Below are 241,951 nucleotides of genomic sequence, written 5' to 3' on the forward strand. Positions count from 1 at the left end.
TACATATTTTCACAGTGGCAGAGAAAAGCCTGATGCTACTGTGGTGATGTCAGATCATGTTCTCTCAATAGAGCCTGGGGAAGGAGGGACTGGGGGGGAATGGGGAGGTGGGAGTGACTTGTGGATCATCAAAATTTCAGTAGATATTGATTTGATCTTTTCATATTGTCAAGGAGAAATCTAATCATAATAGAGCAACATATGATATCTCCCTCAAACACCTTTTAACAAGCTATTGCAGCTTATTATCCAGTTTGCCTGCACCAAACCCTCATATCATATTACGAGCACTGCAGGACCTGCGAGGATGTCCTTTTCATCCGCATGTCCTGAAATTCAAGCGCTGCAAAACTTTCATCCTGTACTTACATTTCAAAACAAGACTAATGGCTTTGCAAAATAACTAAGACCGGGCAGGTGTGCCAAAAAAAAAAGGATGAAAAGCAGCCTTGTATTTGTCCAGGAGGTCAAAGCAGAAATTATGCTAAATATATTCACAGGTAGTTATAAAGATAGTTAAAGTGCCTACATTCTGACATTTTTCTAAAACAGAGGTAAGGGCTGCACCTTAAGTTAAACAGAGCCTGGTTGCAATGAAATGAAAAGTTGTAATAAAAAGGATGACTATGACGAGCAATTTTATATAGATACACCGTACAGTGATTTTATATAGAACTTAATGATCCTATATCCTGTAGAGTGTCATTGGCATTGCAGAAACTTTCTGTCCTAATTATCCATTTCAGCCTGCCTGTTTCACATCTCCGCAGTCCCTCATTATCCCCACATCCACCTCACAATCTGCTCAGTGTTACATTAGTAAAATAGAGCCTTTGATTTGTCCTCAACAGCGCAGACGTTTGAAAAACAGAAGAGCGAATGAGAGCGAGAAAGTAAAACAAAGAAGGAGAAGAGTAAAGTCCTCTATATTAGCCTGGAAGTGGCCTTGAGTGTTGAATATATTGACCGTGTCACCCTCCAGTTTTGGGGGGAGAAACTAAATTCAAGGCCACACCAGGGATTTGATGCATCACAGACATAATAGAGGATATTTTGGTTTGCTCTCTGAAGTATGAGAAACATTTTTTTCCCTCCCACCCGATGTAGGGAGTGTGAATTGCTGGAAGGCATTTGTAAAACAAAATACTTTACTTGACTGTGGAAACAATGAGTGCCCACACCCCCTGCGGTTGTAATGATGCAGTGAAAACCAATTCAACGGTTCTTAAAACAAAACCGCCCTTATTCAGAGAGCCTGGCGCTCGCCTTATTCAGATGTTATGTTGAACACATTAACCTGTGTTTCTGAAACCAAGTTGTGCTGCACTGAAATATCCCTGGGCTTCATTTGCACTACATTAATAGTATTGGACTGACTTGCTATGACATTACGTTGGAGTTTTTAAAGCGCTGCCTGTACCTTCCTGGCCATATTTCAGCACAAAATGACAGCAATAAGAATCTGATCATGTTGGGTCACTCTGTTTGAAAGCAGACCCTGCCTCTGTTTCCCTTAATTAAACCCACACAGCGCTCTTTCATCTTTGCATATTCCGCGGCTGGGACATTGATACTCATTATTTCTTAAGTCTAAACACCAAGACTCTGTCAAGAATGCATCCATCACCGGCAGGCTGCTCGGCATCAGCAGAAATTTTTCGCACTCTGTCAGCAAATTTAGCAATTTGCAATTTTCTTACTAGAGGGTTGTGACGTATTTTTATCTCCGAAGATGACTTTCAAATGCACAGATCATGAGGAAGTTGGCTTGTTAGTCCTTTCTTCTAACCTCGGCTCTAATGACAGTAATTAACAGGGCCACATTAGAGAGCCTCCTCAGGAAGCATCTGACTGTTCATTTGCATGGCGTTAATACAGGAGGATGCCGTGCTGTGAAAGGCTTGCCACGAGTGCAGCAGTGCAGCTCTGCCTGTTTGGCAAGCCCTCCTGTTCTTAACAGCGCCAGGGCCCATTCTCCCATTCATTATGTGCCTAAAGCTTGAGTTATCCTCTCCTTGGTACGGGGATGAATGTTATTAAAGGCATAGCTGTCTGACACAACTCTAATGAAAAATAGGATGTTTCTGAAGGTTATGTTGCCAGCGAGCTCAGAAATGCCTGCTTCATTTTCCCACCCCAGCACAGGGCAAAGTAATTCCCACCTCTTGATAGATATTTTTTCTTAAGTTTTTTTTTGTGGCTCTGCACGCAGGAGCCTCATCATAAAGAGACCTTTATTATCCGTGTTTCTTCCTCTGGTGATGCTCAACAAAGGGCGAGGCTGGACTTTTTGGCAGATCATACAATTGTGAAAAACTACATCTGTGTTTTCTGAAGCGACGGCTGCTACTGTGTGGATTTAATTAAAAGGCATTGCTTGTATATGGTTTTTGCACAGATATTTGTTTTCATTTGCTGTAGCTTAGAGATATCATCGCGATCTCATGTTTTACTTCTTGCACAACATTGTACAAAAGCTCATGATTTACAAGTTACACAATCACACACCAAAAAATAAAGGATCATTACCAAATTAAAGTAAAAGCTCTCTCTTCAGATGACGCAGGCTTGTGACAGTGAGAGATGGCTGCTCAGCAGCAGGGTCACATTGCACTTTTCAGAGCTCCATCAGAGGTGGCAGGTCATGCTGAAGATGACCCGATCCGCCCACACTGACGGATCCCAGCTCTGGCCTTAAGTGTAAATCCTGCTCTCCCCCTCACTCTCTGCCCTGTTTTGGCCTTGCCAGTCCCTAACAGCCCCATCAGAGCCACATGGGAGGCCGCTGACAGACACGCAAGATACCAGGCTACTCCAATTTGCCCCAATATTCAAATAAAAGACTGCAAAGTCGCCATGTCGACATCTTCGTAAGCTCACGATGCTTGGTCCATTTCCATGAGCAACTGAGGATGTTGCAGAATTATAAACTGCACCTAGCTGCATGGTGTGCTGTTCACTATTGATTTTTTTTTAAAAAAAAACAAACATTTTGAGGGCATTTTAGTGCTACATACGTGCTTGAATTTTAATTTACGCCTTCCCTATAAGTGGATATAGCGACTGTCTTTTCTTAAAGTGGAAATTTACCTCAAGGTAAAAATTGTGTGTAAATATCAAAATTCAAAAGAAAAGAAAAGAAAAGCTGCCATCAAATTAAAACATAAACTATGTTTTTTAAGATCCACATTTGCAAGCTGAATTAAACACATTGTCACAGTAAACCACTATATTGAAATAATTTCACAAATATTGGAAATCTTTAATTTAATCTTGGTTGAAATGGTAAACTCTTATGGAAAAATAAGCTGTTTGAAAAAAGCGAATTAATGGGGAGAAAGCGGGGAAAGCACAACCACAGATATAAGAAATAAACAAAAATATTATTAATAACAATTTCCTATAAAGAGTGCTAATTAAAAAACTCTGAACCCTTTTTAAAATAAATTACAGATTTATATTTAGTTGTTTTTTTTTTATCCTTAAACTGAGTTTGAGGATAGTGGCTAAAAATAGTCCAATCACATCAGTCCATCATTTTAAACTGGAAAATAAGTGTACACTATTCCCTATACAAAACAACAAAAATCATTTGTTACACACAGCTGTGCTTTAAGCCTGGAAACTCACTGTGGCAGTCCTGGCTGAGAGATTTATATCATTAGCATCAGAAAAAGTGTTAGCGTCAAAGAACGGGGAAATTCACCTTCAGGCATAAAGATTTACCAGCAATTATTAATCTTTGAAAAATTATTTTTGACAAGACAGCAGACAGCATGATGTAGTCGCTTCAGTATATGTGTGTATGTAGATCTTTTCATAAAGACTTTTTCTCTATTTTTTAAAATAATGTTAACATGTGTCAGCTTCACTGAAAATGACATTAAAAATCATATTATTTCTTGCTGCCATTTAAGGAAAATACTTTTAACTGCTGTCTTATCTGTTGTGTAACAAGCAACAGACCCTGAACACAGATGTTTCAGGGTCAGCCAGAAAGCCCTCTAACAATTGGTTACCACCTCTTACTGTGTGTAAATCACAGCCAAATTCAGTGTTCCTAAAAAACCACAGGCATGCTGGTGTTCCCCTTGCCAAAAGTTAAAAAAACAAAAAAAAACAAAACCCCAAAACACGAGTCATGAGCTGATATTGGTGTCAGGTCACTTTTCTTTCTGACTTGAGATTTTCGTACGGTGACCCTTGTTAGCCTTTAAATACGATATCCACTGGAGAATGAAGAGAAAGTTCAGTCGTGAAAAATATATTTAGTTTTTTTGTTTTTTGGGGTTTCTAATCCTCTTTCATTAGTTACATACCTGGCTAATTTTGTTGACTTTCAGGTGGCTGATATTATAACTCGATCACCTGTGGAGCATTTAAAAACATGCAACCATGGTCGCTGTTGTCTGGATTCGTGGTTTGTTAGGGATGTTTTTGAAGCGGCGACTCACCGTGTCAGATTATGCCACATATCCATTTGACTTTCATAAGCTGTTTACGCTTCAGAAATTGTGGCAATGGCTTCTCTCTTGTGCAAAGGTTTTTACATATGTTGTGTGTCTCAGAAATGCCGCCCCAGTTATAGCTATCATTCTGAAAAAAAAGAAAAACAACCCCTGAAGGCTACATGAGGCTTGTCATTTTGTGATTTCTCCACTTATTTGCATTTTGTTTGGCTTTTGGATGAAACATGTGACAATAATTTCAGTGCAAGGCAAAAATAAAAGTAGCAATGAATTCCTAAGTTGTTCCATAAAACATTTATTTTAACTTTATTATTGTTAACCTAATGACAGCCCCATTAGTCCTCCTTTCCCATAAAGAACTATGGTCTTGGGTTTATTTCAGTGAATGTATTTATGGCTTATGTCTTACACAAAGCTCACTAATAATGTGTTTAATGTGGACAATATTGCTTACACATGGGCTCTTATTAGTGAGTGGTAGTCTGGTCTCAGGATCAGTGGCAGTATCCTTAAGGGATGGCCTCTCTTAGGAAAGGATGAAACAAGTGCATGTGAAAAAAACCCAGCGTGAGTCCTGTTCAAAGGCACAGACGAGTTCTGACTGGATTAACATTTATTGACCGCTCAAGCTTTCCTTTTTTTTCCACCCACTTTTTTATTTTCCTTTTTTTCTTTTCTTTTCTTTTTTTTTTTTTTGCTCCAGGACAAAGATTCAAACTTAATTGCAGTGGCTGTTCCACCAACTGATCACCAATGTGCCAACAAAAGCCTCCCTAATAGGCGCTTCATTAAGGATTAGAAAGTCTCTATTACAAAACAAATTAAGCATGCTCTGATCTTAACCTATAGGTCGAACGGCATTACAGCAAAGTTTAAGCTGTTAGATGGCTGAAAAACTTATTACGGGTTAGCGCTGAGGTAGCAGTTTGGTATTGATTTTACGATAGCTAGGTATGATGATTTATGGAGTGCTTGTGTCAGTATAACAAGCTGAAGGACACACAATATCATCTCCAACATCATTAAAATTCAGAGGTCTCCAGAGCTAGCTCATCAAGTACTGTTCACCTCCTTGGAATTTCATACGCACACACATGCACGCACACATGCACACACACAGCTATATATATATTTATATATAAAAGATCGGGGGAAAGGTATGTATCTACTCAGAAATTTAAGTTTTTTGCACCTCTTTGACATTGCATGATATTACATTATGATTTTTTTTTTCTGTTTTAACTATTGTTTACCCCATTTTGGATTTAATTTGCACTGGTTAATGCTTGTATCGATTGTATAGCGTAGCAGTTCAAAAGGTCTACCCTTAACACAATCACTGCCTTGGTCTCTGAGCTGCACTTAACAGATTCTGAGCAGTAAAATCTGTGGTACACTAGAGCCCCCTGTGGGCACATGAAAGTAATACCAGCTGGTTATAATGAGTTCTACTTATTTATATTTGGATGAGGATTTATTGTTGAAAATTTTGCCCAGGGCTAATGATTAATATAATGCGAAACACTTTTTTAAAATTGTTTCCAGCCAGTTGTTACAAATATTCTGCTACAGTTTAACATCAGTCAGGTTTCTTAACACGCGACTTGCTGTCTAACTGAAAACGTGGATGTAAAATGTGGTCCTCTTTGCTTTGTAAGTTAGGGCTCGCTCAGACAAGACATGTAGCAGAACGTGGTGCTTCTCAAACTTTGCTCGTTTGGTAAATCTTCTCCATAAATAACTATGAAAAGATTACACTGTGTTAATGGTATTCCTAATAATAATTCATTAGAAATGCATTCTCAGCATGAATACCATCTTACAGTTTTTGTGCTAAGAAAGATGCCTGTAGACTCAGTAGCACAGAAATACGTGAAAGTGATCATACAGAACCAAGTAAGTCAGCTGTCATTTCACACCCCTTTTGCTCCCTCGCAAAGAAACCCAACAAGGAGAGATTCAGACTACCATTTAAGGTCGGGCTGTCCGAGGATCGGCCTGTGGGATGAAGGTAAGCTTCTGGGCTTCTGTCTGTCTTTCTCTGTCTCTCAGATTCCTTTGGATCCACCACCCCCCTCCAGGATCCCAGATTCTCTCCATCATCTCCTCCAACCGTGAGGTCTAACCGGCAGGGCAGGGGCGTGTGGGCGGACATGCTGGGTGCTGGCAGCATGCTCCGTCTGCTAGTGAGTAATGCGAGTACAGCAAGGACCCCCTCCACCCCCCCTAAAAAACACACACACACACACATACACACACCTCACACTTCTAGAAAGAGATGGGCCATAGATGGAGAGGCAGGCACTCCTGCTGTGACTTGGCGCACCCCACTGGACAGCTGGAGACTTAGGGAAAGAAGACGCTGCCAAACATGCCCGACAGAACAGGGGAGTGGTGGAGGTGCAAGGCTGGGCAAGGCCTGAGGTGGCTCCCATACCTGCAGCTGATCACCAGCCCATCATCTGTAATTATCTGCACTTATATACCAGTGAGATAAACAGTAAGACACACGTGCACTCAGACACACAGTCATAACCACATTAAAAAGGTATGATAGGGAAGGGCTAGATTGTTATGCTATGATTATGCTTCATATACTTGTGCAGGTGTAATAGCCATAACGAGCTCCTGTGTTGTTTAGCTGATGAAAATGATATTGTGTGACGAATACGGTTTGCTCAAAATGAGATACTTAGTATTTATTTAAACTAAGGCAACAGCTAGATCTAGTACCGTCTCATTTGGGTCATAAATATTATATATATTAAACAATTTTAAAATTTTGTTTTTTGGTTAATAGCAGCATAGCACCCCCAGATATGTTGTGAAACATGAGTAACATGAGTACTTGATATATTATTGTTATTGTTATTTTCTCAAGAATATAATCCAGAAAAAGGTGCTTGGGTTAATCTGGGTTAATAGAAATGGTTTCATCACATGGTTTCTCCAACAGAGCTGCCTTTGTTTAAGATACTGTCATCGCTTGTGTGCAGCGCATGTAACAGAGTAGCATAGCAGCTCCAGACACGGGGATGCAGAGTCAAGCAATGGCTTCACTTTGAATTGATAATTGTGGAATACATTGGTGGATAATTAATGCACAATTTAGATATAACTCCAACATACTATATTTATATAGTAAAATATGTATAAAGAAAATAATTTGCAGAGCAGGAAATCTTCATGGAACCTGATGTGACAACACATTTTCTCATAAAAAAGAAATTTCTAGAGAAAATATAGCGACATTATTGTATGACAATATATGAGGATTCTTTATCGGTACTGCAGATCCATGCACAGTGCTGATACTCTTTATGCTGCAGTCGGGCTGAAGCTGTTTTCCACTCCAGATTTCCAAACTGCATTAATCCCTCTCTGTGAGGAATATCACCACTTTAATGTTATGAATATTAGACTAAAGCCCCCTGCAACATGGCTGAAGCCCATTTTCTCCTCCTTCATTCTCAATCTAGTGCTTAATCTTGATTCATCAGTTACTGCAGCTTATTATGGAGCCTTGACAGCATGCTCAGGTTCTTGATAAATGACACCACTCAGGCCAGATTCAAAATGTGAGGCTCAAGTGCCAATTATCTATGCAGACCTGGTTAATAAGGGGATCTCTTGTTAACTATCTGATCTCAGCATGAGCATCATTTGTCATGAGGGCCCATGTTTACCTCTGAGACAGGAGTTCCCGAGACCTCCCCTGCCTAACATATGTAAAACCTGGATCTTTGTTCCTTTAATAACCTTTTATTAACAGCCTGACATCATGATTAAGTTTGGTCCAAACACGTGCACAATGAGGTACACAATTACCCACACCCGCTCGCAGAACTGCAGCAGATCACAGTCAGAGAGAGTAATGAATATTGAGCCGACGTTTGAGCCATTCCACATTGGAAGCCCAATTTGCTCGAGCACCTGGAGCTGTGCCACTGCATGCAGTTTTTTGAGGTGATGATGGATACTCATGGGAGCTTATTTCCATGCGCACATCTTCTCCTGATTTGTAAAGATGATAAGTGCTTTGACCTTAGCTCATCATTACAGCTCATTAAAGCTTTTGTTTGTACCACCTTGGAAGAAGAAGATGGTTTTAAATCAGCTCACAAAGCATTATGGCTCTTGACTGTTAAGAAGTTGGATTTGCTGCATGTCTCTGTTTTAGTTTTTATTTAGCAACTTCTCGGAGGTCTCAAGGTCTCAGATTAATAAACACTCGCTGTGGTCAGAAGTGCAGAGCAGCCCAGGGAGGCGAGATGCCGCCTGTCCTCTCTAAAACCCAGCATTTCTCGTGGCTATCCTGTCAGCCACATCTTGACGTCTGGCTCACAGGCTCGCTGCTCTGTCTTAGTATGTATTCACTTCCTGGGAAAGTAGCAAATAAAACCTTTTGCAAGGCTGCCTAGCCAAGGGACTTTGTCTTCCATCAAGAAACACCTCTACCTCTTAAGCACAGAAGTTGTAAAATACTTCCAGACAGCACTTGGAACATTCCTTTTAACCTTAGTTGTCGAGCATGAGATACAGAAAAAAAAACAATATCTTGAAATAAATAATTAATCAGTGTGTTTTCTATTATTGCTTGGATATGGAGTCAGTAGGAAGCCAGGTGGAGCGATCAGATCTTCACAGCATCCCCACTTCCTGTCCCCCACAGAACACTAGACTGTCTAGGTAGCATCTGCTGAGGAAAATAAAGCCCCTTTTCCTTCTCATGTAGAGAAGATGATTTGCATAATATCCCCCTCTGTAAGGTGAAAACAGAATAATAATTGGTTTGCCCTTTTCTCTCTGTGTGTTGTAAAACAGTTAGGAATTAATTTGAGGATAACTGTGCAATTAATTCTAAATGCTAAAGATGGTGTGGGGGCTTTGATTCAAAGGAGGGGAAAGGATACACAGACTGAGGTCATGAAACAAAGACTTTGTGTTTCTGTTGCTGCCAGAAAGTACTCTAACTGCATTTAAAGAGCGCATAGGGGGTCTTTGAATATTTCATTGACAAACAGGGGCAACATGCACACACACTTATCCCTCCACATTTACTATTCCACTTTAGTCCCTGCTACTATATATATATTCAGCTGTGTAGTTGGATATACTTGTCTTAATGATGAATAATAGTACTGCAGGGGGGGAAAAAAATGTTGCGTGAATACTAGAATTCATGAGGTTGTTTTAACCTTGTTACACAATGCTGTAAATTCCACATGTATCCCCATTATAGCTAATGAGCAGCACTGTAATCAGTACTGTTTTTATAGTGAGGGAACATGTTCTGGCTTCCTCAGACAGATGCCAATAACGGCCCCTGTGTGCACACCCTTGAAGGTCAACATCAAAAAGGGTAGTCTGACATGACAATAGACTTGGTTTGACATTAGAGTTAAGGGGATTTGACACATGCACAGATCTCGCTGAGCTTCCATTTAGGCCAGAAGTGTGATATCAGGACACAGTGTTACTGCTGTAGCAGTGGCCTGGACGTGTCTCCCTTCTGTAGCTTTTTTCTGTACCTATTAGAGGAGTAGCAGCTCCATTCCTGATACTTCCACAGCAGAAAAAAGAACATGCCTCGCCATGAGTCCCAATTACACCTAATGATAGCAAAAGGATGGAGCACATGCAGATTGTGCTGCAGTTCCTTTGTCATGCCAGGCACAAGGTGTGATCATTTATCACACTAGTCATATCCTGCACTCCTCCCTGAGCACAGACAATGGATCCCAGCACATCATCCATGCTGTTATTTGTGTTTAACTGCCAGGAAAAGGAAAATAAAAGCCCAGTTAGAAGGCATTGCAAGAACACGTTTGTATCCTGTAAGCAGTCGTGAGAGTCGGGGAGGAAATGCTGCCATCCTCTAGTCCTCAGAATAGATCTGTGCTGACAAAGGCACACAACCGGCCACCCTCACCCCTCGTGTTTAGATAATTTTGTTTGCAATCAATTTTGGCTTTGAAATGTAAATGAGATGACAGCGAGGTCTGCGTGTTACACGTTGCAGGGTGAGAGTGAGAGCTTAGTGTGAGATTTGAGCGGTGCCGTGTGAGCGTGTGCGCTGCGGCAGCAGAGAGGCGGCTCTGCGCTTGTCAGTGGCTTTCTCCTAATCCTGGCCTGATCTTTGTGTTTGATCCGCAGCGTGGTCCTGAGACAGCATGAGCAGCAGCTATTGCTGTAATTTAAAGTCAATATTGTACTCATGATCCCTCTCCCTGGGCTAACAGAACAGCCTCTCACCGCGATAGAAAAAGTCATCTCTGCTGCTTTAGAGGGAATCCTCAGCTTGAGCAGTTCACTTCTCTGTGATTCTCAAAAGAAACCTCGCATGTGGGTTGTGTTAGTTTGTGGAAAAGACAGAGCTGAGATTATAGCTGATGTTTTTCTATTTGCTAGCGTCCTACCACACCACTGACATTCTTTTTAACACAAACAATGCACTGAACTAAATCTCAAACCTTTCACATTTTAAAGCTTTACCATCTTGCATAATCAAGTGTGTGTTACTCTTTTAGAAGCATCTGTTTGCATGACTCCAAGAATCAGCTAACAAGCCTCCACTAACATCCACAAGCTTTCATGATTCATTCAGAAAGACTCGGAAAGATCTAAGATTAGCAATGGGGGTCTCATCCGCAAATCTTCTCCTTTGTTATTACACCGACCGAGAGCTAAGATATTTATCCTGTGTGAACAACGTGACATATATAAGGATGGCTCAAGGGCCCATTAAATCCATACATGTCATGATTTGCAATGTGTTGCACTAAAACTTTCAGCAAAACGCGTTGCTGACAAACATTTTGATAGAGGCTGCACAGAGCAGTAAATTTAAGAGCCAGGGTCAGTGAACTCTTTATAGATAGAGGTGAAATGTCAGAAATTGATTCCTTTAGTGGCTACAATTTGTTTTGATATAGTGAGCCTTTTGTTATGGAGCTATTGTACCATTTAGCATTTAGTGTCTTTTGGCAGTCTTTGTTAATTTTAGGTGTTGGGAGATTAATAACACTCATGTATGTTCATGTTTCATTGCACTGATTACAATTACCTGAGAGTGTGGCTTTAAACAGACCCCTGAAAATGTGTATGTTCCCATGCTGCAGATCTGGTAGGTGAAGAGTCCACCTGAAATATTTTTTTTCTGTTACTGCATCCTGACAAATTCATGTAAACATGAAGTATAATGGAAATAAATTCCTCATAAAATTACAAATGTATTCAGGTATTTTGGGCAAATACTAATCTCTATAAACACGTCTCCACATGAATATGCAGAGTGTGAAGGCAAGGGACAGGAATTTTGGTATTTCAGGTTTGCAGCTTGCTTTTACTTCTACAGGTTATTGCAAGTATTACTTGGTATTGTTGACCTACATTAACATTATAAAACACTGGGCCATAAAATTGAAGACATCAACAACCTAAGTATGATTTATTCAATTAGAGTCCACTTTACTCTGTGCAGGCACTTCTACTCTATGCTCATGTACAGATTTACTGAGGCTGTTTTCACTTTTAAGGCACACGCACACAAAGCTAAACTGGAGATAATTAAAAAAAATTTAATTCTTCCTCTCAATCAAATCAAAGATAATATTCTTAAAACATCTTTCTCTGAATTATCAGAGAAACTCCACTGCTCTTATACCTTGTAGACCTGAAAACACTATGAAAAAGTCAAAAACAATATAATCCTACACATTGATAAAAGTACTAGATAACATTTCGAGTTATATTCTATACAGCTGATGGCAGATAAATCCTAAAATATGCTAAACGTCCTGTTAGTGCTGTGACATAATTTTGCTTATATGAAAAATACCGTCACAGTCTTAAAGACTGCATAACCACAGGATGCCATATAAATAATGGAACCACCTAACGGGATGTGAATATCAAGCTCTTAATCAACAGTTGTCCTTGTATGTTGTCATGTATGACCTGAACTGTGCAGTGAACTATTGGGCTGTTCATCGGGGCTGTTTTGAAACCTCGAATTTGTGTAATTTATGTTGTTGTGGCATTTTCATTCCGTAATTACATACAGAAGCATCTTGAGTGAACAGTGCTGACACCCTTGGGTGCACCCATTCCTGGAAAATATCCTCGTATTCCCTATCTATTAAGAAACCTTATAGAGCTAATTATGAGTGCTAATGACTCCTGCGAATGGCTGCCCTCGCCAATCGCAACACTCTGTTTTAAGTGTTTGTGATTTTAGGTTTCCTCTGTTAAGCTCGTTACATGCAGTGAAACGAGAGGCTGTTATTTAACCGTATTCAGGGTTGTGAGCTTGTTACAGCAAATTATGCATTATGGCATTTTTAACACATGCTGTTTTATTGCACAGCAGCAGCCCAGCTATAGGATGATCATGGTACATAGATTTTCTTGCATTAGGATTTTAATGCCTTTGTTTTTGATGTTGTATCTTTAAGTACATTTTACATTTCTTTGCACTCCTTCTAGTGAGCCTCTTCATTATTGCTGTCTGTCTGCTTCTTTGTATGCGCCTTTGTATGGGTCTTGTCCACTTTATGCACAGGAGCAACCTTTAACTTTTTCCCAGCGACAGTTTAATGTAATCCTCAATTTTTTTTCCATCCATCACAAAATTATTTAAGTCAACATGAGGCTAAATCCAGCATAATGTCTATGAAAAGCAGCTGGAGTCAGCGCAGCACTTGGCATAATCCATATCTGTGTATGCAAACATACGCCAGTGGCCCACTTATAACTTAAATGACTAGTTTAGTTAACCTTACTGTTTAAGCGTAACATATTGTTATGACAGCAACAGAGCACTGCATAATTTCTATGGCATTAGCATCAGTCATCGGGCCGCCTGCTATAAATACACCTGACAGCACAACTGTTTCAGAGGTGTTCGTTGCAGGATAGCGCGCAGGACTCCAGAGGTGAGGTACTTTGATATTGCAGCTCATGAAATATTTGCTGACTTCTATCACCTATGGGACTACTGTTCTGATGGAGCCAATGATATGTGCCCCTATTAGTCTCTAAGGATTTTTCCTAGCCCACTTTCACCCGATCTGTGCCAATTAAGTAGCAGAATTATGTATATTAGTTGAAGTCACTTGTACTTCCATGCAAAGGGGTGCATATAGGGAAGGATGACAGAGGGATACTGTTGAATAATTAGAGTGAATTTTCACAGCCCTGGAAACTCAATCATACGCTGCCATATGCTAACTATTTTTAACCTATTCTTTCCTCCTCCCCTACCCTCTTTTTTTCATATATGCTGCTGCAGAAATGAAGAACATACTTAACTCTCTTTTCATACGGCTGCTGTTACTTTGCCAAAAGTAATTGTTCAAAAGGACTTTATGGAAACAAAGGGCGGAAACAGTCACTTCGAAAAAAGCTGCTTTCTAGCTGAAGTTGAAGGCATAACAGGTGCTTTCTTAAAATAAACTTGTTTTAATCTTTTTTCTCTTCTCATGCCTAATTTTCATTTCCCTTCATCGATGATAAACAAGTAAATGGATCCCAAAAGTTACGCATGAAAAAACCGTAATTGAGCTCCTCAGAGTTTCTCTAAACTCATTAAGTCATGCTTGACTTGCCATCCATACAATGCTCACAGCAATAGCTCCTCAGTCTTCTTTATGTTGCCGGGTGGTTTGTGGAAATATGGAGTGTCACAAGCAGACCTCTCCTCCTCACAGACACTTCCCACAGTCATCAGCATTCTAATGACTCACCACTGCCGTCCCAGGGTGTTTATTTTTAGAGATAGAGAGATTGATGAGATGCTCATATCATCCTTAACCACCAACTAATTAACTAATTAGGACATTCAAATGAAGACTTGCTCTGGATAATGCAGCGTGGCTTTGGCATGGGCAAACAGCACTTGATTCTAACTGCTTGACTCAGCCGAGGAGGGGTTCAGTGTCGTGGTTCACGTTTGCCTCGTTGGTGCCAAATAGTTCAGCCGCATTATTGATGTAGGCGGGTATCGATGAGACAAAATGATGCCGTATCGGGTGACCAAAGCAGCAGCCGTGACACCGACATTATCAACAGAGCATCTTTTATATTTATGTATTCATGCACTAATCAGAGCATGTGTTCCTCCTTACAGTTTCTCACGCAGGTGTTCATGAAGAGGGCTGTGTGTTGATCAATGAGGTGTCATCCAAACCCGACCAAACCGATGCACCACTTTCACTGTCTGAGGCGTACTCGTATTTGTCCAAGATTTCCAATGATTTTCAATCAGGCTCCACTTAGGCTGACTTTGAACTTTGAACTCTTGCTTGCTCAGGACTCTGAAGCTTACCGAGGCAAATATCTCACTGTCTGTATTCTAATGAGTTTTTTACCATTGACTCGTTCACCCTTTCGCCTTGTTCTCACCACGATTAGATCCTCTGTGGTCAGATCTCTATCATTATCCATCTATTCACACTGATTGCTCACCCACCAGGTGTAATGTGTCAGCATTTTGTGGACTTTAATTGGAAGAAGATATAGATGATGGCTTATAGCTGTTGTAAGTCAGTTCCTTGAAAAGGCTAACATGTAGTGGAGCCATGAGACATCTGATCAGCCCTGTAGTCTCCTGATTATGATTGATATGATGCATCCCATTCTCGGCTCACTTTAAAAAATAGAAACAGAAAAAGCTTTTGACACCAGCGTTTGAGGGTTTAATCCCACATGTCTCCATTTTAAAGGTTAATAATCCTTTTAATTAAAGGATAAGCCTGTATTGAACACAAAATGTAATCACCAAAGGATTACAGAGAGAGATGAATATAGCCGTAGCAATTAGTCCAATAATTAAGGCTTTAGTGCCGGACAGAGACGAGAGAGTGCTGGTGATGTGTCATAAAATTCATAGAGTTGTTAGGGCGCTGTGAATGCGTTTGGTTGCAGCTTTACAGCAGCATGCCTGCATGTGCACTCGGGGTGGTGGTGAAACATGGCGTCCCAGTGGATGGAGCTGCAACAGCTGTTCTTGCCTGAGCCTGGTGTTTCGCACAATATGATCGCTCCATCAGCGAGCCCGCTCTCCTAACTGCCGCATCTGCATTCATCAAACACACTTATCAATAAAGAGGACCGTGCAACAATAAATGATCTCTGAGAGGAAACAAAGTAGCCAGGGTGGAAAAAAATGTCAGGCGCTCATTTTAATCACTGATGTTGTTAATCAATAAAGCAGCTTCATATCTTTTAATTAAAGTTTTATTCCCAGCAAATGTTTGCCGACTCTGCCTGCATGTCTTTTGGGGGTTTTTTTTCTCCTTCATTAATGGAACCAGTTGGGACTGGAGAATGGAGGTGGCAGCTGCTGATGACCAGTCACGATGGGGCACTTGTGTTTGTAATTGCATTTTGTCACCTACAGAGGGTGTTAAGAATCCTTGTTAAAAGCTGGGGGAAAATCTCACAGTAACAATTATTGTAGAGCAAATTACCAGGTAGGCAATATCTAAGCTGTCAGGAAAGGTTAGGAGAAATGAGAGGAAGAAGATGGACTATTCAGACATTCATCATGGCCATAGTTGCCACTTCCAAATTGAAAATTGGACGGAATGCATCCTCCATTTTCTCAAAATCTGAATGAGTTAGTTCTGATTATTGCTGTGATTGACAGAAAGGCCTGGATAAATAAATAGGATGGTAATTCATTTCTGTGCTTGTGTCTTAGATCCTTTCCCAGACATCACCTCTCACTGTTTTGGCATTTACATTAATGATTCAGCCAGGATCAGACAGCCCACACGGACATGTATGTGAGCAGGAACATGATAGATGCACATGAACATGTATTAATGGATCTAATCTGGCCTTGGATGGTTTGGGGAGGATTTCTTCATTGGCACTAGCTGCACTGGTACCATTGCAAGGTGTTGCCATGTGAGATTTCCCCTCTACCATCTGTCTCTTTCAACTCTGTATATTACATTTACACCACATGCTTGGAAATGTAGCTTCCTGGTTTTAATGGGAATGTGAGGGAACCGTAAAATAAATATTCTCCTTCCTCTGGCACGCAGGGTGTTGCCGGAGCCAAGAGCATCGTCTGTGTTCATTTGCAACAGCACTGTCCTTTGAATTCTATTTATGGCGAGCTATAAATTGAATTATTGAAAAGCTATTGTTTGTTGCATGAAATCAGCGAAGCAGTAAAGGGGTTAAAGTCAAAGAGTTATAAAAACAATAAGCAAGGGCGTGAAAAAAATCGACTCCAATCAGGACTGGGTCAATATTTAGACCCTCACCATATCACGGGATTTAATAGGACATGCTCCATGTGTATTTATAGATTGCAGACATCTGCTGAAAATGGGAAAAGGTTTAGGCAGTATTGATTCAGATTTTTTGTTTTGTTTTATTCAGTAGCACATACAGTATGTAGCTTAGTTTTGGGGAGGGGTACGTTTTGGGACATGATCTAGTTTGGTGGAAAAAGTAGGCCTGACTTAGAGGAAAAACTTATAAAAAAAAAAGAAATCCTGTGGGTACCGAGGACAGGCTGAGTTTTACCTGCTGTACGTCAGCCTGAAGTTTAAGATCATTTTTTTATTCTTGTAGTTTAGGTGCACAGTATTGTGGTAGTGCACTGAATCAGCTGTCTGTTTGATCTGTAACTGATCTAATAATCAAGAAAGGCCAATCATTCCATCATTCAGTATTTCCAGCTTGAGGACTGTTATTGAGATGCAACAGGAACATGTAAAGATGCTGATTTTAGGCTTTTTGTACCATGGTCTGAAATTTTATGAGCCAGACAGTTAATTGATTTATCCAGAAAATAATCAGCAGTAGATTAACTAATAAATAAAGACCTCTCAAGCGCCATATTCCTGCTAAAATGATCTCGTAAAGACCTCCTCTTTCAGCTCTTAGCCATTTGCAAGCTGTGGCCATTGTTGATTCAAGGTGAGACCTGATATTATTGCCTTATAGGCTTGTGTTTTTATTGTTGTTATTTTCAAGAATGGGCCCATTTTGTCATTTAATTGAGGCTCATGGGCTCGGCTGCGAAACGGCGCACAGGGGAATAAGACGTCAAGCGGCTGAATTTCCACAGCCATTAACTGTTCCACACTCAATTAGAATGCATAGGATCCTGACATTTCATAACTTATGGGTCTCCAGGCTGATATAACCCCCCGCTATAAAGGAAGCAACATTGTGAAGACACCGAGCCAGATACTTACATCCTCTCTGAGGTTTTAACCAATTGCTTTGTGAATTTTTGCAGTGTAAAAAAAAATCATGGTTGGTTAAGAGCAATGCATGATGTGATTTAAAAAAAAAAACCATTCCAGGGGCTCCGTGTTGCAGCTGCTGTTTCTGTGTAGGTGTGGCGTAAAAATATTGTGCTGTTTTGCTCAGAAGAAGCCAGATACTGCTGTTTATATGCTACATCATCTCAAACTATCAATTAGATCCAGTTTCATGGCAACATTCCCCTCTTTCCTTATCTATTAAATCACACTGCATACCAGAAATAACAAGAACGGAGGATACACGTATGACACTGTTGTAATGCAGCATAAATATGAAATATGAACGGCAGCAAATTGAGCCACTTAATAAAAACTAGGATTTTTTATGCTATGAGCCATCTCGGGGAAGGTGATCCTGACAATCAGAATTATGATGAAAGAAATGTAGTTTGATTGCTGTTTAATTTTCTTTGGTGATCTCTCGCCGCCGCTATAGCTCAGGTTGAAAACAGACAGGTTGTATTTGCCAGGTAATTAATAACAGTCCGCTGAGGCAAGATTCAGCTATTATTTCTAATATGGTGTGCGATTGTAAAAAGTACCTTTTCCAACGGTACGATTGCATTCATTTATATCTTGTTATATTGTAAATGCTTTTCCAGAGCTCTAATTTATACAAAGTGAAGGCAAAATTTCACCAGAACCATCAGTAATCGAATTTAAAGGGAGGCTGCAGCTATCTGAAGGGTTACCAATTAATTCAAATTGATTGCCTATAATAATTTAGTCTATTACAGAGCAGCATTAAGCTTTCATTACATGGGCCGTGACTGTTCCTCCTTTGCGTTTTTCAACTTATTTTTCATCAAACAGGTCTGACCCTTAATAACTCAAATCATGAATACCTTTATGTAATGTAGAGGTGATGAGTTTTAAGAGAGTTACTGCGAACATAAAGTACTGAGCATGGCTAGGACGAGAGCAGAGAAATTGAAGCCAGAGGTTGGGCAATAGATCACACTTTCTTTGGGCTCTCCGTTGGTGGCAAACCAATAAAGTTAAAATAGGTGAGGCCCTCTGCCATGAACAACAAAGCACCATCAGCAGTGCCTCCAAGACGGAGCCTTCTATAGGTCACCGCTGCTGTGACTCTCGACAAAATGACAGATTAACGACAACAGGTTGAGCCCCGTACTTTCGGCCGCCCACAATCTCAATTATGTCTGTCTTAATGTACACTGAACAGCCACAATCGCAGGGCCATGGACAGGGTAAACACACTTGCAGGAAGCAGACTAGTGACAGGATAATAAAGTGCCATGATTGATTCAGCTTGCTGTGTGCCACATCGGTTTATTGTGTGGGAGGAGTGGTACCAGATTGTGTGGGGTTCTGTGATGAGCTATCTGTTGTCTGGGGCTCTGAGCTGGGATTCTATGTAAATGTAAAGATCAAGCTCCTTATAGCTGCTGTGTAGTGTTTTGTATTGTTTTCAACTAGTCTTTAAATAGCTGTTGTATATTATCAGTGTTTATGGTAAGAGTCAGATCTAGTATTGGAAAATTAGGAAGAGCCGAGAACTAGTGAATTATAATAAAATAGCTAAAATTCATAAATGCGCTTCCACCAATGTATTAGGATATTTTACTTAGTCATGTTTAGGCTAACCCCCCTCCTTTTTTTTTTAGATCTCCATAATATCTTTTCATAGTGCAACAATGTAACATGTTTTCAAAAGGGTTTTAAAAATCTGTTACCTAGTTAATATGTGGCCAGGAGCAACTGTTTGGCTGTGCACGTACACTGGAAAAAGAGTTAATGCATATTAATGAGGCCTATAAAAGCAACTAATTGAGCATTCCGGATCTTGCTGAGTTGGGCATCTGTGAGTGACATTGTGCAGCACCAGGACCTACACCAGACTGCCCTTTATTAGCTCTCTGAACTGGGATGTAGGTCAGGCCATTAAAAGCAGGAAGGGCTCTTTCAGTAAATATTGCTGTGACAGCCTCATACTTGACACCACAGTATGTGAGCACTGTGCGGGCGGCGTTTGCAGCAGCCGCACGGTAAATACCTCTAAGTAAGGAGACGTTGTCGAATGAATTGCCGCACCAAAAAGTTGATCCTAGTTTAAAGCAATTTAATTGAGCACAATAAAAAGCAGCCATATGCCTCCCATAAAAATCAACAGCGTTCCGTGTCAGTGCTAAGTAAACACGCCTGGAATTTCAGTTTATGCCGAACATATTATAAGTCTCATATCCACTAATTTTGCTGATGATTGAAACAAAACTCCCATCCACTTATTGTTTAGTCATTTGGAGGTAATATTCACATTAGTTAAAGGGCTGCTTGTCAGTTGCATATCATAAACCCATCATTATTTTAAAATAGAGACTTGTTTTGTTCATGAGGAGTACAAAGCTTTGTCAAAGCATCGCCACACTCAGGTAAAGACACATTTAGCAGTTAAATGCACTTTAAATCAACACCCAGCCATTAAATTTCAGAGTGATGACTGAAATAAACCGAGCTAGACAGAACACTACACTAAATCACCGTCTAAAACTATAAGTAGTAGGGCAGTAATATCTCAATAGGGGGCAGCACACTGTCATTACAGATTGGCCTTTAAATCATATTTAATTGCTCTTTTGTGTAGTAGACTGAAACTGCAGTTTTCCTCGAGCTTGAAATACACCTTTCTTATAATCTACTATACAGTGTGCACCATATAGTGTCTGTCTATCAAATTCATTCTCCATATGCCATCCTTAACAACCTTCTGTCTGCTCACGTGCATATCTGTGTTGGTTGTTGTAATAAAAACAGACGGCAGCACATCCAGTCATGGACCACACTGTGAGGTCAAGCAGATTCCTCCAACGCCATCGCCTTCGTTTCTTTTCCTGTCATCAGCTTTGGCTGGTTTTTACTAAAGTGTCATAAGCCATTTGATTGTAAATCTTAGTGACCTTGAAGTCACTACAGAAAGCAGAGATCCGTAAACCAATCATCGCACGGCTGCCCCTGTCAGCCACGCTCCTGTTCACGCAGTCGCTGACTGAATTTCCTGATGTTAAACAGAGAGAGGAAAGGGGATTAAAGCTCGGTTCAAGCTGGTGTTTTGTGAAAAACAAAATGTCAGTTTTTAAACTTTATTTAAAATCCAGCCAATATTGGCCAATAGAGTACTTCTGCTAAGGAATAATTTAATAAAATCACCCTGTTCACTGGAATGCTCGTAAGAACAGGGCATGCAGTGGATGCAGGGGTGTTACAGACTTAGCTAAAAAGTCAGGATGAAGACTAATGATACTGCAGCCTTCAGCATTTCCCAGACCACGTCCAACTGCTCTGCTCAGCAGCAGCGCAAACATGAGTGTTATTATGGATTCGCAGAAAAATTGATTTCTGTGAATGTCCTTTAAATCTTTTCGAGATAAAGAATGCTTGCTTCATTTCTGTGGGATGATTTTCAGCTGTATCAGGAAACTGCCTGCATACTCCAGCTCTGGATTATTGGAGCCGCTGCTTGAAGGCTGTCTGTACTCTCGCTGAATATGATTCTCAGAATCTTTCCACACGAGTTAAAGAACTGCTAAAATTTTTCACAACCTGCGGCTCTGCAGAGCTGTGACCTGGATTCAGTCGCCACCTGATTTCACACCTGTTCTCCAGTTTGCTTAGGGACTAAAACTGCAAGTGTTATGATAGCGTATGATCATCAGTGCTGTAATTACCAAGTGTGCCACCCACGAGAAATGGAGCAGTCACATTTTTTAGCTTTGCTGGGCTTGGAAATTTTTTCTCGTGAACATATAATGATTAATAAACTGAGACCACTTTTCCTGCTACATATTGGCTCTTAGCATTCGAAAATGTGAAAGTGGTTTGATAATTATAGACCAAACTGCATGAATACATTTAGCCAGAATAGTTTCTTTCACTCAGGATTTTTTTCATTTGTGAAGCAAAACTACAAGCACCAGAGCTACCTAATTTTGTGTTAGTACTAGAAAAAAACTGAAGTTATAGGCACTTATTTCTTTAAGGACTTTGTGTTTATATTTCTTTGAATTCGAATAATATTTTAGCAAAAATGATTGGTTTATGTGCCTAAATTGTTTTGTTGCTATATCAACTCTTGTTTGTTCTGTTCTGATTCTCGGGACAAGCATTTGTATGATGTTGTGAGAGTGCAGTAGGGATGGGATACAATATCACTTGTCGATTCTCTTATCTATTGTTATTGGGTCGTCATTGGCTTTGTTTTGAGAGTCACCACCATTGCTAAGCAGCATTCATGCAAATTAAATGCACGTTGGAGGTGAAATGTTTCTGCATATTTGTTGAGGTATTTCCCTTCTTTGTTTTGTTGGAGTATTGTGGTCGTTATTCAAAAAGTCATTGTTACACAGAACCCTTTTCTTAAAAGCAAAGCAATGAAAAAGTAATTTGTTATACTACTCGTTACATTACTTTAATGTTACTCTGTAAAATGTTCTGAAACACAGTCATAATCATAGTCACCATTTAACAATATAAACTTGAGGCTAGAACCCCAAACCAACACAAATCCCTAATGGGGACACACTTAGCTAAGATCTTTCTCTTAGTAGAAAACAAAGTTGACCACACAAAGCAAAGATGAACCCCAGCACAAAAAAGCAATTTCCATAGTAATTCTACTTTAGAAATGTGAACAGGTAGAAAGGAAGGCTGCAGCCTGACTGCTCATCTGCTTGTCACCTGTTGAAGTTAAGGATCTGGCTGCTGGATTCACTCAGCTTTTACTCTTGGTTCTTGGCTAGCTTAGCGTTAGCATGCTGTCTTGGCAGATGCTTGTAAAGAACCGAAGTTTCGTTAGCACCCATAATGCAGTTGTTTCTGTCCTTGATGCAGTTTTCCACTTCCATTCTTCTCGTCCTTTTGTGCAATAAAATAAATGTCCATATCCACGCTCTAGACTCCATCACTATTTTCCTCCTCTGACACACAAACTGTAATCAGCTGATAATACTGCAAGTGCAAGAAATGATTAGCAGGATCAATAGGTAGGCAGACTAATGATTCCAAGGAATTGGACTACTAGGAACCGGTTCTTGATTCCCATCCCTAGAGCGTAGGCTATGTTGGTTGCGGCTTTTACACATATAAACACACAGAGATAAGAAGGAACCAGCCCAAGGAGAGATTTGTAGATAAAAGTCAACCAGTGGGAAAGTCTATGGATGTACAGAGATGACCATTTAGCAACAGCATACAGAGAACAGTTTCCACAGCTAGCAATAAAACGTGAAGCACAAGGATAGACAGCATCCAACCTTTATAAGTACTGGCCAGGTGCATTCATAAAAAGCAGATCACCATAAGCCAATACAGGTTAGAAAAATTGAGAGGTGCATAACTGCACATGCACAGTTGCGCCATGTGACAGGGGTGTACGGTGAGCATAAAAACACGGCTGCATCTGTCACCCACTTTGCAACCCACCAAGCCCCCCAGCTCCTCATTTCATGCTGTATTTGATTTCATTAAAACCTGCCCTGTTCAGTACTCGAGAACCTTGCTGCTAACTATTAATTGGCACAGAAAGAATAAAACAGGCTTATCAGACTGATGTGTTGATGAACACATAGGGCTATATACTTGGTTCCCTTTAATTTACATTTTGGCTACACAAACAAATAAAAATACTGAATGAATTATTCTCAGATAGCTAACTGGTACAATCACAGTCTCAGCATAAAAACCGAAAACATTGAGAAATGTACTATTGCTTTTTTCCATCATTAAAGGTCTGCAGATTGCTTGTTTTAACCCACTTCCAGTTTAAAACAAGCATATATTTGTAAGCTTAAAGCAGACAAGTAAGTAATAAGTTAAGAAACTCTTTGTTAGATTGAACATGTGTTTATGTGATCTAAACCATTCAACAAGTGTTCCCATCCTACAATTTACTGCTTTTTTCTCTCCACAGACAGATTTTAAAAGGTTTACATATGAGTAAAAACACCAGGAGCAGAACACAAGTGAACTGTAGCCCTGCAGGCTGTGTTTCCCTGTTCTTGACAAAGAAAGGAGCCTCAGTAGTTTAGTGCAGGATCCAGCGATAGAGATTAGCATGGAGCCATCAGCAGCGCTGCAGTCCCTCCCTACCTTGCTTCTGCTGTCAGACCGCCTCCTCCCTGCTTGTCAGAAGCTCCGACGAGGAGCTGTAAAAACCTTTTCCCCTCTCCTTAACAACTGCAAAACAACACGCACACACCCCGGCTGAGGTGCCTGCTTTTCTGAGGCCTCTGACAGGACGTGCTGCAGGCACAAATTGTAATTCATAAAGGTTAAGGGGGTCAATGCCTTTTATTACCAGTCTGAGTGCATCCAGCTTGATGGGGCGGGCATGCAAATGGAATGTCTCAGAGTGTTCTATGCAAGAACTCAGACAGCGAGTGCGTGCGTGCCTCTGAATGGGAGGAAGTAAAAGGTGGGTAAAGGGTGTCGGGGGGAGGGGGGTGGGATCGGCTGCTCTCTCCACCCTCCACAGCCATGTAGGACCACACAGCCGCTGCCCGGTTAATTAGACAGTATGACATTGACCTCAGGTAGTTAACGGCCACTTTGATGTGTGCCGTCTTGCAATTAATATATTGTAAATCTTCGTGTTTTATCATACGGTTAGCTCTGACCTATAAGTTGCTGCGCAGCACTTGGACATAAAGTGTGTTCTGTCATTCTACATTGTGCATTAACACAATTCAGTTGCAACGGGGTAAATTGAATCTGTCAGATGGTAATTTTGCCAAGAAAGCTCTCTATTCATGCAGGGCAGCTGTGGCTACAATGTAGCTTGCCATCGCCAGTGTGTGAATGTGTGTGTGAATGGGTGAATGACTGAATGTAGTGTAAAGCGCTTTGGGGTCCTATGGACTAGAAAAGCGCTATACAAATGCAGGCCATTTACCTATTTGTCTTTTGTGCAAGAGCTCTAGTCCAAACCAGACATAGAATCAGAAAAATATATAAAAAGTATTTTACCCACAGGAGTGTTGCTATGTCACAATTAATGACTAATTCACTAGGAAATTTATAACAGTGTCACTGTGGAATGGGTTGGTGTCTCTCCTCTTTTGTGCTGTTACCATGACCCCAGCAACAAAGGCTCTGATCACATCAGACCCTATTGCTCCCTCTGCTGGACCTCAATGAGAATGACCTTGTTCTTCGTTAGAAAATCTGTACATGTTTCAGGCTGTACTCACCATACAATGGTTCAATAACAAGATAACAAGTTTGTAATTTGAGATATTGCCAATCAGTGTGCAGGTTGGAGACAGCGGCAATGAGAAAAAGACAGGAGGGCAAGTTGGAGGTGTTAGAGTTAAAGATATTAGCATTTACATTGGGATTGACCAACATGGAAAAAAATTAGAAATTAGTATATCAGAGGAAAAGCTCAGGTTGAGCAGTTACGAGACAAAGTTAGAGAGGAGAGGGGGAAATGATGTGCAGAGGAGGGATAGTGGATACTTTGTACAAAGGGTGTTGAAGATGAAGCTGCTAGGCAGGAGAACAAGAGGAAGACCACAGAGAAGGTTTAGAGATGTAATGAAGGAGGACATGCAGAAGGAGATTGGTGTGACAGGTGGATGATGCTGGGGATAGAGTGAGGTGTGGCAGATCCACTGTGGCGACATAGATGCTTGGCTCTGGTCTGTAATGCAAGCTTCCAAACACCTTTCACTTCTGCAATGTAAAGTTCAAATAAACATAGGTCACAGATTCTGATCAAATACAAAGATATAAAGATATAAAATAGAACAGAATGGAACATTTAAGAACAGAATATCATTAAAAAGAAGTGCATACAACAGTATAGAACAGAACAAAATAAAACTGAATGGGTTAGAATAAACAGCAGTACAATTGTAGATCTGAAGGGAATAGTACATAACAGAATAAAACGAATTATACCAGAACAGAGTCAACACAATACAATAGAATGGAGTAGCATGCAGCTGTTATGTGTTTCTCAATGCATAAAATCTATCACTGTCTTCCTCTGTGTTTCTGGTACATATATGATCTACTGACTGATCCCACTCAATGGTTATGAGGTCAGAAATCTGTGGTTTCATGTTCATTGTAAAACTGAAAAGATCATATCTGAGGAGCCAGTGGGACTTTCCTTCCTTTAAGCCAGCTTGCAGCAAAGGCATGCTCCCCATGCTCATTACCTTTCCATCACAGACCAGCTGCTGTGGAGTCATTCATCACGATTACAAATCTGCCTGGTGCTGGTAGCCTGCAGCTCCAACATCAGCCTGTGAGGAGCATAGATAGGCCCTAGTCATCAGTCCCCCTGGACAGAGTGTTAAATTCACACCACAACAGGTGATAGAGGTGGACAGCAGCGGGCAGGTTTTGTTATGAGAGAAAAACTAATGCTGAAATGTGGGGTTGAATTCTACCTCTACCTGAAAAATGGTCTCACAGTGTTGGCCGTGTTAAATTCAAATATATTACTCGAGAGAAAGAGAAACTAATCATGTATCTGCACTTAAAAAAAAATCACTCATTTTCACAGCAGGACTGAGGATGTGTGTGGGTACACATAAATATTTAAGAGTGGATAAATTGATGTTAAGTATCCCTACTCAAAAACTTAGCATTGCCACTTAATTATTTGAGTTAATTAGTTACATGATTTTGTTCAGTAATGAAATACATCCTTCTTCTAAACCTGTTTAAAAAATATAGAAAAGTATCAAGTAATGCTTCAGACTCAGTGATTGGTGATAAGAAAGAATTGGAAAAGCAGATAAATGTAATTGGGGTTTTTTTTTTTACTTTAAAAAAACCTGATTTCTTAACATTGGATGTAGTAGAACTGGCCATTTCCAATAGTATAAAACATTTTTAAATGTCCATCTGAACTTTTTTTCTCACATTAAAATTTAAAAAAACGTACTTAAAACATTTATTGATAAAGTTTCTTCCCGGCTGATTTTCAATAAAGTTTAATTGAAACGACCTGCCCAGTCACCATCCGGGCATCTTACGAACACCCCATCGCGCATGCGCACTCTTCCACTGTGGTTCGACCTCTGCAGTCGGTAAGTGTGTAATGGCAGTTTGAATGAGAAACGTATCTTTATAAATCCCTTTTCATCCTCTCTTTAAGCTTCGCATTGCAGTGGGCAAGTGAGGATAACATACAGAACGGATGTGAATGCACTTATGAATGCTGTTATTTTCTCTACTGGGCATTTTTACACCCGTTTGACCTTAATTCTCTCCGATCTTCCCTCCATAGAGAAACCCGGGATTCAACCAGATTTGACCGAACCGGTTAAAACTACCTAAACTAGAAAATGTACGCCTGCGCTAAGTTCGTCTCCACGCCGGCTGTGGTGAGTTTCTCCTCGTCTGTGTGTTTCTTTGAGTCGGACTTCTCTTAATGTCGCAAATAAAGCCGGTGGGCCTCTGGTTGAACTTGACTGCAGCTTTCCTGCAAGGGTATCAGACTAGGCCGGGAGCTTAGCCGGCTAATGCTAAACCAGTAATTCACATTCCTTTTTAATGGCAGCAGAATGGGTGCAATGTTCATGAAATTTACGCATGCGATTTTTAAAATTGTTAATAATAATGCATCTATAATCCTGCGTTAGCCTTTAGCACGTAGCTCCCATTATGGCCGCTAGCTAAGGTCATTTAGGCCTTCTATTAGCAGAACAAGGCGCAGAGTGCACAAGACCTCGCACTTTGCAAACAATACAGAAATGGTTACATTTTCCGTTTGGGCTGCCAGCTTGCACGTACATATATCCTGGAGTGTCTTTATCCAAGGTCATGATACTGGTTTTGGAGGCTAACCAGTTTGAATGACAACACAAATGGGTGTTAGCTAACTTGCACTGGATTTTTATTGTAATATGCCAACATCATTGCTCAACAGTAAACTTTTAATACTACTTGCAGTCATCACTAAGCGCCACAGGTCACACATTGCAATGAATTACACTGTGACATTCAAGGAGTCATCCACCTTCAAACATATCCACAAATGGGGAATAGTTGCCACTGTTAAAGCACATGTGTTGTGTGATACTGAGCATACATTCATGTAAATTGTTTATCTGGACTCATTATTCGTGTTTTTGGTGTTGTTGTTGCAGGTCCGTGCTGGTTCCCGGGTTCTTTACCGACCTCTGTCTGCCTCTGTGCTGTCCAGGCCTGATGTCAAATCAGAGGTAAGAAGAAATGCAGGCTTTCTGCAACTTCTACAGCCCTTCTTAACAGTGCAGTGTTGGAAATTATTACCTAAATTACCACTGTCAATTTTGTATAGCACATTTCATAATACGTAAACTCCGTGTGCTTACCATAAAAGATAAAGACCAGCTATGCAAGTCTGCAGTGTCTGAAAGCAACAGATCAAAGTTTTAAAAGAAATAAAATACAAGTTAAAACACACATGCAATAAATAGTTCAACCTTTATGTGTGGATTTCTGCTCTGTAGTTTATCTTTACGTTTAAAACTTGCCAGTAAAATGACAATTTTTTTGATTAATGGTGTGACAGAACTGCTTAAAATTTCCCTAAATTTCAGACTGTGCCTCCTATATTACTCCTGTCATCTGTTGCCACACTGTTTTAAATGTCAGCTGATGTTTACATTGAGGCGGGCAGCGAAAGGACAGTGTTTACAGTGCCTCTTCTCTTGTTACAGAGCAGTGTTGCTCTGCTGCCTCAGAGCCCCCTGAGCCAGGCTACACTGAGAGGCTTCCAGACAAGCGCTATCAGCAGGGACATTGACACTGCCGCCAAGTTCATTGGTGCTGGAGCCGCCACAGTCGGAGTAGCTGGATCTGGTGCTGGAATTGGGACAGTGTTTGGTAGTCTCATCATTGGCTATGCTAGGTTTGTTTTAATTTTAGTGTCTTTATTCTTCACTATAACGCTAATTGATTCCTTGTGTGTTCTGTAAATGTGCTGATATCTTATTTTCTTCCTTTCTTTGCAGGAACCCATCTCTGAAGCAGCAGCTGTTTTCATACGCTATCCTGGGATTCGCCCTGTCTGAAGCCATGGGACTGTTCTGTTTGATGGTGGCTTTCCTTATCCTGTTCGCTATGTAAAACTCTGCTGTCAGACAAAATTTTCATTACAGATGTGACTACATATTTTATTGTGGCTACCAAAATTGTTCCGTGTTGGTGTCATGGGAAATGTACATTTTCAAGTCTTTTAGACACTGTCAAAAAAGCCAAGACATGTATTGTACAAATGTAAGAAATTACGTGATTAAAATACATGTGTTTGACTATTTAACAATGGCAGTAACTTTTATGTCTGGATTATAAATGCTAACACAACAGAAAGCACTTGGCCTTCATGAATGTCATCTTTTCTGTGAAGCAGGTGCTTAGACTTGCCATTACTCAGCCTTGTTTTCATAGACTATAACATGCAAGCTTTTTGGGGTCCACCTTAATGACTTTTTGGTTCAGCTGCACTTAAGTAATATTGTATTCAGACAGCAAGTGAGTGCTTGCTTTTGTAAATGCCACTGAATAAATCTAGCTGATTTTAATTGAGCTAAGTAATGGGTTTTGAATTTTTTGACTTGTGATGAAAGCCCCCGGTTTCAAAAGCTGACAGATTGTAGTCATTACACCTTTATTGTTGGCTGCTTTCACTGGCTGAGCTTAAATTTGAAGAGGTAAAATCAGTCTTAAAAAATGCCAGAGTTGATAATCATTAAGTCACTTATCAAGCAGAAATGCTTAACATTCATTGTTAAGGGTGATCTTTAAATATCTCAGTTTAAGATTTGGCTCACACAAACTGTTGCTGTACAATCCTTTACTATGATAAGGTAATATTTGTCACTTGTCATGAAAAAAAATGATCAGCATAGATCCAAATGTATAACAATATAAAATGGTGATCTATATTGTATGTGTATGTGTGTGTATATATATATATATATATATATATATATATATATATATATATATATATATTAGTTCAAAATGGAGTGTATATTGTAAACTAGTGCAGTTAACTAGGGATGGTTTATGGTTTATATCCACCCTTTTTCTCACACATCCAAAACAGGTCATGGGGGACCGGAGCCTTTCACAGATTGCCTAAAATCATGTTTAAAACCTTGAAAGTCTTGAGCATCAGCAGTGACAAAAGGATTCTGGTCAGATAACATATCGGATCTGTTACTTTTTTAACGCTTAAAAAAAATCTTGGAAGGTTAAAACATTAAAAATAATAGTAATGAAAATAACAAAATGATTAGAGATTGTTTTATGTATAAAAAATAATAAAAGGGATTAAGTTGGAGCCTCCAGAAAACACTGAAAACTAAATCAGTAATTTTCTGGAAGGAGAAACATCAGAAATATGACTTTTGTTAGCAAGGATATTTTATATGCCTTAAAACATGTCTGCTCCTAATTCTTTTCCAAAACTACTTGAAGGTCAATGACAACAAGAGCAAAGTGTATGTGGCTCGTCGGTCCGAATGTGACGTTTACGGAAGAGTCATAGCTGTTCTCGCGATGCTTTAGTACGACCGTGGGATTTTGGAAATCGAGGGTTGTGGCTGAGGGGGTAAGTGACCACATAAACTGATAGCGAATGGGTAAAAAGCTGCGGTAAAAGACATAATTACTGGGACCGTGAGGTACTCGTGCTCCGTTACGACGAGACAGCCTCGAAACAAACGCTGACATCTCCTTTGTTTACAGTGATATTTAGCTCCTAATATGGCGACGCTAGTATGTTAACGCAGGGCTCAGGCTATTCCGTGGAAGCGACTGGAAGAGATGAGCGCTACATATGTAGTAACGTAATAGTGAGATGTTCATGTGTGTGATGTCTGTTAAAAATGAGCTGCTATATTTACAGCACAGAAGCTGTCAGATGATGGTAGCCCTGGATGCGTGGCTCAGTCGCTTGTTGTGCCAAAACAAGTGAAGCGATAATCCTCTTTATGATGACAACGAGTGTAAACAACCAAAGCAGCCGCCCTGCATCCATAGGCTTTGTCCAAATTTCCAGCTCTGCTTTATAACCACTGCATCCTCCAACCACCCTGTATTTACACATTTATGAGCTACATTTATTCTCACTAATTATTATTTGCTATAGCCCTATTTGTATACCGTCAGCTCTTGAACTATACATCATTGCATATCTGCAGGTGTGATATTTATTTACATATATATATATATATATCTTTTATTTATTTATTGTTATTTCAGGGCGAGGTAACAGGAATTCCTTAATATGAGTGATGATAAACCTTTCCTATGTACTGCTCCTGGGTGTGGACAGGTAAGTGTTTGATCACAGGTGTTTCATAAATCTCACGGTACAGATGAACATGACTGGATCCACATTTCCACATCCCCCCAAAAATATATATATACATTGATATACATAGATATATACATTGCAAACTGGTCACTTTTTCATTGACGTAGTATATAGACCCAAACATTTTTTTTTTAAAGTGCCATATGAGCACATTATAAACTAAAGCAAAAATGGTTTTAAATAACTAAGTTTAAAACCTATCCCATCATAGCAATACTGGAAACATTAACAATAGGGTACACTTCCCAACACCTACTCATATACATTGATTTGGGGCTCTAAGGAACTTAATCACAATGCCTAGCTGGTAATCAGGTGCTCTGTTTTTTGTTGTGATTTTTTTAAAGTAATTTTGACATACTCTATGTATTATATGATCTAAAACCCACTAAAGTGTAGGTTTTGGTCAAAATTTACACTTAACTATTTCATTTTTGTGCTAAAATACATAAAATTCAGATGAACTGAATTCAAAAAGTATTGAAATTTTCCTAAAAGACTCACAACCTGTCATCTAAAAAAAGATGCTCCACTTGTGAAATGTATGCAAATACCATTGCCAGTGATTTAAATGACAATTTGACCAATAAGCAATGATAATCTGCATTTTTCAAATTTAGTTTTACTTTGTAATTATTCCCTCTTGTCTGCATAGGAAACAAACAAATACTCATTAGAAAAATAAAGTATTTTGGCTCATCAAAGCAAAATTAACGTGACTAAATAGATCAAAATAAGCTTCTTAATTTATTTACTTACTGCTCATCTAATATCTGGAGATGCTTAATTTGACTTAATGTATATAAATGGGTCTTCAGAGTCCTGAGATCCTTTTCACAGTTCTGAGGGCATGTCTAGTGTATCACAGGTGTTAGATGTGTATTTGCTGTACTCAGTGAGTTTTCTGATAAGTACATATGTAGATCGTGCTATTAACCTTATGAAGTCCAATGTCCAGTGTTTGTTAGAGTCCATTTTACTTAGTCAGGTCTGCTTTCATAGTAACATTAGAGTTGCTTTGTTGCTGCTCAGTTGCTCGTGGTTTTGGTCAGCAGGATTTGTTTCTGTTGTTTAGTCAATACTCATAAAAATAAACGGGTTGGGCACAATTATATAACAGCTTTCGCAGTTAAAGCTTATAATGAGTTTCGACAGCCACACATTAGAGGCCGTAAAGCTGTCAAGCTAGAATCCAGCCATGACGTAGAAGACTAAATTATTGGTCAGAATTAAAATTTTAAGGTTTAAGTGAGACTTCTTTCAGTCACACTTGCTGTATTTTTTGAAACCTTGCATAGAGATTCACAAATGAAGACCACTTGGCTGTCCACAAACACAAACATGAGATGACCCTGAAGTTTGGCCCTGCTCGGAATGACACTGTTATCATTGCAGGTGAGTGCTCTGTTAGATGGAATATTCAGAGGTGATGGATGCTTTACATTTCCATCTCTGTGCTCAAGAGTTTCCTCCCTTGCAGACCAAACCCCAACGCCTACTCGCTTCCTGAAGAACTGCGAGGAGGTCGGGCTCTTCAATGAACTCGCCAGTCCTTTTGACCATGACTTCAAAAAAGCCACTGAAGATGAAATTAAAAAGGTGGTTCTCGCTGTTAAATGTGTAAGCAGATCATCTGAGTCTTGTCTGTGTTAATTCTTGTGATCATTTTGGGCTTCTTGTTGTTCCACAGCTACCCCTGGATTTGTCACCTCTTGCGACACCTATCATCCGCAACAAAATTGAGGAGCCCACAGTGATAGAGACACATCGAGATAGCCCTCTGCCTCATCCTGAGTCTACTACAAATGATGACAAGGTAGGCACTTTAAGCTGCCTCTGGCATTTTTTCTAACCATAGAGCATTTACAACGCTCTAATGAAGGGCGTTCTCTACTCCTGCGATCAGAAATTTGCAAATCCGCTTTGTGAAGCATTGGGACTTTCTGCTTAATATAATTTAATTTTGAACTCTTAACTTGTCTTATTCTGTTGTTAATACACTAAAACTGAAAAGATTAGCAGTACTACACAAATATTAGTTGGATTCAGACAAATACCTTTTACTTGATTGCTCATATTATTTATTCCTGATGTTGAGGAAAGAGTAACAGCATCTTATTATAGGAAACATTCAAGTAATCTGGTGTCAGTTAAACACTTCATTCAGCTAAGATCTTCTATGATGTTTCCAGGATTTATCTTTGCAGCCAGCCTCACTGCCAACATCCACTATAGTCCATCCTGCATCCCTCCAAGTTCCCAATGTACTCCTAGCAACCTCAGACGCTAATGTTGTAATACAGCAAGCTCTCCCATCGCCAACATCTAGCTCTGTTATTACCCAAGTCCCATCTACTAATAGGCCTATAGTGTAAGTAACCAAATGTGTCCGTTTCTTAAGATCCTAGTTCTATTAAATCATCGTTTCCTTTTCCAAATCATTTTTGTGCAGTTTTGCCATGGTGAGCTCATATTTCATGAGGCATGTGCTTATTTGTTTTGGGATTTATTTGCATTCTGCAGGAACATTTTCTTTTGGCTCTAAGTTCCGTCTTTGAAGAACAAAATCAGTGTTGCTCAAATATACAAATATCGATGAAAAATCTGAGACTTAGAGAAAAAAACATGAACGGGGTTTTCACATAATCATCACCGTCACAGCAAGTCTTGTGCTTTATTTTCCTCCAGTATCCTCTGATTATTGTCTTTGGCAGAGAGCCAAAATCAAAACCTAGTTAGAATTATTTATTTATTTATTTTTCACAAGGCTAACCGAAGAAAACTTCATTCAGTCGGTCGCAAAATGCTAACTGCACTCACAATTATACTGAGTGGAATGGTTTTCTTCCTGCCGATGTCCCACATGTTAGTCCATGCAACCTCTTTTGTCTCTTGAAAGACTAATTTTTTTAGTTAATCAGTTTATAAAAACCCACACTGCAGCTTTTCATCCAGCAGATGAAATTGACATAGCAGCACCTTCATTACTTTCATTATTGTGCACATGATTTACTAAGCAGGGCAAATTAGCATGGAAAGTTCTGCAGGCGATCTGCTAACAGTGTTCATGTTGTTCATCTTTGAACACAGATGCAGCTATTTCATTTTAATAATGACCAGTGTGATGTACCAAGAGCAGTGGGAGTCACAGGCACACAGTAGGAGCTGTAGGTTGTGGGCTTTGCACTTTATGAGTTTCTTTCCAGAAACTGCTTAAAAAGTCAGATAAAAGAAAGATGGCTGAAGGAGATTTAATATGTTCTGAAAAAAGGATGAAGTCTGATTCATTTGCATTCATTTTAGATTTGAGCTCTTTATTGTGTCATCTTTAATTTTGTGAGCTCATCACTTTTTTTGTATTTCCTTTTTAACTGAGCTCCCTTTTTTGTGGAAATTCTAAACTTTCCGAGCTTCATTTTATTGAACTTTATTGAGTCTTTGAGAGCTATAACAAGGTAATTTCCCAACTTTGGAGATAAATAAAGTCAGAGTCTCAGTCACAGCCTTTGACACTGAACCTTAAGCTCTCAGTGAAGATGTGCAGGAGAAAGCCAAAACTTTGACACCTGCACCCAAAGCTTTGAGTGACCCACCCCAAGCCAATTTATCCTAAATTAACTCTCCTATACACAACTATCCTTGCTATGTCAGGCACTGAAAAGGGCATGCTTATTTCAGGGTTAAATAGTGTATGCCACAAACCACAATAAGTCATGTTTATATAATTCATTGAAATACTCTCCTCTCAGATTTCTCTCTCTAAAAGGGAAACACCTTTCAGTCACAAACTTAATGCTAAAACAGGATTTTTTCGCTGGCATAGACGGTCAGTGAATCAGGTGCTAAATGCTTGTCGTACTCACAGTAAGGCTTCAAGAGGCCTTTCCCTTTAATAGTAGATATTCTTTAATATTTGAAATCCTGACACAGATGATTTAGTGAAGCCCTGTGTGTTTTCTTGACAGTGAAATCAACTTGTTACCAGAAGTCAATATCTGGGCAATACTGATGTCATTTATTAGGTCATAATATAGCAGTAACACTGGATCTTTTGAAGATATTGTTTGACTCTTTTTCTTACGGGTGCTTTTTCTGTTTGTTTGTTTGTTTTTTGTCTTGATTACACCTTAATTTCCATCAGTTTGCCTGAATATGACATCATGTCGTATATTTGTAGTCGCTCCTGTCTTTAATTTTGTGACATATTCCATTTTGTGTTAATCACAAAGCTTACTGTTTGCCTCACTGTGATTTCCTCTTTCCTCTTTCAGCCCAGTGTCTGGTACCTTCCCTGTGCTCTTACAGCTGCCTAATGGCCAGACCATGCCAGTTGCTATACCTGCATCTATTACAAGCTCAAGTGTACATATTCCAACTACAATTCCTGTAAGTTTTATGCCCAGTAATATTCTGTCAGCATTGTGTTTCATTGTGCTTTTATGCTACTTTCACACATGCACGGGGCAGAACTTTTCCTGATATCGTCTGGCAGAGGTGCTTTTGTGAATGTGAATGTTAGCCAGTCTTTACCCTTAACCTGCCAGCTCTGTGATACAAAGTCTTGTGTTGATGTGAGAAGCACAGGTAATATTTCTGTGAATTCACAGCTAGCAGGTAGTCGTCTAGTACCTGTTACCTGCATGCTCCAGTTAGGCAGCTCCCCCACCGAAACCACACAGAGTATTTCAAGGAGTGAGAATGCAGCTGAAGGAAATTATCTTATGCCGTATGCTGTATTTAAAAAAGTAATTTTTAAACGGTGTTTATCCTGACATTTTCTGGAGTTCATGTGTGAAAACACTTTTGTGTAGAAGCTGAATATTTTGGTGTTTATTTGATTAAACGGATCAACGCGCAGCACCCATTATTTACAGGACAAATAGAGGAGTCAGAGCTATTTATTACTGAAATAATCTTGTTGTGAAGTTTATTTAGTAGCTGTTGTGCAGCTTTTGAGCTTCTGCGGCAGATGTAATGTGCCCGGTTGTCAGTCGCCAACTGCTGTTTCCATGGAAAAGAAGGAATTAACTAATGAACGAAAGCATTTGTTTTCACCAAATGAGTCGATTGATTTCATGCTCGACTGATCACCAGTTTACATATGAAATGTTGTTTTCCATTTAACGTGAAAACACAGGAATTCCACTGTTGCTTTCAAACATTAATGGACAGCAACGCGAGTGATTACAATTCAAATCCCTCTCGGATGACATTGATATTGAGCTATTGCGATACATTAAATTAACCTCTTTTTTGTTTGTTGTTTTTGTTTGTTTGGGTTTTTTTTGCTGTAGTTGGACAGAGGGACTGTTTACAAAGTTGGCACCTCAGATTTGGCAGTCAGTGTAAAGCTGGAGAGGCTGACTGAAATAATGGACTTTAGAGTTCACTTGTGGCAGAGACACAGGATTTGGATGAGGTGCAGCGGGCTTCTGTCCAGCACGTTTTACTCCTGTTTTTTCTTGTACAATCAAAATCAGCGCCCGTAATTTAAAGTGGAAGCCATAGATGATGCCACTCGTTTATTTTGCGAACAGCGCGGCTGCGTGTCATCTAGAAATATGTTGTAAATGAAGGCCTTGTTGGTATTTCTTGAACTCTCCCATGTGGTTGCCTGTCTTATTGTTCACTGTAGTCCTGATTATCTATGTGGAACACTGAGCAGCAGTCGATTATCTCCTGATAGAGGCACAGCAGGGAAAACCTCTGTCTTCCTGGTCTGTGGGGATATGGAAAGCCTTTGACAAGTAAAGGAGGGCAAAAGTAGATGGAGAACATGAGCCACCAGTGGGCCTCCCTTTCACTCGATCAAACCCCCTCCCCCCAGCTCTTCCCATCTCCCTCTGTCTCATTGTCAGCGGCTGTGAGAGGAGGCCCAAGTCTGGCCTTCTGACTCATGTCTCTCCATCCTCTCTTCAGCTTCCCTGTCCATATGCTCTCACGCAGGCAGGCAGAGGTTCATTAGCGTGCACACTGCATCTCCATGTGGCGCTGCCTCCACAAAATAACAGGCCATCCAACCTAATGAGGCTGAGATATGAGGAAACTCTGAGAGCCTGCCATGGCTGTGTGTGTATGTGTGTGTATGTTTACGTTGTGGGGGGAGCACTGGGTGCCTTTTTACTGCCGAAGACTAATTTTCTCTGTGCTGATTTGTGTCTGTGTGTCTGCTGTCAGCTTGTCAGACCTGTCACCGTAGTGCCTAACGTCCCTGGAATCCCAGGACCTCCCTCGCCACAGCCTCAGCCGGCCCAGTCAGAAGCAAAGCTGGTATTTATTATCTCTTCTTTAATTTACATCAAATGTTGTTTCCACACCGAAGCTGTTATTCCCCATTTGAGAGAGGTGATAACAGCCAAGGTAATGAGAGAGTCTAATGAGTAACAATAAGACAATAAGGTTGCTTTCTTCATAAGTGATGAGCAGAACTGGGTTTGTAGTATCAAAAAAATGGTGCAGATGATTTATTATTCCATGTGCAGTGTGTCCATTGGCTGATTTACTCAGTATTTTGTTACATAAATAAATGATTAATCAATTATTTGAGAAAATAATTTGCAAATTAATCAGGAACAGAATAAAAACACTTGTGCCTGCCCCGCTAATTTAACATAATCCATCTACAAAAAACCAAAAATGCTTCAGATATCTCTCTGTAGGGAGAACATGGTCGTTGTTGTCCTGTTTTAACAGTGATAGTTGAAGGGCAGAGATACAAAGTGTTATGTGGGAAATCAGTGGCAATGTGATGAAGCACGGATCACAGAACCTGTAAGTGTTCGCAGCATGCTCCGCCTTTGGAAATTAGCAGCTAAACTGCAGAGAGGAGGTGTGTGTGTTTGTGTGTGTTGGGAGGGTAGGATTGATCCTGACTCGTGAGAAGGAGGAAGAGGAAGGAGTAAAGGGAGGGGCAGGGAGTTGTCGGGGATCATGGGGTATGGAGATGACAAACGCAGAGACAGCGTTGAGCTCAGCACGCCGTCACAAGGGCCAACCAGAGGGGGGCTACCTGCGAGAGCCAGCTGGGGGCATCCTGGCACACGCTCAGCGAGGCACATTAAGTCGGCCTCACCCTGCATGGAACCTTTTGTTCAGCAGAATCCTGCCTGACCTGCATCCCCCCTCTTACTCACGGCGCCTCCCACCGCACTCAGCTCATCAGCAAACACCTAATGAGCCTGCGTCAAGAAAACAGACCCCCAGCTCAACCTGCCTGCTCCCCACCCCCACCTAGCTCTCGGGGGGCGCGGAGACGGCACTTTACAAGGACTGATGATGCTGCAAAGACCACAATAATGATAATTAACTTGCTGAATTTAGAAGATTATGCTGTTAATTAGTTGCAAAATAAAGATAAGTAATATAGTAGCAGATGGTTGAATAACACCCATGAGATGGAGGGTTATTACACTGATGAGGTTTCCATGGCAGAAATGAAATATGAATCTGACTGGCTTTTCCCTCTTTCTGTGGGCCATTCCAAGAGAATAATATCTTGTTTCTGCCAGAAGAGCTTCTGGAAGGGTATTACACGATAAACTAATTTGGTAGATAGATTGGTCTGGCAAAGGTAGTTGCTAGAATAATGTGGTCCTCTGTTTTCTCATGTAAATGCATTCCCTCTCACTCCGTTATTGCTTCCAAAGGCTCATTCACTTTCACCTTGTTTGTTTGCGTCTTTGATGCTAGAGGAATTGACCTGTGAATTGCAGGGATTGTTTGTGTGTAACATGGTTAGAGGTAGTGTTAAAAGACTCCTTTATTAATAGTTTTATCCAGATCACGTTTCAACATGTGCAAAATAAAATTAAGAATGCGGGAAATGAAAAGCTTAGGATGCAAGTACATTTTAAGCATAGCTCTAAAGATGTCATAAACATTCTGAAACCCTTTCACAGTAATTTTCCTCTTTACGTTATTCATTTTAATACCCTGTTTCACTATATTATTCCATATTAATTACTACTTATTTACTACATTGTTTTACCTATTTTACTACTCATACAGTTTGTACATACACTCAATGTATGGGTCCAACATGAAATCACTGGTCCAGTAAATTCATTGATACTGCTGTAGACCTTGGCTTATGTGTTAGCTACCTTTACAGCAAGCAATAGAAATATTGTAGCTACTTCATATCATCAATTGACACTAAGCCCAAATGTTTCCTGACCACATGCTTAGCAAGTTGAGGTCTGTGCTGTAACTTGACACAGTATTCCACTAGTTCAAATATGGCTATTTTTAAGATAAATAACATTTCAATGTTTTTATGTGTTGTATTAGCTTACTGCAGTGTTCTTAGAAAGTATTCAGATCTTTTTTCATGATCCAGTCCTGTTTCCTGAAGTTGATCTTTGAAATGTATCACAGCTCATGTCCAAGCCATGAAATCATAGAAACTGTCTGTAGACCTGAAATTGTGAAGTATAGATCAGGGAAATTTCTAAAGCCACCGTCACCTGACTAACAACGCCTCTACAGTGACGCACGGTGGAGGCAGCATAGTGCAGCGGGACTGTGGAGGGGGGTTTGTGAGCAGTGCAGACAGACAGACTGGTTAGTTATAGTATAGATTATTACAGCTGCAAGTTGAGAAGAAAGGAAACTTGTTCCAGATTACATAAGAACTGAGACTAGGGTCCAAGTGTCCAACTATAACCCTGTACTATAAAACATCTTAGCATACAGCCACATTTAAGAACGAGAACCTACCCTGTAAGTCTACAAAGACAAAATATCAGGATGCTTTTGTAAATGAGAGATTTTAGTTTGCTTATTGATATGTTGTAGAATAAAAATTTTGGTCCACATGAGTAACCTTTCATTTTCCCCAGTAAAAGTAAAAGTATACAATCCGTAGTTTTTGTGCTCTGTTGTACATCACACTGTGATAGACAGTGAATTTTTCAGAAATACAACTTTTTAATGGCCACACCTTTTAATGTGCACTTTAGCAGACCATATGGCCTCCTTTTTTACATCACTTGCTTTTTACATAATGTTTTCCTTCTTGTACTAACCTGCTTTGCCAAATTCTGTTTCCAGAAATTGAAAGCCACATTAAGCCAGCAGCTTCCTCAGGTAACCAATGGAGATGGTGGTGAAATCCAAAGCAGCGCTGTAACACACACCGCTGCCCCTGCTTCTCCTGTCCCGACTCCAACCCCAACTCCAGCCCCGACCGCAATCCTTACTCCGGCTCCTCACCTGCCCACAACCGAGGCACCTTCTCCACATTCTCTGCAGCAGCCAGCCACCTCCACGACAGAGACACCTGTAAGTACTTATATCTTCACAGTTTATTGTTTTATTAATATTTCATATAAGAAGCTACTCTTGTGTGTCTTAAATCTTCAGCTATATTTGAATGTAGACTAATGCAAAGAGATCATCCATTTTTGTTGCTTATTAAAGTATTTAATCACGGCTGCCGTGTCCTTTGGTTTTAAAATGTTGCAGAAGTTCATACAGGTAACAGGTACAGTGAGAGTGAGGGTAAATCTTAATATTGTGTGCGATTACCTGTATAAACAATTTATTTTTAATTTAAGCCAGTACATCAGCAGGGCCATTATATCGACTGATATTAGCTGTTTGCAGATAAAATATCAATACAATTATACATCATAAATATCAATGCAAATATTAGCTGTTTGTATTGACATTTCTAATTAGTGCTAAATAAACATTATAAAAGTCATTGTGTAGTGTGTCCACCAGACACAACAATCAGCTGTTCAAACAGAGTTGGGCAGAATATAAACGAATAATCTCCCTTTCCTGTTGTGTTTAATGGCAAAGAGTGATGGCAAAGTGGTCACTCAGTAGCAGGACCACTTCCAATTATACTTTCCATTATTAGTATTGTTGTTGTTGTTGTTGTACAGGCTTCCCCGGTGCCCCCTGCACCAAACCCACCAAGCACAGGGGGTCGGCGGCGCAGAACAACGAGCGAAGACCCCGACGAAAAGAGGCGTAAATTCCTGGAGCGGAACAGGGCCGCAGCTTCTCGCTGTAGGCAGAAGAGGAAGGTGTGGGTCCAGTCTCTCGAGAAGAAGGCTGAGGACCTCACCTCCATGAACGCACGCCTACAGGTGCTTTTTACGTATTTCTTTCATCTGCTGCATGTAAAAAAGACCCAAAACAAACCACTCTTTTGTCTCTCTTTGTTGTGCGCTCAGATCTATTAGTGTGTCATTTTGTGTATGTACGTGTTCGTACTCTGTGGTGTCTGTTTGTCATTGTACGATGTTAGCGTATGCGTCCGTACACAGACTTTTCCCTTCTGCGGTGATGAAGTCATTAAAGCCGATTAAGAAGAGCTGCCGTGTGACAGCAGCGGTGTGTGAGCCCTTTACATCGATGTGTCCCTGTCAATAAAGATGTATCCTCCAGATGTCAGCCGCACACAAGCGTGTCTTCGCTTCTGTCTCAGCAGTTTACTGAATGGCCTCAAAAATCTCCTAGGGAAAGGTGTCTTTTTGAACCTTCATTTCGCTGGAAGCAATTAGGATCTGATGCTGACAAGTTCGAAACAGTTCATGTATCTGCTGTCTCTGTTGATAAGTGTGAGCCGGGGGTGCGGCACATCGGTGTTCCAGACAATTAAATGAGATGTGGTGTTTATTTGCTCACTGTCTTATTTTTCTATGAAAGCAGAGTAAGATGTGCAGGGTGGAGGAGGGAATACACAGCAGCGCAAAATAAATGGGTTCACGTTGTTAATATCGTCTGGTTCAAAAAGAAGTTATCAGCACTTGTCAGGCGGCGCTACTTAGGATTTTATTTAAATAAAGGCAGATGAAAAGGAAAGGATAGGTGAGTGAATAAGGTTATGAAATCAAAGAGTTTTATCTGTTAACTGCAAAAAAAAACGGAACAACATGTGGCTGAGAAGAAAGGACGCTTCATACGAGGGCATTAATCAGCGGTGCTGCTTTCTTTTTTTTAAACCCATGCTGACATGGCCCAGCTGATCAGCAAAACTGCCTCTAATGATGCACAATTATTTTAACATCATCCTTAACTGGCTTTTTAATGAGGTGTCAGACCAGGCAGCTCACAGAGCTTCCAGCATCACCGAAGGCCCATTTGCTCGATTTCGATTAAATCACAAAGTTCCAGATAAGTTTTTCACTCTCAAAAGTCCATTTTAGTAACCGTTTAAAATACAATGTCATAAAATGACGCAGTTTGGCGTTACTGGAGCTGGAATGTTTGGCACATGTTTGTCTCTGTCGTGAACTAGTGGGCATGTTTGAAAATAGTGCCTGTTTTCTATTGCCTGTAAATGAAATCGGTCATGGTGGAAGCACACTGAATACAGTGTTGGCTGGATGTGATACATGCGCTCCTTCCAGCTGTGTTTAAATCTGTCTTACAATAGCTCAACCCTGCCAAAACCAGCTAGACTAAACAGATGGAATCAAATAAATTGGCTGCTTTTAGACTAATAGATTAAGCCACCCATAGTCCTTTAAAGGAGAAGAGCCCGAGCTTAAATCCGCCATTGGGTGTTCTGTGGGCCCCTGGCCGCTCTAAATCCAGTTAAAGTCACCTTCAACGTAATGTGGCTCTCTTTTACGACATGCAGAAATCCTCACCTCCCTCGGGAGCTGTAACGACGCGAGAGCGTAAATCTCAGCAACATCTACAAAGTTGCTCTGACAATCCGAACAGCTCACCTCTGACAAATGCGCTGGTCGCTAGCCAGTGAAGGCTCATAATTATTGTGCAGGAAATACATAAATGAAAAAGTGCATACTTGATTCTGAATTCATTTGTTGTATTGTTACCTTCCCCCTGTGTTCACCGGTTCTCATCTGAGTCTTTAGAAGTTTGACTGGTCGTGTGGGCGAGGTCTTTAAAATTCAACTCTGCATTTCCAGTAATAATTCATTAGCGATAGAGTTTTTCATATAGAGAGGGCACACAGCCACATTCAAGTTGCTTTTGGTGTGTCTTCATGCATATGTGAATTTATTATAGTGTATATATGCAGATTTTGGGGTTCATTTTTTTGCAGTAACATTCCCACTGTAGCATATTGTGTAGCTTTGCTAAACCTGGAACTCATATTTACCCAATTTAGCTCATTGCTTACAACAGGAATAAAAATAATAATCATAATATTTGCATTTACACAATTACCAGCTAACCTTTTATCTAGTTTGGAAAATCATTTCGTAGGATTTGATCTGTGTGCACCTGTCGTTTATATATCTGGCATGCTGTTTGCTCCAGTGGCCATTTCACTGATCGCTCTTGTGTGTCTCCTCACTCCTCAAGACTGAAGTCACCGACCTGAGGAACGAAGTGGCTCGGCTGAAGCAGCTTCTTCTGGCTCATAAAGATTGCCCTGTAACCGTCATGCAGAAGAAATCTGGCTATCACAGTGAGTAATGCTCCATTATTCTCAGCCCGAGGCTTCTGGAGAAACGTGTCTAAAAATGAGCTCCGGCTAACCACTAGAAGGACGTGTGGCCAAACAAAAAAGAGCCGTTGACATATTGGCTTCCTTTCTTCTGTTAGTTTTTGACAAACTTTGCAAAAGTTTGGATATTTATGGGTGCTGGTGTATGAGACAAATTCTCACTGGCGTTGTTGTCCCATTCCCGTGAAGAGGCCACAGGTGGTATTCGCACTTCCTCCTCATTTGATACCAACATAAACATTTGTTAGATGAAGTGAAATGTCTGCTGAGTGCGTCTTGACGGATGTTCAGGAGAAAAAAAAGGTGCCAGGAACTGAATTATAAAGGATGATAAGGATGCTTTTTATGTAAGCATTCATTTATTTGTTGTTTGAACATCTTTAGCTTACAATAATCGTTTTAGTGGATATTTGAATAAGCAAGAAGAGTGTGCCATTTGTAGCCTATTTATTTATTCAAATTGCTGTTGTCAACCCAGACTGTACAGCATCATCACAAAGTCTCATTTAGAAACATATCACCTATTTTTCTTTGTTTCCCCAGACCGGGGCTCTGTCGGTCTGATTTTTTGGTCATAACTCACCTTCCTTCACAGATGAGCCAGCATGCAGCCAGAGCAAATGGGCTCCAAGTCACTTCTCCACTGCTCTGAACACCTCTGCTGACTTGTATTGACAATGATTGCCACTGAAATGAGTCTATTAAAGCAGCAAGCTTGACAGTGCTGCAGACCATTCTCATTGTGGGGTGGCCACCAAGCTCCACTGTTCATTATGCATCTCTTATTGCTAACCATCCCACAGACGCATGTCATGTGCATTATGGGACTGATGGTTTCCAGGCTAGAGTGGGCTGTCATAGCCAAGTCTCATTTGGTGCAGACATTTTTAGCAGAATCCACAGATAAAGTGGGTCATCTTTCTCACATGGTTGCTGAGGGTGTCAGCAAACACGTTTGTTACACTTTATGGAAAAATAGAACTTTATTCTAATACCACAGTTTATTAATTTGGTTCATGCTAACAGGTGTGTTTGAGTTTCAGAAATCCTAGAAGGAATGCCAACTATTATGAGAGTGAAAGGAAGTAAGGTGAACTCTGATTGAATGGCAGAATACAAAGATTCCCAATAGTTTATGATATCCACCTTAAAAAAATAACACCCTTGTGTTCATTTAAACTAGTTTTTCATTAGTTGTGGGACAAAGCATCAACACAAAATTACACTCAACAGCCACTGTATTAGCTTGTTAGCGCAACAGTCTCTTCAGCCAATCACACAGCAGCAACTCGGTGCATGTGGACATGGTCAAGATGACCTGCTCAAGTTCAAACTGAGTATCAGAATGTGGGAGAAAGGGGATTTACTTTGCTGACAGGCTGGTTTGAGTATTTTAGAAACTGCCAATCTTACTGGGATTTTCACACACAACCACCTCTAGGGTTTACAGAGAATAATCTGAAGTGAGCGGCAGTTCTCTGGCAAAAATCCTTCGTTGATGCCAAAGCTAAAGCTCTTCTGCATATCTTATAACTAAATTATGCAGAAGAGCATCTCTGATGACTTTGAACCTTGAAGCAGAAGACCACTCCTGTCAGCTCACTAAAATTGAAAAATAGAAGAGTGGAAAAATGTTGGCTGGTCTGATGAGTCTCCATTCATTCATAAATTGTGATGGTAGGGTCAGAACATGGTGTAGACAAGATGACAGCATAGATCCATACTGCCTTGTATCAAAGGTTTAGGTTGTTGGTGTAATGGTGTAAGGGATGTTTTCTTGGCGCACTGGGCCCCTTAGCACCAAGTGAGGATTGTTTAAACACTACAACCTACCCAAGCATGGTCACTGATTATGTCTGTCTCTTTATGATTAGAGGGTACACAACTTCTGATTACTGCTTCTACCGTGAACCATGTCTCAAAGCTGAGATCATCTGAAAATGGGTTCTTGAAAATGACATGCTGTTTGACAATAAAGTCAGTGCACTCATAACTGTATGTGATGAGTACAGTCATGTCAGTATAGCACAAAATTTCTTCCAGCACCTTATTGCATCTATGCCTTGAATCATCAAGGCAGCTCTGAAGACAAACTGGGGTCCAGCGCTATACTACCAAGTTGTACCTAATAAAGTGGTTAGTCTCTATATATCACATAGTGATACTTAATGATACACTGCTAAAGACCTAGATATGTTCATTTGAACAAATTTTCTTCAATATTTGACTGACTAGAGCCGTTACTTTATTTCCTCCTGTGGTAGTTTTAACTAAATGGATGAGCTGAAACACACAAACAGAAGTAAACTAACCTGAATTGAAGAAGTTTTATTTTTGTTATTTTTGTTTCCTTTTTCATGTGTTTGACAGTCACATTTACTAACTTTAACCTGTGATGGTTTTAGCTCTCTCTCGCAGCTGCTTTTGTATTAAAACTGAACTGTTTACTAAGTGCTGCTGAGATATTTCGGTCCATCCATCCACGACTAATAGCGAACATCTCTCCTCGCTTGCTAACTGCCATTCTCACACTTAAAACTGCAGCATTAACAAAGGGGTAATTTTCTTTTCATTTGTGTTTATTTCAGATTACTCCACAGTCCTCCATTTATTCCCCGACACCAACAGAATTACCCCCTGGGGCTTGAGCACCTCAGTTGAGAATCACTGAAATAAACTATTTTGCTAATTAGTAAAGCACGTTATTTAATTGTGAGTGAGTCATGTAAAGCGCTCCGTTTTCTCAGTGTTACATACCCCATAAGGCCACACTGGCCCTCCAGAACCTGTAATACCCTTCATCGTCCTGCCCAAGCGTAGACATGGCAGGTGGGAGGAAATTACCCAGACTGCCCCACAAACAAGCCAGGCCATGCTTTCACTTGGCACACTAAGCTGTCCATCTGTCTACAGTGAACCCCACTTCAGGAACCAAGAGAGCGGAAAGAAGCTCCTGTCGGTCCAGGGAACCAGAATTTTAGAGCATTATGAAATATCGGGCAGCCAGCACTTGCCGTTGTTAGGAGCAATAATGCTCACTTGAACATGAAACAAAAACCACCAAGCTGATTTATTCCGAGGCTGACCTTCTGCGCAGTAAAGCAGCGAGGGAGTTTATGGCTCTTTGACATTCGCTCGCACTAAATCACGCGGTCAAAGTCCAGCCAAGAAGGCAGATGAAACCTCTAATGTGGAGACATTTGTATCGCTCTTTAATTGCGTCTTCCTGCTACGGAATTTCTATTTTACGTTCCCGAGTACGAAACCCAGCCATTAATTACAAAGTGCCATCACAAGTGACTTCATATCATTAGCAATATTAATTATCATTGTGCTCCTTATTCCTTTATGAAACAGAGCATGAGAGTGGAGTCTTTTTTTTCCATCAGGATCCAATTAATTCAATGCAACTGCCTAACAGCTGGTGGCATTTCGACTCCAAGTCTTGCCTACTCTCCAGTGTGAGCATCATTAAAATCAGGTGCTGTAATCATCTGTCGCTGCAGTAGTTGGCAAGGTAACAAAAAACAAATGAGAATGCAGTTAGGGATGGGAAACACAGCCACATGCCCCAGAATGTAATGTACCCTTATGATGTGGGTTTAAATTGACATTGGAGCTTTAATTAAAGGAAGGGGTGCAGAAGTAGCATTATGGGGATTAATGAAACAGTTTGCATACGCTACATGCAAATAGCTGTTTTACATCTGATTAGGCCTGTGTGACACAGCTAGCCCAAGCCTTCTGAAGAGTATCCGGTAAAATAAAAACGGCTGCTCCTCAAACCCCCTTTATTTCAGTTTTTTTTTTCTGACGTCGTTGCAGTTACCGACAAAGATGAGAGCTGCGAGGAGATGTCCGTCCCGAGCAGCCCCCAGAGCGAGGCCATTCAGCACAGCTCCGTCAGCACCTCCAACGGGGTCAGCTCCTCCTCCACGACCCCGGCCGTCTCCGCCCCGTCCGGCGCTGCCGCCACCGCGTCAAATCAGAGCACAGAGGAGAGCCAAACGCGGAGGGGCGCCAACCAGTCTCAGCCTTCAGGGAGTTGATCGTCCCAAACTGTGCCCGAGCGTCATCGCCGGAGTGCCGTCGCCTCTACAGTCTCTCTGACGAGCAGAGCAAAGGGATTCTCTCTGAGCTTCAGTTCGGACCGTACTGTTTTTAATTTATTCCTGATTTCTTTTATGTTTTGTCCATTTTGTAATTTATAGGCAATGCTTTTAAAAATGCAATGTTTTCTCTGGAACCGATGAAGACAAAAGAATAGGCACTTTAGGTGTAAGATGTAAAACACGTGGTTCTTAAGTGTTTGGAGTTTTTTTTGTATTTGTGTGACTTATTTATTAATCTTATGGGTTTTTTTGTTTTTAATTTAAAGGCTATCAGCTTCAGCGGTTGATCAGCGAATCGTTAGCGACCGTACCAAAGCGTGCCGTGGCTCATTTTGCAGTTTGTTTTCTTGTTTCGTCTTCACGACGTTTTGTAAGCACTATCTTTACAATGAAGTAGAACTGACACTTTTTATTTAAAAGTAACTTTACTTTGTTCCATTTTGCACATATTTGAGAGATATGACGGGTTTACTTTAAAGACAGTCCGTACATTAAGTACAGGCAGCTCTGTTTTTGTTTTCCTTTAGAAGTAGATTAAAGTACTGTCGCATCACACAAACGTAAATGTCTGAATCAGATTTGAACTTTGACTGATTTTCTGTGAGTGAGGTCAGCTGTAGTTGTGCAATTTGAATGTGTGAGCTCGCCTCTGCCTGTAGGGTAGTCTTCTGGAGGTGAGCCGATTAGGAAACGTGTGTTATTTCATTAACATTCCACCTGTAGTCTGATTGTTCCTGAAGCAGTGATTGTAGGATTGCAGTACCTTATTTTCCATTACTCAATCATGGTGATGTTGACTTCATTCAGTGCCATTAATGTTTTTGTATAAATGACTTGAGTACATTTTTAATGCAGATTAGTTTGAGTTGATTGCCGTAATTTCCGATTTTAAGGGTCTCAGTAGAGGAGATCTCCTGCTTTGTATACTGTCTCTGCTTTATAAGTGACTCTTAATGGCTTTAGCGTCTAATGCGGAGCACGTAATGACATTAGGCTGTTTTCATGGTTGCAATTCTAGGTGACATTTTTAGAAAACATTGTAAATAACATCAACGATACGTTGTACGTGATCTTTCTTGGTATTATGTACTTTGTTTTTATAGGATTGTCCGGATTCAGTAGCTGAGCCCTTTTGATTAAATTAACTTTGTAAGCAGTTTAAAAACTGACCTTAACAGTCTTATTAGGATATGCATTTTTTCTTCCAATAGGTCGTCATGTAAAACGAAAGCATTGAGATGTGAACTGGAATCACATCATGTATATTAAACTACTACAAGTCTGTAAGAATTGTGAGCATTTCATTCAAATAATTGTAAGAAGTCAAATTACACCATGAAGTCAGTTTGCCTTTTTCTCTTAGTCTGTACTGGCTTACTACTGTGTAGTTTTACAAGAAGCTAACTCATTGTTTTCCTAAAGTATGATTTTACTGTTATGTGCTATCTGCATGAGATAATAATTCTCTGCGAGAATTTAACTGTTTATTTGATAATGTCTCAGATAAATATAATTAAACGAGTTATTACAACTTGAGTTGTGAAAACTTTGGTTACTTGTTTTACTTTTTGGCTTAATTGCTAAAATAAAAAAAAAAGGGGTGTGATACTGTGTTGAAAGTGTACTTGTAACGTGAAAGTTCTGTATAAAATTTGAATTGATAAGTTGTTGTAATAAACCTTTTAATATCTCTTTAAAGTCGATCTCTGCTTCTGATTAATTTGCCTGTGATGTCACATGAATTAAGCACAGGTGGGATTAAACTCCGTTAATATGCTTCTTATACGAATCTGTAATTTGGTATGTGACAAACCCAGATATGAAACCACAGTGTAGAGCTGTGATAAGCTCGAACATTTACTGTGGTGTAGACTGCCACCTTGTGGAAGATCTGCAGGTGTATTTGTGATCCAGAGTCCGTGCAAAAAAATATATATATATGTGACTAAACAATACATGCTCAAACATTTTACCACCACCCCTGTAGTTTCTTGTGTTTTTTAAAATCTAATGTTCTTGTTCAGGTCAGGTTAGCAGATGTTTTACTCTATGAGTAAATGAAAGAACTTCGCAACCACTAAACTTTACAGAATCATGACTGTGAAAACTGTACCCAACTTCAAAATCTCCCTTTCACAGTAATGACAGTTCATTAGGAACACTAACACCCCTATTGTGTGGAGTTTAGCTGATAGTACTTTCACAAGAATCAGTATCTTTGAGCAGAATTTATTGACATCATCAGTGCTGAGCCATAAAACCTCCAGGAAGCAGGATTAGAGTCCAGCTTCAACATCCTTCACTTGCAGCACTTCCACAGCAAGTCCTCCTCCTCCTTCCATTCAAATGTGATTTTTCTTTATTTTTTGGGATATATTTTGCCACAAAGAAAAGGGGCAGGTTGCTCTTGTACTTGTTGTACTTGTGATGCTTCATTTTCATTTTCTTTCCTTGGTAAAGTATCAGTTTGACTGCTATTGTCATTTTCTTTCACTTATCTTAGGAGGGACAGTAACCGGGGTAAAGCATGGATTGAGACAATATTCATACATATGGCCAATTTAGAATAAGCAATAAACTAAATCAATGCATGTCTTTGGAGTGTGGGAAGAACCGAGAGAGAACATGCAAGCTCCATACAGAAATGTCCCAGAGTGGATTCAAACCTAGGACCTTCTTGCGGAGAAGCATTGTGTTAACTACTGCACCGCTGTTCATGTCAACTTTTAATAAAAAACAAACAACTCCCATCAAAAGAAATAACAAATATGCTCATGAGTCCATCTAACATTTCCCAGAACACTTATTACTTGTACAGATACTCAGTACTCCAGAACAGTCCCGCACTCAGTTCACTGTAAAATGTATCAGCTTGTTTACACAACAAAATATCCGATCTATATTTATCCCTTGAATATGCTAAACGTTAAATACCATCAATCAACACTTGAGACTAAAAGACACCCAAATAGTCATGGATGAGCTGATGATCTTTGTGGCGATTTTCAGCTCCTCAAAGATTGAGGCCCTAATTCAAAACAACCCAACTGAGATTTTTAAGAGGGATAAAATTCAGAGGAATGAAACATTTTTGCAGGGTTCAGTTAAATTTAAATAGCAATGGCCAAGAATTGTGTGCAGTTTCAGTAGGTAGGAAAAAAGAATAGAATATCTCTTTATTGTAATTTTACACGTACAACAAAGTTATGTGTGCAGGAGTAAAATATAAATAGTAAGGCAGCAGGAATAAATAGCAAACACAAGAAATTTATACAATCAAAGCACATTGGCGAACGAAACAAAGTGACTAAAAAGTTAATAAATTGCTTAAACTACATGCAAACACAAAAGTCATTGAACTATTAGAAAGTTACTGTAAAATGCAGTTGAACTAGAGGCTTTAATTACATACCTCACTGCTCCATTACACTGGCTATGATGGGACTTATTAATTCACCAGCACCAGCTCAAAGTGGCCAGCAGGTGGCGTTACATCCAAACGCAATAGAAGAGACTTACTTTTAAGGTATGTACCACTACCACTAATGGTAAAACATACATAAATTATTGTTAAAAGGAATCGCCGAAGAGCAGCACTGTTTTCTAAATTAAGGGAGATCAACCCCCACATTAAAATAAACACATGTTCATCTTTTTTTAATTATTTTTTTTTATAACACGTGGTGAACAACAGACTGTTTGCTTTATATGATAAAGGTTTTTTTCATGTACAGGAGACTTTTGCAGAATTTTGCCCGGCAACACTGCCTGCACTCTGGCGCTCAGTAACATTGCCTAACTAGGGCAGCCTTGATTAGCTGCTGATCACAGAGGGACAATTGTAAATTCTACTATGTAGGTCACAGCACTGGCTTATAACACTTTTCCTGGATGCTTCAGTATATTTTTACAAAGCTGGAAGTGTATAATCTTAGAGCACCTCCTGCATATTCGACAGTAAATCAAAGCACTGAAGAAAAGCAGAGCACCACCGTGAACTGTTTCACCACACACAGAATTTTGATTGTTTAATTAAATTCCCCTTGGCAAACAGCTCGGTGTTATTCATTATTCATTCCATAATTATTTTAATGCTAATTTGATGAGGTTTTTTATTAATTAATGCAGAACATTTCAGAGGTATCGCCATTTTTTGGCTGCTGCAGCGGGAAGAAAAGCTTACAGACAGTTAGTCTTACAGCTTTTTGGGTGAATAATCCACAGAATTTCTTGTTTTCCCAGCATCAGATTCCAGGAAATTATTAGCCTAATTGGGAAAGAAAAGCAACAGAAATAAAGACGGCCAACTGGAGTTGAGAGTCCCCCTGTTTTAGGCTCTCGATAAATGAGCAGGATAATAATGTGGTGCTGATCTGCTGATCTCCAGCTGTTCCCATAATTCGACAGGTATTGCGCTTTGGCCCTTAGCAGTCTGCCTCAGCAGACTGGCACTTAATTAGGCAAGGATTAAGGCCAAACTGCCTCATTTACGTGAATTGTATCACAAATACAAACTGGATGGCCCTTTTCCTTCAAGGGGGCATCTGGGCTAGATTTTTAAAAACGCAGAGGAAGCTGAAATGAAGAGGCTCCAGGCCTTTAACTCCAGATTTCTCAACAATGGGGATCACCCCCACCCACCATGCTGAGAGGTGCTGTTTTTGAGCACACGCTTTTTAACCCCTCAAATCCAGGGAGACTGATGCAGGCAGATGAAACGGCTTGATTTACATTTAATTCAGATTATGTAAATACACTGGTTGGGTCCCAAATCAAACATGGGACACAATACAAGCTGCCTGCAGCGCCCTGCAAAGACAGACTCTATTGTCATTTAAATGCATTGAATTAAATATTTCTTCCACACATGGTCTGGATCATTTAATTAAAGTCTTGATCAGATTTAATATGTTGTTTCTGCAAATACTGATATCTGCTCATTATTTTCAGTTGGCAACCTCTGCATGTTTTCAGACTGAGTGTGTGTTTGCTTTTGCTCTTGAATGGAGGGCAACTGGGCATGGCATCAGGGTCTGTTACCAGGGATGTTCATCTATGTAACAGCATTATAGGGGTATATCTGCATGGCTATCGCTAAGTGCACAGTGGAGGGAAATCCCCAACAGGCATTTGCATGTGTGTTGAGTGAGCTCGACTCTGCCAATCCCTCCCCTGGGCACCTGGCTCTCCATGGTGCATCTGCAGGCACCAGGATGCCCCTCCACCATTAGCCTTTACTGGCATTATTATGCATGAAGGTCTATTCACAATAGTAGGCTTAACACTGTATATGCAGTACTTAGCCTATACTAAATCCTGCCTTGCATATGATTTTGCCTATTTTGTTATGAATATTTAATGTTGGTCAGGTCCACTCTCAGCTGTGTTGGCACAAAGGCTGTGCACGCTGGAAAAACTCACACAGAGCTGAAGGTTGTCTTCTTTAATCAACATCTAGTCTTTGCTCAAAGAAGTACTATTTCCCTGCCTTAATACTTCAGTGTACATGTACCTGTTTGGTCATGCATTTGAAGTATTTATTTAAAGGGGGGATATTATGCATTCCCCTATTTTCTGTCAAATATATAGGGTTACAGTGGTAGCAATTCATCATAATGAACAACTAAACTGTCAAAACTTGATGTGAAAAGGGGTGTTAGTGAACTGAAATAAAAGTAAATGTATTAGATCGAAGAACCTGCCTGAGGCTTTGATGAGCATGTTTATTGAGACTCTGGATGTCTATAAGACTAAGAGTCAAATGCTTTAAAGAAGGCCTTTGTTTTTATTTAATACATGTACTGATTTTTCCTAAATATTGCTTCCAGCACATGTCCTCTATGTCAAAGGACTAAAACTAACACTGACATGAATACAAACTGAACTAAAACTAAACATTTTTAAACAATAAAAACTAAACAGAGAAAAAAAAACCTTTAAACTAATTGAAACTCAAAAACAAAAAAGAACTTTAAAAATGAAACTATAAAACTTTAACAACTGACAGTTAATATAAAGTAGCATAAAATCCAATATTTGAACTCTAATAACATTTACACAGCTTCTCATAAGATAGATTTCCATTAATAGTTTATACGCAGAAAGACTGTAAAGGGACATCTCCAGCTATTAGTGTGGCCATGAAGCCTCAGGTTGAGCGTTTTTGGTGTCGTCATCTTAGTTTTTAAGAACCAGACATACTGAGTGTGGAGCAGCTCTGTATGCGAAACCAAAGGAATTATTTACTGATGTGCAAAGTTAAGCATTTAGTAGGAATTATAATTGCTGACGGCGCCCATAAACTAATCCATTGTGTTTACTGAGGTGATAAAACAAGGGAGGACTGTTTTCCAATAGAGTTCTAAACAATCTTAACTCTTTTGACAAACACAGTTTTCTTCTTCTGGGCATTAAAAGTAATGCAGGTTTTACCCTTTATCGCTTGATTTTGTGAGTAAAGACAGCTGGAGGTCCCACAGATGAATAGTCATTCCTGTTATACAGGTCTGCTTGATGTCCACTGCCCAGGGTACACGCTCACTGTTACTATATAGACACATTTTAAGATAAGATAAGAAGAACTTTATTGTCATTGTAGTTATGCAATGAAATTTGTTTGGTAGCTCACAGAGGCCAGCAGCAATAAAACAAGAAGCAGCATAGTAATAAATAACCGTGGTAAAAGTATAAGATATAAAGTAAAAGGAAGGCACTTAGCACAGTAAATAACAAAGAAAATATAATATAATAGTATTTACAATGTAAATACTCTGCAATTGTGGGTACCTGCATGGACTCTCGCGCTCACTGTCTGATCTGGTGACTGTGGAAGCCATTTGAGCACACACTGTGGTCAAAAAGGGACAGATTTGGTCTTTCAAGCATAGCTTGGTTAAAATGAGTTTATCTGAGCTGCTGTTGCCTTCCTATCAGCTCAAAGTAGCTCGAAGCACTCTGGCCATTCTCCTTTGACCCCACGTATCAACAAACCATTTTCACCTAGAAACATGCCGCGCACTGGACATTTTCTCTTTTTAAAATCTTTCTCTGTAAACCCTAGAGATGGTTGTGTGGGAAAATCCCAGCAGGTAAGAGCACATTCAAAGTCACTTACATCACCCCTGGTCACCGTTTCGAATCTCAGTTTGAATATTAGCAGATCATCTTGACCGTGTCTACATACCTAAATGCAATGAGTTGTGATCATGTGATTGGCTTTTTGATGTCTGCTGGCGGCATTTATTGCCCTTAATGATTTTTGGTGGAACCTTTTCACTATTTTTTTTTTTTATTGTGAGTGAATTCAGGCTTGAGATTTTATGTTTCTTATATATACATATAGTTGTTTTGTATTCCCTCCTCCCAAAATGAGCTGCTCTCTAGTTATCTCTGTAGAAAGGTCAAGACCCCTAGTCTGAGAATCACTACACTACAGTGCCTAATGTGTATTGATTTTGGGGTGAAAATAGTTTCCTGGTCACCCTTGTGGCTATGGTTTGACCAGCAGCTCTGGTATGTGTTAGCTACAACGTACTCTAACTACAGAAACATGCCAACCTTGGTTGATTTGTTGTGAGGAAGAAAAAAGTTTTTTTTTCAGTCCCACTCTGTAAATATTTGCAATTAATAATTGATCAGTATTGACTGAAACAGAGGCGGACTGTCCTCTGATTTCAGCACGAGGACTAATGATTTTTAAATGATTTCAAAAAGGTGCTGTTTAAGTGCCTCCCTGCAGATGCATCTGGACTGAAGTGTTGATTGACCTTCTGCTTCAACTTGCTTACGCTTGGGAATCTTCCTCACAGTGTGCTGATCAGAGCAGAGCCGTATTGATTTTTCAGACAGGATCCAAGGACAGTCTTTACCTGGAAAAGTGCCATCAAAAATATAATTGTAGTGATTATCACATTTATATATATTTAGACAGGAAGTTTTTACTGAATGATTTCCCCATTAGGTGCTGACTTCACACTGAAGCTATGCTTTTCTAAAAGACAAATAAAACCAGGATATTCTAGACATTGACTTGCATTAAAGTGTCAACCCCCATGTCTGCCTCCCCTCTCCGTTCCCCAGCCCCCATCCTCCCTCTGCTCCCTGCGCACTGACCAGCATTACTGATTGCTCCTGTATCATTGTAGGCACAGTTGTGTTGATTTATTGGCTCTGCAGCGATCTTGATCCCCCTCATTAGCTTCTTCATTACACCGTCGATCATTTCATGGCGGGCCATATTGGACGCTGAGTTTTATTGAGCTGGCTCTCCTGGCACATTGTTGTGGTCGGCGGTTATTGTGATAGATTCCTTTTTTTGTTACATTGGATTGTCGGCCTTTAAACACGTTTCTGCCAAAAATGCATGAAAACAAAATTTCCCACAAGCTTTTTCTAACACATACGGGATATTTCCTATGTGAGTCTCATCCTTGATACACTTTTTGTTTTTTGAAGTCACTTTTCTATTCAGTGCACAAAATGTTAAGATTTGAATAGTTGTAGAAGGAAAAAATTGAGAATATTTGTATTTAGAAGCCATACTGAACTTTTTTCTTGCAAAAACTATTTAAAATTATTACAGAAACTGTTGCTGATTGTGGGTTAAGCAATTAACATTGTTGTTACTGTTTCCCACTGCTGTTGGCAGACTGTTTTTAATGCAGTTTCATGACTTACTGTATGAAACAATGTCATCTCCTGATTGCAGTGTATTTGGTGCCTATTTCTTTAGACTGCTGGCTTGCTTGTGGTTCCAAGGATATTTAGGAAAAAAGTAGAATGGGGGGTAGAGCCTTCAGCTTTCAGGCCCCTCTTCTATGGAACTAGCTCCCAGTTTGGATTAAGGAGACAGATCATCTTATCTGCTTTTAAGATTAGGCTTAAAACTTTTCTTTTTGATAAAGCATATAGTTAGGATTAGATCAGATGACCCCGAACCTCCCTTAGTTACGTTGCAATAGGTCTAGGCTGCTTGGGGGCTTCCCCATGATGCACTGTTTCTATTTCACTCACCTTCTTTCACTCACTGTGTGTTTAAACATCACTCTGAATTTAATCATTGGTTAGTATTAATCTCTGCGTCTCTGTGTCTTTGCCCTGTCTTCCTCCCCTCTCTCCCAGCCAGTCATGGCAGTTGGCCATCTCTCCCTGAGCCTGGTTCTGCCTCAGGTTTCATCCTGTTGAAAGGGAGTTTTTCCTTCCCCCTGTCGCCGAGCACTTGCTTTTAGGGGGATCATCTGATTGTTGGAGCTTCTCTATATTATTGTTGGGTTTTTACCTTAAAATATATAAATCACTGTTATTGTGATTTGGCGCTATAGAAATAACACACCTTACTGTTACATTTATATAGCTAATGGATGTTGCATTTATATTTATGTGTCATGTTGTTTGTAAGAATTTTTCACATTGTACTTACACATCCTTTAAGCTATGCCAGCAGGATAGGTCTGGGCCTGGCAATGCTGATGTGTGTCTGTCACAAGTTTAAGCTTTTTAAGCTTTTCCTTCATCAGATTTATAGACATGGTTATTTGCCACACGCCCATCGCTCTCTGGCACATTTTAAAAAATATATATATTTTAAACTGAAATAGTTTAAAACACAGGATAGACTGATGATTTTGGCAAATACTGTACCATCAGGGTCCCTCATGGAGGACTGACATACCCAGCAGCTTCAGCTGTGCTTCCATTAGCATTCATTCTCCTCAAAGTAAGGTGGCAAACACTGTAAGTATTACAACTGCTAAACATGGGTGCACTGGCTTTATCGCGGTTACAGTGTTGGTGCAGATGCAGCCTCATATTTAATCGTAATTAAATATGAGGCTTAATTAAATATTAATTTAGCTAATTGTTTGGGCATCATATGGAGTTAATTCAAAGTGAATGTCATAAAAGACACAGCTCTGAGAAAGATCTGAGAAAGATCGGCTGCTGTTGTTTTCATTGCAGCATCCCACATCCCCCAACAAGCTGTTTTTCTTTTCTGCTTTGCATTTTTCAGTGAAAATACAAATTTATTCTAGATATCAAAAACAAATATTTAGTATGATTTCTAAATATCTGCCTTACAATGCCCTTTAAATCTATGAAGCAGTCATGTGTGAAAATGACCTTGCAGGTAAGTGAGAATTTCCCATTAGGGAAGACAATATGCAAAGCACCTATTTCCTGCTGTCACTCTGCTTTACAGCAACCAGGATGCATTGTGCTGCTTTATTTTTTTTATCCTAATGTATTTCATGAAGTTGTTAACTCGTTTTCATCAATGGCCACAAGGAGTGAGGTCATCAGGCATCTGTCTTTTCAAACTCTCTCTTTCTCTTTTTTACAGTTGTGCTTCTACAATTTATTCATAGGACGTTGTTTTCAAAAATGAGCCCAGGCAATTTTTGTCACAACATTGTATCTTCCAATTTCAACAGCACTGACTTCAGTCAGTTACACTTTAATGGGATTTCCATAAATCTGCTAAATGGCTTTAAAACAGCTTTGCCCAGATGTGAATTTCAGAAATCCTTATGTGGACTCTGAAAATATGTTCCAGATGCACACAATTTGGCAGCCATTTCCTCCACCAGTAAGGCCTGAGCTTGATGAAGCTAATGGGATTATAGGAGAAGAGGCTGCTAACCCAAGATTCAGCTATCAAATGTTTAAGCTAATGAGGGCATCTCATGAGGGGGAGCTTGATTACTTTGGCTTATCAGATGACACCAGGGACTGCGAGGTCACTGTGTTTACTGGTTGTAATAACGCACATACAGCACTTCTCGTGCTCATAAACCGAACTATCAAGATGAAACGAGGATTGTGTCTGCGTGACAGACCTACAGAGGCAACAGAAATCACTTTGGATTTGTTGTGCAGTGCTGTGAATCCAAACACTGAGCTCTTTGAAGAGCAGTCAGGATTTCAGGAGATATACTGTCACTTTTATACAAAAGCAGTTGTGTTAATTGATAAGCATATCAATTTACCAATATTTTACCTTTTTTTTTCATTTTTAATATTATCTGAAAACATACTTAAAAATCGTGCCCACATCCAAATCCCAATGTAGAGTAGCTAAATAAAGCTTATTAAGCTTATGTCTGTACTTGCTATAATAAGCACATTGCAAAGTATGAGTCATTACAGTAATATATGTTGAATTTTTTTTACATACACACAAGTGTTCAACTGCAATAAATACTTGGCACAAAATTTATTTTAATATGGACACAGCAAGGTTTGCAATGTGAAATCACTTTGCAATAAATTATTTCTAAAGTGAAATCATATATTTGTGACATGATTTAGTTGAATCACAAACAAAGAAAACATGAGGGGTTACAGTGAGAGCCACAGATAAGTTAGGAGAGTAAAAAAATGAGAGGCTTTGATGGTTTTGGTCATTTTATGCACATGCGCTCTGTCAGTATAAAATACTTGTCAGTGCACAGGCCAATGTTGACTTCAGTCTTTTAACATTTCAGCCATTTATAATTGTTATTATTTAAGGTTGAGGTTTACCTGCTGTGGAATGCCAACTTGCATTTAGAAAGATCAAAATCTGTTTTTACTAAGTGTAATTTCAGTGACCTGTTGGAGCGTAGAAGTTAAATGAGCTAAAGTTGTGTAAATGTTCTAAATCAAGTGTATTTTAGCCTCTATATATGTGGGCAGATTTGAAATATGCTGCATTTGTACTGGATCTTTAAAAAAGCCAAAGCTGTCTTATTTAAAAAGTATCACGCTGAACAAGACTGCAGTCATTGAACAAGACCAAACCAAAGATGTAAAATAATAATATAATCATGAGCAGTGAGAAGCTGAACAATTTCTTGAACATTAAGTTAATTGTTAGGAAATCTAATTGAGTCACTTGTTTTAGTGAACCAAAGCACACAGTATCGGGACTTTGCTCACATAAATTTAAGGCAATTAAAATCATTTCCAAGTATAACCTTTGAAGTTTCAAAAACTGTAGTTCCTCTAATGGCCACTAGAAACTAACTAGAAAAGTGAGTCAGTCACCATAAACTGCCATGTTAAAAATGCCAGCCCCTTTGAGCAGATATAAGCACGTTTTCAGACTAGTACAAAAAACTGTTTTTAATAATCTTCCCATTTGGCACAATTGGTCAGTGGATCACCGTTTTTTATTGTATTGTATTATTTTGTATGTGTTCTTGGCCATGCTGAGTGAAAGGTGGGCGTTAAGCTATCTGCTAGGCTTCATGGGTACTAATTCATGTCACTGAAGTGGACCTGCTGACTGTGTTGTTGCTGAGTCCTTTGAGGCATGTTATACGCAAATATTTGGCTTACTTGTTGTTAGATTCATTGTAAGAGTGTAAGAGATGTGCATGTCTGTGCAATGTTGCCAAAGATTAAGAAAACCTTCCACATACCCCCCTCTCATCTAAATACGGTCCCTTCTGGCCCCAAAATGTTATGATGTAAAAGTTGAGGCTTTATCCTTTTCAAACACAGCAATCCTGTGGGTAATGTTACAGTGGCTACATTTATGCATGTATGTATTTTGTATGTATGCTAACGTTGTCATTTGTTCTTTTTGTGCTACAAAAAATAGGAAACTATAATTTATGCACAACAAAAAAAAAGTTGCCATACTGAAGAATGATTTGATTACTAAGTTAATGTCACTTATCTAGGGTAAAAATTCTGTCTGATCGGTTTTGTAGAAATAATTTTAAAGATTTGGATGTAGGTATGAACATTATTTTCATTGACATAGTGTCACAACATTGTTATGTAAGTCAAAGCGAAGAAGGAGAGACAAAAGAACTGTTCATAAAAATGTATTTTATTCCTAAGAACCGTACCTTGCTTTTTACTTAGTGAACAATAGTTTATGTGAAAACCTCATCTGCAAAACGATGATGCCATGTAAAACAAAGGACGTCCCTTTGTTTTACATGGCATCATCACATGATATCTCTTTAAAACCATAAGACATCTGTCCTTTAATCCTTTGAAGCCTTTCGAGTAACTCTCAGGAATCAGCGTACATGAATTTAAAGCTCCAGTCGCTTCATTAGTTGCAGTATGAGTCATCCTGATTTTTTTCTAATCCTTTCATTTTTATTTGCTTCACTCAGTTCAGTGTTGATTTGCTTGTGAGGTTTGAATACTCATCGATGTCAGAACACGTGATGTATAAAGAGCATCGAAGCCATTCTTGGCACAACACTTAGACATGTTACTGGCAAGTGGAAAATGTATTTAGTCACAATTTTACACGTTTAAATGTAAAAATATATATGTAGATTTGATATGCTTTTGTCTAAAAAAAAAGATGATCGATAGTTCTTTGCTGAATATTATCTTTTCCTCACTCAGATAGTCATTAAGATTACAGTGTTGTGATGATTGTTGCCACTGATTAGCAGACTTGCAGCTGCTTGCTTTCACGCCAGCGAATGAATTAATCAAGTCAACAAAGACAGGCTAATCACTGTTTTAACATTCCCCCATTAAATGAAGTGATGGCTAATTACTGCTTGTGCTTTAAGACAGCCTTTCAGGAATTTTTAAACTGCTTTGGAGTCAGATATCATCTTTGTCTGATATCAAAAAGATCTCTTATTCTAACCTTTCATGGATGATAACTTTCATCCTGTTTACATGCCCAGAGATGCAGAAATACACAGATATTATTCTTTCTATGAGCTGTGAAATTCTGATAAAATAAGATTTGCCAATGGGTTAGTTTACCCAAATTACCATAAAATTTTTCACTTTTTTAAAAACTCGTATGTACAATGTAAATTGTTTAGCTTTAATTATTTCAGGGGAGTTATGCCACTGACTGAGATGTATGTCTTCAAAGAAACTAAATGTCATTGGATCATGTTCTGTTTTTGGCATTTGTAATATATGTATTTGGGGAAAAAAAAGAAAGGTAAAGCGAGTAAAAGACACTGCCATCTTTCCCCTATTTCTATGTAAAATGAACCCTACCCTGATAATTCTCAAGACTATAGTAAGATTTGTTTAATATCAATATAATGACTTAATATTGCAGGTTCGTGTCAGCAGCTGTTCCTGTAATCATGACACACTCTGGCTGGTCCCTGTGTAAACCTGCAGTTCTGGTAGATGTAAGCCTGACAGATATTGATCGATGCAGACATTTTAATGACACGTTGAGCTTTTTATTACATTTTTGTCACGCTGCAAACAAACCTAATGCTTTTTTATGTTGGGTCAGGTCTTAAATTGTACTTCTCATCTTTTCTCTGGAAAGAGAAGTAATAACAGGGGAATTAGGTTGATGTTAACCACCATCATTCTATCCACATCATAAGCCAGCCCCTGTAAAGATAGCCAGCTCAATGAGCTGTGCATTGTGTGCAGTAGCTGACTGTGTCGTTACATGGTGGAGTTCTTACAGTGCCAGGAAAATGTATATTTATTTTGCATGCAAAACAATATTTTTTAGCACCCTGCATTTGTCATTTGATCCATTTATAATCAATTCTGAGCTTCTTAGAAATGATCTGAATAGCATCAGTGTCAGACTTGTGGAGATGCTTGGCAGAAGGAGCACAAAAAGAGAACCCGATAATCAAAATGAAAAATTGTTTCCACATCGGTGGTTTCCCAACGGGGAAACCATTCGTATGTCAGCTCAGGAGACAAAACGGGTTTCTGCTTTATGTGGTTTGCTATCTTGACTTGTGCCTGTTGAGATTCAGTGTTTGTTCATGTCATTGTCATTATTGGATACTGTTTATAAGGCCACGAGTTTGAACCTTGACTTTTTCAGCCATCATGGATGGGTTATATGTACTTTTAGAAAAGAAAAAAGTCATTAATAAAAAAAAATATGCGTAACATTTCCTAAAGTCAGCCAACACTGTGAGAGGAATAATGTGTCATTTTTTTTCTCCTAAACGTTAGTTTGTCAAGCTTAAAAGAAACACAAAAAAGAGGAAAGAAAAGAAAAAATCAGGATTTAAAAGTCAGTTAAAACTTCACTGCAAAAATAAATCTATCAGCTAATACTGATCATATAATTTAACAGTAAACTCAAGAATGGCTACCTAGATGACCTTTTGGTGTTGTCTTGTCAATCTGAAATGTAGGGCTGCATATGAGAAGCTAAGGCTAAACTAAGTTATTTATGGGATATTGCGACAGAAAGTTACTTTTTGATGTAAACTAAAAATGTATATTAGTAGAGCATGTCACAGTACCACAACAGCTGCATCATGTCTACTCAGTAATATTACTGAAACGCTTAAAGATTGTCAGCTTTAGGTGGATCACTGATCTATCAGAAACATTCGATTCATGGCATCAATATATTCTCAGTCAATAGATTGACTCACTCTTAGATTAAGAGTTCTCTAAATGGTTTCATGTAGAGGAGGGTTCAGGTCATTTTAACAGGCGTTCCACAGGGAACCATTCTTGGATCTGTTTTTTTTTTTCACCTTGTGTACAAACAATATTATCTCTACCAGCCAAAACTGTAATATGTGTATTTATGCAGATGACACTATTATATATTCCACTCGCTTGTTGTTTAAACTGAACATTGCAAATCTCGTCTGGTTTTGATACATTTCAAAAATCTCTTATCAAGCATGAGCTTGTTTTAAATTTCAGTAAAATTAAGTCTATGATATTCATAAGGTCACCTAAAAGTAGCCTCCATTCTCTTCATAGTCGTAAAACTGAAACTATTGATTTTGTTTTAAATACTTAGGATTCTGGCTGGACCTTAGACACATTTTTAAGATACCTACAGTATCATGAAAATGAAAGTAAAAAATTGGATTTTTGTAATGAAAAAAAAAAAGATAACTGTACAATCCACCTTTTCTTTATCTGTATCTGCCTCTTTCTTAATTTATGTACAAAGTGCATAATATTTGCTTATTTATATGAAATCTTTCTTCCATTTTGAGTTTGAGCTTCATCTTTTGATGAATACAGGGGATGGTAAATGAGCTCAAAGAGACAGGCCTCTTCAGGATAATGCATTCCTCTGAAAACATGCAGGCAACCAGCCGACTGCAAGCAAGGCAGCATGTCGACAATGAGCGCAATTGTCCTTGCTTCACTTACGTAGAAAGTGACAATTTCACATCGTCTTGAAATAAATTCAGAGGATGGAAGATGGTTCAGGGCGATCTTTCCAGTTGAAAAAATTCTGTAGCAAACCCTCCCTTTCTCCTGCAGTGTGCGTTACGTATTCTTGCAGCACAGGGGACTCATAAACAAGGTTGGATAACAGTGGCGGTGGCTCAGAGTGGAGCGGTTGGGGTGGTTTGTTTTCAACTTCATCAGTTAAAAACAAAGAGGAGCTCTGTCTAAAACTGGCTCATGCATGTGTTCTTCTGGAGGTTATGTAAACTGAAGGCACTTTTCTGAAATGTTCAAATAAAACAATAATCTCTGTTTAAATGATCTGTTCTTCTTTGGAAACATATGCTACGTGCTATTTTCTGTCTCTGGCTGAAAGATGCATTTCTCTCTCTCTCTCTCTCTCTGATATGCTAACAAGCAGGCAGCAGAGCACAAGCACCAGTCGACCAGATGTCCGCCAGTCGCTCTCTTCTCCGTAATTCTGAATGATTTGATATTCATGGCCTGCTGATTTGAAAACTGCCTCAAGCCAAATGCCTTGTTTTGGATGGATATAAATACATATATCTATCAGTTGGCTTGTTTATGCGGCAATCAATGTCAATCATCTTGCCTTTGCCAGCTGCCATGATACTACAATGTTGCAGCATAAGGAGAATTGCAGTTAGTATAACTTTTGTACCACTGCTAACAACATTTTTAATAACGGATAATTCCCTGTAACTACAAACTGGATCACACAGTAGCCCATGTTTAGCTTTAAGAAAAAATTCTCAAAGCTGATTCCTCAGCACATAAAGTGACTGGTTGTCTAATTTCTTGATCCTTCCTCCACTCACTTTTGCCATTTTAATATTGTTTTTTGTTTAAATATTTTACAAAATATAGTACTATATTCATTAAAACAGATTATGGCAAAACAACAAGCATCCCAGCTGGTCTAATTTGAATTAAAATCTAAAAATGATCACTAGACAAGTCACATGCTTGTTTAAAATGTTGTTTTTATTTCATGATTTTAGTAGCTTTGTTCATTTTCACATGGATGCGAAAATTGGAAACTGATGAAAAATACAGGGGTTGATTTATTTATTTTAATTTAACAAACTGAGCTATTTTTTTTTATATAAGTAAGTTCTTAATTAGTTTCTTTATTTCAAGATGAACTGCTCTGATTTCAGTAGTGAGAATCCGTGCTACAGTGAAATAATCACTTTTTATGATCTCAGGCAGATAAGGTAAGCAAGCCCTAGGTGTTTCTGGTTCACACACTTTAGCGTTTTCTGACTAGTAAATATTACGCTACCAGGAAATCTGATTATACAGCTGTGTAAAAACCAAATTTTCACAGGACTCTGCGCAGTCCTGTACACCCCTGGTGCTTTCAAAGGAATTTAGATGGTATAAATCAGCCAGATGTTGCCAATCAAATGTATGAAGACCATTCTAAAGGTCAAATGTGAGACTACAGGTCTGTCAGCTAAAGCTTGGCTGAAACTGGGTATGCAGCAGGCTAATAATACCAAACACCAGCGTAAATTTACAGGATGGTTCAAGAAGAAAACAATCATTGTGTTGCAGTGGCCCAAAGTCCACAACCTCATTTCAACCTGATTGAAATCTTGTCTCTGGACATTAATAGACTTGTGCATAAATTGTCCAAATTCCTGCTCAATGATATGAAAGACTGATTAAATGATAACAAAAACAATTACTTCAAGTTATTGCTGCCACAGGAGGTTCTACAAGCTACCGAATCACAGAGTGGGCTTATTTTTCCACCGGATTACAGAGAGTCCTGTGGAAATGTTCTTTCTCATATGACTATATCTTCATGAGTGAATAATTATGATGATGAACCTGCATTATAGTATGTCAGCATCACCACAAGCCTGTTAATATGTTGATAATAGCAGAGTGGATAATTATAGTGGGGTTTTTTTTATCTTCTCTACCTTATAACATATCATACAGCATTATGAACTGTCTATGCTGCTACGATTGCAACATGTTTTCCCTGTAATGTAGTATAAAGGATGCTAATCTAATTATTCATACCTCAACACCTCTGAAATATCTATTAACAGTGCCTACTCATGGGACTAGTCTGATCATTTCAGCTGGTAAGACAACCAGTGGTGGATAAAAGAAGTCCACCGGCTCAGAAACGCTGCTCTCATGGGAACCTAACGCTCCAAACAGATGTTGTTCTTCCTCAGAAAGTGAAACCTAATAAGATGCAATATGGTCAACACTCCACAGGTTTGTGTCCTCCAGCCAGAGCAGACAGTGAGCAGATTACTGATCAGAAAGTCAAGACCTGCTGCCAAAAAGTGACTCTGGGCCACCTGTCCCCAAACACTGGAAAACAAGCTACAAGAGCAGCACACACATGGTTTCCAGTGCACACTGTCTGTGAACAGAACTGATAGTTTTCATGGGTGTGAAGCTGGTAAGGAATCACGTTTTTGTATGTTACAGAGCACCTGCTTGTTGACCTTTGGAAAACTTCAAACTGTTATTGGCTCTATTGTTATTTAAAGATACACTTCACTCATCTAGTGTGACAGACATGGTTTGTGTCCATGCCTCTAAACACTTACTAAGAAAATGAATGTTTGCAACTGATTTACCACTTAAGTGCTGGATTGAGTTGAGGTAAGGCTCTATGCAGGCCAGTCAAACTCCTCCGCACGTCACTTTAAGTTCAGCACAGAGGGACTGTATCTAAATGGACATTAACCATTTCTTTGTAATCAGCTGTTTTAGAGCCTGCGGCCGAAGGAGCGGTGGCTCTGAGTAAGAAACCAAGAATGTAGCACATTCATAAGGAAAAGACTTGCCAATCACAACCAAACCACACCTTAAAGTATATAGATAGGACTTTATTAATCTTTCAGGTAGGTTCCTCCGGGAAATTCAGTAAAGCTTTATCGTCACGAACAGGGTTCGAACCTGTGCGGGGAAACCCCATTGGATTTCGAGTCCAACGCCTTAACCTCTCGGCCACCGCGACTACAGCACACATGTTTATGATTTATCATAAATCATATTCATACAATATGAATTATCTTCGCAAGCAGTGGAAATGGGAAGGAATTAAGATTTCAGACACCTCTGTGGAGCCTTGACTTTTTACTTACCTGAGTTGTGTTGGATTAAAATCAGCTGATAACTGAAAAATTGTACATTTAAATTAAAGTAACTGGTTTTCTCTGATTTATTACTAGAAGTTTGTGTCTTTGTATTTTTGTGTTTTTACTTGTATATACTGAATTACAATATTTTCTCTAAATGCTTGGATTTTTTATTTTACTATTATCAAAACAATACTCAGATTCTTCTATTTGAATATAATTTTCTTTTTCTAGAAATTTGGACTGAATGTTGAAGCTTTCTAATGCTGTAGTCGGGGCCTTTCTGAGTACTCTTCACTTCATTCAGCCATAAATGCAAACAATATCAAAATACCTTCACGGCAACTGGCATAACCGGAGGATATACCATGATGTTGGATGTTATTATAAACCCTGATTCATTTTACATCTCCAGGTTTGCTTTCTGTTCCTGATATAACCAAACCTGAGCGAACTAATCATGAAATCAGGGAACTGCACAGAGTTCTATCCTTCCCCTGTCCAGTGAGGCGGAGGAGTAAAGTACAGTTATATAACTGTGAAAAATATATAGCTGCACCATAGTCTGTGATTATGAGACCAGCATGCCATGTCCTACTTCAGATGTTACACAATGGGCACTCTCACTAAAAGGCATTCATCCATACAGTTCAGCAGGCATTTAGTACCTTTAGTGTAATACTGTTGAACAATTGTATTTGGGTTTTAAGAACACAATATAAAGGAGAGAATAACATGCACATCATTGGTTACACTTTCTAATACTGAGGTTGACCCACTTTTGCTTTAACTAAATTCTTCATTGCATATCTTCAACTTTGTGAGCTTTGAGACATGATGTGTTATTCTGCTGAAGCAGCCAACAGAAGGTGGTTGCACTCTGGTCACAAAGTGATGGACTTAGTCAACAACATTACTCAAGAGGGCTCTGCCACTTAAACAATGTCATCTTGTTACTATGGGAGACAAAGTGTGCCAAGAGGATTTAAGAGAGCCTGTGTCATTTGTATCCTCAGTTTCCTGTTCTTACCTGACAGAAGAGGCACCTGATGTGCTCTTCTGCTGCTGTAGGCCGCCTGCTCCAAGTTTTGATGTGTTGTATCTTCAGAGATGCTTTTCTGCAAATTTTTGTTGTAATGAGTGATTATTTGAGTTTCCATTGCCTTCCTATCATCCCGAAACAGTGTGGCCATTCTCCTCTGACCTATGACTCCAACAAGGGAATTTTTCCCTGGACTGCTGCTCACTGGATATTTTCTCTTGGTAACTCTTTATAATATGAACCGCAACTGAGGCCCTTTCTTTTTTTCAGACCATCTTTAAAAGAGATGGTTGTGTGGGGAAAATCCAACCAGTTCATCAGATTCATATCAGAATTTAAGCACGACTTAAATCCATTTAGGGATAAAAACAGGCAATTACATTTTGTGGCAATTAACTGTGCACAACAAGAAGCCTAAAATAACAGTGAAATGGCAAAAAAGCATTTAGCAACGTGAATCTTACGTATAACACAGTGTTGTAATTTGGTGTAGGAAATTGTTTGTGCAGGAAACAGTAAGCAAACCTGCTACTCTGATTTTACAGCGAAGGGTGTTATCAAGCTTTACATTTTGAAACTAACTTCTTTCTTTTTAAAAAGAAGAAACAAAATTATCCAAAAGCTTTAACTGATGAAATCCTTTGTTGATGGAAAAGTAGATGAAGATGACTCTTTTTTTAAAGATTTTCCACTGGCACAGGATTTCTCTTTTAAGACACTTGAAAGCTCACCGAATATTTGAGGCATTAACTAACTCATCTAGTACCATCATCATCACTCTGTTGCCAAAATAGCTGAAGCACAATGACTCATTCATCATGCTCTAAACACATACTCACACTGATGTTGCAGGGGCGGTGGGGGCGTCTCTCAGCAGAACCTCACAAAGAGATAAAGGACGATTCAAGCCTTTTAATTATTCTTCGCAATCATTTCTCATTCCTATGTAATAACCAGTCGCTCTCTGTAACAGAAGGTGATTCCTGGGTAGATGAGTTTGAGGTAAGCAAATTGTTTCTCCAGACAGGATTGATGACAGTATTTGCTGATGACTGCCGGTAGCTGTGAGTTTAGATTGGCTGTGGGACACCCACTACTGATAATAAATTAACATAAAGTGCTATGTGTTTAATTTTGTTCTATTGATATTACAGTTTAATATAACTTTCAGTTCAGGTAAACATAGAGCAGAACAGAAGATGTTTTTATTCTGGCGTTAGGTCCCTGTGTGCGGCAGAAGTGTGATCACTGATTTTCTTCCACGCCACTGAAGCAGAGTGACCATGACATTCAGCACCATATCTGACATTTTCAGCCTGCACTTCTACTCTCAGAGCTCCTGCATCCATCAGGAGTGATTTCCTTTGTAATCTAGAATTTCCTTTAAATCGCGGCAAAAATTGATTCCTATTTAAAAAATAAATAAATAAATAAATTGTAAAATTACAGCCAAGTAGACAATTGCACAGATGCTGTAACCCACTCTATACTGTTGTTTCTGTGCACTTAAAGCTTGCCACATGTATGTTTTGACCTTGCAGTGTGAATAGCAAAATGTGATAGCAGCCTACCATAAATCAGTGTCACAGCACAGACTGTTCCAGCCACATGCAGGTAATCTATTTGTGCCAGTGTAATTTGTTCTGGGTTTCTTGCAGGCCCAGCAAAAAAAAAAAAAAGGCATGCATTTGTGCTGCATCTTATGCATATGTGGTATTTCCTGGCAGTGAAGCTTTAGCCATGCACAGTCTTTCGGTACTTCTGATTCACATTGTGAAAATCTTTCTCCACCATGACGCTATTTTATGCATTTACTGTAGATAGCTACACAGTGCTTAAGTAACAAGACTACTGACAATGAATTTCTTTCTTGTTGTGCCACACATTTAATTCTGCAGAAAGTTTTCTGTTCCTAGTTCTGATATTAGTGGCCTGTACTCTAAGATTTTACAGGTAAATCCATAATTTGTTGGGCAAAGGCACAGTTTTGTAGTTTTGCCTCTGTACACAACTGCAGTGGATTTTATATCAAACAGTTAAGATGTAATAGAACTGGAGATTTTCAGCTTTAATTCAAGAGGCTCTACAGAAAAGTTGGATTTACAGTTTAGGAATTGCAAACTAACATAATTGCAAATAGAGGGGTTGTTTTTAAACTCGCATGAGGTATAGAATGAAGTCTAAAATTGGCATACCAAGTGTTATTTTTCCTCCTTGAGATGCTCTGTCAGGGCTTTGCTGCAGCCTCCAGTGGCTAAGTGTGGGTCTCTCTGCATTCAGAGTTGTTTTCAGTAACTGATTGGACTGTGAGGTGCCATTTATTCAGTTTTGGAACATTTGGCTGAATCTGCACAGCCTTGCAAACTTCAGAATTCGTCCTGATACTTCTATCAACGCTCACATTATCAGTTAACTCTAATGACCCGATTGTGCCGGCATGCCCATACCATAACTTTGCCTCTTTGGCAGATAATGTGTTATGCTTCAAATCACAAGCTGTTTCTTTCCTTCCCCATAATTTTTCTCTTTCCATCATTCTGGTATGAAAGTTAATCTTGGTTTCATATGTCTTTTTTTTCAGGAGCATGTTGCTGTTTTATATGTTTTCTGGTAAAATCTAATCTTATTTTTATGTTCTTGAGTGTAACCAGTGGTTTTACAGCTTGTTGTAAAACCATTCATAAAGGTGTGTCTGGCTTATAGACTTTGACAGTGATATCTTTGGGCTGAAACACATCAAAATGAAAATTCAACACTTTGAATCGACTTCAGATATTATGCCTTCCTCATTTGTCATGAAATATCACAGGAACAGGCCTGACTAGGTCATGAAACAGCTTGTCAGTCAATTGTCCAATTAATTTTGAGCTTCTGAAGATGAGGCTGTATGCATGAAAGTAAGTAAGTAAGTAAGTAAGTAAAATTTATTTATATAGCACATTTCACAGATAAAAATCACAAAGTGCTTTACAGTAAGATCAGACATACAAGTTAAAATTAATTAAATTAGTTAAAAGCCCGTTTGTATAAAAATGTCTTCAGCTGCTTTTTAAAGGAGTCAGTAGAGTCTAGACAGCGTAAAGACAACGGCAGAGAGTTCCACAGCCTAGGTGCCAGTGCCTGAAAAGCCCGATCCCCACGTGTTTTAAATCTAGTACGTGGGACCACCAGTAGCCTCTGACCTGAAGACCTAAGTGCTCGGGATGAAGCATGAGGTTTCAACAGGTCAGAGATATACTGGGGAGCTTCACCATGCAGAGCTCTAAAAGTTACAACTAAAATTTTAAAATGCACCCTAAAATTTACAGGCAACCAATGAAGAGAAGCCAAAACTGGAGTAATGTGTGACCTCTTGTTTGTACCAGTTAAAAGTCTTGCCGCTGCATTCTGAACAGACTGAAGGCGATCCAGAGCTGATTTGTTAAGACACGTAAAAAGACCGTTACAATAATCCAAACGAGAAGAGATAAAAGCATGAATAATCATCTCAAGTTCTGCCTTTGACACCAGTAGCCTGAGTTTAGAAATGTTTCTTAGATGATAAAAACAGTTCCGGACAAGTTGTTTAGAGTGTTTCTCAAGAGACATCGAACTGTCAAATATAACACCTAAGTTTCTGAGACTCGACTGAAATGAAGGGTCTAAAAAACTGATATGCTGCCTAATTTCTGAGAGCATGTGATCAGGTGCAATAATCAAAGTTTCTGTTTTATCTGCATTTAACTGAAGGAAATTGTCATTTAACCATTGTTTGATTTCTGACAGACAATTATTTAAACAAGACAATTTATACAACTCAGAAGCTTTGAAAGAACAGTACAACTGAATGTCATCAGCATAGAGATGATAAGAAATATTACTGTAACGTCTGATAATGTGGCCTAGAGGGAGGATATACAGCAAAAAGAGAATAGGACCTAAAACAGATCCTTGAGGTACCCCAGAAGACAGAACTGATGTTTCCGACAGCACATGATTTATACAGACAGTAAAGGATCTCTCAGATAGATACGACATAAACATAAACCATTTTACTGCAAAATGACTGCAATTCCTAAACAGTTAATTTAAAACGTATGTAAAACCCACCGTGGTGTTGAACAGAGGCAAAACTACAAAAACTGTGCCTTTGTTCAACAAATTATGGATCTAACTGTATTAAAACATCCCAGCTTCTTCAACCTTCGAATTACATAACATCATCACATTTCCTTGAGATTGAGGTTTGTAGATCAGCATTAATTCAAAGCCTTTTGGTGTTATATAAGTAAATGGTTGTTCTGCTTTTTTGTGTGTTTTGACATTCGCTTTGATTTTGAATGATGGATTATTGCAGCTGTACCTTATTTATTTTAAACATATGAAAGTGTCCAAATGACTAGAAAAGAAATCATAGCCGTGAGAGTTCACATTCAGATCTTGCCATTGTCCACTTAATGGGTCGTCGTGTTTTGTTGGGTCAGCAGTGCATTAGAGGAAACTTTCCTTACGTAACGACTTTCTTACCTCACAGAAGTACTTAGCGACACCAACAGCTTAATGGATCAAATGGGAGTGGGAGGGAGTGAGTGAGGAAATTAAGTTTAAAAAAAGAATGTGAAGGCTTTGAGATTTTGCTAGTTTCTGGGGCAAATCAGAATAAAACTGTTAATCTAGAAAGATTGAGTAACACTTTAGACCTCGAATGTGGAGAAGCCTAGCACTCTGGCCTAGGCTGGCCACAGATGGACAGCACGGAGGATACTGAGTATATCCATGCATCCATTCTCAGGGGTCCCATTTCTGGGCATGTCTGGGAAACAAGCAAATCAATCAGTGTCAATTAGAGCTTTGTTCAAAGTAAACCACATCCTGGATGTCAGACGTTCATTCTGCACTCAACAGCAGGCAATGCAATTACGCTGCAAAACCTCTGAAGGGCTAAGGGTCTGAGAGGATGAAGTGGTGCATATAAAAGGCTCTTACTGTCTTTTATCTATCCTCTCTCAGGTACCCTCCTGAGCAGAGACTTTCACTGAGCATGAGAGAGGGTAGCCACACTGGAAGCCCTCTGTTTCATGTTGTGAGCCTGTCCCTGTCAGACACCACTGTTTGGGATGCCATTCTACATAAGTACGCCGATCTTCAAAGCCTCTTTCCTGCTCCCCTCTGCTGCTCATGCTCTGATTTTGATACCTCTGCAATGAGATGGGAGCAGCAAGAGCCTTTAACAGTCATTGATTCCTGAAGTCTACAGTCTGTATAGTCACTTCCTCTGCAGCTGGAAAAGGTGCGAATGTTACCCTTTAACAGCCGAGTCTGAATTAGATTCTGAGACGTGGGAGCATAATCGCACTTGACTTGCAGTGTGAGTTACCGAGGTAGGTTGCACATCCTTTCTCTCACATTGCCACCACGATGCTATATTTAATACTTCATTTCTATGCAGACAACAAGCTTACATCAGTGTATACCTCAAGGAAATGAACAGTCAGACAAAGGCAGCAAAGAAAGAAAATCCTCCCAGCTGGATCCCCCACGCCTGGCACAGACACATGTTGTTTAATTCTTTATTGTATATTTTATCATAATGTAAGGGGGTGGAATAAGCTGGTAACGGTGAATATAGATGTGTGATACAAAATATGATAGTGTTGCTACTGTTGTTACTATGCTATTTCAATTGCAGTGATATCTTCTGGGTCATGTTTGTATTGTTTTTGTTTATTTTTAGAGTATATATAGCTTAGCTAATGGTAATTCAAGGGTATTCATCTAATGTAGGAAATGCAGCATTAAAATGTACACAAAGCACATCTTCCGCTATGGTGCACACTAATGCCAGGGTTGAAATTTCAGTCCCTTTTCATTATGGTTGGTGTGTGGTATAAACAGAGTTCACTGAGGCAGAATATTTTTCAAGAAGTGCTTTATTTATACAACTTTTAAAAAAAAGTTTCGTTGAAAAGCTTTCCATCCGAAAATGAATTTGTCTAAAACTTTTGCGCATCACTTCCTGTCATAGCATGCATCGATAACAGTGATGCCCTATTTTGGTTGAACGGTTGAAGCTTTTGTGTCGTGATCGGTTTCTGTAGCAACACGATTTTGAAAATAGCTCCCCTCTCTAACGGCCCACTGCTGTCGCAAGTTCTCCAGGCTGTAGCCCACTCCTGGCGCATGACTCATTCATTGCTCATTATCATCCCACTCTCATTTCGTCCTACCCAGTCTCCCCTGCTTGGATATCTGATGGTGGTGTGGGGGCGGGGTACTGGCTACTATAAAGCTGGTGCATCCGTGCTGCGATTGGCTGGTGGGATTCCTTTAATCTGCTCTGACTACTATAGGGTCCACCCCCATACTCCTCCCCCTCTCTTTGCCCTCACTGACAGCATCCATACACAACAGTGCGCTGTCTCTGTTCCAGGGAGAATATCAGCTCTGCACAGGGAGGAGAGGATTAGCCACAGCCACTCAGCTCATCTGCATACATGTTCCCAGAGAACCACATGAGCACCCAAGGCTGCACCTCTTTTGTATAAAAGCTGGCACTCCTATCACAGAGTCTCCACTTCATCTACTCTCACTGCTGTGAGGAGATTCAAAAGGGACCACAGTTGTTGTTTATTTTGGTTTTTTTTCTTTTGGACTCTTTTGAATGATCTAAAGACTTGTTTATATCATTTAAAAAGGCCATGTCTCTTTTTAATTGGCAAAATGAAAGTAGTATTATTTGACGTATATCTTGTTTGAACATCAAGGAGTTTATTCCCATTTTTTTTTCCTGGGGTTGTGTTTTTTTTTTTTCATCCTTTTTTTGCTCCAGAATGCCATCTAGAGAGTCCTATGAGGTTTGCCAGGAAGAGAAGCCTCTGGTGCAAAAGGCCAAGCGTGAGGCCAATCAGGAGGATATTCTGGCCGCAGCCCTGGGGATGAGGATGGGGCCACAAAAACCTTCAGCCACTTTTTGGCAGCCACTTAAACTGTTCGCCTATTCGCAGCTCACCTCACTGGTTCGCAGAGCTTCACTGAAGGAGAGCGACTGGCCCTCCAGATCTGAGAAAGCCCACAACTTTAAGGTGAGCATGAGTCAACTTAAAGAACGCTTGTCAGCTGTTGCATCTCTTGGTTTAATTTCATCATGTGTGGCCACAGGGCTGCTGCTCGAGCCTCCCTTGTGGGAGATCGAAGGGGAGGGGTGTGGGTTACTGACAGGGAGACTGGGGATGAAAAACAGAGCTGTTTTGGTCTGTCCAGTGAGCCCTAATCAAAAGAAAATCTGTTGGGTGGTCTGTGAACCACTGCTGTTAGTTTGAGCACCAGATGGAGAGATTAGGCCAATAGAGAGCAGAAAAAGTGGCGGACAGTATCCCCGTTTGGCTCAGGCTCACTCTCCTAGTTTGGCTGGTTAATGGGATGGAGAACAGTGAGCGATATATTACTGTCAAGGCTTTTAAACTGCTGATGCTCACTCATCTCTCTCTGCTGCTTTGTTCTCTTGTTTTGCTGAATGTTACATTTCGACCTTTAGAGAATTTGAAGCCTCTGCAGCCATAAAGGAGAAAGCTATGCGCGCGAAATCAAAATCAAGAGAATATTTTGAAGTATAATGAGTGAAACGTGCACTTTGTGTCTTCTAATGTCAGACTTTCCAGTTTAAATTGGGCAGACATTTACATTTACTGTGTTCAATTAATTAAAAGGTCCACATTAGATTGTACTTTTGAGAGTACGATGTGGTATGGTAACATGCAATCATGGCTAAGGATGACATCACTCCAGTCGATTGATGTCAGTGTTTTGTGTTTACAGTTTTTGGATATTTTATAGCACGATTGCCTCCACACTTCTACACATCTAACAGTCTAACAATACTACACAAAAGCCTTTTTATCTAAGATTGCTAATGGCTAAATGCAAAAATGCCAGGAGAGCTGTGGTTTGCTCTTTTTCCCAGAGGCCTCCCTGATTGGCGAGGCTGTCGTTAGCTCCTGGAGCGTGGGGCTTCCTCTGCTACACAAGAAGTTGTCTTTCCATAGACTATTTCCTGACAGCTCGCACCTTTTCTCTCGTGAGGTGTCACAACATGCTGCGCCATGATGGCAAAGCCTCTGCCACTCAGTGTCACGGCTGCACCCGCCAAAGCATTGTCATTTTGAGGGCCTGTTTAAACAACAATCCTCCTCCACTGTGTCATTTTAGGTGGCAGCACCCACTGGTCTCCTGGAGAAATCACTGCAACTACCCACTGTTTCCTTCTATCTCGTCATTGCACTTCATCGCTAATATCTGTCACTGTCCTCCTCTCTGTTGTAGGTCCATACCTTTCGGGGACCTCACTGGTGCGAGCACTGTGCCAGCTTCATGTGGGGACTGATGGCTCAGGGGGTCAAATGTACAGGTATGACTTGTTCTCAGTCGCATTACATAAACCCCTTGATTACTTTACAGCTTTCTTTCGTTGCGTTGGTGGTGGGGCGTCGCTGTAAATGGGTTACTTGGCTTTCAGTGCATCTGGAGCTGGATTATTGAGTAGTTTAAGGATTATTAATTGTGTAATAGAATGAAATGGGGTCTTTATGACTGTGATGTAACAGATATGTTACATGAAGTAAAAAGCTTCTTTTTTCTGATCTACTTCCTTATTTTTTGCTCTAAAGTCTTAAATAATATAATAACTCCACATAACTCCACAATCCTCAGTGCGTCTTCACATTCTCTCATCAGCGTGACCAAAACCAAAAGATTTTAAAGAACATTTGCAGTCTCGTAGGCCTGAAAGCGCACAGTACAGTTCTCGTTGCTTTCGTGGAAGATTTCTGTGTTTATTTTCTATGAATTATGGGCTCATTTTAAGAATATTCACCAATAGTCTACAAGCATTTTCAGTCTTTATGTGACAAATAACATTCACACATTCAGCTCTGCTACTGTGAGGGAAATAGTTGCAGTGTATTTACTTTGTTGTCTATCACATACTCAAACACGAGATTCCCATTTCATTGTAAGCATTCGTTCTCCCATCCCGAAATAGTACTATAATATGGTCTGATGCCTGTCTTTGATGTTTTATTGATGAAACAAAGTGTGTCACATAAATCTGCGAGAGCTCTGATATTAATTATTAATGCGGTGGTTTTGAACAACAATCCAAATAAAGGCACATGTGTTTGGAGCCAACCTTTATCGACTTTAATACATTGCCATTCCTTCAGACTCAACCTCAGATCCCAGAATCTAGGGCAGCAAAGTCTCACACGATGCTCGAATTTGCATACCAAAAAAAAAAAAATGTTCTCCCACCCCCTTTTCTTTTTGTGAACTGCTTTTGGCCGGGTGCCAGAAAGCCAGCCTCTGCTTGTGTTTGTTGTGCCACATTTCCTCATCAGAGTACACCCCCCAGCCTCATCCCATCATGCCCGTGAAGGAAAACAAAGCTGGCATGTCTCTTTAATGAGGAGTAGAGATGGGAGTGTGGGGAAGGAGCACTGTTTCCACACACATTAATATTCAGCCGGCTTCAACCTAAGAGCTAGGTCACACAGCTCAACCCCTATTTAACTTAAATACTTGGTAGGGGGAGAAAAAACAGTCCCTTTAACAAACACTTGTAATGCTTCTTGTTTTCACTTCCAGTCAGAAAGAGACCAGTTTCGACTGGTAACTGTGCTGATTAGACATGTTGATAATGTGCTGATTAGAAATGAGCTCCCAGCCACCAATGAAACTCTTCTAAAACACTGAGCAGCAGCTTCATTGCCTTAGCAACAGAGACAGAGGTGACGGTGCACCAAAGCATCATCCCCTGTTTCCCAGTGTCCCCTGGGCTCCTTGTCACCCACCCCACCTGGGACCCAGGGCTACCGTTGAGCTCGCATGGACAATAGGAACTCAGCAGCCTTGTGTCTGATGACAGGCCCCCTCTGCGATTATAGTGCCTGTCTCATGTCCTTAAGAGAATCATCTCTTAAGGTAATTACATTTCAGCATCAATGCATATAAATTCAGGCAGTGTGAATTTCTCAAGGGGCCCATATTAATCAAAATATCATCTGAGGTCTTCCAGACATGTAGCTTTCAGAAGAAGCTTTTTTTTAAATTTAAAATTAAAACATAGCAGTTCTTTTGAGAGATTCAAAAGATGTCACATTTGTGAAATAAAGAAAAAAAAAACACATGGCAATTGTCAAAAAACCTTTAATAGAACTTGAAGACGGCTCTGAAGATCTAAGAGCTCGAAGAGCTGCCCCATTTTAGTCTGGGAAACTAGGTCTTCTATAGCCCGCAGCGCCTCAATTGCTGCTTCCACAGCCATTGTGTGTGAGCTTGGATTTGGAAAAGAATAGAGCACACAGCAGTGCTGACTGTCCCTCCTCCGGGCCACAGCTTTTTCAGTGTTCGTCTAATTCCCAACATGCGTCTCTGTTACAAAGCAGCGCTGCAGTGTCTGCATCTGCTCTCCATGGGCACCTCTGTTCCCTACAAGGTGAATCCTGCCCTGAAACAGCTGTGCCTCGGGTCTTGTGACTGATGGCAAAACATCGTGTTGAGTATGCTATCATCTTGACTAATGTGCTGCTGGGCTGGCTATTTAAACACCCACTGAGGGCCAGTCGATGTCTGAAGTAGGAAAAATTTGGCTAAAAAAAGATATTTCCTCAAATTGGTGTATCAATTTCTTCTAACTATTTTTAAAAGGAGTATTTTGACATGAAATTTCTGTGGATGGTCAATGTCCTGTTTGTCCTTTTTTATTGCTAATACATTTCTACTAAACAAGCTCCCCTCTAGCGGTGACTTTAGCGAAGGTGAGCCCAATGCCATGCGTAGCAGAGAAAGAGCTCTCCAAAGCTCTCCAGTGGTCCTGTGACATTTCAGGGGCAGATATTGACCAAGGGGATTAACACTGCTTTGCAAGCCAAAAAACACATGAAACCAGCGAGCCAAATCAAAATGAACTCAGGGCTGAGCGCTGTGTAAAGGCTTTGGGTATAAAAACAAACTAGAAGCAGTCATTCATTACGCTATATTGCCTTTTTCATGGTGACTTTAATGCTACAGATATGCCTGAACTTAACCATTTGTGTGCCTCTTTCTGTGTCTGTAGATTGTGGTTTGAACACCCACAAGCAGTGCTCATCTCTGGTACCAAACAACTGCAAACCCGACCTGAGACACATCCGGAAAGTTTACAGCTGTGACCTCAGCACGCTAGTTAAAGCTTGCAATACAGCCCGACCCATGGTGGTGGACATGTGCATAAGAGAGATCGAGTCCAGAGGTTAGTCTAACGTGAGCTCGTGAACTTCAGTGTGTTCTGTCTGATTCAAATATACGCAGTAGAGCTGAAAATAACAAGACAGGCACAATAAATGCTGTTTTTGTTAGTCCACAGCTGTAATCCTACACACTGATTAACTGACAGCTCTCAGGTTCAAGGATTCTGTTTCTCGCTGTAAAACAGCTTCCCTTTAAATTTACAGTAAGCAATCTGCAATATATAGTACTTAGGTTGAAGTGTTAAAAATCTGATTCAATTACTGACTGAGTTAATGGTTTTTGTTTTGTTTTTTGTCGGGGTGGATAATGGGAAGGGGCTTGAGAGGAGTGATGGGACTGCTGGTAATTGCAGATGTTTAATGAGGAATACATTACTCTGTTTCCTGCTGCCTTAGTTGATTGCATTTCAGTTAAATCATTCAACTATGTAGGAAACTCGTTGGTTCCCTCATTGTCTGCCCACTAATATATGTCTGTAGCTAAGTTTGATTTATGTCTTTATTATTTTGCTCAGTGATGCAGAAAAGTATTTGCATCTGCCCATGTTGTTCCACTGTGTGACACTGTGGACATTTTATCCTCAATTTCTTATGCATATTTAAGACCGTTTAATGGCATTTCCTAAATTAGCCATGGAATTCTATGTGGCTGAATTTTTCTCCATTACTCGTGACAGCCCTTACAGTGACTGAAAGGTTGTTTATTTTCTGTTTGCTCCTCAAGGACTGAAGTCAGAAGGCCTCTACAGAATATCTGGATTCAGCGAATCAGTGGAAGAGGTCAAGTCCAGGTTTGACAAAGGTGTGTTTTACATGTTTTTGTACAACTTTCAACTCACAAATTACACTTTGTGCCTGCCTATGTTTATGAGACTCATGCACAACACTTTTTTATTATAAAATGACATATTTGTGAAAGGTTAGTGCTGCTTTGGTAGTTAAGATCCAATCCTGATATTTCACTGTGTGTGGACAGAGAAGGACAGCCTCAGGAGGCTACAGACCAGGCACTCTCCCTGCCTTAAAGACAGCCATGAAAAAAAAAAAGATCCTTGCTGTGTTGGGATTCAGTAGTGGACTTAGTAAGAATAAAAATGTCTTGGCCCGGTGCAGTGTGAATTTTAACTGCAAGAAAAACCCTGCAGCAGTGGGCTAAACTCTTAGCCAGATCCGCATGTGGGAGATCATCCATGACAGAGTGTCATTCCAGCTCACAGCACTGTGATGTTCAGTCTGCCAGCACAAGTAGGCCATGGCCTGCTCTGAAAAGCATGCGCAACCCAGAGAAAGTCAGAATAAAACAAGCCAGGCGGATGATAGCAGCTACTTTGCAAAAATACTGAGCAAGACTGCTTTTTTTTTCTTTTTCTCCATGGCTGTCTTTATTCCCGAATTTACTCTGTGATGTGAGATTGTTGATGTGAGCCATATTTAGTGAGAAAACTCTCACTTTCTTCTCCTTGTCTCCCCCTTTCCATCACTCGTCTTCACAGATGGCGAGAAGACAGACATCTCAGTGAATGCCTATGAAGACATCAATATCATCACGGGTGCATTGAAACTGTACCTCAGGGATTTGCCTGTTCCTGTCATCTCATTCGACGCTTACCCCAGGTTCATCGAGGCTGCAAGTACGTCACAACCAGACAAATTAGTCAGAAACACACCTGTTTCACTCAGTTTGATTTTTGCTGGCAAACAGTTGTCGTTAAGCTCTATGCTGTTTCCTTCATTTGATCACGAAATGAGTCACATCAGAAGACATTACCTGCATTTATTCATCTTTTACTTTGCAGAAAATGTTTTACTGGATATAATGTACCAGATGTGAGCTGAAGAGTACTGGACTCAATGTAGTGAAAAGTACAACAGGGGTGTCAAACATAAGGCTCAGGGGCCCAGAATCAACCTGCTGGAGACTCCAATTTGGGTTGGCTTTGGAAAATGCAAAGGAGTGTATAAATTTTGGACATTTTAACTGTATTTATGCAAATTTTGCAGCTTCTCCTACCAATAAAGACCTCTCCCATGGCCATGGATACTGCACCAAAGCGAATAAATTTAGTATTAGTTTAGCTTCAAAGTTCTTTTCAACTTTCCCTTACGGTACTTGTCGTCTATCGGTCTCGTGCCGGTATTTAGCCTTAGATGGAGTTTACCACCCACTTTGGGCTGCATTCCCAAACAACCCGACTCCAAGAAGACCGAGTTTTATGTATGTCGCCCATAGTGTAAAATGAGCTTGACATCCCTGATCTGGAATAATTGTACAATATGAGTTCTGTAGCTGCAGCTGATGTTTTTTTCCCCCTATTTTTTAATATATATTCAAATGTAGTATGAGCTGCAATGTTATTTCATTGCAGCACAGCGATGAGCACTATGAAAATGTACAGCTGCTTTCAACAAGCATACAGTCAAGAGCACTAAGTGTTCATTTGGACACTCAGTGCCCCCCCCACCAGATTTCCTAATGGAAACTAATGGGTTTTACTTTTACTTCACCGGAAGTACCTCCGGTAATTTGTGACTGCCTGCTCTAGCTACACTAATGGCGTGCTCCTTTGTCTTTTGCAGAGCTCACAGACGCAGAGAAGAAGCTGGAAGCTTTCCGCGAGGCTCTTGCTCTCCTACCACCACCACACGCTGAAACTCTAAAGTACCTCATGGCTCACTTAAAAAGGTGAGTAATCCAAGGTAATTCTGCAAGAGCCAAAGAACCGTAAAAAAATAATTAAGAGGGGTTAGTGAAGGGTGTAATGCTTCTGCTGCGGGAGGGGTAGACTAAATGTCTAAAACGTTATTGGCATTTTTCAAACATCAGCCTCTCCTTTGCCTTTATTTCTTATCAGAAAGTAGAAAAAAAATTAAACATGTAAAGAGTTAAATGTGTTATGTATAAATATGATTTTATATTAGACTGTGTGTATCTTACATGTTACCTTTGCATGCGGTTGCTGAAACTGTTCCTTTGCGAGGGTGTATGTAGTATTCTTCTAACTTTGATAAATGTTGCAGGGTGACACAAAATGAGAAATTCAACTTGATGAACGCAGAAAACCTTGCCATCATTTTCGGGCCCACCCTCATGCGTGCACCCAACACGGACGCCATAACAGCGCTGAATGACATCCGCTATCAGAGACAGGTGGTGGAGGTGCTCATTAAAAAAGAGGATGTACTCTTCTAAACAAAAAGTAGGACTTTTATAGAACAGCCCTCTAATCATTTTTTGTGTAAAGACTTGAATGACTTTTTTATTACACTGATTGATGCTTTTTTTTTTAATGCCTTGTGTATGGACTAGTGCTAACCTAACATCTGTCCTCCCCTGTACTGGGTGTGGATGATGAACCTTACACTTGTACGTACCTTTTGTCTCCCCATTTTTGTCGGGGTTTTTTTGAAAAGCTGACAGACCAGCATGCATGGTGCAAGGTCTTTGTTTGCTTTGTAGTCGTAACCCAGCATGTGTTAAGATGTGTAGCGCTGTGATTTCTGCTTTTGTCTGTAACACAGTAGATTTTGTCCACATTCCCAGCTGCTTGCTGTGCAGCTATTTCTGTGAAACTTTATATAGTTGGATGTAAAAAAAAAAAAAATAATAAGCTACTAATTTTACTGGGGTAATTTTTATGATGCTGTATTTTTTTATCTCCTCGAATGTTTCTACGTCACCTGCAGTTCTTTGAATAAGTCTTTTTTCTTAATGTGTACACACTGCTGGATTTTCCTGACCTTAACATTTTTGTTGTGTTAGAAGCAGCATTATTTGTGAATTTGATTCTTTTTTTTTCTTCTTTTTTTTACTGTAATGTTTTTTGTACAAAACTTGTGCATGGTCACTTTAATTTATTAAACCTTACTCTGATAAATTAAGTGCTTAATAAGTCATCTGAATTGAGATAATAAAAAATCAAAATCAATAAATATCTGGTTAAAAATGCAATTAAGTGATTTTCATTCTTTTAACTTACAAAAACTCTGTAAAAACAAGAATCTGGGCACAGTAGCGGTTTTTGATACGGGCGACACGGGCGGTTGCCCGGGGCGGCATCGTGGTGGGGGGCGGCATCACGGGCATTGGCAAAAAAAACCAACAAATTACTTGTACTCATGCTGCCCCGACATCATGCCAGCACATATTGGGAATCGCATAGGCACCGATTGGCTTTCTGTCGCCCATTTGCTGGTAGTAAGGGCGCCCTCCGTTTGCGAGGTGCGCCTGCTGCTTGTGGCAGATTTTAATATTAATTAGTCATTGTCAATTGTTGATTTGTCCTCTTCTCATTGTATGATGCATTATGATGGCTGTCCGGTAGCCATTTGCATACTATGCATACTCTCTCTCTCTACATATATGTGTGTGTGTGTGTGTGCTGGGGGGGGGGGGGGGGGGGGGGGGGGGGGGGACAGAGGGAGTGTTCGCACAGGGCGCCAAACAGGCTAGGACCGCCACTGTCTGGGCAAATGTATGGGTAACATTTTACAAACCACATACATACATATCTGCTCACCTTTGCCTTTATACTGTCTTTCAGGGGAAATGTCCCAACTAGTCATTAAAGCCTCTTGGAACCCTAACTGAGCAGTTAAAAGCCTAAAAACTGAGTCAAGCCGAGCCGAGTGGGTACTAGTGAAAAAGGGCTAGAAGTCTGAGTTCTCACCCTGCAGAACAAAGGAGATCCGCAGCAGGGGTTGGGCATTATTTTAGCCATTTGTCACTTTTTCGCATTAGAAGTTCCTTTATTTCACTGACAATTTTTTAAAAAAGCATGAATTTACTTTCATTTTTCACCGTGACTTACACTATTGATTTCTTAAGTAATGTTGGTGTAATGCCTGTACTGCCTGTGAAATCACTTTGTTCAGCCATACTTCCTTATGACTCTCCCCATAGTCCATCGCTGAACAATTAAATTTTTGTACAGTCTCCATAGCTTACATATTTTGATCTATTTTTGTGTAGTTGTGGCACAACATCAGCAAATGAAGTGCCTTGAAGTGGCTCAGCTTTGATATGGGATACAGGAAGTGCTATGAAGACCAGATGGGGAACATATGTGACAGCACACCTGACATCTGGCTCATATAAAGTGAACTTGTTGCTCAGGTTGGGGCAGCAACATTCATCCTTAGTCAACACTGTAAGCCAAGGCTTAATATGGCCTTTAGAACAACTGCAGATGTGGGTTATATTTGGCCCGAATATCTACCTCAATCTGGGAACGTTATACTTCTATAGTTGCTGCACTGGGGCTGTGCTATAGATATGGAAAGAAAACTATTAAGTACAGACACGTTGCTGTTTTTTATTAAGAGATTTGTTGTTCATAGTAAGAAAACATACAATAGCTAGTCTTGTGCATTAAATAAAGAAGAGGAAATATATACTAGACATGGAGGGGCTGCAGTGATGACCCTGACACTCTTTCATTCTGCATATTCATGATGACGGGTTGTGCCTAAAAGCGCACATGTCACGTGTCACATGACTTTACAGAAATCCCTGTAACATCCCATCAGTCACACAGATTCACTGAGGAATTAAAACCAAACCCACATTACCTGCGGCAGCACCACTGCACTCTGGGGAGGTTGTTAATTACTGGATATATGTGCAAACAATGTCACATGAAATTTGTGGATTTTGAGTTTAATTACCCACAGGTTATGTCCTTCCATGCAATTTCCAAGAACCAGTCATGCACGTCACCAGTGGCTCATTACATGACCAGGATTTCATACTACTGAGGCCCAGAGAATAAATTTAAGTTGTTTGGATAGCGTGTTTATTCCACGTGATTTTAAATAGTGTTTTCCCTCTAGCCTTGGACACGTGAACGTTCAGACTGTAGTATTGTTTTCTATGTTGTCTGCAGCTTCATTTCCAGCCTTTCCCTCCATTTAGGTCTTTGTGCCTCAAATTTCACCACTAAGCATTTGAGAAGCAATCACTGCTTGACATTTAATCACTCCGGTGTTGTGGCCACATCACATTGAGTTAATGTAAGCTAAATTCAGACTTGTCTCCGGTGATAGTGTGGCAAAATTGGATTTTCATCCAACCGTTTAGTGCCCCCCCACCATTATCAGCCATTTTAAATATATCATAGTACTGTGAATGAGGGTAAGCCGCACAAATAAAGCTATCAAGCTTTCTATCACTCAGTCAGATGTGGTGATAACACCATGCTAGATCAGCGTCTGCCAAATGTATTGTGCACTGGATGTGCATTATTCACAGCATGAGAAATCTGAAAGGCTGTGATCCATGAGATAACTGACCTTTCTCTCTTAACTGCTGAATGGCAATGCTTCCTTCCCTGCTGAACGCTGACCTGAATACATTTACAAGTGCTGAAATATAAGTGCAGAATTTTAAATGGCAATGCTTATCCTTTTAATTAGAGGCTAATGCTTGACATTATAGCACTGTGACTGTTTCTGTGGTTTAATTTATACGCTTTCCAAATGCACACAAATTTTCACTCGTAAAAGCTTAAATATTAACACATAACAATAATATATGGAAACAGGAGTAGTACATATTGAATTAAAAATCATGTGTATGCAAAATATGAGTCAGTGTTTCTACATTTACGTTGCCACAATTTGTAACAAAGCACAATGTTTTCTTTGTAATTTCTAATCCTCTTAATGTTCATCAAACCATAACCATTCAATATGGTGTCCACTGTTCATCCACCACCTGCAGGTATTACATAGGTGCTTTTATTTGTATTCGCTGAATATTTAATCACTCACAGAGCAGATGTAAACACGCAACTCGCACTGTGAGGCTTCAAAGCTGGACAGTGCACCAGAAGTGTCCGACTGAGACAAGGCTGACTGAGCAGATACAATGAAGGCTTGTCCTGCATTACATGACAGACTTGGAGAAAGGCAAAGCGGTGCTAACACGGTGCAAATTCAAATGACCTGAGTGGCTAGTGGGAGAGCAAAGGGGGAGGGTTGAGAAGAATCTCTGTTAATTCAGATATTGCCAAAATGCTCATTTGTTCCTAAGTGAGATGAATGAGGCTCGTGGTTCAGTGGTTGGCTGATTGAACGGAGTAGATATGTGAGGAAATTGAGTTGCTTGACCCACCACTGGCCCGACAGGATGGGGCAGTGCACAGCAAGAAAGAAATGCGTGGGTGTAACACCTGCCCTCTAGAAAGGACACGGTGTGGATTGACAAAGCTTTAAACAAAGCAGTCTCACAACGTGATCCATTCTGAAGGTGTTTCTGGCAGGGGCAGGTCCAAAAATGCTTTTCTATAGGGGTGACAAGCTGAGATCACCACATATTTTGTGGTGGTACCGAAGGCTAATCATTTTACTCAAAGGAGTATAAAGACAATGACAATGTGTCTGCATGGCAACAACAGTAATAGAGCTCTGGCTCTGCAAAAAAGCTCTGTGGGAAAAATGCAAGTAACTGGATGTAACTTTTGTAAGTTTGATGACTTTAACCCCTCCAGCAGCACTTTATTCTGAGTGGTGGCCATATTTAGTCTTTTGTGGCACTAGCCACCCCTGGCCACCACTTAGCATTGCCTCATGTGTCCTGAAACTTTTACTCATACTAAATGGTTTCTTGCAATGACCATTTTGCTCAAGTCTTCAGAAAAAAGCAACATTGAAAATGTACGCATAATAATTAGTTACCCCTAATTTCTTCATATTTTTCTATCAAAATAGAAAATATGTACAGTGGTGTTGTATGAAAAATATGCAAACATAAATGGAAACATACCATATAGCATGACCACAACATAGCCTGGACTCTCTGAGGCAAGCCATCTTGTAATTTCCTTAAGTAGCCTTCAGGAATAGTTGTAAGACATTTCTCCTTGTAAGACATTTAAAGCTCCTCTTTGGATGCTGTCTGCCTTTTGTTCCATTCACTATCAACATGATCCCACACTGCTTCAATAGTGTTGACATTTGGGCTCTGGGGAGGCCAGTCTATGATGAATGGTGTTCCATTGTATCTTGATGCATGTTCAATCATCCAGGTAAGGAAATCCCAGAAAGTTGATTCTGCTCACAATAGATATGCCAAGTTGTCAGCTCTTCGGACGTTACCTTTTGGAGATTCAGTTAAAGAAATGGGAACATATTATGTGTTTTGTGACAGGCTGCTTGAAATAACGTAGCTAAAGATACTATTTAAAATGGGTTCTGTGATGAGTAGACACAAAAACATCCGTTTTGTTAGGTGCTTTTTATATGCTGGATTAATACACAGGTCAGTGTTAAATGGCTTAACAACCAAACAAAAGCATTTTTCTAAGAATGGTCACGTGCAAGGAATGGATTAAAAATGAGCGAAAAACCAAACAATGTCCAAAAGAAAAACTGGAGAACGATTGCTAAAGATCACTTAAAAAAAATTAAAAGAAACATCTTGTAATGTTGAACCAATTAAAATCATCTGTCACACTTGAATTTTTGTTTTTGTTTTTTTTTGTCCTGTGGCACAAACTCATAAAGACAGATTTATCAGTGTGGAGACATCATTTTGATTTACACAGGTCTGTAGATAAGGATTTCAAAGCTTCAATAACAGATTATTAGAAAGAGAAAACGCACAGAGCAAGCATGCTCCGTGTCTTTGCACCTAGAGGTTGTGTGTGGCCAAGTTCATGATGCGATATTTCAGGGGTGGATTACTGTGGAATGTTGATCTTATATCTTGTGTCCCTCTCAAATAACAAGCGTTGGCAGGCAGTCTCTCACATCCACTGTGCCACAATAACAACCAGGCTGCCAGTGGAGAGCTTGAAGGTTGTACAGTAAGTCATTTGCCAGCGCTAAAAGAATCTTTTACGTGGTTCAATGCGTTTTAATTCTCGAGTCATCGACAGGCAGCGTGTCGAAGATGGATCTTAGTTTGGATGCCTGAGTTTACTCGCGACAATGAATGTTGTGATTTTTATTTTTCATCTAGTCACCCTAACAGGTAAGAAATTGTTCTAAACTAATGTGTGCTTGATAACTTAGTGTACTCGCCTTTTTTACATTAATTAAATGTTTCAGACATCAGTTATAATTATACATAAATAAAAATACAAATAAATTCCTCATTAATTATATTTACAGAAACTTCTCTGAGGTCAGTGTAAACTGATCCAATTCACAGAACACAACTAATGAGCAAATTTAAGCTTTGTACAAACTGGCTCTCTTGCGAGGCCAAGTACAGTGAGGCTTTTTCTTCTGCGTTTCAACCCTTCATCTGCCTGTCACCACATGAAGTCATCTGCATAATTATAGACAGGCAATTCCTTAGTTTACTGTGTTGAATGTCCCGAGAATCATTCAAGCATTCAAACTACATGTTGCTGTAAAATGGCCTTCATTTCAAGGTCAAGGGAAACGAAAGGAGGTCCTGCTTTGGCTTGTGACAGATGCGTAATGGAAAATGGAAAAAGAATATCTCTGTTAACAACCCACACAGTGGAGCCATCACATGTTTCAATGAAGTGTTGCCAAAATTAAACTCTCTGCACATACACACTGTTTGTTGTGTTTACACTACAGGCAGTCCCTATGTCTCCAGGACACAAATATATTGACAAAAACGAAGCCAAAATGCAGAAGCAGTGCGTAAAAAAATTAAGTAATATCGAAGATTCAGTGCCCGAGTTGTCCAGAGCCTGTCCTCACCTCCTCACCACTCCACCATTGTATTTAACAGTTGGAGGATGTTTGTGCTGATATGCTGTGTTTAGTTTTCGCTCAGTGTGATGCCGTGCATTACTGCCAGACATCTCCACACTAGTCTTCTATGTTGTCCCAGAGGTCTTGTAGTTTGTTCAGATGCAACTCTGCAAACCTTGGCTCTGCTGTCATGTTCCTTTTCTTCCCTCCTGGCAAACCTTCCAAACAAGCAACTGTTAATTTGTACTGTTGTGAACTTGAAAATGAAATTGAACATGCACAGGCCAGTAGAGCTCTCTGTGCATTGCAAAGTCTAACTTTGGGATGAATTTGCTGGGACATCAACTCATGGGAAGATTGGTTTTCCACTTGCAAACAATCTTTCTCACTATTAACCCTGGAGAACCCATGGGGTCAGAGCCGACCCCATTGGTTTTCTAGGGAAACCATGGGGTCAAATTTGACCCCATGGGTTCTCCAGGGTTAAATGATGGATGATTGGCATGGGCCTTATAACCTCTCCCAGATTGATGGGCAACAACAATTCCTTCGCAATTCCTTAATCCAGTGCTGATTTTTGCTCCTTAGCATTCTATTAAAACACACTTGAATGTCCCAGAACAGCAAAATGCCCAAACTTCTGCTTTTATAAAGGTGCTCACACTTGCTGATGATTAGTTAACCAACTGCATTTTACTAGCAGCACCCGGCTGCTACCTATCCTTTTAATTCCTATGAAACCAGTCACGGTATAATTAGTTTTTTACTCACAAATTTTGCATTTTTACTCAACTTTTGTTAAATAAATAACAGAACAGTATATTTTTTCATGTCTGTAGTTCATCTGAGGTAATATTTAAATAACTTCAAGTCCTGCTAAGGAAAAAATAATAATGTCCAGATACAAAAACCCTTAAAACCCTTAGAACTAAAAGGTATACTTTCTTTTTACAGTCTGCATGTATACGTTTTATTTATATATCAAGTAAAAGTCTATTTTACATTGTAAAATTTCATGTCAGCACATTAAGAGTTATGCAGCACACATACTATAGATACTACACATTATCACGTCTGTTTTCCAGTCACATTAATTTAAGTCACCCTAAGTGTCAGGTGTTCTTAAAAACCATCTGATTTTCCAGCACTCAAGGAGAGCTACCAAGAGTGGTGTCACTGTTTAAATGACTCCAGACGTAACTCATCACAAAGCAACTATGTTGTCTGTTTCAGGCACGGCCTGGGGCTCCTTGGAAGAAACACTTCTATTTAAAACCCTTTTCACTGGTTACAATAAGGTTGTCCGTCCTGTCAGTCATTTCAAGGACAAAGTAAACGTTACTGTCGGTCTTCAGCTCATTCAGCTCATCAGTGTGGTGAGGTCTTAGTTCGCAGTATATCACCTGTCATAAGATTCACTGTTGTCACACAATGCTAATCTCTGTATGAGTAACACAACACATTTTTTGGATCCACAGGATGAGGTTAACCAGATTGTCACCAGCAATGTGCGACTGAAACAGGTTTGTTAATTTTTTGTTGTGTTGTCGTGTATGAAGGAGAAGGAAGGTATTCCTCTATAGTCACTTCTGGCATTGACAAAAAGGCCAAACTCAGTCTAATATTATCCTGCACTGACTTTGTTTTGATAAAAATTCTTCCTTTAATTCATTGGTAGGTGATTTTTGCCAAATACCCAGGATACTATTTTATATTTTATACTATTACTTCCTCTAGTATTGTTCAAAAAAGACAGATTAACCAAAAAAATCTGAATTCGAATTATTATATGCTGTCAGCTTGAAGAAACACAATGAAACACAGAGTAGCTGGTACTCCTCTACAACACTGCAAATTTTGGTATCAATCTGATTCTTTTGGAGAATTGGAATATAAATGTGCCTGTCTCTAAAACCCTTTGGATCAGTTTCTGTTGTTTAAATTATGGTACTTGTTTGGGGTAAATTATATTTTTTTGTTTCCAAAAAATAATGAATTAACCCAGGACAATGGGCTACATACTGACCATATAAGAAACAAAGTATTGATCCTGTCAGACTAGTATCGATGCAGTACCATAACCAGCATTGGTATCAATACTATGGGTATTTTGATAGACCCATCTACCTCTAGTAGCTGGACAGGGTTAGGGCAAATTCATCACTTCCTTTCAAACCAGGACCACAGCTATATTTTAGCTACCAAAGCCAATACAAGGAGGTTTTTCCCAGCTGGCTGGGATTTTTCCCTACCGACACAGGGTCGCCACAGGGACACCGATGGTCTGTAGGGCTGCTGACCACTAACCACTAACAACCAATTGGGGAATATAAATTTTTCCCTCAGGACAGGTTCCCTATAGCCTGTTCACTGACCAGTCTATAGGCCTGAGCGACTAGAGCTTTATTCACCTGTTCCTACAATGTTTGATTGTCGCACATCCGAAAAGACTGGTTAACATCATATGGTTAGTGATCACATGTCTGCAAAACCTCAAAAGTAGACAGCAATCATTCCCACGAGAACTGCCTGAGAAATGACAAATCATCATTATGTTTGGTCTATAATTAACTCACACTTTTCTAAGTAGTTTATGATAAACTATGATCCAAACACCAAAAATCACAGAACAGTAACTATTGATTCATTACTGATTACTTCAAGATAGTTTGTTGTCCTCCAAGCATTGTGCAAAATACTTTGTCCCTCATTACTTCAGGCTTGCTTCACCATCATTGTGTCCACTTTCAGCATGATGATCAGAATTTTCACTCATTAACAGCTTTTGTGATGTTTTCTGTTTTTTCCACTAAACGAACCATTTATACTGGCTGCTATTTTTGAAGTATAAACTATTGTCCTGGCTGTCCCTCTCTGTATTTCAGAAATGGAAAGATGTGAACTTGCAGTGGAACCCAGAGGATTATGGTGGCATCAAAAAGATCAGAGTACCTTCCAGGGACATTTGGCGTCCTGATCTGGTTCTTTACAACAAGTACGTATTCAAGCTATAACTGACCAATGCCAGGTATACATTTTTTTTTTTTCCTAAAACAATTTCCTTAATAAAATTATACTCGACCTGAAAATTCTGACTGCAAGAAAACAATCAGCACACGCATTAGTGATATTTTGGATCACACATTTCTATACTTGCAGCATGTAGTGCGTGATAGCTTGGATTTCATTGTGCTAAATTTGGCCTCTGTATAGCAGATTCCCCCCCCCCCCCCCCCCCGTGCCATATGCCGCATTGACACACTGCTGTTTTTTTCCCTTGACAACCAGCTCTGCTGCCACAACAACTTGTGCCAACCGCACCCTGTCCTCAAGTGCTGATGTCCCCCAGCGTGAACATTTAACTTATTATCTCCTGTGTTGATGCCGCCTGTGCTTGTCTGTACCCGCAGTGCCGACGGTGACTTTGCCATTGTTCATGAGACCAAAGTGCTGCTGGAGTACACTGGGATGATCACATGGAACCCACCCGCCATCTTCAAAAGCTACTGTGAAATTATTGTGTTGCATTTCCCCTTCGACCTCCAGAACTGCAGCATGAAGCTGGGTACCTGGACCTACGATGGGAACTTGGTCGTCATCAATCCCGTAATACATATTACCCCATTCACAGGCTGTTTCTTAAAGTTAGTTGAGGAGATTTATGCCACTCTCAACTAGTCTGCCTCAGTCCAAAAAAAACAAAAGTGTACACAAAACCTACAAAATAATGACAAATGATAACTTCTGTTTTGCATGAATTAAAGACAAAATTATTAATTGACACAAGAACTCAAGCTGTCATTTATACATACACTAAAACGGTGTTGCAACATGTAAATAATTTCGTTTCCTTTATTTACACTGGCAAGGGCTAGACAAGAAGTTCCCCTTCTAGTCTTTCTGATAAGCTTGTAGACAACTACAGTTTTAGCCAACTAAATTTGAGGAAAAGTCATGAATTGCATATAAAGGATTGACAGAGTGACTATTACATCAGCCATTAAATTATTAACTGCTGTTTTAAAGCCTCAATTTCTGACTTTAACCATGCTTTGCTTAAGAAACCAGATGTACTACTTGGACAAGAGTGTGGCGTTAATCAGCTAGCACTAGCTAACTAGCTTGGTTAGCAAAGTGCACATGATACAAATACAAGCTTAAATTAAAATGAACAAACTGAAACAATCAGTCTGTTAGTTTTTTACTTCAACAAAATACTGAACAGGCTAAGATGCAACAGACTAAGAAGGTGCTTAATCTGTATGCCCACATTATAGCCACTTGTCAATCACAGCCATGTCTTAATCTCTTCGCTATATCTAGCACCCATATTTTAAGAATTCAACTGGAAATGAATCGACATCTATATAGTAATTTTCTAGGCTTTATCAGCTTCCACTGACCACTCGAAGCAATCAGTTAAATGTACTTAATAATGCATTCATAGGGTTCTTTATTTAATACCTCCCTAAAGAACCTCTTTTCCATGGCTAATCTAGAATCTCTAATTAACCAAGCTTGTGATTGGATGGAGAACCTGGAAATAACCCATTCAGGTACAAGAAGAGCATGCAAACTCCACAGAGAGAGCACAAGTGAGAGTCTGAACCAGGTATTTTCTTGCTGTGAGGCAGCAGGGCTAACCACATCACCACCATTGAAAAAGACTTAAACCCAGCGAGCAGGATGATAAATTAATGAGATTATTTATCAAGTCAAATGCAGGGTTATTTTCTCACAAACACTGTTACAATCTGACTTTCTTTGCAACCAGATGAAAAGAATGGAAGCAGATTTAAAGCTTACTAATTTAACTTTCTTTATAACTTTCTTTACATTTCTCTAGAAAATTTACATAATAGGAATAATTATCATCATATTCATATTTCCTGACAGGACAGTGACCGCCCAGATCTGAGCCACTTTATGGAAAGCGGAGAATGGGTGATGAAGGATTTCCGTGGCTGGAAGCACTGGGTGTACTACGCCTGCTGCCAAGACACCCCCTACCTGGACATCACCTACCATTTCCTCATGCTGCGGCTTCCTCTGTACTTCATTGTTAATGTCATCATCCCGTGCATGCTCTTTTCCTTCCTCACTGGCCTTGTCTTTTATCTTCCCACGGATTCTGGTATGTTTGCACTGAAAAATGTAAACCAAACAATAAAACATCTATCATAGATCATAATATACAGAAAGTTTTAAACACATCCTCTCACTAAAAAAGATATAAACCATAATTCTTATTTGATATACTAATATACATTAATATACTTGAGGAAGTTTCTCACAATCTTGACAAATATAGTACTAGATTTATCTCGAGCTTTGCTTTTGTTGTATGCTTTTCAAATATTTTCAAAGGGAATCATTACCTGCGAGCCAATACTTCAGCCTCTTTGGAAAAATGGTATGTTGTTTCCTTTCAAGAGGCTGACAGAAAGATTTATGCCACTTTCATGTCTGGAAGGAACAGCCAGATAGCTAGCTTAGAAGTCTACAAGCTAAGCTATGTATAACATGTCCAAAGGTAACAAACTCCATCTACTAGTACTTGTAAAACCTCAGTAACCTTAAAACCTTAAAATTGCATAGACAATTGCAATTTTCACCTAAAAAAAAAATCTGTTTAGAAAAGGAAACATTTAAAATGTTATTTAATCACGTTTTTCAAATCTGTTTAAGCACATTTGCTTGAGCTTCAGACAAAGCCAGCTCTTTTACTGTTTCTTGTGTATGTGTACATATATGCAAATGATGTAAATTGTCAAAATTAGACCATGGCCACTATTTGGCTTTCCTATTATGATATCAACTGAAACCGTGTTGGAAAAATCCTTAAATGCTGCCTGTCAGTCCAAAGTGTCTCTACACTGGCTTTTTCAGGAACTGCACAGCTTATGTGCACATCTGGCCATGTTCCCAGTGTGTCGGTCTGCTTCATTACCCAGAGTCCCTCTGTGCTGTCATGTCTGAAAGCAGGCCTTTGCTTTAATGTATAATACATCACTTGATCCCTGTTTCTGATATGGCTGCTGACAGGAGGAGGAGATGCTAGTGCCAAAAAAGATGCCCTCCCTGGGATAAATGCTCTTACTGAGCAACAACAAAAACAAACCCAAAAAAAAAGAACATGTCTCACATTTTACTCATGTGAAATGGTGTCAAAATCTCTTTATACTCCTGGCTTTATGAAAGAGGAAAAAAGTAGCCTATCACTGTTTGGATTTGATTTGCTTATTTGGGTGAACGATGCAAATGTGCTGCTGTATAAATTCAAATTAAAGTTAGTTGATGGAATTCAGGAAACAGCCCTCCCTGGTGGCAGTTTAATAAGATTGCATGTTCATGCAGTTTAATCTGCACGACATTTGCACCTATACCTTCATGTTTTTCAGGTCAAGTTATGGTCTAAACATGTTATCAGCCCTTCAGTGTATCGGGGATTAGTTATGGCATAAACATGGTGTCCTACATTTACCATCGTAGTTCCTAAGAATGTAATTACGTTATTTTCTTTCTTTTTTCTTTTTATTTGAATTATGTTTAGACTACTGAAGAGGTCAAGAATAGTAAACAAGAGAAAAAAAAGATCAGATGAACATCTACGTATCATGTTCTGATCAAAACTGCATACTGCGAAATGGAATTTGAACTGAAATAATTTAATAGCCAATTTTATGTTCTTTGGTTAGTAAGTCCCTATTTACACAGCTGACTGTGTTTGAATTTCTATACCTCATGCGGATTTTTACACAAACTAAGAAAGAGTGAATGGTTACAATGGTGTCTTCCAGGTGAGAAGATGACCCTCAGCATCTCCGTCCTGTTGTCTCTGACTGTGTTCCTGCTGGTCATTGTGGAGCTGATCCCGTCTACCTCTAGCGCTGTACCACTCATTGGGAAGTACATGCTCTTCACCATGGTGTTTGTCATTGCATCCATCATCATCACTGTCATTGTTATCAACACCCACCACCGCTCCCCGAGCACTCACACAATGCCAAACTGGGTCCGCAAGGTGAGCACAAGAAAGCAAAAGACTACATTTTGATAGTGGAGCTGAATAACTAAAGGAGTAGATTTGCTCAAGCGAGGCAAGATTGAGTTTTTCTCCTGCATTATATTGCCATCTAGTGGTAACAGACTTAAAATGTTTTTTTTCTTCTTTATCCATCTTTTCTGGCATTGTACACTCACTGACACATTTTTCGTCTCCTTCATGATAGGTTTTTATCGAAACCATTCCCAACATCATGTTCTTCTCAACAATGAAACGCCCGGGAAAGGAAAAGCAGATAAAAACCATCTATGGTGCTGATTTTGATATCTCAGATATCTCTGGAAACCAGGCCTCTGCTGTTCCCTACTACTCACCCATCACAAAGAATCCTGATGTGCGCAGTGCCATTGATGGGGTTAAATACATCGCAGAAACCATGAAATCAGATGAGGAATCCAGCAGTGTAACCATCCTTATAATAAACTTTTTTCCTAATATGTTGCTAAAATCCAATCTAGAGTCCTGCAATTGATACATTTTCTCTAATGTTTTTTTTTTCAGGCTGCTGAAGAGTGGAAGTTTGTGGCCATGGTGTTGGATCACATTCTGCTTTGTGTCTTTATGGCTGTGTGTCTAATTGGCACATTAGCGGTGTTCGCAGGCCGCCTCATTGAGCTGAGTATGCTTTAAAGACCCATCCTTTATATTCTACCAGCTACACTTCTCAGGTGATCACATTCACCTTTGGTTTTTGAAGCTCCTGTACAGACCTGACAGCATTTACAGCTTGTTCTGCCTTTCTCTTGTTGTTTGTTTTTGGAGTGTGAACAATTGTATCCTGTAAGAACATGTAATTTGCAGTATTTTCATATTTATATTCAACCTATTTTGACAGAGTTACTTTTTCCCTTGTGTGTATGGACAGGAACATGTGTGCAACTGGACATAAATCTAATGTTGTGTAATATTGTGCAGCTTTACTTGACACCTTTACTGTACAGCTGAATAAAATTGTTTTGTCCTGTTACAAGGTGAGATATGACTGAAGGGTAGACTTTATAGCGCAATAAGCAGAAAAACAGATTAAAATTGATAGCCTCCTTCCTGCAGCTCCTTGCTTTATTCTGTTCTATTGTCCTGATACAAGAGCACTGGCACGTGCTTCATACCACTAAAAATATGAAAATTCTGACCTACACCTTCCAGGGTAAACATAGAGATTAGGAAAAAAGAATCCAGTTCTAGCTAATGTACGTAGCAGCACACGGCAGACTGACAACTTCTGGAGCATATTTGAATGTCTTTAATATCAAATGGTACATGTTAGAATCATAAAAGCTATAATCAAATTATAGCTGGTAATTGTGTTAATTGTGCCTAAGTTTAAAGCACGAGGGTCTGATTTATAATCGTGTCACTATTATAAGTCAGACTTATTTTTCTGAAGCACTTCTGCCTTTTGTTTCCCACGTCACTGTTTACACTGTACACCTTATGTCAACTCTCTATTTGAAATTCAAATATTAATGCAAATCAAAATTCAAATTCAAATTTTATTTGTCACGTACACAGTCATACACAGTACGATATGTAGTGAAATGCTTGGACAACTGCTCGTGACCTAAAGAGAACAAAAAAGGAAAAGGCTATGAATAAGATAGGAAATAAATATGAAAAATTAAAAAGGGTAAATTTAACTAGGAAGGAATAAAATATAAATTAAGGTTAAAAATGAAATAACTGTACAACACAAATTAGAATGAAGGGTAAATTTAACTGGGAAGAATAAGATAAAGATAAATATATAAATTAAAGTTGAAAATAAAATAACTGTACAACAAAATACACAATACACAATATAGAACTATATAAGAATGTATGAAGAAATCTAAATATAAATAAATATATACACAATAACAGCAGCTGTACAAGTAAAAAATGCAGATTCTGTACCTGTCCACTTTTACTTGTAATGTGCTTTTACATGCTTACTTAGCTCTTGGCTCCTCAGTTCACAGCAGTTATTTGACAGGTGCATGTGACACAGGCATTAGCTAACTTTTTTACTTAACTCTGTGGGCACACAGGAGACTAAATTTGTGGTATTTCTGGGTTTTATAGGTTGTATAAAATGTGCATTCCACAGTTAAGATACTTGGGAGAGTATATCAACATTTTAATTTCCCTGATATACTCCCACATCCCAGATAAATGATACTGCCATGCTTTGTGCTCATTTGAATGTAATACTAGAGATGTTGTTCTCCCCTGTTCCTTGCTTTACAATTTGCTACTGGGTCCACAGCAAGGTGCTGGAAACAATCCTAAGTGATTCTGGTTCATGTTGACATGACAGCGTCACACAGTTGGTGCAGATTTTTCACCTGCATGTTTTTCAGTGTTTTAGCTGACAGGAATGGCTCTCATCTGGTTCAGAGTTCAATGTATTGTGCATTCAGAGACGCTTTTCTACATACCTTGGTTGTTACAAGGGATAGTTTTAGTTATATCTACCTTCCTGACAGCTTGAACCACACTCACCATTCTGACTAACATGCAACTGCAACAAAAGTCTGCATAGCTCGTGACCAAGAATAACAAAAAACACAGAAAGATTTATGATCACAGAAGACAGAACATTTCATGCAAAAGATAACTCGTACAGTTAAGTATATCTTGTATTAATAAAAGATTATATGGAGACAAAACAGGATCCTTCCATTCAGCACGTGAGAAGGGCTGAATGTTAACATTTTCCATCACTGTCATCATTTTTATGATGATAACTGTGGTTCTCGTCATTTTTAGATTAAAGCCTTTTTAAAACTATAATTTGGCATAACATGCAGATACACCGTTTTCACAAAACTTTTACTTAATTGAAAATTAGCATTTAAATGCTTTTTAGTCATTTAAGACAGTCTTCAGTCTTTCGTAGCGATGATTGGTCATGTGACTTGTAGACGATACTCTACCATACTTGTAGTGATGGGATTTCCGGCTCTTTTTAGAGATCCGGCTCTTTCGGTTCGGCTCACTAAAAAGAGCCGGCTCTTTCGGCTCCGAACCGGCTCTTCAGGTTGTTTTGTTGCTTTAATTAATTTATTATTAACAATAATATAAAATTATGCACAAAAGGAATTACTAACATAAAAACAAGTGGTTTTATTTATATATGTTTATATATAAATATATGCAGTGGCCCCTAGAGACAAAACACGTAGAAACTCCAAAACACATTTCTAGCATGAACTGAACTTCCAAAGCCGAGCTACTAGATCACTTAAATTACACAATTGAAAGCATGTGTGTATTGTTTGTGTATTTATACACAGGCACTCATATATATATTCAAATAATTTAAAAAAAAGTTCATTTACCTGTTATTACCACACACCAAATCCGGTCGTTGGTACTTGCTGGCTTGTGTAGCCACAAGATAACAAAGGCTCAACACTGCGCCCAGCATCCTGGAGCACTTCTGTTGTCTTTTGTACGTGTTTTGAGTTTTTATGTGCTTCTGAGTTTTTACGTGCTTCGGAGTTTGTACGTGTTTTGGAGTTTTTACGTGTTTTGGAGTTTGTACGTGTTTTGGAGTTTGTACATGCTTCAGAGTTCGTACGTGATTTGAAGTTTGTATGTGCTTTGTCTCTAGGGGCCACCGTAAATATACTTTTATTTATTCATTCCACATAAAATGTAATAAATAAATCATATAATACAAAAATCAACTATTCACATTTCAAGTTTTAACTATTTAAATTTTCAGCTTTTTCCTTTCACAAATTTAAAGTGAAAAGAACACAAAACACTGCAAACCACAACACAATTAAATATAAATTATAATATGAAAACTAAAAGAACATGCATATTCTCTGTCATATGGACCTGCATGAATAAACTTTCTCAATCCTTTATCATCTGCAACTGAAAATAGTTGTGGATGATTACTATACCTTTCTAATGTTGTTGTCCCTGCCTCTCTTTCTCTCTCTCTGGCTCTGTTCCTGTGCTACTGAGTGTAACTACCGCCCCTCCCCCCTCTGCCCAGCATAAAGCACAAGGCTCGCGTGCAGAGTGAAGCGGAAAAAAAGTGCGAGAGAGAGGCTGAGAGAAAGAAAAAAAAAAGAAAACCCACGTGACGGCTCGCGATAAGGAGCCGGCTCGCGTCGTTCACGTCAAAGAGTCGGCTCTAAGAGCCATTTCGTTCGCGAACGACCCATCACTACATACTTGGCTGTTGTGAGGTGGCGGTTGAATTTCCCCGTACAGGGGCTTTCCAGACTTTAAAGTTTTTAAGCAGTTTAAATTTAGGTAGGCGTCTGGTAAACTAAACTTTTACTAAGTTTATGTTTGGGTTAAAATGCATCCTTCAAGCCTGTCTGTCAGCACTGCGGAAATAAGTGGTCATAGTTATGCCATCTTTCGTCTCTTATACGTATTTACGTTGTTTTCGAAAAGGATAGAAAGAAGGCGCTACGCCACGCCTCTTTTCACTATCTTGAAAAGTGATTGGTTGAGATGTGTTGACAAATCATGGCTAATGAAACTTGTGGGTTGGATACTAAGCAACGCGGTCACGTAACAGTAAGAAGAGCGCTAGTGTCAAGTTATTTTTAAGAAGTTAGTAAAGGTGGAAGGCGAAGTTTGGATCGGTAAGAAGCTCTGATTAGTATCTGCCTCCAGCTTCACGTTAGCTCGCTGGCTAACTGACGGCTACCTAAATATGACTAGCGCATGGGTGCTCAACCGCTGCCAGACAGGTGAGACTGCATTATTAAAAAGATATATACAAGTTATATCGGTTGCAGTGATTTTTAACTATGTGTAAACAACGTTAAAACCTCTCTAAAAGCAGTCTTGTTAATATACGATATTATTTCGGTTAACTGACGTAGTTAGCTCTACGTGTGTAATGAGATTACAGCTGAACCGGTGATTTTAAAGGTTATAAGTGAAAGTTTTCCTCAGTGTCTCTAGTGACTGACAGTGCCGACTGGTGAGGAGGAGGGGATTACCGTTACGGCAAACCAGACATGACAGCTGGCGGCAGAGGGAGGGTCAACATAATGATGGAGGCACCGGAAAGAAGCCGCAGCTTCAACTTTTCATCTGAGGAGCTGGACTCCTCTGCCCTGTCCTCCAGCATGTCCATCGACAGGCTCTTCCCGGCTCTCCTGGAATGCTTTGGGATCATTTTGTGCGGGTACATCGCAGGGAGGGCAAACATTATCACCTCCACCCAGGCCAAAGGATTGGGGAGTTTTGTTTCCAAGTTTGCTCTTCCAGCACTGTTGTTCAAGAACATGGTGCTGCTGGACTTTGGTAATGTCATCTGGCCATTTCTCTGGAGCATCCTCATCGCCAAAGTGTGCGTGTTCTTCCTCGTCTGCATCCTCACATTGATAGTAGCCAGCCCCGTCAGTCGCTACAGTAAGGCTGGGCTCTTCTCAATTTTTGCTACCCAAAGCAATGATTTTGCTTTGGGATACCCTATAGGTAAGTAACTTTTAATCCCAGCAAACACAAAGCTTGTCATTCAGAGCTGTGACGTGTAAACATGTTGTCCCATTGTTTGCCCATCCATCATACTCAGAGTTCAGTTCCCCAGGATTTTATTATTTGTTAGCAAACAGATTTTGATATCACTGCTTTTGCGGCTTTTCTTTTATTCACATCAAGTTCATCCATAAATAAATAAATAGAGTGGTAGATATAATGTGAATCAAAACTGCACCCAGTTGAAAAAGTCAATTTAAGTTCAAATTAACTGACTAGCATTAACTGTATATCTTTAATATTTAATTATATAATGTTTACGTGGCCAGAGATGCTTTTTGTTTTGCACTCACTTCAGCACTTCCATCCACTGTCTTCCTTCTGGGATGTTTCAGATTAAGCCTGATTTTCTGCTTTATGCTTAAAGTCAGAAATAGAATCAAGCTATTGCAGTGATAGGAGTTATGATCACCTGTTCATGATGCAGCACACTCACATTTCTTAATTTTACTACAAACTACTGTATAACATTTTGTAGGTATCCAGCTCGGTTTTGTTTTAAACCTTTTACACATTTCTTCATCATTTTTATTTTTTTTGCTTTATCTTCATCCACAGTTGAAGCCCTGTACCAGAGTACATATCCAGAGTACCTCCAGTATATCTACCTGGTGGCACCTGTGTCCCTGATGTTTCTCAATCCCATCGGCTTTGCCCTCTGTGAGATCCAGAAGTGGAAGGATCAGGGGAACCATCAACAGAGCAAAGTAGTGATTGTGGGAGTTGTAGTTTTACAGGTCATAAAGAACCCCATAGTATTTATGGTTGTTATCGGCATCATTGCCCACTTTGTGATGCACCAAACCATTCCCGTCTTCATGGCTCAGTTTGTGGATGGCTTGGCTAACTCTTTCGGGGGAGCAGCTCTGTTCTACCTGGGCCTGTCCATGGTGGGCCAGTTGGGGAAATTAACCAAATCTACAGTGGTGACACTGATATTACTTACTACAGCAAAACTGTGAGTGGAAGTAATTTAGATTTTTATTGCACTTGATTTTCTAGAAGAGGGCGATATTAGTGTTATCAGACAACCTTGTCTTATTTTTATGAGGTGTACTATGGAAGTTTAGAGAGAGTCAGCATGTTCAGGCTTTTCAAAGTGCTCCCACCATGTTGTTTTGTGCTGATGCTTTAGATGAGTCAGACCTTTCTCTGACCAAAAGCTGTTATCAAATAGATGACATATTAAGTAGTCTCAGGCACAGCATGCTAGTCAGTGCATGTAAAGTTTGTATAGTTACACTGCATTTCACATCAGTGTTAAATAAAGCTTCAGGTAATGGTACATGACTTGATTTGGCTTTCAGGTTACTAATGCCCCTGATTTGTAAGGACATGGTGGATCTGTTGGACAAACGCAACACCAGCGCTTTGAACCACTCCAGCCTCTCTGATTACGCCTTTCTTTATGGAGTGTTTCCCACTGCACCGAGTGTGGCCATCTATGCCGTTTATTATAACGCAGAGCTAGAAGTTGTGAGTTCTTTACAGCTTCCTGCCAACATACCATCTACCTTGTGCTTTCTCTCTCTAACTCACTGTGCATGCTTTCTTTGTTCTGATTCCTGACAGGTAACTGCTGGGATGGTGATCAGCACTTTCCTCTCAGCTCCAATAATGTATGTTTCTGCCTGGTTACTCACGATCCGTTGGACGGATCCTCAGCGTTTAATGAATTCACTGCAGAACGTCAGTTTCAACATAAGCATCGTGAGCTTAGTTGCACTGGTGAGTCACAGCTAGTTGACTAATCATCTATTCTTTATCAGCTGATCACTGTTTAAATGTATCTCAGTGGATGGGAACTAAGGTCATAGTGAACTCAAAGTTGCCTCTACTTAATAACGCACAGGGCGCTCACTGACTGTATTTTCTTTTTAAGGTCAGCTTTATTAATACTCATCTCCTGTTTATCTGCTCTGATGTTCTACCATTCAGGACAAGTAAATTAGAGATGCAGGCAGTCTTTGTAGATGTTTAAACCACATTGGCAAACTAACCTTAAAAGTCTATGCCACTAACAGGATATGCAAGTAGACAGATGTTTTAGTGACTTGCAGAGTTGCTTCCTCATTCTTTGCCTGTTGATATATCTTTTAAGGAACCTGAAACTTGTTGCCACGATTATCTTTTTACAATGATTAAACAACATTGTTTTCTTTTTTTATTGTTTCCCTTCAATGTTTCCATTTTTTTAAACATCCACCAAGGAGATTACATTTTTGGAAGTGTTGTAGGAGTGTAGAGTGGGGTCACATGGTCAAAGTGTGCCACATTTGTATGGAACAATCATTTGAAGATTTGGAAGTTTTTCGTGTAACCCATATACTCATCTCTGCTCCTTAACCCCTATATGCCAATATGTTGTACTGACTACATATTGGCATATGGGGATTCTAAATACCATGTTATCTTGGACCTTTGATCACTTATCCAAGGTCAAACTTTCAAAAAATGCCCTTTATCTTTAAAAGTATGCCTGCATATCTGCTGCCTTTGTTTGTATTGGCAACAGGAAATGATACTGGTATATGTGAATTCTAAATGTCAAATGATAGTTTGCATCCAAATTTCACATTAGACCTGTGATCTCACTTTTTACTTGGCATCTGCCTTTTTTCACATTGAAAGAAAAGTTTTAAAGATAAAACCTTTGTAGCTTTAAAGAAAAGAGAATGTGCTGCCTATTAAGTTAGAAATATACTCTTGTATAATGTTACATAATAAGCTCAGGTTATAAATTACCTACTACCTAGTATCTATTACTTACTCTCACAAAAATGTTTTTCTTCGAGATATAATACTATCTGCTTAAAAGTAGATACTGCCCAGAGAATAAACTGTCTTGATGGAAGTTTGCTCCCTCAGAGTGCTTGTTGTTTAGTCATGTGTTTCATAGTTCTCAGTCATTTCCCGTTTACTTTCTTCAGAAAATGAACAACCAGTCACCACTAGTGTACTATTTCTGGTAAAGTCTTTGTCTTTGCAATAATAGATAATTTACAATCCATGTTTTCTCTCACAGGTGTGGACTATTGCCGTCATGTTTTTAAGTAAAAAATTCAAAAGGCTGCCTCACTTGTTTACAGTTAACCTTTTCTTTGCACAGGTAAGCATGGTATTGCATTCATGAAAAACTAATAGCACCATTAATGTCTAATATGTCTAATGATTAAGTAAATCATATAAATCATATCTATATGAAGGAACTCACCTGTGGGCATTCAAAAATGACTAAGTGCCTGTATTTGTTATTTTGTTCTCTGTAGGTTCTGACTTGCATTGGGATGATCTTGTGGAACTTCGTAGTGAAGGAAAATAACTTCATTGGTCAGGTCCTGACTTTCACCTTATTATGTACCTCACTCTACAGCACTTTTATATGGCCAGGTACGCACACTACCATCTACCACAGGAAACCTACATTGAACTAATTCATGTTGGTTCATACTGGTGAGATGTATCTGTAGTGTGACTACAAATTTTGAAATTGATGTTTTGTTGTTTTAAGGTTTGATAGCACTCTCACTTGTGCTCTTGAAGTCTGAGGATCTGAAAGTTTCACCGGGCATGTTGGTCATTGCGGGCTGGGGGTAAGAGGAATGTGCACAGACTGGAAAACACGTCACTTTGGTTTAGACTGACATTCATGATGCAATCAACAATGTAAATGAATGAATATATCATAATATAATGTGATTTTGCATGACACCAACTCACTTAAAATTAAATAGTAAAAAAATGTATATCTGCAACCAAGTGTCATGCACGTTGTTCAGGGTAATCCCATTGACCTGGTTTTTATATTTTAATACTGTGACTGAATTTGAATTTATCTGTGGTTGCAGGATTCCAGCTTTAATAACTGCAGTTTTGCTCATTTGTGGGGAAAAAATGTTTGGAGTCATTGATGCAGCTTTCTTCTATGGCAGAGCACAGGTAATAATACCCGGCGAAGTCATTTTCCTGTTTTCTGCCATGAAATTACAGATAATGAAATACAACCTGTATACAATTTGGATGTTTTCTTTCAGATAATCTGCACCACATTTGTAGTTGCCTTCAGCATATTCCTGGGAGGAGGCTCTCTTGTGTGTCTCAGCAGAGGAAGCTGGGCCCAAAATGTCCAAACTGAAGAGGTGAACTCATTTGACTCTCCAGAAGATCCTTTGATTGAAAATGAACCCGAAAACCAGACCGTGTTTGAGACTGACCCCCCACCAAGAGATCAAGGTGCGTTCTGGTTTGCCAGATGTCTGAAGCGAGATGTTATAATTTAAATCTCCTGATCAAGACTTGAGCATGCACATAGAGATGTCAGTTGTTTACAGCCAAGTTGGACTGGAAATCCAAAGTTCAAATTAACCCTTATCTACTAGTTTTCTACAGTATACTGCCGCACAGTGCAACCCCTTCCTCTCAGATAAGGTTTCAGTTAATCACGTAGACAAAGTCTCTGCAGTTACCAAAAAGCAAAATACACACACAAAAAAAATCTTTTTTCCCCAAGGACGTACTGAAGACACAATTCTCTACAGCAAGGAAGCTGGTTAATGCTGAGAAAGGAGTGTCAGAAAGGAACAAGTTCGATGCAGTGCTTTTGTTTTGCTACATGCCACTGATTCATGGTCATAGTTCCAGTAAGCAAGACACATTATTGCAAACTTGCAAACCAGTTCTGCAAGTAGTGAAGAGAAACTGTTTGAATGATTCAATACAAGAGTTTATTATCTTGTGTTGTAAGTACTTGTGTTGTATCAGCAAAAATATTTGTCACTAGTATTTTTGGGGGGACTGTATTTTCATATGCATTATTCATAGTCAGTGAAAGTACTTTACTTACTTTCCTGGAACTTGTATTTTATTGAATATCTGCATCCTGTGTAAAATGAGATAAGCTGAGAATTGCTTCCAAATATTTCTTTTTACTTTATCAGCATGCCTCGTATGTGACTGTGCACCAACCCAGCCCCTGCCTGACATGATCATCAGTGCAGATATGAGCAGCACACCAGCCACACAAGCAGGTACTGCACTGATAAGAAACTGACATTAGTGTTTTTATTGTGAGACTTCAAAAAGCAGTAGGATTTAGTTCATTTTATAGTATATGAGCATCAAACTGAATATTCTTGTAATTTATCAGGTTTAATTATTTCCTTATTTGTTTTGCTGCCCCCCTCAGGTCAGTGTGAGAGCAGGTGCGAGTCCACAGACTGCCTCCTTGTCCAAGTGGAGGAGCTCCAACAGGTTGCAGACAGACAAGTGGCCCGTCATGTGCTCATGTGTCTGCTTCTGACTGTCAGCCTGCTTGCTGTGAGTAAACAACCACCTTTCAGTTCTACAGTGACATGAAGTCAGCCTTCATCCGCCTGCATTATTATATTTAGTACATCTCAAACCAAATCAGATACAAATGGCTGAGCTGTGTAATTTCCAACTCCTGTCACTGGAAGACTTTAAGAAACACATTCAGAGACCCCATTAGAAAAGTCATGCGTCTGGCTCTTTATTTACTGTTACATTGAATTTTATATATTTTTATTACTGTACGAAGAAATCTTAAAATAGTGTATTAGGGACATCTAGATTAAAAAACTGAAAGTACAAGAAAAGATACTAGGTATCAGAGGTGTGGACTCGAGTCACATGACTTGGACTCGAGTCAGACTCGAGTCATTAATTTTATGACTTTAGACTTGACTTGAAAAAATGTTGTAAGACTTGTGACTTGACTTGGACTTTTACACCAATGACTTGGGACTTGAATTGGACTTGAACCGGTTTACTTGAAAAGACTTGCTATTTTACCCCAAATATAAAATTTAACATGCATATTATATAGAGATTGAAAATGTGACGTCATTCACGGGTAGAACCGCAAAGGATTCTGGGAACTCGTGGCAAGCGGTACTAGCGCACGCAGGCTTTCAATTAAAATCAGTTATACAGCGATAAAAAGAAACACAAAAATGTCAAGAAGCCGTTGTATTATTAACTGCAATAGCCGGTCGCATGACAGCCACGGGAAGCCGACGGGTAAAGAGATCGGTTGTTATCGGATTACGTCGTTGAAGAGAAATTGTTCGAGCCATGTTTCCGAAGTAACAAAGACGCGACGGATGGCCTGGATTGCAGCCATTCAAAGATCAAATATAACGTCCCAGAACACTCCAGCTCACAGGTTAGTCTGCTCCAAGCATTTACACGAAGGTCAGTGTTTTTTAGTAGTTAATGCGTCATTTTTCTTAACATAATTGGTGATATAGGTTACAAGCAAGTCTGGCGCTGAACAGAAATTGTCGCGCTATGCTCCTTTATTTATTGTGCATAAATAGTGAATTGTCCTGACACAATATTGTGTTTCGCTTCTGTTATTATGGTACATTGACAAAAACATATACTTTTATTCACAGGATAAAACAGGTTTTTTGTATCACTAATTGCCCAGTACGATTACAGCATACAGTATTATTGTCACTGCTACATTTCTGTGATGGGTACCAGAAATTATTTCCACTACTAATTAATTACCGTTGAGCTCAAAGGTCCTATTAATAAACGGTTAACGAATGTGTATTTATGACGACAATTTGTGAGACTGGTAAACTTATGATACGTACGATGGTCTTTCGTTCTACACGGTGCATTTCAAGGTCCTGCACCCATCCGTCGGTAAACTGTACCTGGGCTTGTTGCAGTGACCTGAAGTTACTAAACTTCATGATCGTATGCGCTCACTCCAAGAACCGTATGATTATAAATATGCATATAAATATGCTAAGATGAGATAGCTGACTTCATCTAACTAGCAAATGTTGTCCAGGCTACGTTGGTGATACAGTTTTTTTTAATGTGTATGATATTTTTGTCATGCGATTTTAAAGCTGGTCCTACAACCGCATCCAAGAATAACATGCAGCTTATCTCAGAACTGTCGGTGAAAATTATTCTTGGAGCTAGGTTTAATTGAGCTGCATTTTAAAGAGGTGCAATTTCACAATTTGTGTATATTTTCTAAGTTCACTATTTTGTCATGTGTTGAGAAAAACACAGATTTTAAAATTACATGGTCTAATATTTACATTTAGCATATAACTGCAACATTATTTTTTCATTTTTTTTTTTTTTAAAGACTCGAAAGGACTTGAAATTCAAAGTTTCAGACTTGTGACTTGACTCGGACTTTTACACCAGTGACTTGAGACTCGACTCTGACTTGCCTGACATTACTTGAGACTTGACTTGAGACTTGAGGATAAAGACTTGAGACTTACTTGAGACTTGCAAAACAATGACTTGGTCCCACCTCTGCTAGGTATTGCTGGTAGATGCTTTGGTATACTTTCATGTGTCAGCTGCCATGTAGTTCCTTTTTGTATATTATGAGAAATTACTGATTCTGGGCTTAAATTAAAAGCTTTTCCTTATTGCTGAAGCCAGTTTTAAAACATATAATTTGATCTCACTTATTCACTGCAGGCATACGAGGGAGGGACTCTTTTTGTTTTAATGAAGGTCCACTCAGCTGGTTCTACAAGCTGGTTCAGTGAACAGCGTTAGTTACTATTTCTAGTTCAAAGGTCTTCTTACATCCTGTTTTCACAGAATTTGTCCAGCTGCGTGTGGCTGCTCTTTAACCACAATCCTGGTAGACTCTACTTGGAGTTGCTCTTCTTTTGTGCTGTGGTCAACTATGGACAGGTTTGTGTTAGAAATATCCTGTTACCTATTCATGACTGTATACTCACACCCACAGCACTAAAGTCATGCTTCTCTTTTCCTGTTGACAGGGACTTCTCTCCTTTGCTCTTTTTGGGCTGGACAAACATTTGATTTTACTGCCGTTTAAAAAGAGGTAAATGGCTTTTATATGAAACTGCCAAATTATAAAGCACATTCAGACATTTTTAGACACTTACTGGCCACTTCATTAGGTACACCTTACTAGTAAAATTTGGACTTTATTTTTCCCATCAGAACTGCTTTCAGTCTTATGCAGGTAAATCAAATTTACCTGCTGGTTTATATGCTCACTGGCCACTTTATTAGTTACACCTTACTAGGTTGGATTCATTTTTGTCCTCTTCACTGCCTTAATTTTTCATAGCATAGATTTAACGAGGCACTGGAAAAATTCCTCAGAGATTTCCTCCAAACTGAAATAATAGCATCACACAGTTGCTTCAGATTTGTCCGCTGTACATCCATGACACAAATCTCCCATTCCACCAGGTTCAGCGACAATGTTCAGTTGGTAGTAAGGAGCCGAAAGACAAGAAATATCCCCCACACTATTACTTCAGCACCACCGTACACCTTTGATACAAAGCGGGATTGACTCATACTTTCATGGTGGTTATGTCTAATTCTGACTCTGCCATCTGAATGTGGCAGCAAATAACTCGCAATTGTCCAATTTTGGTGAGTTGGTGTTTATTGTAGCCTCAGTTTCCTGTTCTTAGCTGACAAGATTGGTGCCTGTCTGCTTCAGGGTTCAATGTGTTGGGCATTCAGTGATGCTTTCTCACAAATCTTGGTGGTTGTGAGTGGTTATTTGATTAGCTTTTGCCTTCCTATGAGCTTGAATCCGTTTAGCCATTCTCCTCTGACCTTTGACATCAGCAAGACATTATTACCCAGAGAACTGCTGCTTACTGGATATTTTTACAGACCATTCGGACCTTAAAGATGATTGTTCAATTCAATTCAATTCAATTTTATTTATATAGCACCAAATCACAACAACAGTTGCCTCAAGGCGCTTTATATTGTACAGTAGAGATAGTGTCTGTCTCCCGAATCCAAACTGGAAGCTGGTTCCACAGAAGAAGGGCCTGAAATCTGAAGGCTCTCCCTCCCATTCTACTTTTAAATACTCTAGGAACAACAAGTAAGCCTGCAGTGTGAGAGCAAAGTGCTCTAATAGGGTGATATGGTACTACAAGGTCCTTAAGATAAGATGGGGCCTGATTATTTAAGACCTTGTATGTGAGGAGCAGGATTTTAAATTCAATTCTGGATTTAACAGGAAGCCAATGAAGGGAAGTCAATACAGGAGAAATATGCTCTCTCTTTCTCATCCCTGTCAGTACTGTTGCTGCAGCATTTTGGATTAGCTGAAGGCTTTTCAGGGAGTTGTTTGGACATCCTGATAATAATGAATTACAGTAGTCCAGCCGAGAAGTAATAAATGCATGAACTAGTTTTTCAGCGTCACTCTGAGACAGGATATTTCTAACTTTAGAGATGTTGGGCAAATGGAAAAAAGCAGTCCTACATATTTGTTTAATATGTGCATTGAAGGACATGTCTTGGTCAAAAATGACTCCAAGGTTCCTCACAGTGTTACTGGAGGCCAAGGTAATGCCATCCAGAGTAAGAATCTGGTTAGATACCATATTTCTAAGATTTTCAGGGCCGAGTAAAATAACCTCAGTTTTATCTGAATTAAGAAGCAGAAAGTTAGCGGCCATCCAGGTCTTTATGTCTTTAAGACATTCCTGCAGTTTAACTAATTGGTGTGTGTTATCTGGCTTCATGGATAGATAGAGCTGGATGTCATCTGCATAGCAGTGAAAATGTATGCTATGTCTTCTAATGACACTGCCTAAGGGAAGCATGTATAATGTAAACAGAATTGGTCCTAGCACTGAACCCTGTGGAACACCATAATTGACCTCAGTGTGTGAAGAGGACTCTCCATTTACATGCACAAATTGGAGTCTATTAGATAGATATGATACAAACCTCTGCAGCACAGTACCTCTAATACCTACAGCATGTTCTAATCGCTCTAATAGGATATTATGGTCAACAGTATCGAATGCTGCACTAAGGTCTAGCAGGACAAGCACAGAGATGAGTCCACTGTCAGAGGCCATAAGAAGATCATTTGTAACCTTCACTAAAGCCGTTTCTGTGCTGTGATGAGCTCTGAAACCTGACTGAAACTCTTCAAATAAGCCATTCCTCTGCAGATGAGCAGTTGGCTGTTTGACAACTACTCTTTCAAGGATTTTTGATATGAAAGGAAGGTTGGAGATTGGCCTATAATTAGCTAAGACAGCTGGGTGGCTTTTTACAGTGGGGCAAAAAAGTATTTAGTCAGCCACCGATTGTGCAAGTTCCCCCACCTAAAATGATGACAGAGGTCAGTAATTTGCACCAGAGGTACACTTCAACTGTGAGAGACAGAATGTGAAAAAAAAATCCATGAATCCACATGGTAGGATTTGTAAAGAATTTATTCGTAAATCAGGGTGGAAAATAAGTATTTGGTCAATAACAAAAATACAACTCAATACTTTGTAACATAACCTTTGTTGGCAATAACAGAGGTCAAACGTTTACTATAGGTCTTTACCAGGTTTGCACACACAGTAGCTGGTATTTTGGCCCATTCCTCCATGCAGATCTTCTCGAGAGCAGTGATGTTTTGGGGCTGTCGCCGAGCAACACGGACTTTCAACTCCCGCCACAGATTTTCTATGGGGTTGAGGTCTGGAGACTGGCTAGGCCACTCCAGGACTTTCAAATGCTTCTTACGGAGCCACTCCTTTGTTGCCCGGGCGGTGTGTTTTGGATCATTGTCATGTTGGAAGACCCAGCCTCGTTTCATCTTCAAAGTTCTCACTGATGGAAGGAGGTTTTGGCTCAAAATCTCACGATACATGGCCCCATTCATTCTGTCCTTAACATGGATCAGTCGTCCTGTCCCCTTGGCAGAAAAACAGCCCCATAGCATGATGTTTCCACCCCCATGCTTCACAGTAGGTATGGTGTTCTTGGGATGCAACTCAGTATTCTTCTTCCTCCAAACACGACGAGTTGAGTTTATACCAAAAAGTTCTACTTTGGTTTCATCTGACCACATGACATTCTCCCAATCCTCTGCTGTATCATCCATGTGCTCTCTGGCAAACTTCAGACGGGCCTGGACATGCACTGGCTTCAGCAGCGGAACACGTCTGGCACTGCGGGATTTGATTCCCTGCCGTTGTAGTGTGTTACTGATGGTGACCTTTGTCACTTTGGTCCCAGCTCTCTGCAGGTCATTCACCAGGTCCCCCCGTGTGGTTCTGGGATCTTTGCTCACCGTTCTCATGATCATTTTGACCCCACGGGATGAGATCTTGCGTGGAGCCCCAGATCGAGGGAGATTATCAGTGGTCTTGTATGTCTTCCATTTTCTGATGATTGCTCCCACAGTTGATTTTTTTCACACCAAGCTGCTTGCCTATTGTAGATTCACTCTTCCCAGTCTGGTGCAGGTCTACAATACTTTTCCTGGTGTCCTTTGAAAGCTCTTTGGTCTTGGCCATGGCGGAGTTTGGAGTCTGACTGTTTGAGGCTGTGGACAGGTGTCTTTTATACAGATGATGAGTTCAAACAGGTGCCATTCATACAGGTAACGAGTGGGGGACAGAAAAGCTTCTTACAGAAGACGTTACAGGTCTGTGAGAGCCAGAGATTTTCCTTGTTTGAGGTGACCAAATACTTATTTTCCACCCTGATTTACGAATAAATTCTTTACAAATCCTACCATGTGGATTCATGGATTGTTTTTTTCACATTCTGTCTCTCACAGTTGAAGTGTACCTCTGGTGCAAATTACTGACCTCTGTCATCATTTTAGGTGGGGGAACTTGCACAATGGGTGGCTGACTAAATACTTTTTTGCCCCACTGTAAGTAAAGGTTTAACTACAGCCAGCTTGAAGGCCTGTAGTACATAGCCGATTATTAGAGATGAGTTGATCATATTTAAGATTGAAGCATTAATTAACGGCAGGACTTCTTTGAGCAGATTGTGAAGGAAATCCCTGTAGGTCAGCAGTTTCTGAAATACTCAGACCAGTCTGTCTGGCACCAACAAACATGCCACGTTCAAATTCACTTAAATCACCTTTCTTTCCCCATTCTAATGTTCAGTTTGAACTTCAGCTTGTTCTCTTGACCATGTCTACGTGCCTAAATGCACTAGGCTACAGCCATGTGATTGGCTGATTAGAAATTTGGGTTAATGAGCAGTTGAACAGGTGTACCTAACAAAGCAGCCAGTGAGTGTACAATGAATATAGCAAATGCACAATAGACTATGTTTACATTATATTACGGTGTCCGCTGATTTAATTTTGTTCTGTGTTTAGATTATACAGTCTGTGGTATGGAAAACAAGAAGAGCAGCCACAGAGTGATTTACCTGAGGAGATCAGGATGACCTGCACCCAGTTCACCAAATACCACAAGCAGCAGTGTTTTCATGACATTGTTAAAAAGAGAAGGTGAGAGCACATTGTCTTACTGACCACTGCTCTGGTTGAACACTGATGACAAATGCGTTTTCCAGTAATGTCTAGGCAAACCTTTGCTGATGCTCGGTGACTCACAAACCACAATACCTTCAAAACAAAATTATTCCTGATTCAGTCATTTTTCTGTGTGTGGGTTCTGTCTGCTCCTCTGTTTCTTGTGGCTCCTTTTACAGACAACTATCCTTTGGGTGAATTCTTCTTTTGACTTTCAGGTGTGGAAAGAAGACTATGGTGGACTGTTTTCTTGGCTGTGAACTTGTTGAGTGGCTTCTGCAGGTTGGTTTAGCTCAGGACCGTGGCGAGGCAGTACTCTACGGGACACGGTTACAAGAGGGTGGTGTGCTCCAGCACATCAAGCAGGAATACAGCTTCCAAGATAGTCCGCTGTATTATCGCTTCATGGCATAAGCTGCTTGCATTAAAAAATGAGCTGCTTTTATTTTTTTTTTTTTTTTTAAAGCCTAAAAGAAATTTCAGTCAAAACAGGAAATTCCTGTACAGCAAAAGACTCGATGTACTGTTCCCTTTAATGCAAAAAAAAAAAAAGGCAGCTGTGTGTAGATTGTCTCAAAGGGAAGGAGGAGTGTATAATAACCACCTCAGTCTCTATATCCAAAATGACAAGTTTATTTCTGAGACACTGTGTCAAAGCCACATTGCTAAAACTTGAACATGAGCCGCACATATATTCCTATTCATCCAAATCTATTGTTTGGAGGCAACATCAAAAGGAGATACAACTTAAAAGCAGCCAAATAATTCCTGACTATGTGAAAAAGCTGTGACTCGCCTACTGTTTAATGCAACACACTTCAGGAAAATCAGGTCAGGCTTCAGATTGTGATGGATGTTTACAGAGAAGAGGTATTCTTTAAGGTGTGTAGGTGTATACTGTATGTGTCACACTGGAACTTCACTGGGATTGTGATTCAAGGGAAGAAGCTTCCAAAAGTAGATTCTTTTCTTTTTTTGTTTTGTTTTGGAGTGCGGGACACTTTATTTGTATGTTTTATGCCATTCTGTGAGTGATGAAGCACAAAGAGGTGTTCTCATTTAAAAAAAAAAAAAAGTGCGTGTGAGGGGGGGAAAAAAAAAAGTCTCCTCTGCTTAATCCAGTCATTGATCTACTAGGACACCTTTGTGTTTCCTCACTCTTATCAAGAATATTTTATTTTGCCAAATAAATAAAGGGAAAGGACTCACATTTCACCAGTTAATTATTAATTTCGCATGAAGCAAAGGTATCGTTGCTTTGGAAACCTGTACTTGAACAGGTCTTGACAGTGATGTACATTATTCATACAGCTTTAACAAACAGCAACTGTCCAGTTCGATCAACATTTTTACTTGCTTTTGTTTGTCCATTTCAGTAACCACATAAAAAAGTAAACGTTAGCAAGAAAATCTAAGTCTTCACCTGAAAATGGGTTTTGTTTTAGAAGTTTGAGATGCTGCAGTTATTTTTTCCCCTCTCTCAGGTAAACAAGCAAATTAATTAATTTTCTAACTCTGATATTAACAGAATGTATGTAAATATCTAAGTTACTGTAATATAATGTGTATCATCACACATTGGCTAATAAAATAAAAGGTTTATTACCAAACCTTAACTCGTGTATTCATGAATTTGTTATTGAACAATTGAGCGAAAACTTAAACCTGCATTTTATAATGTGGCATTTATGAATTTTTCACTCTGATCAATTTTATGAACAATGGTTTTGAATATTACTCAGTTGTTTCATACTAGTTCATTGTACAAGAAGGTTTTGGTTGTTTTTTTGTTTGTTTTTTAAAGGCCTGATTTAAAAAAGAGTCTAGTGTCAAACTGTGGAATCGATTTGTGGTTGCATGTAGATGTGGGCCTCTGTTTTTACAGTAAACAGACATTTCCTTCTGAACAGAACTTAAAAACAAGTTCACCCGAAAATCTGGATTGACGACACCACGTAGAAGTTGTTTTTCCATGTTTCATAAGCTACAGTACCTTATACCTTTTGTGATCCAGGTGCACACTTTTAGCAACTAGTGACCACAAAGGCCGAGTTACATATTTTGGTAAATTGTGGGCTTGAATTCATTGTGCAGTGGAAATGCTCCCAAAATGTTCAGATTGTGTTATGAAAAATGAGACTTTGAGCACTCATATACTTCAAAGGTTTTTACTGTGATTCTATTAGAAACATGGTTTGTTAGAAATGTCTGCAAAGTATAGTCATTGTTTTACATTCAAGTTTATTACAAGGGGCACATCCATTAAAAACACCACACTGAGTATTTAATTCAGTAAATTAGTAAAAGTGGATGTCTTGTCAAATCTAAAATAAAACTTGCTATAAAGGTGAGAACGTTTTAGCCAAGTTATGCTTTTACATTTTGGCAATTCTAAAAAAAAACAAAAAAACTTTAACAGCCCAATTAATTTAAACATTTTTAGCTTTCATCATTTACTTTCACAGGTTCACAACCGCTGAAGATGAACAGTTTAAATAAAGACCTGGAATACAAAGAAGAACCAAGGAGATCCCTGCTGGTAGCTGGAGTCAAAGAGTGCTTCAAGTGCTTGGGTTGAACTCAAGTACTGCACCTCAGGCAGATCGAAGTTCTGTGAGCACCACAGATGGCACACTTCCTGTGGTCATGAGCATGCCCTGATGCCATATCCACATCCCTCAGGATATTAGTCATTGTCTCTGCAGTGATATGACCTTCTGTAAATAAAACCATAGCATGCATAAACAGTGGTGGTGACCATAAAACCATTGTCCTGATGTTATCTTAGTTTCCCCTCGGTGCAGCTATTCATTAACCAGTACCCTTTTCCTCTCCCAGCTCCTGCAATCGTCCATTGTGGCTGCAGGTGAGAAGATGAAATGCATCCCACCAGCACTTACTTCATTCATAGGCCCTCATTTGTGGATGTTCCCATCTTAATTGTGATGCTACACTGCTTTGAGATGTTACGATATCCACCTATAGAAGAGGAAAATGTGAATAGCCATCAACCAAGTAGCACAGTGTTTTTGTTCTAAAACTCATGATGATACACTGTGTTCATGGGGTTCTCATTTAGTTCTGCACCACTTCAGCTACATTGAATAAATGAATGAGTTTATTGCCATTGTATGTCCAATGTAATTACAATGTCTCTCCTTTAAGAACTGCAAACAACCATTTACATTTGCATATTTACACGATTTAGACACTGAGAGTAAGGTTGTACTGAAGGCATTAACTTAGCCAAAAAGGTTTAATAAACTCAGAAGAACAAATAAATACATTTTTAAAAAGATCCATCCCTTACATGTACTGTAAGCGGGACAGCCAGCGCTCTCTTGTGGCTAAAATGCCCAAGTGCTATATGACATGTTTCATTTATTCTTTGTCCAATTACTTTTGATCTTTCACACTACAAAATGGCTGCATCTTGCCCAAAAACTCTGTCAGTCTTTCAATTTAATTTGCTTATTCGGGTGAACAGTCCAGCTATTGTGTTGCAATACCAGCTGAATTCCTGGTGAGCTGATGGAATTTAGAAACAAGGTCTATGGAAATAGTTTCCCTTTGTGACAGTTTATCAACATTACATGTTGGTGCAGCTAAATCTGCTCTGGATTTTCATTTCTGGTTTCAGGTTTCAGTCTTTCTGTGCTTGAATGACGCAGGATATGCTTTTTCATAGTGAAGCTTTTGTTATAGTGAAAATACAGGATGTACCTCTACACTAACTTACTCTGTAAACATTTAATCAACTCAAGTTTTTGGACACAGTGTAAGTTGTGGTAAAAGGATATATGGCAACCTATTTGATCTTTAACTGTTTTTCTTTTTTTCATTTGACGACTTTTAGAGTCTGTAAGAGGTCAAGAATAGTAAAAAATACAATTATTGATGAAGGATTGAATTATTTAAACTTCTTTTGTGATCTGTTGATTATATCATATGAACAAAGCTCTTCTACTCTGTGCTACTTTGAATTGACTTTAAATTGAAACAGTTCATTATCAATACTTTTGTGTCATCTCACAGCTTTTTAGGTTTTTATCATCCTTTGAACTGGTCTCTAACTTCTCCACTGGGAACTAACATTCTGTCGTATTATCACACATATTTACACAAAAGCTGCCTGTGTTTCAGTTTCCGTACCTTCATTCATAGGTAAGTAACTTTTAATCCCAGCAAACACAAAGCTTGTCATTCAGAGCTGTGAGTGTAAACATGCTGTCCCATTATTTATGCAGAGATAGAATTATCCATAATATTATAATTTGTTAGCAAATTTGGTATAACCACTTCTGAGCCCTATATGCTTTAGAAATACTAAGAGCAAAGAAAAGAGTTGGAGAAGCGGTGAAGGGTGAAGGCAACAGTGGTGCCTGTGGTAACCAGAGCACTTGGGTCAATGACTCCCAATTTGGGTGAGTGACTCCAGCATCACTATCCGGCATAGTGCAGTCCTAGGAACAGCAAAGCTAGGGCACACAAGCACTCAGGCCTTTTAAGACCTAATCATCCAATGGTTACGTTTCCAAAAATATCTTTTGTTGTTTTGCTTTCATTTCAGCAGCTAACGATTCACATCCATCCACAGCTAGTTGTTGGGTAATTGTTTATTTGTTTTCATCTGATTTTTATATTTTTATGTTTGTTTGTTTTTATTTTAGCTTGACTAAGGTCTCTGTGAAGACTAAGTCCACTTAATAACTCGCAGGGCTTTCAATCACTTTATTTTCCATATCAAGATCTCATGTTTATCTGATATTATCACCTGGGACAAATAAAGGAAAAGTAAAAAGATAAACACCTGGTTGAACTACCTTGGAAAACGAATCTTAAAAGGTCCTGTTTTCAGCATTTTTAACTACACAGATTTTTTACCGACTTGCAGACTTACTTCCTCATTCTTTGCCTATTAGTAAACCTTTAAAAGAACTTGAAACTCATTTCTGCACTGACATAATATTTGCAGTGATGAAACATAACGTTTTTTTCTTCGCTTTAACTGTTCGCCCACAGTGTTTACTTTTTTGAGTCATGTGTTTCATAGTTCTCAGTAATTTCCCATTTACATTCCTCAGGAAACAAAAAACAACCAACTAACACTGTTGTGTACTATTCTTGCTAAAGTCTGTGGTTAAAATAGTGCATTGTTTACAATCCATGTTTTCTCTCACAGGTGTGGACTATTGCCGTCATGTTTTTAAGTAAAAAAATCAAAAGGCTGCCTCACTTGTTTACAGTTAACCTTTTCTTTGCACAGGTAAGCATGGTATTGCATTCATGAAAAACTAATAGCACCATTAATGTCTAATATGTCTAATGATTAAGTAAATCATATAAATCATATCTATATGAAGGAACTCACCTGTGGGCATTCAAAAATGACTAAGTGCCTGTATTTGTTATTTTGTTCTCTGTAGGTTCTGACTTGCATTGGGATGATCTTGTGGAACTTCGTAGTGAAGGAAAATAACTTCATTGGTCAGGTCCTGACTTTCACCTTATTATGTACCTCACTCTACAGCACTTTTATATGGCCAGGTACGCACACTACCATCTACCACAGGAAACCTACATTGAACTAATTCACGTTGGTTCATACTGGTGAGATGTATCTGTAGTGTGACTACAAATTTTGAAATTGATGTTTTGTTGTTTTAAGGTTTGATAGCACTCTCACTTGTGCTCTTGAAGTCTGAGGATCTGAAAGTTTCACCGGGCATGTTGGTCATTGCGGGCTGGGGGTAAGAGGAATGTGCACAGACTGGAAAACACGTCACTTTGGTTTAGACTGACATTCATGATGCAATCAACAATGTAAATGAATGAATATATCATAATATAATGTGATTTTGCATGACACCAACTCACTTAAAATTAAATAGTAAAAAAATGTATATCTGCAACCAAGTGTCATGCACGTTGTTCAGGGTAATCCCATTGACCTGGTTTTTATATTTTAATACTGTGACTGAATTTGAATTTATCTATGGTTGCAGGATTCCAGCTTTAATAACTGCAGTTTTGCTCATTTGTGGGGAAAAAATGTTTGGAGTCATTGATGCAGCTTTCTTCTATGGCAGAGCACAGGTAATAATACCCGGCGAAGTCATTTTCCTGTTTTCTGCCATGAAATTACAGATAATGAAATACAACCTGTATACAATTTGGATGTTTTCTTTCAGATAATCTGCACCACATTCGTAGTTGCCTTCAGCATATTCCTGGGAGGAGGCTCTCTTGTGTGTCTCAGCAGAGGAAGCTGGGCCCAAAATGTCCAAACTGAAGAGGTGAACTCATTTGACTCTCCAGAAGATCCTTTGATTGAAAATGAACCCGAAAACCAGACCGTGTTTGAGACTGACCCCCCACCAAGAGATCAAGGTGCGTCCTGTCAGGAAACCTTTAACAGACGCTGCTGGCTTCATTAGTCTGAAATCGTCAACAGTTAGGACGTTGTCAGATTAATGGATACTGAATATCTGAGGCACTAAATAAAGACCTTATCTACAGGTCATCTACACTTAAGTTCAACACAGTTCAACTTGTCTGTGGCATTCAACTCATTCCCATCAAAAACAATTTCAGTTAAAGTAGAAATGGTCTTCAGTTACCAAAGGACAATATATACATGCACACAGAATCATTCCTCAGAGGAATGACAGTAAGTTTCAGATTTGTTAAAATTCCATATCACCCACAAAATTACTCGCTTGTACAGGCAAAGAAAGGAATGTGAGAAAAGAACAGATTACATGCAGTGCTTTTGTTTTGACTAAATGCGAGAGTCATGGTCATAGTTCCACTGTAAACAACAAACTCTAGTATATGTAAACCAGTTCTGCAAGTAATGAGGAGAAACTATTTGAACCGCTTAATAAAAGACTCCATTATTTGATTGAAACACAAGCATTCGTAATTCAGTTTTTACAAGATCCCTCGTACCACTGACTGAAATGCAGCTCCAAACCCGATACCTCCAACATGTTTTACACATGGTTTGTAGACTGTCACAGTTGTACCCCTCTATCTGTTGCATAATTTGACGTACCTCAGCCTTTTCTCCGTGTTTAACTTCCTTCAGAATTACTTCTTTGCCAAGTTGTCTTTTAAGCATAGGCACAACTCTGGGTCATTCCTTCCATTTGGTGCTTTTTTTGTGTTTGACCGATTCATAGTAGAGTGTTAGGTCACAAAACATTTCTCTGAAAATGGCCAGGTACAGGGACTAAAAAAGGAGTGGAAAAAGCAACCGATGTCCAAAGAAAAACTTTGAAAGACCTTCTGAAAGCCTGAAAAACGGAGGCTTGAGACATTTTCACAGTAAAAGTCATAGTATATGTGTAATATTGTATAGTATATACTGTCACTGACCTGCATGCTTTTGTATTTTACAAGGGTTTGTATTTATCTATTTGTGTTCTGCTGCTGCCCCCCTCAGGTCAGTGTGAGAGTGGGTGCGAGTCCACAGACTGCCTCCTTGTCCAAGTGGAGGAGCTCCAACAGGTTGCAGACAGACAAGTGGCCCGTCATGTGTCTGCTTCTGACTGTCAGCCTGCTTGCTGTGAGTAAACAACCACCTTTCAGTTCTACAGTAACATGAAGTCAGCCTTCATCCGCCTGCATTATTATATTTAGTGCATCTTGAACCAAATCAGATACAAATGGCTGAGCTGTGTAATTTCCAACTCCTGTCACTGGAAGACTTTAAGAAACACATTCAGAGACCCCATTAGAAAAGTCATGTGTCTGGCTTTATATTTACTGTTGCATTCAATGTTACATATTTTTATTACTGTATGAAGAAATAGTGTATTAGGGGCATGTAGATTTTTTTTAAGAACTTACATGAAAAAGATACTTGGAATTCCCGCAGATAAAAAAGATGAATTTATGAAAAAAAAACCATTAACATATGTATAGAAAACACTTAAAATGTCTTTTTCTTTTAACGAATGCCCACTCAGCTGGTTCTACAAGCTGGTTCAGTGAACAGCGTTAGTTACCATTTCTAGTTCAAAGGTCTTCTTACATCCTGTTTTCACAGAATTTGTCCAGCTGCGTGTGGCTGCTCTTTAACCACAATCCTGGTAGACTCTACTTGGAGTTGCTCTTCTTTTGTGCTGTGGTCAACTATGGACAGGTTTGTGTTAGAAATATCCTGTTACCCACTCACACCCACAGCACTAAAGTCATGCTTCTCTTTTCCTGTTGACAGGGACTTCTCTCCTTTGCTCTTTTTGGGCTGGACAAACATTTGATTTTACTGCCAGTTAAGAGGTAAATGGCTTTTATATGAAACTGCCAAATTATTAAGCACATTCAAAAGTTTTTATACAAAGATGCTTTTCTGCATATCTTGGTTGCTCCCTTTCTATCACCTCAAAGTAGTCTGTTCATTCTCCTCTGAACTCTGAGGAGTTTTTACACAGTGTTTTTACAATATATTACGGTGTTCACTGATTTAATTTTGTTCTGTGTTTAGATTATACAGTCTGTGGTATGGAAAACAAGAAGAGCAGCCACAGAGTGATTTATCTGAGGAGATCAGGATGACCTGCACCCAGTTCACCAAATACCACAAGCAGCAGTGTTTTCATGACATCGTTAAAAAGAGAAGGTGAGAGCACATTGTCTTACTGACCACTGCTCTGGGTAAAGACTGATGATAAACATGGTATTTATAGTGTCTTTCTGTTCTAATGGACACTCAACGCACACAAAAAGCCACATTCACCCAATTATACAAGTGCTTTTTAAAATTTCCTAAGCACTTTGTCATGCACACACAGTGGGTTCAGTATTTTGCCCAAGGGTACCTTTACGTGCAGGGATTGAATCACCGCCCTTCCGATTGGTGATCAGCTTGTGCTACCTCCTGTTAATGTCTAGGCAAACCTTTGCTGATGCTCGGTGACTCACAAACCACAATACCTTCAAAACAAAATTATTCCTGATTCAGTCATTTTTCTGTGTGTGGGTTCTGTCTGCTCCTCTGTTTCTTGTGGCTCCTTTTACAGACAACTATCCTTTGGGTGAATTCTTCTTTTGACTTTCAGGTGTGGAAAGAAGACTATGGTGGACTGTTTTCTTGGCTGTGAACTTGTTGAGTGGCTTCTGCAGGTTGGTTTAGCTCAGGACCGTGGCGAGGCAGTACTCTACGGGACACGGTTACAAGAGGGTGGTGTGCTCCAGCACATCAAGCAGGAATACAGCTCCCAAGATAGTCCGCTGTATTATCGCTTCATGGCATAAGCTGCTTGCATCAAAGAAAAAGGTTTCTTTTAACCTAAAAGAAAATCAAATCAGTTCGAACAGGAAATTCCTGTACAGCAAGAGACTCAACGTACTATTACTAAATTCACCATCGTGGCACAGTGATAGCAACGAGGACCCCTGTCGGCAATGTGAGAAATGTTCAAAGTGCTGCACACTCTCATTCAAAATGTTTGTTGTCTTTACATCCAACATTTCAAGTTCATTTCTGAGACACTGAGTCACGGCTACAATGCTAAAACTTGAACACGAGCCATAAATAAATTATTTTAATCTAAATCCCAAAAAGTTCATTCTCATTATCAAGAAACTGACCTCACAGCCATGTTTGTCACATGTTTGCCAGTGGTGCCAGTGCAAATGTACTGTTTATGTTGGGGAAACCTGCCGTCAGCAGACACTGAAGAAGTCATTTGTATGAGTGACGAAACGTTTCTCCCACTGAAAACACAACGTCCAGATGACTTGGTATTCAAAGTGTGTCAGTGTATACTGTATGTGTCACACTGGATAAAAGGGGAATTCTAAATTTCAAGGAATGAACCTTTCAAAAGTTTAATGTTTTTGTTTTTACACCATAGATTTGATTTGACTTTGTTTCATGCCATTCTGTGAGTGATGAAGCACACAGAGGTGTATGTCCAAAAAGTCGCTCCTCTACTTAATCCTTTTCAATCCTAATTTCTACAAAGACACTTTTACATGTTTTGTTAGTTTTTTACTAAAAATCACTCACCAAATGAATAAAGGGGACAAATGATGTTATTTGATGTTATTTCTTTGGAAACCTTCACTGGATATTATTTATGAAGTTTTAACCAGAACTATAATTGTTAACATAGCAACTGCTGGCCAGTTTGATTAAAAAATGTCATTTTTCAGTCATCATATTGAAACATAATGTGGTAGCAATATACAATGAAAATGTATATCTTCTGAGCGTGATGGGAAAACACTTTTAGGAACAGCTGCAGATCTTCTTTTCTCTCAAGGTAACAAAATATATAAGGCGCATTTTCTGTGGCAAAATTTTGTTTTATTAAACCAAATTTTAATAAAATGCATGCAATTCAAAAATGCATCATCACACTTTGGCTGTATATTCATAACGTGTTTAAAAACAAACTTTTATTACAAAAGATTTCATTCTTGCATTATGTAATGCATTTGTTATGGAACATTTCTCATCAATGATTCATTAAATAAGAGTCAAGACTTTAATGTCATGGGATTTAAGAACATTACACTCTCTTCAACTTTCTAAGCAATAGTTCTGAACAGTATCCTGTTGTTTTGCAGGTTTATTGCACAAGCATTTTTGTACTTGATTAAAACGTAAAAAGCAGAATGCCTTCTGCTAGTGTCAAAGTGTGGAACTACGTTGTGGCTCTGGCCTCATTTTTGGCTGTAAACAGAAAGCTCCCTCTGGATAGAACTTGAAAACAAGTTCACCAGAAAATCTGGGCTCTCAACACCATGTAAAAGATGTTCCTCCATCTCTTTTATCATCTCCTTCTCCAGCTGCCTCATACCTTCTGTGATCTTCCTTCCTCTGTCCTACAGAGAAAGGAAAAAACACAAGTTGCACACGTTCAGAAAAAAGGCCCACACAAGACAAAATAATAATTTTACATAAATCGCAGGCTTGAATTGAATTAAACTGCAAAACCTTGTGGGACTCAATGATGGCAGCCACCAGTTCATGTTTGACAAACAACTCGTGCTTGCGGTCAGGCTTGCTCTGGAAGCGGGGTTTCTTCTTCACAGGGTCATCTAGGCCGTAACTCGGGGAAGACGTCTCCTTTAACGGGTGAAGGTTTTTCACGAAAATGAACGGTTTGAATACAGACCTGTTGTTACAAAAGAAGAACCCAGGAGATCATCAGTAGAAATGCATTGGAAGAGTGCTTTAAGCGCTAAAATAACATTAAGTACTATACCTTTCAGGATCTGGAGTTGCTGTAAAATAGTGAACCCCTGGCAGATCGGGATCCGTGGGTATCACAGAGACCATACTTCCTGTGGTCATGAACATGCCTTCCATGTTGATGCCACTATCTTTATCCCTCAGGATATCCATCATTGTCTCTGCTGTGATATGACCTTCAGTAAATAAAATCACACCAGTGGTGCAGATTATGTAACCTTTGTCCTCCTGTGACCCCAATTTTTCTGAGTGTGTTCATTGACTAACCGTTGCTCTTTTCCAACAACTTCTTCCCCTCACAGTATCGGCTCCCAGAGGCTTCTATTCTGGCTGTAGTCATAAAGGAGTAGACCGTGGCAAAGTTGAACTCAGTCTTCCCATCCCACCAGCCCTTACTTTGGGCATACGCCCTCATTTCAGGATGCTCCTTGTCTATCTTAATGGTGATGCCATACTGGTTTGAGATGTTGCGATATCCACCTGTAGAAGAGGAAAACATGAGCAGTCACTAAAATTAAATCTATTTTACTCTAACTTTCCTTTACTGAGGTAAAAAAAACAAAAAAAACACAAACAAAAACAACAACAACCGTCCTTTAAATGTTAGAAAGTATTCTGAATAGGACAGCCAGCACTCTCTGGTGGTCAGAATGTGTAAGTACATCTAGGACAGGTTTTGGTCTTGTTAAATCTCAAACACACCTCTTTCTTTCCATATATACTGAAATTAAAAGCTGAGACTTTGCCCTTTAATGTAGTAACCACTATTTTATTCCAAAGGACATAAAATGTGTGTAATTTTTGTATTTGTTCTAATGCCACGTATAGACTAATGTATCTAATCTACTTAAATTATCAGTGTAAATATCCAACTAATGTGCATTTTGTTATGAGGCTCACCTCTTGAGTCCTGCAAAATTTGCAGACTGCAGAGTAGTGAGCGATTCAGTCCTTTTGTGCTTTTTATGCCTTTTAATACCCATAAATGTGCACACACTGAAAATATTTATTCATCTTCTCTTCTGAATTTAACAGCTCCCATCCATTATTCTTTTTACTACTACTTATCACAAACATTATATAAAAGTTACTGGTCTATTTAGGATGTCTACTTTCCCAGAGTATTCCCTGAATTGGCCAAAGAAGTCTTATGTTCAGAGTGAACTTTTTCTTTCCAATTACCTTCGACTCTTTCTGCTGCCCAGTACTTTCCTGACGTTTCCAGGAGCCATGCTTCCTTCCTGTCTGAGATGAGGAAGCTGTTGTGGTAGGTGAAGCTACTTTCATCCTCCATGCACGATCCTCCCTGACCGTACTTCTCCAGCAGCTCGGTGATAACGGTCACTGCGTTCTCAGCTGTATCAGCTCTCTCAAGTCCAAGCCTGTGAAATTGACAAACAAAATTTTAAACGGAGACCATGCCATTACATTTTCTTTTGCACATCAGGATACATTAAGCTAAGTATATAGATACTTTAAAAAGCAGACAACTTCTATACAGGCGGGTTTACCTGACGAGATCCATGCCGAGGAGAGCCTCCTCGCCATCTGCACTCTGTCGGCCCCACACTGCTTCATTTCCAATGCACACTTGATGCTCATTTGCACCCATCTCTGCCCCCCACAGCCATGCTGGTCTGCTCAATACAACTGCATAAGTGTGGGCGACCTGCTCAATCTCTATATATGTGCACTTTTCACAAAAAGAAGAACACACAAGGGCAAAAGGTATTAATGGTTATCAGCTGGGACGCTCCGCAAGGAGTAGCACTGTGGTAGACTGAAGGTTGGAGGGCAATGATATGGTCTCTTTATTACCTACCTCAACCTTCTCCCCTGCAGCATAGTCTGTGGCAGGAAAATACACAACCTCCTGGACTTCATCGCAAGGCCTGTCAGAGTTTTTCCCAAAAATGATGCGCTGTCCCTCAGTGGATGGGGGCAGAGCCACAAAGGTGTCACACGAAGATGGGCGCATATTAATCCCAAACTATCTAAAAGAAAGGTCTTAGTTATCCAAGACAGTTTTCACTGGTGCTCAGATTTAGCAGATGTAGTAAACCGTAAACACACAAAGTCACTTGTAAGCCCTGTAATGTTAATATACTGTTGACGTATAGCGCTGAATAGCACATAAGCAGACTTACCCAGCGTTGTTACCATCAGTTTCTATTCTCGTGCGTTTCTTTCGTCTGTCAAAGTTCACAAACGCGGAAACAGTGCAGTCACGTGACCGAGATGAAGTCAGTTTCGTTTTCGTAGTTAAAAGAATTGCGCACAACTGTTGCTGTCAGTTTTATTCTTATGTACGTTTCACTTCACTTTATCAAAAGAGATAAAAACATAAGAAACTAGTGTTCCAGTTTCTCAAGGGGATTAAAAAACGTTAACAGAGAGAGAGTTATTGTGTTTAGGCCTGTGAGAATAAAACGGTTTTAAGTTTTCTTTTGAATTCAGACACTTTTCTTATTGAACTCAGGTCAGCAGGCACATGTTTCAGGACCACAGATCTGCACCTGAAGACCCGAGAAGTCTAGTTGGATTAAAAGCACTGAACAAGTCATTGGTCCTAATGTACTGGGTGGCCAAACCATTGAGAGTTTTTCTTAATTAATTAGTAATTAGTAATTTAAATATGGCCTGTATTTATATAGCGCTTTACTAGTCCCTAAGGACCCCAAAGCGCTTTACATATCCAGTCATCCACCCATTCACACACTGGTGATGGCAAGCTACATTGTAGCCACAGCCACCCTGGGGCGCACTGACAGAGGCGAGGCTGCCGGACACTGGCGCCACCAGGCCCTCTGACCACCACCAGTAGGCAACGGGTGAAGTGTTTTGCCCAAGGACACAACGACCGAGACTGTCCAAGCCGGGGCTCGAACCGGCAACCTTCCGATTACAAGGCGAACTCCTAACTCTTGAGCCACGATCGCGCCAAAATAGTATTTTCACATTCCCGTGTAAGGACTATGACTGCTGCTTTCTGAGCAAGATGAAATCATTCTTCTAATGATTCTACAAAAAACAACAACAACAACAACAAAAACAGCATTGTAGTAATCTAACTTGCTTGATATGAACGCATGGACCAAAGGCAGTTTCAGATAAGAATGTAACTTTTGATGTATTTTTCTAGCGATAGAAATAAATTCTGGTGACCTTACTAATATAATTAGCAAATTTGAGGTCACTGACAAATACGTCGAATGTCAAAGAATAGTACGAAACCCATAATGTATTTTTTATTTGTGTTTTTATACATAAAACTGCACACGCACAACTGCAGAGCTGCCTTTATTTCAGTCTCCATCTTTACAATTGACGGTCATTTACATTTTCCAAATACTGTGGCTGCAGTTTAGGCAACACTGTGTCACGTGATTTTTGCCATCCCACAGACCAATCAATCTGCGTGCCTGAATACGTCACGTGACACCAATACAAAACCATCTTCGTGACAGCGGTTTTGTTTACATGCCGAGGAAGCTACGCTACTACCTGCGTTAGCTAAACGTTTTTCACTCAGCTAACGCTATTGGCGCGCCACCATGGGGAAGTCGTTTGCTAATTTTATGTGTAAGAAGGATTTTCATCCTGCATCGAAGTCAAATATCAAAAAGGTAACTGCTTGATAACTGTTGACGCTGCTGAAACTACTGAACGCAAGCTTAGCTTCCTAGCTACTGCTACTAGCCTAGCTCGCTACGTCTGAAAAGCTTACACTATGCTGACTGCCTTATTAGCTGACTGTTAATTGTTGACTTCAGTGAGTAATTTTATTTAGTCTGTTTTATGTGAACCATAAGGTTGGATAAACCAACAAAGTTAGCTGGTAGAGATGTTTTATAAAGCTAGGAAGAGTGAGTGCTTTAGCTTCCCTGCGATCTTTAGCGACAGAGTGAACATTAATACTCTGAACTTTTTAATATAGCTCACAGTCACATGCTGCTCATTTGAAGTCTGGCCAGATGTGACCATTTATTTACTTTTATGTTGTTTCTTTTCATATTTGCTTACTGTTGGATGTACTTTTGACTACTTGATTCAATGTGAGTGTTTGAAAGTTATAGTATTGGCATCCATAGTGTATAGGGTGGGTTTGATTGTGCACCTCTGATGCAGTAGTTTAACAGCCAAAATGGTTACTTTGAGATCCTAAAGATACTATCACAGAGGGCAGATTGGTATTAAGTGTTTTATTCTTTTTTTAAGTGTTTAAAAGCAATCAAAATTGTTGCTCATCCAACTTCTTTAAGCAAACTAACCACTTCGTGATATTAAAAAAATGGCTTCTCTTATGTCTCTCTTATGGTCCAAAGTTTGGACATTTATAATGATTGTTGTAAAATGTAATCATCAATATATCAAATACTGAAAAATTTCTTGAAAATTCCTGAAGCTTTCACTAACTGTTCTTACCACAAAGAGGGGAAAGTAAATCAGGATCTGTATTTTGAGATAGATACATCAAAAACATCTGATATTTGGCTACTTAAAATTCAAAAAACAAATAAATAAAGCAGTCCTGTATAGTATCAATTGAGTACATACAAAAACAGTGATTCACATTGCAAAAGACAGCTGGTGATGAGTTTTGAATGGTATATAGTTGTATTTCACAATAATAAAACAAATATAATACTTTTTTAAATGGAAGTCTTTGTCACAAAAATAAAGAAGAAATGGAAAAAAATATGACAAGTTGTACAACTAAATGAAAATATCAGCAAATAGTCTAATCCAAATAGAACAACATTCTGGTGTTTCCAGATCGCCCACAATGACTTTTCTCTTTCTTTCTTTCTGTTGTAGGTATGGATAGCAGAACAGAAGCTGACCTTCGAGAAGACGAAGCAAGAAGACCTAATGCAGGCATATCTGAAAGAGCAAGACACTTACAACAACAGGTTAGATAAATACCCAGGAAGATACCTGAAAGAACACGTACAACGCACGTTTTTGTACACTTATAATTGAATATTGAATATTTTACTCAGTAAACTGAAAACTTTTCTTTTGCAAGAACAAAGTCTACAGTAGACATTGTCTTACAACATCCTCCAACTTCTTATTTGTAAATGTTGATAAATACTGTTTAAATAATAATTGCTTTTTTACCTAAAGGTTGTTGATGGGTGATGATCGTGTTAAAAATGGCCTGAATTTCATGTATGAGGCTCCACCCGGAGCATCCAAAGGTAGGTTGTATTTTATGAAACAACTGTAATGTGTAATAAAGATCTCAATTCTGAAAATGTGGTTGTTAAGAAAAAAACATTCCTTTAATGTAAATGCTTGTTCCTTTTTATTTTCTCCTCATAACTGTCTTCTGTCCTGAAGAGGAAAAGAAAGAGGTAAAGTAAAATTTTACTGTCATCATTGTTTCAGACCAGGTGTGGTGAAATTAAGTGAACACAAATGTGTTGTTGTCTGTAACTCACAGACCTAAATTAGAAATAATTATTTTAAAAAAACACCTTATGGTTAAACATCATAAACTGTGTTTTCAGGAAAAAAAAATCTTATGAATGCATTGCAAACTATATGGTCCCGGTGACCCTAAAACTATAAATATAAACTAATGCTTTTACCTTTATATTCAGTTACTTGTATGTGCATGATGGTTTGACAGCAAACAACTTATATAGGTTCATTCATTTATAATAAGAAAAGTTACTATAATTTGTAATGAAAGACTTCTGACTTTCAGGAGGGGGAGGAAGAGTACAAATTTGAGTGGCAGAAAGGAGCTCCTAGAGAGAAGTAAGTGGTTGATTTTCATACACAATGAAGTTTTCTGCATTGCTGCCAGAATTTGCATTACTTTTTAAATTGTATCTTTTTAGGTATGCAAAGGATGACATGAATATTAGAGATCAGCCCTTTGGAATCCAGGTGTGTAATGAGTTCTATTTATTTAAATTTATATTGCACAAATAATCCCCCAGCCTGGCAGTTAATGTGTAAAGCTGCTTTCACACATGAACTTGGGAGAATTTCAGGAGCGTCAGGTCGGGATGTTTTCCACAGTTGCCCTTTCTCACATGTAGCGCACAGCAGGAAACGGTCTGCTTTAGACACGTTTGCACTACTGGAAATAAACCGTGTGGTTTAGGTGAAGAAGCTGCATGGGTAGAGCGTGCAGGAGGTAGGACATAGGACAACCACTTTTCACATGTGCCTGTGTCGGGCAAGTCCTTGAAAAGTTCAGGGCTGCAGTTTATATGTGGAAAATGGCTTAAGAGTCATGTTAAGCAAGTGACAAAAGAAACTATGTTAAATTTATGCATTCAAATCCTACAAATGAACCTTTTAGAAAAATCCCTCTGTAGCCTATGACTACAGAGTCAGCTGTAGACAGTTATTTGTTTTTGTTTTTTAGAGGATCAGAAGCTAAAGAGAAAATGGCAAACACCGTCTTATGTAATGCTCTGTGAATTATAGTGTATTTTTCTTATTATTAAAGGGTTGCATGTGCCTCCAGTGTTCGGCCAATTCTAATTTTTGTTATTGCCCAACTTTCCAAGGTGCGCAACGTGAGATGCATCAAATGTCACAAATGGGGCCACGTGAACACGGACAGAGAGTGTCCTCTGTTCGGACTGTCAGGTATCAATGCCAGCTCTATGACCTCAGAGGATGGCGCAGGTAAATACATTTTTTTTGTTTGTTTGTTTTTTAATCTTTTAAATGAGAAATTCTGTGTTAACGCTGCTTTGACATCTATATAAAGACACCACTATTATTGTTGGGTACAGTTTTTTATTTTATGGCAGGATAATCAATAATGAGTTTAGCTGTAGTGCACATATACAGAATCTTTTTGCAGTGGAAAAACTCAAATAATTATTACTACAAAAGAATAAAGCGCCAGAAAATTTGCGAGCACTGGGAAGCTTTGCCTGTCACACGATTCGCAGCAGGTACACCGACTGTATCGTCCCTCTCTGGCTTCTGCTGGAGCTCCCGGCCTTGAGCTGATTCTGACTTGTGCAATCAGCCAGTTGAGTAGTAAAGTAATAATGTTTACCCTGGGAGAGTCCAGTCAGTGGTGTTGATGGTGGAGTGCTGTAATGGTCCCCCTCCTGTGCCGGGAGAAAAAATGTAATTATTGTGTATTCTGATTCCCTTAACTGCTGCTTTGGCAGAGAATGATATTGTATGATTTGCTCAGCCGGAAGTGGAGTGAGTTGATTTGATGTCCCATTCTGTTAACAAAGCCGCCTCTGAAATTCCCACTGTGGAGATAGTGGATGGTATGGCTCTGACATCAATGGGACTCTGAGGCTGTGATTTGTGCCAACAGGTCCGTCGATGCACCCCTCGGAGTTAATGGCGGAGATGCGAAACAGTGGGTTTGCTCTGAAAAAATCTGTCCTTGGTAGGAATTCAACTGTTTGCGATCCATTGCAGGTAATTGTGTCTCACACTGTCATCTCCGTGCACACAGGACAATATACGAACACACGCGTACTGTAAACTATACCCTTGAATGGGAGAGAGAATAACTAACTACAGATGCGGTTTGTCTTTTGATCGAATAGATTTGTAGAAAAGTGTAAAATAAAAAGTCAGATAAGTAGATTTAATAAAGAAGTGTTGTCACTGTCAAAGCCGATCAATGTAGATTTATTGTCAGGGCTTATATTTATTCGTAAATTGTAATGTTATGTGTGCTTTGTGATATTCCAGGATTATGTGGCCAGTGAGGAAGAGGAAGACCCCGAAGTGGAATTCCTGAAATCTTTAACAACCAAGCAAAAACAGAAACTCCTCAGGTGAAAAACCTTCACACATGATCACTTTTATTTCATTAATATTTAAATAAAATGTAAATATTTAGACAAAATTTAAAACATGGTGTGATATGTTTTAGTGTCTATAGCTATTGTAGGCCCAGTTTTCCTATTATGTTTATATTACATTTAGTTTTTTGTCTTGTATCTTAATGCATTTTTTAAATAATGCAATCACTACATTTTCCGTTTCTGGTGAAGTGTTTAACTCCAATCTCTGCAAACTTTGTGCCTAATCAGAATTTATTATGCACAAATATGCTGCGTCACTGAAGAATTTTAATTGAATGCTTGTTTTCCTTTATTTTTTGTTTTGCAGAAAACTGGATCGGCTAGAAAAGCAGAAGGCAAAGAAAAAGAAGAGCAAAAAACAGAAGAAGAAGAGCAAAAGAAAACACAAGAAAAAGCATGAAAGCAGCGACAGCTCGAGTGACTCCTCCAGTGGCAGCAGCAGTGATGATAGTGGCTCAGATTCAGACAGTCATAGCAAGTCCAAGAGCCAGAAGAGAAAGAAGAACAAGAAAAAAGATTCCTGTCGGGATAACAGCTCTGAGTGCGAGCGACAAGTCAAGAGTCAGAGAAAGGCCTCTTCTCACAGGAGCAGGTCACCGAGCCCTCGCACTGGACAGAAGCAGACTAAAGAGGAGTCTGGAGATTATAGACAAACAAGGATAGAGAGGGGAAGGAGCAGGAGTCGGAATCGCAGCCCCAAGAACGCGATCACGCTGGAAGGAGGTCAAGAGAGAAAGAGGCACAACAGCAGGGACAGGCAGAGACCTAGCAGCTCCAAGTCTGGCTTGGACAGAAGTAGAAGCCACGAGAGAGGCAGGGAGGACGAAGGTAAAGACAGACGTCACAGTAGAGATGGTGAGAGGAACAGAAGTAGCACAGAAGGAAGGAAAGGCAGAACAGCAGATGGGAGGAGCAGAAGCAGAGAAAGGAGAAGAGAAAGGGAGGGCAGAGGAAGAAGCAGGAGTAAGAGTAGGGAGAGAAGAGACAGAAGTGGGGACAGAACAAATAGAAGACACTGACCTCCTTTCTTTAAGCTTGTTTTTCCTGCATATAGAACTAAAGGAAAAAGGAAAATCTCATGCATGTCTCTTGCACTATCTATTAAGTAGTAATTTTTGTTATGCATGTAGGGTCCCTTTATTTAAATAGAAGAAATTGTGTGTTGATCTCCGTTTCTTCCAGCAGAGGGAAGCAGTCAACAGAAAATATCTAGATGCATGTCAGTGCACACTGATGCTGTTTTGTACTGTATGAAAGGGTCTAAATGAATTGGTTACCATTAAAAGCAATTTGCATCTGATCCATTGATGGGAAAATGTTGGACTCCTTTTCAGGGTCACTACCAAAAAAATAAAAAATAATAAAATTCATCTGATGCAATTTTTAAATCTTACTTTTTGATTGTGTTTGTGAAAATTGTTTAGATTTTTTTTTTTTTTTTTTTTTTTTGTTAAAAGCAGGACTGTTATTTTCTGATTAAATCTTTAAATCAATTAGTTTATGGAGTTATTTATCGCGATGTTTAAGTTTAATGTCAAATTTCATGAAAGTGAAGACGTGGACTGATGTCAGTCTTTATACCCGTGTGCTCTGGACACCTCATAGAAATTTCATACACTTTTTTTTTTTTTAAATCCCCAAATTATTATTATTATTATTATTATTATTATTATTTTTTTAGTAATGGGCACAAAATTTTAAGACCAGTTTCCCCGAATTTTAATGGCCTTTAAAGTGCGTTATCCATGAATCTCTGTAAAACGCTCGTTGGGTTTTTTCCGGGCGTTAAATGAAAATAGACAAAGAATAATTTGTGTACAAATAGCCAGCGAGCATAGTAACACCCCGTTATAAGGCATGCAGTAGATGTGTATAAATTAAGGCAGTTACAATTGCAGTTATTTCATTGGCTACTTTTACATGAGACATTTACATTAAATATAACCTGTAGAGTTTTAAATAATTTTTGTAGCGATTTTTCTTTGACATTTAGACTTACAAATTGCAGATTTTGCAAACTGTTTTGATGTCGATAAAAATGACACATTTTGCCTCCCCCCCAAAATAATAATAATAAAAATATGGAGGAAAAAACAGTTGCTGAACGTGTCGACAAAATATTAAATTTCAGCGTTATTATTTAGGCTGTTTATATATTTTTTGATTAAATTCAGATTGGAAATGTAGTAATTTGATAGTTTTCACTTTCTGCCCGTTTCCTTGAAGCCGCTGCTACACAAAAGGAAATGAAAATAATTTCCCTCCTATTGCCTTCTGGTCAATTTAACATCCTCCTTAAAAAGAAAAGGGAAAAAAAGAGGGTGTCTGGATGAGATGCTTTTCCGTGACGTATTCCTAGTCCTGGATTCATGCTGTAATTATTCCCCGGCCTTTTCTTTGAGAGTCGGACGCTGCACTGGGTAAGCACAAAGAAGTCAGAGAGCATCCTTGAACCCTTTCAGTGCGGGGCCACTGATATTCAAATAACATGCAGCTACCGTTTGACTGCGCCGTGCAAAGAGCATTTTAAAATTCAACATTTGCATGTGACTCTTTGCCCCCCGTCTTTTTCTGAAGTTTAAAAAACTGTTCCCATATAACGTGTTTCTGGCAAAGAGAAAGAAGCCACATCCTTATTCTCAGTCCATCGATTGCTATGCAAATGAAAGCAGTTAATTTGGACAATTAGAATAAATATTCGGGGACCTTTGTCAGCGAACCCCCTTGGAAACCCCTCGATAAAGTGAAACCGAACAAAAGATGTCTCGGAGATTAATTAGATATTTGATAAGACACGAATCCCTAATCGCAAATACAAGACACATGGGGCTGCGATGTGCTCCAAGTCATAATTAATACCATTTAACAAGATTTTCATTTGGGCATGAAATGTCTTTTCCGGGGCATTAAACATTGATTTATTCCATAGAGGAAATAGTTAAAGTCGACGTATTGTAGGTGATTTTAAGAAGGAAAAGAAAGCCTGTGATGAGCTGTCACACTTTAAAAAAGTAAAAAAATAAAAAATATATATTTTTAGATTTAAACCTAATAAATAAACAAAAAATATATAAACTCTACATCACACACTTAAAGCCTTTTTTAAGATGTTTTAATTACGATAAAATGAAAGCCTTATACGTGTGACTTTATACAGGTAAACATTTATATATAGATAAATTTTTTTAGCAAAGAAATAAAATGGTTAACCAAAGTTTAAAAAGCCGTTTACATACATATCCACAAAGTGCGTCGAAAGTAAACTCCCTGATTTCCAGGATACCAACACGAATAAAACAATCATAGCCTAACATTTACATGAAAATAACACATAGTTTAGTCGTCAATATACAAGGTGTAACTCACATTGTCCAACCAAAGTTCAACAGGTTTCGCGCATTAGCAAACATCCATTTCATTTTCAAGCTGTCTCCCTCAAATTTTCCGAAGGCCTACAGTAAATCACTCTTTTTTTCTTTCTTTTTTTTTTTTTTTTTTTTGTAAAGATGAATTTACGAATGAAATACTCGTCACGCCTGTGGAGAATATATATTTTTTTAGATTTTGCTATCGCTTCTGGAAACATTTTCCCCTTTACTGTCCGTCAGATAAGACCCGTTTTCATTGCTGTGCAGTTTTTATTATTATTATTATTTTTTTTTTGTGTGTTTTTTGTTTTAATCTGGATTGATTTTTTGGGAGATGCCTCAGGGTTCGTCGTGAGGAGACGGATCCTTAACAGTAATTCTGGGGTTCACCCCTTCCAAAATAAGTTCTGGGGACTCGGACCTCGGGGTCTCCAGGTTACTGGTGTCGGTGTCACTGTCGCTTCCCTTTTTGCCTCCTCCACCTGCCGTGTGTGTTTTGATGTGCTTGCTCAAATGATCACTCCGCATAAAGCGCTTGTTACAAACCGGGCAAGCAAACCTTTTCTCGCCGGTGTGGGTGCGCAGATGTCTCTGGAGCTCGTCGGACCGAGTGAACCTTTTGCCACAGAAAAGCCAGTTGCAGACAAAAGGCCGCTCGCCGGTGTGCCATCTCAAATGCGCTTTGAGGTGAGACGTCTTTCCGTACACTTTACCGCAGCCGGGAATGTGGCAGCTGTGGAGTCCCTTTCTCCGCAGGCTGGCCCCGGCGGGTCCCAGCCGCTCAGCCTCCTGGCAGTTCGGGCAGTCGCATGTTGCTCTGCCAGAGTACCTCCTGGACGACCTCGAGGAGCTACTTATTCCTGAACTGCCCCCTGAAATCATGGCGTTGGCGGCAGAAGCGTCTGTGTAAGAGGGGATGACTGTTTTGAAACCGTCCTGCGTTAACAGGTGCTGGCTGGTGGACAGTAGGTGAGACGCAGAGGGGCTGATTCCAGTGGAGCTAAACGCCGAGTGGGTCAGCGAGGAGAAGTCCGGGTTGTAGCCACTGAGCTGGGAGTGGATAGCCTGCGGGGTGCCGGAGTGCAGAGAGGTCTGAAGGGTGCTCGCGGGGTTCTGGACATCGAGCCACGACCCGGGATTTGTGTGAACGTCCCACCACGAGGACGCACCATTGGTAACGTCACCGGAGATGGTTGAGTGGAACCCCGACTTGTACCACGACTCGTAGGGGTGCGCCATCCCCACGCGCGGGTACAGAGTCTCTGCTGATGTGTGGACTTTGGAGATAAAAGCTGACTGTCCAGATTCCTGGGTCGTGACGCTGGCGGAGTTGGAAAACAGACCGCTGTACTCTGTGGAAAACGCAGACGAGGTCGGGGAGGTGGAGGCTAAGCAAAAGGCGCTGTTGCTCGTGCCACTGGTCTGTGTTAGTCCTGTCGAAGCGCGGCTCGTCGCTACCGTGAAACCGGGCAGACTGGATCCTAAGTTGCAGCTGGAGGAGGATCTTTTCCACGGGTGAAATCCACCTTTCGAGAAAGCGCTGGAGTCAGGTAAAGTTGTAAGAGGACTGGTGTTGCCAATTTTGTTACAAGTTGCAGCCAGCATCGCTAGAGGTGTAGTTCCAAACCGTGGTTCTTCCTGGGTGGAAAAAAAAGAAACACACAAACACACAGACACACACACACACATGGGCTTAGAACAGAGAATAACAAACGAGAAAATGAGGAAAATCATTTCGCTTGGCTTGGAGAGCACTCAGCATACATGACTAAAATTAATTAAATACGACAAAATTTCATAACTTTACTGAAACGTCTTTGGAAGCGAATGAACCCGAGATTTTCTTCTTAAAGGCGTGTATGTGTACAGAGTGTGTAACATGTAAGCAAAGCAAGGCAAGAAATAAAAGTGTTCATCGAGTTTCTAAACATGTTAAGAAAATCTTTAAACGACTGCAAAGTTTCATCTCCATGTTTTATACGTTTTGTCCAAGATTAAAAGTTTTAATTGTAGTAACTGAGAAAATGATAAATTCTACCCGTGGAAAACACGCGTGTTTTGAAAAGCAACAAACACATCCCGCCGCACAGCAAAGTGAGCGGCGACAACTTTACGCGCAACTTCTGTGCTTGGACACAAAGTCAGACTCACCCCAAGTATAGACGTAGCCATATCCAGGGTCTGTGCTGTGATGAGAGGGTTCGCGATTTCAGTGCTGTATGGCTCCAATTTGTGTCAGATTTACCGTGTTGACTCAGGTCACACGGTTTCTCTCTTGGCTCGCAGCTCCCAACACTACCTAGTTGTAGCGAGCGTGTTCTTTGAAGTACAGCTGGCGAGGACGCGCAGCCAATCTGATAGCTGCATTCATGGCCGGGGTTTCAAGTCGGCCAATGAGAGAGCCGACCACAGACAGAAACACCAAAAACCCCGCCGTCAATCATCTGTTTGTGCAGCCTCCGGCCAGACTGTCATACAAGACACGATTTGGTGTTTTTTCTTTTTTTTAAATGCATACAGTTATTTTTATGTATTCTCACACGAAGGCTCAATGTCTCCTTTCATTCCAGAATTGAGTTTTTTAACACGTCAGTTCTCCAAGAGGTAAGCGTTTCACTAATTCTCTAAGGCTTTTGTAGATTGCGGCTTCTAAGGTGCAGCTCCAGGTTTTCCCTTCTGATTTTTTTAAATATTCAGATCATGCGCAAGACGTCATTGAGAAATTGTTGATTTAAGCGCAGTCTGTATGCTTGTGAAAGATAACTCGGAGATGGCTTTATCAGAGCGGTCTGCAGAAGTGCAAGCGCAAGTGCAAGCTGCTGCGTGTTAGGCACGGTGGGAAACGACTGGGGTTTTAAAGTGGTTGTGTTTATATTGGGAAATCAGAGACGGATTAAAGTTTAGCCAAGAAGTCCAGAAACAGGCCTGACAGCGCAGACCTCCGCTTCTCCGAGCGCAGTTAGATTATTTATGAGCCTGCTGCATTCGAGTGACTTTATAGGTGAAGGAAAGCAGATTCATGCAAGACTCGCAATTAATCAGTTAACTTTTTTCCAGCCAAAATCTCCACTTATTTGTGCCTATGCTCGTGTTTGCGCGCGCCAGTGCCACACGCGTACCTCCCTGCCCACTTGTTGGGGGGTGGAGGGACGCAGGTGAGGGGTTAATTAAAAATGACAGCTCACCTGATAAGTGAAAGCAGTAGATCTGTTTTAAAAGACAAGTATTTTATAGTCGAGGAGGGGGGGGAGAGAAGTTTCAGTATCCAGGAGATTCCTGCTGTAAGGCCGCCAGTCATCTCCATTAAACCGATTTATTAACGCGATGTCTTCATTGTAGCTGAGAAATAATTTTTTTTAACACCAGCCCAATCCCACATTTAATTAAATTGCGGACAATGAAGAGGATGCCGCGTTTCGCCAGTTTCTTCTTCTTCTTTTTATTATTATTATTCTCCTTTCTCTAAACTCGAGACTTTTATTTTTCTCCCTTTGAATATAACAATTCAATAAAGCCGCATATTTCATAGCTTGTTAAAAACGCTCAGGGATAATGGCATAATGTAAAATTGACCTGCTCTGATGTGAATCATCATCCTTTTAAAAGTTAAAGCAATTTTCCAGAGAAAGGCTTGACCGAAAGATGTGCATTACAGTATTCAAAACGCGCAAATAATGCTCTATTATAGAGTGTGAATGCTGCCAGTAAACACAGGCGCAATTTGTTCAAATACTCTTTTTTTTCCCTTCTTTTTTTTTGCTTTAAAGCCCCACCTTTAGAAGGGTGAATAAAAATCAGTCTCATCAAACAGGCTACTTGGCGCTGCCAAGAAAATGGAATCATTTTTTGCAATCATGACAATTTGGCAGAGTGCTGTTAACAGTATTAAGCGTTTATTCTACATAAGCACAGTTTATTGTTGCTAAAGAAGTTAAACGAGTCTGAGGATTAAATGAAATTTAATGTAAGCGTTTATAATTTTTTTTCCTGCATGAAAAATATCTTCACCCTGCAATTAATTTCAGATTACCATTATTTCTTAGTTTTGTTTACTGTGTTTGTAATGAATTATATAGTTAAAATGAAATCTGCTATTGTTGTTCTTATATTAATATTTCTTCTTCTTCATAATAATAATAATAATGTATTACTATTATAATTATTCTGATGAGCAGTGTGACCGTTCACATTGCTCCTAACAAAGAAACGTGTGTAGGAATCACAAGACCCTTGTGCACTGATAAATGTTACCCACCTATATTTTTTATTTAAATGTACTAGTACAGAAATGTTTGTGTTAGTTCCATTAACCCAGGCTGATAAAATATGGGTGGTTTTTTCATAGCATGTTTATTTGGGACAAGAGGGGAGAACATGATCTTTCCTTGTCATTCAAAGGAAAATTCTGAGTTGAATCTGTAATTCTGGACTCCATTCGTGAGCACTTCTCTGTGGCAATTAGGAGCCTATTACAAGCCATTAGATTGATCAATGTACCTTAAACAATGGGAATGATTTATTTGGTCGAACAAAACGCTCTGCATCTATTGTGATGAGTCTAAGTGGGGGTGCATCCATCAACAAAAGATAAATGATTAATTCAGACCTATTCATTTAAATTCTTTCTACAAAGCCAGCCTCACTTGCCTCAAATCCAGATTATTAGAGCCTCATTTTCTGCATGTTAAACTAGACAGGCTGCTGGATGGGGCAATGGTTTTTGGTTGTGCCCCTGTGTGCTTTAATTTGTATTTCTGCAGCGGGAAGTTTATTTGAGGATGTTTAACTAATTGTTGTAATTTCGTGTGCTCATGTGGCTACACCTGTTTCTCTCAAAAGGGGGTTGAAGTGTAAACTGTGAGTGAAAAGGATGTTATACTTTACTTCTGTGGTGCTGAAGCTGTACATTTTTTTATCTGGGAAGTCCACTTGGATCACAATATCAGAGGAAGCCCAGTTTATAGAAAATAAATGGGTACAAATATGTCAATTTTATCCTTTTTTTGTTATTTTATGGCTTTTTTGTAAAATAAATGTATAGATAACGTGTTATATATTTTGCATGGATTTCAGTTGTGTGTTTTCCATGAATTCTTATTGTTATATTAGTGACAACTAAAGAGAGACCACAGTCAGAAAATAGATGGCATAAACTGAAGTGCATTGGGAAATTAACCACTTGACAATCAGCTTTTATTTCCATGGGAAGGTAACAAGCTATAAAACAAGGGAACAAGACAAATTTGAGCAAACCTTTGAGCACTGAGACCCACAATAATTACAACTTGTGGAAGCCCCAAGTTAGACGAGCACCAAGACTGGCGATGGAAATGTTCATTAGAAAAAGAAAAATCAAATCAGACAATACAGTCAAGCCTCTGAGAAGGAAAAAATCTGCTTTTAGTAGCCACTTTTCTTCAGCACTGTAGTGCTGATCTTATAGGAGCTCATCGACCTGCATCAATATTATCGACAGCTAAATTTGGAGGTGCAGGTCAGCTCGCCAGCTTACAGTGTCAACTTTCATTTCCAGGGGCTGCAGGTTCTATTTTGAGCGCAGCGAGTGATCTGCTTAAAGTGCAGTCGACTGGTTGCATTTGAGGACTTAGCTTAGTCCATTTTCCTTCAATGAATGAGCTTTTCTTATAGCTGTAGTGGAATTCAGTGGACTCTTCTAGTGTGAGAAATGGCTCCAAAAAAGGTGGGTTTTATTAAGGAACAGATTTGTTTAAAAAAAGGAAAAAACTATAGCATACCCTGTAGATTATGCAATGACAAGTGCTTTTCTGACTGCGTGCATTTCCACATTGTCTTGATTAGGGCAAGGGAGCTGATGCACTAAAGCCACCACCATTGATTGGAAGGTTTGGCACCTCGCTGAAAATAGGGATTGTTGGCCTGCCCAATGTTGGGTGAGTAAAACCTTATTTATACAGACAGGATGGGCTTCTCACTACATTTCATGTGCCCCATGTCTACTGTTGAACTGCACCAACTTGCTGTATGTAAGACAAGATGTAAGCTGCTGCATGACAAGTGCAGACAACTTCTACCTTTATTTCATTGTTCCATGAGAGTTTCTCCATGTTACACCTTTTGCATGCCTTGCTACATGGTGATAAAAATAAATAAATAAATAAATGAATAAATGGCACGATTTTAAATCTGCGTGCCAGAAAGAGCTGCTCCTTGGATAACTGTGGGAAACGTTTCTGTGTTCCTGAATAACCACAACAATGTTTGAAAAGCTCTTAAATTCCTGGAGCCACATGTGTCCCTACTAGCAGGGATCAAACTCCGCAAGAGGTTTTCAAACCAGGTCTTCCCTTGCATGCATCTTAACCCTCTCTCTCAGCTACCCATCCTTTCACAAAGGCTTCAGATGTTACCGTTGTTTCCTTTTTTGAATGTTACAGCAGAAAAGTGTTATAAGGGTAGACCTGGGGCGTCAAGCATCTGCAGCTCATAAAAACCCACGGTGATAAAAAAAAAAAAAAAAAAGGTTAAAGTTTGCATGCCTTTTGTTTCCTCAATGTCTGGATTTATGAATGCTGAATATTACTATTAAATCAGTGGAAAAAGTAGAAAAAATAAAAGAGCAACACCTTACATGTGGGAGCGTGCTGCATTTGAACTGAATGACAGCATGCAAAAAAAAAAACCCTGCATTCCTCTTACTGTCTACTATTGTTTCTGTCCTTTTACTGAATGAGGGAGTGGGGTTCTTGATTGGTTTTGAAAGCTCACTTATCGCTCTGCAAAGCCCATTGCTGGTCAAAGCTCAGTGTACGTCTCAGGCAGTCTGTGAGTCAAAAGGCTGACATCACGTTTCCATGTCACACCTGGTCAGACAAATCTTTTTTGTCAGCATCTACTACATCTAAGACCTTCAGCAACATCCGTGACATAGTGTAATAACAGTGCAGACCCCACCATGACTTCCCTGTAGGCCCCTTTGAGTTACAGAAAGGGCTACGGTGATACATCATGTTCCTTTTCAGCTGTCATGTTCTCATCACTTTGCCCCTCTGTGAAACTTTTTTTTTTCAGTAATTTTCAACAGAACAGTTGTTTTTTCGAGCAGTTTGGAAAGTTTTGGAAAACCAATGGCTTTTGGAAGGACATTGGAAACATTGTCCATGCTCTGTATTGTAATTAGTCAAATGAAAGTAAGCCTTACTGTTTTAGTTAAACTGTGGACAAGCTGGATTTCTTCTTCTGTTCTTTTCTTCTTCTTCTTTTTTAGCAGACACTTATTACTAGAGGGAGGAGATATTTATACAGAGCCTGTTTTCTGCAGCCATTTGTTCACATGTGGTGTGTATTGGTAGCTGTTTTGAAGATTATTGCACACCATCTCATCATCTCTCTAGTGCCCAATGTTTTCGTTTCTTACCCCAGCAAAACCACAATGTCTTCCTGGGTTAAGAAGTAGAACTCACTGAGGTTGCGGCCTGCCATACCACGTTTATGTCAAAGTACAACTTGTCAACCCTCCTATGGTTTCTTCCTGAATGAACTATGTTCAGATGCCAGCCAACTGTTAGTTGGGCGTAACTGACCACTCTTCACACATGGGAAACTCGAGAGTGTGATTCAGCCAGCCTTTCAGCTATTCCTACACTTAGACCACAGCACATGCTCACTGTGTTTACTGCCATTCTCCTGCTCATAGGCTGGAAAAAAGTTTATTCTTGTCTGTTAAGGCTTAGAGAAACACACTATATGGTCTGCATAAAATCTCTTTCACTTCTCTTATGCTACCAATACACAGTATCTACCTTTTGCCTTATTCCGCAGCTCCATTTGACTTAGAAGGCAATGTAAAAACAAGACAATAACTGAATAATAACCTCAGATTGGTATGCCTTATATAAGCTATGCATTTTCAGCTGTTTTTATATAGTGAGTGGAGAAATTTGTCCAACTGTGTCATTATGACAATGAATAAGACCGTTTGCATGATGCTAGCCAAGATTATCAAGATTAAAAAGGCATTCAGACAGAAGAACTGACCAGTAGACTATCATGAGAGTCTTAACTTCTGATATGACTTGTTAAAACAAGCATCCATTGCTCAAAGCATGTATATCCTGCAGAGATATAAATCCTTGATATACACCAAGTTACATGTTTGCACCAATCAAGGTGGAACCTCCCCGCAAAAGAAAAAAAAAGTTAGTATGTCACCATGTGCATGTGCTTTTGTCTCCCCTTCTGGCAGTGAAGAAATTACAGAAACACTTCCATCAGAAACTTTTCCTGGATACTTGCTAGATTCCCCCCCCCCCCCCCCCACAGTCCTAGTTAGTGTAGCCTACCTTATCTCCATTGTTCCATTTCCACCACTTGTTGATTGGCTCAAACTGCACGTAGAAACTAAAGCTGCAATCAGCACCAGCGATGTCTAGGAAACAGTTTATTTAAAGGAAAGCAGAAGTGTATGAAATGTCTTTTTATGTTATATAAACACTGAACCTATGGCGCCTGATGCACCGCCTTTTGACACTTCTGACACCACCTGCCAAGCGAGAGAAAACATACCTCAAAGCCCATCGCACTACAGTTGGCATCACTTCAAGGAAACATAGCATTCAACCTGGAAAATGAGCTCCAGGTTTAAAACTCTAATATACTGTGAATTACCAGGATCCTTACCTTGCACTGATGGGCTTCACCAGCATTGTTGGACTAAAATCGAACTTGAATGAAAATGAAATTTAGATGTGAAAGTTACAAACTGTAGCTTTGACTTTATATTTACCAGATGATAAACATCCCTTAATATCCCTGTTCAAGTTCACATTTGGGCATTTTTTAATTTGAACACCAGTGACACATGCTATCTTTATTAAAAGATGTCTCATAATAACAATCCAGTGAGCAGCGAGAATGCTAGCTAGTCATGAGATGTTTACCTTTAGCTCCGTAGCGGAGCTCTTTAACACATTTGTTTGAGTTACTGCACTTTAAATGTAAGTGTTAGTCTTTCACTAAAAAGATTGATTGATTTCATAGCTACAAATCTTGACTTCCTAGTTTCCATAACCCACCAGCTGAAAAAACACCCAAACTCTGGCTGCAAACTACTAATCTTCTTTTTGTTTTTTCTTTTACTTACTGTCACATCACCCTCAGATTTGCACTGCAGCAAGTGTGTGCATTGCTGTGCTGTTCTCTATATTAAGCATTAAAGTCTACACCTGAGAGATGTTTTAGTGTTACTTTTCTTTTTTACCCAAGGTGACCCGGGAAAAGCTTCAAGTATGTTAGAAAATCAATCTAGCTTTATATAAGGAATTAATACATGCACTTTGGCAGTCTCAAGCAATTTCATGCCTATAGGACTTAACAAACAATAATTTCAATGTGAAGCACTGAGTGAGGGGATAAAGATGGAAAGTCCTGGATTATAGGTAACTGCCATGCCATCATTACTCTTAGACACTCACCATTGTCTGTAGATTTTGAAGTACACTCGAGCTGCTTGTGCCATAGAAAATAAATCTCTCTGTGATCACAACATGAGGCTGCATTTTGTGAGTCCTGTTCAACAGCCAGTCGAATCCATTTACAGCAGATCTATTATGGGATTATCTAACCTTGTAATTGACACAGGATTTTATATTCAAGAGCTCAAATATTCAGCCTGTTAGCGCAACCTTTTCTGCCTCGTGTGCAGATTAAAAAACAACAACTTCATTTTGCATAAATAACTGACATGTTTTAGGATCATGCTATTGAACCGCCAGACCCTACACAGCAGCACTTTTAGATGCCTTGACCTCACTGCTGTTTTTATTTTCAGTAAGTCAACCTTTTTCAACGTGCTGACAAAGAGTCAGGCTCCGGCTGAAAATTTCCCCTTCTGCACCATTGACCCAAATGAAAGCAGAGTGCCCATTCCAGATGAACGCTATGATTTCCTCTGCCAATTCCATAAACCTGCCAGGTATGAGGTCTCATCGTTCCCGTATTATTCACACTTCAGATCTGTAGTCTCTGACAGTCCCCTTGCTATAGGTATGAGAAAACGTATACCAATGTTGTTGACATGTAGCTGTGAGCTTTTAGATTGCTTCTCTGCTTCTTTCAAAGAAGAGCCAAAGCATCTTTCATCACCTGGTTATCATACATACTCATGGAAACTGCTTAAGCAGGTTCAATTCAGATTTCCTGCGCTATGTTGTATATTAGATATACCGTAGCCATATGCATAGATGACACTTTTTATTACTAATTATCCCTCTAACCACACAATTAAACCTCCCCACCTCTCACAAGGTCACGCAAATGATATTTTGCATGTTTCTTATTTAAAGAATATAATTTAAAAACAACCATAAGCATTTTGAATTGATTCTGAAAATTATTACCTGTGCATCTAAAAGCCTCATATATGTTATTCTTAAGTGCCATAGACCTGCAGTGTTGTTCAGATTATAACAAACGCATCAGTGAGCCATTCTGCTGTCATAACCTTCCAATCAACCAAATACCATTTATTAATTATGTCTTATATTTGGTCTTGTCTTAGTACTACTTTAAGTGTCTATTGGCAGTGAACATTGGACTACAATACCTTTAATAAGCTGTCATTAATACGCGTGTGTGATCCTTAAAATGAATCTGTTGTCACTTTTATATTAATGTCATTTGCAGTACTGTGCAAAGGTCTTGGGCCACCCCTCATTACTTTATCTTTTGTTATAAAAATGAGAAATAGGTGCAAATGCAGCATATAAGATAAAAAAAGAGTTTATATTACTCTAATGAGCTTGAAAGTCAATATTTGGTATGGCCAGCTTTATTCTTCTACACAGCTTTCTTGTAATTTCTTTAAGTACTGTTCCAGGCTTCTTGAAGGACATTCAAATCTCCTCTTTGGATGTTGGCTGTGTTTTGTTGTGTTTTCACACACTGCTTCAATAATGTTGAGGTCCATGGTCTGTGGAGGCCAATCTATGACGGTGTGTTTTTCTATCATGGCAGAGCCTCCACCGTGTTTGGTACTGCTGGATATGTACCTCAACAATTTCTCCCTTTCTTTTAAGTGGCTTCTTGATAGCCTTCCCTCTGAAGCCATTTCTGATGAGGCTTCTTTGGACAGTAGATAGATTAACTAAAGGGTATAGGGTAAATATGGTATAGGTTAACTATATTTCCCCACTAATATCTCTTTACCCACCACCTTATTAGTACAGAAAATAATATTTTATGCATGAAAAACTCTGTTCTCCTTGGAATCATTTTTAGAAATTGGAACAAATTGGAAGTTTTCGATTAACAAAATGCCTAAAGATTCCATTTAAAACTGGTTATTTGCTAAGTTGTCTGTTATGAATGAGCACAACACTGCTTCCTCCCTTGAGTCAGATGCTTTTTTATGTTTGAATGAATAATAGTGTCAGGTGGCTTTATAAGCAAAAAAAAAAAATCATTCCTCTGAAAAGGGTCAGATATATAGTCTGGACTGAAAATGAGTGAAAAGCAGCCAAAAACCTTTAGAAAGTGAAGAACTATGACTCGAGTCAACTGTAACAAAAAATAGAAGAAAGTCTGGCTCGTTTGAGGCAACACATGAAAAATCAGAGGTAGCTCAAGACTTTAGCACAGCACTGTAAAAAATTAATAAAGTAAAATCTAGAAAAATAGTTTACTCTTACTCTGAAATGTGGGTAGATCCTGCTTTTTAGTGACTTGCGACTTGAATAACATTGTCATTGTAACATTATTATAATCTGATACTTTGTCTGCCTCGTACTACACCATCAGCTTTCAAATTTCACAGCACTTTATATTATATTGTAGTAGAAAACAGCAACACATCAACCAGGACATCCCCCCCTCCTGTGATCCATTAACCTGAGTGTACTTCATATTGAATTGTATTGGACTGAAGCACAAAAATATGTTGTTTCCATTTTCATCTGAATTATCTGACTGTTTCCTTTTTTTTTCTTTATTTATTTTATTGCTTCTTTGGTTGCAGCAAAATCCCAGCTTTTCTTAATGTTGTTGACATTGCTGGTCTGGTGAAAGGTGCTCATGCTGGCCAAGGCCTGGGAAATGCCTTCCTGTCCCACATCAACGCCTGTGATGGCATCTTCCACATGACACGTGAGTATATATGTGCATATACATATAAATATATTTGGGATTTCGTCATTAGGAAATCATAAAATACTTAATATATAATATTTCATAGTAGTGCTAAAACAGTTGCACGGGCAACATTTGATAATACCAGGACTCCAAAACCAGACATCTGAAAGCAGCAGTTTTAGTGGAGTTTTGCTAGCGGGGCATCTTGTGTGGTCGGTGCCAAGATGAACATACCAGTCAGAATTAATGAAGTCAGGCCAAACCTCACATTCCTACTGGGAGGCTCCCTCAATGAGAATCACAGTAGTGGGGAGTGCCTGGTTTCGACTTCACACAATCAGTAGCATATTCTGAGGGCTGGAAACATCACAGGACTGTTGAGAAGGAGCGCTCCTTATTATTGTAACATGATCCCTAATGCCACTTTTGATTAGGTTTGGTTACAGAAGAGGTAAGTAAGTTATTAATAAATAAAATCTATGAAATTTTGTCCTTTCTTTGTTTGTTTAAAGAAAACCCAGTAAATCTATTCTAATCTATTGTCACCTATATCTAATGTTACTAATGATGTTGTTTATTTGCTATGATTCTAAACACTGCCTGCTGCTACTGTGAAAGTGCAAATGTAATTATCTCATCAAATTATTCCCAGTCTGGCCCTCAGCGAGACAGCCTTCAAACCACTTTCTAAGTCTTCTCCTGCCTCCAGTTCTTCTGTGTCTCTGACATGGTCTTTGTCTTAGACAATTAAAGTGTTACACGCTAGAATAATTCAAATTACAGCAACTGAAATGAATGCAGAGGCCCCATTTAAAAATAGCTGAATTTGTTTGCTGATTGTATGCTGTTATTGACTTTCCCACTGTGTGAAAGGAGCTCTGATTAAAGTCGGCTGTGACAGGCACAGCGCAGACAGACAGAAAGGGTTAAGATTAAGGCCATTTTTCTATATTGTTCCTAGTTGTCTCTGTGTATCACTGGCAAATATATTACTTCTGTTTCAGTGCAGTTTTCAAACAGCATTGCTGCATGGTGACTCTGTAGTATGTGAGACGTGGAGCTAGCAGACCACCTGCTGTAACTTAGTAATGATTTACAGAATGGATGAGACGTGTCAGGTGAGGTTAACTTTTGTCAGCTCAGTTTTTATGGACTTTTTCTGGAATCACAGGCATATAATCCTTTTGTTTTTTTTGCTCTTACAATAAATCTGTTGGTCTGCTACTGATGAACTCACCCTTTGGTTTCCTATATATATCTATATATATATCTATATATATAGATATATAGATATATACTGTATATACTATATATTTTTTTGTTTTAATTTTTAGCAAATCAAAGGAAAAAGACAGAATTAATTCTGCTCCCAAGGACTCTTTTGGATATTCCTCCATGCCACTTACTGCTGTCCAAGAGACACATCACTGAACCACACCATTGTAGTCATGGACATATTACTTTATTATGCAAAAAAATCCATACTAGTCTATTTACAAACAACCTTATGCACTGATATAAAGATAATATAGATAATAGATAATCACTTTTATCATCTTAGAAAGTGGTTTGTTCCACATGCGTGTATATTCAGTTCTGTTTACACCTCTTCACAAGTTTTTGGAGTTCTTACCACAACTTGCTGATTTGGGGCTGAATTTCTTTGAACTAACTGCAGTTTGTTCAGTACAGTGAATATTAAAACATTACTAACTCCCAAAATGAAAGTATCACATGTACAAGGTATTGAAAAGAAAAGATACAGACAGCACTGAAAGAGATACTGACAGAGATGACAGTAATCAACAGATGATAATGCAATCCAATCATCTGATATCGAGGCACTGAGCACCACAAACAGAACTACAAGAAGCCTGAGGGTTCAGCTGCAGTCAGTGCTCTGCAGTGCCAACTGAGGCAAAGTGTAGATGAAGCAGTGGATGTTTTGGAGCCAATGCTGCAGGAGCTAAAAGATGGGGAAGGCTAAAATGGCCTGTGTATGTTATAGCTACTACAGTTTCCCAATATAGCCGAGGGCTAGATTGTTGAACGCTTTCCTTGGTGAAAACATAAACTGGCAGCAGAACTGAGGATGCAGCTAATGTTTACGGTGCAAGCTGCTGTGTGTTCATGAGCATGCTAAGTGGCCACAGACAAATAAGCTAAAATAGGACTGTTTCATTTTTAATAAACAATATGGCATATCCTGATAAAACTGTAGTTTTTAGCAAATGTTACACAAACAAGTTTAAATAGTGCTTTTATTGGAGATTGCTTTCATGTCTGTTCAGGAGTCATTTATTTATTCATGCAGTGTTTAGCAGAGCTAAAGTGGTGTCACTCAATGCATAGCTGTGACTCATAGGTTAAATTAGACACTCTGCTATCTACACTCACTGACCGCTTTGTTCAAATGCTCGTTAATGGCAATATCTAATCATCCAATGACATGTCAGCAGTGTAATGCATTTAGGCATGTAGACATGTTCAAGATGACCCGCTGAAGTTCAAACTGAGCATCAGAATGGGAAAGAAAGTTGATTTAAGTGAATTTGGTTGTGGCATGGTTGTTGTACATAGTGTCTGAGCATAGGGAGAAGAATCACAGCTTACAGTAATTTCTAATGTGAGCTTCAGTAGATTTTCTTAGTTTACATGCTGTGATCAGCTGACCTGCTGCTCTTTGTGGATTTACACAACTGAGTTCAACAAGATGTCAGCAGCTTCACGAGCTATCCTGGCTGATTTCCATCTCATACACGGACACTGACACTATATATTTTTTATACTATCTTTATACTAGACAGTGCGAAGTTGGTATAATGTTGGAATTCAGTGAATTAATCTAAGTAACATCATTTTAAATGCAGATTATTCTCTGCTACACTCTATGTAACCTAACTCTGACCATGAACATCACAGCCACTGTGTGCCAGTCCAACACTATACTAACACAAAGTTAGTATAGTGTGGTTTGTTTTGCAGAATAAAAGACATCACACACAGATCCAATATGTGATAAAATTATGAGATTACATGTAAGCTTTAAATTTGCAGTTTATTAAGCATCATTGAGCAGTCCTTACCTTTTAATCTCTTCTTCCTTTCCTGTCTTTTCTTAAATCTTTCTTTATCTCTGAGTGAAGTTATCTCACATTCTTTGCTTTGGAGACCTGACAGGACATTGGGTAAAAAATAAACACAGAAGCAACATGGGATTTTTTTCTCCAATGTCCCTTGTGGGTTTCCATACTTTTCACTTCCTGTGAAATATAGCAGTTGGACCTTTAGCTATCAACACACTGTGCAACAAACTGCACACAAACAGTTTGTGTGTTTGCTGATGTTTTTTGAGCTGATTAAAAACATTGAACATTTGAAATTACCTCCCACTTAAAAAAGTCACTCCCTTCATGCTTCCTCCTTCCTGTATTAGTGATTAAGCCTGGTGGTGGTTTTATAGTATATGGGATATTTGGGCTACTCAGTATCAACTGAGCATTGCTTAAATGTCACAGCCTACCTGAGTATTCCTGTCGATTATGTCCATCTTGTTATGACCACAGAGTACCCATTCACTGATCGCTGCCTCCAGCAGGATAGCGTGCCATGTCACAAAGCTCAGATCATTTCAAACTGGTTTCTTGAACATGAAAAGAAATTCACTGCAGTCAGATGACCTCCACAGACACCAGATCTCAATCCAATAAAGACCCTTTTAAGCACTTTGAGGTCAGGGAGAGTAGAAAAGCGCTATATAGGAATGAGTCCATTTACCTTTGGGATGTGATAGAACAGGAGCCTCTCATTACGTATGTGCAACCAACAAATCTGCAAAACTGTGTGATGCTGTCATGACAACATGGACTAAAATCTGTTTCCAGGACCTTAATATATATGTATATATATATATATATATATATATATATATATATATATATGACCTGGATGAGTGTGAACCTACACAAAGATATATCACTTTAAAAACAACAACAATAAAAACATATATTTTGCATCTTATTTTAAACAGCATGACCAGATTGTTGTCATTTTTGTGAGCTGTATATTAGTAATACTTTCATGGGTTATATGTGGTTAAAACGACCCAAAGTTGGGCCAAATGTAAAAACTAGATCCACACGCAAAACCAACTCTTTTGTTTCTAGTCGCACAAAGAAGACAAACATTCCTGACAATCGGAAATAGAAATCGAAAGCTTCTCTGTGTGTGTCTGTGTGTGTGTGTCTTCAACTATCTGTTCTGGCATACCATTGTTTCCCACTCTTGTGAAGTCCCTGGAAACAATGTGGTTTGTTTCACAAGTTAACCATTAAACATACCCGCTTTTGTTTTGTAATTATATCTATCTGGTGTTAAGCAGACTGCAATGCTGAAGCCACTGCTTTTATATAGCTTGATTATATGGTTGTGGGGAATCGCACTTTTTTGTGCCTGGAGTGGTATGTTTTGGGGTTTTTTGGAATTAGCACAAGAGTTTATATAGACACTATAGAGAGAGATTAATCAAGAAAAAAGGTCAGTGCAGTTTAATGATCGGCCTGAACCTAATGAAACTTTAAATATCAGAACAATTTTCTGTCTGGTCTTATTTTGCCGTATTTCCTTGTCTGTTAAGGGCTATAACTGTAACTTTTTCCAGGCTGTAGTAAAAACGTATTTTCCTTTGATTTTGGGTCCGCACATTATGAATATTTTTCTTCCCCTAATACCTTTGAAAAGGCTGTTTAAACGGAGGATTTGCTTTTAACAATGCCTTCCAAAATCTATTAGAGCACACGGTGACATCCTGAAAGCCGATTCTGCTGAATGCACGCCGTTTCCTGGTCTCCCAACAAAATACTTTGCAGTCTAACTGTTCCCAGCCCTTTTGCACTGACTGGAAAGTGTTTGGATCGTTACTGTCTGTGACAAGACACAGACATGTTCTACTTCATCTACTCCTCTGTTCCCCGCTATAACTCTGCCAGCCCACCTGGCCTTATTCCCAGATGTTTGGTTTCCAGCAATTAGATGTTTGAATGCTCACACAGTGCCCCACATCACTGCAGGAAACCTCTAGTTCACTTCTAATGAAGACTTATTTATGGTTGCACGGCACTCGGGAAGAATCTAGCCTAAAGATACCGGGTGCATTTAATCTTCAGGGACTTTCTTTGGTTGTGAGCAGCAGACTGGAAAGTAGCTGTTATTTTTGGCAACTTTTCTTTTACTGTGATAGCGATGCTTTCAGCACCTGAATTCCTGGTTAAGTTGAGGTTTTCCTACTGCCTGAAGGTTCAGTTTTAACATTTAGAAAAATAAAGTCGATCAATCAAATGAGATCTTAGTTATGATAGCAGTGTAGATGTTACATAGCTGTGGCCTTTGTGGAGCTGATGTTGTCTATTAATTTGTAAGTTATCGTTTGATGCCATGCTAGTAGTAATTAGTTAGCATCTGCAGAGTGTTGTTGGCAAATCAAAACATACAATAACATCAGCGTGTATATTGGGAAGTTGTGAAGAACAATTTTAGCAGTTCTATTCATAGCTGGTTTTTTTTGTGGTGTTACAAAAGTAAAAATGTATTCATTAAAAAATAAACATGAATGTTTTGAAAAAAATCTTCAAAGTATTGAAGAAAACTGGATAGCTCACAAAACATATGATAAAGAAAAGCTTTTTTTTTCTATGAGCTTCCACAGGCATTTGGGTTTTTGACCTTAAAACATGAACATGAACATTACTGCACTTCTCCAGTTAAGACTGCCAGCCATTTATAAGTCAGCACATATAAATGGGATAAAAAAATATCATATGACACTTCTTGACTTTCCAGATGCTACTGGAAAAAGGAAATTCTAAGGTTTGTGATGGTTAGAAAAATCTCGTTTACTGTTCAATTTCCTCCTTAACATTTGCTAAGGAGGAAATTGAACAGTAAGAAATGTTAAAGAGGAAAACTGACATTACAGACCAGTGTGCATCATGTAATGAATGAAGAAATTGCAGTTTGGCCATTACGCTAAAGGAACAGCGCTTCCTGGCTCTGATATATCCTCTTCTGGTTGTTTTTCAAGCTCAAAGTTAGAACCAAAGTTAAGACTCCCCGGCCAAGAAATAATCCAGCACTAATATCCCTGAATTTCATGTTTTTGATTGGATTAAAAACACAAGATACCATGTTTTCATTCGTAGGATTTAGTTGAGCAGGTAAAGTAGATTTTGGTTCCGTTTGGCAGAGCCAGGAAATGGCTTTTCCTTGCTAACAGTCTGTATGCTATGCTGCTTTATATTTACACAGTTGGTGCTGTTTGAGACATGTACAGATCTTTGCATCTACTGCAACCTTTACTAGAAAAAAGTTGATAAAGTCTGTACACATTGCAAACTAGATGCACAGTTAATGCACTGCGAATCAGAGCTTAGTTAGAGACCAATAACCAATGAACTTCTTTAATTCTGAGGATAAGTCATGTACTTAGTTTGAAGTCTTAGACACCTGGAAAACATAATTTATACTGCTGTTGTATAATCTGCAACTCACCGAGTGCAATATTACAAAGGCACTGGGTGGACTCCAAACTAGCTTGCATGAATGTAATAATTTTGTTAAGTCTATTAAAAATGTAATATTCATGATGTAAGACTAAATTCCTTAATTTCTTTTGTTTTTTAGACTTTGAAGGTGCAGGTCAAATCATCGTTTATTGGGCTATAATGTAAGGTGTAAGTATATTCATATATAGCTGATAATGTAAGTTTGAATTTTAAGCAGGAGCAGGTTGGATTATTCCAACCTATTGTAAGTGAAGGTAAAAGGTAAAGACAAATGAAGGGCAAGTTAGTTAAAAGAATCAGGAATTCATCAAAAACTTTGGGAGAGCTTTTATCTATTTCAGTTGTGGGTGGTGGAAGTTCTGGGATTCAAATCAAAATACCTTAAAAGTGACAAGATCTACAAAAAGTTGATGATTTAAAGACATTCTTTGCCTTCACTGACTTCCACATGAGTCACCCTTATCTGATGAATTCATGAAGGCAGGCGATGGCAGGTTAGTGAGACGTTTGTGTTTGTTTATTGCATCGTTCAGACGTCATCCCACACTTTGTTTAATGCTCGCAGTGAAAAAATCAAACCGATTGTTTAGCTACAGGCACTACAAGCAAACTGGATCAGCTATTCAGACAGAGATGATTTATGGCTGACTTGCCTCCCCACAGACGCCAGTAATGGCTGTTCTCCAAGAATTCAGCCCTATCACTCACCAGCTCACAAATTCTTAAACTTGACTAACGTCCAATAGACGTCACCTGGCCCAGCGTGCTCACCGTGTATGATGTTGTCAGCCGCTCAGTTGCAAAATCTTCTGTTGAACTAAATTAACTTTCAAAAGCTTTGGTTGTTTTTCTAAAAGCAATTTTAATTTTGTTAGCAGCCTTTTGTTAATAAAATAATGAAAAACACAGTGAAAACATGTACACATCGTGCAACATTACAGCACAAATACATAAACAAGTGTCCTGATTAATGTGTTACATGTGGTCTCTTGTCCAAAAAATAACTAAAAGTACACAAACTAGGGTATGTAATTGAGTTTATTTAGCTAATAGTAAACATATGCAGTAAAACTATTTTGTTTTTAGAGTAATATCTTTTATTTTCTTTCATGTCAAGGTGTATTTCCCCCCCCTTATCAGAACAAGTAAAGCAACAATATGTGAGTCAGCTTTAATATTGAAAGCATTTGTGAATTAATACTTCCAGACTTGCCTTTCCCATGGAAAATAAAAAAATAACCATATAAATTCATTATGAAACATCGAGTCCTGATTAACAATTAAACAGCAGGGGGATGTAGCTTTTAGCAAACATTACAAAAACATAAGCATACGGCATTTTGGTGGGAATTTTTTTAAATTTATAGCAGTAGCATCATGAACATTTGGAACTCTGTTAACAGTGTGTGGGCCAACGTAGGCAAATGCAGAGGAAGTAATAAAAAGATACAAAGATAAACATTAAAAGAAAATACATATTTTTGTCTTTTTTAGTGATTTTCCCCCTTTTTCCTATAAGCTATGCTAAACAGTAAAATGAGCGTAATGAGTCCAGTCATGTTCTCACTAGCTTAGAAAATGTCAAATCATCAATGGCGCGTAATATAAACAGACTAAGAGAATCTCAGTGTGCTAACACTCAATATTGAAAAGCATTAAACTAGATAATATTCTTTATTGGAAATCATTGCAAAGGCTCGAGAATGCTTGTGAAAATTACCATAAGTGAGCATAAGCTCCAGTGCAAGTGGAATTGGCAAACTGTCCTGTTGTCTGATAAATCACTTTTATATAAAATCAATTTTATATAACATTATGAAAAACAAAAAACAGGCAAACAAAACAAAACAAATTAACAAAAAAAACATTTTAAGGACAAATCATTGTAAAACTTAGGGGACGTCTACAACGGAACCATTGTTTTGTAGCTGAAAGTTGGTTGCTGAGGAAAATTTCAACCTCCAGTTGCCTAGGCAACCTTGTATTTACAGTCTTGTCAAATGTTGATCCAGGGTATCCTTCACTATCACTGTCACTTTATTGGTTTCCCTCAGAGTTGACAGAAGTCTAACCGGGGACCTGTCCATAAGTTGCCAAAAGTCAGCGACTTTCTGTGTTCTCTGGTCACCACATCGCTGAGAATTTATTCCAGTGTGGAGGCCCCTTCACGCCTGAATTATTTTTCTACAGTAAATTTATGTAGAGCCTATGATACAGCCTGTACAAGTGGTAGAAGCCTTTAACAGCATTTATACCTTTAAGGGCCTCCTTAGATTTCTAGGGAAGTGCACAACAGCTTGAGTTTGGGAGTAATGTTACACAGAAGTATACATTCCCTGTTAGGCATTGTAGATGATAAACAAAGCAATTTAAAGCTGAAAACTACACAGTAAAAGCAAATCAGATGTAATTTTGGCACATTAAAACAAGTTGCGTATAGGATTAAAATCAAAGTCTACACAGTGTTGTATTCAGATTAAATAGTTTACAAGGAGAAAATGATCTACTTTCCTCGCCATTCTTTTGCAATGATTCACCTTGTACAGCCGCCTTGCTGGGTCCTGCCACCTGCCTTTCTTTCTATTCACTGGTAAAAAGTAATAATTGTTCATTTAAACTGGTGATAAAAAAAAAAATTCCTGACATGTATGCGAATCTTTGCTTTTCTAAGCTGTTGTTTTAACCAATACTCAAACTTTAAAATCTCCACCATTTAGTTGCCGTGGGATCGTCCTCCTTTTGTGTGTTTTCAGGCTGTGTCGAGGTGCTGTCACAGCATTTAAATGAGCATTTTGCTTCAGCGAGAATGAAGAGTTTTTGTCAGCCTCCACTCATCATGGATGATTAGAGAAAAATGTCTACCCATCTTGACTGGAGATCGCCACAGCTCCAGATAACATGCTCGGTGATTGAAGGTCGCAATATTTTGAATTCTAATGGGCCTGCAAGATGAATTGCCTGAAATAGACTGTAGAATCTTCCTGCTTCCTCCCCATGCCCCCCTTGCCTGTCCGCTGTGAAAAGAACCACTGGGAATGGCAAGGCCCGATGATCATAGAATTATTGGATGGTGATTCTAAACCCTTCAAAAGGGAGTTGCTATGGAGATCTCGTTCCAAACTGTGAAATGATTCACCTTTGAAAGGCTGGAGGGCCTGAAAGCTGAACACATCATTGTTCAGGTGGCGGTTGGTTAGGAAATTGCTGGTGTCTGTGCAATCAGCGGCACTATAGTAGTTAGGGATCTAAAAAGGTTTGTTCTCTGAATGATGTGGGACAACAGTGGTCTGCATATGACAGTTCCTTTCAATCAAGGCACTCTCACGCTCAGCGGTTTAACAAAATGAATGAAATGACAGAGGTTAAGCTAATGATAAGTGAATTAATACCGTTGTTTCTGTCTGTAGTCAGTTCGGGAGAACAGACTACCCACAACATTCAGTTTTCAGCTGCACACGGATCAGACATGTCTGAACGACTTTTCCCTACACATATATACTTTTTCACTCTGTGATATGAAACCTGGTGGAAAGATGCACTTTTAAAACTCAGTTTACCATTAGATTTTTCAGCTGTCAGTAGATTACATAGGAACTGGAGGCACTCTGTGAGGTACAGATATTCATACTATTGAGGACTATGATCTATTTTTAGCTGGAATCATGTAGAAAACATGAGTATATCTCTGAAGGGCTACAACCCACTATTTTCAGAAATCAAACTGCTTTTTAGCAGCCAGTGTATTTGCCGTAATTGATATTGGCTGAGAAACAAGGCAGAATCTTCCACAAACTCTGTTACTGAAGCCATGTGCTACAGATATGGCTGTCAGTTTCATGCATCTTAAAAAGAATGTCAAGAAGATATCTCCTGAATGAACATAAATACCCGTATGTGTATTGCCTGTGTTTTTATGTCGGGAAGACATCCATAATGTGCTTTTCCTGACAGACTCATAAAATAGCTTTTACTGCTCTAAATACCAGGAGAATTGCGGCACTGAGTTTGCATGAACATTTTAAGAGCAGCATGAGGAATGCAAGTTCTTCAGATGTGCTCTTACCTATCTTGCATGTGAAAACATGCACAGGAAGTTAGAAGTCAATGAATACTGTAATTTGACTGAATTATGTTGACCACATATCCTCCCAGGTAGCAACATCAGAGGAAGCAGCTCAATCAGTATTGATCTTGACTTGACTCAGATGACTTTCTCGTCTGTGTACCTGGCAGATAAGTATTGTTGTTGTGTTAAACTTGGTATTTGTGAATTTTGTTGATGTGACGTTTTGAAGAAAAAAAAAAGGTTTCTTCTGTTATTTTGGGGGTTTTTTTTGGTTTTGTCTTCTTAAATACTTTTCATTTATAAATATCACTTTGAGTTCTATCTTCTGCAGTGCTGCTGTAATTTTACAGAGTTTAGCCTGATCCCTAATCAAGCCATTGAACACTGCACAACCTCTAGAGACTAATCCTTTTGTTCTGTCAATAAAGGAGCACCTGTTAATGGTCTTTTCATAATGTACACCATTTAAAAAGAAGCAATAAAACTGAACTGCGAGACAAACCTGACTCCTGAAAGTTGGCCTTTCCAACCTCTTCTTTCTTTTTTTGTGTGTTTTTACTGTCTTGCATGTGGTTTTGTGTGGCGCCACAGTTTCATAAGGGCTGTCTTCACTGAGCCCTGCCCCGACCCATTTTTTTAAAGGCTAATTGTGGAGATTGCCCCATCAGATTTCCCTCCTTTCTTTCACTTTGTGCATTTGTTGCCGGGCTCTAAGCCTTGAATGGGAAGGCAGTAGAGTAGATGCAAATGTTAAATTAGGCGAGATTAATTAAAGCAAATTATTTTGGAATATGCGGTAGTCAGCAGAGAGTGGCAGTTGATGACTAAATAGTGAGTGATCAGCTGCTCTCCTTCCTCGGAAGCTTGTTTGAATTTACTTTTTTATTAACATATATAACAATAGTTTAAACATTGTTAATTACTTAAGACATTAAAAAAATGGGCTTACTTTAGGCATATAGGAACATACATGCATTTTAATGCTTTAATTAAAACCTACACCAGCCAAGACTGGATGTATCTTTGTAAACTTCTATGCTCTAATTAATATGTGCAAAATTAAGGAACAGTTTCCCTCTGCTACACAGTGCAAAACTGTACATCATGATTGTTTATAATGTATGTATATTCTTGCAGCTAACAAAATGATTACATTGCATTATATTTTCTGAGTTCATGCAGACACAATAGCAAATTTTCATTCAATCAGTGCTGAACAGGGAGATGGTAAATTGGAGCAGCAAAACAATAATTCCACTGATTAGCCCCTTTCTGTGTGGCGTAAGTGAACTGTTTATACTGTGGAGTACCTCTGCAAGAGGAGAGGAACCAAAACAGCCTGATTAGGCAAAGAGTAATTGAATAAGTTCATTTCACCATGAGGACAACGCACAGGATGACAGCTTGCACAAAAGTCTACAGCTTCTGTTGACTTGCATGGCTAATAAGATGTTGCTTTTTTTTTGGTTGTCTATCATTTTCTTGTAGAGCTTGATTGCAAAAGTTTGCTTTTATGGAAAACCAAGGATTTATGGCTCCTTAACACAGTGAAAGATATAATATTCTGCGTGTACAGAGGTTTTGGTAAAAGTCAGCATAAAATGTGAAAAAGCTCATTGCTGGTATCAGAGGAACTGGTTCTTATTTGTCAAGTTTATAAAGCAGCATTGTGAGGCTGTACTCTGACATAATGTTGCTCTAAGCTAACAATCGTAACAGTTGTAATGCTAGTTTGAATGCTTTACAGGTATGATGTTTACAGTGTAGCCGTCTAGTTGTAACAATGTAAACTGTGGGGCAGGAGAGAAGCTCAATTGCCAACTTTCATTTGCTCTCCAAAAAGGTCATTGGAGCATGCAACCTAGCATAAAACCTTCCAATACAAATACTTAATATGCATATAACTTAATTTTCCTCATCATGTTTTACTACGTTTTTCTTTTTTAATTTAAAATGCAAGAACAAGGCAGATGGAACCATGGGAAATCAGAATATTTCATCAAAAATAAAATCAGTGTAGAACATTTACTTTAAAAAAAACAAACTACTGAGCACCATTTTAGCTACTTTTCTATTATTACCTACTCGGATCCACTCGGCACAGTTCGCCAGAGTTTTCAGGTTTTCCATTAGGTAATAGTACCTGTTATCACATACTTTCTGGTACCTGCTCGACCGGGATCCCAAGTGATCCAAGCAGGTGTTAAAATGTGACATGGTCAGACTGCGTGCCACCGATTGGCTAGTCAGTAGCGTCACTCGATGACTCATGAGAGCGTCTCATTCACAAAAATCAAAACCAACATTTTTGAAACTGGGCAACAAGAGAAATGGCTACAAATAATAAAACCGTGGTCCCTGAGTCTGACAAAAGAGCAGCACCAGATATATTCTCGACCACTGTTAAAGCGTTCATGTCGCATATTAATTACATTAATATCCGAGTCGATCCGTGGCGAGTCGGTCCAAGTAGGTACTAATGAAAAAGGGGGTTTTCAAGATGACGTTTGGCCCTATTACCTATTCTGACTTATAACATAAAAAGTGGCCGCGCAAGAGTTTTAACTCTTAATTGTTTATTAAATATTAGAAAAAAAATATTTAGACTGTTGGTGCCACTCCGTGCCCTTCCTCTGGACACACCCATGCGTAGGTGGCAATAAGATATAATGCGTCTGTTTACTTGGTGTACTTAACAAAGACATCAATTTGTTTTAATTTTAAAGTTCAAACTAAACAAACTTCTCTTTAGGAGCCTCTCAAGTGATCTACATGCGTCACATATGGTGATGTTTCATTGTACAGATAGACCTGAAACTCAGGTATGCTGTTGCTCATCATAGCTATGAATCATCCATATTTCCCATATATGTGACTGTTAGAACTTGTTGAGATTTTATCTCAAAGGGCCCTTCCTGTCGACAGTTCTCCACACATTCAGGTGTCAAAATATGAATATTGATTGTTGATAAAGTTTGGTAAATATACACATTCCAAACATCACTCACCTGACAGCCACTTCCTTGTTGAATGATATGGGATTCCTATTATGCTTCAGTGAAACCTCACGAGTTGCTGTTGTTGACTGATATATGACAATGTGTGCAGCTACAGTGGGGCAAAAAAGTATTTAGTCAGCCACCGATTGTGCAAGTTCCCCCACCTAAAATGATGACAGAGGTCAGTAATTTGCACCAGAGGTACACTTCAACTGTGAGAGACAGAATGTGAAAAAAAAAAAATCCATGAATCCACATGGTAGGATTTGTAAAGAATTTATTCGTAAATCAGGGTGGAAAATAAGTATTTGGTCAATAACAAAAATACAACTCAATACTTTGTAACATAACCTTTGTTGGCAATAACAGAGGTCAAACGTTTACTATAGGTCTTTACCAGGTTTGCACACACAGTAGCTGGTATTTTGGCCCATTCCTCCATGCAGATCTTCTCGAGAGCAGTGATGTTTTGGGGCTGTTGCCGAGCAACACGGACTTTCAACTCCCGCCACAGATTTTCTATGGGGTTGAGGTCTGGAGACTGGCTAGGCCACTCCAGGATTTTCAAATGCTTCTTACGGAGCCACTCCTTTGTTGCCCGGGCGGTGTGTTTTGGATCATTGTCATGTTGGAAGACCCAGCCTCGTTTCATCTTCAAAGTTCTCACTGATGGAAGGAGGTTTTGGCTCAAAATCTCACGATACATGGCCCCATTCATTCTGTCCTTAACACGGATCAGTCGTCCTGTCCCCTTGGCAGAAAAACAGCCCCATAGCATGATGTTTCCACCCCCATGCTTCACAGTAGGTATGGTGTTCTTGGGATGCAACTCAGTATTCTTCTTCCTCCAAACACGACGAGTTGAGTTTATACCAAAAAGTTCTACTTTGGTTTCATCTGACCACATGACATTCTCCCAATCCTCTGCTGTATCATCCATGTGCTCTCTGGCAAACTTCAGACGGGCCTGGACATGCACTGGCTTCAGCAGCGGAACACGTCTGGCACTGCGGGATTTGATTCCCTGCCGTTGTAGTGTGTTACTGATGGTGACCTTTGTTACTTTGGTCCCAGCTCTCTGCAGGTCATTCACCAGGTCCCCCCGTGTGGTTCTGGGATCTTTGCTCACCGTTCTCATGATCATTTTGACCCCACGGGATGAGATCTTGCGTGGAGCCCCAGATCGAGGGAGATTATCAGTGGTCTTGTATGTCTTCCATTTTCTGATGATTGCTCCCACAGTTGATTTTTTCACACCAAGCTGCTTGCCTATTGTAGATTCACTCTTCCCAGTCTGGTGCAGGTCTACAATACTTTTCCTGGTGTCCTTCGAAAGCTCTTTGGTCTTGGCCATGGCGGCGTTTGGAGTCTGACTGTTTGAGGCTGTGGACAGGTGTCTTGTATACAGATGATGAGTTCAAACAGGTGCCATTCATACAGGTAACGAGTGGGGGACAGAAAAGCTTCTTACAGAAGACGTTACAGGTCTGTGAGAGCCAGAGATTTTCCTTGTTTGAGGTGACCAAATACTTATTTTCCACCCTGATTTACGAATAAATTCTTTACAAATCCTACCATGTGGATTCATGGATTTTTTTTTTCATTCTGTCTCTCACAGTTGAAGTGTACCTCTGGGGCAAATTACTGACCTCTGTCATCATTTTAAGTGGGGGAACTTGCACAATCGGTGGCTGACTAAATACTTTTTTGCCCCACTGTATATTTCAAATCTAACTATACAATGTTTACAAAAATGTCTCATAAAGACGCTCTATCCGTTTGGGTACAATTATTCAAGTAGCCTACAATTTTGAAGCACTTTTCATGTAGGACTGGCTGTAAAAATACTGAACATATTCATATTATGTAATAACTGATAATTGATTTATTGTTGAATAAAGCAAATATGCATGGCTTGGAGTGAAAAGGAAAACAAAAGAAAGTTGTTTGTGCATGCTGTGGATATTTGACATGGTTTCCATTGTTTGTGTGTAAGAGGACAGCTATAAAGAATTCCAGTAATTAACAGTGAATGGTTGTTAAGGCCTCACACACAGGCCTAGAGAGTGGAGCCTTTGTGACTTCCTGACAATCGCCAGTTGAAAAAAAAAAATTTGCTTACTTGTTTCAAATTGTCAAGTTATTTTGTTGTTGTTTTTTATAGTGTGCTGTTTTTTGCCTGCAAGAGTAAAATTCTACTTTAAACATTCATGATAATCTAGCAAGAGCCATATAGAAATATGATATGTAATACTTTTATATATACATGGACATTTTTTTTTGGGGGGGGGGGGGGGGGGGGGGGGTAGAATTGTGACCATTTGATGTCTTACTTTAGAACACAACACTTTTAGTTACCGGTAAGTAAAATATTAACTTCAGAAGTTTTGTTTGGAACCAGAGGTGGGACCAAGTCATTGTTTTGCAAGTCTCAAGTAAGTCTCAAGTCTTTATCCTCAAGTCTCAAGTCAAGTCTCAAGTAATGTCAGGCAAGTCAGAGTCGAGTCTCAAGTCACTGGTGTAAAAGTCCGAGTAAAGTCACAAGTCTGAAACTTTGAATTTCAAGTCCTTTCGAGTCTTTAAAAAAAAAAACGAAAAAATAATGTTGCAGTTACATGCTAAATGTAAATATTAGACCATGTAATTTTTTAATCTGTGTTTTTCTCAACACATGACAAAATAGTGAACTTAGAAAATATACACAAATTGTGAAATTGCACCTCTTTAAAATGCAGCTCAATTAAACCTAGCTCCAAGAATAATTTTCACCGACAGTTCTGAGATAAGCTGCATGTTATTCTTGGATGCGGTTGTAGGACCGGCTTTAAAATCGCATGACAAAAATATCATACACATTAAAAAAAACTGTATCACCAACGTAGCCTGGACAACATTTGCTAGTTAGATGAAGTCAGCTATCTCATCGTAGCATATTTATATGCATATTAATAATCATACGGTTCTTGGAGTGAGTGCATACACTCATGAAGTTTAGTAACTTCCGATCACTGCAACAAGCCCAGGTACAGTTTACCGACGGATGGGTGCAGGACCTTGAAATGCACCGTGTAGAACGAAAGACCATCGTACGTATCATAAGTTTACCAGTCTCACAAATTGTTGTCATAAATACACATTCCTTAACCGTTTATTAATAGGACCTTTGAGCTCAACGGTAATTAATTAGTAGTGGAAATAATTTCTGGTACCCATCACAGAAATGTAGCAGTGACAATAATACTGTATGCTGTAATCGTACTGGGCAATTAGTGATACAAAAAACCTGTTTTATCCTGTGAATAAAAGTATATGTTTTTGTCAATGTACCATAATAACAGAAGCGAAACGCAATATTATGTCAGGACAATTCACTATTTATGCACAATAAACAAAGGAGCATAGCGCGACCATTTCTGTTCAGCGCCAGACTTGCTTGTAACCTATATCACCAATTATGTTAAGAAAAATGACGCATTAACTACAACAGCAGACTGACCTTTGTGTAAATGCTTGGAGCAGACTAACCTGTGAGCTGGAGTGTTCTGGGACGTTATATTTGATCTTTGAATGGCTGCAATCCAGGCCATCCGTCGCCTCCTTGTTACTTCGGAAACATGGCTCGAACAATTTCTCTTCAACGACGTAATCCGATAACAACCGATCTCTTTACCCGTCGGCTTCCCGTGGCTGTCATGCGACCGGCTATTGCAGTTAATAATACAACAGCTTCTTGACATTTTTGTGTTTCTTTTTATCGCTGTGTGACTGATTTTAATTGAAAGCCTGCGTGCGCTAGTACCTCTTGCCACGAGTTCCCAGAATCCTTTGCGGTTCTACCCGTGAATGACGTCACATTTTCAATCTCTATATAATATGCATGTTAAATGTTATATTTGGGGTAAAATATCAAGTCTTTTCAAGTAAACCGGTTCAAGTCCAATTCAAGTCCCAAGTCATTGGTGTAAAAGTCCAAGTCAAGTCACAAGTCTTACAACATTTTTTCAAGTCAAGTCTAAAGTCATAAAATTAATGACTCGAGTCTGACTCGAGTCCAAGTCATGTGACTCGAGTCCACACCTCTGTTTGGAACTGAGTCAGTTTTCATGCTGCAGTGTTCCCAGTGCTGTAGAATGATTAATACACCAGTGAGATGCTCTTTCTCCCCCCCCCCCCCCCCCCCCCCCCCCCCCAAACGCGCCATGTTGTCAAACAAGCTCTGCACAAACTGTACTTTGTAAATTGAAGAAAATATTTGCAAGACATGTGGGAGAATTGTCCACTACAGTTGCCAGTGTTAATGTTAAAGGCTTGTCACTCTCATGTGCCAGATGTACAACCCACCCACCACCACCCCACCAGCCCCACCCCCACCCGCCACCACCCCCCCTTCCAAACCCTGAGCACTGCTGAAGAATCAGAAGGAGTCCTAAGAGCCGCTGGTGGCTAAATGGTCTGCTTCACAGTCTCATTACCTAATCACCAGCATAGCCACAGCTAAGATGCAAATGATTGGAAAACGGCTGTCCTCTTTCATATAAGAACGCTGACATTTTCTCCTAAATCATGCTTAGTTTTCTGCGTTTTTTGTTGGTTTTTATGTTTTTTTTCACTAAATGGCTAATAGTTTTAAAACGGAGAAGTAGGAAATGCAAGGCCAGATGCTCTCCACTTCATGCAGAATGACAGACAGGCCTGTTTTAGTTGCACTTAAAGCCAATTTTAGTGGAACTTGGCTTGACACTGTGAGCTGGTTTCTAACTGTTCTGACACACTGAAAATAAAGATTAAATATATTCCTGAATATTGCATTTCTATGACTGACATTGTGCTTTTTTATGTGGATGCCTTTTTTTCATATTCTCTGCAAAAAATAATGCTTTTCCTGGGCTGAATCTAATCACTGTTTCACATTTGATTTCCAAAAAGTCAATGTCATTGATTCTGTTACCCCAATTTGTTGTTTGGATTATACGTGTTCATCTAAAGCAGTGCTGTTGTTATTTCTAAGAAGAAGAAAAAAACCTTTATCCTGATGCTCTCCCTATGTGTTTGTATCTTATCCCTGCAGGTGCTTTTGATGATGAGGATATCATCCATGTGGAGGGGACAGTGGACCCAGTGAGGGACATGGAGATCATCCACGAGGAGCTGAGGCTGAAGGATGAGGAGATGATCAGCCCTATTATTGACAAGCTAGAGAAGACAGCCATTAGAGGCAGTGACAAGAAACTCAAACCAGAATATGTGAGTCAATGTCCCAGCAGGCCCTTTGCTCCCCCTCACAGCAAGGCACAAATAATAACCCACCCACACATGGCCAAGGAAAAAAAAAGTATGTTTTTTTAATCTCCCTCCAATAGGTCTCACCCCTCCCCCTGGCCCATTTTTCCCTTTCTGAGATTGAAAGTGATCAGGGGTCAGGGGTTTTCTGCTGTAGAAATCATTAATAGAGAGTTACTTATTCAGCTACTGACCCTGGGTCACAGCACTGGGCTAATGAAAGTGTTTCCACACAGCTCTTTTCATCTAAAGTAATACTCAAATCATGGCACAGCTCTGTCTCATGCTTATACACCTACAGCAGCTCGGGAAATTGTGTGAGGCCATATAGTGGGTGACACATATGCCTATACCTTGCTATCAATACAGTAAATGTTTAGAATATGCTTTGACAGAAGATTCTCAGTTCTCGGTGGTGCAGGGCAAAATGCAAGGCAAGATGAGAAAAGAATCCACATCTTGGATGCTAGATCAAAATATATATGGATGCTCGCACACACTCAGGTGGTTATATTGTTCCGGTAATGAGGCTGAGCAGCTAACTTTAGCAATGATTTGGTTGCAAATGTCACATGATGCCCTTCCATCATTGGAGCAGGTTAGGATGGGCCAGCAAGCAAGGGGGATCTGGCCTTTCACTTGGAGCAGCATGCCCAATTTCAGGCCCCAACACACCAAGGCTCTGACCACTCATTACACTAACGAGAGGGGCTATTTCACCTGCTGCAGAGGCCCCCGTGACTGGTTGGTTTCCCTCAGACGAAACCCCCCCACCCACCCACCCCCTTACAGCCAGCAGCACTTCCCCACACCCCTGTAGCCCCGCAGACAGGAGCCATTCAGGCTAGGCAGGTGGCCGCTTACGCACATAATTGCTAACAATTTTAGGCAATGAATAAAAATGATCTACATTACTTGTCAAAGGTTGTGCACGCGTCGGCAAGTGAGAATCTATAGAAGACCTCTTTAGATGGCAAAGAATGGTGCTTATCAAAGGCTGCACTAAGCTTTTAGATGGGAGGGATTGTGTGATTGTCTCACAGGCTGAGCCTAGCGTGTGACATGCTCAGCTGTGTGTAGGCACACGTACGCACGTCTAATTCAACATCTATATGCAGAACATCGAGACTATGTCTAAAAATGTACAGTTTAGTAGAAACAATGGTGCTCGTTCTTTCTTTTGCAGTGCCACGAAATAATGTGAAATAAAAAGGATATTGTGTGCAGCCTTTTAAAAGGTGATTGCTTGAAAGACCTTTGAAATGGGATTTAATTTCCTTTGTCGCACTCATTTGTCTATATACTCTAAAGGTCTGCGTGTGGTGTGAAAATTCATGAATAAAAGCATATTTTATCCTGTTCCTAACAGATTTAAAGAATTCGTTTAATGGGATTGAAATGTGAGAGTGTCTTATTGTACTATTTAAGTCTGTGGTGATTATCACAGTGGTAAATATGACATAATTCAGGATGATGCACCCTGTTTCTTGTTAAAACATGGCCTAAAAATTCAAAAATCAGGGGAGGGTTTTTTGCACGAAAAGCAGCAGTGTATTTTAAATAAAATCAAGCATCTCAAAGCCCACAAGTTGCTGTGTTAGAAAACTGAAAATATTCTTAATTTGAAAAAAAGAAGAAGGTCAGCATTGAGTTCATGTGAATTTGCTTCTGTTTGCACTCATCAAGTGTTGGATTGAAAGGGCAAAGTGTTGTCTTGCAGAAAAATGCAGACCTTTGCCCTGTTACATAGAAACACAGTGCCAGCATAGTGTATTACTCTGAAAGAAAACTACTGTGCAAAGCAGCATATAATTATGCAGTATAAGATAACACCAAAAGGACAACACTGAATAATTGTAGTTTGTGACACAAATCAGCCTAACTTCCTGCTGAAACCGGATGTCGGCACAAGACAAAATCCTTAAAGACAAGACTGACATTATCAGATTAAAGGATTTGACTTGTGACGAAGTATGCAGTTTTATCGAAACTGTTAAAAAAAACACTGCTACACAGATGATGTTATACTATTTAGGAAAACTAAAGACATATATGGAAATTACTGTAAGGTTCAAATTCCTAAAAGTTCTAATATTTTGTTGTGCTAAATTTATGTGCACGCACCACTACAAGGCTCAAATTTATGCATTGTTAAAAAGTGTAAACATGTTTTCTGGTGCTGTGTTTACAAGAACAATGTTTCATTGCTTTTGTCCAAGTGAATCCTCAAATCCCCTCTCCCTGCAAAACAATAATAAGAAACCGGCCCACCAGCGGCGCTTCATGGTGGCAAGCGTATGTGTTTGACCCCTGTGGGACCTATATGCCTTTTATTAACACCTGCCTGTTAGAGGAGCTCTGCACGGCGGCTGCGAGCTGATGAGGGAAACCTGGAGCGGGTTCAGCCTGTGTCACTGGCCGTTTGCTGTTTCCATTTCACAGATGATTAATCTCTCTGTGAAGACTTGGGCCGGCGCGGGCGGAGTGTATGCAGCTCTTCCTGCGCTCTCTCCCGCTGGCTGCACTCTGGCTGCCTGACTAAAAGGCCTTTAGAATTCCTGTGGAGAGAGATGTGCAGAGAGTGAATGCAGCTGGCTGGGGGTCAGTGTGTGGAGCTTTTTCTGCCATTGTGTAATTGAGGCTCTGGCAGGATTTTTTCCTCAGTTCTTTCAAAAGGGAGTATGATTGTGAAGTGCTGCAAGGGTTTGGGGAGGGAAAAGGAGGTAGGGGGAGTGTTGCAGGGGGTGGGGGAGTTTTTATATGAAGGGGGAGGTCAAGTTGACAGGAACAAAAAGAATGTGTTCCGCTAATTTCTGTGGGGCTGGATCAACAATAATAGGCTCAATTTCTTTATTACAAATTTTATAACTACCTCCCTCCCATTTTCCCACCCTTTTCCGCTTCCAGATCCTGTCAAGACCCAGTCTTGCCTGTGGTCTCAACCCACAAGTACCTCAGTAATGAATGTGGCATACATAGCTGGAAATGCTCAATATTTTCTCCAGAAGAAACACTGAATAATTAGCTCTGTACCTCACTAGTCCTTATTCAGTAGGACTACATTCTGCAAAGTGCCTGAGGAGGGACCAATAATTTACACCTTACTAACCAACTTCCAATTAGTTCCCCGCTCTTTCCAATTTCGTCTCCTCTCTCTATCCTTTTCATTAAACAGTCCCGATGGAATATTGATGTATAAAGCTGAGACTCTGAGAGAGACACCCCAGAAGGCATTTTGTCATGATTTAAAGGAGGGAAGGGGGTCTTGTGCATGCCATCCCTGTCAAAGATAGGCCACTCCTGCTTGAATGCGAGCAAAGGCCATTGTTCATTTTGGCATCAGGATGCCATGCATTTAGGAAATAATTAGCCCATACCCTGCTGGGTTTATATTCTTTTTCATCTCCTTTAATGGCTCCTTGTTCATTCTATTTTAACCCCATACAGGACATTATGTGCAAAATCAAGAGCTGGGTAGTGGATGAAAAGAAACACATCCGCTACTATCACGACTGGAACGACAAGGAGGTAAGCCTTTGATGTTGCTGTCACATTTATTGGCGCGATTTATCATGCTAATCTTTTCATCTGACCTAAAAGTACAACTGCTGTTTCCTCTTCTTTTGTTTTTTGTGTTTTGTTTTTCAAGCAACATGTTTTTTGTGCAAATCGCAAGTTAATATTATGCACAGTTATATTTTGACATTGCTTTTGTACAAGCTAATGACATCTGGCCATGCTGATCTTGATTTAGAGGCTTCCTAGTTGCGCCCCACAGAGCCTATACACCAGACTCTAATTTGATTTGGCTTCGCTTGTCTCTGTGTTGTCCTCAAAGGCTACTTTGGAAAGTTGTGGATTCTCAGTACTTGCCTTGTCTGTCTTTTTCTACAGATCGAAGTGCTGAACAAATACTTGTTTTTGACATCCAAACCAATGATCTACCTCGTTAATCTCTCTGAGAAAGACTACATAAGAAGAAAGAACAAATGGTGAGTACTTCGAAGAAGGGCGGGAGCAGATTCATCGCTCTCACTAATCATCGCTAAAGAGCTTTCCTTCTACTTACGTAAGGAATCCGCGTTCATTTTTACTTAGTTTAATCTAAACGTGTGCGCATTTGCCGTTGTGTGAGACTTACTGTGGTCTCCTGCTGACAACAACAGTCATATCTCTGTGAGAGAATCTGCCTGGAGGTGGCACTAAGTAAGCTCTAACACAACACCCAGCCCCAGACTCTGCACTTCATTAAGCCCATACGAGCATATGGTCTCCATTTCCAGCAAAATTTCTCATTTCCATATGATATCAAAGAGAGCGAAGGCTTTAAATGACAAAACAAAACAAGCGTATGTACATTTTGAAGCCAAACAGCTGATTAAAATCATCTGGGCCAGTAAATCATAGGGGCAAGACTCCTTAAAGATTATCTGAAATTGTTTTTGCAAATATTTGGTTTTGTCTTCACATGTTGTTGCTCTTGCTTTACAAGCATCTCTTCACAGCCATGAAATTCCCACAGTTCAGAACGACAGCCGAGGCTTCCTAGATGTGTTTAACTGACTGTTTTCCATAATAATGCGCATGTACGGGGAATTGCATGACTCATGCTTTCAGGTACAACACTGGTCACGATGTCAAAGGGCTAAAGATGACCTTGAAGGCACTGATATAAACTTCCAGCTCTGTGATCCTTAGAAGCACTTTTTTGTAGTAATGTTGTCATGTGGCCTCAGTGAGAGCTGATCCAGAAGGCTGGTGTTTGACATCCATTATGTCTGAAAGGGCTACTTTTTCCACACTGCAGCCATTTTGTCAATAATACCAACTTGTGGATTGTTATCACACTTTTCCAATTGCCCTCCAGGCTGGTGGTGTCACTTCTTAGAAAATTTGTTTTTGGCGCTTTACTTGGCAGCATTGTATTACAAGTGAAGTTGTTTACCTATGACTGTTTGTTAAAATGTTCCTGACACGAAAGTATGACTGTCAGACGGAGGGAGGAGGAAGAGAACTCATAAATCAAATGATTCATGGCAAGTGGAACATCCGTCATCAGTAGGAATAGAGGTTCCCCCCTCCCCCCTTTTTTTTCTCATGTTGTGTGTGTGCGTGCATGTTTCTAACTGTGTGAAATGCAATAAATCGCGGAGTGTTTTAAACAGTAGTGCTCAGATGTCCCGAGGGCTCCGCGATGAACAATGCCGACATCAAAGTGTTGATGTTTGACAAGTGATGAGTCACTTCCCTTGTCCAGAGAGGAGCTCACACCTGTATGGAGATGATTACAGGTAGATCTAGCTGTCCCTAATTGTACAATAAATGCTGCTCTCAGCCCTAATGGCAGCTAGTCTGCTGCAGAGACGCCAGACTGCCATTTGGCTGTCGCCATGCTCCCGTGTTTTTCCACCAGCACAGTTGAGATGATGATACGGTTAAGGACTATTCAAAGCAAACAGCAAGACAAATTGCAATCCCAGGTTTAATGTGTTCAGGGAAAGAAGGCGAATCGTAGAATGAGGCAAATAAGCCAATTTTATCTGTGTCTCTCAGGACACCCATTCAGGCCTTTTCACAGGTTCACTTCCCTGCTTCTTTTTATTTTTTTAAGCTCTTTTATATTTAAGGTGTTTTGCTGAGATGCTGCCAAGCAAGATTGAGGTTCATGCTATTTAATCTCAGTTACACGATCCTGATATTTTTAATGTATGCATTATAATTTAGGTTTTTTTTTTATTATTATAGCCATTTAATAGCATTTTCTCGAAATAGTTATGGCAATTGCATCATCGTTTGCAATAGTTTTATTTAGTATTGTAAGTCTCCAAAAACATTCTGTTGTTAACCGGGATCATCCTGTTTGGAGTATGGGAACCACATACCAAGCTGGCCTTGTTTAGACAAGAATACAGAGTATTAGCTTTAGAAAGCCATCATTAATGGAGGGATCAGACAAGGAGCAAGGCCTCCTTTCATCCCCAGGTTCTCTGCTGGAGACAGTACATCATTTACTGTTGAGAGGAGCACATGGCTCCAATCCTATACAGTGTATGTGTATGAGAATGCGTACATGTGCATGTTTGAAGTCTGTTTCAGAGGCGACTCCATGCTCATTTGGATGCTGGTGTAATTGCGGTGTGGAGATCAAAGGCGCGCTGGCCGAGTGATGTTCCAGAGGAGACTTTACCACACAGCCCTCTCCTCTGTGCAGAGGGGGCCGCCTGCTGCTCACCGCTCCCCTCTCCCCTCTAGCCATGCACTGCCCCCTGCACATCCCCGCTCGTAAAAAATGATTAAGGCTGCATTTGTCATGTGTTTATGACTGAGAGGCATTGCGTGATAGGGAATGGCATCTACAAGAGTCTATCAAGAGGCTTTCTCCTCTTTCCCCGGCGTCAGTGAGCTGCCTGGAAGACTATTCAACAGAGCGCAGTGTGTGTGTGTGCGTGTGTGTGTCTGTGAGAGCGCTGTTGATAATGTGGTGGCTGCAGTCTGCCCAATGCTGGCATCTTTACTCGTCATCTAAGACGTTGTGTATTTTACAAGCACGTGGCCTCGCCAATTTTAGGACTCTTTCTTTCTTTTAATAGATTTGATATCAGATATTTATTTAATCTTCTTCTTAATCTTCGAAGAGTATTCATATTTTGTAATGACAGAAGACACAATTAGAGGACACTTCAGCTATACTGTGATGTTTTTTCCTCCCTTGTCATTTCTTTTTCTGCCTTTTTCTTCTCCTTCTTTTGGACAATGTGCATTAAAGTAAATTGGTGCCTCTTAAGTAGATGAGTTGACCTTTAAGGAAACCGGCAAGTGTGACCTGTCTGTGAGTGCCTCTGCCGTGTGGGCTCTCCTGGTGAGTGTAAGAACTGCAGGGTACCACTGCTTGCAGCTTTTATTAACTCTGTGCGTGTGTGTGCGTGTGTCTGCGTGCGTGTGTTTGCATGTGTGAGCATGTATGTTAGTCAGGGTCTGTTTGTCTGCCTGTATACAAGTGGGCATAGGTCTGAGGATGTGTACTTTTCTCTTTAATCTCCAAATACTTTTTTGTTGTTGTACTCTTCCAAACGTATTCGTACTTTATCTCTCTTAAGCATTGTTTGCCTCCAGTGCGTGTTACGTTTGGTACCTCTCTCATTATTCTTTATGCCGGGAAGCGCCAACTTTAACATGCCACAGCTGCTCTTTCTGTCGGTCTCTATCTAATTGTGTTTTCCTACCACAAATGCATCCATATCTATAATCTACTTGCTAATGTTTTCTTGTCGTGATGTAATTCAGAAAATCTTCTGCAATCCTGATTCCCCTCGTTAGCCATTTCAGACAACGGTGATGCTTCAGAAGACCTGACCAGTCTGATTTCAGCACAAGGCCTTGTTTAACGCTGGTGTGTTCAAAGATAAGAAAGCAATATATGATTGATATATGCATTTTTTTTCTTTTTTTCTTCTTTTTTTTCTTTTTCTGCTCATTCTGTTGGTTTTTGGTTTTTGCCCTTCTCCCCCGTCCCTCTTCTCAGCTGTTTCTCTTTCCCTCTTTCTTTCTCCCCTTCTTTCCCCCAGTCAAGTCTGTCCCATGTTCAGTAAGTGAAAATAAAATAAACAATAAAAGGTGAATCAAATGGACCATTATGGCAAGGCTGGGATGGTCAATTTGGTAAAGTAAATCCGTTGGGCATCTTTCTTTGACTTTAGACAACAATTCTGATGGCAAAAGAGCCAAACGGGACAGGCAAAAAAAAAAAAAAAAAGCAATATTTCCAGTATCTCTTATTTCACTAATTCCAAAGTAATAATAAGACCAAAACCAAGAAGACCAATCCTATTAATGTTTTTTATTTTCCAAGAGCAGTAAAAAAATATACATGGCCCACAATGTTGAGATACAATAAATAGAAACAGTGCAAAATTGTGGAAGCTGTCCTTATATAAAATTCTGTTTTCAGAAAATAAAAAATACCCCATGTATATATTTTAAATAGACTAAAAATGAACCCCAAAATACACCAAATTATAGTTATTTGACTAAAAAGTACAGCGCCTTTCTGTGGTGGAAAATTATATTAAAGCTTACATATGGATATGTATTTGTTTCAAGGTGTATCTTTTTTTGAGTAGGAGCAAATTGGTTTTGGGCTGACAGAGCAGGAGGATGAGAAAATACTGAGAGAAAGAGTCGGTGCACCAGTTTAAATCTCAGCACTGGATTTGTTGACAATGAGAAGAATGTAGATTTGTCCCCGGCGTAACCTTTGAGGCAAATGCGGTGTAAACATGAGGTAATATCTCCGAGTAGGTTGAGGAAATCCAGCCACAGAGGTTGTTATTTCCCCAGAGTCTGATACTCCGGTCTGCCTGTAGGAGGAGCTTTCACAATTGAAGTAAAGGAAGCCCCGAGAGGAGCTGCAGCATTGTGCCACTCTGTCTCACAGCAGACAACTCGATGTGGAGAAGGGGGGTATACTATGTCTGCTCAGCTTAAGGGTTGACTTGTATTTTGTTACCTCTGCTTTTTGGTCCTGAAGAATGTCAGTAACAACTTTATCATGCATTATTTTTTCGCTGTCTTATAATTTTGACAAACAAACACTCGTTTCAGGAACCACACCAACATTTAAAGACTGAAAAAAAAGTCAAACCCACAGACAAAGCCAGTCCATGAAAGAAATCACTGCTACCCACTTCAGCTACTCCAAACCATAATTCACACAAACACAAGTGAAACTTTATTGAGTGCAAAACCACTGGCTCCATCCAAGTTTTTTTTAGGAACTACTATCTAGGGAGTTAGAGTTCACTTTTCAAAGCCATGTGGGAGATATACGATTGCATACTCCTGTTTGATTTGTCCACTCTGTCCTTGTTCAGTGTGGGATCCCGAGAAACACTTTCCCATGGTAGGATGCATACCCTACTATCCGCAGTCGGTCCTAATGGATGCTGTCAGCTAGCTTTCAATGAGTGAAAACAACAGGAGAGGAAGTACAGTAAAACTGAAACAGATGTAAAGTCCTGTCGACTCTGTTAGCCCAGTTATTGACTGTCCCCTGTCCAGGTAATGAAAGGGCACTGTTGTCGTGTACCACATGACCCCATTGTCTTTGATGTGCTTCGTGATGAATACCTTGTAGTAAAATTGAGACTAAAAGTTTTTCATCTTCTTTCTATATTCTTCAGTTTGGTCTCCAAAACCCAGTATAGATTACTCCCTCATTCCTCAGCCTCAAATCTGATAAATGCTGAGTCAGTCTGCCCCCAATAGTTCATAATCCACTTATTCTGAAGACACACACGGGGGGGATTGTTCTCCTGGCATTTTGCTGACATAGAAATAAATGTCTACGAGTTTCGCATCTGTGCAAACGCTAGATTTTGATAGTTGAGCTTCTTGAGATGAGCTTTGTGTTATCTTTGCGATAAGCTTAAGGCCAGGGACACATGCTGCAGTGAGTGGCCTGTAGCCTCGACAAGTTTAATGAGACAAATAAATGAATTTTACTGTTGCCACATACAGCTCCTGAGCGCTTATTATCAGGATTATTGTTGAAACTGTTATGAATGGACGAGGGGAGAAAAAAAAGATGTCGGATTGTAAGCGGTGTTGGGGAGGGGGGGGGCATGATTGGCTGATGTTACATATGTCCTTGATTACCTTCCTTCTGCTTTTATTCTAATAAGTGGCATTCTTTGTACTCCCTAGGACAGCTAGACAGTCTGACACACGATGAGAATAAATATTGCATGTGGTAGACATTAAGCTGTCATCCTGGAAAAAAAGAAGAGATGGAGAAATCCGTGTGGTGTTCTTCAGCGCTACACTTTGCCTGCTCTTGTCACAATTGTCACATCTTGATGACTCCCCCCTCTCTACCCCCAGCCCCCTTATTTTCTCTCGCCCAGTCAACTGCCATGAATGACAGCATGGATACCCCATATAGAGAATTATTTTTGGGTGATGTAGAATGTACTCCTCTGGGTTACTGTTTGAATTTCTCATGTTTGCCTGTTTTTTGTTTGGTTTTTTTTGCACCCCCACCCCACAGAAATATCTTTAATGAGTTATGGCTTTGATATTGTGTCCTTAACGACCATCTTAAAGACAAATCTATGGCGGATGGGGTTGTTAAGGTTTCATCTATCATGTGCAAACGTTTAAAGTCACAATATTTAATGGGTGTAGTTATCAAAGAAAGGAAAGTTGTTTTAAAAAGCTTGTTACCAGCACACCCTCAAGGTTTGTTTGAGATACGATGTGAGATGATGCTCTTAATTAAAGCTGCTCCCATTGTGCGTGCGCCATGTTCTGTTTCCTCCAGCCCATGATTGCTTTGAAGATTGAAAGAAGTTGGTAATATTGCTGATAGTGTGTCTGTGTGTGCGCGCGCGTATGTGTGTGTATGTGTCAGATCTCCTCCCTTTCTTAAAGACGCGATGGGTAATGCCTTTCCATCCGGCTATGGCCACAGGGAGCACAGAGCGTCTGCACTCTTGTCGCTCAGGAGCTCACCACTGGGAGGATGAAAAGCTTCCCACAGAGCCCCCGACTTCCCAGCCTCAAAAGCCACCATGAGCTCATACCTCTCATTTCTCTCTCCCGCCACAGAGGAAGGGAAAAGGAGGGGGTAGTATATGCTGTGTGCCGCAACATCTTGGCCCCCTAGGTTGCTCATCCTTGTAACCTGGGACCAGACAAACAGGGGGGACTCTGGGTTTATTACTTGATGATTCTGTGCCTGGCATCTAAGCCAGTAGCTGTCAGGACATGTGAAGGGAGTAAGTAACACATTCAGCTGAGCTACCCGGACTCAGGTGCTGGGAGCTCACCTGTGGGTGTGTCAGTGATCGAGCTGTGGAGGATGTAGGTAGCGGATTACTCTTCGGGTCTGTCAGCACTCAATCGCATCGGGACTGAGCACTCAAACCGGAGGTGGCCGACCTTATACAGGCTTAACTGGCTCTGCACTCATGATGAAGCCAACCTGTTTGAGTGTATGTCAGACGCAGGCCCAGGTCATTTCTCAGGTAGCTGCCCCTGTACTTTAGATGTTCCTATTGTTTGAGCCATTTAAGCAGATCAAAGCTCTGACAAAGCCCAGGGAAGCCCCCAGGCATTCAGAAACACAGGAATTATCCCCCTTTAGGATTCTCACACAAAAAGACAAATAGGCAAGCTCCGGAGGGTGGCCCCACCTGGGGAACATCTCTATTCAGAGCCAGTCTGTTGCAAAAGGTCCAATTGTGGGGTTTTTTCTTCTTGTAATTGTAGAATATATTGTGTTTTAAATTACATGTACTTTAAATACAATAAGCATTAGATCCAAAGCTTGCAACAAATGGTGTGATGCCTATTATATTTTCTAGACGTAAGATGTAAGGTGTCACATGGTCTTGGTTTCATGTTGACTGTTTTTTACCTTTAAAAAATAATAATAATAATAATGCATACATGTTTGAGTTTTGCCAAAGTTTTTCTGGTTAAAAAAAACTATATTTTTCCATTTGATCTGAGAGCACAAACACAGCTTGTTCCTTGGACTTGTTTGAGCCTTCAAGCCAGTGAATGATTAGCAGAAATAATGTCTCTGTCACCCTTAATCACATTAAAACGTGGTTAACATTTAATTTTTCCCACTTGATATGCAAAAATTTCCACTTGATTTGCAGCAGAAGCCATTGGAATTCCATTATAAAAAGAATAAAAATTTCAGGCATCATTTGTTCAGAGAGGGATATCAAGAGCAGAAAGTGCTGAATCTTTCTATTAACCGAGCAGTGAGAGATGGCACTCAGTTCTGGGACATAATAGAGACTGACAAGACACATGCACTCGCACATGCTCTCTCTCACACATGCACACACACATGCACACACACACGCACACACACACGCACACACATCTTTCTCACTTGTATTAGTTTAGAGTACGAGGTTGATGAAGAAGACCTACAGGGAAAATATTTTACTTACATCTTATTACTGATTTTAACAAAACTGCATATCTTTTCACTTGCTTATTTTTAATCAGGCAGTAAACCTTCCTCTAAAACAAAAGTCAGGCCTGTTTCTTGTGTTAAATAGGCATTTCACACTGTGAATGGGCCTCCACGAACAAGAACACCCCTTTATTCTTTAGTATGACTGAGAGCCATAAAGACACAAAGAAATCTGCAGCATGTTTTACATAAACATTTTTCCAAATTTACACATCCACATAAAATTTCACACAAATAATTGGAAGGGACATAAATACAAATTGCAAAGTGGCACGGGTAGACAGTGGTGAAGTTGACAGAATTGGTTTTGGGAGTCATGTTGATGGCACTTCAAAGCTCTTAATTGACAGCGCTTTGTTTCTGGAGTTGTGGGAAGGGGGTGTTTCATGTTCCTGTGGCAAGGTGTTTGTCTGGTCCTGTGTCACTCAGTGCAAGGACCCGGAGACCCCCGTGCTCATTTGCAGCTCACGTTCTCCGTCTCGGCTTCACATTATTAAAATCATCCCTCAGCCTTCTACCAAGAGCCTCTTTGTTACTTGGCTGGCTTGGCTCAGCTCTGTCAAGTCTTCACCAATTACAGTCTCAGGTACAATGGTCTATTCAAAGGATCACAGCCCTTGACTGGTGTGGAGAGAGTGATTTGTGAATCATTATTCAGCCGCCTGTAGAGAACGCAATACCTGAGGAATGCAAATAACGTGCCACCAAATAGACAGCTGTGCTGCTAAAAGTGACAAACTACAGCTGTTATTATCTCAGATTGGATTTTTCCCCTCTTGGAGCGCCCTCCATCTCCTATGTTTTCAGGTTTTCTGCTTTGGCTAAATGTGTTTTATTTTTCTGTCCTTTATTGGCGAGACGTTGGATGCCACCTTATTGTGTGTTATTGTGGTGGCAGTCAAGCGTCAGATCTGCATACATGGTGTGAACAGTAAGGGAAATATTAGGTTATTCCTCTTAATAGATGTCCATCTGAAAAGGCAGACAGATGACCTGGCATATGAGGCATTTCAGATTTACTGCGCCGGCCTGTGGTGTTATTTTAACTTGTTGAGAAAAACATTCAATCAAAGCAAAACTGTGCTCTTCGTTTTGCCCGTTACCTTGTCATATATTGTATATTGATAATCATTAGGTAGGAGCAGCGATAGGGTGCTGCAGGTGATAAAGCGGTGACATTGTTATTGGAATAGATGTGGTATTGAGGTGGTGTGGTTCCTCCCAGTCTTTGATTCTTATGGGCTTTAAACAGGAAACTAGGATTACAGATAATGACAGGGACCCCTTAGAATCAATCCAGCCCAGGAGCCGCCGTGTGAAAATGGATTTGTGTGATGCTGCTCTTTGAGATCCGTCCAATCCCAGCCTCGGAGCTTGTGAGGCTAATCTCATAATTGCTCTAACCCCCTCGTATTGTTCTGACTGAGGGTTACCATTAGCTGTGAGGATATCTTTGTCCTGCAATGTCAGGTGTCCTGCTGGACAAGAACACGTAAAGGAAAAAAAAGATCATGCAGTTAAGAAAGTGCCAAAGATAACAGTAGGTGGTTAGTTGCAGTGCTTTCTCGTTGCTTGAATGTTAATGTTTATCTAACATTCAAAAAAACACTCGGCTGGTGAAAGATTTCTTTTTTCATAGTTTAAAAAAGTATATCGTGAATTTCACTTCCACATTTCAGAGAGAAATGTGTGACTTTTTGCTTGAGCGATTTCAAAATGCACTTATTAAGAACAGTCTTGTTGTCGAACTGATTATTTTAATGTCTATTTAAATCATTTATTTATTATCTGCAGGAGCAAAGGTGTCACATTTATTCGAGAAGTGCAAAAAGGGAAGTCACAGCTATTGATTAAGTATAAAAAAAATGTGACCACAGTGGCATCATCTGTTTGTTTTTTGAACTCTTTTGAAAAGAAGCCATGAGGTGAACTGCTGACCTTAGCCACTTTTCCACCTAAAAGTGGCTAAACTGTCTTTCTGTGCAATTAATTTAAGAATACCTCAAATTACAACAAGGACAAAACAGCGTGAAATGACATACAAATGTCTTTAAAAGTCTGAATTAGGTTAATGATACAAAACACAACATTTAACACCATAAAGAAGGTGCTGAAAACAAAAAGAATCAGGTAACATATTTAACAATAAAATAAAATGAATGAAAACCCAAACTTCAGCAAAATTTAATATTCTTGACACTTTTTACTGCTTTATGTCTTAAAGTGGAAATGAATGCCCTCCTACTTTTGGCATCATTTTAGGATCACTGAAAATATTAGGACCTGTTTTATACATATATATATATATATATATATATATATATATATAAATCCAGTTTTTGTATTTTTATTATGTTTCTTTCTCTTTGATAAAGGACGTGTAGTCAAGTCTGATTTTTAGTTGAGAACTTGAACGGAAAGAAAGTCAAACTCTGAAAGGAAATGCCACCTTTAGAGTGCAGTCTCCCACAAACACTCATATTTTCAGCTGCTCTCATGAATATGCATGCATGCAGCGAATAACAAATACGTTCATGTTAATCAAGTCCTCCAACGTGTTTTGCGACTGCTGTTTTTATTTTTTTTTAATCAGGTTGGTGAAAATCAAGGAGTGGGTGGACAGTCATGACCCCGGAGCCTTGGTCATCCCCTTTAGTGGCGGCCTAGAGAGCCTGCTGCAGGACAAGAGTGAAGAGGAGAGGCAGAAGTACAGCACAGAGCACAAGACGCAGAGGTTAATTAGCATTCAGTCTCCCCACACTTTATTATCAGCTGTGTCCTCCATGCACTCCTTTAATTGCATGTGCTGATAGAATAATAAATGGCAGAGTAATTACCATTATAAAGCAAAGGATCCCTCTTCTTACTGAACAACTCAGTCAAAGGGTTTTCCTCTAAATTAAGTTTTTAACTGTCATCTGTCATCTGTAGGTATAATTATAACTTGGGCATTTTGGGTTTATTGTTCTTGTGTGAAAACCTCTATGGAGAGAAAAATTGTGACAGCAGATTTTTTTCCCCCTTCTTTCTCTCAGCAAAGATCGAGGCATTGGGTTGAATTCTTAAAAATGTTAAATGAGTCTACAAGCCTCCTAATTAATCAAAGAAACCATTGGAGAGTTGAATGTCTTATGCGAAACGAAGTGACCCATCTTATTCACTTAATGAGTTTATATTGGAATGAATGGGGCCTTGCCATTGAGGTGAACTTTGTCTAGGCAGCAGCAGCGATAAAGAATACTTAAACAGTTCAGACCCCTCGATTCAAGCTGAAATCTCTCCCCACCAGTGCCCTGAGCAAGATCATCAAGGCAGGCTACGCAGCCCTGCAGCTGGAGTACTTCTTCACTGCTGGACCAGATGAGGTCCGTGCATGGACCATTCGGGTAAGTGCCAGCTGCCTGCTGTGCGCATACGTACATGTGAGCGTGTGTATCAGACTCACACACACACACACGAATACACACAGTATCCCATGTTCCACCCTGCTGGCACCTTCACTGATATCGCACACTTTCAACTTTGTCATGGTTGTGCTTTAGCTAGTCATTACAGACCAAGGATAACTTCAATTACTGGTGAGCTGCTGAACAGTGAAACTGGGGGCTACATTGATTGAGGAGGGCAACAATTGATTTTGCCCATTACGTCCATGAGAATGTTTCCATCCTGTGCAGATCTGCCTGCCCTCCTCCTGCCGCTGGAGATAAGGAGCCTGTGCATTGTGCCTGCCTAATCTGTGTGACGGAGGTTGTCTGTGCCAAAATTGATGTCGCTTTTCATTCGACTGTTTGTGGGCCTTGCTGGGGGCTCCTCCTCCCCGTGTGTCTCAGTTTACTGAGCCCAGCCCGCCAAGAGCTTTGTGCAATGGGATCGCAGCATTTACATCAATACAGATGTTTGCTTTGCATGTTGGTATTGTGTCCACTTATATTTTCTTTCCTTGAGCAGATAGAAGTATCGAGTGCAGAAATAATAAGCTATTTTGTCTGAGTAACATTTATAAGTTCATATCGGTGGTTTAAAAATACAACAAAGTAACTTTTGAGAAACTTCAACAACTAAAGATTTGGGTTGTATTCAGTCATACAAATTCATATCCATTCTTTCATCCCATCAGATATTTCAAAGGATTGTAATTTGAATGTTTTTTTTTTTACGATACAGAATGCTTTCAATCTCATAAACATAACTTGTCCGTTTGAAAAAAGGAGTCCCATTTTCAAAAAAGCATTGCAATTTTCCACAATGGCATCTATTCAAAGAACTTGTCACCAAGCAGATCATTATGGTTTTGTTCCCCGAGTGTGAGACCGTTCACTGTTCACATTTTGTTGTTCAATTTGTTCAAAATCTTGAAATAGCCCACTATAGATGGTGGAGGCAATAATGGTAGAAAAAGTCTCATGTGTGGGCGGGTTACAGATTTGACCACTGATGGAAATACTGCTTAAATTTTTATCTTGCCCAAAGATGGCATCACTTGTCCACTTACAAAACACACATAAATAGGGGTGTTTGTTCTGCGTATGATGCAGCTTTACCAAGATCATTTTCCCTTGACTTTGAATAAGCTCATATTGGCTTCAGCCTATTTTCAGACATCTACTTTTCAGTGCATGGGTGGATTATTTTGCATAAGATTTACGAGTGCACTGTTCTTCACGAAAAGATGAATCGATTTTTCACACAAACAAAACACTAATTTAAAATGCTATCTCGTGCTTCATTATTATTACTATTATTGTTGTTATTATTGTTATTATTAGATAGAGACGTGGCTTCAGACAGTTACATTATGAGTAATACACAGGTTTCCAAATATGTCCTAGAGGACTCCAATATGCATTTGTAATATCTGCTATAGCAAATTGCAGTGATAAATGTCCTGTTTCTTTTTTAACTAATAAGAAAGACATTTTTTTTTAAAAAGCACAAGATTTTTCCTTTTTCTCCATTTAAATATATTTATATAAATATATAATAAAATTGCATGTTTCTTATAAGGAACACAATGTTCACTTGATTTTTTTTGGCATGAGAAAAAATGACACATACTTTTTTTTTAATGGGATCTATATGAATTTCTGCTCTCCACTAGACAGGGTCTCCTTTTTTTCCCTAATTCTTTTATATTGTGGTTGAAACAAAATTTAGCCACCTTCAAACGATTCACCAAAATCATATTTCGGGTGAATGTTAAATGTTTTGTTGGAGATTATATGACACCCATCCACACATCAAACTTGATCCTTTATTTTTCTTTTCTAAGCATTTTTAAACTAAGCACAACCCAGAGGGGAAGATGAGCTCACTCGCTCTTCATCCTCACAAGACACGTTACATTTTAGTCAGATGACATCACCGTGTTTAGATGCACACGTCTCAGCATGACTGATGTCCTCGCTATTTAGAGCAAAGTCCCAAAACACTTCAAAGGCATCCTCGAAAACACGCTTGTCCTCCTCAGCATAACTGATTACAGCCAGCCTTGATTGTGTGTGAGGGGCATTTAGTCAGGTAAGCATCAGTGAGTAACTATATTAAGCCAATACATCTTGCATTGTAAAAACTACACTCAGTAATGTCGTGTTCCTAAGTCCTTTAACATGCTTTATTAGGCAGCCTCGAGGTGACCATTATCTATCAGCCTGCTCTGCATAGCTCTTAACTAGGACAATGTGGATCTCTTGTAATGCACCATATGAAAAAAATCCCTCCCTTAATCTATTTTTCTCCAGATAGACAAACCTTGATGCTGATTAATGGTAGTTAAACTCACAAGCACTCCGTCAATGAGATTGCAAGTAGATGGTAATGTATTAGAGTCATTAAATACGCATCATTCTTTTGGCATGAAATATGTTGACCCCAACCTGATTATATACATAATTAAAACTGCTCAACAGTTTCTGAGCACGGAGCTGCAGAGCAGAGAGGGAGCGAGCAGGTCGACAGGCAGGAGTCATAATGATGCACAGCAGCCACGTCACTTATTTGGGTCATTTGTCATTTCCACCCAGCATTATTTCAACGCATATAAATTGCACATTTTGTCAGTCACCAGTTTTGTCTTGGAGTGTTAGAGAGGGCTCAAAGTGCAATATATAAATTATATATACATATTTTATACATCTATTAAACTGTTACATGTAAATTGAAATCTCAAACAGCTCCAGTTAATATCAAATCTCTGCTGTGTAAATGTAAAAAGTTATAATACTCCAAAACTCACAGGAGTACATTCAACATAGTGAAATACCACTGAAGGGTTGAGCTGAATTTGAATTACCAAACTCTCACAATAGTAAAGGCCTGATGCAGTGGGGTCTATACCACGCTTGCTTCTCACTGCAATGCTGGGTCTTCTTGCTGTCATGACCAGAGAGCCGAGCAGCGACCCACAATGAGGCAAGATTGCTTGGACAGAAATCAATACCACCACGGAATGGGAATCAGGAGGCATTGATAGCAGTGCTGGGTCCTTATCGGTGTCCAGGCTACCCTAGCAGGTCACAACTGAGTGGAAAGCTATCCAGAAATCAGGACTGAGGCAAGAATACCCCCGACTGAAAATCACCCCCAGAGTGATCACAACGCTATCACCCCATCAAACACCGTGTCGCTCGCATGCTGTAATCCATCTTCTCCAAAACAATTTATTTGTCCTCTCTTTTCCTTCCTTGTGACAGAAAGGAACTAAGGCTCCACAGGCTGCGGGGAAGATCCACACAGACTTTGAGAGGGGCTTCATTATGGCGGAAGTAATGAAATTCCAGGATTTTAAAGAGGAAGGCAGCGAGAGTGCTGTCAAGGTGAGCAGTCAGGGTGCCAGAGGAGATGAGGGGAAGTCTCCTGTGATCAGTGGAGCTGACAGTCGCCACACAGCTCCTACTGAAAACTGCTCTTCACCTTTACTCAGGGGAAGAAATTACTGCACACACTCCAGCACCACTCCTGACAAGCCAGCTGATTCTGGCTCTAAACACTGCCATTCTGCTCCAGCTGTGCATATCTTTATCACAATGTGTCTTAACTGGCTGATGGTAGTTCTTGCTCGTGGCTCAGCGCAGTCGCTCCAAGGAAGCACTTCTTCACCTCACCAGGCATTGATCAGATCTACAGAGTGCGCTGTTAGCTTAGAGCTCTCTGTTACCAAATCCCCAAGCCACTGTAGGCATGTGACAGTGATATAAAGCGGCAAGTTAAATAAAGTGTGAAATTCCTTAAATAAGGACTGTTTCATGGTTTGCAGCACAGAAATGTGACTTGCATGTCTTCTGTTTTTATGGGCAGTGTTTGTTTTGACCTTTTTAACTGCACCTTGTGGACACACCTATCAAGTGTATTAAGTCATTTCACTGCTAAAGGCAACACAATACTTTTCTTTCCTGCTCCAAGTTGTACTTTGACATTGAAAATTTGTTTAAAATCTGCAAACTGCAATCAACTTATCGAATGCACACGGTTAATAATGAGTTCATCGACACTGTAGGATGCCTTTTAAATTAAAGGTGCACTTTTTTTTCAATCCTTTATTTTCTTTAACGAGAAAAAAATCTACTTTTAAATCTCAGTTAATTAAAGCAGAAGTGACTCTGATTTTATGTGCAACACTTGTGCGAAGCAGCTGTAAGCCATGCTGTCGCAATCCCCCTATCACCACCATCAACTCCATGTGCCCACTTACAGACTCAACTAATGTAATTATGGTGGCACAAAGGGCCCACGGGGACCAGTGTGGAAAGGAAGCACAAAAAAAAAAAAACATTTAAATCTCCTTGCTATTCAAGTCCTTTTTAATAAATATTTGATATTTAATGCATCGGCAGTGTATTGTCCACACCCTCCATAAGCTGCAAAAAGAGAGCGAAATATGTAAGTCTCTGGGGGGTTTCGCCATTGTTATCAGAGGTTGAGATCTCAGTGTCAGGTCCTTACTGCATGCTCTCTTACTAATCCCTTTTTGAGCCTCAGAAGAACATGGAGCGTTTCTGACTGTGGCATTAAGGTCCATGCTATTTAATGCCAGTTGTGGGAATAGGCTGTCTGAATAGGGCCAGTGTACAGGGATATCACATTATTAGTAATCATATCTGCTTAAGCCAAGCTTGCTGCTCCAGATGGCTGCTTTCAAGTGCAAATGAACCAGTTAGACGTGTCTGGTTTAATACATACTCAGGAATCACAAATAGCCATTGATTTTTTTTCCTGTCTCCCTCTCCATCCAGTGTTTCTGGTGGTATTGAGCTTGGATTAAATGGTCTCCTGAGCCTTTAAAGGGACATTGATTCTTCTAATTAATTGTGCACTGTGCAGAACCAGAATGCATAAACCTGTCCGTATTAGCACTTCAAGTCAATTATTTTGAGTTTGCCGGGAAGGAGAACAAACACTTACTGTACACAAAAGAAATGTTAGAACTTATTTTGTTTCCTTGAGAAGTTTTATAGTGCTGTAATCAAAGACTTATTAACATTTTGTGCTTGTGCACATGAAACTGAAATGGGCAGAAGAGAGGATTATCACTCAGTGGGAATTCAGGCACCCCTCAAACAAAACATGCGTGCACTTGTGTGTGCGTGCGTGCGCCTGTGCAGGCGTGTGTGTGTGAGTGTGTATGCATGTGTAGATGAACATTTGCAAGTGTAATTTTAGTTCAAGTTAAATCTTTTCTAATATTATTTAAATTATAAAGAGTTTTTAATCTGCTCGAGTTCATCCACATGACAGACTAGCTATTTCTTAGCATACAGCTTACAATCTTTTATATTATTTTAATGATTCTTTTTATTTTTTTAACCCCACAGGCAGCTGGTAAATACAGACAGCAGGGAAGAAACTACATCGTCGAGGATGGAGACATCATCTTTTTTAAATTCAACGCGCCGAACGCACCAAAGAAAAAGTGACGCAAGAACAATGCGTTTGTTTGCACAACTGACTGTCTTGTTGCCTTATATCTGGCCACTTTTACACTTTTTGTTTTCCATGCTGTAGGACTGAATCCCCCACTCGTGTGCCAAGGCACAGGTTCAGTAAACTCTGACAGCTTTGCTATTTAAGATCAGGATCGGCCCCCACTCCAAATTGTAGCAGCATTTGAAGGAGCATATTACTCTCCAGATACTTCATTAATCTCCATCACGGGTGCCAGCACTGACACAGCTGACAGCGGGGACAATGCCACCTGCTCCTCTCCCCCTTCTGCAGATAATGCATGTTTTACAGTAGCCCAGATGTCTACACTCAATAAAACATTTGACAAAACCAGTCTGTGTGTGTTTTGGGATGTCTGTATTGAGTGGGAAGCTGCATGGGGATAGTGATAGCGGTCCTGCCGACCGCTGATTAGAGAATTAAAAGACACAGCTGACACTGACTGTAGCATAGAGGGGACAATTATAATTAAATCTGTTAACTGAAGCTGATTTTGGAAGGGCACATGCTCGATGCAGGTGTCTTGGCCAAAAGAAATGGTCACTTTAAATGATTATTTGCAAAGAGACTGAGTTAACCTTTCATTTATCATTTTTATGACATTATTGTATGATATTATACATGTGCTCTCTTTCACTATGCCACCAGCTTTTTGACTCTGTCCCTAAAAAAAAAACAAAAAAAAACAAAAAAAAAAACAAAAAAATAAGAATAGCACATTTTTTATGTTTAAAGTTTCCTACTCCCATCCTTGAACAACAAATACACATCTGCACACACACAAAAAAATCCAAGAAATATTCATACAAGCCATATTTTTACAAAAATAAAAATAAAAACTCCAGCTTTTAGTATATTCTGTATGGTATGAAAATAGAAGTTGATACAATCCACAAGCACAACCAGAAAACGATTCCTGTTGTCTGAAGTAGTGTTTTTCTCACCCCCTATACTTTGTGTGTAAGTGTTTGTGAAGCGTTTATGCTGATGGAATTGTATGGCTGCAGCCGCAGTGCTCCAAAGTAAGATTGTATTCTCCGTGGGAGTCCGAACAAAGAGCTGCAGATCAGCAGTGCTTTGCTGAATATCTTGTAACCATTAAGACTGCGGAGAAAAAAATGGCTTTTTGATGGGAACAAAAAGATTGAATAAAAATGGTCATTTTTCAGAAAGAGTATTGCATATCCAAGTTTTTTGGATGGGATGTTTTATGGAGTGGAGCCTGTGCTCGCACTACAAAGCATAGTGTTTGTCATGGAAATAAGGTGGATTATAGTTTTCAGAGTTTGAGATCAGTGGCAAAATATAGGATAGTGTTTATTGTGGTTACTTAGAAAGAATGACGGATGACAACATGTGTATCAAATAACATTAAGCTTATTTTTCTTGGTAGCTTTACCATTAACCAGTGGTTTTAATCACTGAAATTTCTTGCAGCAGACCAAGAATGTTATTGCTACCAACACTTAGAGCTCTCGCGTACAGTATATGCTTTTACGACGGACTGCTTTGAGTTGACTGGTTTCTAAGTGAAACCATACAAATCCTCTGGAGAGCACAATGGGGGCTTGAGACTAAACTGTTTTTGCATTCTTCTCGGGGTGGTATTGGTGTTGGCCAACCTAAACCCAACACAGAAGATTATTCATCTGCTGCAGTTTTGAGGCTCGGGGATTGATGAGTTGTTCCCAGCGGTCTGGGTCATGGAGTATTTTGTTTTTCATAAAGTGACAATAAATCATTTCAGGGCAAGTAATAAAGCTATTTAGAATCATGCAGATGCAGTATAGGAACAAAACACCAGACCGAAAAAGTCCTCAACATGCTGTTTCAGGATTTGATACCAATAATTTTGCTGTCACAGAAGAAGCAAGGATTCATGAATTATAAAGTCATTGGGTGTCCTGACATCATGGAACACATTATAAAATATATATATATATGCACAACCTCACAGTTAATAGCAAAAACAAACGCGTGTTAAAGTATCCGTAAACATTACCGGGTGACATAGGTAGGACTGTAAAAACTGCCCGGCAGGGCTCATGAAACGAGCCCAGAAATGTGACAGAATCTCTGCTGGTACAAATGTGCCGTCAGCACCATCAATCAAGTGGTGCCACTCTGCCCCGAGGCAAACCACAGTGGCATCAAACCAAGAAGGACACAGAGTGGAAAGCTCACTTTAAAACACACACCCAACAAAACAGACTGCGGCCTGCTGCTGTAAATCACACGGACACCAAAGAGCTTTGAAGATTTTTTTATTTACTTTTTTTAAACGGAATGTGTGAGTTATAACAAATAAACATATAAATAACTATGGCATTTTTCAGAGCAGTAACTACACACAAGGGATCGTGTTGGGAAATTCAATGGTTATTATAAACATGCTGTATCATATTATTACTGTGAGGAAATTATCTCTATTTTGGATAACAATAAAAATGTTGCCATGTTGTAATTGCTGCTATTGTGTGACTTCTCTGTGTGCCAAATGCCGTACGCTGAATGGAGGTAATACGGAAGCAGGATTGGACTTTAAGGGGGGAAAAAAAGTTTACATTCACATATGATACTTCATGCAAGCGTTTCCTCTCCTTCATGTTGAACTACCATGCTTTGATTTATTGCTCCCACAGTCAGGGTGATAAAACATTGTCCAACGTAGTGCTGAGTGAAAAGAATGCCATAAACAGCTGAGAGGAAGCTTAGAAAAGAGTATTTAAATCATAACCTCTGGAATTTAGTTTCTCTTTTTCTTTATTGTTGCCACATCACAAATCTCCTTTCTGTGCCATCATGGTCGCAGTCTTAATAACAAGTTAGGTGTTTAAACTATCACACAAAATGCAGCAAACCATCATTTAAACAATAAACGGCTACATCGTCTATGTAATGTCCAAGAAACGACTCCTGTGCATCTTCCCACCTTTACTGTTACGTGCTGCTCTAACTGCTGTGCATATATACTGGCCTCTTAATTACACACACCTGCAAAATCTATTGCAATTCAGAGCACCAGCTCTGAAACTATAATTACTAATAGTTTAAAATCCATAATTATAATCTTATAGTTGATATATAAAGGTGACAAGTAAAGGTGTTGCACTGGACTAGGTGTTTTGTGTCCTCTATTTTGTCATTACTGAGCATAATGCCAGGCATTATTTACTATGCAAAAATATGGAACTGCATTACAATTAATTGTGTAGCTGTAACTGTGGCCACCGAGTTTAACCTCCTGAGACGTTGTGTCCTCATATGGAAACGCTGCATTTTGGCTTTTCTGCTACTTATACTTCATTCTTCTCAATAAAATGTTTTTACTCTGTTAAACAATGGTGACTTTTCGGTTATGCTGTCAGGTTGAATCTACTCCACAATGACACATAATGTGTATCTGAGAAACTTATACCACGTTGCTGCACTCTGTGCTGCACCCTTGCTCCGCTGTTTACCGCACTGCTGGTTGTCTAGCTGCTGTTTATGTTTGTAAATGTATGTCTTTTCATACTTTCCACCTTTGTGCCTGCTGGTCGTTGTTTAACCTTTGCTTTTGTGCCATGCAATCTACTATCAAAGAACCGTCTATCCTTATATGTTTAAATAAAATTCATAGGTTCGATTGTGATCCCGAATGGGAAATGCATCCACACATCCTCTGTGTTGACAGGATGTTGAACTTCCACAATAAGAATATCATAAAAAGTTTTCTAGTAGCTACGTTTGACCTCAGCCCTCATTGTATAAAGCGCCTCTGACAAAGAACGGTATGATTGTTCCTGTCTCAGGTGCTTCATAGTTGTGTCTGACACACATTTGATATTCCATCCACACTTCTTCATTCTGCACCAGTTTCAATTTTTTCTCTCTGGACCCATTTACAGTGCCCCCAGTAGGGCAGTTTCTCTCCGTGGGGTCACTCTCTCTTGGACTGGCCTTCATGAAAACAACTGTCAATATGTTAATACGAAACACTCAGAGCCATTGTGGACTCACTCAGTTATCTTTCTTATTTCTACTATGTGCCACATAAGCAATGTCCACTCCTAGAAGCTGCTGCAGAGAAGTTTTTGCATTGCAACAGACTGCTTTGCTTTTATAGACTTTCAACTATAATTTCATAGAGTTTATTAATAAAACATTGCATTTGCATAGTATTTTAAAGGTCCTAGTTAAAAGGTCATTTCTGCCCATGCTACACTGAACTTTTACAGACAAAATGAAACGTCCACTGGGTAACTGCTCTGCAGATTTCAGATTCATCTCATGAGGTGCATACAAGATCTGTCAATACAATCTAATTTCCTTTGTTTGTAGCTATGGCTCTAGAGAATACTCACAGGTTTAAAGACAAACACAAGAGCAGTAACCTGCCTCTTGTAGGCCACTGCATCCACCAGAGTGTTGCATTTGTGTTGTTTTTAGGATATTTGACTCTTCCCTTTAACTTCGAGGTCTGTAGAAATTGTTGATACGTTTCCAAGGACTCCTGGAGTAAGACAGACGTAGCTGCAAGGTTTTTCTAAAGCTGTTTCCATTGGCCTGTGTTTACCTGACATTTGGATTGACAGCAGAGTGATTGGAAATATCCACCATTCACTGCCGTGAGCTCCTGAGTGCACGGAAAGTGCTTTTGTAGTCTGGCTGTAATGGGCCAAGTTTGAATTGAAGGTTGGGAGAAATAGCCTCACTGCAGTCGCGCACTGTGAGGAACTGACACACCACAAATAATACTGAGAAGTGGGGTCCTGATAGCATCACAGCCACAGAGCAGATACAATAGCATGCAGACTCTCATTTCAATGCACTTTCACAATGTTGTAATACGCACAATCAGACGGAGGGGAAGAAATCCAGTCAAATACAACCTCAGATTCTGTCTCAAATGTGTTTTATCCCCAAGTAAATGACACAAAAACTTCCTATTTCCATATGCATCGTGGGAGAATTCAGAATCGGAATTTCACATATCATCGCCTTAAAGAGTAGAGTAAATCTCTTCCCTAAATTTTAAAATATGTATAAGCTAATCTAGCATTCTGACTCAGTACAAACCATCAGTTGTATTAGTTCAGTCCCAGCAGGCCACTAACTGAGTTTTTAGTCAAAATCCACCCCTTTGTTACTTTGCATGATGAGAAATTAAAAACCTTGTACACACAAAAATATTATATTCCTAAGTTATGGCACCAGCAAAGATAATAGTGGTTTGGTCGATTAAATTAGAGTCACTTTTTGATTGATTAACATTTTGATACTTGTGTTGTTCATCTTTTATTTCCATGGGTCCTTATATGTGTGTATGTGCATAAATGTGTGAGCAGGGAAATATTTGTCTGTGTGCTTTGCTGACTGATTTTAACTGCATCTTACTGTTTTTTATCTGCCCGGAAACTGCAGATGGAAATTAACTGGTAGCTAAATCGGATACAAACCATGCGATTCGTGTATTTTGTACATGGTCGCTGAAACTAATGAAAAGAAACCCAAACACCTGATATTTGCATTAGCTCGATTGCTTCTAAATGTGTGACTTCACAGCAGCCATCTCTAATGTTTTCTTGCAAAATGGTAGGCTGATCTGCAGGACCTGTGGTCCCATGATCTGTGACAAATGACAGAACATTAGCCACATTGGGACGTAACAAATATGGTTTTAGTACACCCTTTTTAAGCAACTTTATAAAATCTTCCTTCTTTAACAGGGAGAGGAATATTGCAAGTTTCACTTCACTACATTTGTCAAACAGTTGTAGTTACTTTTCAGATTACAGTTTGTAATATTTTATCTGTGTCCCATTTCTTTTTAATAAGAGGTGAACTTGCTGGTGTGTTTCCGGTCATTGTCCTGTTGCATAACCCAAGTGTATTGTACTTCATGGCACAAACTGATGGTTGGAAATTCTCCTTCCGGATTTTCTGGTAGAGAGCAAAATTCATGGTTCCATCAATTACGACAAGTGTTCCAGGTCCTGAAACTGCAAAGCAGCCCCAGACCATCGTATTACCACCACCGTGTGTGACTGCTTTTTACGGAAGCGTAGAGCTGCCACCCAGGCAATAGAAAAATACAGCTATATCACAATATAACTTGAAAACTTTATTGTTCTAACAATATACTTTTCATGTTAGTACAATATACTTTTCACATTTGAACAACATAATATCACGTATTACAATGTACATAATTATCACGTTATAACAAAAAAAACTTTCACGTTCTTACAATATAAATATAATGTGAATAACATGAATGTGATAATTATGTCAATTGTAATAACGTGATTTTATGTTGTTGAAACGTGAAAAGTATATGGTTAGAACAATAAACTTTTCAAGTTATAACGTGATATAGCTCTATTTTTCTTTTGCCTGGGTGGCAGCTCTACGCTTCCGTAGCTTTTATCAAATGCTATGTTAGATTTACGCCATGTGTAACAGGACACAAACCTTCCAAAAATGTCAACTTTTGTAATGTCAGTCCCTAGAATATGTTCCCAAAATTGCCTTGAGGAGCATCAAGATGTTTTTTTGGCAAATGTGAAACAAGTCTTCGTGGTTTTCTCCTTGAAACTTTCAGATAAATACCATTTTTGCCCAGTCTCCCTCTTATTGTTGAACACTGAAGTTGACCTGACTCAGGCAAGTCAGGTTTGCTGTCCTTCAGATGTTGTTCTAGGTTCTTTTGTGACCTCCTGTATGAGTCACCAATGCGATTTTAGAGTAATTTCCTGGAAAGGTTCACCACTGTTCCAAGGTTTCTGAGTTTGTGGATAGTGGTTGTAACCGTGGTTCTCAAGAGTCGCAAAGTCTTAGGCTTTGCATAGATGTCAATTACTTTGTTTAGATTGCGGCATGGTGTGTTGCTTTTTTGAGATATTTTTGCCTACTACTCACAGTACTTAAAGTAAAGGATATGAATACTCACTATTGATCACTGATGAACAGGTGATCTGGTGGAGAACAGCTGTAGGTGGCAGACAGAGCTCTTGAACTATAGTTAAGATCATACAGAGAGCGTGACTGCCATGCTTTGGACTAAAACAGGGTTAACAACAATGTAAATACAACCCTCAGTGCCACCAACACAGTCCAGCTGAAAATGCATACCAAACAGGAAAAGAAGCCAACAAAGGATGACTGACGTGTCGGCTGACAAATAATAACAAGGTAAAACAAACCAGCAGCCAATCATTTTATGTGGAACGGCGGGATTTCCTGTATGTGACGCAAATGCTCCCAGTCAACAGCGGAGGCCCCACCCTTTGTGTTACCTACCGCCCGTCAATCAAAATAGAAAAAATCAGACACTTATCACTAATTTCCACGCGTATACAATCGGTGTAATCTGTTGATCATGTCCGGTGGCTTGTGACTATCAAGACTCTCCGTTTTAGGACAAGTCACGCAATGACTGGTACGTAATATCCATTATTTTTCACCCACGTATGCTAACGAGCTATCTCGGGCATCCTCTGGCTAAATTAGCTCGCTAGCAGGCTAGTGGGGATTCTCGATGGTGATAGTGCTAATCATCGCCGGCTAAGTTGGCAGCAGCGGCTAACGCAGGGCTCGATAGCTTAGCTGTCTAGATTAGCTTGTGTAGGACACATCACTGTTTAGCCTTCATTTAACTAATCAGTGCTACAGCCCCGTTAAATGGAGGTTTGTGATATTAGTAACAGCGGATGTAGTTGTCGGTTTAGTGGCTAACTGTACTTTAACGTGGGTGTGAGTCACAGGTTTGTTTAGCTAACGTTAGCTTCGGCTGTTCCCACAGTAAATGTTTTTCACTTCACAGCCCCAGAACAGCCAATGAAAGCGGATGATATGGCTGCCTTAGACGTGGACAGCAGTAAGAGCGACTTTTTGCAGCAGGAGGAAGGCAGGGGCAATCAGGTAAGATTTTTCTACTGTATCGTGGTTCTCGTCATAGGTCTTGCCTGCGGTTTTAGTAACAAGAGAGTTTGCATTACATATTTGAAACCAGGTGGGGGTTATTATTGTACCCTGATTTGAACTTCTCAAGCAACACTTCCTCCCAAGCTGCTTACAAATCCCGCCTCCTTCGCTAGATTTGATGGGACAGACTCCATTCAGACCCAAGCCTTATTTTTTAGGTGGTGTCCACGGTTTTGTCTGAGGGGCACTGAACAAGACAGCCATTTAACCAGTACATTCACTTCTTAGCATCAGTCACATTTTCTGTGCGGTTCAGACTGATGTCCACACACTTTATTCCTTTTAAACCTGCCCCTTTTGAGCCAGAGACTTGGTCATCACCCTTCGACCTGCTAGACATGCTGACCCAACCTACACTGAGGTTGGGTCACTATATTCAGAGGTGGACAGCAGTACTGTCTGATGTAGTGAGCCAGCACCTCTGCTATATCTGATTCTATTTTAGCAGAAGGAAAGGTTTTGGTCACACCTGAGCAAAACTGTTGGTTGGACAGTAAATAAGCAGGTTCGGGTTACTTCATTTGTCCTCTTAGGTAGATTTGGTCGGCAGTAGTCAGTTACCCATCCCTACATGTGTATTTTCAATACAAACAACAGATAATCGTAGAAAAGATTAGGGGGGGAAAATTTGTATCAAAGCTATGATTTGTTTATGTGACTAATAGCTGCTGGAACAAAGCTGCTCTTTAGGCCTGAAACCTTCGTCTAGAAGGAGGAAACTGAAACACGATATGCAAAGGGTGCAAGTCGTTGAGTAAAACTAAACCAACCAACCAGCGTAACCATCGTGTGTACTGGGATGTTGGGTTCAGCTGTGGCTCACCAATCAGGCTCTTAGACCATTTAACAGTTTGAGTTCTTTATGACTCAATATCCAAACCATAGCATCAGGGTACGGGCTAAAACAGAGCCAATAAAAGCACAATCAAATTATGGTTTTATCGTTGTGGAAGTGAGCAAGCCATCTCAAACATGACAGGCTCTGGTGCCCTTTTTTACAAACAGCTCCACCATTTGCTTCAAAGTCCAGCTTTGAATCAATAAACAGACATTTGTTTGACGTATTTGTAGTTATAAACTGAATTAAGTAAACTAAATACTCCCTAATTCACAATGGGTCACGCCACTTGTTTTATTTGACAGGGATTTGTTTTGGTTTGGTTTAGACCTATGCCCTTCCTGATTCCTGAAAAGGATTTGTACCCATTTTACCCATGGCTCACTGATATATCATGGCAGGTTCATAGTCTATAGTATAATATTGCAATGTACACAGTCAGACAGAGGAAACTGATACCAATTCTGTGTCAATGTCTTTTATTCGCAAAGTTAATAATACAAAAACATCTTATTCCCATATTCATCATGGGAGAATTCAACATCAGGATTTTACTTATCATTACCTTGATGAGCAGAGTCAATCTCTTTTTCCTGCTCCATGTAAGCCATCAGTTATACTAATGCTAACTCAGTTTTTATTCCATTTCATGCCTTTTGTTATTTTTCCAAGCTGAAAAATAAATTCCACGATTCCTGAGTTTTGATATAAGAACTGGTACTGGGGAAGAAGATGTTGGTTTGGTGTATTAAATGGCAAAATAATTATCTGCTTAATAATTTTAAACATAAGATACACTGGCAACATCTGCACATTTATTAAAACAATTGATCAACATGACAAATAAAGGGACATGAGATGTATTTAGTTAGATAATATTTTTAATTCATAAATGAGCTCGAGCAGTGGCAGATTATCTAAAAGGCTATTTTAATACCTCTCCTTTTACTGTAGCCTAATGTAAGGGTAGTTTGATCACATTTAGCATAATGGTTGTCTTTTTGTAAGTCATTGCAAATTCACCTTCACAGCCCAAGGTCAAGTTAAAGTGTTTAGGAAACAAGGTTTGTTTTTTTAAACTATTCCTGTGTTAAACTAAGGTTGACTATAGCTTCTGTTTTACAACGGGATAAAGACAGGCCGTCCATTTTTCAATGTAGTTTTCAGTCTCTCATCTTAGCCTGTTGTTTTACACTTTAATCTGTTGTTAATGAAACTTCAACATCAATCAATCAGAGAAAAAGCTCTCCAACACCTTAAGATGAGCTGATAGACATTAGTTTTAATAAGCTTTAGTGTTTTAATTTTTCTGTAAATGTCTGTTTAATTTACTTCCATCACTCGGTCAGGATTTCAGGTTCTTGTTTTGTTAGGTCAGTACTGAAGACTTAACTGAAATAGACATACAAGCCTGCATGTATTTTTGTTGCTCAATTTCATTTATTCTTTGATGATATCAGTATGAGCTCTGAAATTTGTGTCTGTGAAGTAAGTTTGCAGTTTTTGTTTTTCATATTTTCATAAGAGAAAGTTGTTTCGCTATGTTCGGTTTCTGTTTCTAGCTGGTCCGAGGTTATTGATGTATTATGCATAGTATTGCTCAATATTTCTTTTATTAAAAACAAATGTGACCAAAACACTGCTGAGAATCAGCCATGTCTGCTTGAAGCAAGGCGTGCACCAATTCCATGCATTCACTTTAAAAACAAATCCAGCAGAGACAATGTATTATAAATACAACCTCAGCTCGTTACAGCTCGGATGAGAAAATCTCATATAAGAGATGTTTGATGCAGTCAACACAAACAACGACATGCCCATTCACTCAATTGAACTGTAGTGGAAAAACCTGGCGTGGATCAAACAATGAAATAAGACAACCAAGTACAGTTAGGTGTAGGGATGGGTATTGATAAGATTTTAACGATTCCGATTCCATTTTCGATTCTGTTTAATGATTCGATTCTTTATTGATTCTCTTATCGATTCTTCTTTTTAAAAAAGGAGAACACTAAAGTCGATTAGCTTAGAACTGTGTTTTATATCTTCTCTTTGAACAAGATAGAAATTTCAGAGTAACATGGCCTTACAAACCCAACAGTGAGATCTTAAGAGATCCACAGCCTACGGCTCTTCAATGGGGTGTCACAGGGTCCCCAGGAAAAAAAATGTAAATGTAAAATAATAAAATAAATATTCTCCTGTAGCAATAACAAAGTTTAACATAAATTATTCTGTAGCAATTACACAAGAATATCCAGTAATGTCCCTGCCTACAATTAAACACATTCACTTACCAAAGTGAAATCGGGGCATCTGCTGTGGCAAATGGGTGCAAACCTTTGACCACAAACTTAGTCACTGCTCGGTGACATTCGTCTATCCTGGCCTGAAAGGAGACGCTACCGGTAGACTGCAGCGAGAACTGCCAGCATCTGAGCCAGCCAGACTCTGTCTGTCTCATCATGGTCACCTAAATGCACAGTAATGGCAGGTTTTGTAATAAGGCAGATCGCACTAACATAATATGCACTGTTAGTTGATTATTTACCTGCCGCATTAACGGGAGAGGACGTGCAGAGGACGTGTTGCCACTGCTGCTGGGTTGAGATTCACGAGTCCGGAGCGGAATTAAAAACACGACATTCATTTATGGTCATCGCGTGTTTTGTGAGCAAATGCTTTTGCATATTCGTAGTGTTTCCTCCCTTAAATGAAATATCTACTTTGCAAGTATTGCAAGTTGCCCTGTTGTCATCCGTTCTCGTAAAGTATAACCAAACTTTTGAGCATTTGAGCCGCTTACGCACCGTGTTTCCGGCCAGGTAAGCGACGCTCCGCAACGTGGTGACGTCATTCGGGGCGACTGGAATCGATAAGAGAATCGTTTGCAAAAATGGCAAATAATTCCAAGGAATTGAAACAGTGAGAACCGGTTCTCAACAAGAACCGGGTTTCGATACCCATCCCTAGTTAGGTGTGTTGTCCATATAGCATCGATGCAGGACACTGATAACATTGGGTAGATTGACTAGCGCTTGCATCTTCGAGGTTTGTGGTTCGACTCTCCTAGTCAGCTGTGGCGTTTGCGTGTTCTCCCTGTGCCTGTGTGGGTTTCCTACACATGTGTCAGCTTCAGTCTTGTTAGGTAATCAGTGATTCTAAATTGGCGGTGGATGTGAGGGAAATAAAGTGCTTGAAGTGTTGTATGAATGTAGAGAGCTTTGAGTGGTCACTAAGACTAGAAAAGTAATAGTTAGATGCCAGTATATCATCTATTATTGGAGTCAATGCTACAGTGCTAATAAAAGACAAAGGGAATCAGCTTAGTTACATTAGCATGAATAGGAATGGCAGACAGACCTCTAAATTTCAGCCAAACAAAAGAATTTTGGTCATTTAGCAAATGCAGGTTTTTATTTTCATACAGTCATCTTTGTACCTTAAAAGATGAATATAACTAGAGTTCTGAATCTACTTTTTAAATGTGTTTTATTTTATGTGATTTGTTTTCTTTCTCAGATCTCACATCCATCTACGCAGCTTACTGGGACAGAGAAATGGGAGGTGTTAACCCCCACAACAGCAGCAAAAGATGAGTCTGGAATAGTACAGATCCAAAGTCAAGGGATATTAACGTCAAATGGGCAGTATGTTCTTCCTATCCAGAACTTACAGGGTCAGCCAATCTTTGTGACGTCAGGAACGGACGACTCCTCTGCCAATTCAGTGCCTAACATTCAGTACCAAGTAATTCCTCAGATTCAAACAGCAGATGGACAGCTGAGCTTCTCCACGGCCAGTGTGGAAGGACCAACCCTGACTCAGGATGCTACGGGACACATTCAGATCTTGCCTGATGGTAGCCAGAGTCTCAGTGTGACATCAACTGCAAACATCCTTAACAACAACCAGAACCTCATTTCACAGACTGCTAACATCCAGCAGATCCAGGGGGTTTCTATTGGCAGCTCCACCTTCAACAACCAGGGCCAGGTTGTTACTAATGTGCCTGTGGGTTTGCCCGGGAACATTACCTTTGTTCCTGTTAACAGCGTAGACTTGGACTCCCTTGGCTTGTCTGGTGCTCAAACTATAGCAACAGGGGTCACTGCTGATGGCCAGCTAATTATGGCAAGTCAGCCTGTGGATGGCTCTGAGAGTCTGGCTAAGACAGATGACCACCTCTCACAGACACTACCAGTAAATGACTCGAATGCAAATCCTGAGATATTTGTGCCAACGTCTTCCTCTCTACACGTTACAGCAAGCGAAGCAGGTCTGCTAACCCAGAACACTTCATTACCATCAGTGGCTACGGAGCAAGCCAACTCAAGTTCTGGTCTCCAAGAAGGCTTCGTCCAGCAAAATCAGGAGCTAAATGTCCATGCGTCATCAGCTCAGCCAATCATCCAGCTGCAGCAGGTTCCTGTTCAGACCACCAACGGACAGGTGGTGCAGTCAGTGGCGGCAGGTGGGCAGAGTCTGCAAAATGTGCAACTGATCAACCCGGGAACCTTCATCATCCAAGCTCAGACAGTTACGCCATCAGGTCAGATACAGTGGCAGACCTTTCAAGTGCAAGGAGTGCAGAACCTCCAGAATCTCCAGCTGCCCACCACACCGCCCCAGCAGATAACTCTTGCTCCAGTCCAGACCCTGTCCCTGGGTAACATCAGCACAGGACAGATCCCCAACCTGCAGACAGTCACAGTCAATTCAGTGGCCCAGCAGGAAGGAGACACCGATCACCCTGCAGGTATAGTAGCTCTTCATATTGTCACAATACACTCGGGAGAAGAAAGATTTTGACCAATTTGTCCTTTTGTGGCATCTGTACATGTACCTTATTGGTATTTATCTCCTTTTTATGTTAGCTTAAATGCATCTTTTCAGAGTGGGACAAATTAGACCTTTGCTGTTGTTATTAGTGCGTGAACTTTTTTGCTCTCTGACAATTTTTAATGTAGTCGAACCCACCTACGAGTAAAGGTCTAATCAGCAATGGAACTTAAAACACATGTTAGACTGTCCGAGACTCTTTTTAAAGGTTTTAAAGTCAAAATGCTCTTTCATTATTTTACATCCCATAATTATATTCTAATTCTCTTTAAGTTTCTTGCATATTTACTTTTAAATCTAGCCCGTTTAGCAGCTTCCAGAAAGGTCTTCCATGTGCAAATTACTTGTAAATTGCTATAATGTATTCAGTTACTAATTATACTAATGCAATGAAGGTCAGTGGAATTTGTTCTTGGTGCTCGGAGTAGACAATCCAGTGACGTCTTTGTATTTGTTTTACTTATTTATCCATAATATATTTATATAATAATCTATGTAACTTTTAGATTATGAGTTGTTGCTTAAAAGCACACTTGGAAATATCAACGTTGGTAATGGCTGGATTCCATTTAGATGCTTTTGTTTCAAGATCCTAAAGTTGTGCACGTGAAACATCGTCGTGTTTATGGGGACACAGGAATAACATTAAACAATTACACCAGTGCGTTTTCTCCAATGACCGCTCTGGTCCATATTGACATGATAGCATCCAACAGTTTCGGCAGATTTCACATCATAATGTGAATTTTCCATTCCCAGAGGTGCTGTATTGGGCTGAGATCTGGTGACTTGTGTAGGACATTTGAGTACCAAGAGCTCATTGTCATGTTCAAGAAACCGGTTTGAGATTAGCAAATTATCCTGGACATAGTCAGCAAAAATCCTCCTGTAGGGTGTGTTGTTTAAACAATGCTCAGTTGGTACAACGTGGCCCAAAGTGTGCCAAGAAAATATGGCCCACACCATTACACCAGCAGCAGCAGCCTGAACTTTTAATACAAGGCGGTCTGCATGCCTAAATGCACTGATTTGCCCCCATGTGTTTCCATTAAAGAGCAGTTAAACAGGTGGACCTAATAAAGTGGCCAGTGAACGTAGTCTGCTTAGTCTCATCAACACTCATTGTTTACGTCCTCAAAACGTCTTTGTGTTTCAACTTTATATGTAATTATTGCTGTCATAACATTGTGATGAAATTTCTGATTGTAGCAAAGTCCATCCACCCATTTTCTGTCACTCATGTGGGCCAAAAAGTCCACAGGGTACGCTTAATTAGTCATCAGAATTCTCACTGATACATTAAGTCTGCTGCCTTGCTGTCAATCACACACAGTTACAAAGCAGCTCTCACTGTTCAGGCTTTTTGGCCAGTTATAACTGAAGACTGTTAATATTAATTTTTAGATATTCAGATCAAGGAAGAGCCAGACTCTGGAGAATGGCAGCTTAGCACTGATTCTACCCTGAACACGAGCGATCTGTCCCACCTCCGAGTCAGACTGGTGGATGAGGAGGATCAGCTTGGCCAAGAGGGCAAGAGGCTGCGCAGAGTGGCATGTACCTGCCCTAATTGCAGAGAGTCGGGTGGCAGGTGAGTAATCTTGACCTTTGTTTCTTTTGTTTCTCTCATCTATGTATCAGTATCTTTAATGTCAGTGCCTGTGTTTCGCAGAGGATCTAGCATGGGGAAAAAGAAGCAGCACATCTGCCACATCGCGGGCTGTGGGAAAGTATACGGAAAGACATCGCACCTGCGAGCACACCTGCGCTGGCATTCAGGGGAGCGACCTTTTGTTTGCAGCTGGATGTTCTGTGGGAAGAGGTTCACACGCAGCGATGAGCTGCAGAGGCACAGGAGAACACACACAGGTGCCCTTTTTTTTGCTCCCTTGATGTTTGCACATCAGGAAAACATCCATAAAATCAGTAAAATGTGTTAATTTGTGCCCTGCAAAGCGTGAGTCACCTAAGAAATAACAGCGTTTGTCCCCCTCTGGATTTAAAATGTTAGGTTAGGATTGAAGACCATTGTGAGAAAAACACACATAGCTAGATTCACTGGCTTGGAGGGAATCTTAAAATGTGCTTTAAACAGTTTGTCCTGCAGTTGAAGGATCTGTTAACAACAGTGAAACTTTACAACAATAGTGAGCTGAATGTTTATTGTTTTGATTTTTAGTCATGATTCATGAAATGCAGGAAGTATGAGTGTATGTATGAGAATTCCAGATAAATCTACTGCCACAACGTTAATGGCAGGACAGACCTTTGATAGCAATATCACCACTTGGTCATACTGTTATCTTTGCATATCGCTGGCAGAGCGAGGCCTCTGACAAGACGGGCTAAAGTAGCCTTTTATTACGCTGTCAGCTGCAGGATATGAACAGTTAGCATTCACAGTTAACATTTCAAGAGGATGTTCGATGATTGTAGGCTTCTAATTGGTAATAATTGTAATCAGCTGTATAGCGTCAATTTGTCATTTCTGTCAGTGACAGACTGGCTTTAGGAAACTAATTCAGATTAAACATTGGACCCAGGTCATACAGCGTTCAGTAACAGCACACAATAAAACTATTAAGAATGTGCATGTCGCTGGCAGTTCTGCCTTTTGTTATTTTTGTGTGTTCCATCTATTCATGGATCAATCAATTTGAACTTTGCTTGGCACTTTTTTTTTTAACTTCTTGTGATCTGGTGATAGACGACATGCTTAACCCTCTCCAAATGAATTCAGCATCAAACTATCTTTGAAACTGTTTCCTCTCTCTCTCTCTGGCAGGAGAGAAGAAGTTTGTCTGCCCAGAATGTTCCAAGCGCTTCATGCGGAGCGACCACCTGGCGAAGCACATTAAAACTCATCAGAACAAAAAAGGCGTGAACTCTGGCAGCGCCGTGGTGGCCTCGATGGAATCCGCAGGGTCCTCAGACAGTATCATCACCACGGCAGGCGCCACCCTCATCCTCACCAACATCCAGCAGGGCTCCAGCAACGCCCAGGACATCCTAGCCAACGCAGAGATCCCACTCCAGCTCGTCGCCACAGTAGCGGCCAGCGAAGTCATGGAGTGATTTACACTCCGCTTATGAACTTCTGCGACCTCCCTCATACTGTATACTCCTACCTGCATTTTTATTCACGTTTTGAAGGAAAAAACTAAAATTATAAATATATAAATATATATATTTTAACACAGAAATAGTCAGTCCGTGTCCATCCTCAGCGCATACTGAGAGAAAACAAGCAAAGGTGGAAAAAGACATTGCAGTAAACACACAAGGAAATGCCTTATTTTGTACAATATTGTGTAGTTGAAAAATGTAGGATTCCACTTTCTTTTAAAATTTACTTATTTGTTAATAATGTGATTTTCATGAAAATGATTGGTAAGTTGAGCAGTTTCTTTTCTCCTCACCTTTTGTTGATGGTGTATTTTGATGATGTCCTTCATAATAGGCAAGCCCCCCCCAATATTCCTGTGTGCAAAGACTAAATCTCACAGCAGAGCTAATTTTATCCAGCTGAAACAAAGTTATTGTTTATGCCCATGCAAATTTTACATTTTTTAAATTATTATTGTTATTATTATGCATTCTTGTTTCCTTCCAGTCTGCTTGCAAAGCCCTCCTTCCTCCCTTTTTAATGAGTTTCCTTAAGCCTGCTACATTTTGCAGGTGAAAATGGAAAAACAATCAAATTTTTTTGTATTTTAATTCCTCTTAACATTTACTCTTGATATGATACACATTATTTGCATATGAAATATTTTGACTGAAGAGCCATTTATATTGGGCTTTACATAAACGACGCGTTTGCGCCATTGAAGGTTCAGAACATTTCAAATGGCTCCATTATATGTAATTCATGTGTTTTTTGGGGGGGGTTGTAGAAAAAAGAAAAAAAAAATCCTTTTTGGAGGATTTCCAAATGAAAATATGTTGTAATATTAAGAAAAAAAAGCCATTTTTCTGGAGGTAATTGCCAAATTGAAAACCAAACTCAGGGTGACTCGTGACTGTGTGATGTAAGTAAAGGTAAATTACCCCTGTAGCTTCTCGGGCCATAGCGGGATGTTGTGGGAACATTTGTTTTTGTTTTTGATGGACGGAAAAGCTGAGGCCAATGAAGCTGTCATCATGTTACCTATTTGATCCTATCATGTCAGCTGTGCTTTATATTATAATTTCTCTTTTCATAGCACCCACCTGTTCATGTTAGGAAGTTTTCACCAGGATCTGGCTCTATCGGTCCTATCGCGCACTTGAAAAATGTCTGTATTACTAAAAAGTGGTACTCTTTTAAACGTCACTGCTCTCAACACTTTAATCTTGTTCAGATTTTGTATAAAAATATTTTGTATGTTTCCCAGCAAACTGTCTGTTATACCCACTGTCAGTAAATGTGCATTGCTTTTTTTTTTTTCTTCTCGTGTTGTATTTCTTTATCTGCATGTTACATTCCCCTGTAGTGGGTTATCCATTTATGTCTCTTATTTCTTTCTTCTACTGCCACCTCCCAAACTGCTTAACTATTAAATTGAATACACATACACACTGAACATTAAATTTACTTGTTTCATATTTATTCTTTAGTTTTTTCCCCTATTTTGAGACCTTCCTCTTCAAGAGAGATTAAAATGCCATCTGAGTCAAATAGCAAGAAACGCATGAAGAAGAATCTTCATATTCTGTGCTAAACACTGAAGGTTTATCCTCACTCCAGTCTTCTGTATAAATATGTCAATATAGCATCAATATAAATGTTTCTGTTATACTTGAATGCTCTTTATTTTTTGATTTCTTCATTTTTTTTAATGTATCTTGGTTGTACCATGTCTGCTGTCTGAGGGCAGTTTGATATTTAATACTAAAACGACTAAACGTGAGACCAGTTTGATTTTTTTTCTTTTTTCTTTTCCCCCAAAGACGCATCAGCTCTTTGCAAAGCGCATACTGTGGGTTAGTAGTCCAGTAGATGTCACTACAGCCAAGGGATGAGGACGGGAGGTACGTTTGACCCCTTGACCTTCCCCGTGTAGCTGCAGCTAAGATGAAGACAGAAGTCTCCGAGGCCAATGAGAAGTGCAGACCCCACAATTAACCGCAAGTTAATGTCACACAGAAATGTCAGGAACATATTCTGCTGCTGGAGAACCAACTGCTGTCTCGTGACTTTGAACAAACCCTGCAGAGAGGCACGAGACGTAACAGCTGCTCTGCCTCCGACTTCAAAATGTGCACGCCATTTCCTGACGCTAATTTATTAATATTTTGATTAACCTCGGATCTGACACGTGCCGCATCACTATCTTTAACTCGTCCACTAAATGGGACATTTTGCTAATTAGGTAGTGTTTCTATTTTGTTCTATAACATTAGACTCAAGTCTGCAGAATCAGGGAGTTGGTTACATATTATAGCCTACCTGGTTTTAGTACCTGTGAACATAATTAAAGTGGTAGTCTATGAAAAGCTTTATCTGGTAAATCTGAGTGGAAAGCACATGCTTTTTGACTCTTAGTCAATTTGAGTTTGAAAATGTGGTCCATAATGTTCAAAAGGACTCGTTCATTTTGTCGTTCCTTTCATTTGCATAATTTAATGAATCCAATTCATTGTAATGCAATACCAAGTGCACCAGGAACATAGAATGACAGTTAGAGTTAATGAAATGTGTTAACGGTATCATCATTTACTTGTATGTTAATTAGTCCAATTAATTTCCTCTGCTCGGTAATCTGAATATTGTAATAATCTTTGCTCCCCTGCAGGAATGAAATCTGTGATGCACAGACCTCAGGGACGATCAGCGCGGAGTATCGTGGTTTTTCCAGTTGTGAATTGTTGCAGATTTGAGAAAAATTCAGGTGCTTTAAGGTATTTTCTTTTAGTTTTTTTCTTAGGTCTGTGCAGCTTAATATTGCTTACCACTGGTTTTGTGTCATCTGCTTTAAGCTTTTATGATGCAAATCATACTCCTAGACCAGTATCAGACCCCAGGATAACTTTGTCTTGCTTGACAAAGTGCCACTGCCTCGTAACAGGAAGAGCCGCGGTTCTTCTGGCCGTGGCAGATAAAAGGTGCCATCAGTGGGCGATCCTCCGTGGCAGCTCGGCAGGTTAAAGGGAGGAAAGAGAGATCGGGTGGCTGCTAAGCGTGACACTATCCACACTCACTTTTCAACTAGCCACCTAGATTTGAGGCGAACTTTGTTCAAGCTCCTCTTTTTGTGTTCTGAGACGCTTGTGTCAACATCACCCCGCAGTATATAATAACGACAAGAGCTTTCGGCAGTCCAGTTAATGAATTTTGAGATACATCTTACATTTTTAAAAAAAAGAAAAGAGGCACAGCTACATGCAAGGCTTAGATTTGATCAGGTGATGTCTTCGCAGCACGCACTTAGTTGCAAATTGTAAGTGATGTCGTTTGAAGACTACGTGGAGCACATTTTCGCAGAACAACAATGAATCAGAATTCATCCTGTGCCCTGCTTTGGAGAGCAGAAGCAAAGAGATTTCCATCATATGACTTCTGTGTTGTGTTTTTGTGATAGACAGGTATCATTTCAAGCAGCGCTTACACTACAAGTTGCTTGTACGCCTCCATTGTACCAAATAGATTTGGTTCTTCTAACTCTGTTTTTGAACAGCGGTGTAATTGTACATGGTGCTCAACTTCTCTTCCAATTCATGTGCAAAATGCATAAATACAATAACTGTGCAGAGGGAAAGGAACACTGTAATCATGCAATAACATTTCCAACTGTATGTGTGATAGAATTCAAAATGATATTGGGATTATGGTTCTTAACCATTGGGAGGTAATGTGAACTGTTGGCAGAAATGACTTATTTCATTATGCTGTCCCAAATATACGAAATACTTCAGCGAGAGGGCTGCTTCTTCCCTATCCGTGCCCAATTTTAACTGTTTTCCCCAGTTGTTGAAGGATAGGCCTGCAATTTTGCAGAATGACTATTATTTGCCTTTCTCAAGGAATCAACAACTTGAAAGTACAGTGCAATGAATTGTTGGGGTTCTGCAGCTGCATTCATTTACAATGTGCCCCCCCCCCCCCTCAAAACATTTCACAGAATTTAAAGCATAAAGCCTTTATCTAATTTTTGCTTAGATATGAGCTGCAAGCCTCTTCATAAGTGAAAAGCACTTACCATGCCGCTTAATATTTTGTTTACAGCGGGGTACTTATGTTGTTTTTCTCTTTAACCATTAGGAGGACATTTGAAAGTATGTGTTTTTTTAAAAGTGCCTCCCGTTTCAACATTCCTGACACATTCTTGCCCTTGATCAACTGCAGAAGGCAGACAATAGTGCAGATCATTTTCCCCAGGCAAGGAAACACAGCATGGATCAACTCAATAACCTGATATTCGCTGTCTTCTGAATGTGGCCAATTTAGCAGAAGGTCAGTGCCTTTTTTTTTTTACTTCAGAGACTATTTGGTGACCTCCCTCCAGAGCCCCAGCAGGACCAGAAGAGACAAACAGAATCGTTGAGCTAGAAAGTGCTGGTGCTGACATTGCTTTAAGGTCTGGACTTGTCAAGGTGAACAGATACCTGGCGTGGGACAGGGGGGCTATTATGTAAACCTGGTGGCCAAGACTAGTAGTTGCATGCGTGTGGATTTGATTTTGTTTGCGCGCGTATGCATGTGTTTTTTGGTTATTATTGATAATAACATAGATGTACAGCCAGTAGAAGAGTAAGGTGTGTGCGTGTAGCTGCAAATCGTCTTCCATCATCCTTCTATGCAGAGGTGCCCTTCACAGCGACAAATTTAACACTCTTGTCTCAGGAAAATTATGGTCTGGCTATGTTCTGTTTCAAGAGGGTGGAGTTCAGATCTGATCTGTCTTTGCTATCTTTATTGTGAAATTTCGCTCTCCTGCCGTTTTGCATTTATTCAATGTATGTTTTTGGGTGGGTTTTTTTTGCAAATCCAGCTGAGAAAATTGAATCAACAACAATGCAAGACCTCCATTTGAAATTTCCCACATTATGCCATTCTTTGTACTCATACACAGTATGAGTCTGTTTTTAGTGTGGAGACAATTGCATAAGATAACATTAGAGATCTATGAGAAGATTAGCAGGGATAATTTTTAGCCTTTCCTCACAGCAGTCATATAGTTTTCACTCTGTATGAAATAACTCTCTTTATTGTGAACCTCAAGGTCAAACAGCTTCAACTTTCCCGAGTCGAGGGGAGGAAAAAAAAAGAAAGAAAAAGAAACGCTGCGAGTGTGCGCTGAGTATTTTCTTTCTGTGACAAGAGCTGGCCTCCGGACCATTGAAAACAATTTCCGACATGAAAGGAGACGTTTTGTATCTGAAAATGTACATTAAATGGTGTCAACAACATCCCAGAGGTCAGAGCAGAGTCCCCATGGAGACTGAATCTGGCTGCTGCGCTCAGAGACCAGACACCCCCCCTGAGTGGCGGCTCTGTGATGGCTCTCAGTTTCTCTCGTCATGTCCCTGGCAGCTTTGACACAGGTAATATGCATGCAGGCTGACAGTGCCTGGGATGTGCGGCAGAGACAATGATGTACATATCATTTTCCTCACTGACTGATTGAAGACTGTAATCTGTGCTGGACTTTCTCTCTGATTACACACGTCTCAGGGAGCAAAACAAGGACTCTGAGCTGCCACTGGGCACTGGGCTCATCCAGGGCTTTCAGCCTTCAAGAGGACTGAAGTCCGCCTTTAAGGTGAGCTCAATTTTCGTCCCATTTACACTATTGTTACAAGTGTCGGATAGAATGCATCTAGTAGATAGTGGTCAAACAGTGGCTGTCTGAAGATGACACAGGAACAGAGATGTATCTGACACCCAAGGTCATCCTATTCCCATCTCCAGCGCAGTCACAAATGTTTAGAGCTCCTGTAAAGGCACTCACAGCGAGAGAGCGGAGCAATATGAATGTTACATTCACTGGCAACATGCAAAGTGTCTCCTAGAGCTCAACAGGCCAATATTAAACCTTTCCAGCAGCAAAGAGAGAACATGCTGTCGGTAGCTTTTAGTGCTCTATTGTTCTCTGTACAAAGAAGGCATTTAACTGGTCTAATGATGAAGCAAACCATTATTTCGGGGTATTTTCTTGCATAATATGTCATGTTTGCAAACAGCGCACTCGCACACGTAATACACTCATAACCTGTCTGAATAACCTTGCGGGGTACTCTTGTGTCTTTATGTAAAACCTGAGAGATTTCTCTGTTGACAATAGGTCAATCCTTTACAGAAGGTACCTAGCACATTACAAGGTTGGTCTCCAGGGAGAAGTAATGGGTTCTGGGCAATTGACCAACCTGCCATGCTTTACTGCACCTGCACTGAGTTAGAGCTGTCATCATTACCACTTCCTCTAACGTTCCCCCGCAGCAACCCAGACACTCCCACTTACAGCGATATTTCACTTTGGTGGAACATTTTCACTTTTTTTTTTTACACGCTTCCCCCCGTATACGAGTGGAAGAGTCTAGCTTTTAGTTTCGAAGCAGTACGGTAACCTCTGGCAGGCGTTTTGGGGTCCGCACTAAAACATAACATTTCCAGAACAGGCCCCAGTTACAAGCTATGATCTGACTTGAACTTTTTCGATTGAAGAAGACGCTTTCCAAAAGGGAAAAATCTTAAGGAAAAAAAGGTTGTGAAAGACGTCTGCCCATATTCTTTCTGTGTCAAAATATGAAGAATATGAGGTTAGTCATTTGAATGGCATTCATCCTCTATTTTAGTTGGGTTATTCAAAGTGATTGCGAGATTGTACAGTCTGAAAATAATCATTAGGCAGTTCCGAGAAAAAAGCTGTTTGAATGGTTCATTAAAGTGAATCAGAAATGGAACAAGCTCCTGCATTAGTTACTTAATCAAGACTTGCTGTTAGAAAGCACCTTTAACTTAATTTGTATTTTTCATTAGTGCAATCCTTTTGAAATTGTTCTGCATTTAAATATGTAGCTACACTACAGACAGAGGAGGAATCAAAACTGTGGAGGTCACAGACATCACGCACGTACAGCTTACTGATTACAACGCCGTCTGAAATCGGGACTAATCAACAATTATGACAACTTCTTCGTGCTTTAACAGTAGTTACATTAAGACTAATGTGGACAGAACAAACAACTGCAGAGACGCGAGTCTTTCCTCGCAGGTTTGTCGACAAATGATCTCACCGCAGGATCTACTTAGTGGCTGCAGAGGTGTTTTCCATCCTGTATCGTGATATTAATCAGCAGGTAGTTCTCTCCATCTGAATTGCAGATGTTTAAGTTTTCAATTTTTTTCTTAATTTCTTTTTTTCTTCTGAGGACTTTTGAAAAGATTTAGTAGATTCACCCAATTTCACAAAGCCTTTGAGTTAAAAACAGCAATATTCACTTACTGTTTAAATATTTGGAGAATTCTCTCGCACAGGTTGTTTTCAGAAACATGTCTGTTAAATTACAGTAAGGTACTGACAGCTACATTTGACACCATTAAGCTATAATTGTACAGTGTCACCACTCTAATCCACAACAGCAGCTTCTTACTGTTAAAACTATCACGGGAAAGTCCAGAATATAGGTTTTACAGTTTATGACTGGCGAGTGCCATTACATAGTTATTTTGGTATTCATGCTGTAATCGCCATAAAAAGATAATGTAACATAATATTGTATGTACCGTGAACTCAGTTTCCTGTCTTTTCAAATATATCCTTTCACTCCTTGCGCTGCATCTTGCTACATTCAGTATTTTGACACCCTGAAGGTGAATTTCCAGGAATCCCATACATGGTGGTCCGCAGTTCTTTAACACATAAATGCTGAAAACAAGAACACACATCATTAAAGTCTAAAAACAAAGCAATACTGAAACGGCCACGTCTAAATTCATGATTTCAACGTATCCATTAAATTTACACTGTCTGACTGTGTTAAATGAATTCAGTCAGTAGTTTGTACTTTATAAAAGGTTTTGTTTCTGCTCTCTGGGCAGGTAACTAAGATGTAAGAAGACATGAAAAGATGTAAAAGTCACTATTACATAGAAACTAGCCAGTCACTTTACCATATTAAAAATATTTCACATTTTTTGAATGACAAATATCCGAAATTATCAAGGCCTCAAAGCCTGCAGCAACTTTGCTCTGACTTGCAGATGTTTTTCTCTCGGTTTTCACTTCCTCCTCCCACACATGTCTTATATCAGTATTTGCCGGATCCAAAACGACCAGCTTCGAAAATGAAGGAGAGGAACTTTACATTGTGCCAGAAAAAGGAATGGAAATTGCGGGCAGTGTCAGATAATTGAGCTTGTCGTAAGAGACATGTTAATAACAGACGGAGATGCAGAAGACTTGTCACTCCGTACCCTGGGTGACAGACTCTCTCTGCTGTTGATGAGCTGTTTTAGAGGGGAAATTGTTCCACGCAAACACCATCGTTATTACAAGCTGGCAAGCTGCTCGCTTGTGTACCCAATTCTGCTTGAACTGACAGAATCCAATTGACCGGCACATATTCATGCACTTTATTTTCTTTATTCTCACCAACAATGCAGATAATTACTGCACCAAGTAAAACTGAAAATAGAATTTCACTGTGTCCCAGAAAACAATGCCGGAGCTGTCTCAGCAACATGTCTGCTGAAATTGCCATGACTGGGAGACCTACTGTAAGACAAGCAGCAATCCAATATTACTTGTCAACGTAAAATCTACTGAAACCGTGTTGGCACTTTCTTGTGTTGCAGAATACAGTGAAATAACTTGCAGTTTTTCTGCTGTCATCGTCCCTTCAGCTGTGAAGCAAGGCCGCATGCAGTTCTTTATTTAGCAATGCGCTACACCGAGCCTTATCGACACATTTAGCGTTGTCTTATAACCCACACTGGATTCGAGGGTCTCTGTGCATCCCGTTGAGGGTAAACGCTTCCATTTACTGTTGCTCGACCTCGGGGGGTTTCTGTTTGCATGTAACAGCGTAATCAGTATCTGTAAACAAAAATGGTGAAATTACAGTATCAACATTTGAACTTGAGATGTCATCAGTAAGAGGAGATTTGGGTTACCTCATCGGCTGATTATGTGCAGAATATTTTTGTCTTTGAATCTCCAGGTTATTAATCAGCTGCAAACTGGAGTGTACTTTTATGCTCAGACAATGGCAATATTTTCTGGTTTAGTTACACATGAATAATTCACCATTTCTCCCTTTTTTTCCATGTGTCACTGAGGCTTGTTCTCAAAGAGAGATGACATATTTCAAGAAAACAGCACTTATTTATTTTCATGTGTTTTTGTTTTGTGTTCTACTGTAAAGGTTTTTTTCCTCACAAGTTAATATGTTTTTTCTTCTTTAAATTTCTTTAGCTGAGCAAATTTTCTTTACGACATCTTGTTTAGTTTATTTTTGATAACTTTGTATTAATTGGTGCAGTATTTAAACTGTCAAAAGGATCGACCCAGGATGTCATTACCTTGTTTTTTGTTTTTGTGGGGTTTTTTTTTTTTCCAAAAAGAAATCTTTTGACATTTGTAGCAGTGCATGTGGTTTTAAAGGGTTGGAAAAGGACTGAAAATGTGTATGAACGTTACCCAGAAGAGTTGAAATAGATTCATTTGCCTAAAAATGACTGAACATGGATTTTGATGTGGTTAAAAGGCACATTTGCCCTAAATTTCAAGCCTGTGTTCTGCTCAACAATCCCCTCGGGACCTAATGTAATCAGCGGAGTAGCAAATGGGACGTTGTCTGTGATGCTCATGCCCTCGGAGAATAGCGCCCATGGCGAGAAGGTAAAGTGTCTCCCAGGGACCGAGACCACATCTGCTGAGTTCATGTCCCTCTACCACCTCTGACACGTCTCATTAATAAGGAGCTTTCAGTGACATTTATTTAGTTATTTATTTAACTTTAACTTTGTTGTGAGTCCCTGTGTGCGGAGGATGTGTGGCTGTCATACTAATGTATAGGGACAGTGTAGTGCCGCTGTCCAACAAGTCGTCCGTTATCTGAGGGAAATGTGTCTGTCCAGAGGTGGGGGCGGCTTTGTGCTCTCAACCAGGCCACCTCTCAGCCTTTGTGCCAGTAACAAGCTCAGCTCAGGCTCCAACGAAGCGAGAAATTGTAAACTCTCCGGAGAGGCCCAGTGGAGAGATAAGGGCTTAGTGTTTGCTGGCAATGTGCATGGGGAGGAATCTGATACGGCCGAGTCCCACGCCAGAATGGGAGTGATGATACCTCCCCTTCTATGGAGAGTTATGTTTAATCCCCTTTACCAGTGTATTCACTTGCAAATATTCCTGTCACCATTAATATGTATTAACATCCTTCACACACTGTTCAATACAGATTTATCAGACTCCATTTTTCCTCTTGTGCTCACCATCATCTCTGTGCTGCTCTTGAACCACAGCTTTTTATGAGGAGAATAGACCTGAATGTGCTGCTGATGTTCAAGCAGTCTGGAGATCCTAGAGGGTTTAATGTTGACTCCACCAAATAACCAAAAAGCGTGAGAAGAGGTGTGTTGTGCAACATTGCGTGCATAAAAATATTAATAAATAGATTAAAAATCCCTAATCTGCCTTCTGCTGTTCCCTAAAGTAAGCCGTAATTCAAGTGGTAACATATTGGCACCCTTTATATTTGTTTTTGACAATATTTTTTATATCTTCATAACAAAATTACATGATTGGATGACTTATAAACCACACTAACCTAACATAAGCATGTATATCTTTTATGCTTACCTGCTATGACATGTTTTTGTTATAGATAAACTCTTACCTGCATAATCTTCCTACCTGAAAAACATCTTTAGCTCACTGATATCTACAGAAACCTGCTTATGGCTTAACTTTTCATGTTAAAATCTTATTTTTGATCATTTTTTTTACTTTAGCTAATTTCAAATTGCAGCACGTGGCATAATCTAACAAGATGAAGAATCTTGGATGGGATTTGGGTGACATTTTGTTTGTGTTTGGGGGTCTAATCCAGACAAAGCCCTGAGAAGCTCATTACAGCCTGGTGAGGCCTTAAGCCTGTGCTGTCTGCATTAAAGCAGCCAAGAAGTGTCTGTCAGCTTTCCTGGCAGAGCCCAAATCAAGCTGTCAATTACTGGACGTGTTTATGGAAATTACATGTTTGTTAACATGCTGGAAAAATGTGCTCTCGTCTCAAGCAGCATGTGTTCGGAGAAACAATTTTGCTCGGAAATCACCTTTCAAATGGATGAAGGTGATCCTCATCAGATCACAGACACAGGGAACATTTTAACGCTCCCTGTCCTGATACGTGCGAGGAAAAGCCCAGACGGAAGGAGACACAACCAACAATCAAAGGTGGAGTCCATGAATGACGCTGTGTTTTTGTTTATTAAGTCATCTCTGTTGTTCAGCCTCCTTTGTTGTTACTCTTAAAAAGGAAAAAACACAGGTTTTGGTTTCTAATGCAGCTGTGAAAAGAGAAAGCTGACATCCAGCTGTGCAAAGTAAACGTTGCACTAAAGGCGTTCTATATGTATACAAAAAAAGGGTGATTTCACCTCGACAGGGAGCAACGTGTCTGATATATAAACAGGAATATCAAGTTAATAAGGGATGCACAGCATCTCTATATGAAGTTGACACTTTACACCAGGAGAATACAGCTTCACCTTAAATAGATTTGTGACAATGCCTCGTGAAAATGAAGCGCTCTCTCCCATTCAGCCTAATGTCTCAGATGAGATGTTTATGTCAATTTCCTCGTTGAATTTCTTGCACATAAAGGCCTTGATTTCAGCCTCCCAATGATCATGAAATTGAGCCAATCGACATGCATGTCTCAGATGTCTGGTCGAGCTCATCTTAGACAAGGTAATTTTGTCGGAGCAATTACCATTGTAATGTATTCCAAAGTCAGGGCATTTTCTGCTGCTTAGGTGAGCCGCTGACAGCATGTTTTGATTTTTAAGCAATTGTGCTTTTCACTCCGAGATCATGGCCCAGGTCTGCATTTCTCCCTATGTAACAGCCCGCTATGATTCCATTATTTCACATTAACATCTAATTACCTCACTCAGACCCGCAGCTATATTGAAGTCAGTGCGAGTTCTGGGGTTTGATGAAGCTGTAAGTAAAGATGGGTGTTTACGAAAGAAGAAAATCCAACTGTAAGGCATACGCAATTCCCAGTGGGACCATATTACCTGTCAGGGATGATGACAATGCCCTGGAGAATGTCACTGTGCAGTGAAACTGTCATCACACTATTACGCTCACCATTACTGGCCCTACATCTCCATGTAATGGCTGTGGCACACTTTACAATTCAGATTGTCTTCTCAGTCATTGGCACTTAAATGCTGCACTCCATTTTATGAAAAGATAAAGATCTCTGTAATCTGCCAGAGCTCAACCATCCCTTGAAAGCTTGTCAGGCAGCATTTTGTTGTTCACAAGAAGTTGTCATACCCCATAGCATCTCCCATTGTTGGGCTGGTGAAAGTGTCTTTTTGAGTGCACTATTGTGTGCTTGTTGATGTGCGCTTGCCTATAGAGTCAGATAGTGTTTTGGTCCAGCAATCTATTCGAGTCATCACAAGAGGAATGTGTAATGTGGTATATTGTACAGTTGAGCTGTGACTGCAGAGCAGCACTGCACGTCAGGCGATCCCTTAGTCATGGGTTGCCAAATTAGATCTCAATGGCGGCGTTTGTTTTGTCACACTTTATCTCAAATGCGTAGCATGCCATACTCGCCGGGTTTACATTGGAAATGTGGGTGTTTGTAGGTTGAAGAATGAGTCTGGAAATAATAAAGATTTTTATGATCCTTATCAAATTGAGAAAAATTGATACGAATTAAGCCGTCGATCTTTAAAACAAATGTACATCCTTACTTTTGAGATGACGGCTGGGCTCTGTAGCTTTTGGCAAATGTTCTTAAAACTATTGTGAATAAAAGAAAGATGTAGTCACGTGTCACAGTTAGCAAGGTGCATCCATAAATGGTATCAGTGCATTACACAGAGATAGATACTTGCTAAAAACGGAGTAGCGTGCACATAAAACATAAGGATTTACCTGAGAATAGCCTTTTTGGTGGTGACTTTTGTTTGTACAACCAAGCTAGCTTTAATATTTGTTAGATAATTGCATTAATAATGCTTCAGAATTGGCCAGCGCAGGTGAAATGGTCCAGTTTAGCAACTCAGAGTAGCTGAGCAGAAGCTTAGCAGATAGCTTCTGGCTTACCTGTGCCCAGTAATGTGGCAACCTTAATGGTTATATAAAAAGATTCATTCTCATACAGTTGTCATGAAGTGTGGATGTAAGCTATAAATATTAAAATCATTTTTTTGTGCTAGGCTGTATCAGAAATGATTATTTAAGGTCTAGTTTGGAGTCTATGGGGATTGATTCACTTTTGGGCCTGTGATGCTTCAAAGTTGGCTTCATTTTTTAGTCCCATAGTTTACCACTTTGTTTAAATATGACTAAACTTATAATTTCTTTTGATTTATTTATGTATTGTGAACAGACATCAGGAGAACTGTCCGGACTCTGTAGTGACAGATCTTTCTTTCTGTGATGGGTTTGGTTTACTGGTGACTTCAGTAACTACCCTGACTATGTTTCGTTTGTCACACATTTCAATTTCCATATTGAAAAGTGTAAAGAATGCTTAACACTCTCAGACTAGATTTGTAAAAAAAAAAAGCACTTTCTCACTGAAAATCTGCAGCCTACATAAAGTACAGTCTTTGTTGCTTCCACTCTAATAATAAGCTCAAGTCACTTTTGATTTGGGGAATTGTTTGCACGGAGAAAAATACATGTATAGAATATCACCAGACATATGTCTTCACATTTCACTTGCCGGCAGATCTGGGAACAGTCCAAATGGAAAAAGCTAAACTGCGAGCCTGTGTGCGATAGCAGATTGAGTTTAACAAGCCAGATGGGTTGTAATTGTCTGATCAATCCAATGTTTGTGAGCTTTTATGCCTTTTCTTATGGTTTGTTTTCCTTACGTGCTATTTCCTCTGCTGATTTGCCTTCCCTTGGGGAGTGTCTGTGTCAAAAACACTCTCTGCCTGACCAGCTCTACTTTGCTCAGGATTTTGTGTGCTGCCTGAGTCGGGCAGCACCTCCCGTGGAAGCGACTGGAGCAGTATCATCTTCCACGCCTTTCTGCCATGCTGCTGCAGTCTCACTGGTCACCTTTTCAGAGCAGTTGTCTGTTACAGTGCTTTATGATTAACGCTGCCCCCGCTTTCTCCTCTGCGCGGAGGTTAGTAAAGACTTTCTTTTCCACTAAAGAGTCACAGAAATGTCATGTCATCTTTAGTGAAAGCACTCATCCGCATTAAGATATTTACATACTTCCATAATTAAGCTGCCTTTCCGCTTTAACATGATTTAGACTTGAAAAGAAATAAGACGTTCACACGTATCTAACTTACAACTTTTCCGAGACACAGCCTCGTGATGCAGGCATTGTTATTTTCATGCCACATGTAACAGCAGGCACTCATTCTAATCATAACTTGAGAGTTGGTCCCTGTACAGATGTGAAGAGGTTAACCCTTCACTTTTGGAAGCCGCTGGCTGGTTTTCTTGCCTCTCCTTTACTTTATCACAGTAATTGAGACTCTTTCATGGTACTTCTATTTCTTTTCCTAGATATATAATGTACTGGATAGATCCTCAACATGCTCAATCACAGAGAACTAATTTGACTGTATTGTTTGACAAGTGTTCCTTACAGCTTGGTGTGAGTGAAATGCAATCTGAGAACAATTATGCCATTTTCTGAGAACAGTATGGGGCAGGTAAGAACCATTTGGGATTTTTGCAGGTTAAATGTAATGGCTACTCTTAAGTACAGAATTTCAGAGTTTTTGGGGGGATTTTTTTTTTATAAATATATTCAAACCTCACTGCTTCCTGCAGGAAAGAGAAAAGAAAGTCAACTATCTGTACTGGATGCGATATTGTAACATTTACAAAATGCCCATCCTCGTATCCTCTTTCTTGCATTTTCTTTAAAAGCTTCAGGATCTGTGACTGTCTGCCTCAGAAAAAGAGGAGATCCGGTCATTTTCATGGTGAGGCTTTAATTCTAATTCTGCACCACATCAGGTACCTAATCTTAAAAAATGGTCGGTAAAAGACCCTGAAGGTGCACTGGCATTTGAGAGGTAGTGAAGTAAAAGAGCTCAAGGTTGCAGAGGACTGAAGCCCATCTGAGCCACGTCTCTGAAGCCCCTGTTGGACTTTTAAATTTTTATCACTCCTGATATTTGTTCTCAATGGCAAATTAACAGCCTTCCTCGTGCCATTCAGTTTCCTTTCTGAAGACAAGGCTTAAATTTTGTCTAACTGCCTGAATTTACTACTCTTCTATTTTTCACACGACAGAATCGATAGCAGGACTGAAGAAGAGGGGATAAAAATTTATGGTATCTTGCAATTTAATGGTTGAAAAGATGCAATTTGAAAGATCATAAATTGTGAAGGAGCTTATGCTTCATTGCACTTGATTCAGTGCTTGCTGTTAGAACTTGATTTGCGAGTGTCTGCAAAGTGTGATTAACGAGGCGATCAATGTGCAGTGCAGCACACTATGGCACTCCTAATGCTCTTCATTAGAATAAATAAAATAAATTGACTGCAGCTCTATGAAAACTCTGTAATGGTTAAAAATCAAAGAATGTCATCCCCCCCAGCCACAATTTAGCTTCTCTCAGCCTGCATCCACCTTGATCACATTATCCTGACAGCCTTGTCTCTGAACCTGCAGGGGCCCTGAGACGAGCTCACGGCGAGGGAAGTAAAAGGAAGTGGTGTATCGGCGGGGGCCGCAGCCTATTGCTTAGTCGACTGGTAATCATAAATCGGAGGCTTTTGTACAGAAAGTGTTGGGGGGAATGCGGTCCGTGGAGTATTAATGCATGAAATAGCATTTCAAGCTGATAAACGGTTCGCAGGATGGTCAGTCTGCGCAGATTGCTCTTCCCTCTTTCCTTTTCACCCAGGCATATTGTTTGTAATAACATTTACCAGAAAAATTTATTCCACCTCATCTCATGTTTTCTCACCAGACAGCTTGGTATTGCTGTTGTGGCGGTGGGCAGGTAATATTCACTCCTCCTCTGGGTTCTCTCTGGATTATTGTCTTTCCAGATTACACTTTGCTGAATTGTCTTCAATACGAGCTGTCATGCAGTCACTTAACTTGGCCCTTTAATTGATTTCTTGCTCCGTCTCCTGTGCAGCTGTTAAAATCAATTAGCTATAAGTAACTGGGCAAGAAAATGTATTTGTAAATGAGCTGGTATTGATATTTTCATCTTTCTCCATTAAAAGCGAGGCATCGACTCAAAGCTTCACGTGTCATGTGTCATGTTGTCTCTTTGTCTATATTATTACTGAGGAAATAGCTACAGGTAAAGCAAATATGACATTCATAACAGCAGAGCAGCTTGTGTGCACGTATTTTCTACAGCTTTCAGTATGTAAGCTGTTTATTTTTATCCTCTTCACTATGGCTCCGTGCAGGATGTTGATGATTGAGTCCATACAGGTGACCACCAGCCCCCCTCTTTGTCTTTGCAACACATTTATGCTTCTACTGTAAGGTGAGTCACCTCTCCTGTCACTCGGTCCAACCTTTATTAGCTCTCTGCCCATTAAACATGGCCTGAGTGCTCATTTTGCGTGGAGACATTTAATTGCGTGCTGCTTAAGCGTTAGACCTAATAGGCTAAGTGTTGGCTCCTACAGAGGCTATATGAACTGTCCATGAACTGCAAAACTTTCCTCCTTCCTAAACCCTTCACTGTTCATTATATTAATCAACTTAGACAGCTTACTTTGTTGTCTAATCATGGTAAGTTTGTGTCAATTAACTCATACATTATCATAAAAACATCCCCTTCATTGCGAGGAATTCCTTTAAAGCGTTATTCGATGGGTTGCAAAGCTCTGTAACTATTTAAGATCAGTTAAATCCAAAATAAAAACATAATTGTTTAAAGGTTTGCTCACTAGATTGGGTTCAAAAGCACTGGAATATATGAAATTGAATTGTGTCAAACTGAAAGTCACTAATGTGTGTATAAGAAAGCAAATATTCTCTTATATATTCCAGTCATGCTGAGCCCAGTATGGCTCCACAGAGGCCAAAATGTGCTATTTAGACCTTGGATAATCCAGCTACACTATAAATGTAAAGATCAGCAGAACTTAATAGTGCTTTATATTTAAGCTCCCATTAAATATTCCAGCAGGTTTGGCCAATCTAACAGAATACTGGAAAAGACCAATAAAGTTTATTCAACACTAAGGTTAATCTTTCATCATGGATACATCACGCCTAATGAAACACTGTTGAAATTTAAAAATGTATTATTTGTTTTCAGTGTAATGACCTTCTGCTTGTTTGATCCTTAGTTTTAAAAGTATTTTATTTTATACACACAGAGAGCAGCAAGAGAAATGTATATGCTGTATGTAATTACTTACAGGAAGCACTTTGTTCTCCATTTCTACAAAAATTAATCAAGACTAAATATAATGAACAAACAGGAGGGAAAGGCATACAGGATTTTAAGCCTTTTGAGGTGAACCCCCTACCCACACACAGGATTTGTAGTAATCTACTGTGGGTGGATCCTCTTTTAACTGATTTAAATATTCTATTAATTTTTTTTTTATTGTGTTTCAATATACAGAAAGTCATGCTATACAAAATAAAGCACTCCAGTATCGCTCCACTTATTCTCATTCAGTTGACATATTAAAAAGATTAGGTTGAAGTGCACGCTTATTTAATGTGTCACATCACACCCTTCTCCATCAGTTATCAGTTATTATTTATCTGGCCTCCTTACTTATATAAACCTTAATAACAACATGGGGCAAATTTCTAATAATACATAACACATGCACTACATATGTATGTATATGTATGTATTACACTACATAAAATACAAATTATTATCATCTTATCTTGTTTTAACAACTATATAAAATCTGCTCCACAGTTTCACTCCACACGCAAAAAACCAAAAACGTTTGTGGACGTACACCTTGTTTCTACTACTAGGGTTGGACCTCTTTTTTTCCTTCAGAACTGCCGTAATTCATCAAATTACGATCAGATTTTCCATATTGACTTGATAGCATCACAAATTTGCATGATGTGACTCTGCGATTCCAGCACATCCCACAGGTTCTCTATTGTATTGATTTCTGGTGACTGTGGAGGCCATTTAAGTACAGTCAACTCACTGTCATGTTCAAAAAAACAGTTTGAGATGATCTGAGCTTCGTGACACGGCGCTTTATCCTAATTCTAGACCATTTTTTCTAGTCTTATTTAATTTATTTTTGATGCTCATGCACATCATAGCCTAAATTCGAGAGGCACCTGCTGTGGTCTTCTGCTGCTGTAGGCCATCTGCTTCAAGATTCAACAGGTTTTGCATTAAGAGATGCTCTTCTCCATATCTTGGTCGTAATAAGTGGTTATTTATTTCTAGGGTTTTACACTTGGTTGTGGAGGAAAATGCTCAGATCCATCCATCTAGCACCAACCCCCCCCCCCCCCCCCCCCCCCCCCCCCATTTTCATAATTATGACTTTTATTTTTAAAAGTGCTAAACTGTGCTGTTTTGGTGAAAGTCGAACTTTCTGTACCTGTGAAAACAAAGCCATACTTACAGAGTACATTTAAGCACAGAAGAATGCCAGATACTTTACTCTGTATTTGTTTATAAATCATAAATGGTATAGATTACTTTTTACTAGTTGACTGGAAGCCTTCTGTGTCGTCCCTGTCGAGGTGGTCAGTTTCTGCAGGGTTTTCTTTTCTTATGAAGGAATTGTTTTAGCCGTCCATGATGGGAGGAACATTTCTTGTCCCTTGTTTGCTTGAGATTTCTGCAGCTACTGTGGGTCAGACCTCAGACATGGTGGCCACTGATATATTCCATGAGAGAGTACTGGATACCCTAACGTAATTATAGCGGCATCCTGAATTATTTTGGGGTTTTTTGTTCTCTTCATGATTTCCCTGGGTATCTCTTTTCAAATGGAGGACAATGTGTGCAGTCATTTCTATATTTTTGTTTTCCACCGTCAGCCAGGACACTGCTAATAATCCATGAAGGCATTTTTTTTATCCTAAAAGGTAAACTGTAACCTGGCCCAGACAAACAGGAAGGGTCAGTGCTGAAACAAAACGCATTACGTTTTGTTGTTTAGCCTTGCATGTCTGTAAATAACATATTTATTTCTAAGAACTGCTTGAAGATCGGGTTTAAATTGCTCAGATAAGATGATAGTAGAAGAAAAATGTAAAATTTAAGGTTATGTTGTAATAGTCTCTCTGTGAGGTACAATATCCACCCCTCTTTATTAGGAATTTTTAAAACTACTTTCAAGTTGGGCAAAAGGCCGGAGTGGAAAATATATGAGTTTAATCCCACAAGAACGCAGACGAGGGGTTAACACTACCATTGTGAGAACAAATTAACTAAAGGATATTCTATGAAAACATTTAACATGTTGGATATACATGTATATTTAAAGCAGTTCACACCAAAATCTAAGGTACATGTGTTAATCTAAATGTGTTCCCTTTGGTTTATAGCCCTATTTAACTGTCGGCTATGCTTTGGTGTAATAGTTGGAAAGATTGTGATATCTGCCTCCTCTGGAACATAATAAAGCTAGAAGACAGACCCTAGAAAGTTTTCATATCAAAGCTTTTCACTTTTATGTAATACAATACACCTGCATGGCAGATAACCATCTGCCAGATTATATTATTATTAGTATTATTATCATTGTTAGTATTATTATTATCATCCATTTCAATGCTGTAACAAAACAATTTCCTAAACAAGAGATAAATAACATTTTTGTCAGAGTCTTTCCAAAAATTCAGCCGAAAAAGAGAAAGTTGTATTTTGTGCGTACCAAATTACACCTGACAGCTAAAGGGAGCGTGTAGCCAAAAGGGATGCCACAAGTGTTTACATCCTATCTCACGGTTAGATGCACACTTCCTTCGGCCCAGATACACAGTTGGCAGGTGCAGTTCAGAGGAAAGAAAACCGTAGGGACAAAAATGTACATTTAGAAGGGTTTTTTTGAATGTTTTGAGTAACCTGCTCATTCCTGTAAAGATTACTATGTTAGCTTGTTTCTACTACTGAAAATCTCAAAATTTGAACGTAAAGTAAATTAAAATTCTGAATTATTCAGTTTAAATTTGAGATGATAATACAAATTTTGACTTACGGCATCGCAAAAAAAAATGTTTACAGGTGGAAATAAGCTTTTACACAACATGTGTTTTCTACCACAATGCAAAAACGATTTAGTTTGATGTGAAATGTCTCTGTCTCTTTAAGAGGTGAGTTACAAGTAAAAGAGCAGCATTGGGAAGGTTATTTGAGCATTTATCTAACCTTTAAGTAAGGAAAATGTAAAAGCATTAAAGGCATTTATCATACAGAAGTTACCTTAAAAGAAGCCTGCTGCATCCACCTGATAAATCTAATGAAGTGAAACTGAAGTATTCAAATACTTACTTTTAAGGTATCATACACGTTTTTCAAACACTATCAGTGATTTAAAGTCTATGCCGCTGTAAGTTTAGTATTCTCTCCATATGTTGCGGTTTCTGGTGTGTCTTTTAACTCCCACTGTCCCCCTCCATGCCGAGGACAGAAACAGCTGTTGTTGCTCACAGCTACATAACAGTATCGCTTTGTAAAATCATTGATTTGAAACTTTGACATCACACTCCTCATCATGTTGGAGCATAAGGAGCTGGGAGGGGGCACAGGGCAGCCGAGCTGTGAATAGACCTCATCAGTGAGGGTGAGGGTTCAGATCCTTATATTAGTTATACAGGAGTCACCCTCCCCGACCTAAGGCAAATAAGCCACTTAACGCAATTATTTGCAATCACTAAAGGTGGTGTTCATTAGAAAAAAGATTTTTTTTCTCCCTTGCCTCGACATAATTTCCTATTGTTCGTGTGAAAATGGCAACCAAAAGGGCATTTTAAGTGTTATTGTAGAGGGATTTTTTTTAAAGACTGCTTCAAAGTCTGAATAAACTTTGAAATTGTGAGATAAAACTGAGCCTTATTGCGCATTGACCCTCGCTGGGAGAGAAAATGGCAGCCTTCTGCAGCACATTGTATTGGGCTGATTTGTAAATATAAGCTTTTGAAATGCAGTACAATGCTCCATCATGAATATTTCAGCTGTTACACTTTCCGTGCTATTGTAATACTTGGACTGTTTTTATTAACCTTATCAGTAGGTATTGTGGTTGGAGATTTTTCGTCTCGAGAAGAAATCGGCTCCGTGCACAGAGCGAGCAGATGAACAATCATCTCAAACTTTCCTTCTAGTGTTTATCTGTACATCTGTCTTTGTTTGATTACAGTCTGAAGAACAGAAGCCTCACTCTCTTTAGCCTTCTATCTGTGTGGGGTGTAATGTGCTATTTGGTAATGCATAACAAATATCTGACTAATTAGCAGCTCCCTCACGTTGCTATATGTTTTTTTCGCTCTGCATATTTCTGCCTTCCAGATAGTAATGCAATTAAGCACAACACTCCCCCCCCCCCCCCCCCCCCCCCCCTTCGCAAAATTGCTTAAGTAGATGTAATTAGGGAGCGAATGTTTTGATGAGGAGAATAGAACTTATGGAATATATCTATAAGCCTTCACTGTGGAGAAACATAGAGCAGCTATAGAAAATGTGCATTTGCAGATTGTGTTGTGTTTCTCATTTAAAATACAGACTGATGTCTTTGCATAGTCCACATGAAGATTCGAAGCATGTAATTTTCCATCTGTGTCCATATTTCTGTCTCCCTGGACGGTGTTTTCTTGCCGAGACACATAAAGACTAAATATAAGAATTAAACTTAAATTAAGGGCACAGCTCTTCAGAATATACCCATTTACATTTACATTGGTTACATTTATTATCATTTGGTAGAATTTTCCACAGACTACACTTGGTCCTCATCACTTATACTGAAATAGCATTAAAGGGGCATTTGAAGATGTAAGGTGTAAGAAGTGCATAGATCTTTTACTTTTATTACAAACAAGTCAGAAAGTGAATCACCCAAAGATGTAATGAAAGAATGTATGAACAGTAACATTTATAAGAGTAAAGGCAACTTTAGATGCTGCTGTATATGTTTTAAATTTCCCCCAGGGGATCCTTAAAGTTTCATTTAATCAATAGAAATACATCTTCATTTATTATTATGCATTTATTTGGAAATGCATTTTTTTTTATCTTTAATTTCTACGCATGTTGGAGGGAAGTTATAACTTAAATTTAAAGAAATGAGTCAACTACAAGTACCTCAAAAATGTGTTAAAGTACAGTATAAAATGTATACTTTGTAAGTATTCTCCTAAGATAGACTTTTTCCTGAAGTTTATACCGAAACACTGATGTGCATTATTTGTCGATGTAAATAAGGCATTCCTTTGTATTGTGTCATTTAAACTCCTCTGAAAATCCCCCATTATTTACCGAGAAAGCAGCTGAGCCAATCCCTCCTGACATTAAACCCCATACACTGAGCCGCGAGTTTGAGAACTTGTGGTGGCATGCGCATCTGTGTGAAAACCGGTGGCTGCGTGATGCGTCACAATCGCCTCTGATCAGTTACAATGGAAATAAATAATTCATGCTGGAGGAAATGAGTCTAATTAGCAGGCAGTTTGGGTCCTTTGATAAAGCTGGGGACTAATTCTATGAAGGGCAGGAAGCTCTGTCATCAGTCAGCCCTGAACAGATTAGCATCTATTATGAATGAGGGACGAGCACCCTGGTGAAACCAAGTGTGTCCGAGAGACAAACTTAATAACTCCTGCGATGGGACGAACTTCCCCGCAACCTCCACCTCCTCCACCTCCTCCACAGTATAACACACGTATATCCCCTCTCCCCCCCCTCTCTCTCTCTCTTTTTCTGCCATCCTGCAGGTTTATTGTGTGCAGGTAGGAGCATGCCGTTGCAGTGGAGAGACTCGCCCCTCTGTCCATCACTCTGACAGCTGTGGAAATACATTCGACATGCTGCATTAAGGAGCACCCACAGTGTTTAACACCACACTTAAACACAAAAGAAATCTGGGGCACCTTCTCCATGCCTATTTTACACAGCCTTGCCCCAAATACGCAGCTCTTTAATGAAAATATCTTTCAAATTTAATGCTTTTTTTCCCCAAATCCTGACAGGATTTTTTTTTTCTTTTATTGAAGAATAGGTTGCAGTGAAGAGATACTTATATAAATGTGAAACTTGTGGATTCGACTGATGTCGCATCTCTTCTTTTTTTTCCTCTTTTCTTGCAAGAACAACACAATTGAGGCCAATTAGAACTGAGTGCAGAGCCGCTGTGACAAGCAAAGGTCCCGGTATCAGGGGGGACACGCGTGGGCGGGGTGGACCTGTCAGCGCTACATTGAGAGAGATAACAATAAATAGCTAATAATGGCACTTAATGAGCTTGATTAAGTTGATTTGTTATGGAAAAAGTGCGGCAAATGGTGGATGTAGGCGATGTGATGAGAGATTGATTTTAATAGATAGAGAACACTGTTGGGGCTTTGCTGCACAATGGGGCTGCAGAGGGAAAATAAGGTACAAAGGGATGCTGAATGGATTCTCACGAGACATATTTGAGATAATTAGATAAATTTCACACTAACATACATCATTCACTCAAGGACATGATGAACATGTTATAGCCTATTTCTCACCAGGGTTTCATATAGTCTGAAGGAAAGGCTGGTGTGATTATTTTCAACTTACATGTTTCCAACAAGTGCAGTATGTTCATACAGTATATGAATGTCGGTAAATGCTATAATGGGAGCAGTAATGACTGCCAGATAATTATCCCTCCCACTCAGACTTGACGGCTGCTGAATTTCTTTCATTTCACCACATAATTGTCTATGATTGAACTGGAGATTTTATATACTTCTCTGTTCTTTCAGGCTGAGTTGACTTTCCACAGAGATGGTGGAGGTTATCACAGGGCTCTACAAGTCCCCCGAATTGCCCTGTAAACAACATGCAATAGTGAACAAAGTTTCCCTGCATGGCTTTGAATATGCCTCTCCCAATTTTCCCTCGAAAGCGACAGAAAGTCATATGAAGGGAAGTTTAATTAAGTAAGAACCTGTTGAGGAAGATTTCCAATCATGGTCTTCAGAATGAGTGCATTCAGCGTATTCATCTCCAGGCGATATGCTCTCTCTTTATCCAAGTGTGCGCTGGAGCTCTCTAGAGGGACCCCAGTTAATTGAATACATTAAAGTAGAGCGCCGGAGGCTTTATTTATTTTTCTACTTTAGTCAGGCTTGTTTAAAGGAGACCAACTGCTGATGTTTGGCCCCTTCTAGAGTTTAAATGGTCTCTACACTGGGAGTGGCGTGCAGGAGTAGAGGTTTGAGAAGAGATTTGATGTAATCCACAGCCTTCTTTATTCAACACGAGCCCCTGAGTGAGCCTGGTTTATGTATTTGGCAGTCATTCAAATGTGCATCTTGGCCCTCAGGCCCACGTCCCATTATGCATCTATAGGACTCAGTGCATACACTGAAGGTTTTATTTTGCTCCCCTTTAAAGTTTATCTGCCGCTCCTGCGGCATTCTTTCTCGCTTGTAACTTTTACAGAAAGTTGAACCACTCTTTGCCAACTTGACATCTTTCTGGGAGCTTTCAATTTTAGCATCTTGTGGTTCTTTCATGCATAAACCAGCTATGCACAGATGAGGATACCCTATAATAATTCTTGATTTATGGGAACTGAGATTGTACGTGCATTACGGACACATGTAAAACAAACAAAAAAACAGAAAAAGTTTCAGATCTTTTGTTATATTTAAATGAGTCATGTGCATTTCTTTTTAAAGTCTCTTTAATTTGCGTGTTTATTCGGACGTCTGCGAATACATATGTGAGTGCTTACTGACTTATTACCCCGAATACTGGATGAATGAGTCAAACATTGCACAAAACTTCAGTTCAAATCTTATTTTGTTCATTAGTTGCCACGGGCGCAGTTTAAGTTGTGTTATTTCAAATCAAATACACTAGTAAAAGAAGCAGTTAGTACCTGACTTTTAATTGCATCTCAAGACCTGCACCCTAACCCGAGCCTAGGTGGCTGTAGCAATGCCAGAGCCAGTTGTCTAACAAGCAGCTTGACTGCTGGACCTTGGGGGTATTAACATCATGTGATGTGTGAAATTCAGACAGTGGCTTCTATCCCCCCAAGAGGGCACCGAGATCAGATCCCTGGACAATACTCATTAGTCAACATGCTCTTCACCTTCATCATCGCATTTATCACGAAGGCACAGAAAACTTACTTGCACAAGCACATTGTATGCTCATTAATAACCTGGTACAACATTCATCTTGCAGAAAGAAAATTAATTTCCTTGCTCTTGTGCACTTGTTCATTTTAATGTCAATTGTCAAAAAATCCTTTTTCTTTGTTTTGCCAAGCAGGACTTCCAGTATCCATTTAATCATAGTTAAAAAAGGTAATAGGACAAATGTTTTACTGCATTGTTAATCTGGCCGGCTATTAAAAACTGTTTTGAAAGTTAAAGCCTTCTCTCTCTCTTTTTTTTGCCATAACAAGCACAAATGTTCGGGCTAAACAACAGAAAGGTCTTTTTTGAAACGCGTGTTTGCTGTTGAGAAAGTTCAGTTTAATCAGAATATGTAAAACACTGTGATTTGAATACCAGGATGCCTTTTAATAGAAAAAAAAAAGGACTAAAGTGAGATTTAAAATGAACAAGGTGATTAAGAGCGACCGTGCTGGACATTTATAGAGCAGGACTGCACATAATGAATAAAGATTCATGCTTTAGTCCCAAATTTAAATTTTTGCACAAAATGTGCCTGATGTAGGCAGCTTTTAATCACCTTACTGACAGGAGTAACTGCTTTCATTTAACCTTGACTGAAGATCATGAATTCTAAAGCATTTAATTGGATACATCATTTAACAGAATGAACAGAGCAAATTTTCACCAATTCAAAGGCTCAGATTGACAGACAGTGGCAGTAAGACCCACCACAATTAAAGCTGATCTGTATTCACTGGCCCTGTCACCCATCGCCATTAGTGATGTGACTGTTTGATCATCTCTGCAGAGAAACTTTGCTGAACTTCACCTTGTTTTGAAAGGACTAGACGTTGAATGAAAGACGAGGTTTGAGAAGGGGAAGGGGACACACACACGCGCACACACACACACACACACACACACACACACACACAAAACCCACCTCTGAGACCAAAGCTCCCTCTGATGTACCTCAGGTTTAATAGCAGTAACTCCTAAAAACCGGACACGACTGGACAAGAGTAAACAGTTCAAGTCTCACGCCATTATATTTATTATATCCATCAGTGGCTTAATTGAAATGTTTCAAAATCAGAAAATAACAATGCCATCTTTTTGAGACATTGAAAGTAATGGCTTTGTCTCGGCGCTCTCTGCAGACAATTGCCCCAGTGATGTGAAAAACTGTGTCAAGTGGTACACTGTGAAATGTGCGGCAGACACTTAATTGTTTTCCTGCCTTTGACTTTAGAGAGAACAAATTCAATCTGCGTGCCAGACATTTCCTCTGTGACTAAGCCTAACCAGCCAAAGCATGTTTGGTTAAGCAACCACCCCCAGGGTTAAATTTCTGATTTTGCAATTACAGTTTTTTTTTATCCGCAAAATACATTGTGTTATTTAAATGAACATAGCTTTGGGATGTTTCTGTTAACCAGATCCAATGTATTGGTTCTGAAAGTCAGGTCTGGGTACCCCCGAGGGTCCTTGGGAGCGCCTTGGGGGCTGTTCTCCAGAAAAATGAATTGTAGATTAATTTCACTCTATTCTAACTCACAATTTCATACAGAGAGAATAGAACAGTTTTTGGGTCATCAACAAGACATCTCTATATATGAGGATATTTGTGGTATCCCTGTGCCAGCCTGCGGAAGACTGTAGGAGACTGTGGAGTTTTGATTTAAATAAAAATACTTTGGGAATGAGTCTCCGTCTCGAGGAATAAACAAAACCAACTGACTGAGTGTTGAATCTGCATAGCGTCAGCTACAAACCAAAACACTTCATTCCTTCCTCTTGGGAAAAATCTCAAAGATTTTGCAACTGGGATGACAGACACTGACTTGTTCCAGCTGGAGTTGATCAACGCTGACATTTTGGAACAGAAGAAAGGCATGTTAAAGGAAATGCAGATTAGGGAGACCAAATCAAATCCACTCAAGTGTTGTTCATTCTGCCCTGCCACAATGCAAACCATGTGTACTGCTTTTAAGTGGTGAAAATAATCTTAAGATTACAGAGTGGTCTCTGGTGCTAATTGTCTAAGAGCTGTTTTTCTTTGGCTCCCATTAATTCTTCCTTTAAGAGCTCGCCCTGCATGTTTTTACTGGATTTTGTCAACTGTTAGCTTTGGAGATATTATTTGATGGCAAATGTAATGAGGGAATCATCATTTCAACATGTGTGGTGAAACAGATCTCACAAATGTTCTCCGGGACAGCTGTCGTGACAGATTTGAAATGTTAAGAAGTTTAGACTGCCTCAAAGGAGAAGCACTTAGCGCCCGCTCACTGATGTGAGTTGTTCTCATGCTCAGCGAGGGAAGAGTTTGACAACAAGTCCAAGGCATGAACAACTTCACTGCTTCCAAGCAAGAATCTGTGATGCACTCAACCACATAAAAATGCAATATTTTTAAAACCTCAAATTTTATTATGGTTAAAATATCAGTTTCTTTTGAAACTGGGAGCTATAATGTTATTAAAAACACTTTTTTTTTGTTTAAGGTTAGGGATAGGGTTGCATTTCAGGATGATTGACACTTGCGGTGCAGAATGATGCGCAGACCTTCGCACAATAAGGCCTTTTTATATACTTCTCTACTGAGAGCTTAATTTGCACTTGGAGGTGTGCCTTAGAAAGAAGACTGATATACTCTCTAGAGAGTCTGGATTATTTTACAGAGGTAGAACATTTTAAGGTGTATTAAATCACATATTATTCCAACCAGATTATTAGTTCTGTTTTTAAACCTCAAACAAAGTTTACCACAACTTGTCCAACTCACAGTTTTTCACATCAAACATCAAATAAAAAGTAAGGTGTACTCCAACTTTTCTCAGAAGTTCTGCATGCAGTCTTCATTTTCCCCCCATTACAACACACACAAAGTGTACTGTTACAGAAATGGTCAATCACTTAAAAAAAAGTTAGGTAGGGTGGCGTGGTTTAGAGGGTGGGGGCAAAAAAGCAAACCAACACCATCCATTTATCCCTCTTTACCTCCCGACACCCTCCCTCCGCTCGCCTTGCAATCCAGCGTCACCTGTCTGGAGTTAATGGTGACGCAGGGCATAGCAGCATGCATAGGTGCTTTCATGACTGATTGATATTGTTGGGTTTAAGGCTATAATATTAAACAAATGGTCCATTCTAAAGGGCCCAAGGGAAATTTTGAAATCCTCGCTGTGAAACAAAAAGCACCTTGCAGCCACGGGAGTGAGTAAACACACTGCAGTGAAAATACAGCAGCTATCTGAGGATGAGGGTCTGTAATTATCAGGCTGGATTTTAACCAGTCACTGATGCATTCTGAGAGAACGGCGACAGTGACGTGGATAATTGTGTGAAAATGCCTTGTTGTTGATAACAGAATTTTACATCCTCGATATTAAGAAACACTCCAGAAAGAAGTTTTTGTTTCCATGTTTTTAGGGGTTTTTTTGCTTTCTGTTTTCTGCAGCTGTAATGACTGTTACTGATACAGCACTTCATCTTATTGTGTGTGCAATAAAATGTTACATCCCCTATGAACATGTTTTTTAAATGTAAAGACACAAGTTCCACAGACTGATCTGAGATTATGTATGTTTCATGTGTTACTGATTTGTTTTGACAGCCTTACTCACTGTATCCACTCCACTGAAAGTCATGCTGGGCTTGTCCATTTGCCTGTAGCCCGGATTCATGACCAGCAATGAATTCTCCAATGAAGAGTCTGAAGGAGAGAGTTAATGAAGTAAAAATTAATGAAGCACGTGAGCACCACCATCTCAAGGCTGTAAGCTCCTCCATGCCTCATTTATAATGTATGATCTCAATAAAATCAATCCAATGTACCAGTTCTTACTTAGGGTAAGAATAGATTTACAGATTACAGCCCTGTGTTCCCCTGGTCATAATTACCCCACCACCTTACCCTACTTCAGCTCCTTTAGATGTTTTTTATGTAAAGCTTCAGAACGTTGTACACAGACACATTCATGGTCTTCCTGTCAAAAAGCTGAATATTCAGCTGTGATCCACCGGATGCAAAGCCTCACAACCCCTCGCTACTTTTTCCTCAAAGGCTCGAAATTGACTGAATTTCCGTCTCGTACAATACGACTTTGCGGAGAAGCACACACGTCTAGGGTGTCGGGTTTTTTCGGATAAAGCTCTGATGGTCCTTCCACTTTCTTCTCGACTCCTAAAGACTTTCTGAAAGTTGAAGACAGACCAAGTGCACCGAGTTACCTGTATTAGAGCTCCCCCTTCAGGTGCCACAGAGAACGATGCATCTAGGGACTGAACTCCTTCACATGATGAAGAGCAGCAGCGTTACACGACAGCGTACAGCACATTATTTACCAGACACACACTGAGATCATGAGTGTCTATTTTTAGATCGTTATTTTTACAAATATATTTGGCAGTGCCTTAGTGATAACTGCAAGGAAAACGCGAAGAACGTGATTTAAATTCCTTTAATTATTTGTCCAGTTGTTAAATGTGCAGACTCTCTCCTGTAAATCCATCTTTACCTTTTAAAGCAGACTGTACACTCACCTGTATACTTGCAGTAATGGTGCATCTGCTATATAAACAATATACATGAAATAATTTCCCCATTTAAATGTTCTTTCTGTCATTTTTTTTTTTGTCTCGTCAGTTTATCCTGGAAGTGAAGCTGCAAACTTCGCAATGCTCCTCTCTCAACTACCTTAAATGATTAACATTCGCAATTGCAGTCAAAGGTGGATAAGAGGCAGGTTTTGTTTTACATAAACCCGTACAGGCTTTGGAAGTGTACATGAAAAACTGAATTGTCAAGTTCAGCTGCCTGATGTGCCTACCCCTCCACCTCCATGAACAATTCTGTATTTATAATGTCATCTTATCACGCTCCCCTTGAAGGCAGCAGCAAGTGCACTTATGCCTTCCTTTGTTAGGGTGAGTTGGCAATTTCCTGTGAGATGGAGCAACTGCAGGCAGCCCTTTTCTTTGATAATGTCCCTGACACCTGGACCAAACTGCTGTTTCCATCACTTTCTAGGCTGGAACAGGAGGGAAAGGAACGTGTCATGAGCCTCCTGCCACCCCAGAGTCGCTCACTATGCATTTAACAGCACTCTGCTCACTATACTTTACAGGATGTAGAGGTCAGAGCCAGTGGGTGACTCTTGTGTGGAAAGTCTTCTTGCTGAGCGGCGTCAAATAGTAGGAGCGCCCGGTGTAACTCCTCTTTCACGTCCTATTGTTTGTCTCGATTTATCATGGGAAATATGTAAGTATTTAATTAGCATATTCACAGTAAGGACTTAGCTTTACATGGTCTACCACAGTGTACCATGTTACATTTGTACCATGTAAAGCTGGTTATTAAGCAGCCTGAAGCCTGAAAGGGTGTTTATTACAGAGGCCTGACAGATTGATTCTAAATTATAATTAATCAGTTGATTTTGACCCACAGATTGTGATTGTGCCCTGTGAGTTTCATTTATTCAGCTTTTCTTCTGGCTCTGCTACAATCACCATAGACCTGCAGGACTCTCAAGCAAATTAACAGTCTTCACGCTACCCTGCAGCCATAATGAAAATATCAGTCAATCAAAACCCATATTATGCTGTGAAATCCTACCACATATCTCCAGACCTGCATACAAATAGTAACTGCAGAATAAGCGCGCCACCTGTTCTGGCTTTATCGCTGGAAGTACATCAATAAAGCAATTTTTAAAAGCCACTGTACTGGGTTTTTTACACTGCCATTGTGTCTGTTGACATGCAATAGAAGAGATGATTTGGGCATTAAGATGCTTTTGGGGATTCCAGCCTTAATACCTGGAGGTGGGAGAGCAGGGCATGCAGGGATGTGGAGCCCATCTGCGACCTGTCTGCAGGTCCGGTGATGTATTGCTGTGGGCTGGACGGTCACAGTCAGGGCTGTGTGTTGCTGTTCACTGTGCCATAGCACTCAGGGCACTTCAACCCCTAGTCCCTCCTTACAGGTACCCCGCAGCAGCCCCGACACCACCGTGCGCTACTCATTTACTGCTACACTGGTTTTCATAATTAGCGCCGCAAGGCCTCATTAAATCTGCTCTAATGAATAAATATTGTATTTCATAGCCTGATTACCAGATCAGCTCAATGCTTGAGCGTTGTAAACAATTACTTCCCTAAATATTCATCACCCCAAAGTGGATGATCATTGGTATTTAATACAGGACTAGTATTTTCAAGTGCATCTTTATTATACTAATAATAGTTTTTGAAATGTTGCTTTTGGAGGGAAAAAAAGGGGGGGTGAAGAGAAGAGATGTTGTATTGGTAGCTATATATATAATAATGCATTCTTTAAAAGTGTGAGGATACGATGATTATTTTCTAATTATTAATTAAGAAACACCAGACTCACAGACTTAATTAGAAATGAGAGAAGATTACAAATTTGTAAGTTGACAGAATTATTATGGGCTAGTGTTATTTAAGTCATTTTTACACACACAGTCTGCCTAAAGTGTGACTAAAATACCATCACATGGTCCAACAGCTTTAATCAAATAATGGTGGTCTTTTACAATAGCAATTTTTTAACCTTAAAGCAATCCCTTCACCGTGCTACCAAAGACCAGAGATGGTGGCACTGACAAAATTACAAGAGAGTGAGCTGGAGGTGCCAGAGTTGAAGATTTTCATTGGGAGGATGGACAAGATTAGGAATGAGTACATTTGGAGGGGAAGATCAGGTTGAACAGTTTGGAGCCAGTTAGGGAGGCAAGGCTCAGAGGGTTTGGACATGTGCTGAGGAGGGTTACGTTGGAGGATGTTGAAGATGGAGCTGCAGGGCAGGAGGTAAAGAAGAAGACCACAGAGAAGATTCATGGATGTGAACATGCAGAGGGTTTGTGTGACAGAAGAGGATTCTAGGGACAGTGTGAGAAGGAGGCAGGATGATCTGCTGGGGTGACCCCTGAAGGGAGCAGCCGAAAGAAGAAGAAGAAGAAGATATCACCCTCATGTCTGTGCTGCCAACATGCAGCAGGAGCCAGCAGCTGGTTAGCTTAGCATATCTCTCATCTCTTATCTCTCTCCTCCTCCTCAGCAAGTTATGTTAAGTGTTCTTATTGTTTGCATTCATCACACTACAATCCTCAACCGGTTTCAATTAACATTAAACGGGAGCAGTGCAAATAATTCTTTATAGTCTGTCTTGGTTTTCCCCCATTTTCTACATTCTGCTAATTTAAGCTGTTGGCCTTAGAAACACATTAGTTATGCAGACATTGGAAGGATATTAATTAGATCACCCAGTTCTTTAAAATAATTTTTTAATGAAAATATTTCTCAAAGAGATTGATTTTCATCTCTCTGGCTTCAGTGCAATGATATTCATGAGAGGCTCAAACTGGAGCAGGCAACTCTCATTGAGATGGTTTTAACTTTCAAATACATATACAGATGAGTATGTATGCTGTTGAATGCATACATTTTTCCTCTAGAGTGCTGAAGCAAACACTGTCATGCTGTGGGGATGCATTAGCTCCTCTGAAGAGGCCACTGATTATATTATTCCTCACTCGAAGAAACCTCAGGACTGACATTCCTCATACAAATCAGGAGTAACATGAAGCATAAATGGTACATAGCATAGATCAGTTATCTCTACTGTACATCATATTTCTACTTTTTTGAGGATAAGCTGCTGCATGTCACAGATAGTAACAGTTCAGTTCAGTTCAGTTCATTTTTATTTCAAACATTTCAAACATGTGCCTTCACAATCATTACAAAATATCATTCCATTATTTGTTTGAAAAGGAGTAGGCTGAAGTATTTACTTATTTGTCCCTACCCCCTCAAGTTTTACCTCTCATTCATTTAATTTTTTTTTTTTGTCTTAAATTAAACAAACAACATATGAAACATATAAACATATGAAGTAAAACAAAACATAACATACATAAATCAAAAACAAGAAATTAGCAAGCCCCACCACAGTATAGTTTCTTTCATATGAAAAATACAGAATGTGTATATTTGCAGATACACAATTTATGGAAAAACAACAAAACAAAACAAAACAAAAAAACAAAAAAACAACCAAAAAAGAACCGCAACACCATTACCAGCAACATTACCATCCTGGGTTAACCCCGTTTTCTTCATTCTTATACTTATTTAAAATTAGGTTTTTATATTTTACTTTAAACTGTTTTATGTTTTGACTGTCTTTTATTTCTTCTGTTAGACTGTTCCATAATTTAACTCCTGAAATTGAGATTGACATAGTTCTTAAAGCTGTTCTAGCACTTTGTATTTTTAAATTCCATTTCCCTCTTAAGTTATACCCACCTTCTCTTTCTATGAACAATTTACAGATTTCTTTGGGAAGCAATTTATTTCTGACTTTATACATTATTTGCGCTGTTTTAAGCTTCACCAAGTCTTGGAATTTAATAGCTTGCATTTTGACAAAGAGTGCATTTGTATGGTCCCTGTACCCTACATTATTTATTAATCTAATGGCCCTTTTCTGTATTATAGTTATTGTTTGTGTGTTACTTTGTATGTGTTTCCCCAGACCTCTACACAGTAGCTCATATATGGCAGTAGTAAAGCACAGTATAAAATGTGCAGTGCTTTCTGATCCAACATATGCTTTGCTTTCCCCAGGACGGCAATGCCCCGTGCCAATTTCCCCCGAACATAAGTAATGTGTGGCTTCCAACAGAGCTTGTGGTCAATGATCACCCCAAGAAATTTTATTTCATTTACTCTTTCTAAATATACATTGTCAACACATATTTCTACTTCGATGTTTTTCTTTTGGTTTCCAAACAACATAAATTTGGTTTTATCGAGATTCAATGATAATTTATTTATATCAAACCACTTCTTTAATATCGTTAATTCCTGTGTGATCATCCCCAAAACCTGTGGCAATTCCCCACCTGCACACAGTATATTTGTGTCATCTGCAAATATTACAAACTTTAAAATCTCCGATACTCTGCAGATATCATTTAAGTACATAATAAACATTTTTGGACCCAGTACTGAACCTTGAGGTACTCCACAAGCTATATCCATCAAATTAGATTTATATTCATTTATTTGTACATATTGTTGCCTATTCCCTACATAGCTTTTTAACCATTCCAAAACCACTCCCCTAAACCCGTACTTTTCCAGTTTTTTTAATAGAATTTCATGATTAACAGTATCAAACGCCTTCTTTAGATCTAAGAAAACTCCGAGCGCATACCTCTTATTATCCATACATTCCGTTATCTTTTCCATTAGATCTATCAGTGCCAAAGCTGTTGATCTGTTGTTTCTGAACCCATACTGACTATCTGTCATTAATTCATATTTTTCCACAAAACTGTCAAATCTTTTTATGAAGAGTTTTTCCAGTATCTTAGAGAACTGGGAGAGTATTGACACTGGTCTATAGTTTGTAAAATGATGTCTTTCACCGGTTTTGTAAATGGGAATAACTTTAGCAACTTTCATTTTTTGTGGAAAAACTCCTTTTTGAAACGACAAGTTGAATATATATTTTAATGGTTTTACGATACCATCAATAACTGTCTTTACCGTTACCATATCAATATCATTCCAGTCTGTACTGGTTTTGTTCTTAAGTCCTCTAACCATGTCATAAATCTCTTTCTCTTCCACTGCTCTTAAAAACATTGAGCTACTATTCCTTTCAATATTTTCACCAGTGTCCCTTTCTATTCCATCAACCTTTATTTCTTCTGCCAGTTTTGGCCCTATGTTTACGAAGAATTCATTAAAGCCATTTACTATCTCCTCCATGTTATTAATACTTCTTGTCCCTTCTATAAAGTATCCAGGGTAATCATTATTCCTTGTTTCATTTTTGATTATTCTGTTTAATACATTCCATATATCTCTTGTGTTATCTTTATTGTGTTCTAACCTTTTAACCAGTCATAATGTGGCGATGTTGGGTGTGTACAAATGTTCAATTATTTTCTGTTTATAATTTTTTTATAATGAATTTGTTTGTGCACGGTGCATATTAGGCTACGGACAAATCCTACAGCTGTGCTATCTTCATGAATCTCTGTGAATCAGTAGTTGGAATATCCTAAAGATCTCTGCTCATAAGTGTTTACTGTCTTTAAACGAGTGATTATTAGTTAGATTATTGATCAGATTGTCTACACTCCGTGTGTACGGACTGGTCTGAAGCCACCATACTGACCTGCATGATGAATGAATTCAGGCATAAATCCTGGATGAAGTCAAGCAGGCAGTGATCTGCAGAAGATTAAGACTCTGCAGCTGTGCTGAGAGATCACTGCATTCTTTTTTCAGCCTTCTGCATGCATTGTATGGGTATAGCTAATGTTATTTATTTTTAGTTCTCCTCTCTTGTGTACATTTCGCTTCAACAAATGGCAGGATGCAGAGCAGTGATGACGTGGGCAGTAATGAGGGACTAGACAGACGGGCCAACAGTGAAGGTCAGCTGTAACAAACTTACTGATAAACAACAACACGGAAAAGCTTAAATTTGTTCTGCTGCAACACCACAAAGCCTTCTAACCTCCGTACGGCACATACAGTCATGTGAAAAGAAAAGTATATTCTGTTTCAATTCGAAGGTTGTCTATATCTGGAATAATTTAAAAATCATCTGGTCCTCAGCAGCTATTAAAATTCTTTAAATACAACCTCAGGTGCGCAATAACACCTGGCATTTTCATTATTTATTTAACAAAAACTAAGCAGAAAATTGAGAGTGTGAACAACTAAGTGCACCTTTACTGCTTCGATTGTATTTAAGAGGGTAAGTAGCAGCCAGGTGCTGTTAATCAAATGCATTTGATCACCTGTAAGTGTGAGCATAAAGCTCTATAAAGCATACGTTTTGGCGGTTTGTTGATGTGGGGCATTCAGGTGTGCGTTAGCACAATACCAAGGAGGAAAAACATCAGCGATGATCTTAGAGAAGCAATTGTTGGTGCCCATCAATCTGGGAAGGGTTATAAAGCCATTTCCAAGCAATTTGAAGTCCATCATTCTACAGTGAGAAAGATTATTCACGAGTGGAAAACATTAAAGGCAGTTGCCAATCTTCCCAGGAGTGGACGTCCCATTAAATTCATGTCAAGGTCAGACCATGCAAAGCTCAGAGAAACTGCAAAAAACCTACATCTCACACTCCACAGGCCTCAGTTAGCTTGTTAAATGTCAAAGTTCACGACAGTACAATCAGAAGAAGACTGAAAAAGTATGGCTTCTTCAGAAGAACTGCCAGGAGAAAGCCTCATCTCTCTGAAAACAATATGGCAGCATGGCTGAGCAAGGTTTGTATCTGAACAAACCACAAAACATTTGGAACAAAATCCTTATAGACACACTACCAAAGTGAAGAAGTTGGCCAAGTTCAGAGAAATCCAAACACTGAGTTAGCCAAGGTGGTAGAGGAATGATGATTTGGGCTTATTATCATCGGGTCGACCATGAACTCCTCTGCATAAAAAATATTCTAGAGTCAGATATAAGAGCGTCTATTTGAAAGCTAAAGCTTGGCTGAAGCTGGGTGATGCAAAAGGACGATGATCCCAATCACAGCTGAAAATCTCATCTATGTGTGTTTCAGTGGCCCAAAGTCCAGACTTGAACCCAACTAAAATGCTGTGGTGGGAGCTTGAGAAATGATAACTTCAAGTTGTTGCTGGTAAAGGTGATTTTATAAGCTAGTCAATCACCAAAAATGACTGAATTTGGAGGAACGGTTCAA

At 39.6% G+C, this 241,951-nt stretch overlaps 11 protein-coding genes and 1 non-coding gene across 18 annotated transcripts; 9 read left to right on the forward strand and 3 right to left on the reverse strand.

Annotated features, from left to right (window-relative positions):
- Nucleotides 1-26,715: 26,715 nt before the first annotated feature.
- atp5mc3a (ATP synthase membrane subunit c locus 3a) lies at nucleotides 26,716-29,305 on the forward strand. 3 transcript variants are annotated; one of them, XM_004557754.4, is made up of 5 exons: nucleotides 26,716-26,820; nucleotides 27,021-27,117; nucleotides 27,883-27,957; nucleotides 28,438-28,628; nucleotides 28,732-29,305. In XM_004557754.4, the coding sequence occupies exons 2-5, from the start codon at nucleotides 27,079-27,081 to the stop codon at nucleotides 28,844-28,846; spliced, it is 420 nt and encodes a 139-aa protein (XP_004557811.1). In that variant the 5' UTR covers nucleotides 26,716-26,820; nucleotides 27,021-27,078; the 3' UTR covers nucleotides 28,847-29,305. The 3 variants fall into 3 exon arrangements, with proteins under 3 accessions (XP_004557811.1, XP_004557813.1, XP_004557812.1); XM_004557756.6 differs by lacking the exon at nucleotides 26,716-26,820 and adding an exon at nucleotides 26,887-26,908; XM_004557755.6 differs by lacking the exon at nucleotides 26,716-26,820 and adding an exon at nucleotides 26,911-26,932.
- Nucleotides 29,306-30,269: 964 nt separating this feature from the next.
- On the forward strand, nucleotides 30,270-49,352 carry atf2 (activating transcription factor 2). The gene is made up of 12 exons (XM_004557758.3): nucleotides 30,270-30,335; nucleotides 30,989-31,061; nucleotides 32,402-32,498; nucleotides 32,584-32,702; nucleotides 32,794-32,919; nucleotides 33,296-33,474; nucleotides 35,375-35,489; nucleotides 37,281-37,373; nucleotides 40,155-40,385; nucleotides 40,997-41,203; nucleotides 43,398-43,503; nucleotides 47,368-49,352. The coding sequence occupies exons 2-12, from the start codon at nucleotides 31,014-31,016 to the stop codon at nucleotides 47,589-47,591; spliced, it is 1,545 nt and encodes a 514-aa protein (XP_004557815.1). The 5' UTR covers nucleotides 30,270-30,335; nucleotides 30,989-31,013; the 3' UTR covers nucleotides 47,592-49,352.
- Nucleotides 49,353-66,698: 17,346 nt separating this feature from the next.
- trnas-cga (transfer RNA serine (anticodon CGA)) lies at nucleotides 66,699-66,780 on the reverse strand. Its single transcript has one exon. It is a non-coding gene; the product is annotated as a tRNA-Ser (tRNA).
- A 5,907-nt stretch (nucleotides 66,781-72,687) lies between these two features.
- Nucleotides 72,688-83,153, forward strand: chn1 (chimerin 1). The gene is made up of 7 exons (XM_004557753.2): nucleotides 72,688-75,004; nucleotides 76,242-76,326; nucleotides 79,033-79,206; nucleotides 79,929-80,006; nucleotides 80,698-80,835; nucleotides 81,782-81,887; nucleotides 82,223-83,153. The coding sequence occupies exons 1-7, from the start codon at nucleotides 74,753-74,755 to the stop codon at nucleotides 82,392-82,394; spliced, it is 1,005 nt and encodes a 334-aa protein (XP_004557810.2). The 5' UTR covers nucleotides 72,688-74,752; the 3' UTR covers nucleotides 82,395-83,153.
- Nucleotides 83,154-87,901: 4,748 nt separating this feature from the next.
- LOC101487286 (acetylcholine receptor subunit alpha) lies at nucleotides 87,902-96,991 on the forward strand. The gene is made up of 9 exons (XM_004557752.4): nucleotides 87,902-88,175; nucleotides 90,110-90,252; nucleotides 90,355-90,399; nucleotides 91,762-91,871; nucleotides 92,287-92,482; nucleotides 93,773-94,010; nucleotides 95,677-95,900; nucleotides 96,109-96,345; nucleotides 96,444-96,991. The coding sequence occupies exons 1-9, from the start codon at nucleotides 88,133-88,135 to the stop codon at nucleotides 96,570-96,572; spliced, it is 1,365 nt and encodes a 454-aa protein (XP_004557809.1). The 5' UTR covers nucleotides 87,902-88,132; the 3' UTR covers nucleotides 96,573-96,991.
- A 3,418-nt stretch (nucleotides 96,992-100,409) lies between these two features.
- Nucleotides 100,410-115,367, forward strand: LOC101486338 (lysosomal cholesterol signaling protein). 2 transcript variants are annotated; one of them, XM_076874996.1, is made up of 16 exons: nucleotides 100,410-100,645; nucleotides 100,863-101,381; nucleotides 102,000-102,399; nucleotides 102,749-102,917; nucleotides 103,014-103,169; nucleotides 104,467-104,550; nucleotides 104,711-104,831; nucleotides 104,953-105,034; nucleotides 105,290-105,380; nucleotides 105,476-105,674; nucleotides 106,379-106,468; nucleotides 106,627-106,757; nucleotides 109,050-109,145; nucleotides 109,235-109,299; nucleotides 113,593-113,727; nucleotides 113,970-115,367. In XM_076874996.1, exons 2-16 carry the CDS (start codon nucleotides 100,919-100,921, stop codon nucleotides 114,163-114,165), a joined length of 2,478 nt encoding a protein of 825 aa, XP_076731111.1. In that variant the 5' UTR covers nucleotides 100,410-100,645; nucleotides 100,863-100,918; the 3' UTR covers nucleotides 114,166-115,367. The 2 variants fall into 2 exon arrangements, with proteins under 2 accessions (XP_076731111.1, XP_024661185.2); XM_024805417.2 differs by having other exon boundaries at nucleotides 100,411-100,645; nucleotides 100,854-101,381.
- A 4,586-nt stretch (nucleotides 115,368-119,953) lies between these two features.
- On the forward strand, nucleotides 119,954-123,798 carry LOC112436119 (lysosomal cholesterol signaling protein). The gene is made up of 6 exons (XM_076874997.1): nucleotides 119,954-120,141; nucleotides 121,199-121,321; nucleotides 121,805-121,900; nucleotides 121,976-122,037; nucleotides 122,243-122,377; nucleotides 122,817-123,798. The coding sequence occupies exons 1-6, from the start codon at nucleotides 120,088-120,090 to the stop codon at nucleotides 123,010-123,012; spliced, it is 666 nt and encodes a 221-aa protein (XP_076731112.1). The 5' UTR covers nucleotides 119,954-120,087; the 3' UTR covers nucleotides 123,013-123,798.
- A 249-nt stretch (nucleotides 123,799-124,047) lies between these two features.
- On the reverse strand, nucleotides 124,048-127,192 carry scrn3 (secernin 3). Of its 3 annotated transcripts, none has more exons than XM_004557751.4 (8): nucleotides 127,108-127,192; nucleotides 126,783-126,950; nucleotides 126,472-126,653; nucleotides 126,143-126,342; nucleotides 125,228-125,440; nucleotides 124,974-125,124; nucleotides 124,703-124,883; nucleotides 124,048-124,590 (listed from the first exon to the last, which is right to left on the reverse strand). In XM_004557751.4, the coding sequence occupies exons 2-8, from the start codon at nucleotides 126,936-126,938 to the stop codon at nucleotides 124,429-124,431; spliced, it is 1,245 nt and encodes a 414-aa protein (XP_004557808.1). In that variant the 5' UTR covers nucleotides 126,939-126,950; nucleotides 127,108-127,192; the 3' UTR covers nucleotides 124,048-124,428. The 3 variants fall into 3 exon arrangements, with proteins under 3 accessions (XP_004557808.1, XP_004557806.1, XP_004557807.1); XM_004557749.4 differs by having other exon boundaries at nucleotides 124,974-125,136; XM_004557750.3 differs by having other exon boundaries at nucleotides 124,974-125,136; nucleotides 126,783-126,954; nucleotides 127,108-127,189.
- Nucleotides 127,193-128,401: 1,209 nt separating this feature from the next.
- On the forward strand, nucleotides 128,402-134,162 carry cirsr (corepressor of RBPJ and splicing regulator). Its single transcript, XM_004557747.2, has 10 exons — nucleotides 128,402-128,586; nucleotides 129,779-129,873; nucleotides 130,091-130,164; nucleotides 130,307-130,320; nucleotides 130,677-130,729; nucleotides 130,813-130,861; nucleotides 131,494-131,614; nucleotides 132,273-132,379; nucleotides 132,659-132,744; nucleotides 133,082-134,162. Exons 1-10 carry the CDS (start codon nucleotides 128,515-128,517, stop codon nucleotides 133,791-133,793), a joined length of 1,383 nt encoding a protein of 460 aa, XP_004557804.1. The 5' UTR covers nucleotides 128,402-128,514; the 3' UTR covers nucleotides 133,794-134,162.
- Nucleotides 134,163-135,875: 1,713 nt separating this feature from the next.
- Nucleotides 135,876-138,451, reverse strand: sp9 (sp9 transcription factor). The gene is made up of 2 exons (XM_004557746.3): nucleotides 138,294-138,451; nucleotides 135,876-137,780 (listed from the first exon to the last, which is right to left on the reverse strand). Exons 1-2 carry the CDS (start codon nucleotides 138,312-138,314, stop codon nucleotides 136,482-136,484), a joined length of 1,320 nt encoding a protein of 439 aa, XP_004557803.1. The 5' UTR covers nucleotides 138,315-138,451; the 3' UTR covers nucleotides 135,876-136,481.
- Nucleotides 138,452-138,687: 236 nt separating this feature from the next.
- On the forward strand, nucleotides 138,688-188,420 carry LOC101485291 (obg-like ATPase 1). 2 transcript variants are annotated; one of them, XM_004557744.3, is made up of 12 exons: nucleotides 138,688-138,746; nucleotides 141,676-141,843; nucleotides 141,963-142,054; nucleotides 145,951-146,094; nucleotides 148,135-148,262; nucleotides 166,941-167,116; nucleotides 170,600-170,680; nucleotides 171,047-171,144; nucleotides 181,741-181,881; nucleotides 182,437-182,533; nucleotides 185,840-185,962; nucleotides 187,958-188,420. In XM_004557744.3, the coding sequence occupies exons 2-12, from the start codon at nucleotides 141,829-141,831 to the stop codon at nucleotides 188,057-188,059; spliced, it is 1,197 nt and encodes a 398-aa protein (XP_004557801.1). In that variant the 5' UTR covers nucleotides 138,688-138,746; nucleotides 141,676-141,828; the 3' UTR covers nucleotides 188,060-188,420. The 2 variants fall into 2 exon arrangements, with proteins under 2 accessions (XP_004557801.1, XP_012776339.1); XM_012920885.3 differs by lacking the exons at nucleotides 138,688-138,746; nucleotides 141,676-141,843; nucleotides 141,963-142,054; nucleotides 145,951-146,094; nucleotides 148,135-148,262 and adding an exon at nucleotides 148,608-148,698.
- Nucleotides 188,421-195,339: 6,919 nt separating this feature from the next.
- Nucleotides 195,340-206,635, forward strand: sp3a (sp3a transcription factor). Its single transcript, XM_004557743.3, has 6 exons — nucleotides 195,340-195,510; nucleotides 195,895-195,992; nucleotides 200,416-201,652; nucleotides 203,140-203,326; nucleotides 203,408-203,604; nucleotides 204,521-206,635. Exons 1-6 carry the CDS (start codon nucleotides 195,504-195,506, stop codon nucleotides 204,808-204,810), a joined length of 2,016 nt encoding a protein of 671 aa, XP_004557800.1. The 5' UTR covers nucleotides 195,340-195,503; the 3' UTR covers nucleotides 204,811-206,635.
- Nucleotides 206,636-241,951: the final 35,316 nt, after the last annotated feature.

Source organism: Maylandia zebra, linkage group LG16, assembly GCF_041146795.1.
Source record: "Maylandia zebra isolate NMK-2024a linkage group LG16, Mzebra_GT3a, whole genome shotgun sequence".
In the NCBI taxonomy this organism is placed as follows: Eukaryota; Metazoa; Chordata; class Actinopteri; order Cichliformes; family Cichlidae; genus Maylandia; species Maylandia zebra.

Bases quoted from the DNA above. Each gene is read 5' to 3' on its own strand.
- atp5mc3a (XM_004557754.4), top strand. From the start codon at position 27,079: ATGTACGCCTGCGCTAAGTTCGTCTCCACGCCGGCTGTG. The intron at 27,118-27,882 runs GTGAGTTTCTCC...TTGTTGTTGCAG, and splicing joins TCGTCTCCACGCCGGCTGTG to GTCCGTGCTGGTTCCCGGGT. The intron at 27,958-28,437 runs GTAAGAAGAAAT...CTCTTGTTACAG, and splicing joins GGCCTGATGTCAAATCAGAG to AGCAGTGTTGCTCTGCTGCC.
- atf2 (XM_004557758.3), top strand. From the start codon at position 31,014: ATGAGTGATGATAAACCTTTCCTATGTACTGCTCCTGGGTGTGGACAG. The intron at 40,386-40,996 runs GTAAGTACTTAT...GTTGTTGTACAG, and splicing joins CCTCCACGACAGAGACACCT to GCTTCCCCGGTGCCCCCTGC. The intron at 43,504-47,367 runs GTGAGTAATGCT...ACGTCGTTGCAG, and splicing joins GAAGAAATCTGGCTATCACA to TTACCGACAAAGATGAGAGC.
- chn1 (XM_004557753.2), top strand. From the start codon at position 74,753: ATGCCATCTAGAGAGTCCTATGAGGTTTGCCAGGAAGAGAAGCCTCTG. The intron at 79,207-79,928 runs GTTAGTCTAACG...TTGCTCCTCAAG, and splicing joins AAGAGAGATCGAGTCCAGAG to GACTGAAGTCAGAAGGCCTC. The intron at 80,836-81,781 runs GTACGTCACAAC...TGTCTTTTGCAG, and splicing joins CAGGTTCATCGAGGCTGCAA to AGCTCACAGACGCAGAGAAG.
- LOC101487286 (XM_004557752.4), top strand. From the start codon at position 88,133: ATGAATGTTGTGATTTTTATTTTTCATCTAGTCACCCTAACAG. The intron at 91,872-92,286 runs GTACGTATTCAA...CTGTACCCGCAG, and splicing joins GATCTGGTTCTTTACAACAA to TGCCGACGGTGACTTTGCCA. The intron at 94,011-95,676 runs GTATGTTTGCAC...GGTGTCTTCCAG, and splicing joins TTATCTTCCCACGGATTCTG to GTGAGAAGATGACCCTCAGC.
- LOC101486338 (XM_076874996.1), top strand. From the start codon at position 100,919: ATGACAGCTGGCGGCAGAGGGAGGGTCAACATAATGATGGAGGCACCG. The intron at 102,918-103,013 runs GTGAGTTCTTTA...GATTCCTGACAG, and splicing joins ATAACGCAGAGCTAGAAGTT to GTAACTGCTGGGATGGTGAT. The intron at 109,146-109,234 runs GTTTGTGTTAGA...TCCTGTTGACAG, and splicing joins CTGTGGTCAACTATGGACAG to GGACTTCTCTCCTTTGCTCT.
- LOC112436119 (XM_076874997.1), top strand. From the start codon at position 120,088: ATGAACCCGAAAACCAGACCGTGTTTGAGACTGACCCCCCACCAAGAG. The intron at 120,142-121,198 runs GTGCGTCCTGTC...TGCCCCCCTCAG, and splicing joins CCCCCCACCAAGAGATCAAG to GTCAGTGTGAGAGTGGGTGC. The intron at 122,378-122,816 runs GTGAGAGCACAT...TTTGACTTTCAG, and splicing joins GACATCGTTAAAAAGAGAAG to GTGTGGAAAGAAGACTATGG.
- scrn3 (XM_004557749.4), bottom strand. From the start codon at position 126,938: ATGCGCCCATCTTCGTGTGACACCTTTGTGGCTCTGCCCCCATCCACT. The intron at 126,654-126,782 runs GTAGGTAATAAA...TTTTGTGAAAAG, and splicing joins CTGCAGGGGAGAAGGTTGAG to TGCACATATATAGAGATTGA. The intron at 124,591-124,702 runs GTTTTGCAGTTT...CTTTCTCTGTAG, and splicing joins CCATCATTGAGTCCCACAAG to GACAGAGGAAGGAAGATCAC.
- cirsr (XM_004557747.2), top strand. From the start codon at position 128,515: ATGGGGAAGTCGTTTGCTAATTTTATGTGTAAGAAGGATTTTCATCCT. The intron at 128,587-129,778 runs GTAACTGCTTGA...TTTCTGTTGTAG, and splicing joins CGAAGTCAAATATCAAAAAG to GTATGGATAGCAGAACAGAA. The intron at 129,874-130,090 runs GTTAGATAAATA...TTTTACCTAAAG, and splicing joins CAAGACACTTACAACAACAG to GTTGTTGATGGGTGATGATC.
- sp9 (XM_004557746.3), bottom strand. From the start codon at position 138,314: ATGGCTACGTCTATACTTGGG. The intron at 137,781-138,293 runs GTGAGTCTGACT...TTTTCCACCCAG, and splicing joins TGGCTACGTCTATACTTGGG to GAAGAACCACGGTTTGGAAC.
- LOC101485291 (XM_004557744.3), top strand. The intron at 142,055-145,950 runs GTGAGTAAAACC...TTTTATTTTCAG, and splicing joins GTTGGCCTGCCCAATGTTGG to TAAGTCAACCTTTTTCAACG. The intron at 146,095-148,134 runs GTATGAGGTCTC...CTTTGGTTGCAG, and splicing joins CAATTCCATAAACCTGCCAG to CAAAATCCCAGCTTTTCTTA.
- sp3a (XM_004557743.3), top strand. The intron at 203,327-203,407 runs GTGAGTAATCTT...TGTGTTTCGCAG, and splicing joins TGCAGAGAGTCGGGTGGCAG to AGGATCTAGCATGGGGAAAA. The intron at 203,605-204,520 runs GTGCCCTTTTTT...TCTCTCTGGCAG, and splicing joins GCACAGGAGAACACACACAG to GAGAGAAGAAGTTTGTCTGC.